At 41.9% G+C, this 288,358-nt stretch overlaps 1 protein-coding gene across 1 annotated transcript; it reads left to right on the top strand.

The window, feature by feature from the left end:
• Window positions 1-46,824: 46,824 nt before the first annotated feature.
• On the top strand, window positions 46,825-233,527 carry LOC124775448 (Down syndrome cell adhesion molecule-like protein Dscam2). Its single transcript, XM_047250281.1, has 6 exons — window positions 46,825-46,899; window positions 47,194-47,392; window positions 128,109-128,270; window positions 189,118-189,253; window positions 222,793-222,924; window positions 233,203-233,527. The coding sequence occupies exons 1-6, from the start codon at window positions 46,825-46,827 to the stop codon at window positions 233,525-233,527; spliced, it is 1,029 nt and encodes a 342-aa protein (XP_047106237.1).
• Window positions 233,528-288,358: the final 54,831 nt, after the last annotated feature.

Genomic DNA, 288,358 nt, shown 5'->3' with positions numbered 1-288,358 from the left:
TGACTCAAAGGCAATGATTTACTTTCACATCACCGCGATTTATGATATCCACTGGACATTGCAAATCGCGGCACATAGCTATTAATAGGCTGCATGATCACCATGAATGGCAACGCATGCTCTGCAACGTGCACCCGTGCAGGTGACAGGATTGATAAGGAGTTTTTGTGACAGGGCTTTCCATTCCTTCACTTGCGCGGCTGATAACTACTGGGCGGTCGTTGGCGCATAAGAACGTGCTGCAATACGTCGTCCTGATGCTTCCCAATCATACTTGGTGGGATTTACATCTGTGGAACGGCCAGGCCAGTTCATTCACCGAGTATCTTCTTGTTGCAGGAGCTCCTTCACCTGCGTAGTTCGATAAGGTCGCGCACTCTTAGCCATAAAAACAAAGTCAGATCCCAAAGAACCCCTTAAAAGACGGACATGGGGCATGAGTACAGTGTCTCAGCAACAATGACCTGTGAGTATACAGTGTTCAAAGGGATTTGGAGGTCAGTACGGTCATGCATCATGATGCCTCACGTTACCATAATACTTGGGTCACCATAACGATGATGGTTGACAATACTCCTGGGTGAGTTACGTGTTCCCAGCTCTCGCCAAATGAGGGTAGGTCTAGACCTGTCGAACACGTTCGTTCTGTTGGATCCAGAAACGCTTGTTCTGTACGGGTTAGTGCCATTTTCTTTGCTGGGTGCATTTGCTGAAATGATTGTAGGGCACTAAGGGGATCAGAGCATATGAGACGTTTCATGTCATCTAGTACCTCACCCATCACATACAGCTCCTCCACTAAATTCAATGCACTGATTGAGAAAGAGAATACTCAACACATGGGCGGGGATAGCGACTGAAACGCCAAGGGAGACACTTTGCTTGGGACCATCAGCATACGTTCTTGCAAAACCGTGATGGCTATCTAAAATGTTATAAATCAAGAACAAACGTCATCCGAGAGTGCATTCGTTCTTAAAACTAGGCAATTCCCAACTAATTTTAGATCTCTTAAACACTAATGTGGAATTTCGCTTCATTCTCAAACAACAACTTAACCGATTACTAAAGATAACAGAAGTATTCAGCACTGATATAAATATGGCTTTTGGAACAGACAAATGTAAGAAAAATAGCATAGTCAAGGGAAAACATACTAAACAAGAAGATTACATATTGGATAACCACAGCGACTGCATAGAAGCGATGGAAAAAACAAATGCCTGTAAGTATCTAGGATACAGACAAAAAATAGGAATAGATAATACATATATTAAAGAAGAACTAAAAGAAAAATATAGACAAAGACTAAAAAAAATACTGAAAACAGAATTGACAGCAAGAAACAAGACAAAAGCTATAAATACTTATGCTAGACCAATATTGACCTACTCATTTGGAGTAGTGAAATGGAGTAACACAGAACCATTATAACAGATAAAACAACACTGCTTAACAAACCTGACATCATGCTCACCTATAAAAAGAAGAAATTAACACAACTAATCGAAATATCCGTACCCAATACAACAAATACACAGAAGACAACAGGATAAAAAATTGAAAAATACATCCAACTGGCTGAGGAAGTCAAGGACATGTGGTATCAGGATAAAGTTGACATTATACCAATTATACTATCAACTACAGGAGTCGTCGCACACAATATCCACCAGCACATTAACGCAATGCAGCTACACCCCAACGTATATATACAACTACAGAAATCTGTAATTATTGATACATGTTCAATTACCCGAAAGTTCCAAAATGCAATGTAACATATACTGTACAGTTAACAGGAAGTCACGCTTGATCAAGGTCCGTGTCACTTTCCAGTTTTAACCAGACATAACGTCTGAGAAAGGAAAGAAATAATAATAATAATAATAATAATAATAATAACTGGCACTAATAACAGCAACAAAAATGATAATAACTATAGTAGCAAAATGCACTTGGTATGGTATAGATTAGCTTAGCACATTTGAAACCTGTTTTTATCATTATCAGAAGCGGAATCGATAAAGGAAGAGGATAAAACTGAAGTGAGAATGACAGTGGCTGTTCAGAAAGAATAGAATATAAATAGAGACCTCTACCAACAAGGGGCAGGGACAAGTTCTTGGAGAGGGACTCTAGAATGATCTGCATAGAACGTAGGACAGATGGCTATTGTGATAAAAGGTGGACCATCAGCCATCTTTTGAAATTTGAAAGGAATTTAATTTTGAGTCGTTTTGCTAAAAACACAAAATTACAATTCCCCAGTTACGGCCAAGATTTTTGTGTGGTTTCTCTTAGCTTTCAGGCTCTTTCGGAACTGGAAATCCCCGCCGAAATATTCCCAATTATTATCAATTATTATTCCCCCCCCCCCCCGCTTCCCCAAAACTCCTGGTATACTGACTGAAAAGAACTGCAGCGCTTTCAATGGGATGAATCTCAGTGCAAGCTTACAGAGACTAGAGCTTGTACGGAGGCATATAGGCTATCTTTTTTCCGTCGTGCTCTTTGTGAATGGAACAGAAATGGAAATGACTACCAGTGATACAGAATACCCTGCGCCACGCACCATACGGTGGCTTGCGGAGTATTTATGTAGATGTAGGTGCAGATGGAGATTCTGTACCTTTGAAAATAAAATGTACAAAAAAATTCATTCCCCCATCAGTGTCATAGCTGCACTACGTAATGCGAGCAACTCTTTACTTTGCTCTGTATAACAGGCATAACCTTCACCCTAAGGTTTGGCAGTTTTCTTAGTTAAGTTGCAGTCGATCTATAAAGTCCAGCGTAAGAGGGTACATGGACTATATTTTATATGCCTGAATTTAGTTGTTCTCGTTGGACAAAAGGAGCGCACTTATACAATCAATAATTCGAAAAACATCAAAGAGATCATTCTGTCTAAAGACGTAGGACATGGTGGCCACAAAGCTAAGAATGAATTTGAGAAAGTGTGTTGAGAGAAAAAATAATTTATTCACAGAGCAAATAACATATCTAAAGAAAAAAATCAATTACATAGTACTGTTATTTTGTGAGAGAAAATTAGTTATTACTGCCGATAAAGAAAGTTAGACAGTTTTGGCTCAACTCGCTCTATAATAACCCCGCACTACTCTTGGCCCAATATTGCACATCCTGGTCATTTCACCTCAATCTCATTGATGGTATTCTTTTCCAGAAACCAGCAGATCTTTCCTTTTGATTCAGTTCAAATGCTTCGCATCACAGATCCTATCTGTTTTGCAACCACTAGAGATGGTCGTAAATTTCCTATTGTTGTTTCAAGGTAAAAAGGGATATCTTCTCGTTGTCAGTAGCAAGTAGACATTCATTCAAAACTCTCCTCCCAATATATTCCTTGGAACCAATAGACGGTTACAACAGTTGTGTCCTTCATTGCTTGTTTTGCTCTCTCTCTCTCTCTCTCTCTCTCTCTCTCTCTCTCTCTCTCTCTCTTTCTCTCTTTCCCCATATCTCACGAATCCCAATACTCAATGCTTCCCATGTGCTTAATGTGATTATCACCGTTGAATGGAAAAATAAATTCTTTTTATTATTCAATAATAATTATTATTTATTGTTATGAGGTGATTATCATCTCATCTTCATTAATAATTATTAACATATATACGATTCACTGTTTATTATAGTTACATTCAATATTTGTTCATATAAGTGACCAAAATGTTTTAGTTCAATGCTGGTATACTGGACTCAGCGGTGGGCATATTGGCTGCTGGTTGTCCATTGCGACAGCCTAGACGCCATTTCACAAAACTTGTTGTTACTTGGTGACTGCCTCAGATGATGCATTGGGCGACACTGCCTTGCAGCACAATCGTGTTAGAAAAACCCAAATTGTTATGTAAATTTCTAATACCATACAAAATTTTTCGAGACAGTGCAATATCCAATCTCATTGAAACTAATATCTGTAATTGGGGAAGGGGGTACTTCGAGTGTCACCTTTATGCTAGTGTCGTACTACTGCAGCGCTGTACAGATTCACAAATTTGAATGGCCATTATGCCTGCACTGGACATAATGCTCACCCTTCCCCTTCTCATTAACGAATGCTCTTTCTGAAAGAACTTTCCGCCATTGGACAGTAAATTATGATTAACTCATTTCACAGAATCATGACTACGGCTTTGTAGCCATCCTAAAGTGCAAACTGAGCTGAAAATAAAGCGTACATATCATTTGAGGAACAAAATCGCATTTCTCATTTGAGTACATTACTTAAATGTCAGAAAACTTCCGATCTGCTTAATGACAGGTCATCGTCGAAAAAACACATATGTGGTCTTATAAACCAATCGTGGTATTATGGCACTGAGGACTATGGGACTTAACTTCTGAGGTCATCAGTCACCTAGAACTTAAAACTACTTAAACCTAACCAACCTAAGGACATCACACACATCCATGCCCGAGGCAGGATTCGAACCTGCGACCGTAGCGGTCACGCGGTTCCAGACTGTAGCGCCTAGAACCGCTCGGCCACACCGGCCGACATGGTATTATGGTATACGAATATATATTAAAGATACGTTATATGACTGACATTGTGTACAGGGAATAATAAACATTAACAACTTGTACGTCGTATTTGACAGTCAATACACTGCTGTGTCGTGTCTTCATCATGTCCATGGATCAACTGACGTCAGCATTCTTCAGAACAAACCGACCGAGGTGACGCAGTAGTTAGGGCAATGGACTCGCATTCGAGAGGACGAGGGTTCAAATCCTCGTCCGGCCATCCAGATTTTTCCGTAATTTCCCTAAATCGCTCCAGGAAAATTCCGGGATGGTTCCTTTTAAAGTGCACGGTGGATTTACATCACCATCCCTGACACAATGCGAACCTATGCTCCGTTTCTAATAACCTCGATGTCGACGGGACATTATTAAACCCAATGTTCCTTCTTTCCTTGCATCCTTCGTCAAACCAACGACAGCGATCGTCAAAAATTGGCACCACTGGGGCGAGACACCTGACCTTTGGCTTTTCAAAGGCATTACCAGGAAAGGTAAACTGAATTATTTATTTTCTCAAATGCTTTAAATATAATGCATGCTTATTATAGCCTCTTACAGAGATACAGTGCAATAGTCCGTTCTCACATTGTAAATATAACCGTTTTTAGATGCACAGTAAAACATGATTATTTTTGGTATAATGTTTTGCTGTATTTCCAAAGTTGGTTATATTTACACTTCGAAAACAGAGTATTGAATTTTAAGAGGCTGTTATGAGTATGTATTATGTGTTAAGTACTCTTCCAAGTAAATAATCTATGTTTTGACAAATACGTCAGTTGACGTATGAGGACGTGATGAATACAGGCCACAACAATTTTTTGGCTGTCAAATATGCTATACAGTTTGTTTAAAGTTTATTTCGATGTGTCACCAATATTAAGTCTTTGATATTTACTCATATCCTGTAATATGACAACTGGTTTATAAGAACAGCTACATGTTATTTCGGCAATGGTATGTCATTTAAGCAGGACGGATATTTTGTGACATGTAGGTAACGTACTCCAATGTGTAACGACTTTTTGTTCCTCGTTATATGCCCTGCACTGTATGAACTGTACGCTTTACTAATTTTCGGTACAAATTGCGCCTGATAATGGCTGCAAAGCCAAATTCATGATACTGTGACATATATGAATAATAGCTTACAGTGAAACGATGGATATTTCAGAAAGCTCTAGACGACTTAAATTAAACACTCTTTCGCTAATCTTAGGGCATTATTTTTTGTCTAGGACACAGTGTCTCAGAATTAAAATAAAAATACACTTCTGGAAATGGAAAAAAGAACACATTGACACCGGTGTGTCAGACCCACCATACTTGCTCCGGACACTGCGAGAGGGCTGTACAAGCAATGATCACACGCACGGCACAGCGGACACACCAGGAACCGCGGTGTTGGCCGTCGAATGGCGCTAGCTGCGCAGCATTTGTGCACCGCCGCCGTCAGTGTCAGCCAGTTTGCCGTGGCATACGGAGCTCCATCGCAGTCTTTAACACTGGTAGCATGCCGCGACAGCGTGGACGTGAACCGTATGTGCAGTTGACGGACTTTGAGGGAGGGCGTATAGTGGGCGTGCGGGAGGCCGGGTGGACGTACCGCCGAATTGCTCAACACGTGGGGCGTGAGGTCTCCACAGTACATCGATGTTGTCGCCAGTGGTCGGCGGAAGGTGCACGTACCCGTCGACCTGGGACCGGACCGCAGCGACGCACGGATGCACGCCAAGACCGTAGGATCCTACGCAGTGCCGTAGGGGACCGCACCGCCACTTCCCAGCAAATTAGGGACACTGTTGCTCCTGGGGTATCGGCGAGGACCATTCGCAACCGTCTCCATGAAGCTGGGCTACGGTCCCGCACACCGTTAGGCCGTCTTCCGCTCACGCCCCAACATCGTGCAGCCCGCCTCCAGTGGTGTCGCGACAGGCGTGAGTGGAGGGACGAATGGAGACGTGTCGTCTTCAACGATGAGAGTCGCTTCTGCCTTGGTGCCAATGATGGTCGTATGCGTGTTTGGCGCCGTGCAGGTGAGCGCCACAATCAGGACTGCTTACGACCGAGGCACACAGGGCCAACACCCGGCATCACGGTGTGGGGAGCGATCTCCTACACTGGCCGTACACCACTGGTGATCGTCGAGGGGACACTGAATAGTGCACGGTACATCCAAACCGTCATCGAAACCATCGTTCTACCATTCCTAGACCGGCAAGGGAACTTGCTGTTCCAACAGGACAATGCACGTCCGCATGTATCCCGTGCCACCCAACGTGCTCTAGAAGGTGTAAGTCAACTACCCTGGCCAGCAAGATCTCCGGATCTGTCCCCCATTGAGCATGTGTGGGACTGGGTGAAGCGTCGTCTCACGCGGTCTGCACGTCCAGCACGAACGCTGGTCCAACTGAGGCGCCAGGTGGAAATGGCATGGCAAGCCGTTCCACAGGACTACATCCAGCATCTCTACGATCGTCTCCATGGGAGAATAGCAGCCTGCATTGCTGCGAAAGGTGGATATACACTGTACTAGTGCCGACATTGTGCATGCTCTGTTGCCTGTGTCTATGTGCCTGTGGTTCTGTCAGTGTGATCATGTGATGTATCTGACCCCAGGAATGTGTCAATAAAGTTTCCCCTTCCTGGGACAATGAATTCACGGTGTTCTTATTTCAATTTCCAGGAGTGTATTTCCCTACTTCCAATTGTGAGCTACGTGTTCGGGATGTTTCCCTTTGTTATAGGGCCAATGAAAAAACTGCAAACTTCTTCCCAAATATTACCAATTGGGGTATCGTCTGACACATAACCAGTTCACCTGGTATTCTGCTAGAAACGGTCTGGCTCTACACAGATACAGTCCGCAATAACTTGAAAATGAAATGAAAAACTGCGTTTCAAGAATGAGCGTCGCCGACATACAGGGCGCTAGGGTTATGAGTGCAAATATTGTGATCGTTGGTACCTTAATATATAGCCACTTCAGTGTGTTACTTGTTTTCTCTCTGCTCCTAATATTGTCCCCGCAAGCATGTCACGTAATTTACTACTTCATGTTTTCGGCGTGGTCGCTACTGCTGCTCTAAGGGGACTGCGCCTGTCAGTACAGACTATACATTTTGCGTCCATGCGTCCAGACTCCTACACCTGACATGCTACCCAGGGGAAGATAAGCGTTAATGGTTTGCTCTTGCCACACATACTTTATAGTACTAACCAACATAAAACATGCTGCTCCTAATAGTTGCAATTATTAATCTGAAAATTAAGTAAATACTGCTGTTATGTTGTTCAGTGCAAGAAAATACGTGGGTGGTAAGAAAAGTTCTCGGGATCGCCACGAGAGGTCAGCGCTAGCGCAACGAGTTGTTCACGTGATATTCATTGGACTGTTGCCTGTAAACACGTGCCACGTCAGTGCCCTGGGAAGAGAACTGTGGCGGCGACGTGGCTCTGTTTTTGTCCCCGCCTAGTGATTTGCGAAGATGGAAAAAATCGAGATTCGAGTAGTGATTAAGTACCTCATAAAGAAAGGTATGAAAGCAAAGGACATTCAAGCCGATTCCCAGAATACACTGGGGGATCGTGCTTCTTCGTATTTAACTGTTGCCAAGTGGACAAATGAATTTAAATGTGGTTGGGAGAGCTTAGATGACGATCCGCGCACTGGTCGGCCAAGATGTGTCACTACTCCAGAAATCTTTGCAAAAGTGCAGAAAATGGTGATGGAGGATCGCCGATTGAAAGTGCGTGAAACTTCTCACGCCTGCAAGATGTCATCTGAAAGGGTACATCACATTTTAACTGAAGAATTAGAAATGAAAAAATTACCTGCAAGATGGGTGCCGTGACTCTTGACGCTGGATCAGAAATGCATGAGAATGGACATATGGGAACAGTGTTCGGCCCGTTTTAGGAGAAACGAACAAGATTTTTTCTACCAATTTGTGACCACAGGTGAAACTTGGGTGCACAACTATACCCCAGAGACAAGACAACAGTCGAAGCAATGGAAACATGCAGATCGTCCGCAAGCAAAGAAAGCAAAGACAATTCCTTTGGCGGGATAGATATTGGCATCAGTGTTCTGGGATGCGAAGGGGATTCTGTTTGTAGATTATCTCCCCACTGGGCAAACAATTACTGGAGAATACTATGTTAACATTCTGGACAAATTGCAACATACGATACGCGAAAAAAGGCCAGGTTTAGTAAGAAAGAAGTAATCTTCCATCAAGACAATGCGCGCCAGCTCACATGTGCCGCATCCATGGAAAAATTACACGAACTAACAAATGAATTGTTGCCACACCCGCCTTATTCACTTGATATGGCACCGTCAGACTGCCATCTCTCCCCTAAACTGGAAATTTTTATTGGTGGACGATGATTCACTTCAAACGAAGAATTGACAGCCGGAGTTGACAACTATTTTGCATGCCTGGAGGAAACTGATTTTCGAGATGGGATCAAGGCAATGGAACGTCGTTGGACCAACTGCGTTAACCTAAAGGGAGGCTACATTGAAAAATAAAAAATAGTTTTTCATTGATTTTTAGTAATTTTTTTCTATTCCGTTCTGAGAACTTTTCAGACCACCCTCGTATTTGCATTTGTATCCCTAATACACTGTAAGTACAATGCACAAGTGGAGCGAGTCGTCGACTCTACTCTGTTAACTCTAAAATAAGTTCACTTTCTCATGCACTAGCGGTTCGAGTTTCAGCCGGCACAACGTGCTGCTGCTTGTTTCAGGAGGCGACGAGCTGCAGGGCCCGGTGTTCCTCCAGGAGCCGCCGCCGCGGGCGGACTTCTCCAACTCCACGGGCATCGCCCTGCACTGCTCCGCCCACGGCGACCCGCCGCCGGTGAGTGCCGCCGCCGTAGGCCCACGGCGCCGCCTCGCCGCCAACTTTGCCGTGACGCAGCACCCCCTCGCTTCTACCTCCCTCCTCCCAAACTTACCTCCCCTCATTCCCGTCAGTGCTGTAGCTCGTCGTACGAAATTTATACTAGCTCACGTTCGATATCTGTCTGGCCTGTAAACGTTAGTCTCGACCCTGTGAATACGTTAGCGTCAGGTCATTCGAGTAACAAAAAGAGGGTCGCCACATTACGTGCATGTGGAGGAATTACGATGGGAGTCCCTCAGAGCTCTATTATTGGATCACTGCATTTCTAGTTTTATGTTAGAGATCTATCATTTTGTTCGAATTAGGAGGTACACTACTGGCCACTAAAATTGCTACACCACTAAGATGACATGCTACAGACGCGAAAATTACCCGACAGGAAAAAGATGCTGTGATATGCAAATGATTAGCTTTTCAGAGCATTCACTCAAGGTTGGCACCGGTGGCGACACCTACAACGTGCTGACATGAGGAAAGATTCCAACCGATTTATCATACACAAACAGCAGCTGACCGGCGTTTCCTGGTGAAACGTTGTTGTGATGCCTCGTGTAAGGAGGATAATTACGTACCATCACGTTTCCGACTTTGATAAAGGTCGGATTGTAGCCTATTGCGATTGCGGTTTATCGTATCGCGACATTGCTGCTCGCGTTGGTCGACATCCAATGACTTTTAGCACATTATGGAATCGGTGGGTTCAGGAGGGTAATACGGGACGCCGTGCTGGATCCCAACGGCCTAGCATTCGAGATGACAGTCACCTTATCCGCATGGCTGTAACGGGTCGTGCAGCCACGTCTCGATCCCTGAGTCAACAGATCGGGACGTTTGCAAGACAACAACCATCTGCACGAACAGTTAGACGACGTTCGCAGCAGCATGGACTATCATCTCGGAGACCATGGCTGCGGCTACCCTTGACGCTGCATCACAGACAGGAGCGCCTGCGATGGTGTACTCAACGACGAACCTGGGTGCACGAATGGCAAAACGTGATTTTTTCGGATGAATCCAGGTTCTGTTTACAACATCATGATGGTCGCATCCGTGTTTGGCGACATCGCGGTGAACGCACATTGGAAGCGTGTATTCGTCATCGCCATACTGGCGTATCACCCAGCGTGATGGTATCTGGTGCCATTGGTTACACGTCTCGGTCACCTCTTGTTCGCATTGACGGCACTTTGCACATTGGACGTTACATTTCATTTTACGACCCGTGGCTTTACCCTTCATTCGATCCCTGCGAAACCCTAAATTTCAGCAGGATAATGCACGACCGCATGTTGCAGGTCTTGTACGGGCCTTTCTGGATACAGAAAATGTTCGACTGCTGCCCTGGCCAGCACATTCTCCAGATATATCACCAATTGCAAACGTCTGGTCAATGGTGGCCAAGCAACTGGCTCGTCAGAATACGCCAGTCACTACTCTTGATGAACTATGGCATCGTGTTGAAGCTGCTTGGGCAGCTGTACCTGTACACGCCATCCAAGCTCTGTTTGACTCAATGCCCAGGGGTATCAAGGCCGTAATTACGGCCAGAGGTAGTTGCTTTGGGTAATGATTTCTCAGGATCTATGCACCCAAATTGCGTGAAAATGTAATCACATGTCAGTTCCAGTATAATATATTTGTCCAATGAATACCCGTTTATCATCTGCATTTCTCCTTGGTGTAGCAATTTTAATGGCCAGTAGTGTAGTTTAATTCTACTTGCAGATGACACAAGCATTGTTGTGAAGTAGTGCGAATAGTCATCAACAAGGGATACAGTAACTGATGTTTTCCTTGAAAGATTTCATGCACACATGAACTAACTTCAAACTTTGAAACAACACAGCTCATCCAGTTTTGTACTGTCAAAAATGTTTCAGCTCGAACTGCATCAAAGCATGCCCCAGCGCTTCCCTGCTTTGTATCAGCCCTCGTGAGCAATACTTAGAAATTTCTGTGTGCATAAGCAGTCATACTTGGTAAGAGGTCTAACACGCGATAAGTAGATTCTTTAACTGACGACTGCCCATTTCTGCAAGATAACCTTACTAAATACCGCCACTGCGGTGTCACTATACACGCCACCATGAGTAATTTTGGCATTATTCTCGTTTATATCCGTTTTATATGTTTAAGTATAAAGAGTGCTCTATCAAAAAATGAAATCTGTGAGCATAAAAATTACTTGCTGCACGTTGTTAATATCCATCGGTCTTAACTAATACTGTTTTAAAATGTGAATAAATGAACAGCACTAAGAGCAAATATCTGCCCTTCTTCACCGGAACGTAGCAACAATCCAGCGATGTTGCCTGCCACGTACTAACCTAGTACACTGTTACACACAGGGTAGAAAATTTAATATAATTTGCTGGAAGAAAGTCAAAAAAGTAAATGTAGTAGTTCTGCTTAAGCATTTAAGTTCAGACAGTTTTGCCACAGCTACTAGCTGTCGCGATATAGAAGTCAGTACGTTAACATTTCTTGCACATTTTCGTTCACTGATATCTTAAGGGATAATGCTGTAGGTAACTCGTCACTTTGGAAAAAAGTATTCAGAGTAGAAAGCAATGAGAATTTTGTGTGTACTTCACGTACATTTGCATCTTCTAGGCATCTCTTTATGCCGTTGGGAATATTAACCACAGCCTGAAAGTAACTAGAAGGAAACATGATCTACATTATCCTTTAACGAATCCAACTTTGACAAAAAAAGTGAAATATGCAGCAAGAAAATTTTTTGGCAATCTACCCACTCAAGTGAAATGTCTCACAGACAAGAGAAGTGTTTTGAAATGTAGACTGAAGATGTTCTTCTTAACAGCTACTTCTACACCACAGAGGAATTCTTAAATAGAAATAATTAGTTGTTTGTTACAGTAAAAAGCTGTAAGTGGTCGCTATTTAGCCACATAAACATTTTTTTAAATTTTTTAGATATACTGGATGATTCAGCTAGCCATACTGCTGCCGGTTTTTCCAACCTGCAATGCCAGAGCCGGCCCTCCTAAATCACGAGCGAGATTTTGATATTCTCTCACTTGCTATGCGTGAACTATTAGTCCTACAGAAAAAAATAAACAGGACTTTTATGGTAGGAAATTTAATGTAGTTCAAAAAATGGTTCAAATGGCTCTGAGCACTATGGGACTAAACTTCTGAGGCCATCAGTCCCCTAGAACTTAGAAATACTTAAACCTGACTAAACTAAGGACACCACACACATCCATGCCCGAGGCAGGATTCGAACCTGCGACCTTAGCGGTCGCGTGTTTCCAGACAGAAGCGCCTAGAACCGCTCGGCCACACCGGCCGGCTTAATGTAGTTAAATTTTGTACCAGGATACGTTTGGACTTGAGGCCTTAGTTTTCGATTTATTCTAGAAAACGTACAAAAGTGACCTTCAAACGAACCCCAACTGCCAGACTGAGCCTCAGCCGGTGAGGATTTCTATTATGTTGTCATGGCGTCTTCAGTGTCTGGCCATACTACGCCACAAGCTATGTCGAGCACTAATCTGTAAAACTGGCGTTTGTTAAAATTTTACCTAACAGCTTTGTGTATTTGGACAGCTTAAAATAAACAATTACTTCGTTGTATTCGGCAAGCCCTCTGACTACGAAACCATGTACTTGTGTGGGTTAAATTTGGATCGAATTTTGAATGTAATTAGCGTAACGTTTACAAAAGTATTTTTATTTCATTACCTTCAAGGGCACGTTTACATTAATAACGTTAACGAAATACTCGACTGTGGTAATGGCGTGACAGCCAATCAGTGGAGACCAAAAGAATTGGAAAATCGGGAATAGTTCGTGTAGTCGGAAATTTTTATACAGTACTGGGAAGGAGTGCCACGAACAACATATTAGAAATTCTGACTGTGCGTTTGCGGGACACTTTTGTTCGTTTTTCTTGAGTAACTCGAAAACTGTGGTCTTGAGCGAAAACGTATTCTACCTTAAAGTTCCGCTTACTTTTACTGTAGCACTAGTAGTTTGTACGTAACGAACGAGAGACTGTGAAAATCTCGCCCTTCGTTAAAGAAGACCACCAAAATCATAGAGGGTTGCATAAAACGACAGTCGTAGGGGCTGAATCTCCTGTACGTCGATGGGTATACATATTGACACGTCCTAAATGAATGTTTATCGTGAAAATGGCTGGCTCTGAGCACTATGGGACTTAACAGCTGTGGTCATCAGTCCCCTAGAACCTAGAACTACTTAAACCTAACTAACCTAAGAACATCACACACATCCATGCCCGAGGCAGGATTCGAACCTGCGACCGTAGCAGTCGCACAGTTCCGGACTGCGCGCCTAGAACCGCGAGACTCGTGGAAATATTCTATGCAACAAGTAAATAAGTAACTTAATTATTGATTTCTACAGTTAACAATCCTTACCTTTTATAATAATTGTCCTATATTTACCCGTCATGCAGTTATGACACGAAAGTATACCTCAAACCAGGCCTGCTTTGGAAGACGAGCGCTCACGCTCCCCGCCGCCTGAGTAGTGAGCGCTCGCGGTAAAATGTGGCTGTCAGACTTCATTTTGTAGCGCAGGGGAAGCGCAAACTGTACTTTGTCTTGGGAGGAATGACGCTGTGTCATGTTTGCCGTAGTTTTAAACGCAGTGTATATACCGGGTGGTTGAAGTTAGAGTGCAGCTACTGACACACATTCAGTGTGGAGTTGTAGCTATCGTATGGCAGCAAAATTTGGTAGATATTCAAATAGTTTAATACAGAACCGATTAACGCTGGAAAAATATTAGTTCCTAATTTGACCACCAGGTGCAAATGTGGCGCTGTGAATGCAGGTAAGACACATAGAAATGTATCCATTTGTAATATATTACAAACGGGACTTCGGCAGAGAAGATTAAACAAGGGAGAGAAGCATAAAGTTAATTTTATTATTAACCATCACTTACGCTATTTGTTCAGTATGACCATAGGAGAAAAAAAAACTTCGTTTAGATATTCACAGAACCAAAAGTCACCGGGATTCAGATCGGATGATCTTGCAGGCCTTGCACCAAGAAAAACTCTCTATATAATAGATGGAAAACTGCAATAAGCAGATCATTCACTGGGCAAGCGACATGAGGTGTTGTTCCATCTCCCATGAAAAGAACGCTTTCAACACAATTGCATTCGTCAAATGCCGGAATCACATGCTGTACAAGGAGGTGTTGTTAGCATGCATACGTAAAGGTACACCGGAGAGGCCCTCTGGATGTACTCTCATCGACGAGAAACGGCCCGAAAATAAAGGTGCTTGTTAATCCACACCGCGGCCATATACAGCTAGTGCAATGGCTCTTCGTCCAAAACACACGGTTTAGCAGTATCCCAAATTGTGATAGGGTGCCAGAAACACAATAACTGTGCACAAATTAGACCGAAATTTTTATGATTATCTTAATGGTTATTGAGTGTTGTTATTGTAATTCACAATGCCTCTGAGATGTTGTTGCTCTCCACAGAAAGTTTTTTGTACAGTCTGCACTATATAATCACCGGTAATAATTATGATCCCAAGCAATACTGTTTCACTGACGCTTTAGGGCATATGACAGCCACCCACACCAGCTCCTGTGCTCGGCTTCCCACACCAGTATCGTCACCATCTCACCTACTCAACTTCCACGATACTAAAATCCCTGACTCGAGGGGTTACGATACGATCGCAACAATATGGTATTCCTTAATATAATGTACTTCCCTTCCTAACGCCAACTGCTGTAATTTATTTATTACAACATTTCAACTTATGTTAGGAGATATATTGCAACGAACAATATTATTATTATATGCACAACAAATGAGGATAAGAATCATCATCTAAAAACGAACTGCTTAGTTTGTGATGAAAATCAACTGAACACTTTTTAAAAGAATGAGAAAATCCTTTAGTCTTCCCGGTGCGGCGTCAACGATTAGTAGTGTGGAAAGACGAGTCAGTATAAGACAAACGCAGCGCCATTAGTCTGACTGTGAGCTGGCCTCTCTTCCACCACTTAAGTAGTTCTTTCCTTCTTTATCGCGGCAGCCGTAGGTAGATCTTGTCCTAGACTATACCGTTGCTGTGACTGACAATTCGTCATGTCCCTCGGGTAGTGCTAGAGCTCGTGCAGTATCACGAGAATTGTCCGTCCCATGGTCAACAGTACGGATAGTTTTGCGGTCTCTTTTACTCTGGTACGCGCACAAGATCTAGGCTGTGTAGCAACTGAAACTTCATTGAGCTGTGCGGTTCGCACCACTTAAATGCAAACTACACGTCAGGCTGGTTCTATGTTTCTCTCTGGCGGACAAGATCTAGGCTGTGTAGCAACTGAAACTTCATTGAGCTGTGCGGTTCGCACCACTTAAATGCAAACTACACGCGAGGCTGGTTCTATGTTTCTCTCTGGTATCCTATGTCCTGGGAAACAAGCATGTGAGAGACCACTTGAGCTTTGTATTTTTTACTATTCCCTGCCAGTTGCGACCGACCCGTTCCTGTTATTATGCTTTTGGTGAGCAATCTTAGACTCTGTTTTACGTCGTGGACTTTTGGCGAATTGTAGAGGAGCTACTTTCTGAATATACCTGCAGGGATTTCCATACAGACTGATTTTTGTGGTTTACTTGTGTCGCAAAGGCAGCTACCCAAACAATTGCAGCACCTGTTCGATCTCGCGACAAATATGATACTGTTGATGCAAGATTCAGCATGTGTCCTTTTGTCTAGTAGGCACTACGGGGTTCACTATGGTCCCTGATAACTTGTTGCGTGTGTCATGCATCGACGCGTGTAAGGCGCGTATGACGTCCTGTGGTATAGCCATCCATGCTCCATTCACCTGGTTCCAAGATACATCTGTGGTGGTTGGCACTGTGTCACAGCGATGCACCCGTCGTTTCACCATATACCACACATTTTCGACTGGCGGCAGGTGATCTGGCGGGCCATGACAAAAGGCTGACATCCAATGACACCAAGAGCGCAAGTGTTCGTGCAGCGACATGTGGTCGTGCATTGTCTTTCTAAAAGATGGCATCTAGGGTGTAGTGCAGAAAGGACATGGCTACAGGTCGCAGGATGTCATTCACGTAGATCACACTGGTCACAGTGCCCTGGATACACACCATAAGGCCCTGAGTTGGTGGTGCATGTCTTCTGCGAATCCAGTAACTGCGATGCCGCTCCACCTGTCTGCGGCGAACCAAAATGCGGCCATCATTCCCAAACTAATAGAACCTCGATTCATCCGATAACAACATCTGATGCCATTCCTGTCCCCAGCGACATCGTTTCACACACCATTGCTCTGTAGCAAGTTTCTTTACACACGCCAAAGGCAGGCGGAGAAGTGGACGACGCGGCATGTAATCCACGCCCTAATAAACGACGACGGCTGTCACCTCTGATAGTGTAACACCTGTTACACTGTTCCGTCAGAGCTGAGGAGGATACAGATCTGCCCTGCAATTCCTTTCGGATGAGATGTCGGGCTTCTCGAGGGGTGGTCTGGGTGATTCGACCTTACCCATGTCGTCGTGGTGTTCTACAACCTCCCGTGAACTATTTTGTAAACACTCGCTCCACTGCCGAAGCACTTCGTCCCACAGGAGCTGTAATTTCCCGGATGGGTACGTTACATTCTCCTATGCCAACAACTCATGGGCCTTCAAACTCACTAATTGGAGGGTATGGTTCGCGAATACGCCTGCGAGACATGCTGAACGTCTTTTCAAGTCACACTGATCAGGCAGGCGCGCACATGGAGAGGCTTACACCTCGGCGGAGATGAAGTTCTAACGCTACTGGGGCGCTTCACCTTCAGACTTGGAGGTTTGTGGAGGAATCTTCATGGAGGGCTGATGTTTCATGACGATGGGCTTACTTTTTCTTATTTTTTGTTTCTTTAATATATATGGATGAAAGAATAGTCAGTGGGATAGTAGAAGAAGCAGGAAAACGAGCGGCCCGATTGGCTGGCGGGCGTACTATTTAGTAATGACAGATGAAAGGATAGTATAAGGGACAGTGAGAGAGTGAGGAAAACGAACGGCCCATTGACTAGCCGGTAGGTTAACGGTAAATGACGGAATAAAGGGAAGGAGGAGGGACAGTAAGAGATAAATGAAAGCGAACGGTCATTGTCCTGGCCTCATCTTCGTGGCGGCGTCGTTGACGGCGGTGGCAGACGGTCATGAGGAGGTGAAGTGGGAGCGGCGAAAGAGAAAGAAGTCAGAGAGTGACAGACGGAGAAGTGAAAACGGGAAAGGCTTATGGTGATTAGGCCGACGGTGGGGGTGCTGTGAGGGGCGGTGGGTGTGCTGTGAAGGGCGGTATGGGGGGATGGATCGCATGACGTGGCGATGGAATGAGGCAATGATATGAAAAAATGAAGTGACATGAGGGTGAGTCTAGCGGGTCACACTGATCCATTACTCTTCGGTTCATAGCGACAACGAGAGCCGCAGGCACATTTTACCGGTAGGTGGTGTTGCGCCGCGATATCGATGTTGACCTTGAACCCACCGGGCGACGTGATTCAAATACTAATCTTCTCTGCAGAAGATACTAAAATACATGTCCTATGAATATGAACGTCCAATTTTTAGTTGTTCAAGGTGTTCTGTTTTTTCTGAACATGAATGTAGTCAATATGTGGGTGTAAGTAGTGGATTTTTACACTCATACTACAATCCAGTTTCTTCAAGTATGGCTATAAAGTCTTACGCAATGGAGACGTTGAATAAAAATTTGTCGATTCACGTGCTTCGTCAAATCCGGATAAAATCTGAAGCTTTCAATGACTGCCTCAATCAATGTCTTCAGGAGCTGACTTTCAAGAAAGTGAGATCAGCCCCTGATGACGATGATCGAGGCAGTCGTCGAAAGCTTAGTGTTGTATACGTGTTCGACACGGAAAGTTAACAGAACTTTTTATCCAACTTTTTGAATATTTCAAACATGGTTTCCACAGTGGTCTTGTAATTTTGATGTTTCTTATGTCCTAACAGATCTCCAATATTCTCTCAAATTCTTGTTCCTTAATTTATTTACTCGAGGACCACCAAAAATACCAGGTTACAGGTTTTTTAGGTGATGAAGGGGAATGTTGTAAAAGGTATTTAAAGTAGCTTCATATTGTGGAAGAGTCTTTGCAAAAATCTTAGTCAACCCGAGTTTGACATGTAGAGTTGTAAGCAATACTATTTTGCGGTTCACACAAAATGTTCCTAGTCGCAGGCACAAAAGTGTCCGATTTGGCCACGCTTTTATAGTCGAATGCTTTAGCTTTGCTCGGTTACACCACTGACATAAAAAAGTAGGGAATTTACGTGTACCCAGCTTGTTGTACTGATAAAATCCCTATAACTACAAGTAAAACTATAGGTGACAGAAGAAAAATTATAATCGTTTTCAAATCAGCCTAAAGAACTAGTCAAGTTCACATATCTATTACCATTTATTGTGAATATATATATATATATATATATATATATATATATATATATATATATATATATATATATATATATATCAATGAATAGTTAAATTGTGTTTTATTGTAACAATGACAACACGTAAGTTTACGTGTGTTCGTAACCCACTGAACTTCACTCATTTACTAACGTCACATTAGACAACTTACTCATTTCATCGGAGCAGACGGTCTTAACTTGTTCCAGACTATAGTCTGGAAGGTAAGCGTTTCAGTACTGTCTTTCTACTGTTTATAGTTTTAACATCTACAAAATACACATCAGATCGTCTCGATGTGTTCTTATAACTGTCTTTCAGTCTCCAAAATATTCTACATCTATATTGACATTTTGCTAAATGTGTGGACAAGAATGCTTTTTATTTATTGGGAGAGACTACAACATGAATGCTTGTCAATTCAGATTTTACAGCATTTTTGTTACTCGCTGTCTCCAGTTAAATAAGCTCGATTATTCCTCTCAAACGTCATATTGTTCATTCTATGTCTTCTTCAGCGTCATCTTGATGCAATTAGTGTCCTCTTTTTTGAAAATCCTATATTTATCCTCTTCATTACTCCCATTAGGTGCATGACTATTACTTGTTAAGTTTCAGGAATAAAGGCAAGGGAAACCTTGAAAATGTCTTATCAAAAGTGCCTGCTCTTCTTCCGCACATCTCTGATCCATAAGCTGTATCCCCCCCCCCCCCCCCCCCCCGGGAACCATGGACCTTGCCGTTGGTGGGGAGGCTTGCGTGCCTCAGCGATACAGATAGCCGTACCGTAGGTGCAACCACAACGGAGGGGTATCTGCTGAGAGGCCAGACAAACGTGTGGTTCCTGAAGAGGGGCAGCAGCCTTTTCAGTACTTGCAAGGGCAACAGTCTGGATGATTGACTGATCTGGCCTTGTAACAATAACCAAAACGGCCTTGCTGTGCTGGTACTGCGAACGGCTGAAAGCAAGGGGAAACTACAGCCGTAATTTTTCCCGAGGGCATACAGCTTTACTGTATGATTACATGATGATGGCGTCCTCTTGGGTAAAATATTCCGGAGGTAAAATAGTCCCCCATTCGGATCTCCGGGCGGGGAGTACTCAAGAGGATGTCGTTATCAGGAGAAACAAAACTGGCGTTCTACGGATCGGAGCGTGGAATGTCAGATCCCTTAATCGGGCAGGTAGGTTAGAAAATTTAAAAAGGGAAATGGATAGGTTGAAGTTAGATATAGTGGGAATTAGTGAAGTTCGGTGGCAGGAGGAACAAGACTTCTGGCCAGGTGACTACAGGGTTATAAACACAAAATCAAATAGGGGTAATGCAGGAGTAGGTTTAATAATGAATAGGAAAATAGGAATGCGGGTAAGCTACTACAAACAGCATTGTGAACGCATTATTGTGGCCAAGATAGATACGAAGTCCACGCCTACTACAGTAGTACAAGTTTATATGCAAACTAGCTCTGCAGATGACGAAGAAACTGAAGAAATGTATGATGAAATAAAAGAAATTATTCAGATTGTGAAGGGAGACGAAAATTTAATAGTCATGAGTGACTGGAATTCGAGTGTAGGAAAAGGAAGAGAAGGAAACATAGTAGGTGAATATGGATTGGGGGACAGAAATGAAAGAGGAAGCCGCCTGGTCGAATTTTGCACAGACCACAAAATAATCATAACTAACACTTGGTTTAAGAATCATGAAAGAAGGTTGTATACATGGAAGAACCCTGGAGATACTAAAAGGCATCAGATAGATTATGTAATGGTAAGACAGAGATTTAGGAACCAGGTTTTAAATTGTAAGACATTTCCAGTGGCAGATGTGGACTCTAACCACAATCTATTGGTTATGACCTCTAGATTAAAACTGAAGAAACTGCAAAAAGGTGGAAATTTAAGGAGATGGGACCTGCATAAACTAAAAGAACCAGAGGTGGTACAGAGATTCAGGGAGAGCATAAGGGAGCAATTGACAGGAATGGGGGAAATAAATACAGTAGAAGAAGAATGGGTAGCTTTGAGGGATGAAGTAGTGAAGGCAGCAGAGGATCAAGTAGGTAAAAAGACGAGGGCTAGTAGAAATCCTTGGGTAACAGAAGAAATATTGAATTTAATTGATGAAAGGAGAAAATATAAAAAAATGCAGTAAGTGAAACAGGCAAAAAGGAATACAAACGTCTCAAAAATGAGATCGACAGGAAGTGCAAAATGGCTAAGCAGGGATGGCTAGGGGACAAATGTAAGGATGTAGAGGCCTATCTCACTAGGGGTAAGATAGATACCGCCTACAGGAAAATTAAAGAGACCTTTGGAGATAAGAGAACGACTTGTATGAATATCAAGAGCTCAGATGGAAACCCAGTTCTAAGCAAAGAAGGGAAAGCAGAGAGGTGGAAGGAGTATATACAGGGTCTATACAAGGGCGATGTACTTGAGGACAATATTATGGAAATGGAAGAGGATGTAGATGAAGATGAAATGGGAGATATGATACTGCGTGAAGAGTTTGACAGAGCACTGAAAGACCTGAGTCGAAACAAGGCCCCCGGAGTAGACAATACTCCATTGGAACTACTGACGGCCGTGGGAGAGCCAGTCCTGACAAAACTCTACCATCTGGTGAGCAAGATGTATTAAACAGGCGAAATACCCTCAGACTTCAAGAAGAATATAATAATTCCAATCCCAAAGAAAGCAGGTGTTGACAGATGTGAAAATTACCGAACTATCAGCTTAATAAGTCACAGCTGCAAAATACTAACACGAATTCTTTACAGACGAATGGAAAAACTAGTAGAAGCCAACCTCGGGGAAGATCAGTTTGGATTCCGTAGAAACACTGGAACACGTGAGGCAATACTGACCTTACGACTTATCTTAGAAGAAAGATTAAGGAAAGGCAAACCTACGTTTCTAGCATTTGTAGACTTAGAGAAAGCTTTTGACAATGTTGACTGGAATACTCTCTTTCAAATTCTAAAGGTGGCAGGGGTAAAATTTACAATTTGTACAGAAACCAGATGGCAGTTATAAGAGTCGAGGGACATGAAAGGGAAGCAGTGGTTGGGAAGGGAGTAAGACAGGGTTGTAGCCTCTCCCCGATGTTGTTCAATCTGTATATTGAGCAAGCAGTAAAGGAAACAAAAGAAAAAGTCGGAGTAGGTATTAAAATCCATGGAGAAGAAATAAAAACTTTGAGGTTTGCCGATGACATTGTAATTCTGTCAGAGACAGCAAAGGACTTGGAAGAGCAGTTGAATGGAATGGACAGTGTCTTGAAAGGAGGATATAAGATAAACATCAACAAAAGCAAAACAAGGATAATGGAATGTAGTCTAATTAAGTCGGGTGATGCTGAGGGAATGAGGCACTTAAAGTAGTAAAGGTGTTTTGCTATTTAGGGAGCAAAATAACTGATGATGGTCGAAGTAGAGAGGATATAAAATGTAGGCTGGCAATGGCAAGGAAAGCGTTTCTGAAGAAGATAAATTTGTTAACATCCAGTTTTGATTTAAGTGTCAGGAAGTCATTTCTGAAAGTGTTCGTATGGAGTGTAGCCATGTATGGAAGTGAAACATGGACGATAAATAGTTTGGACAAGAAGAGAATAGAAGCTTTCGAAATGTGGTGCTACAGAAGAATGCTGAAGATTAGATGGGTAGATCACATAACTAATGAGGAAGTATTGAATAGGATTGGGGAGGAGAGAAGTTTGTGGCACAACTTGACCAGAAGAAGGGATCGGTTGGTAGGACATGTCCTGAGGCATCAAGGGATCACCAATTTAGTACTGGAGGGCAGCGTGGAAGGTAAAACTCGTAGAGGGAGACCAAGAGATGAACACACTAAGCAGATTCAGAAGGATGTGGGTTGCAGTAGGTACTGGGAGATGAAAAGGCTTGCACAGGATAGAGTTGCATGGAGGGCTGCATCAAACCAGTCTCAGGACTGAAGACCACAACAACAACAACATAAGCTGTACAAAAATATTGTGACTCAGTGAAACACGTATATTGACAGATTGTAACCTCCCCCTCACTTATCGACCTTAATGACTGTGAAAAATTAAACCGCGTGTACCTAACGGAAATTTGGGAAAAGCAATCGTCACCGAAGTTAATTTGTCGGTAAAGAGGGAGGAAAGGGTTACATCTAAATGAAAGGAAAAATACAAATGAAATTGGTGGAAACTAATTTTGAAAAGGGGTAAAGTTAATAAAAAAAGTAAATGTGCGGTCGTTACGTTAACAATTAACTGGCGTTAATTAGATATTTGAGATTTGGGGAAAATTACGGTCGCCAGTACCATGGACAACTGCTACAATAACTGAAAATGAAAGATTAATGTACATTATTTAGCACTAAAAGCGTGGCAACTCAAGGTTGACACGTGTTGTGTGAAAACTGAATGTTTGTCAGAAGTAATAAATTTCACTACACTCTGACTTAATTTAGCAGAAGAATAATAAAACTGGAAAATTGAAAGTTAATTTAGTGACTGAAATTAATAGTGAGCTTTGTTTCTGAAGCACAACGAAATTGAGTAAAATGAGGTTAGTCTTGGGCTACCTCAACAATCATTTCAAAAGCTACCAGAATCTACGCTATTTAGAAATAAGAGATTTAACTTTGAACCTGAATTAAATGATTCTGAACAATTAACAATAGTAAAATTCAGTACGTACCAAGCTGAGCTGCAGTCACAGGTAAACTAAAATATGGTAACAAAACTCACACTCTTAATTTGTGCTAGTGTAATCTAAATATTGTAGCCAGCTATGAATACTTTAACTGAACTTTGAAATTAAAGTAGTGAAATGGAATGATATTACTTTAACGCTGGCGTTTGAATTTCAACGACACTCGGGTTCATTCCGGAAAAGGAAGGGACCCTGCTTGGTAATGCAATTGGGACAATGAGCAACAAAGGTTCATGCTAAGTTGCTGTAATTTTGTGAGGGAAGCAAATGGGACAATTTGGAAAAGCTGAGGTCTGCCATACAGTTCTAAAACTTTACGTGCTTCCAGTCTTCCTTGCTGGTTGATTGAAGGTTTGAAGTCGTCGTTCGAGGAGGTGGCGACGGTCCCTCATTGTCAGCAGTCACTGTTGCAGAAGCTGGATGTTGGCGCGCCTTCTTCTCGACATGTCACCAGGCGAAACGGGCTCTTGATGTGCGAGCTAATGCTTCCCGTCCGCGACACCGTGTCAGGAACTATCAGAGCAAGTCGAGCGCAATTACATGCTGCCAAACCCCGAAAGCCCGGCAACTCGCGGGAGCGTCACACAACACACCTGCTCCACTGCCCTACTCCCTCTGCCCGCGCTCCATGCAGCAGAGTTAACACTACCAAAGATCCTAAACACTTTGGTTCTCCACACGACCTATCGATGTAATAGTTCGATAGCATAGTTTTCCCTAGGCTAGACCCAGTGTAAAATATTAATAATATTTACAAAACAAACCAATTATACATCGACATAAATGCATAATTATATAAATACAAATAGTAAAACAATTACAGTATATAAAGACACAGAAATGTCATATCTTCAGGTAACAAAATAAGGAAAAAAATTATAGTACAATAGATGGAAATAGGGGGATATGCATTTCCAGCGTTACAAGGTCGTTAAGATTGCGGCAGGGATGATGTTTGGCGTCAGGCTGTTTTCTTACATTGTGCATTTATGGGCCGGTCGGTGTGGCCGTGCGGTTCTAGGCACTTCAGTTTGGAACCGCGTGACCGCTACGGTCGCAGGTTCGAATCCTGCCTCGGGCATGGATGTGTGTGATGTTGTTAGGTTAGTTAGGTTTAAGTAGTTCTAAGTTCTAGGGGACTGATGACCACAGATGTTAAGTCCCATAGTGTTCAGAGCCATTTGAACCATTTTGCATTTATGGCAGCCGCATTTGATTTAAATACTGATGATGTGTACTGGCTGCCGTATCTAAACGTCAGTCGCGACAACATTCATTTCTTCCCTTGTCTACAGCATGCATTACGTTCGCCTTTTTTATATTTAAAGATTCACATGAGAACTAATCATGTCACATTTTCTCACTATTTATTCACTTTTCTCCTTTTCATCGAAAACGGAGCAATTGTTATCAAATAGTCGGTTGCATTTGGTTTCTAGTGTTAGTATGGTCACCTTGCTCCACCAGTCCCGAAGTTTCTTTCATTTCGTTATTATCATTTATTCAGCAGTGAATTTAGTATTAATAGTGTAATTCCGATCTTCTCTGTAGCTGGTTATTCGTACGATACAAAACATTACCTGTGGATAGACGAAGTTTCACAACTCGTACGTCGAGGATAACTGGAACTCAGGGCTGTCCTCGTGAACAGGCTATATGCATTACATGAAAAACACAGTTCATCTACATAAAGCATCCAGATACAAGTAGAACAGAAAGCGTAGATATTCGTTATGCCTCAACATCCCAAGACTACTTAGCTTTCAGCTACGCTTGTGACCGAGGCTTGGTGCAGCCTCATGCAGGTAATTGTGTAGGCTCTGACGGAGGTAAATGAAAACTGTGTTACTAAAGTTGTACCATACCTTAAATCTTAACCGCGAAGTAAATTTTAATGCGATCGCCTTGGATTATGCAGCGCTTGACCCACAAAGTATTCTCAACTGAGCATATCTACACTCCTGGAAATTGAAATAAGAACACCCTGAATTCATTGTCCCAGGAAGGGGAAACTTTATTGACACATTCCTGGGGTCAGATACATCACATGATCACACTGACAGAACCACAGGCACATAGACACAGGCAACAGAGCATGCACAATGTCGGCACTAGTACAGTGTATATCCACCTTTCGCAACAATGCAGGCTGCTATTCTCCCATGGAGACGATCGTAGAGATGCTGGATGTAGTCCTGTGGAACGGCTTGCCATGCCATTTCCACCTGGCGCCTCAGTTGGACCAGCGTTCGTGCTGGACGTGAAGACCGCGTGAGACGACGCTTCATCCAGTCCCAAACATGCTCAATGGGGGACAGATCCGGAGATCTTGCTGGCCAGGGTAGTTGACTTACACCTTCTAGAGCACGTTGGGTGGCACGGGATACATGCGGACGTGCATTGTCCTGTTGGAACAGCAAGAGCCCTTGCCGGTCTAGGAATGGTAGAACGATGGGTTCGATGACGGTTTGGATGTACCGTGCACTATTCAGTGTCCCCTCGACGATCACCAGTGGTGTACGGCCAGTGTAGGAGATCGCTCCCCACACCATGATGCCGGGTGTTGGCCCTGTGTGCCTCGGCCGTATGCAGTCCTGATTGTGGCGCTCACCTGCACGGCGCCAAACACGCATACGACCATCATTGGCACCAAGGCAGAAGCGACTCTCATCGCTGAAGACGACACGTCTCCATTCGTCCCTCCATTCACGCCTGTCGCGACACCACTGGAGGCTGGCTGCACGATGTTGGGGCGTGAGCGGAAGACGGCCTAACGGTGTGCGGGACCGTAGCCCAGCTTCATGGAGACGGTTGCGAATGGTCCTCGCCGATACCCCAGGAGCAACAGTGTCCCTAATTTGCTGGGAAGTGGCGGTGCGGTCCCCTACGGCACTGCGTAGGATCCTACGGTCTTGGCGTGCATCCGTGCGTCGGTGCGGTCCGGTCCCAGGTCGACGGGCACGTGCACCTTCCGCCGACCACTGGCGACAACATCGATGTACTGTGGAGACCTCACGCCCCACGTGTTGAGCAATTCGGCGGTACGTCCACCCGGCCTCCCGCATGCCCACTATACGCCCTCGCTCAAAGTCCGTCAACTGCACATACGGTTCACGTCCACGCTGTCGCGGCATGCTACCAGTGTTAAAGACTGCGATGGAGCTCCGTATACCACGGCAAACTGGCTGACACTGACGGCGGCGGTGCACAAATGCTGCGCAGCTAGCGCCATTCGACGGCCAACACCGCGGTTCCTGGTGTGTCCGCTGTGCCGTGCGTGTGATCATTGCTTGCACAGCCCACTCGCAGTGTCCGGAGCAAGTATGGTGGGTCTGACACACCGGTGTCAATGTGTTCTTTTTTCCATTTCCAGGAGTGTATTATAATCGTGTCGCCGCAGAACTCTACGCGTAGTTTCATTTGGAATGCTCCTAGAATCAATACCACTAACAAAGCAAAGTTGTAACAGTTGTCGCTATTGCTGATGCGCTATCGGAGAAGCGGTGTGAGAGAGACAACAACAACGGCGCAATAGTTACAGAGCAGAACACCAGCCGTCACTGTGAGTGGATTGTGTTTGGAGCACCTGCCGAAGATCCACTGCTTGTCCGAAATACTGACCAGGAATAGCAAGGGAAACCATGTTTGGAGCGGACAAGACGACAATATCTCAATTAACTAGACCACCTTACGACGGCGTGTCGAAGGCAGAAATGTCGTGTCATTTCGGCACTCATATTCTGCAAGATATCATAGAATCAGTTCCGTAACACCTACGTCAGAGAAGCCAGCAATACCAAAGCTGACAATAAAATACGACCTCTACCAGTGCCATCACCTTGCAAACGGCAAATCACCTGCTTATGCCAACGACAAAATATTTTCTTCCCCTCTTCCTTGTGTGGAAAATTATTTTCCCTCCAAGAAGTTAACACTACAAACAAAATACGTATGCAGTTGGGAACTCGATTAAGATAAATGGAACTTAATTATACGCCGACTGCTTCTCAAGCAATAATGCGATATGAAGTTTCTCTGTCATGTGAAGTTTTAGTTGTACATCTTATTCCTCTAAAGATGATATCTGCGTTCAGCTTTTACTGATAGTTGTGTTAACGTACATATAAGGCAGCCATCACTTTTCTTTCATTAAATTTGCCATTCATGTCTCTTCATCCTGAAATTATCTTCCGATAACCGTTATTTCTTAATAACGTTTTGCCACAGTACCCTAACAATAGAAGCCTGAACTTAGAAAGCGCCGGCACGGATTCCGATGCCGTGATCAACGTGTACCACAATGGCACAGCAGAGAGGAAGTGACTTTAAAGTTTTAATGGTGCGATACTGCAGTCGCCAGCCGTTGTGCTCGCGCAAAAGTTGGCGACCACATTAAAAGTTTCTACATCGTTCCAAGATTCTTTACAGGGCCAGTGGTTACAAATTAGAAGTACCAGTAGGGTAGTGTGTAAAATTTATTAGTCTCCTACATATAAAGTATAAAAACACATTCGCAATCATAGTAATAAACCATAGATGAACCACGAAATGAGATTACTTTTGCACCTTCAAAGGCTTACACCTACACCGAAAGAGACTGTGTGGCACTTACTGTCCACAAACTCAATTCTAAGCTGCACAAGGCCATTTTTCATCTTTACCAGTGATTTATACTAAGATAAATAACAATACCCCCCCCCCCCCCCCCCCATGAACCATGGACCTTGCCGTTGGTGGGGAGGCTTGCGTGCCTCAGCGATTCAGATGGCCGTACCGTAGGTGCAACCACAACGGAGGGGTATCTATTGAGAGGCCAGACAAACATATGGTTCCTGAAGAGGGGCAGCAGCCTTTTCAGTAGTTGGAGGGGCAACAGTCTGGATGATTGACTGATCTGGCCTTGTAATATTAACCAAAACGGCCTTGCTCTGCTGGTACTGCGAACGGCTGAAAGCAAGGGGAAACTACAGCCGTAATTTTTCCCGAGGGCATGCAGCTTTACTGTATGATTAAATGATGATGGCGTCCTCTTGGGTAAAATATTCCGGGGGTAAAATAGTCCCCCATTCGGATCTCCGAGCGGGGACTACTCAAGAGGACGTCGTTATCAGGAGAAACAAAACTGGCATTCTACGGATCGGAGCGTGGAATGTCAGATCCCTTAATCGGGCAGGTAGGTTAGAAAATTTAAAATGGGAAATGGATAGGTTGAAGTTAGATATAGTGGGAATTAGTGAAGTTCGGTGGCAGGAGGAACAAGACATTTGGTCAGGTGATTACAGGGTTATAAATACAAAATGAAATAGGGGTAATGCAGGAGTAGGTTTAATAATGAATAAAAAAATAGGAGTGCGGGTTAGCTACTACAAACAGCATAGTGAACGCATTATTGTGGCCAAGATAGACACAAAGCCCATGCCTACTACAGTAGTACAAGTTTATATGCCAACTAGTTCTGCAGATGATGAAGAAATTGATGAAATGTATGACGAGATAAAAGAAATTATTCAGGTAGTGAAGGGAGACGAAAATTTAATAGTCATGGGTGACTGGAATTCGTCAGTAGGAAAAGGGAGAGAAGGAAACATAGTAGGTGAATATGGATTGGGGGACAGAAATGAAAGAGGAAGCCGCCTGGTCGAATTTTGCACAGAGCACAACATAATCATAACTAACACTTGGTTTAAGAATCATGAAAGAAGGTTGTATACATGGAAGAACCCTGGAGATACTAAAAGGCATCAGATAGATTATATAATGGTAAGACAGAGATTTAGGAACCAGGTTTTAAATTGTAAGACATTTCCAGGGGCAGATGTGGACTCTAACCACAATCTATTGGTTATGACCTCTAGATTAAAACTGAAGAAACTGCAAAAAGGTGGAAATTTAAGGAGATGGGACCTGGATAAACTAAAAGAATCAGAGGTGGTACAGAGATTCAGGGAGAGCATAAGGGAGCAATTGACAGGAATGGGGGAAATAAATACAGTAGAAGAAGAATGGGTAGCTTTGAGGGATGAAGTAGCGAAGGCAGCAGAGGATCAAGTAGGTAAAAAGACGAGGGCTAGTAGAAATCCTTGGGTAACAGAAGAAATATTGAATTTAATTGATGAAAGGAGAAAATATAAAAATGCAGTAAATGAAGCAGGCAAAAAGGAATACAAACGTCTCAAAAATGAGATCGACAGGAAGTGCCAAATGGCTAAGCAGGGATGGCTAGAGGACAAACGTAAGGATGTAGGGGCTTGTCTCACTAGGGGTAAGATGGATACTGCCTACAGGAAAATTAAAGAGACTTTTGGAGAGAAGAGAACCACTTGTATGAATATCAAGAGCTCAGATGGCAACCCACTTCTAAGCAAAGAAGGGAAGGCAGAAAGGTGGAAGGAGTATATAGAGGGTTTATACAAGGGCGATGTACTTGAGGACAGTATTATGGAAATGGAAGAGGATGGAGTAGACAACATTCCATTGGAACTACTGACGGCCTTGGGAGAGCCAGTCATGACAAAACTCTACCATCTGGTGAGCAAGATGTATGAGACAGGCGAAATACCCTCAGACTTCAAAAAGAATATAATAATTCCAATCCCAAAGAAAGCAGGTGTTGACAGATGTGAAAATTACCGAACTATCAATTTAATAAGTCACAGCTGTAAAAGACTAACGCGAATTCTTTACAGACGAATGGAAAAACTGGTAGAAGCGGACCTCGGGGAAGATCAGTTTGGATTCCGTAGAAATGTGGGAACACGTGAGGCAATACTAACCTTACGACTTATCTTAGAAGAAAGATTAAGAAAAGGCAACCCTACGTTTCTAGCATTTGTAGACTTAGAGAAAGCTTTTGACAACGTTAACTGGAATACTCTCTTACAAATTCTAAAGGTGGCAGGGGTAAAATACAGGGAGCGAAAGGCTATTTACAATTTGTACAGAAACCAGATGGCAGTTATAAGAGTCGAGGGGCATGAAAGGGAAGCAGTGATTGGGAAAGGAGTGAGACAGGGTTGTAAGCCTCTCCCCGATGTTATTCAATCTGTATATTGAGCAAGCAGTAAAGGAAACAAAAGAAAAATTCGGAGTAGGTATTAAAATTCATGGAGAAGAAGTAAAAACTTTGAGGTTCGCCGATGACATTGTAATTCTGTCAGAGACAGCAAAGGACTTGGAAGAGCATTTGAACGGAATGGACAGTGTCTTGAAAGGAGGATATAAGATGAACATCAACAAAAGCAAAACGAGGATAATGGAATGTAGTGAAATTAAATCGGGTGATGCTGAGGGAATTAGATTAGGAAATGAGACACTTAAAGTAGTAAAGGAGTTTTGCTATTTAGGGAGTAAAATAACTGATGATGGTCGAAGTAGAGAGGATGTAAAATGTAGACTGGCAATGGCAAGGAAATCGTTTCTGAAGAAGAGAAATTTGTTAACATCGAGTATAGATTTAAGTGTCAGCAAGTCGTTTCTGAAAGTATTTGTATGGAGTGTAGCCATGTATGGAAGTGAAACATGGACGATAACCAGTTTGGACAAGGAGAGAATAGAAGCTTTCGAAATGTGGTGCTACAGAAGAATGTTGAAGATAAGGTGGGTAGATCACGTAACTAATGAGGAGGTATTGAATAGGATTGGGGAGAAGAGAAGTTTGTGGCAGAACTTGACTGGAAGAAGGGATCGGTTGGTAGGACATGTTTTGAGGCATCAAGGGATCACAAATTTAGCATTGGAGGGCAGCGTGGAGGGTAAAAATCGTAGAGGGAGACCAAGAGATCAATACACTAAGCAGATACAGAAGGATGTAGGTTGCAGTAGGTACTGGGAGATGAAGAAGCTTGCACAGGATAGAGTAGCATGGAGAGCTGCATCAAACCAGTCTCAGGACTGAAGACACACCACCAACAACAACAAGAAACAATAAATAAAATAGAGTTCAAAATCCTCTTTAAATGACAGTTAATAAGGCAACAAAATGGAAATTACATATTTCAGATTTTCTCAAATATCTGTTCACCACCATCGACAAAAGTCTAAAATGTTTGCTAAATATTAATTATATCACACAGCTTTATATTCTTCATCAGTTAAGGATGGAAGTGTTAATTTCTCTAAAGCGTGAAATATATATTGTTTCACATTCTCTTAAGTCGCATAAAAACTGCTTAGAAAGCTAGTCTATCAAACATCATCATCTCTCTGTACTTACAACCTCACAAAGTTTCTTTTTCTTTCGCTTTTGTCCCATATCAACAAGGGTTCGACGTGTTTCTTTTCCGATTTGGCATTGCTAATTTAAGATGTTGACGGATGCAGTTCTTGTCGTCACCCCATTACCCCCTGGGAGGGAATGTGTACCCTGTCTGTCTGCATTTACTGTTATCTATGTGAATGTGTATTGCGAATCTTGTAAGTGAGGCGCAAATTGGATACTATACTGGTATTCACGTGAGAAACCGCCTAAAAACCATATCCCAGCTGGTCGTCACACCGGACTTCATTGCTAATCCGCCGGGAGGATTGGACAGGGAGACCCGGCGCGCCTACATGGCACCCGAATATGGAGTCCTAACAGTCGCAGCTATCCTGGCGGGTATTTACAAGCTCATAAAGTTTGCCGTCACTGAATAAATTACAAAACTACATTTATCTTACAAGGGAGGTTCCTCATCAACGCTCAGATCCGCATGAAAATAGGGTTAGAATATTAATCACTCATCCTCTTTAACAACAGCATACCATAGATTATGACATGCTTCTAAAGTCCTTTCGAACATTTCCACGTAAAAGAATTGTACAACTACTAAATAACACGCTGTCCAACAGGAAATTCGAGGTTCGCCTAAGCGGCCCAGTCAGAAGATACACAATTTAAATGACGGACTGCCACAAATTTGCCGAGTTACCAAAAACGAAAGCAAGAACATTTATCTATGCTGATGACACAGTCATTCTGACACAGTCTAATGATTTTACAACTTTATAAATGACTGCATGAGTTTTTTAATGTATGGCGACTCAAAGCAAATGTCAACAAAATTGAACTTTCCACTTTCCATCTCAATAACGGGCATGCTATCAAACGCAAATTACATCCAGAAATCAGTTGCTCTCACATAATCCATTCCCAAAATATCTTTATGTGGCCCTGGATCGCTGCATAACATACAGGAGACACATAACTGAAACAGCCTCAAAAATGAGAACCAGAAACCACATATTACTCAACCCTCGGGAAAAAGTTGGGGAGCTAAGGCGTCCGTTCTGAGAACAACTGCCCTCTCACTTGTGTATTTTGTTGGTGAATATTACTGTTCAGGGTGGCTGAATAGTGCTCACAGAGGCATGGTTGATAAACAGCTGAATGTGACGATGAGAAGTAAATCTGGCTCAATAAAATCTACACCCACAGAATGGCTACCTGTTTTGTATAATATCGAACCACCGAAGATACGTCGTCAAGTTGCGCTGAAAATGAAACGGAAGAAATGTTCCATAAATCCCGAGATGCAACTGCTCCAGTACTATGATGTCACTGAAAGGCAGCGACATGTCTAGAATACGCTCTTGGAGACTTGGCTAAAGGGCACACTTCTGAAATATTCAAACCAGAAACAGCATGGTGGGATGACTGGTTCGCAGTCATTCCTGCCCCTGAAGGTCACATTGACGATCCTACACTAGACCCTCCTAGAGTTCACCTGGCTAGGAGGTTGTGGACCACCATCAATCCCATACGCACCAAGCACTGAAGATTCCAGGGCTTGAAGCGCAAGAGGGGAATCACTGAAACTACCAAGTGTGAATACGGACACCAGCGACAAATAATGCACCACATAGTCACAGAATGATCTCTACGGAAATATGCTGAATCTATGTCCACCGTACATCTCAGAGGATGCAGTCTCCTGGATGGACCCACCCGTAACCAACTATTTGCAAATTTTTGAAGAACTTCCGATCTATTACAATCGTGAACTTAGAATATCAATTCTGTTTATAAATGTTACCTTTGTTTATTTTGTGTGTAATTCAGCAAAGTGTTTTTTAACTTATACTATTCACATGGATGATATTGCCTTATCGACCTAAACTATGATTTCTCTAGTCAACAATGAGTGTAATTTACTATCTGTACTTTATCTATATTGTATTACTGTTAGCACCACTACTTTTCAGTCTAATTAAAGTATTCTTGATGCCGTACGGAATAATAATAATATTAATAATCCCATAAAAGGTGTATCAGACAGTCGTTTGCGAGACAGTGTCGTATCACGACAAGCATTTGAATAATCAGCTATTCTACTTCTAACAGAGGTACTTAGGTAATGAGAAGAAAGAAAATATCAATATATTAGGGCCAAGGACTCACATAATTCAATGACGTGACGTTGACATATTTTCCTCTACTTAAAATAATTGAAGTATCTGAATGACAAATGATCGTTGATTTTGGAAGACTACAACTTGAAAAAGCATAAGCAAACATGCAAGATTGTCATTTCAAGATCAGACTTCGCTGTGTGCTAGGGTATGTCCGGAAGAGATGGACCACTGGGTGAGACGGAGCAGTGGCGTATTTCAGAAAAGCACTGCTAGTGAGCTGCTCCCGCTGCTTGTGAGAGAACTCTTTCGTGAACCAACTTGGAGCAACAGTGTTGTCGCTATTTTCATATTAGCTCTGGAGAAAAAGTTTGATTGTGTGGTTACGTAATTTTAATTTTAAGGGTTAGTTTGCAATATATCATGCAGTTATTTTACTGCGAGTTTAACAAACGTGTGGGCATGAAACTGACATAAAATGGCCGCCGAGTTCGCTACCTGTAGCAAGAAATCAGTAGTTGGTATTGGTATCAGTTAAAAGCCATTTTACGTCGAGAAAACCAGATAAAAAAGTATTGATTCTACTTGATAGCTATACGTCTCACAAGCTGCTGGAAAACATTATCGTTATCAGAGGAACAAGAGGGATTATTTTAATGAGTCTAACTCCATATACGTCTCATTCATCGCAGCCCCTGGACCGCTTATTTTTCAAGTAACTGGAAAACTATTTTTACATCGCCTACAGCACTTTCATGGTAAATAATCCAACCAGGAAAATTAAGCGTTTAGAAATCTGCCCAGCACAGCGCGGTTTGAGCTGAATGTAACACACAGGACAACCCACCAACGCAAAACTCATCAAAAGACGTGGTCAATCTAAGTGAATTAAAAGATCAGAGCTAACTGCCCAACTCAAATTTCTTTACTGGCACTGCTTCGGACTCCACTCCTACTAAAATTCAGTGCTTTTCTGAAATACGCCACTGCTCCGTCTCACCCAGTGGTCCATCTCTTCTGGACATACCCTAGCACATAGCGAAGTCTGATCTTGAAATGACAATCTTGCAAGTTGACTTATGCTTTTTCATCTTGTAGTCTTACAAAATCAACGATCCTTTGTCGTTCGGATACCGCAATTATTTTAAGTAGAGGAAAATGTGTCAACGTCACGTCATTGAATTATGTGAGTCCTTGGCCCTAATATATTGATATTTTCTTTCTTCGCATTACCAAAGTACCTCTGTTAGAAGTAGAATAGCTTATTATTCAAATGTCTGTCGTGATACGACACAGTCTTGCAAACGACTGTCTGATACACCTTTTATGGGATTATTAATATTATTATTATTTCGTACGGCATCAAGAATACTTTAATTATGCTGAACAGTAGTGGTGTTAATAGTAAAATAATATACATAAAGTACAGATAGATTAAATTGCATTCGGAAGAGACTACATCTAAGCCAACGCTTACAAAACATTTGAACAAAACCAAAAATTAAAAAATCGATGTTCAATAGACCTTTAAAATAAGCTGATAAAATTGCTTTGGGCTAAAATACTTAATAGTATATTTCTGTACTCATTACCACATATTTTAAATAAAAATACACCTATGGGTAAGACAGACCCCTCGCACAATTTCGTTTTATCATATCGCTTGCATTTTAGTGGCAGTGCCTCAGTAATATATTGTACTTAAATTCAAGTGACACTAAACGAACATGCTCCCAGACGTCAAAAAAAATTTAAGAAACACAAATTTTATGGTAAAGAAAATAAAGTGGTCCAACTACCCCGAAATTACTCTACACAATCAACTTTCTGCACCGACGTAGAAACCTATGCTACATTATACTTGACAAAAGATAGGTAATGACAGTTACATACCAGTATAATAGTTTGAAAATGTAATTAGTGTGGCGCTTGATATTGCATTGCATGAAAGCAGATGTGATGCTGAATGTGAAAAAATTGCTCTATCCAGTTCTGCCTATTGTTCTGCTCCACTTTACTTTGACCACTTCACTGTTATAGTGCCCCTTCAATTTGAAAACAGAATGACTGTGCAACATTATCAGCTCGGTAGAAAATGTTTGATGCTCAGATGGACTAATTATTTTAAGCAGAGGGAAATATAGCAATCAGTCACGACATTGAAATATGTATTTTTGGTCCTATTATATCGATATTCCTTTTCATCGAGTTACCAAAGTTCCTCTGTTATAGTCCGATTCACGCACGATGGCGGTTCATGCAGGTCGAGGCACAGACGGGGGATTGCATTGTTGACGATTCTAAGCGCATTTGCGGTACGCGCATGCGTGTGTTTTCCACTTGAAGGAAGCGTATTTCCCGCAAATTATGTCTCTCGCTTGCTTATGCAGAATTTATCACTTACCCCTACAATCAGCGATGACAATTCGCTACAAATGGAACCTAAATTCATTAAACATCTCGCTACGATCAGGATTAATGCTCACATTGGCTATGGCATTCACAGCAGAATGCTCAAAACACTAGTGAACGCTCATTATCTCTCGGAGAATACGTAACGTAGGTTCACAGAACAAGTCTGAACTCGACCGCCATCGTTTGTGACTCTAACTATAGTTAATGAATAGCTGATCGTTCGAGTCTCTCTCGTGGTAAGACACGCAGCTTAACATGCAAACAGCTTATACTACCGCTTATGGGATGAGCGTGTTATATTCTGAACATATTTTCGTGCGGTTCTGATCGTTCGAAGTCACACACTTCCCTTGTCAGCAAAGATAATATAGCAACGCAATTATTTTAAGATATCCAATATATATGATGGGCCCAAAAGAAAAGAATAAATACAGTCTTAGGTAAAGAAATTTTAGTAACAGTATTATAAATACAGTTCATTACAGTAAACAACTTCCACTGACATTGATACACCGATCCCAGAGGGTAGAGAGCGAGATGACGTCTTCAGCGTAGAAACCTGTGGATTGTTGACAGATTTTATTTTGCACAAAATCCAGCACTTGGTTGTCACAGATGAATCTCTGACATCATAGACTGGTTTAAGGGGCCGGAGAGCCGCGAGTCCCATGGGGAGGCACCGGAGCTGTATGGAGGATGTTCCAGGACGAAGGAGTTCGAGGGTCTTCCTGTCCACCTTCGCCTAGCGAAGCACTAACCCCGTCCGAGGGCTTGCCACTGCGCTTCTTCTTGATAGCCTGTTAGAGACTCAACACTGCAATACTGCTCACCGTTAATTGTTCCACTTCGTGGTACCTAGCTGATGACAAGAGGTCCTTATCCGTCGAAAAAGAAACATAGCATCAATTTTCTGGCTGTATGGCCACAGCTGGCTTTCTTTGGTCAAAGGGAGCTGGGATGCTTCAACACCACTTTTCGCAGCACGCCACAATTTCACGTGGAACACCTTGAGTACGAGGCCGCAAGTGCAATCATTAAAAGGCTCATTTGAAAGTGTTGTGTCGACATTTATGGTAGGAGAAATATTTGCTGCCTATGAGGGCGACAGAAAACGAGTGTCCAGGACGTGCAGAGATCAACCTTCTATGGGATTTATGTATTCCACTTCACAAAATGTGCGTCATCCTCATTCAACAAATCTTCGAAACAAACTGTTAACTTGCACCATGAACACCGAATGACAAATTGGGCACTAAAATGTTCAGAAAGGTTCGCACCATCAAGATCGAAGGCGAACTCCTTGCAGTTACAAACCGTGCAGGACGTTCAGCTGGATTTCCACTCTTAAGGAATGAATATATTATCATAATGGTGTAACGGGGTGATGACAGCAGATGGAATATGATGGCATGCAAGCGAATGCGATATAGTCTTTCGTGGAGCTTATCTGAACTGGCTATCCTTTTAGGCGTTGCATCTCAACAGCTGTGTCAGGAAAACACCCATACTCGCCGTCTTTTGATTCTGTGGAAGATGCTTGGGTACCCATCGTGCACAAACTTTGCCATAACGAAGCTTCTCGTAGATTATATGATGCACAGTTCCTTTGCTTACCGACAATTCAGTAGCATTCTTATGTGCTATATTCCGGCGATTCGTCCATATGAATTCCTCCACAGACAAAATCGTGACAACCAGGGGTGAGGCATGTCCTTGGTGTTTACACGTCCCGCTTTATACCGCTCACACCACCGGAATAAGGTGCAGCTTGCGATACACTGTTCTCCATACACCTCTTCAACCTGCGATAAATTTGTGAAGAATGCTCCCATTCTGCACAAAGAAATTGAATATCCACTCTTTGTGCTGACGGGGAGGAATCCACTGCAGAAGAAGCTCCCCTTAAATGAAGAGATTGATGCAAAGCCGTTAATTCCACTTGTGCAACTGAAAATCTCATCACGCCATCTCTCGGTACCCTATCTTTTATCAATTAAGTAATTACAGTTTGTGTATTGTACGGTATCTGAGTAGTTCAGTGCAAATGATCTTCAGACATTCATGCACGACTGAAGGAACAGACACTGATAACGATCCACGGCTGTATTAAATACATGAGATGTATTCGCAAATTGCGAATAGGATTAAAAACGTGTGTGAATTTCTCAGGGGCCAAACTGCTGAGTCATCGGTCCCTAGACTTACACACTACTTTAAACTAACTTATGCTAAGAACAACTCCGGCGGGAGGGAGTGTGCGATCCGTGACATGGCGTCTGAAACCATGCGGCCACTCCCCGCGGCTGAATAATATTACACATCAGCTGTACCATTTACTAGAAACACATACAATTTTGTCCCGAAACAGCACTCTAATTCGGATTTCTTGCTTATCGCGAGCGGTCTCCTTAACAAAAGCGGCTGTCCGAGGACGTCTCCAGGACCTACCAAAGCTTTCACTTGTTTCACATGTCCTAGTGTCTGGTCTCATACTGCTCACTCATTATATCCTTCCCGCTCAGGGAGAGACATGCATGCATGTGTGAAGGACATTGCATCGATCTGCCACATACGCTATTAAACGCACACGAGTACATTGCAATACACGTACTCCGTATTTCATGTCAAAGCAAACTTCATGTATTTTACCATGTATGAACTGAGAGGTCTAAACAATGACTGAAAAATAATAAAAACAAATTACAATCACGTCGATTGAAAAAGTAATTTTAACTCCATTCAAGCGTTTCGCGGCCGACGATACTATACTCGTATTTTCCTTTTCGCCAATATAAAAAATGGGATGAAATTCGTTAACCATAGCAGTGAAAAATCAGGTGTAAGAACAGCAGTGTAAAAGGGCGTCGAGTTCCCTTAGAAACAGTTGCAAAAAACATTAGCCAACTGACCACGTAACGCATTGCTCCACTTGTAACCACGTATCCAAACCAATGAATGAGCAATAAATTAAAACAAAACTCAGAACGTAAGACAACATATAGCCATGACGTCTGACAACAGTGTATCACGTTCAAAGAAGTTTGTTTTCGAATATAAGAATAAACTGTTGTTGCTTAACATGGAAAAATCTCTACTTTCATATCTAGTTATTCATGCTCACCTAGAATTAAATAAATCACGGCAGTAAATGAGATAAATCCATTTCTTTTGGGTCATCAGTCTTATGACTAGGCTGATCTCTCCAGATCAGTTGCTCTCCTGCACCAACCTCTTCATCTCAGAGTAGCAAGTGTATCCTCAACTATTTGTTGGATGTATTCCAAACTCTGTCTTCCCCTACACTTTTTACCTTCTACAGTTTCGTATAGTGCCATGGAAGCTATTCCCTGATGTCTCAACACATGTCCTATGATCATGTCTCTTCTTCTTCCCAGTGTTTTCCACATATTTCTTTCCTTGTTGATTCTCCATAAAACCCCTCCATTACTTCACACAATTTTCAACATCCATCCATAGCGCCACACTTTAGACACTTCAACCCTCTTTTTTTTCGGTTTAGTCACAGTCCATAATTCAGTACCAAACAATGCTGTATTCCAAACGTATATTCTCAGAAATTTCATCCTCAGATTAAGGCCACAGATGGTACTAGTAGATTTGTACTTGCGAGGAATGCCATCTATGCTAGTACTAGTCTACCTTTTATGTTTCCTTGCTTCGCAGGTCATGTGTTCAAAATGGTTCAAATGGCTCTGAGCACTATGGGACTTAACATCTATGGTCATCACTCCCCTAGAACTTAGAACTACTTAAACCTAACTAACCTAAGGCCATCACACAACACCCAGTCATCACAAGGCAGAGAAAATCCCTGACCCCGCCGGGAATCGAACCCGGGAACCCGGCCGCGGGAAGCGAGAACGCTACCGCACGACCGCGAGCTGCGGACGCAGGTCATGTGTTATTTTGCTTCTAAGGTAATAGAATTCCATAACTTCATCTACATTATGATCTTAAGTTTTCGCTGTTGTCGTTTCTGTTACATCTCATTACCTTGTCATTTTAAGGTTTACTCTCAATGTAAATCCTGTACTTGGCAGATTGTTCATTTCATCCACTATATCCTGTAATCCTTCCTCTCTTTGATTGAGCATATCAATATCATCGGCGAATCTTATCATTTATATTCTTACACCATGAATTTTGATCTCGCTTGTGAACCATTCACCTGTTTCCATCATTGCTTCTTCAGTTTTACAGGTGTACATTAGGAGAGAGTATCCCTGCCTTAGAAACGTTTTAATCGGAGCACTTCATTCTTACTATTCCTTATTTGTTCTGAAACATATTGTGTATTAACTGTTTATCCCTATAGTTTACCTACTTTTGTTAGAATTTCGAAGTTCTTGCACCATTTTACATTGTCGAACGTTTTTTCTAGCTAGACGAATCCCATGAACTTGTCTTGATTTTTCTTGTCTTGCTTCCACTATCGAGTGAAACGTCAGAAACACCTCTTGGTGCTTTTAATTTCTTTAAGTATAAACTGATAGTAAACTAACACGTCCTTAATTTTCTTTTCCATTATTATGTATTTTATTCTCGTCATCAGCGTGAATACATAACCTACTAAGCTAATTCCTCTACAGTTTTTGCATTTATTTGTCCTTGATATCTTCGGGATTTTGGGTATGACAGTTTTCCGGAAGTCTGATGGTCTGTCAACTTTCTCATACTTTCTACACAACTTGAATAGTCGATTATCTGCCATTGCTCCAAATGGTTACAGAAATTTCTAAGGAATGTTTTCTATGCCTCCTGCATTATTTGACTGCTAATCTTACAAGTTTCAGTCAAACTCTGTAATACTAGATACCCTACGTCTTTCAAACCGACAGCCACTTCTTTATGACGCTAGCCAGCAGTTAATCCATTTCGTAGAGGCCTTCAGTCCATCTATTTGCTCTCTCCTCCTCATTTAACAGGGGAATGCCTCATACACTCTACATGTCAATGACCTGTTTTTAATTTCAGTGAGGGGTGTTTTAACTTTTCTACATGCTGTTTCAATCCTCCTTATGAGCATTTTTTTTTTTCGATTTATTCACATTTCTTCCGAAGACATTTCGCCTTACCTTCTCACCACTTCCTAAGTAATATATTGCTGTATTCCTGCATGGCCCTTAACATTTTTTGTACTGTCTTGGTTTGTCTACCTGTAACCCAAGGTTTCTTTACGAATACCTTCTTTGTCTGTCCATCTTCTGTTATTGCGGCTTTTGGAGAGGTCCACTCTTCTTCTATTGAACTGCCTAGTGCATTACTCAGTATGGCATTGTCTCCGGCCTCAGAGAGCTTGGAATGCGTATAACCACCACTCTCCACATCAGTATCCTATTTCTTTGCTTGTTTATTCTTCCAGTTGATTCTCCCTCTGTGATCCGAGTCTTACCTGCTCCTGCTGTTACCAGCTGATGTTTACTGAAAACCTCCACTAGTCTTTCTCTTCTCTTAATCCCACTATCGAGCCCATGTCCTCCCATAAGTCTCGAATTCCCACCCTGCGTTACAGTCTCCTCTGCAGTTCTCTACCTAGATTTTCTAGCTTCCCTACCACATTCAGACCAAATATTTCCTGCTGTGACTCATAGAACCATGGTTGATTATTCGATCTTTTTCTCATCGTCACCGCTTGCTTGGCTAGCTTCCCTCGGAGATCCGAATGGGGGCTAGTCCGAAACCTTCTGCCAGACGAGAGACCATAATGACACATTTCCAGTTAGAGGCCCTATCTCAAGTCGATACACGTTGTGCATGTCTTTAATGGAATCCATGGCCTTCTTAAAACATAGTGCTGTTGATCATTGCTGATTCTCCCGCCTTTTAGTGGCAGTTTTGTACCTCAAGGGCAAGGAGATCCCCCGAAACTCTGTTCGATCCTCCGCCCTTCTTCGACAAGATCGTTGGCAGAATTAGGGTGACTCATTACGCCAGAACTGCTGACGCTGCTGATATTTTTTTTATTGTAAGTCGTTGTTGGGACTGAAATTGAAACCGAGGACGCTTTTGATTATTAGTCAAAGACGCTATCCCTAGTTTACAGTGACAAGTCTCGAAAGTTATTGCAATAACACAAAATTAAAGGAAAAGTGCACAAGAAAATCATAATACACCTGGGTTCCAATATCTCACTAAAATGATTCAGAATCAAAGTTAAAGCCCACTGTGATGGAATTTATTAGCCGTTCAACCTTTTGCAAGCAGATCTTCGGTTTTCAGAAAATCATTGGTTTATTTTAGTGACCTTTCATGTTTTATAAAACGTGGATGCTGGAAATAAGACTCTTTTAATTTTCTTCCAAGCACTTCCATTCGCTTGCATTGATTCCTTTTCAGCCCACAGGAATTGTTACTAATAAAGCACATATATTTTTTGAGTAATATATCCATTTTCTTGCCCTTGTGAAACGATGAAAGCGCCTAACTAAAAACTGAAGAAATGTAATATGCTTTAATGTGCACTGGAGTCACAAGCGCCGCTGGATACTTCCAAATATCATGTTGAACATCCTTTGGGGTGGCGTAGTACAGCTCGACGTGGTCTGGACTCAACAAGTCGTTGCAAGTCCTCTGCAGAAACATTGAGGCATGCTGCCATTACAGCCGACCTTACTTACGAAAGTGTTGTCGGTGCAAGATTTTGTGCACCAATTGATCTCTCAATTACGTCCCATAAATGTTCTATGGGATTTATGTACGACGATCTGGGAGGTCAAATAATTCTTGTAAGGTCATCCGAAGACCAGTATCAGTTGCAAAGCGATTTAGAAAAGATTGCTGTATGGTGTGGCAGGTGGCGGTTGACGCTAAATAACGAAAAGTGTGAGGTGATCCACAGGAGTTCCAAAAGAAATCCGTTGGAATTCGATTATTCGATAAATAGTACAATTCTCAAGGCTGTCAATTCAACTAAGTAAATGGGTGTTAAATTTACGAACAACTTCAGTTGGAAAGACCACATAGATAGTATTGTGGGGAAGGCGAGCCAAAGGTTGCGTTTCATTGGCAGGACACTTATAAGATGCAACAAGTCCACCAAAGAGACAGCTTACACTACACTCGTTCGTCCTCTGTTAGAGTATTACTGCGCGATGTGGGATCCTTACCAGGTGGTATTGACGGAGGGCATCGAAAGGTTGCAAAAAAGGGCACCTCATTTTGTATTATCACGTAATAGGGGAGAGAGTGTGGCAGATATGATACGCAAGTTGGGATGGAAGTCATTAAAGCAAAGACGTTTTTCGTCGCGGCGAGATTTATTTACGAAATTTCAGTCAACAACTTTCTCTTCCGAATGTGGAAATATTTTGTTGAGCCCAACCTACATAGGTAGGAATGATCATCAAAATAAAATAAGAGAAATCAGAGCTCTAATAGAAAGGTTTAGGTGTTCGTTTTTCCCGCACGCTGGGAATGGTAGAGAGATAGTATGATTGTGGTTCGATGAACCCTCTACCAGGCACTTAAATGTGAATTGCGGAGTAATCATGTAGATGTAGATGTAGATGTAGATGTAGATGAACTGTCCAGCATGTTCGTGAAGCCAATCTTGCCCCAATTGTGGCCCGGTGACATGGCGCATTCATCCCATGAGCGGCCGCAAATAATTTCCAAATACGCTAACATATCCATTTCTAGTCAATTATCGGTTCAGTTAGACCACAGGACCCGGTCCCTTCCATGCAAACATAGCCCGCACCATTATGGAGCTACCACCATCTTGCACAGTGCCTTGTTGACAATTTTGGTCCATAACTTTGTGGGGTCTGCCCCATACTCGAGCCCTGCCACCAGGTCTTGCCAACTTAAATCGGGAAATAACTGTCCAGGCCACGTTTTCCCAGTCTAGAGGGTCCAACCGATATGGTCACGACCCCTGGAGAGACGCTGCAGGTAAAGTAGTGCTTTTAGCAAAAGCATTTGCGTCGGTCACCTGCTGCCATAGCCCATTAACGCCACATTACAGGGCACTGTCGTATCGGATACTTTCGTCGTGTGTCCCACATTGATTTCTGCTGTTGTGTCATGCAGTTTAGCTTCTCTGTTACCACTGACAACTAGGCAAGCGTCTCTGTTCTCGGTCTTTAACTGAAGGGCTTAGGCCGCGGAGTTTTCCGCGGTGAGAAATAATGCTTAAAATTGGTATTCTCAACACACTCTTGTCACTGTTGATCTCTTAATACTGAATTCCCTAACAATTTCCGAAATGGAATGTCCCTAGCGTTTAGCTCCAACTATCATTCCACGTTCGTAGTCTGGTAAATCCTTTCGTGCGGCTGTAATCACGTCGGAAACGTTTTCACATGCTTCATCTAAGTACAAATGACGGCTCCGCCAATGCACTGGTCTTTTATATGTTTTGTAAGTGGTAATACCGCCATCTACATACGAGCATATCGCTTTCCCATGATCTTCCACCTCAACGTAAATTCCCTGAGGTGAATGATGGACAAATACTTTTAAATCAAACGAAAATGAATACATATGAAGGAAATTGGAAATATTCCAGACCCATAAAAGTTTAACGCCTGAACACCCTTGCAGAATGGATAGTAATCATAGTCCATAATAAATTGAATGTTTTGATAATATCCATTATTTTTCAAGAAAATACAACAGCTATGTTAGGATAAGTTGCTGTATCATTCATTGAAGAGCTACATATTCGTAAAAGGTCATACAGCTTAGAAAATTTCCAGCAATAAAGACGAATTTTCACGTAGTGAACATTTCAGTTTCTTTCAGCGAGCTAATGGCTAAAGTATTCACTTTGTCATTGACGCATAGTTTATGCTCACGCAGCCGGTCACAATTGTTTCCTTATTACAGTGACAATTCTACAGTTTTGTTCCTTTATGTAAAAATAAACTGAAAGAATGACTAAAAAAACTACATTTTATTTCTTGCAGTACATAAGAAACTAAGTATTCACAAAACACTTTCATAAGAATTAGATTCAAATATTCTGACGATGTGGATGAAATTTTATGTGACTGCTCTCCATTTTTAAACCGCTGGAAAGATAAATATAGTGACAGACGTAATGTTAACTATCGTAGAGAAACTCAATAACATCAGACTGATTGTATTGGGTAATAGGAATATGATCGTGGATGGGCTCTGTAGTTGTTACGAACCTTGGTATTCTTCAGAGAGGATGGCATTATCCACTGTCTTTCTGTATGTCCCTGGCCTTCAACATCGTAAAATAGTAATCTTTCTGTACAGGAAATACACAAATATTTGTGTATTTCAAGTGATACGTGAAGAACTGTGGCGCAGAAAACTGTCCAGTGATGGTGAACTCTTACCGTCACTGGACAGTTTTCTGCGCCACAGTCCCTCACGTATTACTTGAAATGCAGCCTGCAAGAGTTCACCTGCAGGTCATAATTTGAAGTTGAGTTGTACTTTTAACTTCCGCAACATCACGAAATGAGGAAATAGAAATGTCTAAAATACCGCTTCTGGAAAAAAACTATTGAAGATTTTTGTTTCCAGCAGACATGGACGTATTTTGCAACTGCTGTAGGTATATTTCAGCTACATTACTGAAAATGTGTGTTTTGTACGTTTAAGCTAAAAGCCATTAGTGGTGAATATTTTTTAACATGCCGCTCCTTGCCACTCTACTAACTTTCGAAAAAAAATCGAATTAACTTCATTTGATGACATACATTTGGGACTCCTAATCTTTTACACCCGTCCAGTTGTCCTGTTTACATGTTCTGAATTTCTCTTCCGCGAAATGTCATGTGTTTTGTCTTTTGCTGGCCTATGCGACAGGATAATCACTATGTTCAACTGACTTTTGTCCGCACCCGGTAGCTGAGTGGTCAGTGCGACTGAGTGTCAATCCCGGGTTCGATTCCCGGCTGGGCCGGAGATTTTTTCCGCTCGGAGATTGGGTGTTGTGTTGTCCTAATCATCATCCTTTCATCCCCATCGAAGCGCAAGTCACCGAAGTGGCGTCAAATTGAAAGACTTCCACCTGGCGAACGGTCTACCCGATGGGAGGCCCTAGTCACACCACATTTACATTTTACCAGACTTTTGCGTTCGTTCCATAATGCCAAATTTTGAGCGTGTGCTTGGAATTGGTAGTTTGCATCTCCATCTGCAGATGAACTGTTCACGTCACTATAGTCCGAGAGAAACTCACGGACACTTACGTGAGGATTGCTTCGGGATATGTTACAGAAGGATGTAGACTGGTCAGTGTGAGCGTTTTCTATCTGATGAAACTGTGTAGGTATTGGTTATGAGGGTGGTTCTGATGAGGCTCGTGAGGACCTGACCGCTGTGTTTGATTGCGGCCCCACGTGAAGGTAGTGCAGTAGCAGCTGGTTCAGACGTAGCTGTGGCTTTTACTGACGGTTCTAGTGACGATGGTGACGGAGGCGAAACAGCTGACAAACGATAGCTGCAAAGGAAATGCTGGTAAATCTGATGGTTGTGGAAATGTACAGTGGAGCCACACAGATAATGGGGTCGATTAAAAAAGCGGGAGGGAAAGATGGAGGCAGTAGGAGGTGAAGCAATATGTAGATGTGGGAGTAGAAAAATGGGAAAACAGCCGATGAATCCTCTGAATTGTGAAAGCTTCCATAAATAATGGCTTCCATTCATAAAGACGGGTGGGAGGGGGTTGGATGTGGAGGTGGTACGGGGGTGTGTAACACCAGATCAGAGGCCGATAGCACACCCCCACAGGTTTCGTGGTCATTTTGAACTGCTGACACCCCGCCTTGTTGCAGACGATCTCGTGGCTGCTGCCGGACGGGCAGCGCGCTCGCGACGTGTCGGGGCTGCGGCAGGCGCTGGCCAACGGGACGCTGCTGCTGGCGCCGTTCGCCGCCGAGGACTACCGGCCGGACGTGCACGGGGCCGCCTACCGCTGCCTCGCCTCCAGCTCCCTCGGCGCCATCCTCAGCCGCCGCGTACAGGTCCGGGCAGGTGCGTAGCGTGACTCTCTGCTGGCCGCCATTTGCTACCTACGTCCTCTATAGACAATTTCTTGGTGCGCGTCAACATGATCTAATTGTACAATACGTTACTCCCACCTGCAAAAGAGCACGCTGGTCCCTTTGGAGCTCTGTATGTGTTGAGAACTAGTGTGAGGGGATTATATTTAAATAAATTATAGCATTTGTGGAAAATATTTTATATACATACTTACTGTTGTGTTGGCTGAAGAGCCAACACCGTGTTACTAGAGGACGCCGAAATGTACGCGTTTTAGCACACGCAGGCTGGCGTGAGGAGGGAAGGACTATACTGACGTGAGGTCTGAAACATGACAAGGAGTGAGAATTCAGAAAACGGACGTAGTTAGTTTGATACTTAACTTTAATGATGAACGTCGCTCTTGACGGTACATGATTCACAATATTGTCTGTTCAGAATTATAGTAACTGAATATGGCGCCTTGCTAGGTCGTTGCAAATGACGTAGCTGAAGGCTATGCTAAACTGTCCTCTCTGCAAATGAGAGCGTATGTAGGCAGTGAACCATCGCTAGCAAAGTCGGCTGTACAACTGGGGCGAGTGCTAGCGAGTCTCTCTAGACTTGACCTGCGGTGTGGCGGCGCTCGGTCTGCAATCACTGATAGTGGCGACACGCGGATCCGACGATTTAAAGGCTACCACCTAGCAAGTGTGATGTCTGGCGGTGACACCACGCTTACATACACAAATACATACATACTGTAGATACATACATACTTATGCAGGGTGAACATTAATAAAACTGACGACCTACAGCGACGAATTTCTGACTGTAAATGCAGGAAAAAAGGTGCCATGAACATGTTTTCGGAAATGGACAGTGTGCATGCATGGGCAACAAATCATCCCGGAATACAGTACAGAGCTGCATCGCATCAATGTCACAGCAGGTGTTGAAAGTCGTCTCGGTAGAATAGCAGGTCATAGGGATAATAGCGGTTGTCATTCAGGATACGCATAATCGCACTTTGGCTTCCATCATGCTGTTAGGCCACTTGCCTGGTGCTTGTACTATGGTTCGCCTCAATATCCAATAGAACTCGGTCCTCCAAATCTGGTGTACGCATTGACTTCCACCTCCCTGCATGTTCGTCTGTCTGAAAGGACCCATGATCGCACAAGCGCCCAAAAAGGGCTTAACATGTCGTGTGATGTGGTTGATCCTGGGAGGGTACTTGTTTTGGTACCGACCGTTTCTACCTGCTTCACCATACACAGACACCGTCTCGGCTTGTTACCGACATGAATACCGGACCATTCTGCTGCTTATAGTAAGCTGCGTCTATCATACAGCCTACAACAGTCAAGGAACACAAGCCACGTGACCAGAGGAACTGTCATTCGTCTGCGCCGTCTACGATGGCAATGACGCATTTCCAGACACTTTCACAGTACCTTTCTTCCCCCATTTCTAGTCAGGAATCCGTCCCCGCAGTCTGTCGGTTTCATTAAATTTCACCCTTTACACGTTTACATTAACACGTTTACGTTTACATATATAGATATACACACACAGATCCACAACCCGTGTAACGCGTCTCTGCCCCCTTCAGACAGGATTTTTTTTCCGACCACAATTCTGAAGTTATGTTTCGTACCTACGTGTGTTACGGCACTGCTCTTAGCGCGTTGAACAGTCCGCAGCAAAACTTTAACAAATCGAGCAATTTCACAGACCTTATAGCCATGGGCACGGCCAAACACGATTTTCTCTTTTTGTCACTCTCTCATGTACTTACCTTTGTCCTATCTTCATACAATACCCACTTGCAACATAAGTGTCTCACTGATAGCTACTGCCTTATGCTCACGTAGAGACAGTGTGCGATCGATTGAGCAAGTGAATCGATCGCTGTACCATCTGTAACGGTTTAATGATTCATTTGTTCGTGCACTCAAAGAAACTAATTTTTTGTCCAGTGAGTTTACACATATATACATAAATGCACATATAAATGCACTCATACATTCATACATAAATACATACGTACATATGTGTGGTAGATGATCAGTCCTTGTATTGGGATATAATAACCATTATGTACGAAAAACACAATAGTTGCTAAGGTGCACAGATTAATTTACTTAGCTAATCGGTTTTAGGCTTACAGGACTATCATCAGACCTTAACCATCGTCGCCAAAGAAGTAACAATGTCTGTAAACATCAATGGAAAAGATGACACTCGTCTAGACTGAGGCACGAACTAACAAAAAGGTAAATAAATATACAGGGAGCACAGCAGGAAAACCGTTGACACTAAATTCGAAAACAATGCCGATATGACAATTTAAATTAACAAACCTATTTAAAAAAATTAGTTCTTGACAAGAGTACCAAAGAACGGCTTTAAAAGTTACTACAATGGAAAGTATGCGAGCTAACATCCCATAGATATTCGGCCTCACATGCGGTTCCCCTCCATCGTAAGGTCCTGGCTCAAACTCGTCTAGGAGTTGAACCACACGTGTCGCATTACACGCCCTAAATTAGACACTGGTGACCCTTTGGTTAAATTGTCTGGCTGAGGGCAAGTTTGCAAAATACGAAGTTAATATAAAATATAATAACAGTAATAATAATATCGGGAACTAAATTAAAGACCCATAAATGATGTAGGCCACACAGTTGCGTTTTGGTTAGAATAATGTTTATTCAGAAAGCAAACTAATAGCGGAAGTGGTCGCATTTAGACATACTGTTACACTCGAGCGCATATCCATTTGACACAGTTCGATCATTCACAATATCATCGTAAAATACAAGTTATCTACGCAAAAGGTTAGAGTTCACACCAGGCGCGAGGCTGCTCACCGCTCAGAGATTAAGTCCCGCGATACCATACAACGCGAAATTTTCTAAATCGTTTCACTTCCATGGTTGCCTGAAGATCGACTGTCCGCTCTCGCGCCTCAATCCGAACTGTACCCTTTGGTGCCTCCGGCTGAACTGTCCGCTTTCGCGTCTGCACCAGCACTGTCCCTCTGCCTCTGACTCTTTCGGCCATATATTTAAATGAGAGCGCAATGCTCGTTAACTAACAAGTTACACATGAACATAGCAAAAGACAGAACTGACAACTGTAAAAATAGAATACATTAAGTACATGGGCAATAACTGCATAGAGGAATAGAAGAATAGGAAGCATCACAGTGTGGGAAGCACCTGGAAGACAGTGAGGATTAAGTTTAGAGGAAGTGGGGAAGTACTGAAATGTGATTAGTCATTTAATATTAAATCAGAATTACAAGCGAGTACTTGAAAATGTCAGTGATTTCGTGAGTCCCATATGCTTTCAGGTTCTTCCTAAACATCCAATTAAGTGATTGAAACGTGAAATTAAAAGTGTAAGTAATGCTTGCAATTACATATTTTCTGCTTTTGAAGCAAAGCTGTTAACTAACATGAGTTTGTAGATTGTACAGGCTTCCAAAACTGCACCAGCAAGATGTACGTATTTGTCCAGCTGTATCATGATTCATTGTTTCATCTGAAAAGCTAGCTAGTATACTGGGAAATTTAATTACAAGTAAGACAAAATTCAAATCACAACATGGTATTTCAGACTCTGTGGGCCTTGCAAATGAGGTAAAGGAACTATCTCACTCAATGCTAAATTAGTATCTGTTGATGTCTACAATCTGTTTTCCAGCATACCAGTAGGGGAATATGTTGATAATCTGACAGAGTGGTGTACAGATATAATGTCAATCCTCTGGAATTGAATGACTTGAGACGGGTCGCTCAGACGTGCTTACTATCTACTGAATATGCCCGATTGTTCGTTATACCTGTACCTCAGATAGAACAGCCACCAACATCTTCACTGTAACGGCGACTAAATTTCGGGTTTTCAAGATAATTAATGTTAACTGTTTGCTCACTCGATCATCCTTCATTTGTCGCTGCTTTCTCGAAGACAAGATAGTTCACAACGTCCCTGGATGTTAGTTATTATTTACTAATACACACGTAATTATGGAAATCACGTTAGTTTTTTTTATTAACAACATTCAATAATAATTAAATAATCATGAATGATTGCGTTTTGTATAAAGGGTTTTAAGGAAGGTTGATCCTACAATTACTATCAGCATTTACGGCAACTAAAATTCTGTGATTTTTATAGTGTGTCACTCAAAGATATTGTAGCAAGGAATATAGTTCATTACTACACTTCGTACGCTTTTATGTTCACAAAGCTAAATGTCAAGTTCTGTTGTTATATTCAATTTAACGTCCTCCGTATAATCCGCAGATGCTATTATCAGTTATTCGGCCTGTAACAGAATTTAATACTGAGCGCTTCTTTTTCACGCGCAGAGTTCCTCAGATGTTCTTAGTCCGTGACCTTACGGCAAAAGTCTGTACCGTAAAAATCAACTACAGTCAAATTTCTTGCAGTTTAACAAAAGCGCCCTGATCCCTTCCGTAGCATATCACACGGAAATGCCCGCTACATCGCACGCCGCAGCTACGTAGACTTATTCTGAGCGCAGAAAACAATACAAGAGAGATAACAATACCCGCGCATGTTTTATACAGTATAATTTAGAAACAAAAGTAGGTACTTTGCTGCGGGCGTTATTCTGATGAGATATTAAATATTGATACTTTTAATTAAAACTTTTTCAATCCTATTAATTATTACCGATAATATCGATCACCTCTCCCCTATATGAAAATAAGCCTGATAATATTGTTCTTAATTAAAATAGCGGTTGTAAGTCCCAACGTATAAACTTTGTATCTACTGCTAACAGCTCGATGGCTTAGCTATGAAGTCCCCTATTAGTCCACTTTTGGTTGAAATTGTCATCGAAAATTTTGAACAACATTTTTTGAATAGACAACTTTTGGGTGCAAATCCATATATTTTATAAAAATAGAGTTAGTGTGAGTGTGTGTATGTGTGTGTGTGTGTGTGTGTGTGTGTGTGTATGTGTGTGTATTTGCCTACGTTCCACATGTCTTCATAAACCACCTCACCGATTTTATCCAGACTTGGTAGACATGTATATCCTGTCAGGCAAGTATCACTCTGGAAACAAGAGCCCCCCACCTATCAAAGGGCTGGGGTGGGGATGTAACGGAAGTGTAGCCTGCGATGGGTGAATTCCCAGACTTTATTCGTTCAGTATTTGAGAATTACAGCGATAAGAGTGATAAGAGCTATAAGAGTGATCTGAATAATTACCTAGGTATCTCTTTGCTACCAACGACGTACAAGATCTTTTCCAGACTGTTGTTAAACAGAGCTGAATCAGTCTTAGATCAACAACTGGGCGAATATCAAGCTGGTTTCAGGACATCAAGATCCTGTGCAGAGCAGATCCATAACCTGAAATCTGTAATATCATACTCCAAATCAAGATCAAAAACGTTCGTTGTGACCTTTGTCGACTTTCAAAAAGCGTATGACTCAATTGATCGAGAAACAATAAAGAACACCCTTGCCGAATTTGGTCTCGATAGGAAAAAAATCAGTCTGATAAGCGCCACTTTAAATAACACAGTGTCAAAGGTCAAGTTCAGAGGCGAACTATCAGAACCATTTGAAATCTACACAGAGGTGAGACATGGTGACCTGCTCTCTCCATTGCTTTTCAACTGTGTCCTGGAAAAGAAAGTTAGAGAGTGGGAAATAACCGTACCGCCAGGTTACGGGATTCAAATTGGACATAAAAGAAATAGCCTCAGTGGAAAGTGTTTGGCTTTTGCTGATGATCTGGCACTCATTGCAAATAATACTGACAAAGCTAAGGTTCAAATGTCCAGCCTACAATCAATTGCTGCTAAGACTGGCCTAAAAATAGCATTTAACAAAACTGAATTCATCACAAACATCGAACACGCCCCTCCTCATATTGACATACAACAAGAGAAATAAAGCAGTCGAAGGAATTTAAATATCTTGGAGAAATAACTACACCTGACGGTTCAGAAAACGCAGCTGTAGGAAGAAGGTGTTCTAACCTAGAAGGTGCTTCTCATCTGTGCAAAAGCCTGTCTTTAAACCTAAAACTTTGTCATTATAACACTGTAATTAGACCGTCAGCTTTGTATGCATCAGAATGTTTAAACATTACGAAGAGAATACCACTACGAAAACTTGAAATAAAAGACCGGAAAATTTAAGAAAAATCCTTGGCCCTATCAAAGAAAACGGCTAATTCCGCCGAATACACAACTGTGAATCATACGAACATACAGAAGACATTGTTATCAGCATGAGGAAGCAGAGAATGATGTTTTTTGGTCATCTGGAAAGAATGAACCCGCAAAGACTTACTCATCCCATACATTCATCAATTTCAAAAACAAAATCATATTCAAAATGGGCAAGCCAAGTTAAAAAGGATTTACGGGAAGCTGAAATTTCATTTGATGACATTCAGGATCGAGAAGTTTTCAGAGGAAAAGTCAAAATTACTAAAAACCTTATTTCGCTTACTACGCCAGTTCCACGTCCTGCCTGCAAATGGTCAAAACAGAAAAAAGAAGTACAGTCAGCCAAAATGAGAATCTACTCGCAAAAGAGGAAAACACAATCAGGGAAGAGATAAAAATCTTCGTGGTCCATAGCAGGCCGAAACGATAGAAAAACAAAAAAACAAAAATCCGAATGACAGCATTTACCGACTTGCAACGAACTCTACACATAGTTTCAAACCTTCGCGAAATTATTTTTCGCTGATAACCCCTACAAAATGAAGAGAAGAAAAATGTTTATCGCTTACTGCTTTTCCGCTGTTCATGCAGTAAAAGCACAGCATGAGGAATGTCGTTAAAATTTATTATTTCGTCGCCACTAATTCCATTCACAACACATTTTGCAGACATTATCCACATATGCCACTGAATGTAGCTACTGTATGGGATACAAGATTTAGGAGATATGACGTCATAAACATTAAGCACAAGACCATACGCTATATGCTACTGGCGAGGAGGTACAGCTGTAAATAAATACCTGGACAAAGCCGGGTTTCTCCAATAGTATTAAATATGGTTCAGATACGTAGATGATGTACTATGTGGACAGGCGCTACAAGACAACACATTTTTTTCATAACTTAAACAATCAACATAAAAATATTCGGTTTGCAGCGCAGATTGTCAACAAATCCATAATTTCTTAGATCTAACCATTGACAACAGTCTAACCATTGACAACAGTCCACGAACACATTGTTTCAAAATATATTGAAAAACTGCAACTACAGACGCTGAAACACCTTCATGCTTACAACTCTAGTAACATTGTACAGTAAACACTGAAGTGTTCTCAACACCAGCACGGACGGGCCTGCTCCACGACAGGGATTCCTACTACAGCCAAAGAATGTAGACCTGATGATGATTTCTGTTGTAGATCGAAACCGGTCATCAGCAAACTTAGAAGTAACTACTTAAAAGCTACCACGACTGTGTTTACTAAGTAATCATAACACTATTACGTCGCTTTTTCCTAGAACTATGTTTCAAAAAATTTTAAGGGCAGTTTTCATCTCAGTGGTGCACTGTCTCATGTTTACTCGTATATCTGCTTCCAAGGAAGATTTAAAAGCAAAGTCAAACATAATAAAAGTCAACCAGTGGCTACAGTCATATCCTGGTTGACCACTTGTTACATAGGAAATAAATATAGAAGATTGTAACCCTCCTCTATACTCCCTACTCTGCTGCTTCCTCTGTCTGCAGCAAGTGGTGTACGATCCCTTAGCTAGGTCAGATACCACAGAGTGCAGCAAAAACACTGAAATCCTACAACTAATGGAGGAACAGCACGGCACAGTGCATTTCCAACAGCAAAGATAAGACCCGTTTACTAGCCAAAAGCTGGGTACACAAAATTACTTGTCCTGATTGTAGTTAGTTCTATATTTGGCAGTGAGGCATAAATAGCAGCTAAGTGGGCTGAGCGCGACCGCTGCTTGAGGCTACAGAATTAAGACTGCATATTTGCTGTGCTTGTACTGAGTGAGGGCTGCAGTTACCAAGTACAGTCCCATGTCACCCACTAAGTAGGCAAGTGATAAAAACTCCACTTGTTGGACGCCCTGGAAATCCATCAACTTCTGGCCCACAGTCATTTAATATTGAAACGAAACGCAGCTCACTGCTTATCTTCTGAACTTCACTTAATCCTGACAGTCTTCCGAATGCTTCCCACACTGTCTGCTCCTTTCTATTCTTCCATTTATCTGACTATATTCACTTTATTGTGACTGCCTATATATTTAATATATTTGGTTGTTACAACTGCCAGTTCTACTTTTTACTCTGTTTACGTATCACTTTCCATATGCAATACCTCTTCATGTCATTCTCTAGTACGCTTGTCAAGCTCTGTTTCTTCTTTTTAGGACTGTTATTTAAATTGTTACATAGATATTGGTTTTCGAGTTCAGTGTCAATATTTTCTCCTAGTTTGCTCCCTGTATATTTATTTACTGATCACATTTTTAACTTTTTAACTGCATTACCACTGCACAGACAAAGATGGCATTTACCATTTGTTCGTGTCTCAGCCTAGACGAGTATCTCTTTCACTTTTGTTTACAAACGTCGTAACGTCTTCGGAAACGACAGTCAGTTAAAGTGTGAATACCCTTGTAAGCTGAAAATCGGTTCAGTGAATAAAATAGTCCTCCAGAACATACGCAATACTGTGTTTTTCATGTCTAATTATGTTGCCCCACCAAGAAGCAAGGAAAGAATCTGTTAACATAACAGTCGTCATTTTAAACGGTTGCTAATGTAGTGACAAAGCCGCGAACTGTCTTTTATACTTTCGAAATTGTATACCAGCTCTCCAATCGATCCTGGTGAAGTCCATTTGTACTCTACAGCAGACTCAAGCGACGAGTTTTCGGTTAAATGGGAAGTGGCGCAGACTCGTGAATCGAGTCACCAAATCACGGAGCCGCCGAGTTCGGAGATGACGTAAATAGGACGCGCTGGCGAGTTTAAAGCGGGTTGAAGTTCATTTACGTTCTCTACTCCCTCTACTGTTGACATAAGTCATGACAGTGAACTGGCGCGTGGGTCTCAGTCGGTTGTATGAAATCGGAGGAATAAAGAGGGCTAGAAGTGGAGATGTCTTAGAATTATGAATAAAGAGATATCGTATTCTGACGTGTCCATTAGCACACTATGAATAAAGTTGCCCATATGTTGGGTGTGTCTTCGCGGACTGTCCAACTAACGTGACTACAACGACTGATGTATCACACATACCCATTAAATACAAGGTAAGAATTATGCACATAAAATATGCTAACCTACATGGGCCTGAGACGTTTGTTGGTCACAGAAACTGGACAGTATCGGGAGGCGTCCGAGTCGCTGGTTTGACTCGTTGCAGATGATACAAGGCATCGATTACACCCACGGACCATAGAGGCGTCCAATCTGCAGTGTGTGGAAAGCGGGACAGAGGTAGTTACTTCTCTGATCTTATGGAGTTACTTTTCGTAGCGTGACTTGGGCCCTCACATTCAGATTATCGTGAACATGAACCGGGATGCTTATTTCAACACTCTTCATTAGCATCTTCGTGAAGAGTATGTTGTCGTTACTCCTGTCCTACAAAATCACCTTGACTGCGTTCCCAGATCTGCAGACATTAGCTCATAGTCCGGCGAATAATCTGTGATCCTGTTGCACCTCAATTGGTCAGCTACAACACCCAGCATTAGACCCACAGGAAATGTCTGGGACTCTACACAACAATGGGTGCAATGTAGCAACAACCTCACAATTCAGTAAGTGGCTTCATTTTGCAATGGTATGCTTGACCAAATTTTTGTACTGTCTTCTTCGACGAACTGAGGCCATTATGAAGACTAGAGCCTGTGTTATACCTGTGGTGACTCCTGGAGTGAGTACTTTTTTGTCCGATGTGGTTAATACTGCTGCATTCTTAGACGACCATCTCCATTTGAAAGGACATTTTGTATTGAGACGAGACCACTGATATCCGCTGTTGACAATATACAGTCACTTATAGACCATTAATGCAGGGCATTCCATTTGGAAGCTGAAGCTGCCTGTCTACTTTTGAAAACATATTACTCACAAAGGAAGGTCCAAATTATGCCCTGAACTGAAATGCACTCTCTTGTATCAAGTTAAGGCCCATGAATATGACGATCACAACAATATAAATTTTCTAGACCTGAAAATTGGGAAAGAAAAATAACCACATACTTTCAACATTTTCAGAAAATGTATAACTAGAGGTACAACAACTCTGCCACAAGGGAGAATATTTTCGATCTGGAATTAACAGAACACACCAATATCCTTAAGATAGTTTGGTCAGAAATTATTACACTTAAAACAATATCACATAACAATCGATATAATTCTACAGTTGTGGATCAAATCATTTTCAAAATAAACAAACTGAATATAACTATAACGAAAAAAACGAAGTTAAACTGAAACGAATACGGTAACGTTGCAGGTATCATTAGAACACTAAACATCATCTTTATTAACAGAATTACCTAACTTAGATCACGTAAATTATTTCACCTTTATATATTATAACTATGAAAAGTAACAGTTGGCATCGCTGAAACTGTGGTCCACTGGCATTGAAGCAGGCGTAATATGAGACAAGCCTAATGTAGACGCTCTTGCCACCTAGCGGTTGCAATGATCCAATCTGGTTCTAAAAACGGGTGAGCTACGAATCACCACAACGTGTTGCCTCCTTGTGCTGGAAATGGCGAACAACCTAAGTTACACATTTACTAAACTGTACAAGAAGTAACTGAATATAATATGTTCTGTTTACCTTATTAAAAAGCTTGTAGTGTTAAAACGACTGTCAAATTATGTATTGTGTATTATAAACGGTCAAGGATTTAGAAATAAGAAACTGTTAATGGAATTCCCATACAATCTGGGCGGCGGTATTCTGCCCTTTCTAAGAAGGTGTAGCTCTCGAACAAAGATAGTCTAAGAAGTGTAAGCACAATGCATGTGTATGGTGTTTGTGTGGTGAAAATCGAGCACTTGTAAAATTATCCTCAGGTGACTCCTAAATGATTTTATAAAAAGTTTTTGTACAAACAGTTTAGCTAAACTGTGTCTTACGGAACAAGAACATTGCTCTGATTTATTGTGAAGTAAACAGCCAGTTGTATTGTGGATCTTGGGGATGTGGAAGTTGCAACATGTAACAGTCTTATTTTGTCTGCGCTATAAAGTATGGAAGTAGGAAAGCCATATTATCAAAACATCTAAAAGCTATGGCATAGTTAGAACTGCAAGTTGAATAGTAATACACAGGTTATTTATAAAGCAAATGCCTGTCTCGTACGTTTGTTATGTATTTCAAAATCAACACCCCTATAGTTACAATGTTTTAAACCAAATATTTTTATAATATTAACGTTAAATATTTTACGACTACAGTAGGTAAGTATCTTCAATGATTATCATTTTACTAATTAAAAGTGCATTATTTTAATTTTGATGAAAAGTGCTGCGCTATTTAAAGTAATTACATATGAGTGAATATAGGCATATTAATATTAGGTGTTCCTATGAATTTAAATACTCCAAGTTGAACTAACATACTGTATGATCGTTACCTCAAAGGCAGTTAACATTCAAATATTAGGTTCCCTCTATGATCATTCGCTGTTACCATCTGTTTACTATCATTTAAACAAATTCATGTGGTAGACTGCAAACTCTAACAGACAAAAGAGAATGATCAGCCATCATATAGATGAGCGTTTACTGCTCCTATAATTTTTGAGTCTCATTGCCATGCACAGTTAAAAAAGCAATTATTACATTCTAATTAGGACAAAATAAATTGAACTGAACAGGGCATCGCACGTGGCGACCGCTTTCAAGACCGTTTCACACATAAAATCGCGACTGAAGAACCTATGGAAGGGCCTTGCAAAAAACTGTCCAATTTTGCAGGTAAAATTAAAAACAGTTTTCAAGATGGCTGACAAAGGGGCTAATGTAGTGGACCAAAGATTGTTTGCTGACATACACAGGACGGACGCAGTTGGCGAGAATACAAACATTAGTAATGTAGAAGAAAGTGCATTTGGGGGTAAGGATACAAGTCAGGAGACACTGAAGCAGGAAGTGCCTGACTTTGACCAAGGAAGTTTGGAAGAGACAATTTTATACCTGTATGTGACTGTAAAGCACGAAATGATAAATTTAGGTCAAACAGGGTGGGAAAGTACAGTTAGGTATCCAATATTTGATGTATCCAGGTGGTGAACGTATATTACTGTGGTTAAGCCAGTCTTCACAGGCAATGAGAACAGAATCAGTATCTAAAAGAAAGGAGTTAGAAGAAAAATTTAGTAAGTCCATACAGTCAATAAAAACAGAAATAAGTCAGTCAATGCTGACATTAAGTCTGAGAAAAAAGAATTAAAAGAATCACTAACTAAATCGTTACACAAAACGTTAGATGAAAGGATAGGGCTAGCATATAAAGACCTTCGGGAATCACTGAAGAAAGAAATGAATATGGAGTCAATGGGTGAAATAATAATTAAAGAAAGTGTAGAAGCAGGAATAAAACCAGGGCTGAAAATTGTTAATGAAAAAGTAGATGTGTTTGAAGAGAGATTAGATGAAGTAGAACCTACTGACAGACATTGAAGCTAGGATTCAGGAATTTGGGGTGGCAGTACATGGACAATTAAAGGAAACTGTAACAATAATTAATGCAGATGTCACTAATACAAATAAAGCGTTAGTGGAACAGGTATATCAACAAATTTCAGATATTAAGGTGCCAGAGGTAGTAAACTTGAGGATGGTTACTATCTTATTGCTGAAAGTGTGGAAGGTTTAGAAAGCTTAAAGAGGTTAACCACCATTTTTACACCTCATTCAGGTGGGGCTTCAACTAGAAAAATGTGACTGATAAGAAAAAAAACCACTCTGTAACTTATCAAAGCATGCGGGAAATTAATACCTACGGAATTACCTGAGAAATATAGAGTGCTATGTAAAATCGCCAAGTGGGTCTTAGGCTTCCATTCAGTCCAATGTTGACCAGTCCGGTGTGGCAGACAGCAGAAAGTTTTACATTTCATGTTCAAGAAATCGCTCACATAGGAGAATCGTACAAACACAACATCATTTGACCATGGGACAGATTCCCATATGGACGATATAGTAACAAGTATCTCTGGCGTAGAGAAAAAACTGAAAGATTTGAAAACAAATAAATCACAGGTCCAGATAGAATCCCAGTTCAGTTTTATAAACAGTACTCTATGGCATTGGCCCCTTACCTAGCTTGCATTTATCGTGAAAATATCACACAATACAATGTCCCAAGCGATTGGAAAAAAGCGCAGGTGACTCCAGTATATAACAAGGGTAAAAGAATCCCACAAAATTATAGGCCAATATCCCTAACTGTTGTTTGCTGCAGAATCCTTGAAATATTCTGAGTTCGAATGTAATAGACTTTCTTTCGACTGAGAAGCTTATATCCAAAAACTAGCATGGATTTAGAAAGCATCGCTCGTGCGAAATTAACCTTCCCCTTTCCTCACATGCAAAAGGCAGATTCCATATCTCTAGATTTGTGGAAAGCATTTGACGCAGTGTCCCATTTGCTGTTAACAAAGGTATGAGCACGTGGAATAAGGTCACAGATATGGTAATGGCTTGAAGACTTCTAAAGTAGTAGAACCCAGATTGTTGCACTCAGTGGCAGATGTTCATGTGAGACAATAGTATCTTCAGGAGGCTCCAGGGAAGTGTGTTCAAAATGGTCAAATATGTGTGAAATGTTATGGGACTTAACTGCTAAGGTCATCAGTCCATAAGCTTACACAGTACTTAACCTAAATTATCCTAAGGACAAACACACACACACCCATGCCCGAGGGAGGACTCTAACCTCCGCCGGGACCAGCCGCAAAGTCCATGACTGCAGCACCTTAGACCGTTCGGCTAATCCCGCACGGCTCCAGGGAAGTGTGACAGGCTTGTTGCTGTTCTGCATGTACATAAATGATTTGGCGGACACCGTGGAAGCAATCTGTGGCTGTTTGCTCATGATGTTGTGGTATATGGTAAGGTGTCGAAGTTGAGAGACCGTAGGAAGATTTCTGGTTGGCGTGATAACACTGAACAACAAATTTGAAGTGAAAGTGTGTAAATTGCATGATTTTGAGTTAGTTATGTTTATTTCAGTGTAAAATGATACAAAATCATTATCTTCATAAATATTTATCTCTGGTTTTTTTAAAAAGTAATCTACGTTTTGTATAAATAACTCACTAAATAAATATGCATTCGTGTTCCAAGATTCACCATGACAAATATGAAGTGAATAATTACTTGAATTATGTTATGTTATACACTAATAAATTTCAGTGTCATTCTGGAAGTAAAAAAGTAAAATATTAAGAAAAAATGAAGATAATATTACATCAATGAAAATACTTTGTAAGTCTATGTTGTACCAGAATTATGTGAAGCACAAAAGAAAATATATAACTTAACTGGCCACAAATGTCTATAAAGGATTACAAATGTTAAATGTCCGTACGTACAGTGTAGACAATAACATATTTTGTTCAGAGATAAATTCAAAAGACAGTCGTTTACGCTTGGCTTGACGTTTATATACAAACTCGGGAACAGTCCAGCAGTAATCTGCTAAAATACTAGGGCTCCACCTTCCAGCACATCTCTGCTCAAATGTGGCAATATCTTGATGAAATCGCTCCCCATGTTCATCATTTACTGCACCACAATCTTTGGTGAAGAAGTCAAGATGACTATGTAAGAAATGCATTTTCAATGACATGTTGCAACCAAGTCTTTCATAATATGACAGCATGTTATCTACAATCTCCTTGTAATTTATTCTTCGTTTGTTCCTTAAGAACTGTAAAGAGACTGTCTTAAAACATTCCCATGCATGCTTCTGATCACCTTGTATGATTCCATAAAAAGTGTGGTCTTCAAAAAGCTCTCCAATCTGTGGTCCTACAAAGATGCATTCCTTTACTTTCGCATCACTGAAGTAAGGGAATCTTTGCCTTAAGTATTTAAACGCATCACCGTCTTTGTTCATTCCCTTAACAAAGTTTTTCATGAGACCCAGCGTGATGTGCAAGGGCGGGAGCAGAATCTTTTAGGGCCTACTAGAGATTCACTCTTAATTTCCTTTATACTTGGTTGAAGAGGATGTCTGGTGGGCCATTCATATTTACTGTAATGAGATGCACGAGCTCGGCTATCCCATTCATGAGAAAGCAGCAATATTTAGTACACCCTGACTACATACCTAATAGCAGTGCAACCACTTTCAAGTCACCACAAATTTGCCATTGAGAGTCATTTACTTGATAGCTGCTTGTAAAATTTTCATGTTTTGGTACGACTCTTTCATATGCACACTATGCCCAACTGGAATAGAAGGAAGCTCAGTACCAATATGTGAAAGCACTGCTTTTAAGTTCAACTTTGACGAATCAATAAAGAGTCTCGGGATGTAAATAATTCTGAGAGCCTTCATTAGACCATTTATGTCCACACACGCCAGAAGACTATCTTGCACGTTTAAAAAATGGAGTGAATTGTTGCTTTCTTCTGCGGTAGAGTGAAACATTTACATTGCTTTCCAGAAAATTGCGCTGCAACAATCTTGATACTAAAATCTCAGCCTTAGCTTTAGAGAGCTCCAAGGCTCTAATGAGATCACTTAACTCATTTTGAGACAATATTTGGGTATCATCAGTTGATGATATATTTGGCAGAAGCTCTGGATCTCGTAATGTACATGTTTCAGGATCCCCACCAGAAGTAGTGACGTACTCTGTCGGTGGTTCAGGTAATGGCAGTCCTTCCCCATGCAGAAGTGGACGTACGGCAGATGCAATGTTAGGATAGATCACTGTCTGCTTCTTCTTCTTAGATTTCCCTTCTTGATAGGAGGAACCATACAGAAGTAGCAGTCGCTGACATGGTTAGTTGGCTCATGCCAGATCATGGTCACTGCAGAGGGCACTGAACGTCCTTTCCCATGCATCCAATTTCTGAGGTTGCTGGCACAAGTGTTGCAGGTCACATGTGGAGCCCAGGGTTTATCCTGATTACCTATTTTGCAACCAAAATAGTAACCGTAAGCTTTTTTAATCAACGGAGTTATTTGCTGTTTTTGTGAAGCAAATGTCACTTCTCCATACACATAGCAAAATGTACCAGCACTGTTAACAGAAACTCGTGGCATTTTTCTTCGCTTCAGTAGCAGTCAACTTGAACAACTGGCAGTTAACCTGGAAAATGTGCAAAAATTATTACTTGCATTAACAAAGTCACTGAAGTTGAAGAAGAGGGAGACCAAAACATAACTAAAATTAGTATCAAAATGATTATATCCAAAATATTGCTCACAAGTAAGACCAGGGACAGTAATATAAACCACTGTTACCATACTTGATTTGAAACAAAACATAAAAATCCTTATATAACTATCTCACCGTAACAAAACAGTGTAAAATGAAAACTAGAGCTAACTTTGAATCGTCTTTGTGATTTCGCGATCAGCACATTAGAAATGATAGAAATTGACTATGTTCATTCGATTTACATTTTCATTGTTGCACAGTGTAACTGGGAGCTAGCTCTAAATGCGGATGAATGTAATTTGCTGCTTGACACAATTAACAGTTAAAGCTTTCACACAAAAACGAGACAGCCATTTATTACACGTTTTTGTCTACCTTGGTAATAAAATTTGAAACTGTTTACGCAAGTTAGAAAAATTGAAGTGGAACAGGTAAAAAAAAGTAAAACAAAAATATAAATAAAAAAATAAAAAACGTGGTTTTTGTGCACGTAAACTCTGAATAAAGCTAGACTTTTGTAAACGAATCTTCAGTTCTGTCGTAAGCATACATTCACTACTAGTTTCAGTCAGTAACCAACATCAGGCTTAGCTGGCACAAACGGCGAGAACGTTACATAATTTGAAGAAAAGTAATTTGCTCTTTTAAGCTCTCCACAGCACATAAAAAATTTATCACAGGAATAACTGTGTACTATAATTTTTGTCAAGAAGCAAGTCCACAGTACGGATATGGACTTGCTTCTTGAAAATTACACGTGTACACAGTTATTTTTGTGAGAATTTTTTTTTACATGCTATGGTGGGCTTAAAAGGGCAAATTAATTTTGTTCAAATTATGGTAAAACTCTCCTGTCCTTTATGTCAGCCAAGCTTGAGAACGGTCGTTGACCGAAACTAGTAGCGAATTGTACAAATAAATGACGACTGGAGGTTTCATCATGAATTTTAACAACTAATTAATTTGGGCAGTTTGCTTGTGCGTCAGGTTTGGTTCGTCGTTTAAACTGTAATGTCGCTACACTATGGCTAATGCCTGAATGGCTGTACAAATGGCCAAGAACTTTTTACTCCATGTTCCTATCTCAAATGGCCACCGAGCACCAAGACCCACCCAGACAGAAATTTTGGCGGCGGCCTATTCACACAAATTCGTTACAACGTTTACACACATACACATACACAAACACACACACACACACACACACACACACACACACACACATACACACACACACACACTCATACAGAAAGAAAGGTTAGGAACAGAATGTTGCTCTGCTATTGGTATTCACCTCAAAAAGTACTTAAACGAGGGCCTAACCAGATTTGAAATGATGAACCCAGTGAAAGTGATGTTCTGACAAGCCCACGTCGTGGAAATGCTACTCACACGTTGCTGTAATGGAGTCAATGGAGACGGACCCAGAATCACTGCAAAACTGACTTTTTAACAACGAGACGCTGGCGATTTTGTAGCTTCGCCATTGAAATTTTTTCATAGAGATGGTCTCCCATCACCTGGCTAAAGATACAATCTGAAGCTGGGGTGAGCTGACATAACCACCCCTTGCCCCAGCATGTCACACAGTTGGCAAGGCGTGGCCACATGGCGCGGAAAGCAGCGATCGTCCAATGTATGGTATACTCTTGTCAAACTGTCGGGAACCCCGGTATCCCTCCTCCTTACAGACAAAATACTCGCCTTTTTACTGCACCAAAACTTTCGAAGAAGCTTTCGTGTCCTTATTTGAAACATTGCTGTCAATTTAAATAAATATCCCACGGAAGCCGCACTTTACGGTGAGACGTCAATCTGTTCATAGACATACTTGTTACAATAGCGGCACATGTTTCAGCCACGCAAAGCGATTTGTAAATAGAGCACACAACCCCGAATTTCAAAGATTGACACTTATTTCGAAACCAAGAGTAACTACTAATCGGATTCAGAATAAATGTATGAACAATGTGAGTGAACTACGTCCATTCTGCTACATAATGTATTTAATCGATATCACTGACTGCGAGAACTAATTACTATTTCATTATCAATGCGATTACTCGTGTTGGACGAAAACTAAGTTAGGTCACCATTTACAAATCATTTTCTGATTTATAGCTCCGTTCATTCTCTCAAGTATGTAACTGGTATAACATATATTTCGAAATGTGTTTTATTTTCCCTTACCAAACATGTTTATTTCAGAAGTTTCCCTTACCTTGTATTGCTTTTGATAGAGGTCACCTTCGTGCTGTTCCAAGTTATCCAAATATGGCGTAATCACGACTTTTATCAAGTTTACTCTAAATTTATTTATGCTCGTTCTGGTGTGGAAGTCATATAAACAGATTTTGCTATAAAGACCAATTATCTAGCGCAGTTAGGGGATTATTTCGCCGCGGGCGTAAATATTTCGGTACTAATGACACGGGACTTCTGGAACCTTAGGGCGTTACAGTACACTTAGCCACTTGGTGATACTATCTAAACAATGATACACAGTAATGACCAAATAGATTACACTCTTACAAAAATTCTATTGCCTGTTAACAAGAGTTATATCATCTTTGGTCCCGGCGGAGGTTCGAGTCCTCCCTCGGGCATGGGTGTGTGTGTTTGTCCTTAGGATAATTTTGGTTAAGTAGTGTGCAAGCTTAAGGACTGATGACCTTAGCAGTTAAGTCCCATAATATTTCACACACATTTGAACATATCATCTTTCCCTTAATCGTTTGCCTTACAAATTGTATGCAACCATTTCAATCAATACTATAAATTCCGCTATCAGCTGCTGACGTAAATCTTTTAATCTTGTTTTTTAGTCTTCCGAGCACATCCAATATTTAGTTTTGGTATGACAGTACATCTCATCGAATATCCCACAGTAAAGGACAGCCCCTGCAGAGGACGTAGGGTACAGGTTCGAGTGTCATTGTGTATGTGTTTGTATGTGTATCAATTCACATACTAGAAATATGATTTTATTAAAGTCATAATTTTATCACAGTCAGTATTATACATGTAATTAAAGATTTTTCTTGTGTTTCCTACAGAAGATATCCAACACTTCCTCAGCGTTCATCGTTGATGCAATATCTTGGTGCGTATGCATCAGTGAAGTCCATTTAAACTATCTTCTTGTCTTTCAGTTGCGAAGATTTCTCCAGACTGCGTAAGTAGACGCAGATCTCTTTGCCTTGTTGGCTACTAACGGAAATGTGAACAACAATTGACACAAGACTAATATTTGGCAACACCGTTGCTGTTTTATAAGGAGACTTTCACATATTTTCGTCTATACGTCGCCAAATTTGTAGTTCTTCCTTCACAACTGCAAAGTAAGGGGTATCTCATATTTATGTTTCAGTAGTTTGCAAGACATGCGCTATACTTTTGTTACTGTCCGATTCTTTGCAGCTGAGGGAGTCTTAATGACATTTCATTTAGTAAATGATCGAGAAAAGGTATGAACCCTGAATGATGATAATACTCTTCCAACTACGGTGTCTGAAAATTGGGTCTGTTGGACTGTTCCAAGCACAGCTGTACACTGCTATGTAAACAATTCCATCACAAAGCATTTCCGAAAGTTCTCCATTATTTAGTGTTTATTTATTTATATATTCAAGTACCTTTTACCTGCGGCTTAGTTCCCTTATCAGTACTCGTTGTTATGATGAATAACTATCGTAGAAGCACAGTTCGTGATGCGCGCGGTCCCGTTCGCTGCATCATCGCACGAACGTCCTGTTTGACCACAAGAACTTTACGATTCGCTAGTGCCGCCAGAAGCGGAAAAAATCGGCACTACTTCAAAGATATTCATTTGTCTCCAAGCGCTGGCAATGTCAAGCCGCCCCTAAACGCGAAGTATTCCGAAAGGCTTGTATCCACCATTCATTAACTTTTGTAAGTACTTGCTGAGGTGCTTACGTTAAAACAAAAACTTATTCAAGATTACTTTAAGTAGCCGAGGCAAGTTATTTCAGAAAGTAGATGCAACTACTTGTTACAGAAGTGCAGTTATATTAAACACCAGAGCATTCGCTGCTGTTGTTGCATTGCTATTAATGAATAAAAATCGTGACAGAACACCAAAATGAAAAAGTAGGAAAACATGTTAGGGGAGTACATATTGATGTTACTGAGTAACAATGTTCACTTAACTAAAATTAGAGGGCTTCACTTACAGTACATTAACAACTTTGAAGATGCTTTACACAATCTTCGAACATCTCTCGCCTATTGTATAGTCAAATATCCAATAACAAGAAACAAAAATGTGGGGCACTATCTCAGCGTGAGACTGCCTTTTAATTACTCTCCCATTTTAGGAAGCAATATTTACTACTTATACAAAACATGTGGAAAACCAATCCTAAGCAAAGAAGGGAAAGCAGAAAAGTAGAAGGAGTATATTAAGGGTCTGTACTTGAAGACAATATTATGGAAATGGAAGAGGATGTAGATGAAGATGAAATGGGAGATACGATACTGCGTGAAGAGTTTGACAGAGCACTGAAAGACCTAAGTCGAAACAAGGCCCCGGGAGTAGACAACATTCCATTAGAACTACTGATAGCCTTGGCAAAGCCAGCACGGGCAAAACTCTATCATCTGGTGAGCAAGATGTATGAGACAGGCGAAATACCCTCAGACTTCAAGAAGAATATAATAATTCCAATCTCAAAGAAAGCAGGTGTTGACAGATGTGAAAATTACCGAACTATCAGTTTAATAAGTCACGGGTGCAAAATACTAACGCGAATTCTTTACAGACGAATGGAAAAACTGGTAGAAGCCGACCTCGGGGAACATCAGTTTGGATTCCGTAGAAACGTTGGAACACGCGAGGCAATACTGACGCTACGACTTAGAAGACAGATTATGGAAACGCAAACCTACGTTTCTACCATTTGTAGGCCTAGAGAAAGCTTTTAACAATGTTGACTGGAATACTCTCTTTCAAAATCTGAACGTGGCAGGGGTAAAACACAGGGAGCGAAAGGCTATTTACAATTTGTACAAAAACTAGATCACAGTTATAAGAGTCGAGGGGCATGAAAGGAAACCTGTGTTTGGGATGGGAGTGAGACAGGGTTGTAGCCTATACCCGATGCTATTCATTCTGTATATTGATCAAGCAGTAATGGAAACAAAAGAAAAATTAGAAGTAGGAATTAAAATTCGTGGAGAAGAAATAAAAACTTTGAGGTTCGCCGATGTCATTGTAATTCTGTCAGAGACAGCAAAGGATCTGGATGAGCAGTTGAACGGAATGGACGGTGTCTTGAAAGGAGGATACAAGATGAACACCAACAAAAGCAAAACGAGGACAATGGAATGTAGGCGAATTAAGTCGGGTGATGCTGAGGGAATTAGATTAGGAAGTGAGAAAGTAGTAAATGAGCTTTGCTATTTGGGAAGCAAAATAAGTGATGATGGTCTAAGTAGAGAGGATATAAAATGTGGATTGGCAATGGCAAGGAAATCGTTTCTGAAAAAGAGAAATTTATTAACATGAAGTACAGATTTAAGTGTCAGGAAGCCGTTTCTGAAAGTATTTTTATGGAGTGTAGCCATGTATGGAAGTGAAACGTGAACGATGAATAGTTTAGACAAGAAGAGAATAGAAGCTTTCGAAAAGTGGTGCTACAGATGAATGCTGAACATTAGACGGGTAGATCACACGACTAATGAGGAGGTATTGAATAGAATTGGGGAGAAGAGGAGTTTGTGGCACAACTTGACTAGAAGAAGGGAGCGATTGGTAGAACATGTTATGAGGCATCAAGGGATCAGCAATTTAGTATTGGTAGGCAGCGTGGAGGGTAAAAATCGTAGAGGGAAACTAAGAGATGAATACACATAGCAGACTGAGAAGGATGTAGGCTGCAGTAGGTACTGGGAGATGAAGAAGCTCGCACAGGGTAGAGTAGCATGGAGAGCTGCATCAAACCACTCCCTGGACTGAAGACCACAACAAGAACACCAAAAATGTAATGTATTTCTGTTTACGGTAGCATCAAAAAGTATTAAAATTTGAAGACGTCTGTGCTGCAATTCTGCTTTCAGTTCTGGTGAAACGAATTAATTGATAAGCTCATTTGTTTAGCACCGTATGTCTTTGTGTCATTTCTCCTTTTTGACGTTGATATTTCCGCACCCGCAACGAACTTCTGTAAGTTTGAGAAAACTTCCACGAAATGACAAATGCTGCAAGTACTTGCAGCAAGATCCAAGAAACTGTATCAAATTTTCACCCTGCAGCGGAATGTGCGCTGTTTTCAAACTTCCCGACAATTTAAAACTGTGTGCCGGCCCGGGACTCGAACCTTGGAACTCAGTCTGGCGCGCAGTTTTAACTTGTCAGGAAGCTTCACGCAAGGTACTATTTCCACTAACTTGTGAATTTCTTGAAGTCGACGAAACTAGCTGACGTCGATGGGAGGCGGGAGTTGCAGATGTGGTAGATCCGAATATTCCAAACAATTGTGTGAGTGTATGGATAAAGCGTCATACCATAGCACGAAGCTCGACAGTATGCCTAATAAATATGATTCCAGGATTGGTAATTTAGAGTGGTTACGACACAGGCAAATAAACTGCAAGTCTCATTGAGGAAGGCTGAACATTTATCTCAACTGAAAGAAAGCAAACCAGCAGTGAAAGTGTACGTAGCGAATAAAATTTGTGAGAGAAGGGGCCACAAAGTAGTCCCTTTACGCCCTACAACAGCACTCTAAATCCGACAGAACTGGCGTGGGACAAAAGAAAACAAAATCTCGTGGGTAACTATGTCGCTGGTGACATGTCAAAGAAAAGATGGCAGAATCATGTTAATGCTGGTTTCCTTTCAGTTACTGCATAGGACTGGCAAGCTTACTGCAGGAAAGTACAGCAGCTGGAGGAAGAGTATTGAACACGAGATGCGATAACGGAAATAGCCACCGGTGAAGTTGTCATCAGTGCCACGCCCTCAAGCGATGACGATGATGTTCTTGAATCAAACACAAATGACAGAGATCTTTAGTGATCGCCATTTCGACATTTCTTTCAGACACAGTTAATTATGCTTTGTAAACACTACCGCTGCACTGTGTATGCCGCGTGCAAATAGATTCTAAAACTCAGTTTTTTACTTTTGATTCAGAGTCGTAACTTGTACATTCATCTACTTTCATTTTTCATTACTTTCGATTAAAAAATAATGCGTAAGTTGTAGGTAAAGCTCTCAAGCACGAATGTGTCAACAAATTAGGTGATTTCCGATCCGACCGAAGTGTCACTGAAGCCGGCAATACATATGCGAGTGCGGCCTCCGATTTCGTGTTCAGCACAAAACGGAGGTAGACCGGAGCCAGCACTACTGCATGCAGCCAACGCTGCCTTCCCCTGACCGCACGTTTCCCCTCAGCAGCCTTAACGCTGTGGCACGAGCGTTCCCGACAGCCACCGCGCCAATCGTCAACTTCCGTGGACAAACAGTAGGTTTTACATGTTTAACGTCTGCCTATGTCCACGGCATCGCAGCTGCAACACAAATGAATCGATTTCAATGAAGGTCTTTTTATGTATTCGAAGGCAACTTTAATCAGTCATCGCGACATATGTTTGATGAAACTTTGTTCGGCAATTTAAAGGCAACCAGCTATGAAAAATAGTTCGTTATGTGATACATAATTTGATGTCATACTAAAACATAGATATCAAAAATATCCACAAAAATGTCCATGAGAACATAATGTGTTTATCTTTTATAGTTTAATCACAACCACCATATTTGTCCTTCTGATTCACTGCGCCAGGCGCAATCAAGAGACAAAAATAATTCTGGGTAACCCGTAAAAGATTCGCATATGCTTTCCTCCAGTTTCGTGTAGATCTTTTTGAGATTTACAGTTTAATACTTTCCGATTTGATATAGCTCTTGTCGCCTGCTTAACGTATTGCAAAAGAATGCATAGCCAACTAACTTTAGCTGCCATGATTCACTATTGCGAATTATCACCTGTAACTGCTGATTTAACTTGTTTGATTAGCCTTTCTTAATACTCAGGCTTCAAGTTATCTGCATTCAGAAATTCATCAAATTCGAGTCGGTGGTTCAGCCATGAAAAGCTGACAGATTTACATTCACATTTATAGTGTTAGTACCTAATGAACTAGTCATTGTGCTTTTCAACGAGACGTGAAATGCTACATGATGACTGAAATACGCTGGTTCTTGATAATAACGCCGAACAAGACACAAGGTACTATTTGCTAACAAGAGAACTTGGGTGAAATGTCAAGGCATAAAGAAGAACGAAGGTACAGGTACTGGCTGTAAGAAGCCTGATGATGATTGGAAATCGAAAGATGTAACTTCAGGTAAATCTGCTGGCAGTACTATTTCGTACTAACTTGGAAAAGAATCCAGAATTTTCAGAAAATACCTGAATGTGTGAGCCCGAGCGCAGACCTAAAAATTTACAAATTTGCCACAAAGTAAAAGGTTTAACTTTACGTGCTCACATTAGCTCAATTATCTGCTTCCCAATCATGAAACGATGAATTACGTCAGGCTTTCTGTCTTTCTTAAACTTTCAGTTCCTTCCCCCCTCCCCCAACCCCCCTCTCCCAAACCCGAATCCGGCCTTGCCAGTAAGGTACATGGTTTTTATATTTGAAGAAATTTTGTCAAAATCGTAATAAACGAGGGAACACTACAGCAACATTCAGGATGAAAGGTGAAAAGCCAAAATGGTGTGATGAACTAGGCGCCCAACCAGCATCCCTGTTGTCACAGTAAGTACAGAATTGTAATCTAAAGGTATGTGGCGACTACAACATTTATTGCACTGAGTCATATACAAGGAGACCTTTCCATTATTTTTTCAACAGGCTTCTTACTTCTTGTCAGCCTGTCGCTTCTTCTAGTCATTATTTTCACTCCCCTCTCCGATTCTGCACAGAATGTCGTTATCTCTTATCCGTCTACTTACTTTACAGCATCTTTCTGTACACTAAATCTTAAATGCCCCGATTCAGTTTGTATCTGGTTTCTCCGTGGTTTATGAGTGGCTACCACTCAATTATGTGCCCCAGGGAAATACTTACAGAAATTTTTTGGTCAAATTAAGGCCTATATTTGATACTGGTTCACTACCCTTAGCGAAAAATGCTCTCTTTGCTTGTGCTAGTCTGCTTCAATAGGTCCTCCTTGCTTCGTTGGTCATGCGTCTTTTCACTCCATTTCGTCTACATCGTGGTTCTCAATTTTGTCACAAATTCTGCCCACTAATCTGAACATTCATCTCGTTGCACTTCTCCCCACCTGATATTAAAAATTCCGAAAGGATTATCATTTATACCTTCTGCCTAGTTTTTTCGCAATTTATTGAATGCTCTGTAAAACTATGTATTCCAAATTGATTTGCACTTATTCTTATATCTAGTCAGTGGATAACTTCTCCCATTCGTAGAGGCTGTCAATGTACTCTCTCCATCCCTCCTCTGCGTTTAATAGTGGAATTCTTTCTATACTCTAAGTATTGCACCGAAAGTTTAATTTTCTGTATACTGAATTTGATCTTCCGACGATCATTGCCTTTTCGATTTCTTCACATTTATCCTACACTTTCAATATCATTCATAAGCAACTTATATTGGTCTCCTTTATTTTCCTAAGCTTTTGTATTTCCTCCTTTGGATGATAAGTCTAAGCATTTCTTTTATAACGCAAGGTGCCTTCGCAGCAAGTATTAGTAAAAACACTGGTGTAAATTACGTATCAACTTTAGAGTTCATTCTCGCACTACTGTATGAAAGCTACACTGCAAGGCTTCATTGTGTACAGTCCCATAGGCCTAGAGCACCGAGAAACACAGTATTACATATCGAAGTCAATTCGGCACTGCAACTGCAATAAATGAAAATATTGTAATTCAAATTGATAGGAGGGTACGTAACTGCAGCTGTATTATAATACATCATTCATTGTTCATTTTACTGCTAATAGGAAGTTACGACTTAGTTTTACATTAGTAAAAAGTTAGTAATTCTAAACTTTCAGTGCTGCTAAATCCTGGAATTTCATCTTTCTGTCAGTACAGAACATAAAATCCATGTATAAGTTAGCGGCAACAACAATTTCCGTCGGAGACGCAATTTTAATCCATTCCAATCTCTGCAAAAATCAGTGTCATCATTTTGGTACCAGTTGTAATCTTGGCTCGCCTTACGTTATTAGTTACGTTTCTTTCTTGTATTAGGCAAATAACATGCCATTTTTTATTTTCACTTTGACTTTTTGGCGTCAAAATGCTGCTGTTATTTTATTTCTAAAAGGCAGGTTCCTTCTGCAGAAAATGTTCTTCTGGATAAGAGCACGAACAATTCCCCTTTTTAATGCCAGCTATAACGAGCGACATAATATTTCTTAATTTAAAGAGCGGAACAAGAAGATTTCACGTGTAATAAAACAGGTTTAATGACCAAGCACTGCCGGCCGTCTCTAATCTGAAGTTTGTACAAAGAAAAAGTAATTGCAAGCGGGTATATTGTTTTACATGCAAATGAAATTCGAACAAATATATTTTCTCCGCGGACTGCCTTTAGCAAATTAAACTCCTTTGTTTCAAAGCGATATTTTTAGTTTAAATCATGTCGTTGAACAAAGAATGCTTCGTAAAAAGATTTGCCGCACTGATACTTTTTCTCATGTACTAAGAGGACATGATCATACCCTCTTTGACAATGGTGCTCATACACCACTGCACCTATCATGTACGGATCAACAATGTTCTCTTTAGGGAACACTTACCCGTCTTTTTAATTATGTTGCAATGAACTTTTTCATTTTTTACGTGTACTTTGCATTCACATACGTCACCTGCAATGACTAGCGAAAAGAGATGGAATCGCTTTTAGAGTACCGAAGGACATCCTTTTGCTGTTACCAGTCCACTTGATTCATGAATTTGACGTATGACTATAGAATCTCCAGTGTTGCATCCTTTCCTAACTTGCTTTGATTTCTCTCATGCTGCAGCTACTATTTAAAATTTTATGCTTCTATTTTAGCAATTTTGTACCATACTTTGGCTTTTTTCCCTTTACTGTTACTTTATTCTGCGATGCGGGTGCGGGCTGGTAGCAGCAGTGTAGCCGCTCTTCAGCCTGCAGTTTGTTAATATTAGAATGGCATTAAAAATATTGAAATATGGTAATAATTATGATGATATTAAAAACGAGCTGATTCCATGGGTATCGTACGGTGAGCTGCTCGGAGGTGACAGGTTGCTGAAAATGATACTGTTGGTTCTTACTTGATGACCAGTTCCAGGTAATAGGTATTTCTGAAGTGATCATGGATAGTATACGGAGCTGACAGTGGAACTGTAGATCTGCAGAAGAGGTCATTAGGTGTTGTTTGAAAAGGTTGTGATGATGTAAGGGATCTGGGGATGCCGTGAGGTTGGTTGTGCTGTACAAGGTTGAATGGGAAAGTATTAGACGATGCCGTCAGTCGGGAAAATAGGAAGTGACAGTTTATTTGTGAGTATGTGGCAGTGGCACTTATATGGAACATTGAATGGGCACCCAGGATGACTTAATGGAAGAATCTTGGATGATCAACTGGGTGGATATTTGGAAGGACAGACGTAATGAAGCTGATGCTATCTTTATCGATGGGAGCAAAATGTAGGGAATTGTGCGAGTGCAGTGATTTGTCGATATGGCTGATTCGGATGGTCAATTCAGGTTTGATTGGACGGGGTTAACTTTACATTTATAAGAAGAAATGGGATGGGATTGACTGTAGGGGTGATGACTGAAGGTTGGGGTAGTGTTGGTACAGCACTGGGATATGAATGAGGGTTTTAGCAACTAGGAGGTAAACGGTCTTCGTAAATGTGGCATGTTTGTCAACGGTAGGCTTGGGTTTGGGATGAGGAAGGGTCTATTTAGTGTTTTCGGTTATATATGTAGGCTCCATTCTCAATGATGTATTGTAGTTGGATCTTCAGGAAAGATGCAGATGAGGAATGTTGGTGAATTGTGAGAGACAGCTCCTGGTCGACTTCACCCACTGTGATCTTTGGATCAATCCCCTTGTTACACAAGCGAGAGCCGGCGGGCAACGGAGGAACATGTGAACCGAAAGTTATGGTAAGAACTCCATGCAGTAGGTGGCAGTGGAAACCCGGATTAGAGGATGACATGGAATCTTCGTGCGTTATCAGTCGTGTTACATCGAGATTTGTGAGGTAGCTTTTTATTTCGAGGGTTAGGGTTTTAGAATCTAGAAATTTAACGATAGGATCAAGGAAGGCGTTGAAGGTGATGTTTCGGATGGGGTCGAATTCATAGTTTTGGTTGGGTGGGGATTCTGTGTTGGGTTTTGGGTGGTAGTCTTCTTTCATGTTTTTTTTTTTTTTTTTTTTTTTTTGTTGAACAACTGTCTCACTATACTGGGATTATATCCATTGTTCTGAGCGATGTTTTCGAGGACTTTTAATTCGTTCTGTAAGTTGACTGGCGAAAGCGGAATGGAAAGGGCTCGATGGATACTCGAGTGAAAGAAGGCCATTTTATGGGCCTGAGGATGGGTGGAATCAGCTGGGATGATGATGTCGGAATAGGTTGCTTTCCGGAAAATTTTGAAATCTATTTTGTTGCCAATAATGGATAGAGTCAGATCGAGATAGTCTAAGGTCCTATCAGCTGTCTGATTTTCTTGCGTGAAACTGATTTTTTCATGGAGGTTATTGAAAGTGGTAAATAACAGTTCTAGCTCTTCATGGGAACCTTCAAACACAAACAGCAAGTCATCTACATATCTCGCATAGAGTATTACATTATTTGCCAAATCTGGATAATTCCGGAAAAACATCTGCTCCATTGAGTTTATAAAAATATCTGACATGATATCAGCTAACGGGCTGCCCATAGCTAGACCACAGGGTTGCGAATATATTTTATTATTGAAAGAGAAGTAATTGTACTTGAGGGTGGTGCGCAACAGAACCATTAGTTCATCGATCTCAAGGGCAGATAAATTTTTATGGTATCGCAAATTGGTTTCTATAACGCCCATCGTCTGCTCAGCAGGTACATTAGCATATAAATCTTTAATATCAAATGATACGAGTTTTGTGATGTCAGAACAGGCTAAAGTTTTAAGATTGTTGGCCACGTATACCGAATTTTTGATGGAAAAGTTTTTTTTCAAACACAAAATTCTCTTTCAATTTACGGTGTAGGAACCTAGCTAGCTTGTGGTATGCACTTTTGGTACTGTCAAACTAGCTAGGTTCCTTGGCTTTGTAATTTTTTCTCAGGTAAATTGTTTAATGTTGCCATACCAATAGATAGGTTTGTCCATTTGTAGGACGGCTTTCAGTCACATCTTGTTTATGTGTATATTTGCTCTAAATAATTTTGAGACAGTTTGTCTCTCGCGCCTGCGCCTGCGCTTGCGCTCGCGCATGCGCTTGGCCGCGGCCGAGGCTCGCCGCGAACCTTCTCGCGACGCCTAGTTTTCCGCGCCGCTCACATGTGGTACTTATTTCTGGCAGGCGAAGCTCTGTCTACGTTCGCCTTAATGGTTTTAATCTTGACAGACATAATCTTATGATTATGCGTCTTTATTGTTTTAATTTTTAATCTGTGACATGGCCAGTGTTTGGCTCTCAAAATAATTTAATTTTTTGTAAGTATCACGATTTCTTTATTATTCAATCATTAGACTGATGATGCATTTCAGTGAGTAATATATGTCCGTATGTGGTTTAATTCATAGGTTCTGAAGAAGATTCCATTACTGGAATCGAAACCTAGGTAAACGAGTAAAAATTACCTTGCAACTGAAGGCTGAAGAAATTGTTTATGTTCTATACATATACGGTTGCTGACGTGCTGCATGATGTTAAAGATTCGTAAACGTGAAACTGTATACAATAAGGGCAAAGTTGCGGGAAACAACTAATCCGTCCAATTACAGAGGCCTTCTAACGATGACATCAATATTGAAATTGTCTCACGTAGATTATGTTGTCTCTTTCCGAAAAGGATCGGTCGTTCTATATTTATGGTGACAAAGCGTTTTGAAATACTTCTAAGCAGCCTGAGACTTGACGATGCGACTACCAGAGACGAAAGAAAGCTGTAATTTCAAACATTTTTGAGAAATTCATTTTCAATTCTCAGCAATTATACTGCGTAAAAAGCAACGTTACAGTGGATGAAATATTAGTACCACTCAGGGGAAAATGTCCTTTCCGCGTTTATATGCCTAGCAAACCAGCCAAATACGGCATAAATACTGTGTGCCTGGCAGACTGTGGAAGCGCTTACCTCTTCTATGATAATATATATTCCGAGAAAGATAGTGATGGATGTGGCCTGAGAAAATAAACCAACTCAGACTGTTTTACGTCTGTGTAAACCAATAGAAGGAAGTAACAGAAACATTACCGCTGACAACTGGTTGACATTTATAGAACTCTTCTGTGAGCTGAGCAAGAGAGGACTAGCATATGTAGGAACGGTCAGAAGGAACATACGCGAAAATCTCCAAGAGTTTTTGGCTGATAAAAGTAGGCCAGTTGGGTCAGCTTTATACGGATTCTCTGACAATACAACACTGGTTTCATTTGCTCCTAAGAGAAACAAGGCAGTAATTTTTGTGTCTTCAATGCGTCATTCCATTGAAAATGAGACCACAAAAAATAAGCCAGAAATTGTTTGTTACTACAATGCAACGAAATCAGGAGTAGATTTGCTCGACATGAAATGTGCCAATTATTCGTCAAACAGACGTACAAGACGCTGACCAATGGCAGTCTTTTACACATTTCTAAACGTCAGTTGCGTGAACAGTTTTGTACTGTATTTGTGCTACAGAGGAAACCCCATGCTAACGCGTCTCAAATTCACCAAAAATCTGGCCATGGAGCTGATACAGCCACATCTAAGAAGACGCCTGGAAATTTGTCTATAAATATCAAGGAAATGATCCTCAAAGTTCTGGGAGACACTCAGCAATCAACTGAAGGCATACTAAGTGATAGAACGGACAAAACGAAGACATGTATGAAGTGCCTTGAGTCCAAGAAGAGGAAAAGGGTGTATGAGTGCATCAAATGTGGTCACCCAGATTTCCTGGAATGCAGCAGAAAGATGTATGTATAATGTGCAAAAGAGATGTGATTTAATATGTCAGTTCAGTTGATTATTATCTTTTTTTATATTTTCTGCAATATTTTATTTATATTTAGGAATATATTGTCTGGTATAACAGTGGTGAAAATCGTCTGAAATCTGACACTGAATAACTGCACGTACTTGTGATATTTCGTGTTTGTTTTATATATTTTAAAAAACAAAGTGTTTATGTGGGCAGAAAAGTATTAAATTTACTTATAACATGAATTAACTATTTACTTGATTTCTGTTATCTTATGTGGAGCTCTGTGATATAAAATATTAGATGGTCTGAGAGACCGCATGTTTCTAGTCATACACATTTCAGAGATGTGTCGGGTTAAGGGTTAAAACGTCGTTGATCTCTAGATAAGCGGATCTGGGTCTCCTGCTTTCTTCGAACATCCCATATTGAACAGTGAAAGTCTTCCACAATACTCAATAAAATCTTTTTTTCTCTTTTTCTTTGGGGCACTGGAACCAAATGAGACTGACGAAATTTTCTTTTCCATTTAGTGTCTTACCATCAGTCCGTCATGTTAACTGTGTATCGGTTGCAACTCTCTGGGAGACAGGTATCATCTTGGCAACTTTGACAGCTATCAGTGTGCCATGACCCCTCGCGCGTAATTCTAATACAGCCAAATCACTTTGAGATATAACAAGGGAAATTCCCCATCGTATCCCCCTCAGATATAGTCGAAAGATGTCCCACTGGAGGATCCGTCATAAACTGAACAAACGTCAAGCATGATACCAGGAAGGTGTACTGAACTGTGAAAAAAGAGTCAAAATCGAAATAGTGAACGGTTCAAGCTCAAGCCGAGCAACATCGAGGGAATTCGAACAGCCACGGCGTGGTGGTTATGTGGTCACGGTATTGGACTGCGAAGGGGAGCTCTCGTGCCCCATATATATATTTTTAGCAACAGCGAGGTGGAAGGAAGAGACCTTCAGACGTTTGTTCTACATAACTACTACATGTTATGATTCTTGCGTACCGTTTTGGAAGTTTTGATTCTTAAATTCTATTGTTGTAACATAGTTCACACCCATTTACGAGTATTAGTTATTTTCAGCTCTGTGAGAGGTATATGCTACATCTCGCCTGCTCTCATTATTCATCACATTTACTTGCAACGGTAGTATATTCTTACCATACTACTCATATTCTACAACCAGCACGTATTATGACTACAGAAGGAAAACAGACACGTCAATGAGCGGACAGTGAGTTCATAAGATTTTTGAAAAAAAAAGGGCCATGAGGATGATTTGAACACGGATCTCCCGCACTGCCGTCCAACTCCGCCACCACACAACCAGGACTCCGTGATTCTTGCAGTTCGCTCGATATCGCACATGTTGAGCTTGGACCGTTCACTGTTTCTGTTTTGCCTTTTTCATAATACAGTACACCTTCTTCTTGTTTTCATGCTTGCTGTGTGTTCAGTTTTAGACGGGCTGTTACCACTAAATCTGTGAGGAGTGCGATGGAGGGTTTGCCTTGTAAGAGTAAACACTCCAAAGATATGGAATAGGCATTAATTTTTTTCTATTTAAGTTTTAGGTTGGAGTTTCTCCTTAAGGATGGTAACTGCACACTACCTTCGAGGTCTTCGTGACGATATCTTCCAACTATATAACGTAAGATCGTGATCTCCTGTCCTACCCCGGAACAGAGGGTATTCGACTGTTACTCTGACCTGCACGTTCTCCAAATATGTCACTGACTGAAAACATATGGTCTTGGGTTCTCGAGAGGTAGACACGCAACTTATCGCCAGCCCGTACAACCGACGAACTCTGGTATAGCGGGGAACCAGCGTTGATAGACGTACTCGTATATGTCATTAAAGCTAAGTTCGATTCGATGCTTAGTCGGGTCAGAGCAGTTGTTGCTGCCAGAGGTGTCAGGTCAGTTGGTTAATTTTCGCACCCTTTGTACTCACAAATCATCTATAATATCAACCCACTATGCTGTAAAAGTGATTAGTTTCGTAGTTTGTACATGGTGTGTGGGGACTGAGATCTGCGTGGTTGGTTGTGGCAAAAGCTAAATGAAATATTATTGTTTACTGAGCGGTGTAGTCAGCTACGTTATGTTGTATGAATTTAGTATTAACCTGCAGAAATTAAGTGACTGAAATTTTATCAAAGCATCCACGTGGGTCTCATTCAAAAGCAAGTAAGAAAGTAGGCCACGTTATAACAGTCCACATCCGACAGTACATTGCTGCTCCTCAGTTTACGTACTGGTGTCTGTTAGATGTAGATCATCGTCAATGAAACCATTGCTTCCTTCAGCACATTTAAAATAAATCACTGAAATCTTCAGCAACAAACTTAAGACATTTGCCCTATGACGATTCGCTCTCTAGTAACGCTTAGGATGGCACGTAGGAAGCTCATGTGAAAAAATTGGGGGAAACTACTTGGTGAGACAAGTCGTAAAATTTTACAATTTTTATTTACATGGAAACTGGCATTAACAAGCGAAAAGAAATACATCCTAACGTTAACGGTTGCTAGTGCCTGATTTACTCATGAAATAACGTTTACCTAAAATCACAGGAGATGCCCAAAAGGCCTAGTTTGTCTAATCACACACGAAATTCAAGGAAGGGAAAGGATGTATTAGCACACTTGTAACTGGATTCACACAGAAAAGAGAAAAGACTGAAAAAAATTAGACCACATCCGTAACACGGTGTCGTCTAAGAAATACGTACCAACTGACCACGTTCTCATTAAATAAAACAAGCACTAATAAGGTATGTAGTAAGCGATCCGAAAACATTCACATTCAAAAAGAAAGAAGGAGCTCCCGTGGTTGAGTATTTTAACAAAGGTATAAAGCACGTGAATTATCATAAACGCTTGAAATTTGAGTAAGTACCAAACACAAAATTGAGAGAAAAGCAGTAGTACTGATGAAATAGTGAATAGGAAAAGTTGAGGACTCGACCTGTTCGTAGCAACACGTGGTGCACACAAACACAGCTTGTTTTAGAAACACAGAACATTACAGAGTAATTTCAGATGGAAAAGGAGATTAAACACAGATTAATCAACGTAACGAAAGATTACCATTGGAAACAGAAGAAGATTGAGCTGAAGGCTCGTTTAACGAAACACCAAACACGTGGGACCAGTCGGACAAAGCTCACCGATAGAATATACAAAGAAAACTCGAATAAATATGTAACTAACGTACGACAAGAAAAAGAATTACAGGCACAGGAAGACACAGTTGCACGAAAACACAATTACACGGGTACTATTACACACGTATTCACACTAGAAAAGGGACTGTTCTAACAAACAATGCACTCGAGTTAGGTCACACTTCCACATCACTTCGACACTAAGTGCCTGATTAAATTAATGAATTATGAAAATGTTACCATTCCGTATTCTAAATAAATCATGGAACATAATTCAGAAGGCACGGCTACAAAACAAAATGACGAAATGCTTCAGTTGTGCTGAATACTCACACAGCCTCATTACGATTCTAAGTGACGAACCTCACGCTTAAACGACGACGTTCACTCACCAAATACCAGCAGCAGAGTGCCTACGCACATTCTCTGACCAACGAACCACCCACGTAAACATAAGTGACAAAACTGACCCCTTCCACGACCAACCTAAATACTGCCCAAGGACTCACGCACAGGGCACAAACCTCCTTGCTTCGGGACGCTACTCAATGCTGTTATGCTGTCACCACAGCAGACGGCAAACGTTACGGTACTGACCACGTTGCAAACAAAAGCAGACACACACATTCACTCACTCTTTCGTGCAAGTTTGAAGGCAAAGGAAAAAACATACGAATATAAGATACAAGCAACATGGAGGTGTAGATTACATGGGAAACAATGGATAACAGTCATACTTAAACATTTTTTAAACTGATGCAGAACACATGTTGTTTATATCATAACGTTAAACATGACTGAAATAATATATTCCACCGCTCAGTCTCCTCCAAGTTTAAGTTAAGAACCGCACCGAAAATCATAAGTGTCAAAATGAGAGGGAGTAACAAGAAAACCACGCAAAATATCGTGAAACTTTTCTTGTAGAGTCTACAGAAAAAGTAAAATTCCGTTGTCATCTTTCCTGGTGTGAAAATTTTAATGGCTAGCAATGTAATTATAGCAGAAAGATGCTAATTAATTGCACCTGGGTATTCGTTCCACTCCATCGTTGGCTGACTGATACAGCAACCGGTTTTCATGGTTATACGTATTAAAAATAAAACAGCCACAGTTGTAAAGTTATTTCTATCTAAAAATAACGTGTTTCACCGTGGTTAAGCATCATCAGCTTATCTAAAAAGAAAAAAAGGAGTTAATTAGACAACTACCCGATAAAAATTATAAGGCATTGTTTGCAGCTGCGCCAAAAAATTTAATTAAAACGACAACAACACTCGCGTAAAACCGTCAAATGAAGTTCATTGCGCCGGCAACCAAAGATCTACGTCATCCACATACACATGAAACCGCCTGGATGGAACTCGGGTCGTCAGAATAACTAAAAGGAACTATGGGAACCTAGACAGATAATTTCACAGATCAACCCTTAGCCAGAATGGTAACGAGATCTGACAAACTAATAAAACAAACAAACAAACAAATAATTACAAATACCTTTTAACTGTCATAGCATCAAGCAGAGCACAGCGTAGAGCCAGGCATACATGCTGGCCTGGATGACAAACAGCTGAGCGGTCTAACTGGCAGTGGCACTAGAATTACTAAACGGCGGATGGTCGCATGTAGCCGCGCTAACACAACGAAAGCACAGTATATGGCGGTAGTAAATGAAGTTATGGAGAGGGTTAATATGGTACTGATTAACCTGTACTTAATAAACTCAAAAAGAAAAATAAACTCTGCTCGAACAGGCCATGAAGGCCCAACGGTATCGACCGGCCGCCGTGTTATCCTCAGCCCACAGGTGTCACTGGATGCAGATATAGAGGGGCATGTGGTCAGCACACCGCTCTCCCGGTCGTATGTCAGTGTACGAGACCGAGTACTTAACAAGAAAGAATAAATTAGATTAAAATTAAAGTTAAAATGTAATAGAAATTAAAATTATTGGACAAGTAATACGGGCCATTCCAGTCACATGCAATACAGTTATGTTTACTGTACATGCTACGTGGAGAATAACAATATTAAAAGTTAGCCAGCAAGTACTACATGGCTGAAGTATAGAAAAGCAGCGTCCATGAACAATTAAATAGATAAACCGACCCGTAAAATTGCAATAAAACTTTTAAAAATGTTAAAAACGATAAAGAAGAAAACAATTACATGACAGTGTGAGATTCAGAATCGTATGGTACTGCACTATTAAATGCACGCTCAAAACCCACACACTTATTCTAAATGTTCACGCAGGGCAATAAAATCCTAAACTTTTAAGTGCCTACGTGGTGGTCATGGGATTAAAACACATTATCCACCACACAAAAAGACGAAAAATAAAAGGTCCAGAACCAATTATACTCACTGAATCGGTATTAGAAAGCGAGAATACAAAGATAAAACAAATCATTGGAATAACAGTGCTAAGTCAATGGACGTATCTTTAAATCATAAAATGTCTGATTCCTGCTAATCAACTTATTATTAAGAACAGTACCACTATGTTCACAAGAGTGTATAGCAATTTCTATCTCCTCTAATACGTTTAGCCTTTTTCCTCCTTTTTGGTATAAAAGAGCTCTTTTTCAAATAAATAAACTGATTACATGCCAGAGAGCACGAATCGACCATTGATCTCCAAGGTAGCCCCCTACATTGTCCTTACTATTTTACTTGCATTCCAAAATGTATGGAAAAATATTCCAGTGTTCACACGTTTTTGTAACATAGTATAATTATGTCCGAATGCACAAGCTGATTAGTTGGTAATTGTCACCTTCCCTTATAATAGTCTCATCTTCTCATAAAATGTGAATCCATGAAAGCACGAATGACAATTATAATTTAATACCCATTCTACATGTGAGTCACTGAAGATGTACCACTAATTAACACGAAAATCAGGTTCACCATCCACATACATCTACATCTATTCTCTGGAAGGTAATTCATCTATCACGGTTATTTCCCCACTTTCCTATTCCAGTAACGAATGCTGTGAGGTAAAAGCTATGTAATGATACTCTTCGATGTGATCTTGAATTTCTCTAATTGTACTTTTATGACCTTTTCGCAACATGTATACTGGAGGATGTCTCTTCTAAGGACTTACATTCTTGAGGTTTCAAATGTAAACCATATTGTGATGCGCCTCTCTTGCAGAGTCTGCTAGTAGAATTGGATAAGCATCTCAGTAACACGTCGGTGTTTACAAAACAAACGTGCTGCTCTTCTTTCGACATTCTTCAGCCCCACTGTTAATCACGCGCGGTACAGGTTCCTGCTTACAGAGCAATACTCAAGTACCTCTCGAGCGAGACATGTGAAGGGTACACCTGGTGAGGATTCTTTCGACGGTTCACAGTATAGAATCTGCCTTTCCTACGGTTGCAATTCTCACAATCAATGCTCTGAATGAATTCAGGCTTGGAGGATGTGTGTAAGATTTTACCAACAGTAAGTGAACAAATTTAGATTCATGCAGGACGTTAGTGGAATTTGATGGAATGGAAGGGAAAGTCACCGTGAAATGGCAATGCGTTCATGCAAGACGGAACAGCAACAAAGCGTCCAGCTCAATATTGAATGGAGAAAATGGCGTTATGAGATACCTTTTTCACCCTGCTCACAAATGAAAGTCTTCGAAATGTGTCATTCATAATTTTCAAAACATTTACAGATGAATGCAGTTGATTTGATAAAAACATCTAAGCCTCCCAAAGATGATCGTGTAAATTCGAAACTAGTCAGGTTTTTTTTCAATAAACTAAACCAAAACTACAGTGTGATTGCTTGTTGCTGTATATTATCAACGTAAGCCACTATTCTCCCAGAAAATGTCATCATTTCATAAAGCAGCAAAAATATATACATTATTTGGAGAAGAATACGTAACACCTTTTCAGATCATCGATTGCATTTTCCTACTCAGTATCATATAACACGCAAAAATGTATTTGTCTCCTTATTGGCACTGTTAAAAACGTTTTTTAAATGACAATTGTTTCGTCTGTTTTGTTATTTATATACAGGGAGGGCTTTTCATTGTCCAGGAATTTGGAAACCCAACTCTATTTTTTGTTGTCACACACGTGGCATTATTTTCTGGGCGGTCATTCATAGCAAAAATGTCTGGCTTCATACAACCTTCGAAAACTCAAAAATATTTTTCTGTTTGATACTTCTCCAGAATCTGGCGTACAGATGAACGTGAATACCATCAAACATGCTCCTTCGAACTGTCACCGCTATATCTCTCGTCAGTATCAACAGACAACCTAGAGTGAAGCGAAGGATCCGTCACAGACATTTACAACAACTAGCCAGACATGCCATATTCAAAGAAATTTCGAAACCATTTCGTTATTATCCTCCGTTTTTTAAACGGAAATGAGGTAAATACAGTTAATTAACTCTTTTAGTAGTTATCCACTTACTAAATTTTTGTTTATACAACTCAACAACAAAGTCAAAATTTTTTCGGCTCTTAAAAAACCAACGTTCACTCCTATAGACGTCCGTAAGCACAAAAAAAGTACACTCGCCAAATAAAAAGGTTTTAATTTTTGCAGAGACCTGGTTATTATTATTATTTGTACAGCTTAAGTGGTCATTTTACAATCTTATTTAACGACTTCATATATACGTGTTTAAATCTGTATAAAAATACATAATACAAACAACTAAACACACAAAAATTTCATAACTGCATATCTAGATCTCTTAACCAGTCCACATATCTTGCTAACAACAAACGCATTTCACTGACCCCAACAGGAAATTTTCACAATAAACACTGTACTAATCAGGTGCTGTGTGGCTTGCACAGCAACCCCTCCTCCCCCGCCCAGTAGCACATCTGGACATCCTTCACCCCCTTTCATACAACTAGCTACCACGTCTTCCATACACTGTACGGAATCGATTCATAGTTCTACCTAGTTTCCTGGGAAGACCAAATGTATTCACACGTTTAGTAGAATCAGGAATAGGCCAAAATTCGCTAGAGGAAACTTATTTCCCTTCCTGACACACAGAGGCGTATCTTGCGTTGGCCAGGATGGTTTTTTTGGATACCTGCTGGCAGGTATACTCTGTAGCTAGGTTTACAGAAATGCGTTCTGACGAGTCAGTGGAGACCTGGCAGTGAACAAAAGCGTTGGGCGAAGTGTCAGTCATTGCACCAAGGTCGCGCAAACCTGTTCAATCTCCCGCGTGGCGGCCGGTCACACACAGCTGTTACTCCTGCAATGTTGGAACGTGCTAACAGTCTCATTCGAGGTTACCGACGGATCACAATGAAACACCTCGCCTCTCAACTAGACGTTGCTGTTGCTAGTGGTGACACATCAACTGTGTTGTCAGAAAAAAAAATGTGTTGCATTACTTACTGAAAGTCCCTCGTACATAAACACAGGTAGCCATAGAGATGGTGTTGGTTTAATAGTGTCACTAATTATTATTATTGTTTGATTTTGTCTAACATAAACTTTGCGCGCATGTTCACTGTATTTCCGTAGTGGACCACAGAACTTTGCCGTAGAGTAAACCAGTGCCAGTGCAGCAGTATGAAGAGTATATGCGTTTACATACCGTCCTGACGCAGCTAGTTTTCTCATAACATCAATTCCGTTATTCACGTTTTTACAATATCTTGTAAATTGTTCTTAAAAATAACCAGCTGTTGCCGCGTACACCTGGCAGGAGGAAGAAAGAACTGGGAGGCATATGTCGTCGACGGCGAAGTGACTACAACCCGGCCACAAGTTGAGATAGGGAATGGATGGGGAAAGAAATCGGCAGTGTCATTACAAAAATTATAGAAACACCCTGGTATTTTCTTTAACCAATTTGGGGAAACGTGGAATACATGAATATGGACAGCAAGACGGAGATTTTTACCACCGACCTACACATGCGCGTCCAGTGCCTTAGCTTTACGCCAGAGGTTAGCACACCTAATAGAGCACAACAGACTGTCAAGATAAAAGATACCTTCTCAAAATGCGGGTCAAACTGACTGCTGCCTTCCAAAGTTCTCTATATTAGTTCTGTTAGAAGCGATCACTTAGCGCTGTGTGAAGACTCACTTATGTAACTGTCGATGGAGGAAATGATGGAGGTGCTGTCTCTTGAAAATTGGATTCAGCGACATCTTGGCAAAAGGGTGACAAGGAGACCAGCTGGTCCATATAGACTGATGTTGCTTGCAGAAATTGAAAGTTTCTGCATGATATTACATAATTTGTGTGTGTGTGTGTGTGTGTGTGTGTGTGTGTGTGTGTGTGTGTGTGTGTGTTACGGAGGGAGGGAGAGAGAGAGAGAGAGAGAGAGAGAGAGAGAGAGAAAATCAAGTGAAAAAACAAATTCATAGTACTAAACGTCAAACGGTTCGCAGGAGGCATGTTGCCCGCAGCATTACTTTCGTCTTGGTTACATTGTATCTTTGACCAGAGAGCTCGTACGATACTCTCTTTGGAATACGGGCAGTTGTGGGAATGGACAGAAAACATCTTTAAAAGTGAACTGAACGACGTGAAATAATAACTTACGATACATCTTTACTTCCTTGCACATACTTTTGAACAAAATTCTTCACAAAGCATCAGTATACACCGATGTAAACGATATTCGTGATCTTTTTTCTCATTGTATTTAACTAATACAAAAACGTTAATTGATTTAGTTACCCTCGGCCTACATACAATTGTCCGTGAGTGAAAGTGGAATTTGGTAAATACAATCCTGTTCTTTGAAGCGTTTGTCCTTGCGACTTGTTTGTAGCGATCGCAAATGCAATTTCAACAGGCAGCTGTCTTCTCGTCAACTGAAAAGGCATGCTTGGGTCACATGATAAATTTACCCATGGTATTACAACAGTTTTCCCTGTGTCAGTTAACTAATCATTAATTGTAAACAGAGGACCATTGCAAATAATGACAGTATCCGGAACAACTGAAGTCATTGTGATGAGCATAGTTGTCGACAAAGAAAAATATGTTTGTCGTTCCGGAAAGCATGGTCCCTTAGAAAAGTCCGTTTGTGCCACAGGTAGAGATAATGGACTACCGCAGTGCTCACGGCTATTGTCTATGACGAAGTTGGACACAAGTTATCGAATTAATAAGTGCTTTAAAACAAACTAAATAGTATTTTTGACAAGGTAATATGAAAAGGAAGTATCTTATTCGAGATTGATAAGTTAGCTTCATAAAATATAGGTATGAGGCTTTTGCCTATGATAGTTAAAAGTCACTTTTAAGTTAAAATTTTCCACAAATAGTAAGTTTTAGCGCAAAATTTGTATTAATGTTAGAATCCGGTTAAAACATCTTTCCAATGATACCTCATTTATCCCTGTACGATTAGTTTGTGTTGAGAAGAGCGATGTTGACTTGAGATATAATACGGGGTTGTTCGGAAAGTAAGGAACGATTGGTCGTGAAATTGAAACCACAGTGAAAATCAAAACTGTTTTCTTTACACACTTAGCCACACCTTCCAGGTACTTCTCTACATAGTCATCGCTCCGACTTAAGACAATTGTCGGAGCGTTATGTCAAATTTCCAACACCATCGTAATAGAAGGCAGCCGTCTGTACTTTCCGATAATTGTCTACGCTGGTCTATAGCGCGTAGCCTGCGCCCACGTGTTGTCTTCGTATACAGCGATTCATGTGAACAAGGATGATACTCAAGACGAGCCAATTAGGGCTGTGCTGTGGGGGATCGAATACTTCCCATCGAAAAAGCTGCAGGAGCGTCTTCACTGCCCCTGCAGAGTGCGGCTGAGAATTTCCATGAAGAAGTAAGTGCGTGGCAGTTGTGTTAGGTGGGCTGCATTCGTTAAGGCGAAGCCTCTCAGCGGACCCTCCTACTTGGCGGGAGGCACTGTTGTCCTAGGCACCTTTACTCGCTCACTGTGCGCTCACAACTGAAAAGAGCGTCTTGATGCAATCGACGGCCATGCTAGAGACAGTGCCCAAAACGTCTGTGAAAAGCCTTGTAGGATTTTCACAGTGGTTTCCATTTCGCGACCGATCGTTCCTCACTTTCCAAATAATACTGGTATGTATGATTTTTTCAGCAGGTTAACAGTTTGTCGTAATAAGTCCCCGTTTTGTTCGTTTACTCTATTACTGTATAATCTCCCAACGTTAGAAATCTATTGAAAAGAAAATTTATAACTTTACTTTTGATGATGATGATGACTTTATAAATGAAGATGTAATGTGAGGGTGGTCAGTAATATCATGAAAACTGCCGTACACCTCAGAAAACATGAAAATTTGTGAGACTTTCAAAGCTGTGCTACCTACTCTCATAGGTAGTGAAAAGTAATACCTGATATTTTTAGCGATATAGTGAAAAAATATAATGCCCCAAGAATAAGTTTACAACGCTGTATGAATCGAAAAACATCCCTGAAATAATCAAATAGCACACGCTTTCATAAATCCGAGATAACTGAAAGAGAAGAAAAGGTCTGCATATTTTAAAGTAGTATGTTGGTACACAAATGAATAGTTTAGTAAAAGCAACAGAACGTCTGTAAGCATTCCGCTTACGCATCCAGCTGTGCAATGGGGCAGGCTCCCCCTCTGTTTGCGTTTAAACTCAGTATGCAACAAACAGTTAACTAGCTAAGAGATGATTGAATATAGGATTAAATTCCTATCGGACGAATTACAGTAACAGTCAGTGGCACAGTGCTACTACACGTTTCATATCAGCGTCCAGTGGTGCAGGATGGTAGGCAGTGTTATTCAATTCCTGAAAAGTACCTAGCGTGTAGACATATTGTAGCGTTTGTAATAATAATTACCTCTTTCTTTAGCTGAACCCTGAATCATCAAAGTAATTGAGCAGAGCGTCCCTGTGTTTCACAGTAAGACAAGATGGCATCTCAGCAGCGTGACACATTGAACTAATGTTTGTACGCAGGAGAATGCGACTATATTTCTGGTTAAACAAGTACGCAGTGCTTCGTTTCAGGGACTAATATATTTAAGTCCAAGTGCACTTGGTAGAATTTACACTCTCTTACTGGTAATCTAACACACAATTCTCGTTAAAAAATCAAGACAATTCTGTTGTACACTTAGTCAAAACCAACAGTACAAAAGTAACCTTACTTCGTTGAACAGTTAACACAGGAGAATTTGAGGTGGCACGGAATCAAATGAAGTTATAAATAATGCACAACCAGCCTCAAAGTAATTATAAGTTTGCAACCTCTTCGGACCTATTCCACTGCGCGTAAGCACGCCACCGAATACTAGCGTGGGAGCAATGCTGGTTAGCGACCTCAGATAACTTCACACGAGAAGAGTATTTCAGCACTGAATATAAATTGGGTTGATTTTACCAGACATCTTGTGGGGAGTAAATGCTGTTTAACAACATTTTTCTCCATCAAACAAAGGTAAGTTCACCAGAAAACCATCTGACCCCGAACATGCTGTCCAGCCAGTCTCGATATCACTTCAAAGTATTGTCCTGCAGTGGTATGACTGACTGCCTTTTGAGCAAGGAACCCATTTGGCTCGTAGACCGACAACGAACGCTATTCGTCAAAGCCAACCCACTCACCAAAGGCCTAATACTGATGCAGTGACTTAGAAAAGAGTTTGCGAAAATGTCTTCATCAGTATCTCTTGGAATTGTTTATTGCATAATCTTAAAGACAATAATAAAATAAAAATTAAGAGACACGAGAAGTTAAAATATATAGTGAGGACATAAAGAAACCGATAAGCAGCCACCTTTCAACATAAACTTCCACAAAAGATGCTAAAGGTACGTCCAGTTCCTTTATTTTTCGCGGGTTGTAGGTAACCTATTGCAAAGCGTGTATAATCAGTTATGACTGGGAGCATAAAAACACAGAACTTTTTAGACAATTGCTGTAGAAGGAAAACTAAAATACAGACAATGAAACGAAAGGGCCCACAGACAAGGTTCCAGAAAAATTAATTAGTTTGATGGAGGATCAGAAAATATCGCCGCTAATTAATTATCGAATTTGTTCTTTTGCTTTGAGCGCTGTTCACTGCACTTCAGTGCTTGTGCGAATGTGCAGAGTTTCGGTTTATTCAAACTTTTTTCAGCTTCTGTGGTAAGCTGCCGAACCTCTTCGGGCATCTAATTTATCTCTCTTTACCAAAAGACGCTAGTCATGAAATTTAATATTGTAATTTGAATCTAATTATTTATCAGTTCCATACAAATTTATTTCAAAGTTTTTAAGCTTACTAACTAAAATACTGGCAAAAAATGCATTACAAAGAGCGACGCTCATCTCTGCTAATATTTCGCTGTTATTTACACCATATCTTTTTCACTCATCATCCTCTACTCCAAGGAGTGGAGAGGGCTGTTTGAGATCCGATCCAATCAAAATCGCTATACTTTTTAGCCAAATGTTTCCATCAGGATGGGAGTGGGATAGTGGGAATCCCAGTCGGGAATATTTGGGAGCAGACTTTCAGTTCCGACTTTCGCCTGATAAGTGAGGGGAACTTCCGAAAACCTCGTTCGGAAACTGGATTGAAACTGTCTTAATTTATTTCTTTGACGTTGTTATCGATGGTTCCCGGAATAAATTTAAATTTAGTGTGTGTGTGGGAGGGGGGGGGGGGGCACTTTCATTAAAGCTGTTTGCGTCTACGTCCACATTTTTATGTACACTTCACAAAGCACTTCGTGACTGTTAATGGAGGAGGATTTTGGTAGCAGCACAGTCTGCATCCGTTCCAGCTCTATTTGTGAATGGAGCACGGGAAGTCTTCCTCATGTTTATATTGTGAGATGTAAATGGGAAGAAATAGAAAATCGTCTGATACTTTTTGGATAGTACGAGTAGTTGTGAATTCCTCGCAGCCATTAAGTCAACCTGTGATGAAATGTGCCGTTCTTGTTTTGATCTTGTCTCATCTTACATGATATGATTCCCATAGTGACGAGGAATAGACAGAACCAAGGATGCTTAAGCTACTTTTTCTTTATGCGATGAACTGCACCTTCTTAGTACTCTTCCAATGAATCTCAACCCTATACACGCATGCCTATAATTGGTCATACGCGGTCATTTCACATTAGACAGCTGCAGATAGGCACTCTTAGATATTTTTTGGCTGGTAATGTTTCTATTGAATTATCGTTAGTACTGTAAACGAACAGTAATGGATCTTTGCACCAATAAGTAATAAGTCGCACTTATTTATGTAATGCATCGATGCTAGTCCCAGTTCCAAGCTGTAGATCCGCCGTAGGACTTTTCACATTTCGATACAGTCTTGTGGTGCTGGGATTACCGTACATACAGTAGCGTTATCGCTACGTTAGCACATAAACGGGTCTCACGGCACAGGCGAATTCTTTTGATCGGAGGTTGAACGTTTCTGAATAATGAGTGTTAATAGAAGTAATGATATCTGCAATTTGTTCAGTAGATTTCAGAAGAAGCCAAAACTGAAATAGCACGTCGGAAGTGAGATGAAAGCTTTGAAACTAACGCTTGATACCCCGTAAAAACTTAATAGTATTAGAATCAGTATTGCACACACACGATTTTCTGAAGAAACCGTCAATCGACGTTAGAAATTCTCCATGTCATTGCATCTGATTTAAGATGTCTTTAGTCTTCCTGCCAGGCTGGTTGATCAAATTCTACAGTTAATTGACAGTGCCTTCCACATGAGACATCGTATTTGTCCAGTTCGCTACACGTATAAGCACGGCGAGCGGTTTAAGAAGACGGGTGATCTACTGCGATGCGCAGAAGACGCGGATACTTCGAGTATCGTCTGTTTCGGCCTTGCTTTGTTAGACCGTAGCAACATCATTTTCAGAAAGGTAATGGCTCCCATTCGGAGTATCCGATTTTCTACTACCTCTTTAACCATCTGAGAAAATATCGTGGGACTTCTCTCATAGAACTGGCACATTACCTTACATTCAAATCAGTCGCAACACGCAACAGAGGGCAAGTACATACTCCTGTAGTGCACCTACATTCTTATTAGTACTCTATATTTTTATATCTTGTCTTTCCTCAGAGTTTAAAGGTAGTTGTTTAAGTATATCAGAAGTTCGTAATATTTGTGACATGGCAAACGAAAAACCAAGATTGAAATATTTGACGGTGAGATGAATCAAAATGCAATAGATGTTAACAATGGATCTACATTAAAAATTTGCGACTTGGTAATCAATGCTATGAATATAGGCGTGACTATCTGTCTGGAATAAGCATCAGTGTAAAGAATATAACAAGATTCCCACTAACACTACTTCATTTTTAGTGTTACGAATCTTAATCGGAAAAAACTAACCTTTATCTGATCAGTGTTGTCTGTCTGTCTATCTGCCTGTCTGTCTGTTCGAATATTAATAACTTTTTTCTCAGAAACGGTAAACGTATCAAGTAGAAATTTGTGTCACGTGTTAAGATGTATAGTTACTTGGCGTAAAAACTTCAAGCTTCTAAGTCCAACGATACGGCAATTTATTTTATTGATACTCGCAAACTCAGCGTCAAAACATGTAAGGTACTTCCCGCTGACCTACAATGGTAAAATTTGGAGAGCAGCAATTTTTCACAATACAAGTAGAGGGAAAAACCCGAAAATTGTTAATTTATAATTATACCGCACTAAAAGTACGGTTTGACATTTCTTATCCGTCTTTCTGCCCGTCTGTTAAGATCCCTTTCTGTCTCTCAGGAATTACAATAGTAAATGCGAAATTACACAAAACATTTAAACTTAAAAGTTAAAACATTCTCGAAAATCTTTGAATTCCCGGGACTGATATTTTGCCAGTATCTGTGTCGATAACATGAATAGCGCGTCGTGGTACTCGATTGTCGGGATGGATGAACTATCTATACACTGAACGTAATTAAGTTTATATGGATGGACTCGTCATAGCATGAGACCTACTCGAAGTTATGTTTTTTATATATTTATAACATATTTTGTTGATTATTTCGGCAACTTTTATCTCAAAGTATGGGAAAGCCGCAGCCTTCACAACATTTTTTAGTCATGAAGATTTTGTCGTATGATACCGTTATAATTGTCAGTTTCATGATGGAGTATGCTTAAATTAATTAGGGCCATAGATACCCATCTCTCAGTGACAGCATAATACGTCATCGTTAAGTGATCAGTCCTGTTACTTAGTGCGTGCTGATGCATTTGATCGGAGGACGCTTGCCATTAATATCATGCAAAGGCAAACCCGCCAGGCGAAGCCGCCTCACCCGTGGGCTGGGTAACCTGTGCTGTGTCCACAAGTGGTGCCACTCCCGCCACGTAATACAGCATAGTGGTTCCCGCAAACACAGTCCGTATCACAGATCACCCAGTTATCATCACACGTACGATATTTCGCGTGGAGTAGACGTAGCACCACTGGTTCTGAGAGCGAATGCAACCACGTGTTAAACTTCGAATAAGAGTCAGCATCAATGGAAGCCGAAGACTCCCTCATTAGGCTAACGGCCTTGAAGGGGCAAGAGGAGCAGACAAGGCTTTCAGATCAACCTCTTGCCTCTGTGATGGGAAACTGCCTCAACAAGACTCAGCAATGTTCAACGACACGAGTGTGCAGAAGGCAATGCAAAACACTGCACTAAATAGACAGAAGTGTATCCACACGGCATGTGGCCTGTAATTAAAAAAGTGTCATGATAATCTATACATTGGCAAAATATCCCAGATTACTTCCCCTCCCCCCCCCCCACACACACACACACATACACAGACACAATCTCCATAGGTAGAGGATCACCAAGATGGAGGTAACCATAGGAAAAAGGCTCAATACCGACGAAAGGGTACTATTCCACGATTGACAGCGTGTGATCTCAAAATTTGAATTCATAGGTAAGCTATAAAATCTAAAAAGGGAACTGCAAAGTCTAGGAGAGTGAAGTGAAATGGTAAGGATATCTGGTGAGACGAATAAACAGCAGCAATTATAACGGGAGTAGGATTGGTTGTGAATAGCAAGGTAGGACAGAGAGTTACCGCGAACAGTTCAGTGATAGTTGTTCTCAACAGATTCAACGGCAAACCAACGCCAACATGTCGACGTCATACGCTGAAGATAAGATAGAGAAAGTGTATGAAGACAATGAACCGGTAAATCGGTAGGTAAAAGATGATAATCTACTAATCATGGGCGATTGGAACTCGGTAGTAGGGAAAAGGATAGAAGAAATAGTTATGGAAGTTTATGTGCTCGATAGTAGGAAAAAGATACGAGAAAAACTAAATTCTTGCAATAAATTTCAGCTAGTGATAGCGAATACGCTTTTCAGAAATGAGGAGAGGCCGAGCTATACTTGAAAAAGGCCGGTAGACACAGAAATTTTCCACTGAAAGACGTTATGGTAAGACAGAGATTCCTAAATCAGATGTTTTGTACGGCGTACCCAGGAATAGATAGAATCACAGACCACAATTTAATTCTAATGGAGAGTAGACTGTAGTTTAAGAGACTCGTCCGGAAAAATCAAAGTGCAAAGAAGTGGAGTACTGAAATACTAAGCAATGATGAGATACGATTGAACTTCTCCGATTTTATAGATATTGCGTTAAGAAATCCCACAGAAATCATTTCAACTGAAGGGGAATGGACATTCAAAAAAGATCGGTCACAGAAGTTGGACCGACAAACATAATTACAAGGAACCCATCGGTAACAGAAGAAACACTGCAGTTGATCGGTGACATAAGTGAAGAAAAACGTTTCCTGAAATTATGATGTACATAAATACGGGGTGATCAAAAAGTCTCTACGCAGTGCGTGTGATTGTTAGCCGCGCATACCGTATGCCGCAGTGAATATACCGAAATGAAACTCACTGCAGTAACGTTGTGAGTTTATTGTTTCGTTGAAAAATATTGGACCAACAATCCGACGTCTAGAAATTGCAATCAAAACTCCTAGTTCCACAGAAGGAAGTGGTTCCTCATGAATACACAGTGGATTTGCAGTTCTCCACATACGAGAATTTTGCGAGTTCATGTACCTGTATAAATGAAACCACACCTCATCAGTGAAAAACGTTTCATTAAGAATATTCCTTCCATTTTGTTGAACAAAATTTTTGAGCCATTGACAATAATGCAGTTTCTTGCCATGATCAGTATTTTTCAGTTCTTGCACGACCATCACTTCGTATGGGAAAAGTTCTAATTTTTTCCTTACAGCTGTGTGGGCCGTTCCGACGCTAACATCGATTTCCTGTGCGAGTTTTCTTACTGACTTGTTCGAACTCATGGACATTCTATCGGAAATAAAGAGTAATTTATCCTCAGACAAAACGCTAGGACGACCACTTCTTGGTGCATCTGTCACTGAACCCGTGTTTCGAAATTTGTTAATCAAACCTCACACAGTATCGCGATGTGGGAGTTCTGACTCTGGGAAAATTGAATTAAACATTTGACGAACTGAAACTGTATATTTACCGCCAGCTTTGCAAATTTGTTCGGCTAAAAACAACGTTCTTCAATGGTTGGCATTTTAACAATGACGAAAACGAAACAAAGAAACTAAACTTAAGCGTTCACGTCAACACGTAACGACATACACCAACGATGCTACTGACGCTGGCTGAGATAAACGAAGCAGTGGAATAGAATGAAATTTTCACTCTACAGCGGAGTGTGTACTGATATGAAACTTCGTGGCAGATTAAAACTGTGTGCCGGACCGAGACTCGAACTCGGGACCTTTGCCTTTCGCGGGTAAGTGCTCTACCAACTGAGCTACCAAAGCACGACTCACGAGACGTCCTCACAGCTTTACTTCTGCCAGTACCTCGTCTCCTAACCTTCCAAACTTTAAAGAAGCTCTCCTGCGAACCTTGCAGAACTAGCACTCCTGAAAGAAAGGATATTGCGGAGATATGTCTTAGCCACAGCCTGGGGGATGTTTGTAGAATGAAATTTTCACTCTGGGGGCGGAGTGTGCGCTGATATGAAACTTCCTGGCATACTCCGCTGTAGAGTGAAATTTTCATTCTAGAAACATCCCCCAGGCTGTGGCTAAGCCAAGTCTCCGCAATATCCTTTCTTTCAGGAGTGCTGGTTCTGCAAGGTTCGCAGGAGAGCTTCTGTAAAGTTTGGAAGGTTAGGAGACGAGGTACTGGTAGAAGTAAAGCTGTGAGGACCGGTCGTGAGTCGTGCTTTGGTAGCTCAGTTGGTAGAGCACTTGCCCGCGAAAGGCAAAGGTCCCGAGTCTCGGTCCGGCACACAGTTTTAATCCGCCAGGAAGTTTCATATCGAAGCAGTGGAATGTTGGGAGAGTCCACTTGAAGGGAATTAACCCAGGCAGGCGAACAATCATACGGCACTGCAGAGAGACTTTTTGAACACCCAGGAATTAAGGAAACAGGAACTGCAGGGAAACCAAGACGAAGTGGCTGTGGGGAAATTGGAAAACAAACGGTCGTCGGGAGGACCGATTCAGCATATATCAAAGTTACATAAAGCCTTCGGTGAAATTAACAGCTTATGCTTCAACATTAAGAGTGCAGAAGGAGTTCCGCTGTACGGCGCAGAGCACAGAGCAGGTTGGTGGAAAGATTACACTGAAGGCCTCTACGAGCGGGAGGACTTGTCTGATGGCGTCATTGAGGGAGAATTGAGTGTCAGTACGAAAGACGTAGTGTGGTCAGTATTAGAGATAAGCAAAGCTTTCCAATTTTGGTCAAATAAGACACAATGGATTAATAACATTTCTTCGTGATTTCTGAAATGATTGAGGTAAGTAGCAACAAAATGAATATTAAGTTTTGGAATCCGTGACACTGAAAACACATTCTCAGACTTTCATCCACACAATGCTGAAGGTAGCAAGGGAGAGAGCGATCTCACAATGATCTTAACGCCTCACGCGTCCTAGTTGCCGATGAGAATAATATACAGAAGAAAGGAAAGAAAACTGAGGATCAGTTAGATGACGATCAGTGCAGCTTGGCACCAAATAGGCAATTGCGATTGATAATGGAAAAATACAAATGAAAAAAAAAAAAAACAAGAAGCCTTCGTAGGATTTGTCGGTCCGGGAAAAAAACGTTCTATAGTGCAAAATGGTGCAAGATGTTCGAAATTCTCAAGAAGGTAAGTGTAAATTACAAGTGTACAAAACAATATGTATAAGAACCAGGAAGGAACCATAACAAACGAAATTCCAAACACGAAGTCACGGTATTAAGAAGGGTGTGTTAAAGGGTTGCAATCTCTCTGCTGTACTGTGCAATTTGTACGTCGAAGAAGCCATGACGAAAATAAAAGAGATGTTCAGATGTGAGATTAAAATGCAGGGTCTAAAATAATGATGATTAAATTCGCTATCGACATTGTTATCTTCAGCCCAAGAGAAAACGAATTAAAGGAAGTGTTGAATGGAAAGCCCAATCTAATGAGTACACTATATGGATTGACAAGAAACTGAAGAAAGAAAGACGGAAGTAACGAGGAGCACCACAAATGGGATTAGCGATAAACTTAACATCAAAACTGGGGACCACGAAGCAGATGAAGTTAAGGAGTTCTGCTACTTTGGAAGGACACTGACACAAAAAGCAAATTATCACAGCCAAAAAGGGCATTCGTGGCAAACATCGGCATTTAATCCGAGGAAGAAATTTCTCAGAATGTACGTTTTGAGCGTAACATTGTATGTATGGTTTACGTTTTGAGCGTAACATTGTATGGTTGTCAATCATAGTCTGTGGAAAAACTGGAAAAGAAGAGAAAATCAAATAGATCTGAGCACTATCGGACTTAACATCTGAGGTCATCAGTCCCCTAGAACTTAGAACTACTTAAACCTAAGGACATCACACACATCCATGCCCGAGGCAAGATTCTAACCTGCGACCGTGTCAGTAGCGCAGTCCCGGACTGAAGCGCCTAGAACAGCTCGGCCACCACGGCTGGTCACTGTGCGCGTCTTTCGCCGCATTCGTACGGAATTCTGTAAACACCTGCCTTGCGCAACTCTAAGTCGTCTTTAATAGATTTCAAAGCGCCGAGATTTTAGAAGGAGGACGATAAACTTTTCTCAGTATTCTGCTTATTTTTGCTGAAATATTCTCAATATATATGGTAAGTGAGCAGTCGTTTTGAAGGCCTCATACACTTATTTGTCCTGTTATTTGTACGTCTGTAGCGCTCTCTGTACTTGCTGGGACGAATGTCCATTGCTCAGGAACACATTTTGTAGGCGGTCCAATTCCGTTTCCTGATGATCGACACCCGAGATGGTATGAGCTCGGTGGATTAAGTTCTTCAGAACTCCCAACGTTTGTGCTGGATGGTAGAAACTAGCAGATACAGTATTTTGGCGGTACGTTGATTACACTTTTATGGTTTTGCCTCATGGTTTGCTCGGTCTCCGACAGTTCCTTCAACATCTGAACCTCGTACATGAAAACATAAAATTTACTATGGACAGGAGAAAGATGGTTGCTTGCCGTTTTCAGTCGTCTTGGTGCGACGTAAGAGCGATGGCACACTTGGTCAATCGTTATTTCGAAAGCCAACTCATACAGACCTGTATCTGCAAGCATCTAGTTGCCACCACCCGGCACAAACGATGGGCGTTCGAAAGACCTTAACTCAGTGACTTCATACTATCGCGAATGCAGACAACCTGCAAACGGAACTGGACCACCTTCAAACTGTTTTCCAGAACAATGTATATTCGTCCCCGCAAGTAAAGAGAGTGCGACAGACGTACAAACGGTAAGAGAAACAACAGGATGAGACCTTCAAAACGACCGCTTGTTTACCATATATTGAGAATGTTTCAGAGGAAATAGGCAGACTATTAAGAACAGTTTTTCGTCCTCCTTCTCAAATCTCGGAGCTATTGAGATTTCTTAAACATGGCTTACAGTTGCGCAAGGCAGGTGTTTATTTCATTCCTTGCGGATGCAGCAAGTGTTACGTAGGGCAAAGATGTGCACATTGCAGGAACGCACCGTAGAATTTCAGTGACATACGCGCCTCCTCCATGCCAATAAGTCCGCTATTGCCGAATACTGTATTTAAACTGGTCATTCGATGAAATACAACACAACGAAAACTGTGGCCCATACGCCAAATTTTTTGAGCTCTATCATCAATGAATCAGTGGAAATACGACTCAGTCCCTTATTAATCGAGACGGCAGTTTCCAGTTAAATTGTGCGTGGAATACCGTTTTAGAAAAACTTCGTGCACTGCGTAGCCGGCGTCGATTACCATACGAAGACAGTCGATGTGATAGCGATGAAGCTATCTTTCATGACGGAGGGTGCGCGGCGTAGCACATAGGCCTGCATGCGCAACGCCAACTGGGCACACGACGCGTGTGTCGGCAGAGTCTTCAGTACGTGAACTCAGTGCCTTTCCTGTCAGAATCACCTGAAGATGGCCAGAAGAGACTGCGCCAGAATATAGTGGTAACAAGTTGCAGACACCCGGCAGCTCTCCCGAAACTGTATGGAACAACATTGAATTGTCTTGATGGTACTCTTCCATGAGTAGCTCGATCCCTATCTGGCTCACGTGAATAACAGCAGACTACGACATTCCAGTGGAGACTCAACAGCAGCTGGTTTTAAGATATCCGCGGCCATTTAACATGCGCGCTGTAATTTTCAGATATCATAGCGCATTCGACAGATTATCATGCGCGTCTGGTCAAACACGATCACGTCAGTTGAGAGTCTACTTTAAAATAACAGACCTGTAACAGTAAGAAACTAAACAGCGCCTTACAAAAGTTTAGGTGCGTTGTCTGGGTGTAACACATACTGCCTGACAAGAAACTTCAAGCACCCAGTAGGGGAGGAGGAAACAAAATGAAACTTAAAGGAGCGAGAGAGTATGTAAAGTTGTTTAAGTGATTACAAAAACGGGTCGCATGTGCAAAAATTTTGGCGGTATGAGCCGACTTGTCAGTACGACTTTACATCCCCTCCGGCAGGATTCATACATTGATTCGGTTCGAAAGGGTGTCGTAAAGACTTCGTATTCTCTCCTGAGGTAAGCTGGTGCACAACTGTTACAACTGGAAAGTCGTGTTCTGGATACTGACTCGAGACGGAGACGATACTGAGCTGGTCCCACACATCTGGCTGGCCATAGGTGTACCTCAAAATCACGTAGACTGTTCATAGAGAAACATGTCATGTGTGGACGAGCATAGTCCTGTTAAAAAATGCAACCATGATACTGACACGTGAGAGGTAACACATCAGGGCGCAGGATGTACGTGACGTACCGTTTCGCCGTCTGAGTTATCACAATGAAATGAAGCAGTACGAAATGGCGCCCCATGCCACGGTGCAAGAGTAACACCACTGTGACCTTTCGAAACTCAGTGAAATGCTGACGCCGCTGATTCAGACGGCTGCGCGGCATGTCCAAGACACTCACAGTGATCACGCAATATGTGATTTTTTTTCTTTAATGTATTTCAATTCCCCATCGGGGCGGGCAGACAGCAGCGCAACATCTGATTGTTCACGCTCCCTATATACCCTGCTAGACCTGGTGATAACACCGAACATGAACAACATGACCGTTCTCAATGTAACTGAGAACTGCAGGTCTAATAATTTACATACCCACTAATAACGTGTGCGTGTACGAAGATAGTGACATCTTACAATGTCTTCTGGGTGCTATAGCCTTTTTTGTCGTGAAAAGTAATTCGTATTGTTAATTTTATTTATTTTTATCAGTACACACGATATTATATTACTGAAAAGTTATAATTAAAACATTTACATTTTTACAAGATTTTTTTTGTCTGTCGTAAATGAAGCAACATCACAAGTTTAATATTTAAACATCAAAATAATTTGTAAGAAGCCATTGGAGACCATTGAATTATTACAGCGCACGACTTAAAAGACCACCACGAGCAGATCCTTTATGTGAATGTACCTCATATCGCCTCCGTGTATGTGTCTGAGTTCATAAGGGACGTCGTAGTTTGAGAGCTATGAACAAGAAGCAACAGAACTGAATGAAATGTACGTAATTCATACTCCCATCAGACATACTATGGTATCACTTTGATCCTTCGTCTGTAGTTCACGAACACAGCAATATTCGGCCTGCATCGCTGATTGCCCATCCAAGCATCGATGTGAACACAGAGCTGATACAAGATTTAGACTCTAAATCAAAGGTCAGATTCAGGGAATGTCGGCAGCCCCAGGGATGGTAGAGTGGTGAGATTCAGTTATGCATTTTGATTAGCCCGTTGTGTTTCCAATTTTCTCGCGGATAGCGAATTTAAATCCTAACTGATGGCAAACTTGGCTTTTCGAACGCAGCTTGGCTCAAACTCCAACAAACACTCATGAAGACGTGGAGAGTCTGAACAGATGCGTCAAGTTTAACGTACTTGAATGTTACACAAGGTGCGTCTAGAACTTTCCATGAATACATCGATATCAAACAAGCCACCTGAAAAGGGTGTCCGGACTCATATGGACGGAGACTCATGTCGAGATTCGCGATGAACTGAATGCACTAAGCTGTCGCAGATATTTCTGCTGCCGTCCATCAAATGTAATGACCCTCAGGACTGGGATCATGGTGTAGTTAGCAAATTCATAACTACAGTCAAAATCAATGAAATTGTGTACGGCATATGCCTCTGATCGTTGGGGTAGTGAAGAACAGTGTTAACGTCGTCATTCACAAAGGCTGAAATACGTGAAAGGTCTATTCTCGGTTTATCCCTTACAAACTGACTGGTAATTAGAAGGCACTGCTTAAGATTTCATTGACGCTTCTTCTGTAGAACAATCTCTCCGGAAAACTATCCCACAGGGGATGAGGGATGGTGCTACTAGCCTGATATTCTGTGTTATCGACACTCAAGAAACTGGTATCTACCGGTTTTCAACGTAGTGAAATGATTCCCCGTCGAAATTCCGGCATTAAAACAAACTATGCCACTTACTAAGATAACATTGGCTTAGGAAACATCGCTGTAACCCGACTTCATTAAATATTGATTACTTTACGACAGTGGTAGTACCATTTTAAGTCATATCTACGTACTAATGTAAGTACATCGGACAAAAAATTAGTCAACCTCAGTAGACACCACGCTACGGAAGTGTAGTTCTTCAACTCCCCTCAGTAATAGACACTTCGGAGAGGAGGTGACACCATGATTTTCTCCAGGTCAGCTATATCCAGCTATGAGGTAGCGGCCTAATCGGTCACACTTTCCCATTCAGTTCCACACTCATATAAAACTCACTCGAGTTTATGAGGTTAAGTTTTGTTTTCGATCAGTATGTGAGTGGCCACAAGGTTCAGGTGTAATGTTTCTTCAACAGTTTCACAAGCTGCGACTTAGTCGCGAATATAAACAGTGATCCATGTACTGCAAATATTTTTTATTCCAGTCTTTGATCACAAGTCTTTCAACGATGACCGGTTTCAGTCAGCAATGACCATCATCAGATCTACAATATAAAAAAATATACAACTAGTGGGCAATGTATCTTTCAAAACAATATAGAATTTCCTATCACGATATACTCTGATACAGACTGGGAAAGTACAGGTAAAATAAAGTAAAACATACCTGTTCTACACCATGTCCTAATGTGATAAATCCGTAATGGTATCGTCAAAATATAGAAATATACTCCGCAAAGAATTGTCATGTAGAACTAAAACATGGTGTAAAATAGGCCACATTCTCCACACGGTCATTTTGCAACTGGCGTTACTGTTCAAAACATACTGAAGTGTAGTAACTACCAGAAATATGTTTGTCCACATGCTTCACAGATGTCGCTACTGTGGGCTTAGATGCATTCTTCATTTACGTAAGAACCATAATACGATAAAAATACAGTAGGTAAAATACATAGCGGACTTACAAATTTTGATAATTACTATAGAAACCAATTGTCATAAAATAAAAGACTAATACAGTAACGTATAAAAGAAATAGGTTTTGAAACTTATTTCGTGAATTTACGCTCAAAATTTAAATATACGTAATACACTGTCTATAGCAACCTATAAATTACCTATGAAAGATAAAATGTCTATATGATAAAATAACTGTATGGAACAAAAGTCTGGTCGTGAATAGATAGGATATAATCAGTTATAGTATTAGAGAAATAATATAGTCTGGCATTACAATACATGAATAGATAGGACGTAACTGATTATATCCTATCTATTCATGGATTGTATGGCCAGACTATACAATCTTATTTATTGACTTCTAATATGTTGTATAAACCTTTTCGGCGGGATACGTATCACGATGTACGAAAAGCTCTCTGGCGGTTAAGTTCTCATGATCGCCACGCGCCTACGTAACATCCTAGCGGCCGAGCCAAACGAAAGGCGCTGATCATTGATCTGTCTTTTGTTCCATACAGTTATTTTACCATATAGACATTTTATCTTCCAGGTAATTTATAGGTTGCTATAGGCAGTGTAATACGGATATTTAAATTTGGAGCGTAAATTCACGAATAAGTTTTAAAACCTATTATCTTCATACATAGTTGTATACGTTACCGTATTAGTCTTTTATTTTATGACAATTGGTTTCTATAGTAATTATCAAAATCTGTAAGTCTGCTATGTATTTTACCAACTGTATTTTTACCGTATTATGGTTCTTACGTAAATGAAGAATGCATCTAAGCTCACAGTAGCGACATCTATGAAGCATGTGGGCAACCATATTTCTGGTAGCAACTGCACTTCAGTATGTTTTGAACAGTAACGCCAGTTGCAAAATGACCGTGTGGAGAATGTGGCCTATTTTAGACCATGTTTTAGTTCTATATGACAATGCTTTGCGGAGTATATTTCTGTGTTTTGACGATGCCATTACGGCTTTATCACATTCAGACATGGTGTAGAACAGGTTGTTGTTGTTGTGGTCTTCAGTCCTGAGACTGGTTTGATGCACCTCTCCATGCTACTCTATCCTGTGCAAGCTTCTTCATCTCCCAGTAACTACTGCAACCTACATCCTTCTGAATCTGCTTAGTGTATTCATCTCTTGGTCTCCCTCTACGATTTTTACCCTCCACGCTGCCCTCCAATACTAAATTTGTGATCCCTTGATGCCTCAGAATATGTCCTACTGACCGATCCCTTCTTCTAGTCAAGTTTTGCCACAAATTTCTCTTCTCCCCCAATCCTATTCAATACCTCCTCATTAGTTATGTGATCTACCCATCTAATCGTCAGCATTCTTCTGTAGCACCACATTTCAAAAGCTTCTATTCTCTTCTTGTCCAAACTATTTATCGTCCATGTTTCACTTCCATACATGTCTACACTCCATACAAATACTTTCATAAAAGACTTCCTGACACTTAAATCTATACTCGATGTTAACAAATTTCTCTTCTTCAGAAACGCTTTCCTTGCCATTGCCAGTCTACATTTTATATCCTCTCCACTTCGACCATCATCAGTTATTTTGCTCCCCAAATAGCAAAACTCCTTTACTACTTTGTCTCATTTCCTAATCTAATTCCCTCAGCATCACCCGACTTAATTCGGCTACATTCCATTATCCTCGTCTTGCTTTTGTTGATGTTCATCTTATATCCTCCTTTCAAGACACTATCCATTCCGTTCAACTGCTCTTCCAAGTCCTTTGCTGTCCCTGACAGAATTACAATGTCATCGGCAAACCTCAAAGTTTTTATTTCTTCTCCATTCATTTTAATACCTACTCCGAATTTTTCTTTTGTTTCCTTCGCTGCTTGCTCAATATACAAATTGAATAACATCGGGGAGAGGCTACAAACCTGTCTCACTCCTTCCCAACCACTGCTTCCCTTTCGTGTCCCTCGACACTTATAACTGCCATCTGGTTTCTGTACAAATTGTAAATAGCCTTTCGCTCCCTGTATTTTACCCCTGCCACCTTTAGAATTTGAAAGAGAGTATTCCAGTCAACATTGTCAGAAGCTTTCTCTAAGTCTACAAATGCTATAAACGTAGGTTTTGCCTTTCCTTAATCTAGCTTCTAAGATAAGTCGTAGGGTCAGTATTGCCTCACGTGTAGCAATATTTCTACGGAATCCAAACTGATCTTCCCCGAGGTCTGCTTCTACTAGTTTTTCCATTCGTCTGTAAAGAATTCGTGTTAGTATTTTGCAGCCGTGACTTATTAAACTGATAGTTCGGTAATTTTCACATTTTTCAACACCTGCTTTCTTTGGGATTGGAATTATTATATTCTTCTTGAAGTCTGAGGATATTTCGCCTGTCTCATATATCTTGCTCACCAGATGGTAGAGTTTTGTCAGGACTGGCTCTCCCAAGGCTGTCAGTAGTTCTAATGGAATGTTGTCTACACCCGGGGCCTTGTTTCGATTCAGGTCTTTCAGTGCTCTGTCAAACTCTTCACGCAGTATCATATCTCCCATTTCATCTTCATCTACATCCTCTTCCATTTCCATAATATTGTATTCCATAATATTGTATAGACCCTTTATGTATGTTTTACTTTATTTTACCTGTACTTTCCCAGTCTGTATCAGAGTATATCGTGATAGGAAATCCTATATTGTTTTGAAAGATATATTGCTCACTAGTTGTATCTATTTTTATATTGTAGATCTGAAGATGGTCATCGTCGAAGGATTTAATACTGTGATCGAAGATTGGAACAAAAGACATTTCATCTTCAATAATTTCTTTTAATAACTTCATTTTGCAATTGAGACTCCAACTGTGCAAATGATACTCAGGGATAGCTTTCTTGGCAGCATTTCAGTTCCCTGGGCTCTATTACGCGAGAGGAATTGGAAACTGAGTCTATGAACGGTTGGGTGACGCCATGTTCCTTGGAAACGTGCGGTCGAATTCAGATGCTGTGTGAGCGGCCGCTGCGGGCCTTGCAGGCAGCAGGGTTTATCTGTTTGTGCTTAGCCGCACCTGCTGTTTAGCCCTTCTCTCAGATGGAAGAGCGGGCCGTACTGAGGGGTGGATTTCGGGCATTAACCTTAGCTTCAGCTGCTGTAGCAGGACGATTAAGCGCTGGTTAATACTGTTTTTGAGTCTGGGTAATGACGGAAAAATGCAAGTGGCAGCGTTTTCAGGCTCCGATAGAATCTTTTCCGGACTCGGGCGATCAGATAAACAGCACACAACAAGATGCTTCATGTTTGCCTCAGTTCTTGCGGAAGGGAAAGCTTGACAACGGCTTTTCGCTGGAGGCGTGGCTTTTGTTTGGCGCTTCCCTCTTCGACATGCGGGTGGGAGCTTATTTATAGCAAATTATTTTAATTGGATATTGGATCTCACAAGGGCCTAGCGATTGGTCGAAGGACAAGCGAGGAGGCATTACACCAGACTAGGTGGAGAGTAGCAGTTTTTGACGGGAGAGGCTATTCTGTCAGTAGTCTTGGTAGAGGTCGGACTGAAAGTGATCGAATCACTGTGGCACCTGATGTGGAGAATTCCACTGGCGGACCGTAACAGACTGCGGACGCAGGAAATTCGCTTCCGCTACCGGCGCGCGAGGCGGAGGGAAGAGTTGCTGCCGCCCCCGACGCCAGCTGCCGTAATCTGCGAGTCAGCCACGGTAAAAAGCTGCGCATTGGAACGGATAATGTATTTCTTCTCAGATAACCTTGAGTACCGTTAAATTATGGAGTAACGTTAAATTGTGGAACCGAGGCGATGATAATCTTCTTCCGTCCCTTTCTTACTCTGGCAGAACTGCGCGGTCACTCATTTAATGAAACTGACTTTCGAGATCGTGTGCCGAGATGTTCTAAGCCACTAAATTATTTTATTTATTTCTTTAATTCAGCCCCGGCTATTCCTCTACTTGTCACGAATCAACGTCCACTTTCAACAGTTTCTTTCCTCTTTTAAGTTTGTGTTTTTTATTGCGTTACACCTTTGATATTGTTTCATCATTCAAACGCATGCTATGCTTGTGGCGTCCCTATAATTTTTGTACCACTTAATAGAATAAAAGGTAATAAATAAATGATAGAAGTGCGTCTACCTAGTTTGTTGAGTTCCCTCACCCCCATAGGACACGCCAGCACGCGTCCTCATGTCCTATACTGTTTAGGGTCCTGTGCCTTGTGAGTGGCAAAGTGTAATCCATGATCGTTCGTTCTGGACTTCAGTTAAATTCAGTTGCGCAGATTTCCCTTAAGGACAGAATTTAGGGCTGGTAATAAATCGAAAATTCACGGAACTTTAGACGATTTGGCACTAAAGTCAGAAAAAATAGCGTCAGTCACGTTCTGTGGCCATATTTAGCGCTCAGCTACCCAAATTCCTTGTTATAAGATATTGATCCATTTGTAGCAAAAGTGTGGACATCTTTTACAACTATCGCCACTCGTTGATTATTAGACTTAGCGAACAAGGCACCCTAGCGGTCGTAAAACCAGGAACGTGTGCTTGTAACCCTGCGAATGCAGCTGTCGTCATCCTGTAACGCAGTACTGTTCACAATAGTACTCATCATCAGGATATAGAAGAAGGGCACAACTTGGTTTCTCATCATGATAATACGAATTGGCTCCACATTACCAGAGGACAAACGTCCACAGAACGTCACAGAACCACTTCCGGCCTGAAGCACACTCTCTACACGTTAAGGGTTAAATACCTTACTCAGCACTTGCCGCCCATCATATGAAAGAAGTGCATATTCGCGCTTCGTTTGCCCACACCACAGGCCTTCAGTAAGAGACTGCCCAATTTCTGTGCCTTTTGGTCTATACAATATGTGAAAGTTTACGTACCGCTCTCACCAATGGCATTTTGCGAGTTATTCGACTCCACATTTTCACTGAATGCGATTTAGAACCCATTGTTCTATCGTAAAGTGGATGAGGTGGATCTCCGTTCACTGACAATAGCAATTCTTTTCGGATTTAAAACTGTCTTGAGTCGCTGCAAGTAGAGTTATCAAATCATCCAATTTATTCGGATACCACACGGTTTTAACGCTTTATTTTAACCCCTGGTAGCAAATTTACGAAACAGTAAAAACAATGTGATTTTTTGACTTACATATCATAAACCTATAGTCATGTATATACTCAAAATAATCCAGAAAAACAGTATGTCACAAAATTGAATTCCATTTGACGGTGACAATTCCGATGTCAGTTTAGGCGGACTAGAACGAACTGGTTGCAACAATGTGTTCAGTAAGCTTAAGAAAGAATTGGGGAGGGGTGGGGGGAGGGCAGTGGGCGGCAACATTTCAGGAAGTGGTTGATCCTACCATATTAGATATAACGGTGGTACAATTGCTTCGGACGTTCTAAAGATAGATGTAGAAGTTTCTGTCTAGAAATTATTGTCTCATTTTTCCTTTTATACAGTGAGAGCACAACACACGGTTGAATTTTGTAATTATGCAGAAACTGAAAAATAATAAGACAGTACTTTCTAATAGTAGGACAAAATGATTATCACTTACACCTACAACTGAAAGAATTTTGCAACTGTACAAGACTCTTAAATCTTACTTCATGCTTGAACGTAATCTCCTCTTTACAATTAAGCTTTTCCCAGAAAATCCTACGGCATAAATTGACGTATGGTTTCTTCGTAGTGTCTCCAGGTATCTGCACAAAGAAATATTGCGCACTGAATGTGAAAAAGCCTGTAGTGAAAATGTATTCTATCCACTGTGTCAAGTCTGCAAGACATGTATGATAATAACTTTGTTCCTATAAAAGTATAAGATGCCACCTCTAAATGTGACAATGATGAGTTTGCTAAAGTGTTCAGAGTAAACATGAATGCTTTTTATTCTGTTTGTAGTGAATACATTACCAAGTGAATGATGCAGTACATTGAATTAACTGTCTTCAATTTACTCTTAGCAAGTACCTTCATTGGCGAAGTTTGGAAAATTATGTAGCCTATATGAGAACTATAAATATTCTTGTAGATGACAGTGGATTGTTTGATGAAGTAAATCGTCGAAGGATGTTTCTAAATGAACATTTCAGTTCGGATATCGACACAACAGTTTGAGGGAATACTGTGTTTGATTGATGGTGTGATATCATTAATGATCGTCACGAAGACTATGATTATTATTATAATTATTCAGAACTTTTGGAAATTTTTTGTATTTCCTGTGTAAAAGAAATTTACTTCCTATACAAAGTGTGAAGAATTTCCGGAATGAGATTACCACTCTGCAGCGGAGTGTGCGCTGATATGAAACTTCCTGGCAGATTAAAACCGCGTGCCGGTCCGAGAGTCAAACTCGGGACCTTTGTCTTTCGCGGGCAAGTGCTCTACCATCTGAGCCACCCAAGCACTACTCACACCCCCTCCTCACAGCTTTACTTCTGCCAGTACCTCGTCTCCTACTTTCCAAACTTTACAGAAGCTCTCCTGCGAACCTCCGCAATATCCTTTCTCTCAGGAGTGCTAGTTCTGCAAGTTTCGCAAGAGAGCTTCTGTAAAGTTTGGAAGGTAGGAGACGAGGTACTGGCAGAAGTAAAGCTGTGAGGAGGTGGTGTGTGTCATGCTTGGGTAGCCCAGATGGTAGAGCACTTGCCCGCGAAAGGCAAAGGTCCCGAGTTCAAGTTTCGGTCCGGCACATTTTTAATCTTGTGAAGAATTTCTTGATCACCAGTCATAAAGATCTCACTTGTACTCAAGACTATGATAACATCAAAACCAAGAAAGAGTTACTTAAGAAGGTTCGAGCAAGCGAAGAAATATGGTTTTGTAAAAAAGGTAACATATTGTGGTCCACGTAAATATAGTTTGTAATACCTCCTGTTGTTTCATCTGGAAATATGAGAACCTTATCTGTAGGTAAGGACTTTTTAACAGCCAATCTTCTTATGGTGTGCTACACCATTACTTGTTATACACTAATAAAACGCCCGTGGATTGGCCGCGGGGTTTGAGGCGTCATGTCACGGACTGCGCGACCCCTCCCACCGGAGGTTCGAGTCCTCCAACGGGCATGGACGTATTTGTTGTTCTTAGCATAAGTTACATTAAGTAGTGTGTAAGTATAGGGACCTGTGATCTTAGCAGTTTAGTCCCTTAGGAAATCACCCATTACTGAACTAATGAAACGGGGAACTTTATTCGTGGTTTGTTCAGGGGTTCGTTCAACAACGATAGCTCCTTCCTACGATTCTGTTACGTCTCCACTCCTACCCGTCTTACTGGGCTGATTCCATACAACCGACTGCCACATACACAATGTAACACAACGCCAATGGTCGACGTAAATTTAAATAGCGTAAATGACAGGGTAACGAAATCGTGACATAATCATGTTACATTACACTGAATGTATTTGTGTGTATTGCTTGCCAGTGATTAATTCCACGTGAGAGATTCTGAGACAAAAGAATAAATTACATTTACTGTGCAACTCAAAAGCAATAAAACTGCGCTATATACTCATACTGTACCTTTAATCAAACATGCAAAGTCCAGTATTCAAACATTGAACAAATATCATTTTTTGATATTAGATGTAATTGCCCGAAGTATATAGTACTAGTGTCGTTGAAAAATAAGTACACAAATACACAAAAATGCTCTCAGTTACACGAAATATGCCTATGCGTCCAACCCCTGCACTCGCGTAATATTGTAAAAAAAAAGAAAAAAAAACTCCCACACATGTACACCAATTGTCAAGTTGTAATACCATGTGGGCTGCAGTTCCGGCCAATCACAACAAGGTACACTTACGATAGTTCAACCTCCAGTTATGTTAGGCAGAATATTTTCTATACTGGATAACAGGATGAGAATCGTCGACCTACAATTAGTATAAATAGCTGCATAAGCGAATGATGGCCTAAAATCGTTATTTTACACTGAATAAACTTAAGCATGTTATTTAACTGCGATTAATCAATCACGTAGGATTCCATGCCAAAAGAATAAAATCACATTTACTGTCCAGCTGCGGATCTCAGTAAATCATAATAGTGCACATTTGTGATATGTTCATGTGCACACCACATACTCTAATGGCCATTAAAATTGCTACACCAAGAAGAAATGCAGATGAGAAACGGGTATTCATTGGACAAATATATTATACTAGAACTGATATGTGATTACATTTCCACATAATTAGGGTGCAAGATCCTGAGAAATCAGTACCCAGAACAACCGCCTCTGGCCGTAATAACGACCATGATACGCCTGGGCATTGAGTCAAACAGAGCTTGGATGGCGTGGACAGGTACAGCTGCCCATGCAGCTTCAACACGATACCACAGTTCATCAAGAGTAGTGACTGGCGTATTGTGACGAGCCAGTTGCTAGGCCACCATTGACCAGACGTTTTCAATTGGTAAGAGGTCTGGAGAAAGTGCTGGCCAGGCCAGTAGTCGAACATTTTCTGTATCCAGAAAGGCCCGTACAGGACCTGCAACATGCGGTCGTGCATCATCCTGCTGAAATGTAGGGTTTCGCAGGGATCGAATGAAGGGTAGAGCCACGGGTAGTAACACATCTGAAATGTAGCGCCCACTGTTCAAAGTGCCGTCAGTGCGAACAAGAGGTGGCCGAGACGTGTAACCAATGGCACCCCACACCATCACGCCGGGTGATACGCCAGTATGGCGATGACGAGTACACGCTTCCAATGTGCGTTCACCGCGATGTCGCCAAACAAGGATGCGACCGTCATGATTCTGTAAACAGAACCTGGATTCATCCGAATGACGTTTTGCCATTCGTGCACCCAAGTTCGTCGTTGAGTACACCATCGCAGGCGCTCCTGTCTGTGATGTACGTCAAGGGTAACCGCAGCCATGGCCTCCGAACTGATAGTCCATGCTGCTGCAAACATCGTCGAACTGTTCGTGCAGATGGTTGTTGTCTTGAAAACGTCCCCATCTGTTGACTCAGGGATCGAGACGTGGCCGCACGATCCGTTACAGCCATGCGGATAAGATGCCTGTCATCTCGACTGCTAGTGATAAGAGGCCGTTGGGATCCAGCACGGCGTTACATATTACCCTCCTGAACCCACCGATTCCATATTCTGCTAACAGTGATTCGATCTCGACCAACGTGATCAGCAATCTCGCGATACGATAAACCGCAATCGCGATAGGCTACGATCCGACCTTTATCAAAGTCGGAAACTTGATGGTACGCATTTCTCCTCCTTACAAGAGGCATTACAACAACGTTTCACCAGGCAACTGCCGTTTGTGTATGAGAAATCGGTTGGAAACTTTCCTCATGTCAGCACGTTGTAGGTGTCGCCACCGGTGCCAACCTTGTGTGAATGCTCTGAAAAGCTAATCATTTGCATATCACAGCATCTTTTTCCTGTCGGTTAAATTTCGCGTCTGTAGCACGTCATCTTCGTGGTGTAGCAATTTTAATGGCCAGTAGTGCAATAATGGTTTGCTAGTCTGCTCAGTTAAAAGAAATATGCATTTACTACGTGAGAAATCAGAACGTACGTAACAGGGTTAAAGCACTCAGCGAATGGTAGAATGTGTGTGAGTACTATTTTTCACTTAATCAGAGAACTTGAAGGGAATGATGCTGGTAGAGATTGCGCAGAATACCATGACCATTAGATGTTCAGTTGGCAAGGCACACATCAGGAGAGCGTTAGTGGTGGGGGTTAGAGGCAGCTGCTGTAGGAGAAATGTTGAGCACTGGAGGGGAAGTGTTCCTCTCAACTGAAGCCTAGTTTCACATTTTTTGAAAATATTAAGTGGACCCCATCCACACCCACACTTGCATGGGGACCATTCAAAAAGTTCTGTCACCTCTGTTTTGATTAGTATCTAAAAAGAATTCTGCTGAAAATGCAGCGATTTATTTTCGTTTAGCTTGTAATCATTTGTAACTTCCAGAGAAGTGTCATTCCTGGCGAATTTTGTGTAAAACCTACACATTTATCTTGTTTCCATGTTAAAATTTGGTTCTTTTGCCAAAACATGAGCGAAGTTTACACTGTGTCACGTCTCTAACATACTGTGCAGACGCATATGCGAGAGAATTCTGAAGTTGTGCTTTCTTAAGTTGATTAAATGAGGAACTGAGGACAAGTAAGGTCAGCAGCTTACTAAAACACAACATCCCCTGTACAAAATAAACATCTAATGTCTTCACGTATGTTGTTCCAAAATCCATAGCATTTTCCATTTCAGCAGCTATCAGTGGCCTTTAAAAATACATTCTTTCATCGAAAACGTCTGTAGTAAGTGGAATAAAAAGATAGGTAATTAGTTTTTGCATAATAACCATGTTGTAAAATACTTTCCTCTTAATGTGCTATCATTTGTCAAAATTTCATTTTGATATCTCAAACTATTTATGAAATATGAGGAATGTTGTGGATATTTCATTCTGGCTTTATCACTGGCGTGGCGCGATCGCAAATGAGTGTGCTACATCAGATCAATTTCTCGAGATTGGTCACAGATAGAGATCTCCACCCAAATCTAAGGAAAAATTCAGTATGTTAGCTAAATTTTTATGTTATAACATAGTGTGTATTTAGCGTCAAACACAAAACCGTAGTAACCCCTATTTTTCATTGTAAACTTTTTCGAATTTCGTGCAGTGGTTACTTCCATGTAACTGTCACAATAACATTGACCATTAAGGAAATGATGGGCACACCATCGTGAACTTGACATTTAGAGCTTTAAGCAATGCACAAAACTTTTTTTTATCGAATAGTTTCTATAAAATCGATTGAAAAAGTTTTTAGGATTTGCGCTTCGATTCTGTCATCGCCGACGGGCCTAAAGATTGCGAACATTGTCGGCCTCCCCTTCTGAACAAACAAATGAACTCGCCCAGCGCTCTGGACGAAAGTTGGTCGCTGCACATTGGCCACCTTACCCTGCACGGACTCTGCTGCTGTAGCGACAATGTAGTCAAATTACAATGTTATGAATGGGAAAAAATTATTTTAACATGAAAAGGGCACAACATTACTTTTCATTTAGATCATTAGCTTAGTTAGAAGTATTTTCAGAAATTGCTGCTTTCACTGCACCTCATCTCGTTGAAAGCTTCCGAGATAGAACCAAGACGATGAGCGCAATGCTGATATTTGGATATTCTGAGTTGAAAATAAAGTCTCCATATTCGTCATACATCTGCTTAAGGTAGTGACAGCTCTCCTGTACTGCCGTAGCTGTCATTGTGAGTTTGATGTACGCAGTAAGACGAACAGAAATGACGTTTTTATTCAGATACATTAATTGCACAGAAATCACGCGATTTATGATAGTTCCCTGCACATGAAAATGGGGGAACATGGTCGTAATAGGGTGTGTGATCACCGCGGACAACACTGCATGCTCTGTAAGGTGTTCCCATGCTGTACATGAGGTTGGTGAGGAGTCCTTAGTGTAGGGTGTTGCTTTCCACCACCAGCGAAGTTGGCAACTATGGGATCGTCGTTGTTCCTTGTGGCATGGTGCGATACGTCTCCGCAACGTATACCATCCGTGCTCGATGAGATTAAAGTAGGTGAAATTGACAGACCAGTCCATTCGCCGAATATTCTCTCGTTCCCAGAGTTGCTCCACCTAAGCTGTTCGACGGGCTCGAGCACTGCCATCCCTAAAAATGAAGTTGGAGCTGCATGCACCACTGAGAAGACGCAGATGTGGAAGGAGTACAAGTTAACGATCGGTGAATGTATCCTGTTCAAAGATTTGGAGGTCAGTACACCCATACAACGTTATAACGTTACGCCTCCCCACACAATAACAGGTGGACCACCAAAACGATTATCTTCGACAATGTTCCTGGAGACATTACGTGTTCCACTTTCCCCCCCCCCCTCTCCATAGGAGGGTAAGTGCAGAATCGTTATTCAGATTGAATCAGCTGTCATCCGAGACGAGCAGGTGATCCCACTCCTCGTTGGTAACGGTGACGTCGATGTGCGGCTGTGAAAGGAACAACACATGCTAGTCGTCGGGCAAAGAAACAGTCCGCTTGCAGTCGGCGTGCCTCTGTGGAGCTAGATATCGCGTGCCTTGAAGTTCTGTTCAGTGTAGTTGCAGTTGCATCAGCTGTTTGATGTGCGTCCCTTCTTGCCTGCTGCATAATGTAGCGGTCATCTGCTACTGTAGTTGATCCTGCTCGACCACCTCCTCTCCTTCGGGCAGCAGTATCGAGCGAGGTGGCGCAGTGGTTAGCACAATGGACTCGCTTTCGGGAGGATGACGGTTCAGATTTAGGTTTTCTGTCATTCCCCTAAATCGCTCCAGGCAACTGCAGGGATGGTTCCTTTCAAAGGGCACAGCCGTCTTCCTTCCTCACCCTGACGTCCGAGCTTGTGTTCCGTCTCTAAAGACCACGATGTCGACGGGTCCTTAAAAACAATCTTCCTTCTTCCTTCGGAGAGTAGTGCCTGCGGTTCACAACGCTCCCCTTGCACGTAATACATTGCTGTGCACAATACCAAACTACTGGGCTACACCCGTAATACTTCTTCCTCCTTCCAGTTTCCCGATTATTCTTTTCCGTGTGAAATCATTCAGTCTCCAAGCCATGGTGTAATGAGAAACACCACCACAGTGCGTCGCAACTGCTGGTTGATTGACTGACATATTCTGTCATTTCCCGTTGATCCAACTGCCTCGTGTTGCGGGACCTGCAACATTTGGCATTACAGTCATGCTCACCTCAAGCCGTGTGACGTCTTACTGTCTGTGAACGACTGGGAGACCTCTGGCAACGTGATGCCGCACTTTCATTCATTTCGACCAGGTGCTTGTTGTCAAGTGTTCGAAGGAAGCACTTGAAATACGAATTCACGGCGTCCACATACTGATGGCTCCAGTATTCCAATATCGATACATTTGAATGTTTATACATGAGGCGCATATGGGGCCTGAAGATGGCATTCTGAATTTCCAAAAGTGGTTGAGAAAATAAAATAATTTTGCAAATTGCACGGCTATTTCGCGATTTCGCTTGTTAAGTAGTAGTTAATATGTTCAAATGGCTCTGAGCACTATGCGACTTAACTTCTGAGGTCATCAGTCGCCTAGAACTTAGAACTACTTAAACCTAACTAACCTAATGACATCACACACATCCATGCCCGAGGCAGGATTCGAACCTGCGACCGTAGCGGTCGCTCGGTTCCAGACTGTAGCGCCTAGAACCGCACGACCACTCCGGCTGGCAGTTAATATGTTACGTTACTGTATGTACAATAGCGGAAATCAGTATGAGGGCATGGATATTTGAACAAAAATTAAAATTTTTGCTTGGTATAGTTATGCACAGCGAATACGCACTAGTACTAGTTCCAGTATACCGACAAGTGCATTCAAATAATATCACATGTGATGTCAGTAGTATGGTATATAACAAGACATCAGTGATTCAGTTGGTAGAGGGTGGAACTCGGTATGAGGGCGGTTTGCTCTGTATAGTTTTAGTGTGTGCGTACTGCGTTACTGCAGATACGAAACAAACAGCATGAGTGACAATGCGTGTTGTGTACGTGAACCACGACTGTGACAATGACACACGGAAAACGGTTATCATAAGACTGATGAGTAACAATTGGTGCATAACAAGGAAACAGGACTTACTACTCATCAAATCGCCAAGTAGTTCAAACCAGTCAAGTACAGGGACTGACAATTTTGTTACACTGGATGCACGATATAGGCAGAAAGGCAAATATGGGCAATGCAGAAAATTATTTGAGGCATAACAAGTGCCACAAACAGTTATTATTCTAAATCTGTTGCTGATTTACTGTCACCAGAATCTGCCAGACGTTTGCGACAAATTTTTTCACAGGTCAAATATCTTGCATTCAAGAAACTACTGCAGAAACTTGGTATAATACCTAAACATAAACAGGTTACATTGGTGTTTGCTGAAAAACATATGCCATGTGCTTCAGAATGGGCTAAATTGATCTTCAGTGATGAGAGGAAGTTTAATTCAGTTGGGACGGATGGATTTCAATATAATTGGCAAGATCTGAGAACAGGGCAGCAGGTAAGAATGAGTAGAAATTTTTGGGGGTGGAAGTGTTATGACTTGGGCACACTCCTGTGCTAATAGTAAATCATACAATGCTTCGATGATTACGAGAATGAACTGTAAAATGTACACTGAGATGCTGGAGGTAGAACTGATTAGAGTGTATGAGGATGTATTGGACGAAATTTTAATGTTTCAACAACATAATGCGAGCGTACATTTTCTACTGCAACCAAAAAGTGGATTGAAGATAAAGATATCGATTTCTCCTACAGCCAGAAAGTGGTTTCAAGATAAAGACATCGATGACTTTTTGCCCTGACCAGCATGTAGTCCAGATCTGAACCGCGTGGAAAACCTTTGGGGAACTTTTGCAAGGCGTGTTTATCGCAATAGAAGCCAATTTGAGGCCGTATGTGAGCTGAAAAACGTGATACGGGATGAGTGGGCGACAATTTCACTGCGAGAACGATCATACCCCAACAAAAGCAATGCCCAAGAAAATTTTTGAGGTAATCAGGAACAAGGGAAGTTGGATTCAGTTACTAACAATGTAATAACACAATAGGACAGTGAGTGCCTTATACAAATTTTGATCCAGAAAATGCAAACGCCTTATTTTGTTATTTGTATTATCTAGGAAACTATGTAATTCTGTCATAATTGTTTATATCTTGTATGTATCTACTACCTTCATAATAGATTCGACGCATATATGCCTCAGACATTGTACTATTACTTTGGGAAGAACGCTTCCTTTATATTAAATTCAACTACTAAAGCTCGTCCTATGCAGAGCAATGTACTTGCACTCCTTCCGGGATAGTAATAGTAACTTAATTACTATCCATCGCAAGTAATTCAAATTTCTGCAGGTGTACCAACGGATAAAGGTATCGGTGCAGGCATTTTTTCGCGTACGCGCAAGCGTCTAACCATCGGAACAGTGCTAGGCTATATAACACTAGCGAGTTAAACAAATGCCATGAGAAACTTATTACCGAAATTTAGAATATACAAGGAACAGAATGGACGGCTTGGAAGGGGGCGGGGTTGGGGGGAGTGAGGGAAGAGCGGAACACTTCGCAGCGTTCGTGTGTGTGGCCCCCCGGCCAGGCGGCTTCCGTGTAGCAGCCTCGTACCACCAGGGTCGGCCCTCATCTCGCCGCGAATTGCCTTCGTAGCGGCCGGTCCTGACTTACCGCCCGAATATTCCCACTTGTTGGCTCCCGTGTGGCGCAGCTCCACGTTCCAGCAATCATTAGCATACAAATAGCAACGCCCTCTCCGGGGAACTTTAAATATGGCGTTTCACAACTTGCGCGCTTTTCTACGACTCTCGCCCGGTGCTCGCGAGGCGCGGAAACGTTGGATATCGCAGTGTTTCGCAATCTCACTTGCCACGCAACACCAATTTACAGATCTCTCACACCTGCGGTATCAGAAAACTGCTTAAGGCAGAGTACTTTTTTCTGTATTAAAATTCCCCGCTACCAACTTGCGAGAGGGCAATGAAGGAATATGTTACTGCTACCCACATACGTACTCTGTAAGGACGTTGACGGTAAAGTTAAATAAAATTCGGGCTCATTCACATGTGTAAAGATAGCCATTATTCCCAGGCACAATTTGAGTGTGAAACTGTATGGAAAGGTGGATGACGGGGATATTACACAGCAATGCTGTGTATGCAGATTAGCTGTTGGAATCGGCAAATCCTTAAATATTACAAAAATTTATGTCTGTACGTTCCGCATCTCCTAAACCACTAGAACAATTTCAACAAAAGCTGGTACACATATCACTGTCTGGAAATCATCACAGTGGGGGAAGATCAACTTGGCTGGGCGTGGGGGTGGTGAAAAACCAGTGTAGCCTGCAACATGCGAATACCCATACTTTATTTATCCGGTATTTGAGAATGAGAGCACTTAATAACTTCCAACAAAATTAACACACAATTTCAAATGAGTATGAAATTCTTTTCTCACTGACAACTCCCCACAAAAGATGAAAAAAAAATTTTTATCGCTTACTACATTTACGCTGTTCGTGTAGTAAAACTACCGCATGAAGATGACGTACTAATTTATTACTTATTTACTACTAATTGTATTTACGGCACATTTTGCAGACTGTATTCACATACAGGGATGAGTGCAAAAGCAAAATTAAATTTCTGCGCGATACGTAGTTGCCAATGTCCCAAAATCTGTGAGACGACTGGACGCATAGTTTATTTGAGAATTTTTAACACGAGTTAGAGTGCTGAATGACCTTCCTGGTTAACCTACAGCCTCTGCAAGAGTGTAAAAGACGCAAGTGGTAACTACACTTCGAAATAAGCTTGAAATACAAGTTCGTGCATTTCATTCGAGAGGTCTAATGGTTCCTAAGTAATGTATTCGAAGTCTGAAGAATGATTGTTTTCATATATTTAATTTTTTATTCTAAATCTGTTGTGACAACATTATGGTATTCATCGACAAATAAGTCGCATGCCAGTAACCTGATTGTCAGTCAGCTTTTAGTATTTCCATAAAAAACTAAATGTTCCATCCAAAATCTTCACTGTCAATAATGACACACCGTATAATAGGTCCAACAGGGGTTAATTTTTTAATCGTTTCACATAGCAGATAAATACCACTTTCTCAGGTATCTTCCGGTAAATCTGTCTACCATCTGCCTTCCCAATGGCCAGATTCCTATAATTAGTTCACCTTGAAGAGGACAGGACAGATACTCCTACATAACTGGCGGTGCTGACTAACTCCAGTAACAGGTTCAAGATCACATACTGAATGACGCTGGGGCGAGCGCAGTTGGAGTGATACGGGACCCCTGATATGTCTGACATGTAACGCGTACGTAAGCGCCCTGTCTGATCACCTGCATCCATTCACGTCCTTCTCAGTTTAAACGCTTCCGCTAGCCACCAAATTCCACAGACATGAACATTATTGAGCATGCCTTGCACCGTGCTGTTCGGAAGATATCTCCACCCCATCGTACTCTTAGGGATTTATGGACATCCCCGCAGGTTTCATGGTATCAGTTCCCTTCAGCACTACTTCAGACATTAGTCGAGTCCATGCCACCCCCTGTTGCGGCACTTTTGCGTGCTCGCGGGGGCCCTAAACGATATTAGGGAGGTGTACCAGTTTCTTTGGCTGTTCAGTGTAAATGCAAAGCAATGATATTTCACAATATGCATTACTTCCACGACTGTTCACAGGCTCTATAATACATAATAACACTGCCTCAAACATGCATCCGAAAATAGTGCTGCACGATGATATACGCGTGTATACTGCAGCACACTCTGGTTCAATCTATTGCGCCACGAGAAACTGTAGTTCGCTCTAACTGCGCCGGCAATATGCTGTGCAACATATAGTACGATGGTATAAATTGCATTCGTGAACATATGCTTGATTTTTAGTAGAAAATTATATTTATTCGTTATTTCACCTTAATTAGTATTTTTGTATATCTCCAATGTTCCCTGAATTGTGTTATGATTAAATAGTGTCAGACCTTCTTTAAAATAGCAATAAAACTGGATTACTGTATTAGGAGATGGGGGTCCAGTCCCACATCCTGCCATGGGCTCAGTTCTGGCTTACAGTGGCCCTGTTGCCATTCTCACACGCTGTGCCAACCAATCGCGTCTCACCATACGCACACGCTGATAACTGATTCACTGCTGTTGGCCCGTGCGCCAACCTGCAGCATGCCTCCACAACACAGAGGATTCCCACAACTTGTCTTTTCAGACTACGGTTCATAAATTCATATGGCACAATCCTAACCAGGGTGAAAGCATATACACTATGCTATTTAAAATTTCTTAAATATATTTATTAAACATTCTGCTAATAATAAATTCAATCCGAAAATCAGTAAGGAAATAGCTAAAATAATTACACAGTATTGGTAACGTTTCACACAGTATTACGTTAACAAAAAGATACCTGTCAAATATCTAGTAACTGCGTCCACTGGATATGTGTAGTCGTGTTACCTCAGAACCACTAACAAGAACTGCAGTAGCTAATCATAATAGCTCTGAAGACAGGCCGTTTGCATCGTACCCGTAAAAGAAGAAGTGGCTAAAAGTTGCCATGCTCAAATGTCTGTAGAGTACCCGCCTGCGAAACAACCGAACGAATAGCAAAATTAGTACGAGTAAACTCCTAACCAATAGGACTGATGAAAATATGAGTATTTTTCTATGGAGTGAATCAAGTCATAATCCAGCTTTGTAGCAGACAAAGACGGAAATATTGTTGATGTCATACAAAACGTGTATCCTGGCCGATTTTCGGAATGTCAAGATCCAACCCTCCTACCATCGAAATTGTGTATTCTAATCGATTCCCTCCTTTTTCCTTTGAGCTCATGTGAAAGCGTCATATCAAAGCCTTAACTATGAAATGTAACCCGTGTGTTGAATTGCTAACTCTGTTCAAGAAATCGAATCCATGAGAGCATCTCCCAGCGTAAGTGTAATACAGTAATGAGGGAGATGGAGAACTCGTTGAACTATAGATGTAGTCATACTATCGTTGTTGAAAGCTGTGGATGTTACATTAGATACATTTTGCACAATTAACTTACAGATATACAGAAGGGTATTGGTCTATGTCTGTGTGTGTGTATTCCAGCATAGCACTAGAACTCCTAGAGCTACGTCAAACAGCATTGGTACTGTCTATATGTAACGTATTAACTAAAAATAGTGTTATATATGTGAGAATTTAAGGCAAGCATAACTATAGGAATCTTGGTCCATTGAAAAAGAAACTTGGTAAACCTGTGAGTTACTATGTGGAAACGAGACTGAGGGAATAAAACAGGTATAGGCATTAATGTAGGTGGAAAAGGACGACCTTAAATTTCAAGGAAAAACGGACGGAAATTAGCGTTTAATCCATTTCAGTAGGGCGATCCCTCGATTATATTGAAGTCGAATTGAAGCTTCTACGAACCTGTGAAAAGTTTGGAAACCAGCAGTAGTCTGTAGAAACCCGTAGAATATCGTGAGTAAAATTCCGATTTGTATATGTTCGGAAAAAAAGGAAAAACAAATAACTGGAAAATACTGGTTAATCAGATAGTTTTAACAAGCATCTTTAACTATTTTGAAATTTCCTAACGGACTAGAACTGCGTCCGGAGCCCGAACTAGAAACGCTCTTAACAATTAAGCTATTCGGGCACCACAGACTGCTCCCCCCCTCCCCGCGCTTTTCACATCAGTTCACCATTTCCACTACTTCTCGTCAAACACTGCCCAAAGTTCAGAGTTACTCTCCTGCATATCTTACTGGACTGGCACTCCACTACCGATCGAGAGATGTATAATCATTGTTCAACAACACATTCCAAACTGTAACGTTTATTTTGAAGTAGAACTATTAATCTTTTGCTCAGAAAATGTTGGATAATATTGCTATGAATATGTTTCAAAATTTCTCAGAAGACTGTTAGTAGCCTTGATGCAAGAATATATCGACAAAGTTGCTACTGCAAACGTATGTCTGTTCCATGTAAGAGTTATGTTTATAAACTTCAGCCAATAATAAAAAAGAATCTCATACTTCTATCATTTAACTAAACATTTTTTTCTGTTATGGGATCTTTTCTGTAAAATGTCAATATGTAAGCATAAAAGGATGTATTTAATAATCAGCAAATTGACTATTTTCACTTATGTACCATATATGCTGGAAGGTGTGACTCACTGGCACGAACTTGCAGCACCTTTCCACTTTCAGTATCAACAGACTGACGGGATTTGCTCGTCGCAGCACGGGCCTTGCAACTTTTAAACATCTTTAAAATACCCTTCCCAATAACACTCCAGGAGCTACAGAATTATATTTGGACGACCATCCGTCGAGTAATAACTGCAGCAGACAAGTCTGCAAATAAAAATTATTACTTAATTAAGAGGTAGTCGCTGTCTCCTTCCATACACACACTGAATATGGAGAAACTCGACCACGTCAGATAATATTTGATCGCATTTGATCCTTTTTGCAGCTGATGTCATGTATAGGAGGCTATAGCACACAGATATGTGTGCATTATATCAAAAATAAACTTGACATGGGCCACAAAACGATTGGTTTTTATCGCCCATGTGTTTCAGTTAACTAAGGTACTGAGACCAAACGGTCCTTCACCCCTACATCGAAACAGTAAAGATATGTCCTGACTTCTATACACTCGTGTCTCCTAAAATGTCCTTGCTGTCGTGCGCCCACATTAAGATTTCATCTCCATCAGTTTCCCATGTTGTAGAGTTTGCTTCTGCAGCTAAAGATTCAACACTTCTCCTTCTTCTTTTGCCTTTGCTCTCCATCTACTCAAGGTCGGGATGGTGATGAACTGGTCTGGCATGATTAATTTAAGAAGTGGCCGTATGCCTTCCCTGTCGTCACCCCGTTACCCCCTGATAGAGAACATGTCTACCCCAACTGCCTCCATGTGAAATTGTGCCAACGTTTTCTAAATTTTGTTAATCGTTTAACTTAGGCGGGACGTGGCTACCAGACCGATATTTACCTGATGGGATGTGGTAAACTGCCTAAAGGCTATATATAGGCTTGTCAGCCAACCGGACCCCGTCGTTAATCCACCGAGCGCACTTCCCTGAATCCCGGCAGAGGCACGGCAACTTGCACTGCCATCCGGGCGGATCGCTAAGAATTCAACACCACCAGATTGAGAAACAAATTAAGTCTGGCATACGGTGCGACGAAATTTTGCCCCAATATCTTAAATATGCAGTAATTCCATAACTAGAATTTCTAGTGGATTACAGTTCGATATTTTGACAGGGGAATCATTAATATTTCCAGGGAAGTGTGAATTCACTAGAAAAAGTGGGTGAATATCAGCTAGTTGTCTAACTGTGGGTGTCGTTCGTTATTTGCGTGGGTTCAAGACCTTCTTTAAATTTTTTGAACCAAAAAAAAGAGTGCTGAGTATTAGGCGTTGGACTTTGTGTACAATGGTATGGTGTTCGATCCCTAGTCGATGTAGGGACGTTTATGTTACAAAAACGGGACAGTTAAGTCGGTATGGGCATTTCCCGCCAAGGGCAACGTTAGGATTTCGAGATTCGAATATTTTAAAAAAATGCGATATGAAAACTGGGTAAGTATTTGACTGCACATCTGGAGATTCCAGGCTCCCTTACCGGCCCTTGCTTAAATTTTTCCGTCACTTGTTGCTTCTTCCAGCTATGGTAATGATGTGTTAACATAGAATTTCGGAGCTGAACTGTTGTGCGCAGTTCACGTTAAACTGTAGTTCCCTGTGTAATAGGCTAGGTAAGTCAGTTCATAGGCTAGAGTAAGAGCATTCCACCTCCAATAGGAAGGACCATGCCTAGCAATCACTTTTCAAGCCAGCCTGAAAATTGATGACATATTTACATTTTACCTTCATGAAAGTGACAAGTCGAAAACACAACCAACAAAACTGCTCGTTCAGTATGAGACTCTCGGATTAATCAGTGAACAGGAACATTTTTACATGTACTGGAATTAATTAATTACAAAACGTTTTTATTATGTACTTTAAATAGTTATTACATGATTCAACGTAACTCTGCCAAATTTACCAAACATTTCATTCACATTTATTGTTCTTAAATGCGTAATAATCCGGTTGCAAATAGCAATTTAGATATTATAACACTGATCAACAGCTAGCGGAAATTCACAAGTGGCCCATTCACAATCAAAGAAATAGTTGGATAACATACTGTAATAATCATTGAAACTAACCTTTTCGGCTTGTGAACTGACTACATGAACATTACGATACTAAATTCCGACCGGGGCTGACTGGCATACGTAACTTGGACCTCAATGATGGGCGACGCCTCCCAGAGGCTTTATGTGCAACGCCTGTTTAAAGACACGCGAAAGAACTCTTTTTTCAAAAAATGGTAAAATTCACAGTAATTTCATATTCAGTAATAAAATAAAAGATAGGAAAAGCAAAAATATAGTGAACACTTTAGGCAGAGACACCTCGTTGTTTAAATATTGTACGAATCTCCTTAAACTTATAAATAATGATTCTTTTTATGGGCTGAAAGTTTTGGCACGCACTTGAATGTACAAAAGGCTGCTATGAATTTTTGGAAAGTTAAAGTTTCTGATTAACATGTTTTACTACATAACATGTAATTTAAATGTGCGTTTTTTCGAATAAGAAAATTTAATGCTCCAAGACAATAACGCTGAAATTGTAGAAAGATTGCAATTTAAGAACTGAGCATTCAAGATATCGACAACTTTGAATAATGATAACTTTTGAATTTGAAAGTTTTCAGGATAGACAATATGTTGCTTATGCAGATGGTATCAGTCTTAAAACAAAGAATAATTATTATTGGGAATCTAATTTCGAGTTATGTATGGTTTTAGTGAATATATTATGTACAGAATATTTGTCTAAGTATAATGCTGTTACCCAAACAGTCAATGCTATTGTCCTCAGCAGACTGTAGATTACACACTGAATAATGGAGTTTTGAAAAATAAAGCGTTTATAAGACTTTAGAGATTTCATATGATTAAAGTACATGTTTTTCATGTGGAACATATACAGAATAAATAATTACTAAGTGGGGTTATAGCAAGTTGAACTACTCCACTTTTTTTCCATTTGAACCTGAAGTCGTACTGTCTTAACCATGTCAAAAATCTGAGTGTCACAGTGATTAAACGATTTGGTAAAGTACGCAGGATCCCGCACATACATCAGTGTCTATTTTTACGAATAGTACGTTGTTAGCTTGGTTGTTGTACATCAGTGTATATACTGGAGTGACTGCCTCAGTAACGGTGTCCGCTCATGATTGTGTGCCGGCAGTGGTGAAGCAGTTCTACGAGCTGCAGGTGTACGACGAGTTCGTGGTGCTGGGCAACACGGCGGTGCTGCGCTGCCACGTGCCGTCGTTCGTGCGTGACTACGTGGCCGTCACGTCGTGGGTGCGCGGCGCCAGGGAGCGCATCACCGCAGACGTCAGCACAGGTAGGCAGACCCGCGCTGCACCATCTGCTGCTGGGCCGCTTCACTTTCCCGTTGCGCTTCCTTCCCTGAGCTGCTGTCAGACGTTTAAACAAAATTATCGGAGCACGGTCACTGTCAAGTACAGCAGAGCATCGCTTATCCGAATACCGATCAGCCGAAACATCGAAACATGGGGTTAAGAACGCTATTCGCAGACTAATCTACAGTCCTAAAAATAAAAAAATAAAAAAAATAAAGAAAAGAAAAGAAAAGATGAGATGGTGGTTTTAATGCTCCACGTGTTCAACATAGTCTCTTCCCCGCTTGAGCGCAACTCACAAAACGTTCATACAACCTTGTAAAATCGCCAGAAATATCCTTATTTGGAAAGTTGTTCAACACGGGCGTCACATTGGCTTGAATATTAGTTATGTCGTCAAAGCGTTGATTCTTCGTCTGAGTTTCTGCGCTTTGTTGTTTTGTGGTACGTTCTTATTGATAACACCAAGTATCATCGGCTGTGATGATTGTCTCCAGAAAAGAACTGCGCACTTTTTTCACTGTCGTCAACCCACAACACGCGTCTTCACGTCGTTGTTTTTGTTTGGGAGTCAAGGTGTCCGGATGAAAGTTCGTACACACTTTCCTCTCTTTCGAAACACACAGAGAATTGTCTTGATCTTTTGACTGAGAGATGTAGTACCACTGCGATTTGTGACACGACAACGTTGACACATTACAAGCGTACATCCGCTTCTTAACACAGCAAGTTGACAACTGACGTCAAATGCAAGACTGTTACAGCAGTTAGTTCAAACTTCCACCGTAGTTACTGCGCTGTCATCGCGTATACGCCAGAAATAAAATCCGTCTCGCATCTTCTCGGACGAACTGTGTACAAGAACCAGAGAATCCATGGAGGGAGGCAAGCATTTTTTCAGAAGTGTATGATAGTCTACTTATCCCTGAAGTCAAAGAGAATCATTTTGGCTCTTGGTAAACCGTAAATGTTTTGTCATTGTTTTATAATGCTCCAAATCATAATCCAAACCTTTCACGTAAACGAGGAAGCTGAAAGATAAAAGAATTTTCTGAATCTCTTATTGTTATTTCAGTCCTCCAACCGGAGGACGAAGGTCATCGAAAGCTTCAAACGCTATTACAGAAAAGTATTGCTATCTATTTTATTAACTGGGGAAAATATTAATAAATAATTCAGAAACTATAAATTAACTTGAACTATAGTGTAAGCGTTGCAGCAGAACCTTGGGCTGCTGTCAAGGACACTACACTGGGAAAAACATGGAATAATCTTCTTCCTTCCGATGAGGAAGACAATTTCTAGGCGAAATGGCTGGGATGAGTAAAGAGTCTCCTGCATTTGAAGAATGCAATCGGGAAAGTAATAAAGACTGACCCAGATGTGATATTGACGACACTGGTTGTCCAGTACTGAAGGACGATGAAATAGTTTTCATTAACATCGACTACCAAGACCCTTGCTGCAGTGACCGTGATGAAAAAGGACGATTCAGTGAGGAATTTTCCACTGCCTTGAAATGTCTATGAGGTGTTTATAATAAAAAGATGAATGCCATGCAGACCCATTACAGTATATGAAACGCTTGTGAGATTTAGTGACAAAAAACGAGTCTCAACGAAAGTGAAAATGAAATTGAAACTTCTTTTCTTAAATTATAGGCCAGGCTTAACGGGCATTTAGAACTTCAGTTCTCTGTGCTACTAGTAAGACGTATGACTCAAAAATATACACTCCTGGAAATTGAAATAAGAACACCGTGAATTCATTGTCCCAGGAAGGGGAAACTTTATTGACACATTCCTGGGGTCAGATACATCACATGATCACACTGACAGAACCACAGGCACATAGACACAGGCAACAGAGCATGCACAATGTCGGCACTAGTACAGTGTATATCCAACTTTCGCAGCAATGCAGGCTGCTATTCTCCCATGGAGACGATCGTAGAGATGCTGGATGTAGTCCTGTGGAACGGCTTGCCATGCCATTTCCACCTGGCGCCTCAGTTGGACCAGCGTTCGTGCTGGACGTGCAGACCGCGTGAGACGACGCTTCATCCAGTCCCAAACATGCTCAATGGGGGACAGATCCGGAGATCTTGCTGGCCAGGGTAGTTGACTTACACCTTCTAGAGCACGTTGGGTGGCACGGGATACATGCGGACGTGCATTGTCCTGTTGGAACAGCAAGTTCCATTGCCGGTCTAGGAATGGTAGAACGATGGGTTCGATGACGGTTTGGATGTACCGTGCACTATTCAGTGTCCCCTCGACGATCACCAGTGGTGTACGGCCAGTGTAGGAGATCGCTCCCCACACCATGATGCCGGGTGTTGGCCCTGTGTGCCTCGGTCGTATGCAGTCCTGATTGTGGCGCTCACCTGCACGGCGCCAAACACGCATACGACCATCATTGGCACCAAGGCAGAAGCGACTCTCATCGCTGAAGACACGTCTCCATTCGTCCCTCCATTCACGCCTGTCGCGACACCACTGGAGGCGGGCTGCACGATGTTGGGGCGTGAGCGGAAGACGGCCTAACGGTGTGCGGGACCGTAGCCCAGCTTCATGGAGACGGTTGCGAATGGTCCTCGCCGATACCCCAGGAGCAACAGTGTCCCTAATTTGCTGGGAAGTGGCGGTGCGGTCCCCTACGGCACTGCGTAGGATCCTACGGTCTTGGCGTGCATCCGTGCGTCGCTGCGGTCCGGTCCCAGGTCGACGGGCACGTGCACCTTCCGCCGACCACTGGCGACAACATCGATGTACTGTGGAGACCTCACGCCACGCCCCACGTGTTGAGCAACTCGGTGGTACGTCCACCCGGCCTCCCGCATGCCCACTATACGCCCTCGCTCAAAGTCCGTCAACTGCACATACGGTTCACGTCCACGCTGTCGCGGCATGCTACCAGTGTTAAAGACTGCGATGGAGCTCCGTATGCCACGGCAAACTGGCTGACACTGACGGCGGCGGTGCACAAATGCTGCGCAGCTAGCGCCATTCGACGGCCAACACCGCGGTTCCTGGTGTGTCCGCTGTGCCGTGCGTGTGATCATTGCTTGTACAGCCCTCTCGCAGTGTCCGGAGCAAGTATGGTGGGTCTGACACACCGGTGTCAATGTGTTCTTTTTTCCATTTCCAGGAGTGTATAAACAGTGTTTCGTTTAATTCAGTGTTCCTTTGGTTCATATTTCTCTGAACACTGTTACAATTTTTTTGTAAATGATCGGTAATTAGAAAAACCAGCAACCGAACACCACCCGTCCCGCATTGTTTCGGACAATCGATTCTCTAAAGCGGGTGATTAAATTTAGACTGTTATGTTAGGCAGAATTACGTACAAAATAATTCCTGTCAAAGCGACAGTTTGTTAACACTCGACAGTAAAATTATCAGTGATGTCCATCGTTTTAAATAAATATTAAATATGGGAATCTCACCTTCAGGATCTTACGCATAAACTCAATATTGCTGTCTCCCTCCACACAATTTTCTCTACCGTCATTGAAACAGAACAGTAAGATTGTTTATTTTAGTTCTGTTATTTGCTACATTCTTATCTAATACAGAAGAGACACCTGTCGTTGCTCAGTAATCGTATAGCTCTAATACTGCGATTTCTGTAGAAGCTCATTCCTGTAATATTTATGGTTGACAGTCAATAAAATGAAACAGATACACACCTAAAATAACGCACTCTAAACATTTCAGTCTGGTGTACTCTTTTCAAAGCTTGTGGCTACTTCATTATATCTGATACTCCGCATCATAGTAAACACGAACAAGTGCCCCTCAATACGATAGCGAGTTATATTTAATTCCTGTAAAATTTATTTCTTAATATTTCTGTCCTTTAGCTTTAGCTGGAGTATGCTTTTCTTGTCTGAATGTCAGAGAGAAAAATTTTATACAGCTCTGTTCCCATTAGACAGTTTTCCGGTTTCTCTTACTCTACTCTGTGTAACATTGTTCTCAAGGTCTGTAAAAACTAAGAGGTTCTCATTCTTGTGCTGATCCCTTTCAATTTTTCATGTTACTAGATAGCCAAAGGAGCCTTGCATCTTACTAATAGTGCTTCGCTGCTAACCTCTTAGCTAATAGCTGTCTTCCGTTCAGTTCATACAGAGTGATATGGAAGTTCCCTACAGATCATGCCTCAATTCGGTGATAGTTTGTGATTTATATGACTGTCACTTAATTGGATATCATCCTGTGCAAGTTTGTCCCATGACGTCTTGAGTGGTGTTTACTAGATACCTCCGCTTTGTGACCAACCCTTTCTGAACACATGCGTACATCATTGATGACTTTAATTTTTCTATGCCTATTCTTCGACATTGAATTCTTATTTTGTACAATTTAATATGTCTTACAGCATATAGTATTATATCATCAGGGTTCATTTCCAAAAACAGAAGCGGTGTAAGCTTGTAGCTTCCAAATTCTCTACAAACAACTCCCTTTGTAGAAACAGTGCATTATTCGAAACTTCACAAAATATGGTACACTTGAGCAAAAAAGCTTGTCTGAGATACTGTGGAAGCACAAAATTATCAGAAAATAATAGTTAATTTCTGTATACATTCTGACAGATCTTCACAGTACAAGTTACGTCACAGTTCTCTCCAAAGGCTTTTCATCTCTGGAAATGGAGATACTCTGTAGAGGCACTAGTTTAAAATCTTCGAGAGAACAAAATTTCACTGGACCACATATATTTGTACCTGATAATGACGTAATGGCTGAAAATCGGTTTGTGAAATAAATAATAAATATTACAGAATATTATGCCAGTACTGTGTGTGTTTTCATTCACAGTATATAAAAAAACAGTCTCCCAAGAATCGACGGAACGGTCAATCGCTGTAACTGTTTGTTATCTTCGTTGAAAGAAAAACTGATTTTCTTACTGTCACATCTCGCCCATACTGCATGTGGTTCCCAACACGCTACAGTCTGTGAACTATGCTCGCCCTAAGCACTCCGTCTTCAGGCCACAAGTGGCCCATCGGGACTATCCGACCGCCGCGTCATGCTCAGCTGAGGATGAGGATAGGAGGGGCGTGTGGTCAGCACACGGTTCTCCCGGTCGTTGTGATGGTTTTCTGTGACCGGAGCCGCTACTGTTCGGTCGAGTAGCTCCTCAATTGGCACCAAGAGGCTGAGCGCACCCCGAAAAATGGCAACAGCGCATGGCGGCCCGAATGGCCACCCGCCCAAGTACCTGCCACGCCAGACAGCGTTTAACGTCGGTGATCTGGCGGGAACGGGTGTATCCACTGCGGCAAGGCCGTTGCTGCTTGCCCTAGGATCTCAGTAAATAATTGGTTTTTACAAGCATGCTAATAGAAGTGAGGGCGCCATAACAAAGGAAAGCAATACCACATAGAACTTTCTTTTTAATTTTACAAGATTTCCTTTTCTTTTTTATCATATTAGTGAGTTCCCGTTACTTAGAATTTTTTAAATTAGAATTTTATAATGATTCTATTAAATTTTAATGTATTCCGCGTGGTTCTCCTGAGAGACATTAGGTGTTTTTTCTCTTATTTTTCGGCAGATTTCGGGGATTTCGTTTTTCCAATGTGTAGCTGGAATCAGTTCAAAAAAGTATTACTAATCATCTCTTTCACGCGACGCCCAATGCCGACGGAAAGCGCCTGTTTACTTCCCGCCATTACGAAATAATGTTTAAAGTGGAATTTTACGTGCCCACTCGATAGAGCGGCCCCAAATTAGTCTCGAGCTATATTTCCTTTATCGATATCTGCTAAGGACAGTGAAATACAAGGAACAACCAGTACTCCAGCAGCGACTGAACAGCAGTATTGCATGGCAGTATCAGTCAGTGTGGGCCTGGTCGGTGCTAATTTGGAACCGCTCTATCGAATGGGCACATAAAATACCGCTTTAAAAAAAATTGAAAGGGAAACAAACCGACGCTTACCGTCGGTACTGAGCGTCTCCTGAAAGACGCGAAGATCAGTGTATTGTTTGGGCTAACTCTAGCTAAAAAAAAATGCAAAAACCAAATTGCAAACATCTGTCGAAGCAGCAGAGAAATGCACCTGACGTCTCTTAGTAGGGACACCCCGTATTTTGACCATCTCTGGCGACATGGTCGCGATTGTCCACAGAATTAAGTTTGTGAATGCAAGTAGTAAAAAACACTAATTTGACACATTCGACATCCCGCGGTTTTTAAAAGGGCGTATGCATTTAAGAAACAAAATTCAGTGGAAGGACTTCTAACAGACACCTGCTACTTAATATAGTAAAGTAAAAAATCAGAATTACACTATCGGAACCATATTTGTTTAAGCACCTCCTCACAGCGTAGAGGGACAGTATTCTGATTCAAGGACTGCATCTACATCTACAGTAATCTGCACTTCACATTTAACTTCTCGCAGAGGGTTTTTCGGACCACCTTCAGACTATGTCCCTGCCTTTCCAATCTCTAGAGGCGTGGGAATCTATCTGTACGAGCCCTGATTTCTCTCATTTAATTATGACGATCAGTTTTCCTTGTGTATGTGGGTGACAATAAAATAATTTCACTTTCAGAGGAGAAATTTGGTGACTCGCCGCAACAGAAAACACCTTTGTTTAGTGCTTGCCCTCCCACCTCGCTCATCATATCCTTGAAACTCTCTCACCTGCCTCGAGATAACAAAAAAACTAGCTGACCTTATTGGAACTTTTTCGATGTCCTACGTCAATCCTGTTTTGGTAAAGATCCCGTACAGCGTAGCAATACTCAAGCAGGGGACGAACAAGCGTAGTGTGGGTAGTCTTTTTAGTAGACCTGTAGCATCTTCTAAATGTTTTGCCAATAAAACTTAGTCGTTCATTTGCCTTCCCCAGTATTTTACATATGTAATCGTTCCAACTTCAGTTGTTCTTATTGTAATTCCTAGGTATTTAGTTGAACTGACCGCCTCAGCTCTATGTGGTTTATCGTGTAATCGAATTTAATAGATTTCTTTTTGTACTCATGTGGATGATCTCTCACTTTTTTATTGACATACTTTTCCACTTTTCGCGCCATTCAGGTTCTGTGTCTTAAGTCCTCTTGCAATTGGTTTTGATCTTCTTATGACTGTACTACACCGTAAATGACAGCATCATCTCCAACCAGTCTAAGAAAGCTGCTCAGATTATTTTCTAAATAATTTGTTGAGATCAGGAGCAGCAGTGTACCTATAATACTTCCTTGCGGAACTCCATATATCACTTCTATTTTACTCGGTGGTTTTCCGTAAATTACTGCGTACTGTGAAATTTCTGAGAAAAAAATCACGTATCCAAACGCACAACAAAAGCGATGTTCCATAGGCACTCAATCTGATTAGAACTCTCTTTTGAGGAAATCTCGAAATATGGAAGCACTATGAGATCCCCTGTTGGTAGCACTCATTACTTCGTACGCATAAAGAGCTAGCTGTGTTTGATAAGAACGATATTTTCTGTATCCGTGTTGGCTATTTGTCAATAATTTGTTTTTCTTCGAGATAGTTTTCGAACACAGTATACGTTCCAAAATCCTACAGCAAAAAACGTTATTAATACTGATCTGTAATTCGGTGAATTACTCCTATTTCCTCTTGTTTAGTGGTGTGGTCTGTGTAACTTTCCAGTATTTTGGTACACTTCTTTCGTTGAGCGAGCTGTTGTATATGATTGCTAAGTGTGGGGCTATTGTATCAGCATACTCTGAAACGAACCTCATTCGTATGCTATCCGGACCGGAAGTTTTTCTTTTGTTAAATACATCAACTTCCTCCGCTACACTGAAGATATATACTTCCAAAGTACTCTTGTTGGCAGTTGTTTTCTATTCGAATTCTGGAATATTTAGTTCGTCTTCCTTGTTGAAGGAATTTTTAAAAACTGTAACAACTCCGCTTTAGTGGCGCTGTCATCGGTAGATTTATCCAGTGATGTTGCGCATCTAAGCTTGACAGTTGGATCTTTCTGCTTAAGAATCAATATGCGGCCTTTGTATTGTATTATACCGTTCCATGATCAGCTAAATGGTGTCGACAGTGTTATGGGGACTTTTATGCCAGACACCAAAACCTTCACAACACGCACACTTTTCGAGTGGGAAATTTCTGCTATAGTTCGCACTTGGATGAAGACAAATTATAAACACATAGATGTATTTATCGTCGCTGTGGTAATATAACAGGCATGTTTATTGTTTAAAAATTTTCTAGATTATATATATATATATATATATATATATATATATATATATATATATATATATATATATATATACCGCACCATCAACTGCCAGAAATGAACTATAATTTTCACATTAAAGAAAGAAAACATGCACATAATAATAATGCTGTTGTACATAATCCTGTGACATGTCCGGTTAGTATTAATGACTGCTGTGCTTGTACAGTTTACAAGAAAGGACCGTCAAGGCAGAAACGCTGATCCTGCAGTAACGACAAACACGGAGTTCGCGGATTTCATTACGGCAGGTACGCCAGGAGCGTCAAGTTCACATTGTTCGATTAAGAGAGCAACGTGGCCTGAAAAGGAGGCCAAAGTAATTTCGATTGCCTGAGCAATCTGGATGAAAGGGAGTGCGTATTACGTGGATGCGTACTCAGCTAATCAGTCTTACAAAAGAGGGCCAGAGACCAGCTCTCTAGGTAGGTGAATTGAATCACGTTCCTTCCTCCTTTGCCGTAACTTTCGATATTAAAAATTAGTGACTAAGACGGACAAAGATAGTTGCTCGGGAAGAACTTCGTCTCTATATTGTGCGTCATTCAAAGGAAGAATTAATGTAGTCCTCTCGCTCTCATCTAATTTCTTTTATTGACTGTAATTCTTCCTGACAAAGATTAGATCCAGCACTTTTCTTTTCTCGCAGAGTAATAAAATTGCCCAATAGACTTCGAGAACGTCATCTATTCCTTAGATGTTCCTACATACTTTTCGTACCAAAGGTAAGGAAAAACGTAATGATCTAAAGAAAGACACATACCACCTCGTTATTTAATTTCATATTTGAAATTTGTGAAAAAGATTGTGTTAACAACGATAAATTAGCTAAGATTTTGATGTTAAAAGACATTGGTTTCCAGACGAGAAGATGAAAGTGAATTTTATACCTACGACCACTCGTATAATTTGGTAATAAGCTCTATAAAATATCCTAAACGCAGGAAACAAATTAAGAAGATGATAATATTTGCAGATAAATACATAATAATACTTTATATTTGAAACTAAAGTTAACATCTCTTAAGCTGACATCTCACGTTGTAATTCTGATGTTTCTAAATTTCCTTCTATATTTTTTCACAATGTGCGTCGTTTCAAAGTTCACTTGAATGACTTTCTGCTATTAGGAACTTGTAATCACCACTATTAACATAGAATTTAAGTTTATTTTCGCATTAAAATTCAATGTTTTCACGGTGATTCCCACTGGTTGCCACCGATTTTCAACTTCTTTGCAAGCTTCCCAAGGAGAATCTGGTGAAAGCACTAGGAGTAACGTTGTAATTACCATTTTTGTGTTTTATACAATATGGGACATACTGCTACCTGCAGTTTTGTTGACCTGACTTACTCAAGGTCAACATATTATTTAAGGTGCTCAAGAATTGTGGTCCGGACTGAGACACTGGTAACGCAATTATTACTTTATTCTAGATAAACTGTGGAGAGACATTTTTACGCTATTTCACATAGTCACTGCTTCAGTGAGTTTCAATGAAATTAACAAAAAAGAATTATTTTGTAAGATTAAGTTGGTCATTAGCGATGGACAGGAGCATTATTCTATGTCTAACATTCTATCATTTCCAATATGTTGTGACATCGAGATATTTATCTTCAGTTATCTCACAGTGCAAGATGATTATGAATCATTTTTAATTTCCGTGTAAAAATGCTACCTATGGCATTTTATGCTCAAACAGAAAGTTTTGTCTGCCATTGAGTTAAAATCAGAGGTTTCCATGACAGCAAAATGTCACGCTATAACTCTCGGCTGTGATACGAGTACGCCTACAGAGATGCAAGTTAGGTGTTTATACTTTTTCTCTTTTTCTGTGTTTTACACGTAGTATATTTATTAAATTTCGTGTGTGTTTCTCTGTTTAAGATAGTTAATGTCGCTTTTTTGTAAGTGTAACTTCATTCAGTTTTTAGCCCAAAACTTGCTCACTTTACAGCCAGCTACATAGGAGCTTCCACTGGTGATATAACAGGAATGTAGCAAGTCACATATCTAGGACGGTTTGCTTTAATAGTTCATTTCATCTTGCTAGGATGTATAGGCTGTGTGCATGCAGTGAGCGGACGCAGGATGAGCTCGCCGCAGTTCGCGAACAGCTGAACGTGCCGTTTGCTACGATTACTCACCTTCAGGCTGCTGTCGCGGTGTGCACGTGGCCAAGAATCTGGGGCGTCGCATGGGACACCTCAGGTGTCACTTGTTATTTCCACTGGGTCTGCTTCCGAGGCACCTCCTAGTAGTGCAGGCGAAGATGTGGATCCGCACCAGGGTGAGTGGCGGGTGGCAACGAGTTCGCATTACCCGAGTCGGAGGGCCAATGTGGAGGCTGGTCGCCTGGCATGGCCCATTGACCCTGCGAGTGGACAGCGGCCGTTCTTTCAGCAGGGTCCGAGCAGGCACACTGAAGGGGAGCTCCAATGTTAAAAGCGTTATAGAGCCCCTTAGGCAGATAGCGTTCAGGGCCGGGAAGGAAGCCTCCATGCAGTCGGTATATTTGCCGATGGGCCTCATCTGAGATGTGGAGCCGGCTTGACGGTGGCTATCGAGCGTGCTGGGCGCAGTCGTCTGCAAGTTGTGTCTCACGTCGGCACCAACGACGCCTGTCTTGTGGATTCTGAAGCGATCCTCAGTTCGTACAGGCTGCTGGCGGAGGTGGTGAAGACTGCTGGCCTCACGCTCTGGGTGCAAGCAGAGTCGCAATATGCAGCATCATTCTCAGAGCTGGTCGGGGATCTTTGGTTCGGAGCCGAGTGGAATGTCTCAACCAAAGGGGTCATTGACTCTGTGACAGTCTTGTTGCCAGCAAATTTCTAAATCTGCGATATCGTGTGGGGGTTTGCAGTATACAAAAGGGGATTAGTGCTTGAATATCCAGATCGTGAAATACTAGTTGGAGGCGACTTCTAACTGCCGAGTATAGACTGGAATGTCTTTGGATTCATTTCGAGGAGTACAGACAAACAATCATGTGACATACTTTTGAATACATTTTCTGAAAATTCTTGAGCAGCTAGCTAGGGAGCTAACACGAGATGGAAACATCTTAGCCCTTGTAGCTAAAAACTGGATGGACATTGTCAACATGACATAGATGAACTATTAAAGCAGACCGTCCTAGATATTCGACTTGCTACATACCTGTTGTTTTAATAAAGACATTCGCCGGATGCTGAGGAAGAAGAGGCTGTTGCACTCTAGGTTGAAAAGCGGACGCACAAATGACAACAAGGGAAGGTTAATAGAGACTAGTGCGTCTGTGTAAAGATCTATGTGTGCAGCATTCAACAACTACCACCGTGACACCCTATAAAAACATCTGGTAGGGAACCTGAGAAAGTTTGTGTCGTATGTGATATCGCTAAGTGAAGCTAAGGCTTCCAGTCAGTCTATTGTTGACCAGTGTGGTGTAGCAGTTGAAGACAGCAATACGGATGCCGAAGTTTTAAATTTCACGTTAAAGAAATCGTTCACACAGGAGAATCGTACAAACATACCATCATTTGACCATCGGACACACAGTAGTATATGGCATTGGCCACTTACGTAGCTCGCCTTTATCGTGAATCACTCAACACAAAGTCCCAAGTACGGGAAAAAAGCGCAGGTGACTCCAGTATGTAAGAAAGGTAAAACAACGGACACGCAAAATTGCAGACCAATACACTTAATTTCTGCTAGGTGCAGAATCCTTGAACATATTCTCAATTCGAATACATTAAACTTTCTTGAGACTAAGAAGCTTATGGCCATGAATCAGCATGGTTACAGAAAGCACCGTTCATGCGAAACTCAGCTTGCCCTTTTCTCCCATGATATGGATGAAGGGAAACAGGCAGATTCTTTATTTCTAGATTTCCAGAAATCATTTGACACGATGCCCCACTGCTGGCTGTTAACGAAGGTACAAGCATATGGAATAAGTTCACACATATGTGAGTGGCTCGGAGACTTCTTAAATAATACAGCTCAGTATGTTGTTCCCAACGGCGAGTGTTCATCAAGGTCAAGGGTATCTTCAGGGGTGCTCCAGGGAAGTGTGATAGGAGCGCTGTTGTTCTCTGTATACATAAATGATTTGGCGGACAGGGTGGGCAGCAATCTCCTGTTGTTTACTGATAATGCCGTGGTGTACGGTAAGGTGTCGAAGTAGATTGTCTGTAGGAAGATACAAGACGACTTAGACAAAATTTCGAATTGGTGTGATAAATGGCATTTAGCACCAGATATGGAAAAATGTAAGTTAATGTGGATGAGTAGGAAGAACAAACTGTTATGTTCGAATACAGTAGTGCTAGTGTCCTGCTTGAAACAGTCAAATCGTTTAAATATCTGGGCGTAACGTTACAAAGCGATATGAGTTGGAACAAGCATTTAAAAACTGTGGTAGGGAAGCCAATGGGCGACTTCGATTTACTGGGAGAATTTTAGGAAAGAGTGGTTCACCTGTAAAGGAGACAGCCTACAGGACACTAGTGCGACGTATTCTTGAGTGCTGCTCGGATGTTTGGGTACCAGGTCGGATTGAAGGAAGACATCGAAGCAATTTAGAGGCGGGCTGCTAGGTTTGTTACCGGTAGGTTCGAACAACGTATAAGTATTAAGGAGATTGTTCGAGAGTTCAAATGGGAATCCCTGGAGAGAAGGCCACATTCTTTTCGAGGAACACTGTTGACAAAATTTAAAGAACCAGAATTTGAAGCTAACTGCCGAACGATTCTACTGTTCTATTGCCGCCAAAATACATCGGGCTGAGGACGACGCAGGTAGGATACAAGAAATTATGGCTCGTACGCAGGCATACAGACAGTCGTTTTTCCTTCGCTCTATATGTGAGTGGAACAGGAAGGAATGACAAGTAGTTGTACAGGGTACCCTCCGCCACGCACCGTACCGTGTCTTGCGGAGTATATATGTAGATGTAGATGCCTTTATGATGGATATATCACATAATAGTTATGAATGAATATTTCGTTGTGCAGCAGAATGTATTTTCCTAAAAATCTTCTCGAAAATATATATGTACCAGCTCGTATTTTATGCTAAACCATTGACATTGGTGACAGTAATTATACCAAGTGATAAATCTAGGCATGCCTAACGCCTGGGCACATAGTTTGAGCCTGCAAGTAATACTTCTTATTTTCGGAACTCCACGGAGGCTCTTCTGTATTTCCGAGCTCTTCGTGATGTCACTGCCCACTTGTATTTGAATCTCATTTGGAAGAAAATGTCTGTCTGTCAGAAAGTTTCATAATAGGTACGTTGAATGCACTAGCAGTAGTGGTAGAGCTGCAGCTAGGCGCATACAGGGTGGTCCATTGATGGTGACCGGGCTAAATATCTCACGAAATAAGCATCAAACGAAAAAACTACAAAGAACGAAACTCGTCTAGCTTGAAGGGGGAAACCAGATGGCGCTATGATTGGCCTGCTACATGCATTTCTTTACGAATATGTAATAAAACATGGGGGTTCCTATTTAAAAAAACGTAGTTGATATCCATTTGACCTATGGCAATGCCATCTAGCGGGCCAACCATAGCGCCATCTGGTTTCCCCCTTCAAGCTAGACAAGTTTCGTTCTTTGTAGTTTTTTCGTTTGACGTTTATTTCGTGAGATATTTGGCCCGGTCACGATCAATGGACCACCCTGTATAGTACGCTGTTTAGCGGTAGGATTCTCGTGCTACCAGATCATGAACCGTATTATTCTCATTCAGAGAACATTGCTGCAGTGAACATATCAGGTCTGGTGCTGTTACGCAAGTGTTTCGTTAAGCTAGCACCAACGGCTCTGCCGGCAATATCCTTTCGAAACTTCTTTATTCATGTCAATAGCCACTTTGTGTTGAGGATAGCTCCCAGTGGACTTAAACCTCTACGTATAGCCGTGGGTGCAATGAACATCTGTAGATACTCGCCTGTGAAGAGAAAACCTAGTAAGAGATCAAATAATACACTATCTGTGATGGTCTTCCTGTTCATTAATTTCCAGATTATCATTGCATAGTAAAAGAGAAGTTGATTCCAAAACCAAATGCGTCTGAAATTGCAGTATCAAGGTAACTGATCGTATTTTTAAGTTTCTGTGTTTCACGCGTTCATTGGGTGTCTTTCACTTTGTACTGCTTTGAATTTATAATAGTTTGTACATGCAAATTAATACTATAGGATATTTTTAACGCTACAGATATAATTGTAACATTTTTAATACTTTTAGATGATAATAACTTCTCTGGCGTATTGTTTCAAATCACACGCTGACTTCAGTGACCGTAAGTATGAAAGAGCTGTATTATTTGCTAACGTTTGAAAAAGATTGATTGAACGACATAAAGTTGCTTCAGCAATTGCTACTAGGTCGACGACAAAGATAGGTGCACATCTTATATGAGTCCTGCAAAGTTTGTAGACAGACATGGCGAAATTGATTACGGTTAGAAATAACCTACATCTGAACGTACGTAATTGGAATTTATTTCGACGATTCGCAGATTTGAGGACTATCACACTACAGTTACTGAACGCAAACTTTTAGGTGTGCTTCGGGCCAAAGCTGCCGAGCAAAGCAAACACATAAAGCGCTTCTGCGCATGTGTACTCGCCGGAGAGAAAGAGATGCGCGATAAAACGCTAAGAAAGGCCTCAAATCCAGGATAATCGTCACCCCTGATGAAGACGTAAGCGGATTTCGGACGCTTTGCATAAGCGGATGAAAATACGAGACCGCGACTAAAAATAAAGTACGGGAAAGGGGCGCTCGTTATCACTGGCTCCACAACACAGCGGGCCGCTTGGAAGGTCCAGGAGACACGGACATAGACGCGGCCGCTGCATAGGAGCGATGAAGAGGCGAGATAGAGGGGCGGGCTGGCTGGCTGGCAGGGGGAGGTCGTTAAGGACAACATCCGTCTTGTTCGCGCGTGCTGGTGGCAGTATCGCCTCGCAGAAGGAGAAATTCCGCTCTCATAACAACTGTGCAACTTCTGAAAACGAAAACTCAGTGTCGCGAATTATTATACCTCTACTTTCTACATGATAAATCGAAATGAACTAATTTCTCCTTGAGAGATACTCTTTGAGTTTACGGCAAGAAAGGCAGAATGAATTGATTGTTGGTGTTAATAACGATCATCCTCCTTTACCTCCTCTGCATTACTGCTGATGACGTGACACTGAGCACATTTGTTCTGTGCATGCAGTACACGTGAGGCGCCTAGTTGTTTCCACTGCACTGTGTGGAATACGAAGGTTCTGTTACAGTCCACCAACCTTCTGTCTTCAAGTTGATGTCCCCAGCGCAGAAAACAGCACACAGGTCGTAGGTTCTGTATCTTGAGGCTGAAACTGACTTTTAGCGAGGATCTGTTCTGAAATAATGTATCACTTCTTTGGGATGCCACTCGCGTATTTTAATATAGCCACACGAGAAGACTACATGATATTAAGACAACACCTTCTGATACAGCAGAGTACATGACCAAACACAATGTTTACGAAAATTTATCTTTACATTATTTGTGGCACGTGTCTGCGCCTCATGACTACCGGAGTGAATCTTTTAATACTGAATACTGGTAAACACATCCTACTATAGACAACATGTCTGATCTTCTAGACTGCCTAATCCAGAGTGACGAACAGGAAATTAAATAAAAACTGGAAACATATCCTACGACAGACAACATGTCTGTTCTTCTCGACTGCCTAATCCAGAGTGACGAACATTCCGAAACACTTTGCGTACCATACCAGAAGAGGCGTGACCCGAACGCTTCCGAAGTGCTTCGTCTGCAATTTCGTCAGTCTTTTGTTTTTGATTTAAATTGTTTTTAATAATTCTAAAATGACTGATTGATAGTCAGCTGTTGAGAGATATTTATATTAAAAAGTGAAGACATTCCAATGAGTAGTTTAACTAATAATAATAACTATACTTTAACGTTTTGGCGCCCTTGCTCCGAACACAGCTGCCAATCACAGAGCAGTAGCACTATGCAGGCGTCCTTTCTCACGGGAATGGTATCGAATCTAACATCTGTCACAGGTACCTCACACCACATTTCGAAATCTATATACTTCTTGCATCTCCACTGCTCTGGGAACAGCTTCGTGGAGCCTAAAATGATGGCTGACTAAGCCAGAAATACTACAAGTTACAGCTATAGCCTGTAACCACCTGGTGTCGTAATTTTGAAATGAGAGTTAGTATGAAAGTCGTGTAATGAATACACACAAAAAAGGTTTGCATCGCCTCGGTTCTGAGAGTTCCGGAAACTGTGCAGAAAATTGGAATAGAGAGCAACATAAACATCATTTCTGCCCTTTTTATTGCTCATGGAAACCACACATTCTATGTTTTACCACGATACAGTGAGACCTTCGGAGGTGGTGATCCAGACTGCTGTGCACACCGGTACCACTAATACCCAGTAGCACGTCCTCTTGCATTGATGCATGCTGTATTCGTTGTGGCATATTACCCACAAGTTGGTCCAGATTGTCCGACTACTCAACGGCGATTCGGCGTAGATCCCTTGGAGTGGTTGGTGGGTCACATAGTTCATAAACAGCCCTTTTCAATCTATCCCAGGCATGTTGGATAGGGTTAATGTCTGAAGAACATGCTGGCCACTCTAGTCGAGCGATGTCGTATTCCTGAAGGGAGTCATTCACAAGATGTGCACGATGGGGACGCGAATTGTCGTCCATGGAGACGAATGCCTCGCCAATATGCTGCCGTTATGGTTGCACTATCGGTCAGAGGATGGCATTCACGTATCGTACAGTCGTTACGGCGGCTTCCACGATCTTCATCGGCGTACGTCGGTCCCACATATTGCCACGCCAAAACAGCAGGGGACCTCCACCTTGCTACACTCGCTGGACAGTGAGTCTGCGGCGTTCCGCCTGAGCGGGTGGCCTACAAATAGGTCTCCGACGATTGTCTGGTTGAAGGCATATTCGACACTCATCGGTGAAGAGACCGTGGTGCCAATGTTGAGCGGTCCATTCGGCATGTTGTTGGGTCCATTGTGGTGTCACCACCAGACACCACACTTGCTAGGTGGTAGCCTTTAAATCGGCCGCGGTCTGTTAGTATAAGTCGGACCCGCGTGTCGCCACTATCAGTGATTGCAGACCTGCACACGGCTGGTCTAATCTAGAGGCTCCCTAGCACTCGCCCCAGTTGTACAGCCGACTTTGCTGGCGATGGTTCGCTGTCTGCATGCGCTCTCATTTGCAGAGGCGACAGTTTGACATGGCCTTCAGCTGCGTCATTTGCTGCAACCTGGCAAGGCGCCATATTCTTCAACAATGTGTCCTGAATAGATGATATTGTGAGTCATGTACCGTCAAGAGTGACATTCATCATTGGTGGATTGAAGTTGAGTATCACACTAATTACGTCCGCTTTCTGAATTCTAATTCCTTGTCATGTTCCGGACCTGACGTCGGTGTGGTTCTTCCCTCCTCGCGCTGGCCTGCGTGAGCTGAAACGCTTGCATTTCAGCCTCCACTAGTAGCACGGTGTTGGCTCTTCTGCCAACATAACATCCATCTATACCGCGCTGCATGGTGTCGTGGTTTCAAAGATGGACCTCGTCATGGACGTCGGGAGTGAAATTGCGCATCATGCAGCCTATTGTGCACAGTTTGAGTCGTAACTTGACGTCCTGTGGCTACACGAAAAGCATTGTTCAACATGGTGTCGTTGCTGTCAGGGTTCCTCCAAGCCATAATTCGTAGCGGTCACCCACTGCCTGCAGTATTAGTCCTAGGGCGGCCTGAGCGAGGCATGTCATCGACAGTTCCTGTCTCTCGGACAGGTCCGAAATAACAGATACCATCTTCATATATAGTTAAGGCTCACCGACCATTTGACCGTCTTCTTCTGTGTGGATGCTCTAACAGTGCCCGAACAATTACAGGAATCGGCAGTAAAGCCGCGAGTAATGAGTATAATGGGCAGGCGCACTAGGAATATAGTGCAGGACAATAAGTTGCGAATGTGGGTTTCACGGAAGGCGTACCAGAGATAAGTCCCTGCAGTCGCACTATCCTCTGTGTCCTCGGTGGCTCAGATATATAGAGCGTCTGCCATGTATGCAGGAGCTCCTGGGGTCGAGTCTCGGTCGGGGTACACATTTTCAACTGTCCCCGTTGACTTATATCAATGCTTGTATGCAGCTGGGGGTATTCATTTCATTGTAATTTCATTCTAAAGAGCTGCATGATCACCGATAATATCTGTTCTTTCGGACATTAACACATTCTAGTAGCTCTATTGTTGAGCAGCGTCGTCGTGAAGATCGTTGCCTCCATCTAAATTCTCCACACAAAATTAAAATAATAATAACCTTCCAGAGTTGCAGGAGCTCGGATCCATGGTGTAGTAAATGAGAAAGTCGTATTATTTCAGAAGCTGGTTTCATTATTTAGCAGAATTTCACTAGAAATTACACAGCTCTTCGCTTGTACGTCTTCTCACCATGACATGAGAAAAACTAAAGGTAACTATTACTAAAACTAATAAACGAAGAGCGTAAATCTTCTTCTGTCCGCCAGTGTTAAATACTTTTCAAATTAATCTTTCGTATGAGAGTCGTGTAGTTATCTACACATTTATCAATAAGAAAAAATTATTAAGTTCAGTTATAAGCCTTTTGTGAAAATAACTTTCTTGTCTCTCGTCCATTTATTATGGCCTGATGCAAATAAAAAGGATACGTGAATACATATCGCTCCTGTTACAGACAAAAATATCGTTTATTTCATACTAACATTTACGGAACTGACTGCATCACTGGGCAGGTTGATAGTCAATCCACAAGATATACAGGAAATGTGATAATCTAAATTCAGCTGTAATGCTCAGTTACACTTAGCAGGAGAACAGGGCAGCTGCTAATGAACTGTAGCCGCTCTGACGAACTTGTGAAGAACTCAAGCCCAAGAACACCTACACCACGTGAGTTGCATGGTCTCCCTAAAATCAAGAAAGATGGTGTACCACTAAGAACAACAGTTAGTGCTATCGTGTCTCTGACACACTTGCTAGCAAAGTACTGGTAATTTCAAGTACCATATAAACTCATAAATGTTTGTGGACATCATAAAGCAGTTGAGAATAACCCCATTTGAAGTCATGGTCAACCTTAAAGTGGTCTTTTTTCATGAGGGATACAACTATTCATCTCTCGTGTCTCTATTTATTTTAAAACTATTTCGATGCAGCTTGACAACCACACGTTTTGTACGGTGAAAATTATTATGAAATGACTGATGGAACAGCCATGTGTTCACCACTGTCCACCAGTAGTCCATCTGAATCTTCAGATATATTGATGATAAATTTTTAATCTTTTCACATGCGTTGCAGCAATTCGTCAATGGTATCAAAGATATGCAGCCTAACGTAAGATTTACGGTGAAGGTGGGGCAGAATAGGCATTTGCCATTCTTAGATGTGTTGGCCGTAAGTCAAGCAGATGGACATCTCAGCCATTCTGTGTATATAAAATTGATGCATATGGACCAATATCTCAATGAGATTTCGTCATCCAGCTCATAAGCGAACTTTTCTGGACACGCTAATAAACACAGCTAGCGCTATTTCAGACAAATAACACTTCGGCTCTGAGATTAACCATCTGATGAAGGTTTTCAGAAGGAACGGTTATTCTGTCTGTGACATTAGGTCAAAGCTGTAGAAGAACCCAAGATGCGATGCTCTTCAACCACTCCAGGAAGACCAACATATAAAGTGTCTACCATTCTGTGTCACAAAAACTGAACAAGAAATATCCACGAAAATTAAAGATATGTAGCATGCTGTTAAATATATTCTCGGTCTGAGAGTACCAGGTATTCATAATATTACTGGAGAGAATGGCAGCAGTTACGTGAGACAGTCCGTGTGGACGGTTGCAGGTCACTGTTCTGAGCATAGCGCTACTTCAAAAACAAGAATTTAGAAAAATCCAAGTTGCTGAGCACAGCCCGTTAAATAAACACAAGAGTATGTCCGAACAAATCGAAATTCTTGCTCACACATCAAACTATTGGACTCTGCGGTTATGGAAGCATTTGAAATTTACGTGGTAACTTTAATAGACACTGACTATGCACTTATCAATGCACTGAAGTGGGCATTTTATAAAGAAAGAGCACTGAGGAAGACTTCTAATAGCTTACCGCCTGTTCTACGTGCCCGCTGGAAGAGACGCTAAACAGAAAGCGCAAACGTTTCCTTCCAGTGCAAAGACATTAAACCTGTTTTAATGGTGTGCTGGAGCATTTCTCAGATGTAATAGGAGAAATCAGAAATACGGCGCTATATTTGCTACTTAAAAGCACTAAAAATTCTGTTAATGCAGCAGTCCTCGTCACTTGCTTTGTTCGTGATTAATTTTGTGTGTTCGTTGCACTTACCCTTCACATACTACTGTAAGGGGTTTAGCTGGATGAAAAATAAACTCTGTGTTCCCGGGAAGGCATTGAGCTGTGTGCTATATGAGACTGAAAGCTGCGTCCTGCATTTTTTCCGTGAGATCACTCGGCGAATCTATGTGCAGTAATGTAGACTTATCTGCCATCGTATTCCATGCAGCTATTGATTAGCCATTACTAAAGATCCTTCAGTTAAGACAAAGATGTGTGGTTTTCGGCTTTCCCACCTAGTGATGGTCTAGAAGAATTCTCTATTGTTCAGCCAGGAGGCTACGTCTAAAGGATATGATATGTCGGCAAACTTTTTTGTTACTATCTTCAGTCACCATGACCGCCTCAAGAAAGCAAGACATCAGCTTGCCAAAATATCTAACTGTTTGGATTACGTCAACCAGCAAAGCACCCGAGAACATTTCAAAAGTAACCACACTTGACAGCAAATGCCATTTTTCCAATGGATATTACAGCGTTTTGTATCAGTGTTTGCGCGTTGTCTTTTTTTTCTTTTTAGGCCTTCTTTTTCCTGAAACCGCAGTTGCACACGTAATTATACAATAAATGTTATACAACTAATTACTTGGGACGTATATTTATGTGCTAATTAGAAATGTTATGAAACTGAAGTACATGTTTGTAATTCAAGTATACGCACTTCTAACTTTTATTATTTCATATTCTTGATGACAGATCAAAAACCGTTTGTACCAAAACCATATATAGAGTCCTGTAAACAGTATCATTTTCAAAATTACACTCCTGGAAATGGAAAAAAGAACACATTGACACCGGTGTGTCAGACCCACCATACTTGCTCCGGACACTGCGAGAGGGCTGTACAAGCAATGATCACACGCACGGCACAGCGGACACACCAGGAACCGCGGTGTTGGCCGTCGAATGGCGCTAGCTACGCAGCATTTGTGCACCGCCGCCGTCAGTGTCAGCCAGTTTGCCCTGGCATACGGAGCTCCATCGCAGTCTTTAACACTGGTAGCATGCCGCGACAGCGTGGACGTGAACCGCATGTGCAGTTGACGGACTTTGAGCGAGGGCGTATAGTGGGCATGCGGGAGGCCGGGTGGACGTACCGCCGAATTGCTCAACACGTGGGGCGTGAGGTCTCCACAGTACATCGATGTTGTCGCCAGTGGTCGGCGGAAGGTGCACGTGCCCGTCGACCTGGGACCGGACCGCAGCGACGCACGGATGCACGCCAAGACCGTAGGATCCTACGCAGTGCCGTAGGGGACCGTACCGCCACTTCCCAGCAAATTAGGGACACTGTTGCTCCTGGGGTATCGGCGAGGACCATTCGCAACCGTCTCCATGAAGCTGGGCTACGGTCCCGCACACCGTTAGGCCGTCTTCCGCTCACGCCCCAACATCGTGCAGCCCGCCTCCAGTGGTGTCGCGACAGGCGTGAATGGAGGGACGAATGGAGACGTGTCGTCTTCAGCGATGAGAGTCGCTTCTGCCTTGGTGCCAATGATGGTCGTATGCGTGTTTGGCGCCGTGCAGGTGAGCGCCACAATCAGGACAGCATACGACCGAGGCACACAGGGCCAACACCCGGCATCATGGTGTGGGGAGCGATCTCCTACACTGGCCGTACGCCACTGGTGATCGTCGAGGGGACACTGAATAGTGCACGGTACATCCAAACCGTCATCGAACCCATCGTTCTACCATTCCTAGACCGGCAAGGGAACTTGCTGTTCCAACAGGACAATGCACGTCCGCATGTATCCCGTGCCACCCAACGTGCTCTAGAAGGTGTAAGTCAACTACCCTGGCCAGCAAGATCTCCGGATCTGTCCCCCATTGAGCATGTTTGGGACTGGATGAAGCGTCGTCTCACGCGGTCTGCACGTCCAGCACGAACGCTGGTCCAACTGAGGCGCCAGGTGGAAATGGCATGGCAAGCCGTTCCACAGGACTACATCCAGCATCTCTACGATCGTCTCCATGGGAAAATAGCAGCCTGCATTGCTGCGAAAGGTGGATATACACTGTACTAGTGCCGACATTGTGCATGCTCTGTTGCCTGTGTCTATGTGCCTGTGGTTCTGTCAGTGTGATCATGTGATGTATCTGACCCCAGGAATGTGTCAATAAAGTTTCCCCTTCCTGGGACAATGAATTCACGGTGTTCTTATTTCAATTTCCAGGAGTGTAGATTTAAAAGAGTAAGTGTAGAAACGATCATACGCCAGGAGTCTTGCGACATTGTTAAGCTAGCTACAATGAACGGTTCAGTCAATGCATGATGGGAAAATACTGGAAAAGGGAGGAGAAAAGAAGAAAAATCTAATGTACTTTGTCATTATTAGGCTTAGGAATCACATTCCGAACAGGGAGACGCATTAAGTTTTAGTTATGAAGAAGATTCGTTGTTTACTAATGATGAATATCAGAATATTTCGCAGAATTAACAAAACGAAAGATGTGTACGTTAAAGTGATGCAAAGACAGCTGAATAAATATATTTTTCGTTGTTCTAGTCATTAAAATCACTAATCAACGACAGAAAAAGTAGGTACTGAAACTACGCACTGAGCAAACATAAACATAGATCAGGTAATGAGGACAACAGTTCAGTTATGAAAGAACAATAGTCAGAAAAAAGGGAAGACAAAATGATGTGTACAGTGATAACTGATGAGAGATGGAGTCTCCTAAAAGCATTGAATGTAGAAAGAAGCGAACAGCACATGTCGCTCGCAAATAAAATGAACTAGAAGCTGAGAGAAGTCGAATAGCTAAGTGATGAGAGAATAAAAATAAGAACGAAAAACGTTTGAAGGAAATGCTATGGCAAGCAGAGCAATGACTTGCAATGGTCTGTCAAAGTAACTGTTACAAAACCATTATCAAGCAAAGGAAAATGTAGGTGCAAGTAGGAAGAACACATGAACACAAGGCTATGGTTCATAGATTTGAGATATGACAACTGTAGCTGACACCGCAATCTTTAATTTTTAAATTTTTGACATCCGCCTTCTTTAATTTTTCAAATTTGCTGCCAGCACCATCATTAACTTTTAAGTGTTCTATCAACCATCATCTTTATTTTCTAAATTTCTCATCCTGCAACATCTTTATCTTTTAAATTTCTCGACATCCATCATCCTGCTGACGTCATGCACTCAGGGTCGTTAATGATGACACACATGTACATGCTAAGGTCATTGATGACACCATGAATCGGAAGTCAATGACCAGACGTGATGTCAGCAGGATTCAAGATCGGTCAAAGTATCCAGGATGCCTATTGCTATACTACTTACTGTATCTGAAATTAAAAGTATGGAATATAAGTTACCGTCTCTTGTCAGCAAGTGCACCAAGAGAGAACCGTTCATACTTATTTTTCTTACCAATAAACAAAGGAATATGTTATGAAATACAAGACTCGCTGGACAATAAGTCTAACTCAGTCAGTTTATTTAATAACTGACATATCAGCTATTTACGCTTACGATCCACAGTTTGTTCAGTATTTTCATTTAAATTAATTTCTACATTCTCTAATCATTTTCCGGTCATCATGAAGGTTGTGCATATGGGAACTAAGAATTAATCACAATATTTATACTTGAAAGCCGTCTAAAATTATGCATAATTTCTGTCCAGCATACATTCCTATTTGGGAGCAATCGAATTAATATTCCGTTTTCGGTTGGGAGCCGATAGCGAGGTTTCCATTTTTCGAAAAACGTAACTACTCAGAAAGAAGATTTGATCTACGGTTAGCACTGGTGACAATATGGAATAAACCCATGATTACATAATGGCATTTGTGAGCGTAGAGGAATCTTTGGATAGAGAGCAAAACACATTTTGCATTTCGCGAACAGTAACCTCTAATGTAGAGACATACGGGTAAAGTACAATACCTTCACTAATAATGTAAGTGTAAAAAACGTTAAATTAAAAACGACGGTTACCTATTGAAAAGGGTTTAAGGACGGGATGTAGCTGATCAGATATGCCGTTTATCTTGTATCCTGAAGAGGTAGTAAAGGGGTTGGAAGTCTATAAAGACAGAGTGCCATTAGGAATAATAATGTTCAGGTTAGCGAAGTGTCCTTCCCCCGTCTTGGACAGATGTGTAACGATCAAAAGAAATAAAAAGTCTGCTTCGAACAGGACTCAGACTGAGGATAACCCCGCGTTTGTCCGCTACGTGGCTGAAAGTTGGAAAACTGTTTGGTGGCTCTAACCACAGTAGCAAATGACGTGTATGCAGTCTTCACTCCAGGACAGGTCGAAGTAAGGCTCGTCTGAAAATATTGCAGTTTGATACGCAGCTTGACAGTGACAGTGTTTTCGTGCTGATTGCTGACTGACGTGTTTGTGGTTTCTGAACAGTGGAAGCTGTAGTTACGTCATTAATCTGACGAGAAGTAACACTTGCAAACAGCGTTGAACTGTCGACTAAGATGGATCCATATCTCTTGAATGCTCCATCGTCATGACAAGAGTGTGGTTTCTGTGTTTTTGTCTGACATATGCTACGAAGGTCACTGCCGCGAACCACGTGGACAACAGGATCGATGCGCAGTCTACAGCCGAAGACGCAGTGGAGAGCGAACATCACTACTGCAGGTAACAGGAACTCAAACTGAAATCTATGAATCCAGAATTTTGCTACACAGCAACAAAGACATCATCATCAACAACAACAACAACAACAAAACACACACACAAAATTCAGAGTCACAAATGAAAATCCAAGTGTAGAAAAAGCGAGGTAACAGTTCCATTTGGATATCACCATAACAGAGACTTCAACCCCGCTCAGCCAACAGGCGAAGTTCCTGTTTCCTGTAGCAGACTAACGGCCATCCCCACGTGACGTATTGGCCGCAACCTCTGGATTCGAAAGCGAAATTATCTCCCGCACAGATTCAACCTTTTCTGCTCCCTGAGTATCTCGATGCATCCATATTATTACAAATTGAAGATGCCAGCTTTTTTTTTTTTATTATGGACAGTAAGGACTACTGTCATACTGTTTACACAATTGTATTAGTTGTGTGCCCACAGTCTAGTAGAATTTGTTTAATAATTTCATATTCGCCGCTGACTGCAAATTTATTACGATATCCACGACTAAAATCTGGACCTTATGTCATTTATAAGTGCTTACAGCTACAATGAATATATACATCGAGGTTATACGTACGGCTGACTTACAAACATACATGTTTAATAGTACAACCATGAAAAAGTCTAAGTTAAAATAAACTAAAATTACTCACATGCAGCAAACACAGCACCATTAATTTGCGTCTCGTGCCAGCCTGTCTCTTTTACTCCTTATCGTTATTTCAGTTCACCACAGAGGGGGCCGGGCGGGCAGCAGGTAAAAAACGCACTTCAGTTGAAGGTAACACACCTTTAAATTATGTTTTAAAATAAGTGAATAAAGATGCCAATAAATGACATTCTTGAAAACAGTTTGGTGGACAAAGTTTAAGATTTTTACGTAAAACCAAACGACTATAAATGTTTGCTTGAAAATCTCACTGATGGTTGATGATTTTTAAATCTTTACTGGCGATTTTACGTTGCACGACATCATCATTCACATTATCAAGAGTGACTATATTGTCACACGATATCATCATTCACATTGTCATGAGTGACTATATTGTCACTCATGATAATGTGAATGATGATATCGTGAAACGGTGATGCTGGTGACACATGACAATGAGAACGGTCGTGACAGAGATCGCATGATGACTATGGGGACGCGTGCATATGCAGGCAGTAACTACTAAAGGCGGGGGAAGGGAGGAAGAAAAATGGAATAAAGGTGTGAGGTGGGGCGTTATGACTAGGGCTGGAAAGGAGGGATGAATTTTATCATTGTGAAGTGGAAGATGGTTGAAATACTGGTGGGAGAGAATGAACAAGACACGTAGAAACGTGAAAGGTGGGATATGGATGCAGGGGTGTAGCATGGTACCAGGACTGGTTGTTAATCAGTGAGACATCTACGTCTACAGCTACACAGATACTCTGCAAGACACTGTGCGGTACGTGGTGGAGGGTACCCTGCGTCACAACTGGTCATTTCCTTTCCTGTTCCACTCGCAAACAGAGCGCGGGAAAACGACTGTCATATGCCTCAGTATAGCCCTAAAATCTCGTATCTTATATTCGTGGTCTTTACGCGCAATTTATGTTAGCAGCAGTAGGATCATCGACACTGAGCTTCAAATGGCGGTTCTCTAAATTTTCTCAGCAGTGTTCCTCGAAAAGAACGTCGCCTTCCCTCACGGGGATTTCTATTTGAGTTTCCGAGGCATCTCAATAACGTTTACTTGTTGTTCGAACCCACCGGTAACAAATCTAGCAACCTGCCTCCGATGTCCTCATTCAATCGTACGTGTTACGGATCCCAGATACTCGAGTAGTATTCAAGAACAGGTCCCACCAGCATCCTATATGCGGTATCCTTTACAGATGAAACACACATTCCTGAAATTCTCCCAATAAACCGAAGTCGACCATTCACTTTCCCTACCACAGTCTTCCTCCCCCCGTGAACCATGGATCTTGCGCGTTGGTGGGGAGGCTTGCGTGCCTCAGCGATACAGATAGCCGTACCGTAGGTGCAACCACAACGGAAGGGTATCTGTTGAGAGGCCAGACAAACTCGTGGCTCCAGAAGAGGGGCAGCAGCCTTTTCAGTAGTTGCAGGGGCAACAGTCTGGATGATTGACTGATCTGGCCTTGTAACACTAACCAAAACGGCCTTGCTGTTGTGGTACTGCGAACGGCTAAAAGCAATGGGAAACTACAGCCGTAATTTTTCCCGAGGGCATGCAGCTTTACTGTATGGTTAAATGATGATGGCGTCCTCTTGGGTAAAATATTCCGGAGGTAAAATAGTCCCCCATTCGGATCTCTGGACGGGGACTACTAAAGAGGACGCCGTTATAAGGAGAAAGAAAACTGGCATTCTACGGATCGGAGCGTGGAATGTCAGATCCCTTAACCGGGCAGGTTGGTTAGAAAATTTAAAAAGGGAAATGGATAGGTTAAAGTTGGATATAGTGGGAATTAGTGAAGTTCGGTGGCAGGAGGAACAAGACTTTTGGTCGGGCGAATACAGGGTTATGAATACAAAATCAAATAGGGGTAATGCAGGAGTAGGTTTAATAATGAATAAAAAAAAATAGGAGTGCGGGTAAGCTACTACAAACAGCATAGTGAACGCATTATTCTGGACAAGATAGACACGAAGCCCACGCCTACTACAGTAGTACAAGTTTATATACCAACTAGCTCTGCAGATGATGAAGAAATTGAAGATATGTATGATGAAATCAAAGAAATTATTCAGATAGGGAAGGGAGACGAAAATTTAATAGTAATGGGGGACTGGAATTCTGTAGTAGGAAAAGGGAGAGAAAGAAACGTAGTAGGTGAATATGGATTGGGGCTAAGAAATGAAAGAGGAAGCCGCCCGGTAGAATTTTGCACAGAGCACAACTGAATCAAAGCTAACACTTGGTTCAAGAATCATAAAAGAAGGCTGTATACATGGAAGAAGCCTGGATATACTGACAGGTTTAAGATAGATTATATAATGGTAAGACAGGGATTTAGGAACCAGGTTTTAAATTGTAAGACATTTCCAGGGGCAGATGTGGACGCTGACCACAATCTATTGGTTATGAACAGTAGACAAAAACTGAAGAAACTGCAAAAACGTGGGAATTTAAGGAGATGGGACCTGGATAAACTGACTAAACCAGAGGTTGTACAGAGTTTCAGGGAGAGCATTAGGGAACAATTAACAGGAATGGGGGAAAGAAATACAGTAGAAAAAGAATGGGTAGTTTTGAGCGATGAAGTAGTGAAGGCAGCAGAGGATCAAGTAGGTAAAAAGACGAGGGCTAGTAGAACTCCTTAGGTAACAGAAGAAATATTGAATTTAATTGATGAAAGGAGAAAATATAAAAATTCAGTAAATGAAGCAGGCAAAAAGGAATACAAACGTCTTAAGAATGAGATCGTTAGGAAGTGCAAAATGGCTAAGCAGGGATGGCTGGAGGACAAATGTAAGGATGTAGAGGTAAGATAGACGCTGCCTACAGGAAAATTAAAGAGGCCTTTGGAGAAAAGACAACCACTTTTATGAATATCAAGAGCTCAGATGGAAACCCAGTTCTAAGCAAAGAGGGGAAAGGAGAAAGGTGGAAGGAGTATATAGAGGGTCTATACAAGGGCGATGTACTTGAAGACAATATTATGGAAATGAAAGAGGATATAGATGAAAGTGAAATGGGAGATATGATACTGCGTGAAGAGTTTGACAGAGCACTGAAAGACCTGGGTTGAAAAAAGGCCCCGGGAGTAGGCAACATTCCATTACAACTACTGACAGCCTTGGGAGAGCCAGTCCTGACAAAACTCTACCATCTGCTGAGCAAGATGTATGAGACAGGCGAAATACCCTCAGACTTCAAGAAGAATATATTAATTCCAATCCCAAAGAAAGCAGGTGTTGAAAAATGTGAAAATTACCGAACTATCAGGTTTAATAAGTCACGGCTGCAAAATACTAATGCCAGTTCTTTACAGACGAATGGAAAAACTGGTAGAGGCCGATCTCGGGGAAGATCAGTTTGGATTCCGTAGAAATAATGGAACACGTGAGGCAATACTGACACTACGACTTATCTTAGAAGCTAGATTCAGGAAAGGCAAACCTACGTTTCTAGCATTTGTAGACTTAGAGAAAGCTTTTGACAATGTTGATTGGAATACTCTCTTTCAAATTCTGAAGGTGGCAGGGGTAAAATACAGGGAGCGAAAGGCTATTTACAATTTGTACAGAAACCAGATGGCAGTTATAAGAGTCGAGGGGCATGAAAGGGAAGCAGTGGTTGGCAAGGGAGTGAGACAGGGTTGTAGCCTCTCCCCGATGTTATTCAATCTGTATATTGAGCAAACAGTGAAGGAAACAAAAGAAAAATTTGGAGTAGGTATTAAAATCCATGGAGAAGAAATAAAAATTTTGAGATTTGCCGATGACATTGTCATTCTGTCAGAGACAGCAAAGGACTTGGAAGAGCAGTTGAACGGAATGGATAGTGTCATGAAAGGAGGATATAAGATGAACATCAACAAAATCAAAACGAGGATAATTAAATATAGTCGAATTAAATCGGGTGATGCTGAGGGAATTAGATTAGGAAATGAGACACTTAAAGAAGTAAAGGAGTTTTGCTATTTGGGGAGCAAAATAACTGATGATGTTCGAAGTAGAGAGGATATAAAATGTAGACTGGCAATGGCAAGGAAAGCGTTTCTGAAGAAGAGAAATTTGTTAACATCGAGTATAGATTTAAGAGTCAGGAAGTCTTTTCTGAAAGTATTTGTATGGAGTGTAGACATGTATGGAAGTGAAACATGGACGATAAATAGTTTGGACAAGAAGAGAATAGAAGCTTTCGAAATGTGGTGCTACAGAAGAATGCTGAAGATTAGATGGGTAGATCACATAACTAATGAGGAGGTATTGAATAGAATTGGGGAGAAGAGGAGTTTGCGGCATAACTTGACTAGAAGAAGGGATCGGTTGATAGGACATGTTCTGTGGCATCAAGGGATCACCAGTTTGGTATTGGAGGGCAGCGTGGAGGGTAAAAATTGTAGCGGGAGACCAAGTTACGTATACACTAAGCAGATTCAGAAGGATGTAGGTTACAGTAGATACTGGGAGATGAAGAAGTTTTCACAGGATACAGTAGCATGGAGAGCTGCATCAAACCAGTCTCAGGACTTAAGACCACAACAACAACAGCACCACAGTCTTCAAATGCTCATTCAAACTCATATCGCTTTGCAGTGTTACGACCAAGTGTTGAAACGACGTGACAGTGTCAGGCAGTACACAATTAATGCTGTATCCGAACATTACAGGTTTGTTTTTCCTACTAATCCGCATTAACTTACATTTTCCCATACTTAGAGCTCGGTGCCAGTCATCACACAAGTTAGAAACTTTGTCTAAGTCATCTTGTATTCTCCTCGAGTCACTCAATTTCGACACGTTACCGTATACCAAGGCATCATCAGCAAACAGCCACAGATTGCTGCCCACCCCGTAAGCCAAATCATTTATATATATAGAGAACAACAGCCGTCCTATCACACTTCCCGGGGCACACCTGACGATACTCTTGTCTTTGATGAACGCTCGCCGTCGAGGGCTCTATTACTTAAGAAATCTTCGAACCACTCACACATATCTGCACACTTATCCCATACGCTCGTACCGTCGTTAACAGCCTGCAGTCGGGCACCGTGTTAAATGCTTTTCGGAAATCTAGAAATATGTAATCTGCCTGTTGCCCTTCAGCCATAGTTCGTAGTATATCATTTGAGAAAAGGGCAAGCCGAGCTTCGCACAAGCGATGCTCTCTAAAACCATGCTGATTCGTGGACAAAAACTTCTCAGCCTCAAGAAAATTCATTACATTCGAATTGAGAATATGTTCAAGGATTCTATAGGAAACCGAAACTAGGGATATTGGTCTGCAATTTTGCGGGTCCATTCTTTTACTCTTCTTACACGCGACAGTCACCTGCGCTTTCTTCCAGTCTCTTGGGACTTCGTGGTGGGCAAGAGATTCGCAATAAACGCAATCTAGGTAAGGGGCCAGTGCCGTAGAGTACTCTTTGTAAATCGAATTGAGATTCCATGCCTACCTGGTGGCTTATTTGCTTCTAAATCGTTCAGTTGTTTGTCTACGCCAAGGATGTTTATTACTATGTTGTCCATACGGGAGTGTGACCGATGGTCAAATAATGGTACGTCTGTACGATTCTGCGGCGTGAACGATTTCTTGAACGCGAAATTTAAAATTTTGCTTCCGTTTTGCTCTCTTCAACTGCTACACCAAACTGGTCAACAAGGGACGGGATGAAAGCCCTAAATCCGCTTAGCGATTTTACATAGAAACAGAATTTACTCAGGTTCTCTGCCAGATGTTTTGCTACTGTATGACGGTGGTTGTTATTTTATTCTTTGCTCATAGATCGTTTCACGGGCGCACAAGTCTCTACTAACGTCTGCTTGTCATCATTTGTGCGTTCTCTTTTGAATGGAGAGCGCAACTGACTCTGCCTTCTCAGCATCTTCCGAAATTCATTTTAAACCATGGTAGGTCTTTTCCATCCTTTATCCACTTACTAGGCAGCTACTAGACCACGATTTACAATCCGCTTGAACTTTGCCCATAGTCCCTTTACGTCAGTTCACTTTCTAAGTGAGAGACTGAAAACTGCTTATCTTCTCTATCTGGCAGAAAAACTCTCCTAGCCTTCTGGACTGATTTATTAACTTCCGTAAACATAGTTTCTATACTGACATTGTCGATAAGATCCGGCCTATTTGTAGCTACATGGTCTAAGATACTTCCACTGCGTGTGGGCTGCCGAGCTAGCTGTTCAAAACAGTTTTCAGAAAACGTGTTTAATAGTTTCTCGCACGACTGTATATCTGTACCCACTGCAATGAATCCATAGGCATCCGAGTCTAGGTAGGTTAAAGTCACCTCCAACTAGTATTGCATGAGCTAGAAAGTTACGTGTTATTGACAGTAGACTTTCTTTGAATGATTCTAGAACTGTCACGGCGGAATCGTGTTGGCGGTACAAAGATCCAACAACAATTACCTTGTTTTCATCTAATGTTATACACGACCAGATTACCTTACTCTCGCACTCCATTTCGACCTCAAAAGCCACAATATTTCTGTCAACTGCAATGAATAGTCCTCCTCCTAAGGCCTCTAATACTTCTTACTGAGACTTGGTTTGGTGATTATGGTATTGGATCCGAAGGTGCTCTAGGAAGAGAAGAATATGTGTGAAGTGGAGAATTCAATATAGGGCATGTGTTAGAAAAGCTGAGCGGATGCGAAAGGCCAGGTGATATATTTCCAGGATTTCAAGGGACCTGTAGAGTTTAGGAGGGGTGGCAGTGTTGGCATTTGTGATGGTGGGATGTATGAGAGATTTATAGATGAGGTCAATAGAAGGATGTAGACCACAGATGCAGCCTGTTACTAGTTTTAGTCGGCTTCGGGATTTGTGTTAGATAGTAAGGAGGCGTGCATTCCACATTAGGTTTTTTTCGTGGGTTAGTCCTAAATACTCTACTGTCTTCGGTAGAAGGATGGGTTGGTTGTAGATGTGCAGATGGCAATCTACACTATCGGAACGCCTAGTGGAGCGAACAAACAAGGTGGTTTGGCTCTTCTGTTGATTTACTTGAAGTTTCCATGTATTACACCACTCGACCAGGAGGTTCAAGTGGCAGTTGAAGGAGGCATCGAGGACGTGATGGAAGTGGTGAGTGGCTAGCCAGAAGGTGCAGCATGTTGCTGAATGTCTGTGGGGTGCTTTAGTTTAGGAATGTCTGCAGTGTACAGGATATAAAGGAGGGGGGGGGGGGGGGGAGGGTCTGTGGAACTGGTACGCCTTGTGCACCTTTTCGTAATTGATGATTTTATTAATTGAGAACAACGCAAGTTTGTTACGTCTGCTGTCTAGCTGAGGCTGTACCAATACTTGATAAATGAATACTATAAACTGGGACTGCTTCATTTATTTTGAGTTTACCAGCCTTTTGCTGCTTCCTTGGCAGGATCTGATGTCTGTGTGTACTATTTGGATGCGTGTGTAAGAGATTTTCAAATGTATCCGGGTATAACAGAGTAGTGTCCATCCACTAAATTCCCTGTTTTTGAGCTCCATTGATGTCCAGTGACAGAGCTTGCTGGGGAAGGCTGCTTTGTGTTCGTTAGGATGTTGTTAGGCACGAAGGGATGTGCACCTCCATGCCCTCTGGTAATTAATAATGTTATCTCTAATTACGTTCGTTTTGAATGCAAGTGTTTTCGGGTGTTACAAGGGTTCGTGGATGGGCTTTGTCCTTTGGCAGTATCCGTCCACGGTGGGCTGATCATGTTAGCTGACTGCTAAGTCAGTCTTTTATATCTTCCTACGTTTGTTTAATACGAAGGCGTCTTGAAAAGTAATGTCTCCGAATTTTTATGTGTAAACTCTTTAAATTTTTTCAGTGAAACTAGCTTCATTAACATTCTACATCCTTACACTTCATGTCTACATATGTACAGGCCTCTACCGCTAGGGGGCCTCGAACTGTAGCGTTTAACATGGCGATGTGTAATGTAAGAACTCTTCCACACACTGAACACCCTCTCCTTCAGCACGACAATGGCAGGCTACACACGAGCGCTGAGACATCTAAAACAATCTGACGCCTTGGGTTCACTGCCATCGGTCATCCTCCACACAGTCCCGGTTTTGCCCCGTCATATTTTTGCCTGATTTCAAAACTTAAAGAATACCTTGGAGGAGCACACTTTGACAAAGACGAAGTAGTACAAGCAGAAGTGAGTTTGTACCTCCGTCCGCAAAGTCAAACATTCTGCAGTGACGGTATTAACATATTAGCCTCTCGTTGAAAGAAATGTGTTCGTCGCCAAGTTGATCATGTTCAGAAATGAATATTTGCATAAGAAGAATGAAGATACAGAATGTTACTACCGTTTGTTTTACGTAAAAAGCTTTAAGAGTTTTCACATTAAAAAATCGGAGACATTACTTTTCAACACGCTCTCGTACCTCTGGTTTTGTGGAGAGTCAATCTGGCGTGCACTCAATGTGAACGAACTTTTCAGTGTAACGGACCTTTTGCGTCATGAATGATGATTCCACGTGCTTTTTCCTTTTATCATTCAGCCATGGCCCATTATATTCTTCTTTCATTCCAGGCTGTACATTCAATAGTTTGAACTTGTCCTTCATGTAGCAATGACTAACACCCAATGTGTGTTGAAGGATTAGAGACCTCTTCTATTAGCGAGAGCTCAATACACTAATGAACTCCTACACTCATGATAATTTTCTGTAACCGATTTTGTTGGAATTTATGCGTTTTATCTTGAAAGGAGGATATAAGATGAACATCAACAAAAGCAAAACGAGGATAATGGAATGTAGTCAAATTAAATCGGGTGATGCTGAGGGGATTAGATTAGGAAATGAGACACTTAAAGTAGTAAAGGAGTTTTGCTATTTAGGGAGTAAAATAACTGATGATGGTCGAAGTAGAGAGGATATAAAATGTAGACTGGCAATGGCAAGGAAATCGTTTCTGAAGAAGAGAAATTTGTTAACATCGAGTATAGATTTAAGTGTCAGGAAGTCGTTTCTGAAAGTATTTGTATGGAGTGTAGCCATGTATGGAAGTGAAACATGGACGATAACCAGTTTGGACAAGAAGAGAATAGAAGCTTTCGAAATGTGGTGCTACAGAAGAATGCTGAAGATAAGGTGGGTAGATCACGTAACTAATGAGGAGGTATTGAATAGGATTGGGGAGAAGTCTGTGGCACAACTTGACTAGAAGAAGGGATCGGTTGGTAGGACATGTTTTGAGGCATCAAGGGATCACAAATTTAGCATTGGAGGGCAGCGTGGAGGGTAAAAATCGTAGAGGGAGACCAAGAGATCAATACACTAATCAGATTCAGAAGGATGTAGGTTGCAGTAGGTACTGGGAGATGAAGAAGCTTGCACAGGATAGAGTAGCATGGAGAGCTGCATCAAACCAGTCTCAGGACTGAAGACCACAACAACAACAACATCTACGCAAGCTGGTTCTGTTTTCTCTTATATATCCGTAGGTTCCCTTTCTAATCGTGTGGTACTAATTATTCTGACTGTAATGATTCCCTGCATACGTGATATCTTTTCCAGGATCAGATTTTATCGGAATAATTCAGTTTTAATGGGAGTACCGAACATATATTTTCTCTGCACTTTGTGTGATAATCCTTTGGGGCAATCCGTGTAATTCTGGTTCCTTATTACTTCCAAAGCATCATACACCACGTCCCACCAAAAGATGATTCTTGCTGATCAACCTAGTTCATTATACAAATAATTTCCTTTGTTTGAAGGACAGTAGTGAACTACCATTTGATCGTAATTTAATGTTTGTTTCCGCCGCAGAAGTTGTACTACTATGTGTTAAATGTCAGTTTTATCAGTCGTTATCTGTAGTTTATTCGCCCTCTTTCCATTCTTCACACCTTTTATTATGTATTAAATAATTACGAGAAGGTTTCGTTGAGAAGGAGGAGTTTAGTTTCGTGTTGTCGAAGGATATGGATAAGAAGGTTTTTATTGGAACGAACGGATATTTTGGCACAGGGTGTAGTATGTCTACAGGGAGGTATCTGAAGATAGGTTTAAACGGGTATTCCGAGGCGATCAAAAGTTAAATGGGCCTGACTTTGCGAATAGGTTACGTATCTATTGAGGCGGAACACGGCGAGGGTTATTTGCTGTAGGATGTGAGGTTCTTTCAAAAAGGCGCATGTTTGGCAGGACTAATATTACGAAATAGGTGTTATCTTCCATGGTGGGTGGAGGATAGAGGGAGTTGTCTGAATGGAGTGGTCCATCAGCAGTGTGTATGGGGACAGTGAGACCAAGTTTCTGTGGAGGAGGTATGAATTTTGAGTTGTGGAGGTATGTAGAGTGAGACTGCTCTCAGGTGTTGCAAATACATGGAGATTTTAGTTTCGGGCATTTTTGTAAACGCGCTGTTGCTTCCAGTGAAGAAAAGTGGGATTCTTACAATTGATGGGCAGGTGGTCATTACAATGGAGACTTCGCGGCAGCGATGTGCTTGTGTAGTTGTTCGAGATGATTATACAGGATGCTTCCTGCAGTAAATCAAGGCCCTATTTTCTTATAAGTTCGTCTACGCTGTCACATGGCTCTGAGAATGCTGCTACTAAGAATTTATGTCGATTACTGCTATGAATGCGTAATGATTTCAGCGCATTGATTCCTGGTTGCGAGGTCAGTTCACTTTCAATTTCATCGTCTGTATACTCTTAGTCAACCTTTTTGACTATTGATGGGGACGTTGGGGGTGTTGATGTTTCGGGAGAGGGTTGTTATGGTTACTTTTCCTCCAATAGAGGATATAATTTGGCTTAAGAACGAATCGAATTGTCGGTCATTGATTTAAACAGTGATCGAGTCTCTTCCGGACATGGGTAGCTGTATTTGCATTGTTGTTTAACATTGCTGAATGTGACTGAGAAGTGTCTTTGAGTCTAGCAGGACCGCTGAGAGGCGAGACTAGGTCCGGGGCAAGGTGTGTGATGGGGCTCAGTCTCCAAATATAGCAACACAAATTTATTGCTATTTTAAAGCAGGGTTGACTTGATTTAAACTTAATGCAATTCGGAGAATATTGGGGATAGACGCCGCGCGGGGTAGCCGCGCGGACTAGAGCGTCCTGTCGCGGTTCGCGCGGCTCCTCCCGTCGGGAGTTCGAGTCCTCCTTCGGATAAAAAATAAATGGCTCTGAGCACTATGGGACTTAACTTCTGAGGTCATCAGTCCCCCTAGAACTTAAAACTACTTAAACCTAACTAATCTAAGGACATCACACACATCTATGCCCGAGGCAGGATTCGAACCTGCGATCGTAGTGGTCGCGCGGTTCCAGACTGTAGCGCCTAGAACCGCTCGGCCACCCCGGCCGGCTCCTCCTTCGGGCATGGGTATGTGTGTGTTGTCCTTAGCGTAAGTTAGATTAAGTAGTGTGTAAGCCTAGGGACCGATGACATCAGCAGTTTGGTCCCATAACATCTTACCACAAATTTCCAAATTGGGATACACAAAAAGTGATCTTCGGGATAAAATACAGAATAAATATAATTTTTTACTGAACACTAAGCGTATCATCAGAAATGTAATCCATCCGTGCCCGACAGTGCACGGTATCAGTATGAACCCAAAAAACACGCACAAAAATTCCGTTTTTCAGGGGATAATATCTCGGATTCTATTGATTACAGAGATAAGGAATCAACTGTTCTGGATAGCCCTCAGCCTACCTACCATTTGTATATCCATCGGGAGAATTAGCGTACTGTAACTGTCCTACAGTAAAGGATGAACATGTAAACATTACACACTTTCTCTAGCCCAGGCAGACTTAGCAAATCTCATGGCTCTTTGGTATTGGTGTGGTCTAGGGTGGACCTCAGGTTACTCACAGAATCATCGTTTATTAACGGGTGATTGCAGAGAAAACCCCGAAAAACCCGATTTTTGGGTGCCCAAAGTACCAGTTCTTGAGATGGTCACTTCTATAATTTTTGTTCATGGCAGATCGTCGCAAATTTTGCCGTATGTTTTGAAAATGATATTCTCGGGAAGTTTGGAAACGTTTTTAGATATCATTATCCGTTACCAAGATCCAGAGGATCAAATTGTTATATTTATCCAGTAAAATATGCACGTAATACCCGGTCTGAGATGTAAATGTAGTTTTAACAAGCGTTGCGGACACATGTCTAAGTTCATCGCATGGATTCTGAGGTCACCAAACTATATTTTTTGTCAGAACTTTTCACAAATAAAACCTTATGACGCAGAGCCTCAGTATAATGGGCACTTTATGCCGATACAAATACGCCAGAAGTAGTATTGCAGTAAGAAAAAAATGAGCTAAAAAGGGTCTAAACATTCCTAAAGAGAACTCAAAATGACTTTCAGAAATTATGTAAAACTGGTGGAAGACTGCAAATTCAGTAAAATATTTATTATCACTTTTTCACTCGTTTATGATACAAATAATAAACCAGGCGATTTTCATTAACTGCGTTATAAGAACATAGTACTGAGAAAAACGAGCAGCAAACGATTTACTATCAACCTTATATTATGCGCTCTTATTTGTTGCTCATAATATGTGTCAACATATATAGTGGGTGCTCAAAAAATGTCAAATACTTTGAGAGGTGGTAGTACTCATCGAAACAAGAAAAATAAGTGCAGTAAACATGGGTCTGGAAATGCATACTTTCTGAGATATGTCCAGTAATCATGGATCCTGAAATGCAAACCTTCTGCGATAAATACGTATTTGCAGGAGGTGTTCAACGTGGCGTCCATTCATGACAATGCACCCCTCTGCCCTCCGGCGTAAGGAATGATGCAACCTTTCAAGTGCACCTGATTCTTGTTCTACCTGCTGGCACGCACTGAAGTCGCGACCCTGTAATGTCCACACACCTTTGATTGACGTGGCGCAGACCAATTTCTTCAAGTGCCCCATAATCAAAAGTCTAGGCGATTGAGGTCTGGCGAACGAGCAGGCCAAGGAGTGGGGCCTCCCGTCTAAGCCAGCGGTCCTGAAATGTCTGCGTCAGATGTTCGCATATATTGTAACGAGAGCGTTCTGGTGCGCCATCATGCATGAACCACATTTGTATTCGTTGTTGCAATGGCACATTGTCCAGCAAGTTTATGAAAAAGTCCAGAAAATGTGCCAAAGTTAACCTCTGTGGTTGCGCGTATGATCCTATTAATCTATCGCCAAGTACTGATTGAGACTCGATGTTGATGCCTTCTTTCCTGAAATTCATACCATCTCTCGTGAGCCCTGCCTCATCGGTAAATAAATTCTTGGATGCAAACAGTGGATCTGCTTCATACAACAGCCACTGACAGAACCGCCGTCTGCAATGATGATCCTGTATGGTCCCAGGGGTTCCTTCCATCGAACGTAGCACACACTCCTCCATGTAGCCTTAGGGACTGAACCCGCTGTAGATGATATGTTTACAGCAATTGTTCATGAAGTACTCCCCCCCACCTCCAGTAAGAGACTGAGACATGCCTTCTGCTGCTGCGAAACGTGGCAAACTGGTCCCGGGGGTTCCTTCTACCGACTGTAGCACACACCACACACTCCTCCATGTTGGGCGTGCGGACTGTGCGGGGCCTACCACTCCAGTCTTCCCACGTTCAAGGGTGCCTGTGTCCCTCAGACGCTAAAAATGTCTGCCTAACAGCTTATCAGAGGGCACTCTGCGCTGTGGATATTTTTCAGCCTCGAGGGCAAGGACTCACAGGCTACGTCCGTTTGCTAAATCCTAGCTGAATATCATATCCGCCATTTCACTTGTAAAGTAGTAGGATTCCGTTGCTAACAGGTAGTGGAAGAGAGAAAATGTAAATTTGCTACATCATTTGTACGTACAAATAGCGGAATAACAGTAAACACATATGTGCATCTCCGTTTGGAAGAACGTGAAACACCATGATACGTACCCAGCGTTGGCAGTACTGTACAATAAGGCACACAAACACGACGAAAACTAACGTAGCCTACAACACGACTCTAATCACACAACTGGCTACAGACCACCTATTGGTAGGTAGAGTTCTATGAGCAAGACGTCATAATACCCTTCTGACACACTTGATGGAGCGTCGTGCAACGAATGTGCTAATATCCTTAACCAAGCGCCTCGCAGCATTTCCTGTAAACATGTGTTTATCTCGGAAAGTATGCGTTTCCTGTCTTATTTTTTCTTGTTTCGAAAAGTACTACCACTTCTCAAAGTATTCAATACATTTTTGAACACTCTGTAAATGTGTCGAAGTACATAAATAAACTGTCATAACTTTATTGACCCGTAGAAATCGTTTCATATAAGCTGTTTACGCTGCTTTAGCAGGGAAAATATGTAAGCAACGGAAAAATGCTCCTGCTGCAATACAAAAGGGAGAATATATTCCCCTTGAATAGAATCTGTCAGATAATTGGGGAACCGGCTGTCTCAATCCTCATTCCACCTTTCTCACCAAAAATTTCGGCATGCGAACGTATTCGCGTTTTTTTTGTGCCGAAAGAGGATAGCAGAGAGACAGTGACGGTGGAAGAGAGAGAAGAGTGTGCGAGTGGGAGAGAAAGAGAGTGGAGATAGTGATGGTTGTGCAGAGAGAAAGTGTCAGTGAAAGAGAAAGAGAGACGTATGAAGACAGTAGCAGTGGCAGCCAAAGAGAGCGGAGACATTGATGGTCAGTGAGAGACAGTGGCAGCAAAAGATAAAAAGAGATGCATGGAGGTAGGAGGAATGGGGGGAAAAGAGAGAGGAGCTTTGAGGCCCTGGACCCTCCCAGACGAGCAAACTTTAACATATAGGTATAGGGGAGGGTGCCTTTTGGACTGAACCCCCCCCCCCCCCAAAAAAAATCAGAATTTTCCTGCTGTCAAGGTATAATGAAGATAGTGGCTCTGGTAAATAAAAATTAAAAGATGCAAACTAAGTAAGAGAGGAAACAATCGCAGAGGCAAGGCAGAAAACTGATATGACTTACAAACTTCAGATGCTACTAAATGCTACTCAGTAAGGAATTACTGTAATATGTCTGTAGACTCCAGTTAATATTATTTTTGAAATTGATTTAAATTACTTTCACTTGATTTAAAACAAAAGGCTAAGTTTTATACTGAAATGTGTATATTGAGGTTCCGTACCCATTCATTCCATGGCATGCCCGCATATTTCAGCAGATAGACATCAGCACATTCAAGTATAAACAGCCACCAGTCATGCCAACGGGGAGTATATTATAATCTACTTACCTATAACACTGTCAGTGACGCTTTCTGAACGTTTCGTTCAGGAAATGTTCGAATCATAGCATCGAAGTCTAGCTGCCTTGCCAGGTTATATCCATTTTCCAAGCTTCACAAATCTGTGACATACTGTTGATGCATACTGTTGATGCATAGTTGATCTGAGACAACTTTTAACACGAGCCAGAATGCTGAAAGACTTTACTGCGTCAGCTACAGTCACTGGAGTGACGGGGGTGACTGTAAAGGACGCACCCGCATACACATACATTCGGAAACAAGCTTAAAATTTTAAGCTCGTGCATCTTATTCAAGATTTCTAAGGGTTCAAAAGTAATCTATTTAGAGGGTGAAGAACGAGTTGTTTTCAAATCTTTAATTTTTTTCTTCTAAATCTCTTGTGACATCGTAATGGTATTCAACGATAAATAACTTGCGTGCCTCAGTGACCTCATCGTCAGTTATATTCAAATAGTTTGATAAACCAAAAATATTCCATCTAAAATCTTCATTGTTTTTGAATAGGTTTTCAAGTTAGACACTAGATTATCAATAATGTCATAAATTATATTTATCTTCAATAAATATTCTGAATTCTCATCTCTCACTTCATTCCTGGCTTTAGTACCAAATGATTTCCTCTGCTCAGTGCGCATCTCCGCGAAATTCAGGATCGATATTAATTGCATTGGCAACAACTTTATATCAGGGAGAATGGCCTCCCAACTTTCGCGGAGAAATTTTGTCATTTAATAAACTCTTGAGAACTCTTACCTCAATACCAATGACAGTCTTCCGAGTTAATAGTATCCTTCTGTAGTCAACTGCTGGTGACAACTTTAGCTGAATTAATGCCATGATCAAACACTTCAGTGACGTCACACAGTCCAAAACTACTCGTAACACAGCTCATGTTTCAGTGTAAAAATTTAACTTACTGAGAGTTGCAGCAGCAATGACAATTTTATCCAAGTGAGCTGCAATTGGTACTGCAGCATCAGCCCGAGCACCCCAACTGGTATCAGACATGGATTATAAAGAAATTCTAACACTGTTTCAGAACAGATGGACTGCTAATAATCACTCTGTAAAAAAGTTACATCACTCCGAAAAACGTATCTGCTTCATGACACCTCTCGGCTGCCTACTCTACAACACGTTATAACCAGCACTCAGAGAAAACATTACAAGAGCATTTCAATGAAAAAATGTGCCTGAGCTCTTTGATAAGAGCGCCTAATATTACTTCGGTTATGATAAACTTGTCCATGGCACTCACTAATTCGAACTGACTGCTTCACAAATGTTGATGGAATTAAATGTGCAATAGTAACTCCCGTTTTCTGATTACAATCCATGAGTTCCAAAAACCATTCATTTAATTCATATTTATCAATTTCCTTCTTGAAGTAAACATAACGCGGGTGAAAGTTGTTCGTTCAGTGTGATTTGAGTCAGGACTTGCACCAACAATAATCTAATAATACTTCTCATTTTCTCTCTGCTCCAAGATGGTACCACTGACACTATGGCCGCAGCAAGAAATAAATTTATTCTGAGTATCACTTGAATGTTAATACACTTGTAAACGTTTTCCAGAACTTGTCGATCTCAGACCTTGCTAATGAATATTGCTAGAACTAGATCATAGTGAGTCAAGAGCTCTAGTATTCCTTCCAAAGAGATTTTCGTTATTTCAGTTGAAAATTTTCTGAGCAGAGTATCAGAAGGCCAAGCCTCTTTGATCAAGAAATAGTGTCACATCAAGCCACATGAGGGTACCAACGTAAGTTGACTATTCTGTGGGCGAACAAAAGAAGAAGATTACCCGTGCCACTTTTCTTTCGAGCATCAGTATGGCCAATGAAAATGTTTCATTTCATTTCGTTTCATCAGTTTCACGATTCTTCCAGGAGAATTACACTGAAGAGCCAAAGAAACTGGAACATATGCTTAATACCGTGTAGGGCCCCCGCGAGCAACACGGCGTGGTATGGACTCGAGTAATATCTGAAGTAGCAAATCCGTAAGAGTACGAGGGGGTAGAGATTTCTTCCGAACAGCACTTTCTAAGGCATCCCAGATATGTTCAATAATGTTCATGTCGGTGTAGTTTGGTGGCCAGTGGAAATGTTTAAACTCAGAAGAGTGTTCCTGGAGCCACTCTGTAGCAATCCTAGACGTGTGAGATGTCGCATTGTCCTGCTGGAATTGCAGAAATCCGTCGGAATGCACAGTGGACATGAATGGATGCCGGTGATCAGACAGGATGCTTACGTGTGTCACTTGTCAGAGTCGTATTTAGACGCATCAGGGGTCCCATATCACTCCAACTGCCCCCACCATTACAGAGCCTCCAATGACTTGAACGGTCACCGCTGACATACAAGATCAATGGATGTCTCCATCCTGTATACGCCCATCCGCTCGACATACTTTGAAACGAGACTCGTCCGACTAGGCAACATGTTTCCAGTCATCAATGTCGGTGCTGACGGCCCCAGGTGAGACGTAAAGCTTTGTGCTGTGCAGTCATCAAGGGTACACGAGTGGGCCTTCGGGTCCTGAAATCCATATCGATGATGTTTCGTTGAGTGGTTCGCACTTTGACACTTGTTGATGGCACAGCACTGAAATCTGCTGAAATTTGCGGAAGTGTTGCGCTTCTGTCACGTTGAACGGTTCTCTTCAGTCGTCGTTGGACCCCTTCTTGCAGGATCATTCTCCGGCCGCAGCGATATCGGAGATTTGCAGTCTTACCGGATTTCTGATATCCACGATGTAGTCGTGAAATGGTCGTACGGGAAAATACCCACTTCATCGCTACTTCGGAGATGATGTGTCCCATCGTTCATGCGTCGACTACAACACCATTTCAAATTCACTTAAATCTTGATTACCTGCGATAGTAGCAGCAGTAAGCGATCTAACAACTGCCCCAGGCACTTGTTGTCTTATATAGGCGTTACTGTCCGAAGTGCCGTTTTCTGCCTGTTTATTTATCTCTGTATTTCAATACGAATGCCTACGACAGTTTCTCGGCGCTTCAGTGTGTATACAAATAGAAATGTATTATGTTGTGTTTACTCTTGAATGCAAAATATCTTGTATGTACTCGTTTTTCGTGTAAAATCACCATATGATGAAAATCTGAAGTGCGTTATCTCTGAATATTACTGGCAGTCTTACCAAATTACAAAGACGTTTCGCAGCTGTTTCGGTGTGCATTTGTTGGGAGATGTTTTGATAGGATTTCCAAGACTATTTAAAGAAAGGGTCACCCACTTACAGACTGGCAAAACACCTTGCCATCCTCCTTGCACCGCATGTGGGTCGTTGTGTGCATCACATCAAGAACACCAGCGACTTTATCAACAGAATTAAACAACTGCGTCTCAGTCAAGGAGAATTAATGGTTAGTTTTGATGTGGTCTCCCTGTTTACACGTGTTTCGGTCAAGGACTGTATAGATCTCCTCTCCCCGTTATTTGGTAGCACAATCCTGGGACTGTGTAAGCACACGTTGACATCGTATTTCCTACATGGCGGCCAGTATATCGACCAGTTGTGCGGCGTGGCTATGGGAAGCCCATTAGCTCCATCCATAGCCAACCTTTTTACGGAAAAATTTGGACACGGCTCCAGCTAAGCAAAGTTGCTATTATCGTCACGTCGATGACACTTTTATCATCTGGCCCCACGGTCATGAAAAACTGGGAGAATTCTTAGAACACTTGAACAGCATTCACGGCCACATCAAGTTTACGATGGAAGTCGAGGCATATGGTGCATTGCCCTTCCTTGACGTCATCGTTCGACAGAAAACCAATGGGCACTTCAGGCACAGTGTCTACAGGAAACCGACACACACAGATCGGTATCTGCACGCTCTCAGCCACCACCATGCGGCACAAAAACGTGGCGTTCTGAATACCCTCGTGCATCGTGCTAAAGTCGTCTCAGACGCTGAAAATCTGCCACTACAACTGTGCCACCTCCGAAAAGTCTTCTGGGAAAACGCGTACAGCCACGGACAGGTATCACAGGCTATAGCTGGTGTGACAGGCAAGAAACACACCAACAGAGAAGAGAACACCACCGAAGAAGAAAGCAAGAAACTTTTGTTTTGCCTTTCTGCGGTACAGTGTCGGGAGAGATTAGCCGGCTCCTGAAGAGATACAGCATTTCATCCGTGTTCAGGGCCCCAGCAAAATTTCGACAGCCCGTGAGGCCTGTGAAGGGCGATCTAGGGCTCAGAACGCCTGGAGTGTGCAAGGTACCATGTCAGTGTGGCTGTTACGACGTCGGCCAAACAGCACGCACTGTGGAGCAACGCCGGACGGAACACGAGAGGTGCCTACACCTACGCTATCCAGAAAAGTAAGCCGTAGCAGAACACGCCTTAGAAAATGGATACCGAGTTCTATTCGACGAAACATCTGTCGTTATGAAGACGAAGGGATTTTTGGATAGCATCATAAAAGAAGCTATTGAAATAAAAACCTCTGAAAACACCGTCAACAATGACAGCGGTTTGCAGCTCAGCACAGCCTGGTACCCGGCCATCACGAGGTTAAAACGGGCGCGACGGACGCGGGATGAAAACATTACCATATATGGCGAGGAAGAGAGCTTTAGTGACATCACAGCCAGCAGTGCGGCTGTATAACGACGCGGCCACGGCGACACGGCAGTCAGTCTTACCACCTGACAATGACTGAGGAGAGCTCGGTCGAAAGTTCTTGGGAGTTTAACCACCTGACGCTGCTGGAAACCCGAGAAAATTTTATTAATTCATATCGCCGCGAATCCATGCATTCAGAACTTTATGCAGTTGGCCTGTGTGACTCATAAAACTGAAGTGGAATGGAAGAGTTGTTTGGCTATGCTGGTGCTGGAGGAATGTTCTTTTATTTATAAAACGATATAACAAATTTTATAATACGATATAAAATTATTTTAGAATAGCAAGTTGATTTTTGTCAACTTAGCACCCCTGGTGATCCGAACCCTTGGGGGACTTGGGCTCCCCATTAGCCTTGGACCCTGGGGATTTTGCTCCCTCCCCCCTCCCTCTCTCGACGGATCGGGAGTTTAAAAATTTGCTCTCACATCTGCTGAACCAGAAATTGAGCTTTGTGGTTCTGGAATGATTGTCACCTGCATGTCGTCAATGTTTCACACGACGCTCAGTTGTACTTGGTCTATTATTGGTTTTCGTGAAACGTTTAGGTCGAAATTGAAACGGAGGTTTTGGAATAACTAGTGATAAGCAATGTTTACCGGCGTGTACCCTTGTAAGCCTAACTGGGAGTAAGGAATGTTTACCAAGAGGTACCGATGTAAACCTCATAACTGCGTTGCAGCAGTTTCTGGTGATCGTCCGACTGTTGCTGTTGTTAGCAGTGCTGTCGCCGATGACCTAGCAAGCTACGATGGTAATGGTGCTGCGATTCCTAATGGTGACGACTCTGTTTATATTAAAATCGTTAGTACCGATCATAGTACTGCTAAGTTGTACGAAGTAGTTTATCGTTGTCCTTGTCGTGTGATTGAGTGCTATGACTCTCTACAACACGAAGAAGTTGGATGCGCTACTAATTATATCTACTTTATTGCCCCGTACAGTAAGTGTCAGCGTCGAGCGCTTCATGCTGCTGACAATAACTATTATGTTGAATGCGATGTTCCACGAAAATTAAGGATATATATGAACTTCAACTTTAGCGATTATCCAAGTACGACAATGTGTACTTAATGTCAAAAGAATTCATTGATATGAATGCATCATATTAATTTATGGAACTGTAGAAAGGAGTCCGTATGTGGACAGAATTCTCATTGAAATCAGACTAAAGGTATTAGGAACCTGTGGTACTATTCTCGAGAGTAGTATGTGTTCATGTTTTCAATATGTAATCGATATTACATCACATACATATGCTTGTAATGAAATGGAAAGTATCGACGATTAGTTGGATGACAGATATGACCTGCAATCGCTTACCCGTTTAATAACATCTACTTCTAACTTTCATTTAATTGCATCTCGGCTTTGACAGTTGTTATCCACTACTCGACAAATTGTGTACAGGCTGCATACATATTCCTTGCCATCTTACAAGAGACTGAAAAATGCTTGTGTCCGGTTCACGGTCGGATACAACTGGTTTTTACATTACCTTTTTCAGATCCGAGAGAACGTGACCTGAAAAGCCAAGTAAAATATTTGCAGAGCATTTATAGATGTATTACCAGAGCACTCTCGTGGATATCGAAGGGGTGTGTTCGCGTAGACTGTCAGCAGATCTGCTCGGCGCGGGGATGAGCAGCAGCAAAGCCCTTCCACCAAGGCAGGGAGAGGATGTCTATGACTGTGTACATGAACTAGTCGAGGACAGCAGCTGTTTGCGCACGTCGCAAATACTGCAACAGGTGGACGGTGCGCCACACACCATCAGTTCGGCTCAGCGAGCTGTAGGTACAAGTCTCCAAGTCTTATCAATGGTTGTGAAGTTGATAGCTCACAGCGCAGCAGATCAGGCAGGTAGCAGTTTCTGAGGCGGAGGTCATCTTGACGAGCGTTAGCAGCACGTCAGTGGCTCGGCCTGGTAGCTGGTACACTTCAGCGTAATTCCTGGGAGGGCTCGGAAGTCTGAGTATTTATTACGGCTTGGCCGAGGCAATGACGATACGCCTGACCAGCGATGACCGAATGTGATCTACTTTCCCGAGCTCTTCAGCAATCTTCACCATCCCTCGATTTCGCAAGAACGGCTTTTAGGGCTTCAGCTTGTTCCCAGGCTGATAGGTGTCCTTATGAAAAATTAACTCTTTCTCCCTCAATCAAGCTACGCTGTTAGAATGACGTTAGGTCTTGTCGTCATACATTCCGTAAGGCACCGCACGGTGCGTGGTCGAGGATACACTGCACTACTACTAATCATTGCCTTTCCTGTTCCACTCGCTAACAGAACGAGGGAAAAACATATGCCTTCTTATAAGACTTAATTTATTGTTCTTGTCTTCGTGATTCTCACGCCAAATGTATAATGGTAGCAGTAGAATCATTCTGCTGTCAGGTTCAAATGCCATTTCTCTAAAGTGTCCCTCGAAAAGAACATCGCCTTCTCTCCGGTGATTCTAATTTGAGTTCCCAAAGCGTCTAAATAATAATCGCATGTTGTTCGAACCTACCAGCAACAAATCTAACAGCCCGCCTCTGAATTACTTCACTGCCTTTAATCCGATCTGCTATGAATTCAAAAAATTCCAGCTGTATTCAAGAATAGGTCTCACCAGCATGCTATTTGCGGTCTCCTTTGCAAATGGCTCTGAGCGCTATGGGAGGTAACATCTGAGGTCATCAGTCCCCTAGAACTCAGAACTACTTAAACCTAACCAACCTAAGGACAGCACACACATCCATGACAGAGGCAGGATACGAACCCGCGACTGTAGTGGTCGCGCGGTTCCAGACTGAAGTGCCTAGAACCGCTCGGACACACCGGCCAGCGGTCTCCTTTACAGATGAACCACATTTCCCCACAATTCTCCCAAAAACCCGAAGTTCCTTCGGGACCAAACTGTTGAGGTCATCGGTCACTAGGTTTACACACTACTTAATCTTACTTAAACTAACTTACGCCAAGGGCAACACCCACATCCATGCCCGATGGAGGACTCAAACCTCCGAGGAGGGGGACCATTCGTTCCATTCCACATCACTTTCCAACGTTATGGCCAGATATTTAAACGACGTGACTCTGTCCAAGCAGGACACTACTAATGCTGCATTAGAACGTTACGGCTTTGTCTTTCCCACTCAGCTACATTAACTTACCTTTTCCCGTGTTTAGAGCTAGCTGCTGTTCGTCACACCAACTAGAAATCTTCTCGAACAGCTACGCAACGGCGACACCTTCCCGTACACAACAACAACATCAGAAAAACAACCACAGATTTCTGCCCAACCTGTCCGCCAAACCATTCATGTATGCAGAAAATAATAATAGTCCTCTCACAGTTCCCTGGAGCATTACTGTCTGTGACGAGGACAACGTACTGTATACTATTACTGACGAAGTCTGTGAGCCTCTCACATAACTGGGAACCTATTTCATATGCTCGTGCCTTCTTTAACAGTCTGCAATGGTGCACGGTTTCAAATGCATTTCGGAAATACAGAAGTATGGAATCTGCCTCTTGTCCTTCATTCATGGTTCGCAGGCTTTCATGTGAGAAAAGGGCAAGCTGAATTCCGCACATGCGATGCTTTCTAAAATCATGCTTCTCAGTCTCAATAAAATTTATTATATTCGAACTGAGAATATGTTCAAGGATACTGCAGCAGTCCTAAGTTAGGGATATTGGTCTAATTTTGCGGATCCGTTCTTCTACCCTTCTTATATGCAAGAGTCACCCATGCTTTTTTCCAGTCGCTTGGAACTTCGCGGTGGACGAGAGAACAGCGATAAATGCAAGCTGAGTAAGGGACCAGTGCCGTAGAGTACTCTGCGTAAAAACGAATTGGAAAACGGGAGCCGGCCGGTGTGGCCGTGCGGTTAAAGGCGCTTCAGTCTGGAACCGCGTGACCGCTACGGTCGCAGGTTCGAATCCTGCTTCGGGCATGGATGTGTGTGATGTCTTTGGGTTAGTTAGATTTAAGTAGTTCCAAGTTATAGGGGACCGATGACCACAGAAGTTAAGTCCCATAGTGCTCAGAGCCATTTGAACCATTTTTTTGGAAAACGGGATTCCATCCGGACCTGGTAACTTATTTGTTATGAGTTCTCTCAGTTTTTTCTCTACGCCAGGTCTGCCTATTACTAAGCCGTCCATATGGGAGTCTGAGTAATGATCAAACGAAATGTTTGAACCATTCTCCAACGTGAACTATTTCTTAAACGCGGAATTTAAAACTTGGCTTCTCTTTCGCTACTGCCACAACAGAATTGTCAACGAGTGACGTAGGACCAGAATTTTCTCGGGTTCTCGGCCAAATTGTTTGCTAAGATACGCTGGTGGTAGTTGTATGTTCCGCGCTTAGATCTTTTTGCTAACATTTACTTACCTCTGCCTGTAATTTGCGCGTTCTCTTTTGAAGTGTGCAAACAGTCTTTGCTTCCTGAGGATTTTCCGAATTTCGTTGTCAAACCGCGGTGGATCTTTCCCGTCCTTGATTCACTTACTAGGCAGATTCTTCTGGACAGCACGATTTACAACCCATTTAAACTTTGCCGATAGTTCCTCCACATCCATCAGACTGGAACTTAATGATTTCAGTTCATTGTCTAAGTGAGATCCTAAAAACTGCTTATCTCCTCTTCGTAGCACAAACTTTCTCCTGGCGTTCTTGACTGATATATTAAATTTAGTAACCAGAGTCGCTGTGATATCACGATCACTAATGTTCTAAATTTACTCCGTCGGTAAGGTCAGCCCAGTTTGTAGCTACAAGGTCTAAAATATTTCCGCTGCATGTGAGCTGTCGAACCATTTGCTCAAGACAGTTTTCGGAAAACGTGTTCAACAGCAATTAGCAAGACTGTCTGCCTCTACCCCCTGCAATGAATACATTCACGTCGCAGTCTATACTCGGTAGGTTAAAGTCTTTAGTATTGCATGATCTGGGGATTTACGCACTGCTGACAGCAGACTTTCTTTGAAGGGCTCTAAAACTGTCACAATGTGAATGGGTTACCAGTAAAAACACCTAACAATTAACTCGATTTCACCCAGACCGGTTATACCAGATAACTTTGCTGTTACTCAATTTCGACATCAATAGAGACAACGTTTCTTCCGGATTTGCTCTGTTTTTCGCAATGCTAGCTTTCTGTTTGTCGTTCCCATTGTGACCCGTGGCTTTGGCTTGGCTTGCTCGGTGCTGTCTGGCGAGGACTTTGAGAAAATTTTACATTTTCTCCTAACACGTTCCTGCTGTGCATCCTTCCTCTCTTCTTTGAAAAATCGCCCAGGTATTTTCCTAGTTTTACTCTGAAACTATCTTACGGTATGTGCATAGATAATTACACACGCACTACTTGTGTCACTTAAACGTTTGAAAAGTTCAGAAAACTTTTCGCAGTGTCCTTAATCCTGTATTGTCTCTGTTGAGTCCTATTCTCTAATACAGGTTTACAATCGTACTTTACATTACACACTTTTATTCCTTATAACTACTATTTAGCTGCTCGACAGGTATTTGTGGGATTGGGAATTCAGGTGGATGATTGGTTTGACGCTTCGAGCAAAAACAGACTGGACATGTTAGTAGAACCATGGCAGCACTGGTTGTGAACGTGCTTATAGCCATGACGCTGTGCCGTTGTTTGTCTCTATAGTTCTGAACATGCTGGAACATTTGTTCTGCCGAAATTCTTCATTATTGTGACGCTGTCAGCACATTTACTGAGTGCAGTGGGTTGGGGTTTAAGGTTTTGTTGAGGAATGTTAGGTTTTGGGCAGGTAACACTTCCAACGGGTTTTCTGGTCAGTAGAATGTAGTTTGTGAGAAATGGACCGTGGTCGTACCGTCATAGTAGCTGGAAGACGAAACTGTACTTCCGCTGTGTCACAGGTTGTACCAATTATTAATACACCACTGTTTCGCAGTTCTGCTTTGGTCATGCCTATGGGTTTTTCCAATATGCTCTCCCTCTCTAGAAATGTGGTTGTGGGGCCAGCACTACCCTCTAACATTTTTGTACTTTGTTTTCCTTAATAACAACTGTACATCGTATGCCTATACGTTAATCTGTATTGCTCCGGCTGGACAAATTGTGATGCTTTCTGTTATATAGTCTTGTAATTCAGCTAATGAGATGATGACGTAAGCTTTCCTTTGTTCTTAGATTAATAACACTTCTTGCGTTTGTATTTGGATCCACTTGTTTACTATTCCCCATGTTATCGGTTAGGGGTGAATGGTAAAACACAGGTGTCGTGCGTTCGTGCCCACAATCGGAAACTGAATGGACACATACTGTTTTGCTCTAACAAACCTCGTCGTCGGAGCTGAATCGCTGGGAGACTCTGGAAAATAACTCAAACGTGCAATTCAGAACCGGAGAGGAGGAATGTTGAGCAAGGGCGTACACATTCTCCATGACAACGCTCGCCCACATATCGCTCGGCAAACCATTGCTATCCTGCAACAGTTTCAATGGAACATAATCACCCACCCACCATATTGTCCTGACTTGGCGCCTAGTGACTATCACCTGTTCCCTAGGTTAAAAGAACATTTGGCCACAAAGCAATTCAGCTCCGACGACGAGGTGAAAGAAGAGGTTCATAACTTTTTGAACAGCATGGCGGCGAGCTGATATGACATGGGCATACAAAAACTACCACAGCATCTACGAAAATGCATCGACATAAATGGTGATTATGTATAAAAATAGCTAAATGTTCAAGCTGTAAACTGATGTAAACCATTGTAGAAATAAACAGGTCTATGTACTTATAAAGAAATAGGAGACCTTACTTTTGATGGTCCTGAGACATCCAGCCCTATCATTTCAAATGGTTTGCTCGCTTCTGGCAATCTTTGCCATAGAACTTTTCAGTGGCTATAATCAGCTCTTTGTCCAACAGTTATATAATTTTTTACGTAACCTTGCACATCACGTTTCCTAGTTTTCCTCCAATATATTTCAGCAGTTTTGCGCAAAAGCTATACTATTTTTATATGATCTTGCACATCACGTTTCCCAGTCTTCCTACAGTATATTCCAGCAACTCTCCTATCGATAGTTCTCGACCTCTACGAGCTCCTAACATGCTGTCATGAGCCTCTCTCAAAAATTCGTCCCTGAATGCTGCTGGAAGTGCCACACATGTTCCACACTTTCTCGATCTGCAGGGTAAGACATCGTGCCTCACGAACTGTGGCTGTATTTTTAATGCCTGGCATTCCTTGTCACTCTCTTGTGCTTCCTGCCATTCAGACAAACTTCTAGCTTTTGCTCGCGACACTGAAATGTTTCTGCTCAGTGTCTTCACATTTGTATGCTTCTTTTCTGATTTATAAACTCCTTCATAATGAAATTAAAATTGTTTGAGTGCTCATCTCATTAATCTACTAGAAGGATCCTTTAATCCTAATAATCATTTTAGCGATGTGTGGTTTTTCATTACATTGAATTTTTTGTCATACACATAACAGTGAAAGTATGTACTTCAATAAATCGCTGCTGGTATTTCCTTTTCTGTCTTAGAATAATTTCGTTTTGCCTTGCCCAATTGTCTAGACCCACAAGACACAGGATTTTCTTTACCATCTAAATTTTCACAAAAAATGCATCTCAGTGCACTAATACCAGTATCACAAGAAACGATGAATTCTTTTTCGAAATTATTAGTACTGGATCTGATGTCAGTATTTTTTCAACGTCTCAAATGCTGTTTGTCAATTTGCTGTCCTCTCGAATTTTACACCTTTTCACCAAAACTGGTTCAATGGCTCAGTAATTTTTCAAATTTTTGCTGAATATCCTATAATTATTTCATAGACCTAGGAATGACTAAAGTTGTTTGGTTGTTTACAGTGTTGTGAAGTCGTGGACTTCCGAAATTAATTGGGCACCAGTTTTCACACCTCTGCACTAATTACAGAGCAAAGACATTTGACTTTTGTTTGTGCAAAGGCATTTATTCGTGCTAAATGGCAGATTCGCTGTGTATAGTTAGCTAAATACTTATTCGAAACACTTGTTTAGTTCTTCCATATCTCTGAAAGAACAATAACTTCATCCAAGCAGGTTTCAATTAGTGAAATACACCTTTCAAAAGTCACTGAAATGTAGACAGTGTACTTTTCAGTCCAGATGGCTTTGTGCAATACTGGTAATGAGTCGATTGTGTCATGATGGCTCAAATGGCTCTAAGTACTATGGGACTTAACATCTGAGGTCATATGTCCCCTAGACTTAGAACTACTTAAACCTAAATAACCTAAGGACGTCACACACATCCATGCCTGCGGCAAGATTCGAATCTGCGACCGTAGCAGCAGCGTGGTTCCGGACTGAAGTGCCTAGAACCACTCGGCCACATGTCATGATGGCAATTTTCAGCTGCCTTCTGGAACTATTTCTAATAGATGATACCTGCTTATTAGATCTATAGTTGGAAAGTATCTGTGATGACTCAGATTTATCAGTATCTCGTTAATATATGGGATATGATATACATCAGTGAGGCTTTTGTGATTCAAGTACCTGTAATCGCAGCAGCACCTGATCTTTTTAGATCTTTTTGGTATCATCCGTTGATATCTTCGGGACAATGACGGTATTTGCCCTCGATGGATTATCAATATGTTCTATTATTCCTCCTGGTAGTTGCTAATCAATAAATTCTTCTGTCACTAGCTGTAGATGCTTGGGTACACAGTATGTCTTCCTGTTAGCTATTGGTATATGTTGTCGAATAACAAGCGAGGCTTGTAAAGGGCCATTTGTGTTAATCTAATCTAAAAGACGAAGTAAGAAAGCTTCCATCGCTCATTCGCCACTTCCCCGCAAAAAAAAAATTAAAAAAAAAATAAAAATAAAAATAAAAAATAAAAAAAATTGTTCAAATGGCTCTGAGCGCTATGGGACTTAACATCTGAGGTCATCAGTCCCCTAGACTTAGAACTACTTAAACCTAACTAACCTAAGGACATCACACACATCCATGCCCGAGGCAGGATTCGAACCTGCGACCGTAGCAGTCTCGCGGTTCCAGACTGAAGCGCCTAGAACCGCACAGCCACCGCGGCCGGCACTTCCCTGCAATTGACTCACTTTTCTTATGTAATGCAGATGCACTAACGGTTTGCCTGTGGGTCAGGTAGTGCGAGAACATCTAAACTAGTAATAACCAAGTCCTTAAGCAGATGACTTCGTTCATGCCAACAAGAACCATAAACTCCCTGTTTACATTATTCATGTGCGCCACACTTCTTGCACAAAACAATGCATTATTTATAACTCTGTGCTACTTTTAGTAGTTCTATCTCTCACTCCACTTCCTGTGGTATATCGGTATCTAGACGAATTAAAGCTTTGTCGTACCTGGTGATATGTTATCGTGGGAACCGATCTTTAGCGTACGTGTTCACAGGTCAGTTGCCAACAGCTTCAGGATTGGTGCAACTTGTGACATTGTCTTGCTCGCCGTTGTTGTTGCACGTGCAAACAAAGTTCAATTGTATACCGTGAAAGATCTACATTGGCATAATCTTTATGAAGAAAGTCTAGTCCGAGAATCTCAGAATAATCTTCACCAACATTTGGCAACATTTGCATGTATTCTCGAAAACTCTTAGCTCCAGTGCTTCAGTTGAGCAATGTTGTCCCTACTGACTTCATATCATTGTCACCTACTCCACGTAATCTGCATCATACAGACCTAAGTCTCTACATACCTAAAAGAGGTCGAGACTAAACACCTTCACGTGTGCACCTGTGTTTACAAAAATACTTACGTTCCTTGCTCTGTACTATGCCTCATATGCATGCCACTGCAAACCTATGTGTAGCATTTCGGCCTACTGTGAATGCCTTCGGGTGGGTGATGAATTCCCACTTGTGCTTAACGTACACTTTTTCTGATGGTGTTTAGCTTGTTTCTTATCCTGCATTGTTGCGTCTTACACCATACTCGACTGCACTCATAATAGTATGATTGGCAAGATTGCTTCTATGGATGCCTCTTGCGTCCACACCTATAGCACTTTACTTCAGAGAGGAAGACCTGAAGAGAATTACGCCCTTTTGTAGCAGTACCGATTTGTTCCAGCAGCGAGGCGATTCTAACAACTTCGGCCACGTCAGATGGCTTCTCCATTCTGACTCTCTGTGACATGTAGGCGGAAATTCTCCTTAAAAAAAAAAAAGAAACATCGAGAGCCCTATTTTCAACTTCACGTAAGAAAACTGCATCATCTCCTGCCCTTTGTGTCAGCTTGTAGGCTTGTGCATTAATCTTCTGGATAGTATCGATAAAAGATTCCACCGACTCGTTAGGCTTCTGCATTGAATTGCTCAGTTTCTTTCTAATAAATCTCTCCAGTTTTATTACTGGTAACAATGGAGCATCAGGCAGCCCCTAGGACGTAACTGTCTTGATAGTATCTCACATTAGGTATGTTTTATATTCGCCCACTAACCGCAAGTTAACCACAAACAAACATGTTTTATTCGTCCAACTGCACACTTTGGTGGCAGCTAAAACACCTCTAACAAACGCAGTTACAACCTCCATTGTTTTTCCGGAAAAATTTGTTATTAAATTTGTTGCTGACGTATCGTCAGGAGGGGGGAAGGTGCACATAACGTGATCTTAGCGTCTTACGACTGTAACTGCAACAGCTGTACCGCAGCTTATAAGGTTCGAACTCGCTAAAGCACGTTTTCATTTTCCTGTTCAAACGTTTTCGCTAGCTCTGTTTAAGTAGTGCCGGTTTCACCGATGTTGCATAGCACCTTTGCACCATTTTGCGGATTCTATTAACCGCCGTTACAAAAGAAAGATATGGGACAACTACACTTACATTACACAAAACAATACAATGAAATAATTCCAATGCCAGATCATAACCCAATCTTTCTACAAATGACACATATAGTTGATACTGACGTAGTACATGGTAACTCATGGCCTGATACATTACCAGATTTGGAGCTCACTGGCAATGAATACATTTCCACGATTTTTTTTTTCTAAACAATGACAATGCTGCAGGTTGCAACAGTCTAAAAATCGACACTCTGAGAGTGGAATTAACGTCCCTACGATTTTACATGATTACAAACAATAACACTTTCAGAAAGTTAAAAAAAAAATAACTTACCGCACTGAATTGCGTCAGGATGGAGGTCCAGACAGTAATGGCAATGATGTTGCAGACGAGGCTGTGATGTGGCGGCGGCAACCGACATAAATGCTTCTGATGCAGATATGTAGGGGCATGGGTTGAGACGACTACTATTGCTGGGATGACGGAGGGAGGAATGCGGTGGAGCCGGCCCATAGACGCCCTAGACGCTAATGGTATAACATTAGCGAAACAAGAATTTCTTATGTTAAAGTTTACAATCGGCTATTCTCTATGGAGGCTCCCAGGCCAGCATCAGTGCAGAACACGGCTTTGCTACGTGCTGTCTCACCAACCTTTGGAGGACGCTCCCCCTTCAGCGTCCTCTCACGTAAACATAGCGCCGGGAGCGCTGCAGGGGTCTCGCTGACGTCAGGAGTATCCAGTACAGCAGGCGCTGCTGTCCAGACAGCCACTGCGTATTGCGGGAGAAGTCCCGTAGGAGTAGAAATGGTATGCTCTGGTAATCTCTCAGCAGTATAGCCCATTCACCAAAGAAGGGTAGGGATGTCAGTGCCTGCTTGCAGGTACTAGCAGCGGTTAGCGCACCTTCCAATTACTGCAATAAGTGGACGGTGCACCAGTCACCATCAGTTCGGCTCAGCAAGTCAGAGGTAGAAGTCTCCAAGTCTTCTGGTCAGCGGTTGCGAGGTCGGCAGCTCACAGCGACCGAGGAAAGCAGACCAGACAGGAAGCAGTTTCAGAGGCGGAAGTCATCTTGGCGAACGCTAGCACCAGCAGCACCACACCATATGGTTCAGCCTTGTAGCTGGTGTACTGAAACGTAATTCAGAATGAGATTTTCACTCTGCAGCGGAGTCTGCGCTGATATGAAACTTCCTGGCAGATTAAAACTCTGTGCGGGACCGAGACTCGAACTTCGGACCTTTGCCTTTCGCGGGCAAGTGCTCTACCATCTGAGCTACCCAAGCACGAGTCACACCCCGTCCTCACAGCTTCACTTCCGCCAGTACCTCATCTCCTACCTTCCAAACTTTACAGAAGATCTCCTGCAAACCTTGCAGAACTAGCACTCCTGAAAGAAAGGATATTGCGGAGACATGGCTTAGCAAGAAACCACCATTTGAGATTTCAATATTGTCAAGTGGAAGCACATTACAGGGCAGGGTATAGGTCTGTTGTGTTTTCTGATGAAAGATGGTTCTGCCTCTTTGCCAGATATAACCCTATGTTGGTTAGGAGGAGGCAAGCTGAGGGCCTGCAACAAACCCGTCTGCGAGGTAGACACACTGGACCTACACCTCGAGTTATAGTGTGGGTTGCGATTTCTTATGATGGCAGAAGCACTCTCATGGTTGTCCCACGCACCATGACTGCAAATTTGTACGTCAATCTGATAATTCGACCTGTTGTGCTGCCATTATGAGCAGCATTCCAGGAGTTGTTTTCCAACTGAATAATACTCGTCCACATACCGCTGTTGTAACCCAACATGCTCTACAGAATGCCGACATGTTGGCTTGGCCTGCTCGACCGTCAGATCTGTTTCTAATCAAGCACATACGGGACATCATCGGACGACAACTCCAGCGCCATCCACTAACATCATTAAGCGTCCCTGTAGTGGCCGAGCAAGTGCCACATGCATGGAATCCATCTCATAAACTGATATCCGGCACCTGTATAACACAATGCGTGCACGATTGCATGCTTGCATTCAGCATTTTACCAGTTACACCGGTTGTTAATGTACCAGCATTTCATATTTGCAATGGCTTATCTGACACTTACATTAACCTGTGATCTTGAAATGTTAATCAGTTAAATATGCTACCTAGACAAACGTATTCCTAAACTTTCGTTACTCTATATTAATAATTTTTTTGTTTTCCATTTTTTCCGTCAGTAAACACTTCTGATGCGTAGACTCATGTCTGTGAATTGCATAAACCATATCCCGTAAGTGATCATATTTTACCTAGTTGTGTATCTTATTTCCTGAGGCGGACATTGGGAATCAGCGCACCATTCACAAAAACGAGCACAGAAACCCGTCTAAAAACCATACTCAAGCTGGGCATTGCACCGATCGTCAATCCACCGTGCAAATTCGGTCATCTTCGTGTCTTGCAAGCTAGGGTGCTGCGCATTGCGCTTTGCAAGAAGATGTCGTTAGAATTCCCTCACTTTGAATGGGCTATTCACACTGGCAATCACTTTCACATGTACACTTTGCTTGGCGGCTTTCCACTTGCTGTAACATTGATATTTTCGTTCAGACAAGAAAAGGAACTTCCAGGACTCTGTGGATATTATTTCGTTGCAATCATAATACAATACTGGCCATTAAAATTCCTACACCAAGAAGAAATGCAGATGATAAACGGGTATTCATTGGACAAACATATTATACTAGAACTGACATGTGATTACATTTTCAAGTAATTTGGGTGCATAGATCCTGAGAAATCAGTACCCAGAACTACCATCTCTGGCCGTAATAACGGCCTTGATACGCCTGGGCATTGAGTGAAACAGAGCTTGGATGGCGTGTATAGGTACAGCTGCCCATGCAGCTTCAACACGATACCACAGTTCATCAAGAGTAGTGTCTGGCGTTTTGTGACGAGCCAGTTGCTCGGCCATCATTGACCAGACGTTTTCAATTGGTGAGATACCTGGAGAATGTGCTGGATAGGGGAGCAGTCGAACATTTTGTATATCCAAAAAGGCCCGTACAGGACTTGAAACATGCGGTCGTGCATTATCCTGCTGAAATGTGAGATTCCGCAAGGATCGAATGAGACGTGTAACCAATGGCACACCATACCATCACGCCAGGCGATAGGCCAGTGTGGCGATGACGAATACACGCTTCCAATGTGCGTTCACCGCGATGTCGCCAAACACGGATGCGACGACCATGATGCTATAAACAGAACCTGGATTCATCCGAAAAAATGTTTTGCCATTCGTGCACCCAAGTTCGTCGTTGAGTACACCATCGCAGGCTCTCCTGTCTGTGATGCAGCGTCAGGGGTAACAGCAGCCATGGCCTCCATGCTGATACTCCATGCTGCTGCAAACGTCGTCGAACTGTTCGTGCAGATGGTTGTTGCCTTGCAAACGTCCCCATCTGTTGACTCAGGGATCGTGACGTGGCTGCACGATCCGTTACAGCCGTGCGGATAAAATGCCAGTCATCTCGACTGCTAGTGATACGAGGCCGTTGGGATCCAGCACGGCGTTCCGTATTACCGTCCTGAACCCACCGATTCAATATTCGCGACCAACGCGAGCAGCAATGTCGCGATACGATAAACCGCAATCGCGATAGGCTACAATCCGACCTTTATCAAAGTCGGAAACGTGATGGTACGCATTTATCCTCCTTACACGTGGCATCACAACAACGTATCACAGGCAACGCCGGTCAACTACTGTTTATGTATGAGAAAATTTCCTGATGTCAGTACGTTGTAGGTGTCGCCACCGGCGCCAACCTTGTGTGAATGCTCTGAAAAGCTACTCATTTGCATATCACAGCATCTTCTTCCTGTCGGTTAAATTTCGCGTCTGTTGCATTTTTAATGGCCAGTAGTGTAATTTACTGCTTGCTACAGTGTTCCACATTTAAAGAAATTAGATTCATAAGGACTATTTCTATCACGAATATTGTCCACCAATAATCATACTGTGGATCGTCTGACTGTACGGAGTGCTGTGCCTCTGGTTGCAGGCGGTCGGTACTCGGTGTTCGCCTCTGGAGAGCTGCACATCCGACACGTAACGCACGCGGACGGCGCGCTCGCCTACCGCTGCGAGGCCAGGCACAGGCTCACCGGGGAGACGCGGCTCAGCACCGTCTCCGGCAGGTGAGTATGTCGTCACTGGCCTAAAAAGAAGGTCACTCCTACTCCGACATAAGAGCAGTAATCGGACAACAGGCAGGGCTCTGACAGTAACGTCCCCTTGCAAAAGACGGATCAGTATCACCATGCACTCATTACATCAGGTAATGTGCAAGAGTTCTAATGCAATACAAGAAACTATAACACGGTCTACAGAGGGTGCTTATAAAGTTATAACATCGAAAAAATAATGTTACTTAATGAATCCTTTCTTTGTTTGCACTGCTCCACGGCACCTTAACTCGCCGCAAGAGGGGCCAAAAACAAATGGGCAAGCCCGTCTCCACTTCGTCAGCAGGCTGCTCTATTTTGGTTTGGTTCTTCTAGTGGCGCGCTATAGTCCCTATCAGTTAGAAAAGAGGCCCAGTTTTAAGTCGTTCTGCACGTCCCCCTCCATTAATCGCTGGCAGCCAATAAGATTCATTCTCTTCCCGCGCGGCAAGACGCGAGTTAGTGCCACATGACGAAAATGTCTTTCCTGCAGGCTGCACTGTAGCCAGACTTCATTACTATTCAGTTTTATGTAAATACCGACAGAATTACTCGTTCAACTGTCGATGTTATTTATTTTTATCAAGTGGTTTCCGGGTCGTGCCCACACAACCATCTCAACAGTGGAATGCCGTTTTATATGGTACGAACGCAGGGACAGCACAACACCCAGTCCACAGCAGAGAAATCTCCAGCCCAGCCAGGAATCAAGCCTGGGTCGCTTTAGTTAGCAATCCGCTACGCTAACCGAGCGGCTACCACCCCGTACTCGAAGTTATTTTCAAGTAGCTGTACAGCTATCAATACATATCTGTTAAAGTTTTACTGTGATTTCCAAATATGTATGACAAGGGTGACAAGAAACGTGAAGTACTTCACCAACAGGGGTGTGAGAATTTTTTACCGCATTTATAACTTTTTAAAACGATAATCTCAAAGTGGGACACCTATTGTTGACATTCTGAAGATACAAGAACAGACAGCATTTGGTGTCGGCAAGAGGAAGGTACAGCGAATTATAAACGAAGAGTCTGAGTGGTAGAAACACCAGGAAAAGTTGGTTTTGTGTCGCCTGAAAAGCGCCAAAGCAGAGAACCAATTTCAACTAAACTTGGTACACATATCACTTACACTCTGGAAAAAAAAGCGCTATGGTGGTAAGAATCACCTGCAACGAACTTTACACTTAATTTCAAACTTTTACGAAACTTTTACTCGCTGACGACCCAGACAAAATCTTGAAAGAAGAAAGGTTTATCGCTTGTTGCATTTTCGCTGTTCATACAGTAAAATTGCCGCATTGCGTCCTAATTTATTACTTCTTTCCTATTATTTGTATTCCCGACACATTTTGCAGACAGTATTACAGTATATCACTGAATGTACCTAGAAAATTATATCTCCTGAGATATGACGTGAAAAACTGTCGCATCATGCGTTAGGTTTAAATTTATTGCTGCTTCGCTACTAAATCTAATCGAAACGTTTTTCGCATACAGTATCAACTTTTTCCGTTGAATTATATCATTGTACGACAAGTAGTTCAGGAGATATGACATCATAAACATTTAACTGAGTGGAAACTATACTGCAGAATTCGGTGGAGATACAGGTGAAATATGTGTTCAAATACGTGTGACTCACATTTGATAAATGTGAAATATATGTGACACGTGCGTATGTGGACAACGCAGTGGCAAAAAAAAAGAAAAGTCCTCGTAAACCCTTGGATCGGTTTCAGCCGAACTTGGTATACGTATTACTTATTGTCTGGAAAGAAATACTGTGGGGATAAGAATCAGCAGCCTCCTATTGAGGTGTGGGTGATTACGTGGAGATAGAAGGGAAGAGGAAGAGAAGGACAAAGAGATAGCGGAGAGAGAAGGTGGACTAATACAAATGGAATAAATACAGACCACGGCAACGCCGGGTACTGAGATAGTTTACATAATAAAACACTCGTGATGTTCGTTTCCTGTTTATCCCTTTAATAAATTCTGGAGATTCCATGTGCACTCTTTATCAGCTGCTTTGTAGACAGGTGAGACATTGCTTTAAATTTCCCATGAATAGTGAATTAAAAATTATTTCTGAAGCGACTGCTTCACCCTGTTACATTAGATGACTACCAGGGCTACAACCATTGAGAACAATTTTTTCATAAACATTTTCTTGAAGCCACTTCTTAAAGTTTGTATTTTCGTTTGAAAATCCTAAACATAAATGACGCAAAATTCTAAAATATTGCATCCACTAACCTATAAAATATGCTTCGAACTTCTACTATGTAAGCCAGTAAGCCTATCAATATTCTGGTGCGCTGCTAAGAGTTATTATGTGCAGTTCATAAAAGGACGCTGTGGCAGGCTTAGAACCCTATGAACGTAAATTTCCAAACACAACAGCGGCTTTCAGGTCTGTCAGTCGCAGAATACGGTACGTGTAAAAAAAAAAATACACTAAAGCAAATATGCCACGCCGGCCGAAGTGGCCGTGCGGTTAAAGGCGCTGCAGTCTGGAACCGCAAGACTGCTACGGTCGCAGGTTCGAATCCTGCCTCGGGCATGGATGTTTGTGATGTCCTTAGGTTAGTTAGGTTAGTTAGGTTTAACTAGTTCTAAGTTCTAGGGGACTAATAACCTCAGAAGTTGAGTTCCATAGTGCTCAGAGCCATTTGAACCATTTGAACCAAATATGCCACGATTCGCGCTGGGCTGGCGAGAGCTTATCTGACCTAGAGTTCGCTGCCTAACAAATACTTCAGTCTTACCTTACGAGCACGATGTCACGAATATTCAAAACTACGCAATAAAAAAAACAGATAAACATTTAATTTCCTGTTTCGCGCAGTGAGAGAGGATGATTTCAGTTCGGTAAATGGCAAGCACGTAGGTATGAATTCACAGCTATCTTTTTTGTGAGTTACTGACGCCTCCCACATAATAGCTAGTTGTCACGAATATGACCCTGAGAACACGCAAAAAACGGAACTAAACTCAGCTAAAAACAGATCGCACACATTTCATATCGGTGCCAAATATCACAGCTGGTGAGGCCGCGCAAGGTAGCGCTGCTACATTCCACGGTCCTCGCAATCTTCTTTACACCGTTTTCATACACATCCGTCTTGCGTCTTTAAATTTGATGCAAAATTTCGCTTACAAAATGTATAAGAGATCACATTTGTTGTCTAAATTCAAGGCTACAAAAGAAAGAGGAGTTCCTCTGGCAACCACCTTCAGTCTTACATTGAGGCCATATTGCAAGCAACGAAGTATTCTCGAATTTCACACACGAAAATACTCAGAATAATAAACCGTTTTGTTTTGCGTTTGTGAACTTAATCAGCGTACAGTAGTTGCAAATGTAATATAAACAAGCCAGTGTTTGAAGTTAAATGCATTCTAATCTTATTGGACGACTAATGTACACTCTCAAACATGGCAAATTTGATGAATTAATATTGTTACTGTTGGCCTGTTTCTTATATTTTAATCTGGACATAAGGAATCGGACTTCGTTGTACTGTATATTGTCAGGGATGTACATCGTAAATAGCTACATAAAAGGGATATATGTATGATTTCGAAAAGAAATGAACCTTAAAACTACGTATTATTTTCAAGGTTGAATGCAACAATAAACACGGAAGTCGTATTTGACTAAATTCGCACAATTATTTATTAAATTAAGACACAAGAGCATACCTATATTAACTACCGTCTGCCTTCTAGCAAGTCCAAGCAAGACAAGCCTAAGTGCAAAATTTATAGATGATAATACTTCAGTTTGTCAGCTAAAGGCGCAAGAAAGAAGATGTAAGCAACGATATTAAAGTTCCCGCACTCGACTCTCGGGAATTAGCAGAGTTATAAATTCTTATGGTGCAAAATAAACCTAAACTAAAACTAAACTCCGTCCGAACAGGCCTTGGAAGGTCGAACGGTACTGACGGACCTCCGTGTCATCCTCAGCCCACAGGCGTCTCTGGAGGCGGATATGGAGGGGTTTGTGGTCAACAAATCGCTCTCCAAGCCGTAATTGAACAAAATACTATAGAATATTTTCGGGATACTACACGCCGACCGAGACATCTGCAAACAGAGATTAACCACTCACCATTATTTGACTAGTAGCAGGTAGTAATTCGTGATACAAACCAGGTTTTTCACCGTGTAACTCTCATGTAGGCAAATTTGTACATACAAATTTCACGGCACTTAAAATTTTATTCACACCGTTTTCATTCACATCTCTCTTGGCAAATTTATGTATGTGAACATACCATGTACGGCAGCGAAAAAAACTTGTTCTGTGAGTGACGTATTTTCCAAAATTAAGGCAAAATCAAATGTGACTAAAAAGTCACGTTTACTGTCGATTACAGCTTCACATGGTATGTCACATGAAAAGTAACTTCTCTCCTTTATTTTTCCCTTGACGTTAGTCTTTTGGCTGGTTTGATGTGGCGAGCCACGAATTCCTCTCTTACGCCAACCTCTTCAACTCCCACTTTCTCCCTAAGCCTTCAGTTATTTTTTGGATGTATCCCAATCTGTGTGCCCATTTCTAGTTTTTGCCTTCTACAGCTCCATCTGGTAGGTTTACCATGGTAGTTACTCCCTGATGTCTTAACACGCCCTGTGATCCTGTCCCCTCTGCATATCGGCGTTTTCCGTATTTTCTTTCTTCTCCGATTCTGCGGAGAACCTCTTCGTCCTTTATCTTCTCCGTCCACTTAATTTTCAACATCCTTCTATAACACCTTATCTCATGCGCCTCGAATCTCTTCATTTCCCGTTTTTCCATTGTGCAGCTACCACACAATGCTGTCAGATTCCTTCTCACCCCTCCCCCCCCTCTCCCTACCGCAGTGTAACACGACCTTATCGAAAAAACTTCCAGTGCTGAACGGGGAGGGTTTGAGAGCTTCGATGACGTCGGGAGCTGTGACGGCGGTGACGTAAATACCGGTATGATCATCCGATCATTCGGGCCGGACAGGCCTCCACACCGGAAACAGAAATTTTGTCCCACGTCATAGGCCAGGGAGGACTATCAAGGTGTACTGAAACCGATTTCCCTAAGGAAATAACCCCGGAAAAACATCTTGCTGACCCAGAAGCGCCGGCCGCGGTGGTCTCGCGGTTAAGGCGCTCAGTCCGGAACCGCGCGACTGCTACGGTCGCAGGTTCGAATCCTGCCTCGGGCATGGATATGTGTGATGTCCTTAGGTTAGTTAGGTTTACGTAGTTCTAAGTTCTAGGGGACTGATGACCACAGATGTTAAGTCCCATAGTGCTCAGAGTCATTTTTTTTTACCCAGAAGCAGTAAAGTGGTAGGCCCACTACTGCGCCATCCTCTGCGCAGCGCTCGAATGGCGGCGAGCGGAAAATTAATATTACTGGTGAACTTTAAACTAGCCTCAGAAACGGAACGATTAAAATGGTAACAATAACCTCAATCTTAAAGGACGAACGACTTAGTTTACTAGAGCATGCAAACGTAGGAACCTGAAATGTACGTCCCCTTCCCTATAAAGAATGTGAATAAGAAAGAGAAGAAAGCTAAACTGGATTTACAACGTACTTTAAATTTTCAGAAACGTAAAATTGGGCACTTCACAGAACGCAGAAATATGATTACCATATCTGTGAGTCACAATTGGATCCAGTCAACTCATAGAGACACCTGTGCGTAACAATTTGTGGAGACGCGAAATGTAATGATCACACAGGCTGAAGCGTAAATAAGAAAGGCAGGTTCAAATGGTTCAAATGGCCCTGAGCACTATGGGACTCAACTGCTGAGGTCATTAGTCCCCTAGAACTTAGAACTAGTTAAACCTAACTAACCTAAGGACATCACAAACATCCATGCCCAAGGCAGGATTCGAACCTGCGACCGTAGCGGTCTTGCGGTTCCAGACTGCAGCGCCTTTAACCGCACGGCCACTTCGGCCGGCAAGAAAGGCAGCTAACCGGTCCACTGGTAGGATACTACGTAAATTCACTTACCCTACAGATAAGACTACTTACAGTACACTTGTGTGATCCATCCTAGAATACTGCTCGAGTGTTTGAAACACATATCAAATAGCATAGAGGTATTGAAGATATACAATGAAGGGCAGCTCGAATAGTCACAAATAAGTTTGAAGGTTAACAACAAACACAGACTATTTCAGACATGGTTATTATGTTAAAAATCTGTTTCGTTCTAGATGAACATCTCCAAGTGACCGGCAGTCCAACGCGACAAACGGTGGGCCAAAAGCCACCAAAACATACATATAACCCTGCAAATAAAACATGGTATGTAAGTCACTCCAAAAATTCACTAACAACCTTCGTTGCTAAGTGGCAGAAATGTGCCGGTGCCATGACGTATAAATATCTGATCGCCATACATTAAGAGTGAGTAATGAAAGAGTATTGAAAAGGGTTGGTGAGAGAAGATGTCTGCTGAAGGTTGTAAGAGAAAGGAAAAAGAATTGGTTCGGACATTCATTGAGAAGGGAGCGCTTGCTAGCAGATGTTTTGGAATGATTGGTTAGTGGGAGAAGACTTAGAGGAAGAAGATGATAAACGACATAAAGGGAAGAGGAAATTATGCAGTCCTGAAGGGGTTGACAGAAGACCAGACAGCCTGGAGAACTACCATGTGAAAACCTGCCTTTTGGTAGAACACTGATGATGATGATGATACATTAATCCAAAACGCCATTCCGGAACACGATGATCATATTTAAACACTTCGCTGACCACCTGGCGCAAATACAGCTATTAGTAAATGCAGGTAATATAACAACACCGCTGCGCTATACTGTTGATATCGAAAGACACGCTATTCGCATTGTAAGAATTACCGCACTAAGTAAACACAACAGGTTCCTCAGAACAAAATACCTTTAGGCTTTCGTTCTCATACCAATCAAAACAATGAATAATTTATTTAAAAAATGCTAAATAAAAGTATATCATGAAATTTTATTGCTGCAGCAGGCGAGCAGAACAGTTGCACTTCTGTAAGGGATGTCGAACTAAACAGCAGAAAGGATGGAAGTTAAAATTCAGCAGAATGTTCTCAGAAAAACACTGTACGCATCATAAAGAAATTCTTTGGAAAAATTCAATCCAAAAGTTGGCTTGTAAACTATAACATGGAAATACGGGGTTAGTATATTTTACCATGCAAATAAACTCTAATTTACCTTCCTTAATGGCAAACACTTCGGTATAGAATCAAAACTTGTCTGAAACTAGTTGCACTCCATTTCATTCGTGTTTAAATCAATACCAGATTCATTTAGTAATCTCGAAAGTATCATGGAGATGCTCGGCCAACTCCAGTGGCAGACGCTGCAAGAGAGGCGTTCTGCGTCACGGTGTGATGTACTGTTAAAGCTCCGAAAGCGTGCGTTCCTAGAAGAGTCAACCAGTATATTTCTTTCTTCTACGTATATTTCGCGACAATAACGTCACGAAAAGAGCGTAAAGATAAAACTGTAGACATTCAAGCTCACAAGGAGACTTGCGAGCAACCTTTCTTCCAAAGAATCATTCGCAACTGGAACAGGTAATAAAAATGCAAAAGGGAAATTTTTTAACTAAATGAACAAAGAGGGTTAATTTTTCAAAAGTATGAAGACACACGAGACCGATGTGACTAATTATTCTGTATATTAGGTTACAATGGAAACCTCTAACATCTTCGGAGTTATCAAGAGATCAAACGAAAGTGCACTTGAACGGGTTCTTTTTAATAAGTTTTGAGAAAATTTGTGGTTGTTGGGTAACGAATAGAATCGAAATACGTTAATCTAATGAGAAATACATATTTATTGTATTATTGTAAATTGTACGGCATTTCCAGAGGGATATGTGGACTGACCACAATCTATTGCTTATGAAATGTAGAAAACTGAAGAAACTGCAAAAAGGGGGGAATTTAAGGATATGGGACATGGATATATTAAAAGAACCAGAGGCTGTAGAGAGTTTCACAGAGAGCATTGCGGAACAAATGACAAGAACGAGGGAAAGAAATACGGTAGAAAAAGAATGGGAAGCTTTGAGAGATGAAATAGAGAAGGCTGCAGAGGATCAAGTCGGTAAAAAGATGAGGGCTAGTAGAAATCCTTAGGCAACAGAAGAATTATTGAATTTAATTAATGAAAGAAGATAATATATAACTGGAGTAAATGAGAAATTCAAAAAGGAATACTAACTTCTCAAAAATAAGATCTACAGGAAGTGCAAAATGGCTAAGCGGGGATGGCTAGAGGTCAAATGTAAGGATGTAGAGGCGTATATCACTAGGGGTAAGATAGATAGTTCCTACAGGAAAATTAAAGAGACCTTTGGGAAAAAGAGCACCACTTGTATTAATATCAAGAGCGCAGATGGAAAACCAATTCCAAGAAAAGAAGGGAAAGACAAAAATGGAAGGAGTATATAGAGGGTCTATACAAAGACGATGTACTTGAGGGCAATGGTATGGAAATGAAAATGGAAAAGGACGCAGATGAAGATGAAATGGGAGATATGATACTGCGTGAAGAATTTGACAGAGCACTGAAAGATCTAAGTAGAAACAAGGCCCTAGGAGTAGACAACATTCCATTAGAACTACTGACAGACTTGGGAGAGCCAGGCCTGACAAAGCTCTACCATCTGGTGAGCAAGATGTATGAAACAGGTGAAATACCCTCAGACTTCAAGAAGAATATAATAATTCCAATCCCAAAGAAAGCAGGTGTTGACGGGTGAGATAATTAGTGTACTATTAGTTTAATAAGTCACGGCTGCAAAATACGAACATGAATTTTTTACAGACGATGGGAAAACTGGTAGAAACCGACCTCAGGGAACATCAGTTTGGATTCCGTAGAAACGTTGGAACACGAGATGCAATACCGACCCTACGACTTATCTTAGAAGACAGATTAAGGAAAGGCAAACCTAGTGCCAGCTTTTCTCTATGTTGACTGGAATACTCTCTTTCAAATTCTGAAGGTGGCAGGGGTAAAATACAGAGATCTAAAGGCTATTTACAATTTGTACAGAAACCAGATGGCAATTATAAAAGTCGAGGGGCATGAAAGAGAAGTAATGGTTGAGAAGGGAGTGAAACAGGATTGTAGCCTCTCCCCAATGTTTCTGGATTCGTTTATGAAGCAAGCACTAAAGGAAACAAAAGAAAAATTTGGATTAGAAATTAAAATTCATGGAGAAAAAATAAAAACATAGAGGTTTAGGAGATGACATTGTAGTTCAGCAGTTGAACGGAATGGAAGTGTCTTGAAAGGAGGATATAAGATGAACAACAACAACATCAAAATGAGGATAATGGAATGTAGTCGAATTAAATCGGGGTGATACTGAGGGAATTAGATTAGGAAATGACACACTTAAAGCAGTAGACGAGTTTTGCTTTCTGGGGAGCAAAATAACTGATGATTATCGCAGTAGAGAGGATATAAAATGTAGACTGGCTTTGGCAAGGAAAGCGTTTCTGAAGAATAGAAATTTGTTAACGTAGAGTATAGATTTAAGCGTCAGGAAGTCTTTTCTGAAAGTGTTTGTATGGAGTGTAGCCATGTACGGAAGTGAAACACGGACGATAAATAGTTTAGACAAAAAGAGAATAGAAGCTTTTGAAATGTGGTGCTGCAGGAAAATGGTGAAGATTTGATGGGTAGACCATGTAACTAATGGGGAGGTACAAAACAGAAATGGAGAGAAGAGGAATTTGTGGCACAACTTGACTAGAAGAAGGGATCGTTTAGTAGGACATGTTCTGAGGCATCAAGGGATCACCAATTCAGTATTGGACGGCAGCATGGAGCGTAAAAATCGTAGAGGGATAACAAGAGATGAATACACTAAGTATATTCAGAAGGATGTAGGTTGCAGTAGGTACTGGGAGATGAAGAAGCCTTGCCGCGTGGAGTGGCCGCGCGGTCTAGGCGCCATGTCAGGGAGTGCGCGGCTCCTGCCGCCGGAGGTTCTAGTCCTCCATCGGGCAAGGGCGTGGGTGTTGTTCTTAGCATAAGTTAGTTTAAGTAGTGTGTAAGTCTAGGGACCGATGACCTCAGCAGTTTGGTCCCTCAGAAATCACACACATTTCACTTTTTTTTTTTTTTTAAGAAGCTTGCACAGGATAGGGCAGCATGGAGAGCTGCATCCAACCAGTCTCTGGACTGAAGATCACAACAACAACATATTTATATTATGACTAAATTTTCAACTAGATTGCAACAATCAAACCAAAAAAGATAACTATAAAATAACGGGGATTAGGTGGCTTCACATGGACTAATTTAGCAAACGTTTTAGCAAGTAATTAAAATGCTTAAATATTGTGACCAAGTTCGATATAAAGAGTTCCCAGAAAAAAGGTGTAAATTAGTCTATGAAAACATCGCATCAGATGAAGGGACAGTTTAACATTTATCGGATAATGTGTCCAATAAAAGCTACCGTGTAACTGAAATGACACTCGAGGAGAACAACTATTGAGGCAGTTATCAGACTATAAAAACAACATTACCGAAAATTTTAGATGTCACAGTGAGATAGAGATGAAGAGATAGGCTCTAAATGATTACAGTCGGCAGTCGGAAGGATAATGGCTTAAAAATAAAATATGCAATAGAGAAGTGTAATTTCTCATGTAGCCACTGTTGTAGAACATCAAAACAAATATATATGATGATGCTATTTATTCATTCGGACATGTCCGAAAGAACAGATACCATTATCATACTGTTAACGCTAACTGGCCATTGACCTTCTTCTTCAGTGCTGGATGCACACGCATTGCCCGAACTATTACGGGACTCCTTAAGATTGTCTGCCTCGAGTAATGAGTGTAATGGGCTGGGGCACTCCGAATGTAGTATGTGGACATTAAGTTGGGAATGTGGGTCTCACGGGGGGCTGCACGCCCTGCAGTCGCACTGTCCTCTGTGCCCTCGGTGGCTCAGATGGATTGAGCGTCTGCCATATAAGCAGGAGATCCCGGGCTCAAGTCCCGGTCAGTACGTACATTTTCAAGTGTCCGCGTTGATGCATATCAACGCCTGTCGACAGCTTAAGGTCTTGATTTAATAACAATTTGAAAACAAATAGGTGAAAGCAATAGAGCAAATGTTTCTAACTTTTAAGTAACGCAAGTAAAAATTATGTATGATCACTATTCTACAAGGAAAATAGTGTCTCCTATAACGTCTTATTAGGCCTACTGAAAGATACGAGCAGATGAATATTTATGTAGAAAAATAGAAATGGCTATAGAGTGCATTTGGTAAACTGAGGGCTGTATATGAATGGAAATTCCCAGCGGCACTGAAACAGTAGGTTTATAGTATTTATGCCACTCATGGCAAATTATGCCCGTACGACACAAGTGAAAAATCTGAAAGTTGGCAATGGAAATACACTCCTGGAAATGGAAAAAAGAACACATTGACACCGGTGTGTCAGACCCACCATACTTGCTCCGGACACTGCGAGAGGGCTGTACAAGCAATGATCACACGCACGGCACAGCGGACACACCAGGAACCGCGGTGTTGGCCGTCGAATGGCGCTAGCTGCGCAGCATTTGTGCACCGCCGCCGTCAGTGTCAGCCAGTTTGCCGTGGCATACGGAGCTCCATCGCTGTCTTTAACACTGGTAGCATGCCGCGACAGCGTGGACGTGAACCGTATGTGCAGTTGACGGACTTTGAGCGAGGGCGTATAGTGGGCATGCGGGAGGCCGGGTGGACGTACCGCTGAATTGCTCAACTCGTGGGACGTGAGGTCTCCACAGTACATCGATGTTGTCGCCAGTGGTCGGCGGAAGGTGCACGTGCCCGTCGACATGGGACCGGACCGCAGCGACGCACGGATGCACGCCAAGACCGTAGGATCCTACGCAGTGCCGTAGGGGACCGCACCGCCACTTCCCAGCAAATTAGGGACACTGTTGCTCCTGGAGTATCGGCGAGGACCATTCGCAACCGTCTCCATGAAGCTGGGCTACGGTCCCGCACACTGTTAGGCCGTCTTCCGCTCACGCCCCAACATCGTGCAGCCCGCCTCCAGTGGTGTCGCGACAGGCGTGAATGGAGGGACGAATGGAGACGTGTCGTCTTCAGCGATGAGAGTCGCTTCTGCCTTGGTGCCAATGATGGTCGTATGCGTGTTTGGCGCCGTGCAGGTGAGCGCCACAATCAGGACTGCATACGACCGAGGCACACAGGGCCAACACCCGGCATCATGGTGTGGGGAGCGATCTCCTACACTGGCCGTACACCACTGGTGATCGTCGAGGGGGCACTGAATAGTGCACGGTACATCCAAACCGTCATCGAACCCATCGTTCTACCATTCCTAGACCGGCAAGGGAACTTGCTGTTCCAACAGGACAATGCACGTCCGCATGTATCCCGTGCCACCCAACGTGCTCTAGAAGGTGTAAGTCAACTACCCTGGCCAGCAAGATCTCCGGATCTGTCCCCCATTGAGCATGTTTGGGACTGGATGAAGCGTCGTCTCACGCGGTCTGCACGTCCAGCACGTACGCTGGTCCAACTGAGGCGCCAGGTGGAAATGGCATGGCAAGCCGTTCCACAGGACTACATCCAGCATCTCTACGATCGTCTCCATGGGAGAATAGCAGCCTGCATTGCTGCGAAAGTTGGATATACACTGTACTAGTGCCGACATTGTGCATGCTCTGTTGCCTGTGTCTATGTGCCTGTGGTTCTGTCAGTGTGATCATGTGATGTATCTGACCCCCTTCCTGGGACAATGAATTCACGGTGTTCTTATTTCAATTTCCAGGAGTGTACGTGTTTCGACAATAACGGGATAATAAAGGAACTTGGAGACTATGCAGAAGTTTATGTTGATAACGGTGATGAAGATCAGAAAATATTACGTTGTGCCTATCAGCATGGATGTCAGAATATGCTATATCCCCATCGTCCATTGTATGTTCTTTATGATGGGATGTTTCAGTTGTATATGGAATCAAAGTAATGGCGTATGCAATAGTCGTTCGAGAACTGTGTTTATTGTGAAAGGTTCATTTATTGTAAACATCCCAATTTCTCGTCGAGGCTTAAAAATACCAATTGTAGTCCTTTTCACTTTCTTTCCAATCTGAAGCGGTTTGCACCAACAGTAGTTAGCTTTGGGTAAAAGAAACATAACGAATACTAGCTCACCAGCTTCCCGCTAAACAATACAGTTCAAAATGAGACTGACAACTAAACCAGTTATCTCACCTATAATACTGATGTCTACAATTGTTCTCAGCTAATTATTGACACAATACATTCATAAATATAACTGAAATAAGAATGACGCTAAAACATCGAGGATTTGCAGTTATCACATTGTTGCTATATACCAAATTCACAGTTGCACTACACAGGCTGTAGTTGGGAAGAAGGCACATTGTGGATAGGAATAAAATTTTCCTTCGTGTTCCATTTATGGATGGCCGGCGAGAATAAAATTTTTTGGCACCTTTCATTATAAACTGTAATCTCTCTGAGCTTACCATCGTCGTCTGTAGGTGAAACGCATGCTGTAACTGTAACAGAATATAGGGATTCGGAATTTCCTAAGACTCTTCGCGATTCAAAGTTTCTTTTATCTAGCGTCTTAAACTTGAGTTCATTAAAATTTCATTGACACACTGCTGCTCTGAAAACTGACCCGTGCTGAATCTAACTTGTTTGATAAAACAAGCTAATAATACTCAACAGTTGGTGAAGTGAGAAGATTTTGAGCAAATTCTTTTGTTTTTGGATACTTCAGAGAATTTCCAGACTGACCTGCCTTCCTCACTATTACATTTATGTCGTATATCCACTTCAAATCACCCTGGAGAGATATTTTTGATACTTGAGGGCTCTGCAGTTCTGTGACTGGTCGACTAAAGCATAGTCAAACGGTTAACAGCATTTACACCGTACAACACTGTATCGTAATAGAACAACACGTTTCAACAAGCAAATCAATGAAACATCTTGAAAGTTTGTAAACTGTAACCCATTAACGTCAGCTTTTACCGATTGAACCATCAGGGTAAGCCTGACTGTACTGCTCAAAGATTCAATCTGCCGGCAATTCGCGCATACTTTTTCGCCCCATTCAGAGCCTCTCCTGTGCACTTTGTGAACTGCATCGAGTAGGTTGGTAGATGGTGGTGGTTGTTTCAGGGAAGGAGACCAGACAGCGAGGTCATCGGTCTCATCGGATTAGGGAAGGACGGCGAAGGAAGTCGGCCGTACCCTTTGAAAGGAACCATCCCGGAATTTGCCTGGAGCGATTTAGGGAAATCACGGAAAACCTAAATCAGGATGGCCGGACGCGGGATTGAACCGTCGTCCTCCCGAATGCGAGTCCAGTGTCAAACCACTGCGCCACCTCGCTCTGTAGGTTGGTAGATATTTAGCAGATGGAAAGGTGCTAAAAGGTACAGCACGCAGTAGGGACAGGATTTTCCGCTGTTTTCCAAGTATCCAGGCAGAGAAGAATTATTACATTAAATATCGTTCTGTCTATTACTTCATTAAATGGAGAGAACGGCAAAATAACTCTTCGGCGTGACAGTCACGAATTATCCATTGAACACCCCACAATTACTCCGACTACGAATGCACAGTTATAACACCACTGCATAATATATTGTCATTAAAAAATAAAATCGTAATAAAAGTGGTCGTTGCTACACGAAGCATACGTTTATATAATAAACAACAAATAAACCTCGAATTTCAATTCCTTTTAAACAAGCTCTCTTTTTAATTACATCTCGATAAAGAGTACATACCAATCTGAAGCTCTGTGCTCATGTTGTTTTCACATTCCATTCGTGGCCGAGGACTTTTGGAAAATACCATCTGCACCATAGCACTGTAAAAAAGAAACGAAGTATGACAGATTCAGTAAATTAAATACGTTTTGAAAACTCAGTCATTAACAGCCAGGGGGCAGAGTTAAAATATATACGTTCCGTTTAACTCATAGGATACAATGATGTACTCGTCATCGTCCAGTGTCATTCGTATACGTATTTATCACCTTTTTTGCAACATCTTCCATACGTAGCAGGTTAAACTTCTTTAGCGGTTGATCAACACTTTGTCTGGTGACTCTTGCACGTGTACACGGAATATTTGTAGTGTTAAACATTTGAAACAGAATTCCGGTTTGAAGCAGACGTAAATATATTTCGTTCTTTCCATTTTATTTTGCATAGTGCACACAATGTCTACGACGAAATTTTACTAGGACGTCGAAAATTTGGTCGCATCATAAGGAAATGCATTTACTTAAAGATTTTGCACAGCATGTTAAAAACAGCCTAATGGAAATGAAAGTATAGCACAACTCTTCCATAACGTACTCATTCCAGTTCCAATTCTCTGTGGTGAATAGCGTACAAATTTAAACGACATGAATTAAATCTGAAAATGAGAGGGTATTTCTTGATGTAATAGCTCTGTTCCAAGTGTCCATCTGCAAAGGTCGTAATGGTAATCTTAAACTAATTTTAATTAATAGTTATAGAACCAAAAGACTTTCCTCTACTAATTTACTTCTGAAAACGCTTCGAAGCCTCTTAGAGAGGTATACCGCCAGTAAGGACGTTTATTTTTTGTCTCTTGTGATAAATGTTGACTTGACAGATTACGCTAGTGGGGAATTTCTTTAATTACCTGGATCCAGTGAACTAAGGTAAATTTGAAAGAGATATTCCTATTCTTCACTAGCGGCGTATGGTTATCGAAAGTAGAATTCACACAACCTAAAAAGACTTCAGATACGTTGTTTGCTTATATAAACAGTGGTACACGCCCACATCCACGTCCTCAACAGCTGATGGCAGGTGTTGACAAATACTGTTGGAAGAAAAAAGAAAATTTTCTAGGACATAAAGGATTTCCATATAAATTTTAAAATATTGTTTGGTTTCCATGGAAACACTAAGAGTAATTATAATTCTTTGTAGATATCTGTCAGGTAACATACTAATGATCATCTTAAGGTACGTGTTGTAGGAGGATTCCACTTATAAATTTCGTGTCACTAAGAAATTTTTGCTTGCTATATCCAATTAACGTTAACTGGAATACTCTCTTTCAAATTCTGAAGGTGGCAGGGGTAAAATACAGGGAGCGAAAGGCTATTTACAATTTGTACAGAAACCAGATGGCAGTTATAAGAGTCGAGGGGCATGAAAGGGAAGCAGTGGTTGGGAAAGGAGTGAGACAGGGTTGTAGCCTCTCCCCGATGTTATTCAATCTGTATATTGAGCAAGCAGTAAAGGAAACAAAAGAAAAATTCGGAGTAGGTATTAAAATCCATGGACAAGAAATAAAAACTTTGAGGTTCGCCGATGACATTGTAATTCTGTCAGAGACAGCAAAGGACTTGGAAGAGCAGTTGAACGGAATGGACAGTGTCTTGAAAGGAGCATATAAGATGAACATCAACAAAAGCAAAACGAGGATAATGGAATGTAGTCATATTAAATCGGGTGATGCTGAGGGGATTAGATTAGGAAATGAGACACTTAAAATAGTAAAGGAGTTTTGCTATTTAGGGAGTAAAATAACTGATGATGGTCAAAGTAGAGAGGATATAAAATGTAGACTGGCAATGGCAAGGAAATCGTTTCTGAAGAAGAGAAATTTGTTAACATCGAGTATAGATTTAAGTGTCAGGAAGTCGTTTATGAAAGTATTTGTATGGAGTGTAGCCAAGTATGGAAGTGAAACATGGACGATAACCAGTTTGGACAAGAAGAGAATAGAAGCTTTCGAAATGTGGTGCTACAGAAGAATGCTGAAGATAAGGTGGGTAGATCACGTAAGTAATGAGGAGGTATTGAATAGGATTGGGGAGAAGAGAAGTTTGTGGCACAACTTGGCTAGAACAAGGGATCGGTTGGTAGGACATGTTTTGAGGCATCAAGGGATCACAAATTTAGCATTGGAGGGCAGTGTGGAGGGTAAAAATCGTAGAGGGAGACCAAGAGATCAATACACTAAGCAGATTCAGAAGGATGTAGGTTGCAGTAGGTACTGGGAGATGAAGAAGCTTGCACAGGATAGAGTAGCATGGAGAGCTGCATCAAACCAGTCTCAGGACTGAAGACCACAACAACAACAACAACAACAACATATCCAATTATAGCTATAATAACGATTATTGTCAGCTGGTAGCGGATCACTACCTACCGTCAATGATGTTTGTTAATACAGTCACCTGTAAGATCAGGATTATAAATAGGTATGGTGTCAGAGACCACTGCTTAGAAGATATGTCGCTGGGATGGTGGTCAACCAGCAAAACACTTTAAGGCCGTTTCTCTTACTACGTGAAAATCTACATGTATAATCTGAGGCTTATTTCCTTACAGAGCTTGTTAAAGAGTACCTCAGATGCCACCATAATTAATACTGTCAGGCAGTGTGCGGGGAAAATGATCGTTAATACCAGACGTGATGGAATTTCTCTCTTTTCGCCGCCATAGCTGCTTGGCGAGATATATGTGGATGTACGATGACTGACACTTCTTGGCTCCCATTATCTGATAATTTTCGCAATAAACCTCCCCGTACCCACTGGAGATTAGAGTTGTACTGGGTGGTTGTAATTAAAGTGCAGCTACTCACTGAGGTCCAGTGCGGACTGCATAATCGTATGACAGAGAAATTTGGTAGATATGCTAATGCGTTAATGCGTAATTGATTTACGCTGGAAAAAATTAGTTCCAGTTTTGGTCACCAGGTATAAATCTGGCACTGTACACCGTTTGTTTGACGGTAAGATGTCCACTCTGTCATTTGACGAGCAATAATCCGATTGAACAGTATGGCTACATAGAAGAGAGACCGTGCGCAGTTTGTGGTAATTTTTATTTGAATGGCAGCAGTTACAGTGCTGCACTGAGAGAGTTTGACCGGTTGAAAGACCTGAGGAGAGGCCCAGCATCATTAAATGATTTCAAGATGATAATAATGAAATTTAAAAACGCTGGTGAGCTTGGTGTGGCACCTGGAAGAGGAAGGCGTCTTCCTGTGGCAGCTGTTGAAGAGGTTGCTGTTGCCGCAACTGACCATGCAGCATATGTCCCAGGTAGGGCTAGTGCTCGTGCAGTTTCACGAGAATTGTCCACCTCATGATAAACAGTAGAGAAAGTTTGCGATCTACATTACTCTGGTCCCGGTACAAGATCCAGATGGTGTAGCAACTGAAACCTCATGATCCGCATTAACATTCTGACTTTGCTCTTCGGTTTCTAGCATGGATCGATGTTGATCCACGCAATATTCTATTGAGTTAGGAGGCACACTTTAGACTACATTTTCTTGTGGGTGGCCGAAGACAACATTGTAGGCACACCGCCGCTCAGAATAGACACGGAAAGGTCTCAGGGATTGGCATAAAGAGCATCAATGGAAGCACTCAAATCCCTGGGGCATTGATTCCCATACATATTGCGGTCGAAAACGACAGTTCCCAGTCCGACGAACAACACGAAGATTTTCTTGATAACCTTTGATACTGCTGCTAAGACGTATCAACACTTCTCTAGGACACTGTGGGGGTGCATCCCTATTGAAAGTGATCGCACCCCTTGGGTGAGCAGCGCGACTGCAATTTTTGCTCTCGTATACAGGTTGGAGCCACTAGGGACCAACGAAATTTGAAAGTGATCCTAAGCAGTGAAGGGTTTTCCGCCATCCTGTCGCGTAATAACGTGGGAGTGCAACATTCACATCTGCGTGGATAAAGCGGCAAAGTGTCCGTCTAAGAGCCCCAGTTCGGCATCGTCCTCGATGCCACCCATGCACCTTTGCTGAATACGTTACAAATGTGCGCGTCAGAAATTTCGACACCATTTCAGCCTGATGGCTCTCCAGCACCTGAGGCTCGGGCAACCCATTCGACCCCACTCGGTTTGGTCTAGCGGCTGAATGTAGGAAAACCCAACCCGAGAGTTGTCGAACGGGCTGCCTGACTCTCAGGCGGTAGTGCAGCCGCCAGATGATTTTGTGCCGAAATTACTGAAGGTACATTCGTACTTCGCACAACAAAAGCGCGGGTGCGTTGCCGAACGGGAGGTTCTTAGAGCGGCCACCGAGCCCCCGCAGGGTAACAGTAAATAAGAGGGTTGTAGACACGAATGCATGGGAATGGGAGGCAATTAAGGGGTACTAAAAAAGTAATCCCTTAATTCTGCGAATCCTGCCTCGGGCATGGATTGTGTGATGACCTTAGGTTAGTTAGGTTTAAGTAGTTCTAAGTTCTAGGGGACTGATGACCTCATAAGTTGAGTCCCATAGTGCTCAGAGCCATTTGAACCTTAATTCTGTTGTGCAGTGTTACTTTTTGTCCTCAGTCATTGTGTTAAGGGGGGTAGGAAGTCAAACGGGCCGACATGGAGCAGAAGAGGCACCACAAGACATTTTAATTTCCACTGTCTATACTTTTAAAAGTAAATTCATAAAACTTTGTCAGCATGACCACGAAGGATTCAGGATTCACACTCGTAGCAGCGGAAGTTCAAAAACATAAAAAATAAGTTTTTTTACATGTGAAATTTCATCATTTTTTTCACTTATTTTTGGCTGCATTTGTTGCTATAGGTACACTTTTCTTCATAAGTAAGAGAGACTGTTCGATGAATTTTGCACAGCATACAAGCCATACTTACAGGTGTCTGAAACTCTAGAATCTATTTAATTTATGAAAAAATGAATGAGCTGTTACGTTTTAAACTTTATGTTTAGAAAAAAAATCAAATTTTGTAGTTAATTATCTCAATTTTTACCACAGTTTTTAATAGATTTGGAAAATTCTAGAGTTTCATACACCTGTAAGTACGGTTTGTATGCTGTGCAAAATTCATCAAAGAATCTCTCTTACTTGTGAAGAAAAATGTACCTATAGCTACAAATGCAGCCAATAGTAAGCGAAAAAAATTATGAAATTTCACATGTAAAAAAAATTATTTTGTTATGTTTTTGAACTTCCACTGCTATGAGTGTGAATCCCGAATCCTTCCTGGTCATGCTGACAAAGTTTTATGAATTTATTTGTAAAAATATAGACAGTAGAAAATAAAATGCCCTGTGATGCCTCTCCTGCTCCAAGTCGGACCGTTTGACGTCCTACCCCCCTTAAGTTCATCGTAATCTAAATTCTGCTACTTCTCATTCCGTTTGTCTTTCTTTCATTTCTTCATAATCCGTCACTGCAGTGTTCATTCCGTTCAAGACGTCCTGTAATCATTTATCGCCTTCAGTGATACCTAGTGATACGCACCGTGGAAAATATGACGACTTACATTGTTGTTCCTCGTCGAGAGCACGTCGATATTCTACCCGGAAACGCGACCGGCCCATCTGATAACTTACTTTCGCCTGGAGGATAATTCAGAGAAAAAAAAAGAGAGTAGATGGCAGACGTGGCTCGTGATCAACTCTCCTTCATTTTCTCCGGTTCAGTCGCGCACGACGCGAAAGAAGACCAGAAGCGGTTAGCCAACGGTGTGTAACGTAAGTGGGGGATTTGTGATTCGCCTGCCGGGATGTAACGAGCGCGGCCGCTTCCCGCGGCTGAGTCAGCGGCCGCTGGCTGCCGGCGTTCGCTCGCTCTGCATGCGGACCACGCGCTGCTGGCGAGGCCGGAAATCCGCGTGGCGCGCTGTCGTGAACACGTTCTGGCCCTGCAGACTGCAGACTGCAGCCGCGGCGCCACCGCTTTCTGCTTCCGCTGCCGCTGCCGCTGCCGCTGCCGCTACAGCCCCTACGTTTGCGATGACCGCGCCAGATATTAGTATGCTGCAGAAGCGCTGTGCCACAGTCCCCCTTCTGTCACCGATCGACGCAATATTGACTTGCGGGTTATGGCGTTCTAGCTGCGCTTGTTCTCTCTCGTTTCGAGCCGGTATCACGTACAGGTTGTTTTAGTAGGAAGCCGACAAATTTTAGAAGCTGAATACGTGAGCCGTTCTGAAGATTAAATGCCACATAAACGTCTACACTACTAAGTTACTGTCCCGCAACACGCAACTCAGTTCCACTTACAGGTTTCCTAACGCTTTCCAGGAGGGGCGAAATTTTGTTTTCAGTACTTCTTGCAATCATTGACCGAATTTAAAAGTTCAGAATGCTGGTTCAAAATGGCTCTGAGCACTATGCGACTTAACTTCTGAGGTCATCAGTCGCCTAGAAGTTAGAACTAATTAAACCTAACTAACCTAAGGATATTACACACATCCATCCGGTCGCTCGGTTGCAGACTGCAGTGCCTAGAACCGCACGGCCACTCCGGCAGAATGCTGGCATAATCTCTTAACTAAGAGGTATAATCTTACGTTGAAGCTGTTACGCAGTAAGATAATTATTGCAATTAGAAACTGTGTCTTTGTCTTCAGGACAAGTAAATGGCAGCCCGTAAATTCCCGGACTTTATTCACCCAGCATTTAGCGACTTCCAATGGATTTTACACATAATTTCAAACGTTTACGAAACTTTTTGGCGCTAATACCCCCGGCAGGATAGATAAAGGAAAAAAGTTCATCGCTTACTACGTTTTCGCTATTTATGCAGTAAATTTTCAGCATCAGACAAGACGTTTGAATTTATTATTTCTTTACTAGGTAGTAAACACAGTTTCAATACTTCTCCACATGTACCGATAAATGTACCTACAAAATTATATCACTGTGAGTTACATGATTCGGGTCACGTTATAGACATTTAGATACGTGAAAAACAACTCCTGATTAAAATGGAACGCAAATTGTCTGGGCTATATTCAGAATAAATGCACTTAGCGACTTCCAACAAACTTGATGCCTAATTTCAGACATTTCCTAAACTTTTTGTAGCTTACATGCTTAAAGTCAATTATTTAACACATTAACTCGTTTGTAAAGTAATCAGACGCTTGAAGCTGTTTTATGCATCAGCATTTGATTCTTTGCTGGTATAATGTATTTGTTAAAGCAGTAAAAGCAATAACTACTTACGTCTTAACTATAACTTTATATGGGTACCTAAATCTTATTCTGGATTCTTCCGTTACTTCATGGCAGAACAACACCATGGTTAGAGGATTAATAACAAGTATTCTCTCGTGATGGCTGGGTGTTGTGTGCTGTCCTTAGGTTAGTTAGGTTTAAGTAGTTCTAAGTTCTAGGGGACTGATGACCATAGATGTTAAGTCCCATAGTGCTCAGAGCCATTTGAATTTTTTTGAACAAGTATTCTGTTGTTCTTCTGATTTCTGTTGATTTCAAACCAGGTTTATGATTATTGGTCCATCTTCAGGAAACTTCTTGAAAATGGCCCAGTAAGCTGAAAACAAAAATCAGTGGAACGAAATCAACCTGTTATTCCATTTTTAAAAAAGATATCTGTGATGTACATCTACTAATGGAAATACAAGGGCGTGCTGAACATTAATGCCTCCAAATTTCTAATGTATGAACTCATAAGACGTTTTAAGTAAAACAGATGTTACTAACGTTCTACATCTTCATTTTTCATGCCTACTTATTTATTTCTCAATATAGTCACACTGGCGACGAACGCATTTCTCCCAACTAGAGACAAGCTCGTTGATACCGTCACTGCCGAATGTTTGACTTTGTTGACGGAGCCGCAACATGACCTCTCCTTACACCGTTTTACCTCTTTCAAAGATGGAGGTGTTCTTTATGAAAATCGGATTGGGCCAAATCGAGACGTGTGGAGGATGATTGATGAGAGTGAAGCCAGAGCGTCGGTTTGTTGCAGACGTCGCAGCGCTTGCTTGTGCTCTGTAATTGTCAGGCTGAAGGAGAGCGTGCTCCATATGTGGACGAACTCTTCGTATTCGAAACTAGGTTACAGAACGCTGCTTCTCAAAAAAATTGTTCAAATGGTTCTAAGCACTATGGGACTTAAGATCCGAGGTCATCAGTCCCCTAGATCTTAGAACTACTTAAATCTAACTAACATAAGGACATCACACACATCCATGCCCGAGGCAGGATTCGAATCTCCGACCGTAGCAGCAGGCTCCAAACTGAAGCGCCTAGAACCGCTCGAGCTGTTTCTCACGCAACGACATAGTTACATTACACATCGCCATGTTACACGCTAAAATTCGGAGACATGTTGCGGCAGAGGGCTGAAATATGTAGTCATGAAGAATAAATATGTAGAATATTTCCAGAATGGATTCGAGTCTTGATCTGACACACAGTTTTACACTGCCAGTAGAATGTTAACAACGTTTGCTTTACGTAAAAACTTTCAACGGTTTTCGCATAAAAACTTCGGAGGCATTACTTTTCAGCACTCTATCGTAGTTCATATAAGAATTTCTGAGGCATTACTTTTCACGAGTTCCTCGTAGTTTAGGAGACATGACATCGTAAACACCGAGCCGCGAGAAAAACTAGCTTTTGTTTAAAACGGAGCGCAAATTAGCCAGACTATGCTCTGTCAGTGTGTCACATGAGGATACTTACCGGCTTTGAACAAACGTTAAACCGAGCGCGGTGGCGCAGTGGTTAGCACACACGACTCGCATTCTGGAGGACGACGGTTCAATCCCGCGCTCGGCCATCTTGACTTAGATTTTCCGAGATTGTCCTAAATCGCTCCAGGCAAATGCCGGGATGGTTCCTTTGAAAGGGCACGGACAACTGCCTTCCAGAGACCAATGACCTCGCTCCCCCAAACAACCACCCCCGTCCTCCTCAGGGCAACAAGAAACAACAACAACAACAAACGTTAAGCGCAAACTCAGACCGTTCCTAAATATTTTGTCACCTACACTTAAATGTCAAATATTTAACACATTAACTCGTTTTTAAATTAATCAGAAGTTCGCTTTGTACGTGGGATTTCGGTTCTTTGAAGAATGCTGTATGCTGTATTGGGTAATGCAGTAGCAGCAACAACTACTCATAACTGAACTACGACTTTATATGGGCAGCTATAATGTTTACCGACGATATTGCGTCCATTGGAAATATATAGGGTTACATACAACTATCTCTTGGCTTTCAAAAGATGCCTACGCAGAAACTGTACGACATACAGAAATATGAGATACACTCCTGGAAATTGAAATAAGAACACCGTGAATTCATTGTCCCAGGAAGGGGAAACTTTATTGACACATTCCTGGGGTCAGATACATCACATGATCACACTGACAGAACCACAGGACATAGACACAGGCAACAGAGCATGCACAATGTCGGTACTAGTACAGTGTATATCCACCTTTCGCAGCAATGCAGGCTGCTATTCTCCCATGGAAACGATCGTAGAGATGCTGGATGTAGTCCTGTGGAACGGCTTGCCATGCCATTTCCACCTGGCGCCTCAGTTGGACCAGCGTTCGTGCTGGACGTTCAGACCACGTGAGACGACGCTTCATCCAGTCCCAAACATGCTCAATGGGGGACAGATCCGGAGATCTTGCTGGCCAGGGTAGTTGACTTACACCTTCTAGAGCACGTTGGGTGGCACGGGATACATGCGGACGTGCATTGTCCTGTTGGAACAACAAGTTCCCTTGCCGGTCTAGGAACGGTAGAACGATGGGTTCGATGACGGTTTGGATGTACCGTGCACTATTCAGTGTCCCCTCGACGATCACCAGTGGTGAACGGCCAGTGTAGGAGATCGCTCCCCACACCATGATGCCGGGTGTTGGCCCTGTGTGCCTCGATCGTATGCAGTCCTGATTGTGGCGCTCACCTGCACGGCGCCAAACACGCATACGACCATCATTGGCACCAAGGCAGAAGCGACTCTCATCGCTGAAGACGACACGTCTCCATTCGTCCCTCCATTCACGCCTGTCGCGACACCACTGGAGGCGGGCTGCACGATGTTGGGGCGTGAGCGGAAGACGGCCTAACGGTGTGCGGGACCGTAGCCCAGCTTCATGGAGACGGTTGCGAATGGTCCTCGCCGATACCCCAGGAGCAACAGTGTCCCTAATTTGCTGGGAAGTGGCGGTGCGGTCCCCTACGGCACTGCGTAGGATCCTACGGTCTTGGCGTGCATCCGTGCGTCGCTGCGGTCCGGTCCCAGGTCGACGGGCACGTGCACCTTCCGCCGACCACTGGCGACAACATCGATGTACTGTGGAGACCTCACGCCCCACGTGTTGAGCAATTCGGCGGTACGTCCACCCGGCCTCCCGCATGCCCACTATACGCCCTCGCTCAAAGTCCGTCAACTGCACATACGGTTCACGTCCACGCTGTCGCGGCATGCTACCAGTGTTAAAGACTGCGATGGAGCTCCGTATGCCACGGCAAACTGGCTGACACTGACGGCGGCGGTGCACAAATGCTGCGCAGCTAGCGCCATTCGACGGCCAACACCGCGGTTCCTGGTGTGTCCGCTGTGCCGTGCGTGTGATCATTGCTTGTACAGCCCTCTCGCAGTGTCCGGAGCAAGTATGGTGGGTCTGACACACCGGTGTCAATGTGTTCTTTTTTCCATTTCCAGGAGTGTATATCAGTGGATAGAGCATCTCTGCAAGCTTCAATACGTAACACACCCCGTGGCCTAATCGCAGAGAACACCACCAGAGGGCAGGTGTGTCAGAACATGAAGAAAAATCATCCGCTCCGTATTGTCGCACGGAGTTACTTCACTCCTACAGACAGGAAATTCGGCGGATAGATTTACAAAGCGGTCTGCGATCGCTTCCCTTCCGAGCCGCCGGCCGTGGTGGTCTCGCGGTTCTAGACGCTCAGTCCGGTGCCGCGTGACTGCTACGGTCGCAGGTTCGAATTCTGCCTCGGGCATGGGTGTATGTGGTGTCCTTAGGTTAGTTAGGTTTAAGTAGTTTGAGTTCTAGGGAACTGATGACCACAGATGTTAAGTCCCATAGTGCTCAGAGCCATTTGAACCATTTTTGAACCTTCCGAGCCACAGTGGTTTGCGAGCAGTTATTGACACTTGCCCTATCGCAAAATGTGCCCATACTGTGCACCTGTAATGTGAATTAAAAGCTTGGAGATATGTCTGTTTTCCGTATCTCTTGTAGTTTTCACGCATTCGTCTTCTGAAGCCGCACAGGCACTTATGAATAACTCTGAGTAGCTGATTACACTCATAGGTGCGATGCAATAAGAACCATTACGCCCTTTAGCTATTAGGGACTACCTTCACTATAGATATTCAGATAGCATCAAGGAATCCTACTGTGTGATATATACAAAGAAGTACTGATTTCTAATATTGTTGCCAGCCAGTTCAATAGGTCTCGTTGCTCTCATAAAGTAAATATCTGATTTTCAATTAATGTACGCTGTGTTAACCACAACGAATACTAACAAAAGCAGAAGGCTAAAATAAATGCTCGCCAGTACTGGAATCCCTTGAGAGTTTCACAAGTAATTTTGAAGAGAATATTGTAGTGGTGTTTTGCGCTGCATCCTTTTAACAGAGAAAACCCAATCAGCTTAGCTGCCATGGCGTGTTGCGTTGTCGCTGCAAGAATGACATGTGGTGCCTAAGAAATCCCTGACTGGAGCAGAGTTTTAGCTCATCAGGCAATCGGAAAAATGAGTAAAAAAGCTCAAGTACCAATCCACTAAAGCCCCTTAAATCATTCCCACTCCGTGAAACTTCAAGTTTATGTACCAGAAACTGGTGAGCCTGTAGCTTGTGTTTTCCACGCTGTCAGCTCTATCTGGTCGTACGTTTCTCACTGAAACACGATGCACAGCTCAACACACTTCCGATTACAAATAAAAAATACTCATTCTCAATTAAAACAGTTAATTTGCGCTTTAGATGATTTCTCACAAATCATTTAATTTAATGTCATCATGATACCTCAAGCATGGCCAGACAGGCGATTTCCTTCCAAATCCTTGGTCAATTCTAACATCTACTCCGTTTCTAAATAGGTCGACGGGAATTTAAAAACAACACTCTATGACAATGGGGATTTAAAAATTGTCCTTTCTCCTTTTCTCATTTGTTCCTCTTCTAATGATTTCGAACTGTTCCTCCATCTCACACTGACATTCCAGTTGTTTACTTCCAGTCCATAGCCAATCGGAAAAGAGTGAAATCAATTTAGAATAGACTGAATTGAGAAGCACGTAAGGCACTTATCAACAATGGTGTTTATTTTGCGTATCAGATTAGAAATTAAGAAAGTGGAAGAAATGTTTCAAAAAAGGAGTAATGGCGTACTAGTAATAGGTTTTCTAGTGAAAAGTGAGACAGAACGGAATTATGATGGCGAGAGTACTTAGCATTACGTTTGCGCTAAACACAAAACAAAGACGAAACTGATAAACGGTAGTATAATATAAGGTGCGATCAAAAAGTTTCAGTTTGATGGCGTTGCTGAAGCGTACATGCAACCCAGCGCGACTCCGACGCGGGTATGTAAGCACCGACACTTAGGCAAGGCGTTAGTGTGGCATTCGAATTGAAACTGTTTGATCGCCCCTTATAGATAACTACGATTACTAAATCTTAGAATTTTCACGGTGAAATATATACATGGAACAATTCTGTCTAGGTGCAACGTAACTCAAACTGACTGAACGAAGAGAGACGTATGACCACAGATGAAGAAAGTTACTTCAACGAAATAACTTTCTGTATGTAAAAAAGTTCTGATTACTACGAATGCAGCATAGTAGCATATATCTGTACTATCACGCGCCGAAAACACTGTTTCGATAGCTTAAACCATTCATGAAATATTTCTGATTTCCACGTTTCACAGGGAACCAATTATACAGATTTACAGTGCAAGAACCGGTAGAAATATGGACCGGAGAAGGATTAGATTAGAAGCGGGTTTCACCACAGCGCCGTTTGTAGCCGGAGTCGGAATCGGGCAGCTGCAAACTGGGGTGGAAACAAGTAAACTCTCGTCAATACATTTCCTGAAAACCTCACACAACTAATAGATTTTTATCTAGAAATAAACATTACTGGAAGCACTCGTTGGAGAAATAATACTGAGGGGTAGAAGATTGTGTAGAATTAGGACCAATACGTGTATAATATTGTGTATTCAAGAATAGGAAGTGACTGGTTACATAATCTTGGTACAGCTAAGGCACAGTTGATGAAGATATTTGGTTAGATGGAAACAGAGAGCTCGGTTTTCACTTTGATGCTTTTTAATAGTAGTAAATCGTACTGCGTCAGTGGTGTTTACTCAGTAAGTGTAATGCAAAGACAGCAATCCTACCCATCAACCGTCGGGACGCGCACCTATGCGATCGCAAGAAGCCACTAACAATGGAAGACACCCCAGAGAATAAACAATCAATCGACATCACGGCACATTCCAGATCAGTTCTTAATGTCTTTGTCACTCGAGAACTTAATACAGGGTTATCACTTTTATTTCGAGCCCCAAACACTAATGCAAATTTAGTCCTGATTAAAAATTCAGAGAAAAATATATAGGATCCTGACATCCGAGGAACAGTATTCTAGAATCTGAATTTAGATGCGACCCTTTTCAGAGGATTTATTTATTTCTTCAAGTTGGTGTAAACCGTCAAATTCAGAAAAAATTCAAATGGCTCTTTATCTTCATTAAGGAGGATGTTAGTGACCTCCTACGTTATGGATATCAAATTGCGCACGATACAGATTACAGTGATTTCAAGGGAAGCTGTGGATGGTAGTATAATTTCAGACAGAACAATATTGAAAGATGTGAGATAATGAAATTTCAAACAAAGCATTAAACTGACGATGCGCAGTAAGGTATATGTTTTCAGCTCCGAACAAATCGGGATTTGAACAAGGAATGCATATGAAAAGAGCCTAGGATATTAGAGGTACCAAGAGAGTATTATCAAGATCAACTTACATCAGTGCCTTAAAGTGTTCGCATACAATTATGTCGACTGGTCATATGGAAGGTAAACTGATGCGAAAGTCCTTTTTATTGGGCTGAGAGAAGGTGGAGGCGCTCTGCCCCCTGCGATTCTTTCTCATTTGCGTGATCTTTTAAGGGCAGTAGGGAATATTTATGTCTCAGCAAGCAAGAGTAAGAAAATGGGCGTAAGAGAACTACAACTTTGCTATGAGCACTGGGTTTGGCCAACAGCTGGTCAACCTAACTTGCTTTTACTTGATTCCTGGTCTGTGTATAAAATTCGTAGTTGCTTCGAGCAAATTATCCCTCCTGGAAAGTGTGTGACATTGCAATCCACTGCACCTGGAACCAATGGGCAAATTCAGCACCTGGATGTTATTTTTTTCCGTGCCTATAAAACATATTATCGCACTGCCCGCAGCTATGCCTTAAGTATAGCCAGTTTTACGACAAGCTTCACAACATCCTGTTTCGCATTCGGTTGCATAACTTCACATTCGATCAGTTCTCATCATCCCGTTACACCAATGTGATTCTATATGCGTTATTTAAGAATGGATACCTAAGTTAACGTCCTGCACAGTTTGTAACTCCCGAGGAGTTCGTCGTCGATCTTGATGGTGCGAACCTTTGTGATCACTGTGGCGCGCTATTTTTCATTCGATGTTGCTGGTGAAATTAATGTTTCGTTGTGGAAATGTTTTGAATGTCGATGATCTCCATTTTGTGAAGTGTAATATATACATCTTATAGAATACTATTTCTGCACCTCCAGGGCACAAATTTTCTCTCTTCCTCCCGATGCTCATGGTGAGTCATTAGCAGCTAATATTTTGCCTGTCGTAATTATTAACACAACACTTTCAAATGAGCGTTTCTAAAGATTGAACTTGCGACCTCGCACTCAAGGGCTCCCTTGTAAGCCCAGCAGGCAATCCTTCGACACTCCCAGCAATTCGTACTAGCGACAGCCCTATCTCTTGAAGTTGGAAACTCACCGGATTGCGAGCGTTCCAAAGTCGTAAAACCTCAGACTGCAACCGCCCACGCCACAGTTTTCCATCTTCCCTTCGGACCAACTGTAGCAGCAAGACGGCTAAGAAGCGAGCGCGGTGTTTTCTTTGCGTTTGCAGGCTTGATTCATGTTATTGCTTGCCTGTTTACTACCTTAAGCAGAAGATAATGTCACTCCGGTAAAAATGTCGCCGTTTTCAATTGGCACGAACAACTACATAACGCTGTTGCCATTAGAGACATCCTCCCTCCATGTTATAAGCAATCATCACAACCACTGCCCCTCCTTGTCCGTTTCTCATGTCCATTGCTGTCTCTTGGATTCAACTCTTTCTGGCACGTTAGGGTCCTCATATGAATTCAGCTCTCTCGAGCACATTAATAATCCAGGTGTCATTTAAGTTCTTTTGGTAATCACACGCAGTAAGTAACGCAGAACTGACCACTAGATGCCATGAGAGACGAATCTACCGGTACTGGAGGAGGTGGGGAGTACTGTGTTGTCAGGATGGGATGAATGGTTCAAATGGCTCTGAGTACTATGTGACTTAACAACTGAGGCCATCAGAGCCTCAGAACTTAGAACCACTTAAACCTAACCAACCTAAGGACATCACACACATCCATGCCCGAGGCAGGATTCGAACCTGCGACCATAGCGGTCGCGCGGTTCCAGACTGTAGCGCCTAGAACCGCTCGGCCACTCCGGCCGGCCAGGATGAGATGATTCAGTGACTTTGAACGTGGACCAGTCATTAGAAAATACCTGAGCAGTACAATCATCAGTGACATTTCAACTCTTCTAAAGCTTCTCAAGTGAACTGTTGGTGATGTGACTGTGAGGTGGAAACGTGAAGGAAGAAACACAGTTACAGCAATGATCAGGTAGACCTCGTGCTGGTGGACAAGGATAGTCGAGCACTGCGGAGGGCGGTTAAGAAAAATCGCATGAAATCAGCGAAAAGCATCACTTGTGACTTCCAAAGTGCTACCAGCACGCAGATAGCACAATGACTGTGCTTAGGGAGAACAGCTCCTTTTGAGCCACACGTTTCTGTGTCAGTGTAAAGTGAAGGTTAAGGTGATTTAAAGAGCGCCGCTGCTCGACATTGGATGACTAGAAACGAGTAATCTGGAGTTATGAGTCAAGTTATATCCTGTGGCGATCCGGTGGAAGAGTTTGGTCTAGCGGATGTCTGGAGGGCGTAGCCTTGCCATCATGAGTAGTGCCAATAGTGAAGAACAAAGAAATGGTATTACGGAGTCGATGTGTTTCCTATGGTTAGTGTGTGGTTCTGAGCTTAACAGAACGCTGAATGGGAAAGGATATGAACACATTTACGACCTGACGTTCTGCGCAAAATAGGGGTGCATTTCGGAGACGATGACTGTTTATATCGACATGGCACTACACCTCTCGTACAGCAGCATCTGTGAGCCAATGGATTGTTGATAGTGACATTCTTGAAATGGAGTTGGTTGGGCAAGTCCCGATCGGAGCCCAGTGCAACACCTCTGGCATGATTTAGAACTTCGACTTATTTCCGGACCGCAGCGTCCAACAACACTATCTACTCGGGTTTTTGCTCGAGGAATAATTGACTATTATTCCTCCATAGTATTCAGACACAACACTGAAAGTATCCTGAGTGGAATTTATGTGGCCTTAAAGGCAAAATGTTGATTAACAAGTGTCTCATACTTTTGATCAAATAGCGTAAGTGATTCATGCATTCATCGATAGTTATCTCTCAACGTAAGTGGCTTTAACCCTTCAGTGAAGACTGCTCTCGAATTTGTGTTTATGAGTTCTAGTAGCATATATTCCCTGTTGTTAGGTAATCTGTTTTATTAGCATCCAGTACACTTTCTTCAGTCTGCTGGCATACTCTGTAAGTAGTAACGACGTTGATTGTCTTTCGCGTTCGAGAAAAGACCTCAATCAAAATTGAAGGCCTTGCAAACTTCCGTCCCAAGAAGCAGAGCCAGGTGCACAAACGATTGAAAATCCAGTGGCGACCATTTTACAACCTGCTACCCGGAGTTAAGGACACAGGACTGGGAAAGGTGGTAACAGGCTTTTCTTCTGTTTACACGTTTTTCGGTAATGACACGGACACAGTATTACGAGGGACGTTCAAAAAGTAATGCAACGCTTTTTTTCTGAAAACAGGTTGGTTTTATTCAGGATTACAATACATCGTATTATTCCCCTGTCTTTTGGCTACAAAATTCTGTTTTTCAACATATCTCCGTTCAATGCGATAGACTCACGCCGCCCTAGTGTGGGGGCCTGTACGCTCGCACACAGCACTCTGGTGGTCCACGTCAGAGCCAGCGTCTTGCTGCATCAGTAAGTTCCTCACCATCCACGTTCTGCTTCCCGAAGAGTACATCCTCTATAGTGACAAAGAGATGGAAGTTCTTTATGGTCTAAGAACCTTCAACATCTCAGCGCGTCAGCAATCTTTGGTTAATATATTAAAAAAACTAAAAGCTCGCCTCGATTGCGAAAAAAGCATCTAGTGTTAAGTGTTAACCTAGGCTTCGGCGTAGGTAACTACACCTTCTTCAGAACAATAAAACCCACAAGTGCCTAAAAAGACCTTCGTCAATGATTAAAAGAACAGCATAGCTACACATTTATAAACGAAAAAGAAAAGGAAAACACAAACAGTACATACGTACACAGTCAAAACCACTACTTAACACTAAGTGCTTTTTTCGCAATCGAGGCGGGTTTTTAGTTTTTCTTCTGCTAGGCGGCCAGGAACCCAGCGGACACACACGTTTGAGTTCCCCTAATGGCGGACTAGTGTTTCACCACTACCAACAGAGACGTCCACTTGAGCAGCGAGGTGTTTGACTCCGAACCGTCGATCACCTCGAATGAGAGTGTCCACACGTTCTAACATTGCAGGAGCCACAGATGTGTGCCGCCGGATGGCACGCGGGAGATCGAACAGATCTGTGCGACCTTGTTGCGATTACGACAGACGATTCGCTCAACGACTCACCGTGCTTATGTTCATTACCAGGTCTCCGTAGAAATTCTGCAAACTTATATTAATAGCTGCGATGATCTGATTTTCAGCTAAAAGAAATTCAATGACGGCGTTTGGAACGCAACTCCATTACAGACGCCATTTTGAAGGCTACCTCTAGCGCCGCTACCTATCAAAACTTCATAAAACTATACGGTCTGCATTTTGTCAATCGAAATTGGCCAACAAAGAAATATGTTGCATTAATTACTGAAGGACCTTCGTATAATCCGTAGTGCCTGCAGTAAAAGGCAGACTGAAACGTGATACACGGAAGTAGGGCCTACAGTTAGTGGCGCGCGGTTACAGGCGCCTTGCACGGATTGGGCGGCCCTCCCGCCGGAGCTTCGAGTCCTCCCTCGGGTATGGATGTGTGTGTCGTTCTTAGCATAAGGTAGTTTAAGTAGTAAGTCTAGGGACCGATGATCACAGCAGTTTGGTCCCTTAGAAATTCACCCACATTTGAACATTTGCTACAGTTAGTGTACCACGGCGTGGTGCGGACGCTGTACCCTTGGGATGGTGGCCCCCTGTTGCAGACTGCTGGTGACGGAGCCGCAGAGCTCGGTGCCGCCGCGGGTGACGGACTCGCGCAGCCACGTGTCGGTGCGACGCAGGCAGCCGGCGGAGCTGCCGTGCGCTGCCCAGGGCTTCCCGCTGCCGAACTACACGTGAGTACCGCGCCGCCTGCCGCCAAGGCCACCTGTAGAAACAGTAAACCAACTGAAGCAACAATTCTAGTTCATATCTAGCATTTCGAAACATACAAGTACTGTTAGATTCTCTTGAAAAATAAGAAAAGAATTAAGCATTACAGAGAAAATTTACGCAACCAACAGAAGAGATATCATAACATTTGTTCCTCATATTTAGCATTCCGGAGTAAATATTAATATATGGAGCGGCATGAATTCCATGGGTGTATGAATGTAGTCCAGTCCATCTACATCGACCTCTACAGTCTGCATATTACTGCAAAGTGATGCTGACAGGGGGGAGCTTTTATGGACGAATATATTACGGTGTCCTGTCGCTTCATGCACGGGACGACCTTTACTAGACTGATTGATTATATAAGGCTTCTTGTCATTTATCCTGCCCTTGAAAAGTGGCTTTTCACTCCGTAATACCTTATATCATCTTGTTTTTTTCTTGCAGCAGACGATGCTCGCTGGTCTACTACACATATTCACACATCTTTGTCACCCCTTTGCCTGTTGAGAGCGACTGTCACAGTGTGTGTGAACTGATGTTTCTGGAAACCTCATAGATACTCGAAGTTTGGCAAACACTAGTGGGACGAGACGTCACGTGATTCCGTCTGCGAAGCACAGAGCATTGAATGCAGCAGCGCATTTGCATCATATCCTGGTGAAATTCTTGAAGGTGGGACGCAGCGAGTGGCCAAAACACATTATACAGTATGCTTGCAGGTGGGGATATTCAGCCGCCAAATAATTGTTAGAATTCGTAGTGAACCTTTCAGCTGTCCTAGTAGCAAAGTGAATTGTGCAATATAGACGGCCGCTGATAGGTCCGCCATGAATTTTAACACATTATACAGGATGGGGAAAATAAAAGTGGCCTGGAAAACAGAGCTTCAGGATACCAAGAAACACAGCCGAGGAAAGGAAATATAGTACAACCTGACTACAGGAGATGTTGAAAGTGACCACCATTGATCTCTTGGCACTTTTGGGCATTGGTCAGCAAGTTTCTGAAGGCGGATAGATGACTGACCGCTGGAACTGCTGCAGTTCGTGAAGACTATGAAGGTTGTTGAGATTTGCCTTCTACCTCAGGGCTCCCCACATAAAGTAATCGCACACTGACAGATCAGGTGACCCGGGTGGCCGTCTAGGGCCCCGACCAGACTCCAGGTCCAGGTCGAGGCGTCGGGTTGATTTGGTATGACTCTGAAGCATTGTCTGGTGAGCTGCTGCCACATTTTTGGTGCGAGGGCGCATTTCGGAACGTTTTTTGACTTGTTCAAAACAGAACCTGCTGACACCATTTTCGGACTAATCGTTGCATGACGCTCTCTGCTGGCACTTTGAACCCCTACACTTCTCAGCAAGTAACTGACCACACCGTTTCCACGACTTTGTTGTCGCGTTTCGTCCCCTTTGCACTGCTCCACTCACACTGGCACAGCCCGCACTACGCTCTGGACTGGTGCGGATTATGTGGCTGGGGTATACGTGGAGAGCGCGTCTCAGGGTGTAATTATATGCATACATTCACATCCAGCCATACCCATTCGTCTGGGCCACTTTTGTTTGCCCCATCCTGTACTCACAGGTATGCCTATGGGAAACCTGCATATTGTTAGGTCAAACGCCGTGATTTTGGATATGAAACTGGACGATCCATAGTAAGTTCATTTGAGCATGAATTGGTTTACTTTAGTTTTTCCCGAAATCACGCCGATTCCTGCCATGGTGGTACTTTTTCTGTTCGTTCAGCCTTCCAGTATGAGTGTCTATGAGGTTTGCTTACTCCGATAATTAACTCAGTAATTTTCTCCATTGTAGAAGGTTTTTTAACAGTATTCAGGAATCAGTTGCTTGAGCTCATGTGGTCCTCCACTTGATCTGAATACTGAGCACCAAATGTCAGTAATGTTGAGTTTCTGAAACTTTTTTAATTCCTGAACGACAAAATAAATCGGATAACGGAAGACATTAAAACTTTATTATTGCTATCTTAGGCAACCTTCATCTATCGATTTTTACCAGAACTTCGTCTAATATCAGATCACTTTATAAGACCATTTACATCTCTAACAGAATTCAAAGAAAAGGACAAATAAACAGGAGTAAACAATTTTCACCTGGCGATTCTGCACGGATCTTAAGGAAAACATTAATAACATAAAAGTAGGAAACATTCATTCTCTACATAGCTACAAGAACATTCACAGATATGCTGCAGAAAAGAAACTTCTGGAAACATCCAGTCGGGTATATTTGGTAAGTGCCTGTCAGTTCACATTATCCAACATTTCTGTGATGCTCTCTAGCCACTCAGAAGGTCCTGTGAATATGTATTTGAGTATTAACCCTAAAGTGTTTCATAAGCAGTTCCTTTTGTAGACAAATAACATTTTGGAAAGTTTGGGAAGTTCATTTCTCATGCAATAGAATGTGGATGACGCCAACTATTGTATGTGTAATCGAGAGCTACTACCTGTTGATGTTTCCAGAGTTCTAAATAATCACGCTTGTTGCATTGAGTAGTGGTAGAGAAACTTTGGTATAAGCTGATATTTAATCATGATCTGATTGGCCGTTACTGTAGTTTTTATTGGATAACAATCTCTCACACATAGACAAGTCACTGGCAATAAACTGAGATTGCCACCTGAACATATATTAACATATAACATGAATAGCAACTTTGCTGCTGCGAGAGTTCATGAATATAATTTTCCTATTCACCCTCGTACCCAGTCAGGAAATTTAGCGAGTCGTAGTGTTTCAAGTCCCCTGAAATCTCGACTAAGCGATTTCTGGCCTCTGTAGCTCGATTCACCAGGCAATTATCGACCCATAACTATTGTGACTCTAAACTTTAACCAACACACTGTGGACGAGGTTCCAAGTACGTTCAGATAATAATACTGGGTGGTCCATTGATCGTGACCGGGCCAAATATCTCACGAAATAAGCGTCAAACGAAAAAACTACAAAGAACGAAACTTGTCTAGATTGAAGGGGGAAACCAGATGGCGCAATGGTTGGCCCGCTAGATGGCGCTGCCAAAGGTCAAACGGATATCAACTACGATTTTTTAAATAGGAACCCCGAATTTTATTACATATTCGTGCAGTACTTAAAGAAATACGAATGTTTAGTTGGACCACTTCTTTGCTTTGTGATAGATGGCGCTGTAATAGTCACAAACATATGGGTCACAATTTTAGACGAACAGTTGGTAACAGGTAGTTTTTTTTTTTTTAATTAAATTACAGAACGTAGATACCGTTGAAGATTTTATTTCGGTTGTTCCATTGTGATACATGTACCTTTGTGAACTTATCATTTCTGAGAACGCATGCTGTTACAGCGTGATTACCTGTTAATACCACATTAGTACAATAAATGCTCAAAATGATGTCCGTCAACCTCAATGCATTTGGAAATACGTGTAACAACATTCCTCTCAACAGCGAGTAGTTAGCCTTCCTTAATGTTCGCACAAGCATTGACAATGCGCTGACGCTTGATCTCAGGCGTTGTCGGTGGATTACTATGGCAAATATCCTTCAACTTTCCCCACAGAAAGAAATCCGGGGACGTCAGATACCGTGAACGTGCGGGCCATGGTATGGTGCTTCGACGACCAATCCACCTGTCATGAAATATGGTGTTCAATACCGCTTCAACCGCAAGCGAGCTATGTGCCGGACATCCATCATGTTGCAAGGACAATGCCATTCTGTCATGCAGTGAAACATCTTGTAGTAACATCGGTAGAGCATTACGTAGGAAATCAGCATACATTTCACCATTTATATTGGCAACGATAAGATAGGGGCTAATTATCCTTCCTCCCATAATGCCACACTATACATTAATCCGCAAAGGTCACTGATGTTCCACTGGTCGCAGCCATCGTGGATTTTCCGTTGCCCAATATGCATATTATGCCGGTTTACGTTAGCGCTGTTGGTGAATGACGCTTCGTCGCTAAATAGAACGTGTGTAAAAAATCTGTCATCGTCCCTTTATTTCTCTTGTGCCCAGTGGCAGAACTGTACACGACGTTCAAAGTCGTCTCCATGCAATTCCTGGTGCATAGAAATATGGTACGGGAGCAATCGATGTTGATGTAGCATTCTCAACACTGACGTTTTTGAGATTCCAGATTCTCGCGCAATTTTCTGCTACTGATGTGCGGATTAGCCGCGACAGCAGCTAAAACACCTACTTGGGCATCATCATTTGTTGTAGGTCGTGGATTAGGTTTCCTTACATAACGTAACTATCCGCCGAATGGTCCGGACACTTGGATGATGTCGTCCAGGGTACCGAGCAGCATACATAGCGCACGCCCGTTGGGCATTTTGATCACAACAGCCATACATCGACACGATATCGACCTTTCCCGCAGATGGTAAACGGTCCATTTTAACACGGGTAATGTATAACGAAGCAAATACCGTCTGCACTGGCGATATGTTACGTGATACCACATACATATACGTTTGTGACTATTACAGCGCCATCTATCACAAAGCGAAAAAAGTGGCCCAACTAAAACATTCATATCTCTTTACGTACTACACGAATATGTAATAAAAATTGGGGTTCCTATTTTAAAAAACGCAGTTGATATCCGTTTGACCTATGGCAGCGCCATCTAGCGGGCCAATCAAAGCCCCATCTGGTTTCCCCCTTCAAGCTAGACGAGTTTCATTCTTTGTAGTTTCTTCTTTTGACGCTTATTTCGTGAGATATTTGGCCCGGTCACTATCAATGGATCACCCTGTATATGCATTCCAGTTGAAGCAATTGTCATCAATAATCAGTGTGCTAATTAAGAGTAAGTGAATCAATCAAGATCGTTCCACATACATAGCTTAGTTTCGCAAGTACCACATCTTAGGACACACATTCAGTGTGACAAATTACAACTCGTCTGGTACTATAAACGTAGACACACAAACTGAAGACCTTCCCAGTTCTGTAAAGACCATTAGTAAGGTCAAGCCTACAGCATGAGTAACAAATGTGTTGCAGTGTCAGTACGTGTCACCGCCCCTATTAGGGTTTGAAATCGAGATCTCTAAATGTTCATCTCAGACTGTGTTTAGAAATTATTGAACTTGACCAACCGTATTCTGAAATAAATCTTCGTAGCATTTGGCTGATCGCTTGTGCCCACAACGGAATTTCGATACCTTTCACTCAATATATTTACTTTTAAACGTGTCATCAATTGACACAAACACTTGCTGGTACTGACTGCGCGTTTGAGGACCACATGATCTGCAAATATTATATTCTCTTTTTTCGAAGGATCGCTTTCTATCGATAAAGTTTTTCAGATGCCATATACCAATTTACACGCCACGTCATCAATAGATATTGTGGCCTGCTTCACGTCATGGTACCTTTACATTTTCTTCTACTACTTAAACCAAAAAAGGGATGTTCAGAAGCGTTTAACTGGAATATTTAACAAAATAGAAGTGTGTCTTAAGAAAACATAATAGGAATATTAATAAAGACAATTAGTACTGCCGGCAGGACTCTCATATTGTTCGGTTGTGATGTTGCTATGTGCAAGAAATGTCATTTCTGCATTCTCGTAAAAAGCAGTAGTGCTATCCGGAGAGTATTTTCTCTTCGTGTATGGAATAGCAGCCCTCTTCACATAATGATAAATGGAAAATAATGTTCATGGCAAAGATAAAGTATCCTACATTAATGATAATCTTCTGCGGCCAGTCATAGCGTTTAAATAACTACGGTTAATACTGAGAAGTGATGGAAATTGAGACGAACAATTAAAATCAGTTGTAGGGAAAGCTAGTGGAAGATGGATTTAGTTGAAGGATCCTGGAAATACGCATAGCATATCTAAAGAAAACCATATATATAACATTAGTCACAACAACTTTAGATTATTGCTCCAGCGTTTAGAGTTCTCACCACTGACGAGATCGGACTGATTCGGATACGTTACCAGGATAGTGACAAATCATCACGTGAAACTGCGATGGATACACTCTGGTAACTTAAATGAGAATATTTGGAGGAAAGGTAACATCAGTCTAGAGAAAACCGGTCACTACTCACATCAAAGAAAATTTTGCATCACCTCGATTCCGAGAGTTCCAGAACCTGTACATAAAACTGGAATAGAGATCAACATAAACATAATTTCCGCTCTTTTTATTGCTCATAAAAACCACACATTGCATGTTGTACCACCATACGGCGAGACCTTCAGAGGTGGTGGTCCAGATTTCTGTACACACCGGTACACCGGTATCTTTAACACCCAGTATCACATCCTCTTACGTTGATGCATGTCTGTATTCGTCATGGCATGCTATCCACTAGTTCAGCAAGGCACTGTTGGACCAGATTGTCCCATTCCTCAACGGCGATTCGGCGTGGATCCCTTAGAGTGGTTGGTGGATCACAGCTTCCATAAACAGTTCTTTTCAATCCATCCCAGGTATGTTCGATAGTATTCAGGTCTGGAGAACATGATGGCCACTCTAGTCGAGCGATGTCTTTATTCTGAAGGAAGTCATTCACAAGATGCGCACGATGGGGGCGCAAATGGTCGCCCATGAAGACGAATGCCCCGCCAATATGCTGCCGATATGGTGGCACTATCGGTCGGAGGCTGGCATTCACGTATCGTACGTATCGTGCAGCCGTTACGGAGCCTTCCATGACCACTACATAATGCCACCCCAAGACATCAGGGAATCTCCCCCTTGTTGCACTCGCTGGACAGTGTGTCTAAGTCGTTCAGCGTGACCGGCTTGCCTCCAAACACGTCTCCGACGATTGTCTGGTTGAAGGCATATGCGACCCAAGAGAACCTGATGCTAATCCTGAGCGGTCCATTCGGCATGTTGTTGGGCCCATCTGCACCGCGCTGCATGGTGTCGTGGTTGCAAAGATGGACCTCACCATGGATGTAGGGATTGAAGTTGCGCATCATGCAGCCTACTACTCACAGTTTGAGTCGCAACATGACGTCCTGTGGCTGCACGAAAAGCATTATTCAATATGGTGGCGTTGCTATCAGAGTTCCTCCTAGGCATAACCCATAGGTAGCGGTCATCCACTGCAGTAGTAACCCTTGGGTGGCCTGAGCAAGGCATGTCATCGACAGTTCCTGTCTCACTGTATCTCCTCCGTATCCGAACAACCTCGCTTTGGTTCATTCCGAGACGCCTGGACACTTCCCTTGTTGAGAGCCCTTCCTGGCACAAAGTAACAATGCGGACACGATCTAACAGCGGTACTGATCGTCTAGGCATGGCTGAACTACAGGCAAAACGAGCCGTGTACCTCCTTCCTGGTGGAATGACTGTAACTGATCGGCTGTCGGGCCCCCTCTGTCTAATGGGCGCTGCTCATGCAAGGTTGTTAACATCTATGGGTGGGTTTAGTGACACCTCCGAACAGTCAAAGGGATTCTGTCTGTGATACAATATTCAAGGTCAACGTCTATCTTCAGGAGTTCTGGGAACCAGTTTTGGGAACCGGGGTGATGCAATTTTTTTTATTTATTTATTTATTTTTTTTTATGTGTGTATAATATCTGCAACCTTCCTTCGCCGCACCACTACGAGGGAGCGAGTGGCGGGCCATCCCCGCAGCCATGTTTTAGCCCAAGGAAAGATCCTCGGTACTCACATGACAGGAGGCTGAGTGGACCTGCGGCCATCCTGAAGGGACTGGAACGACGAAAAATCTGCGCCCCCATCCGGTATTGAAACCTGGGCCTCAGTGGCCAGACACTTCACTGCTCGCTAGAGCATCACAGATACCCCCTATCTCTTTCAACCAATATTTGGTTTACCATTCGTATCTGTCAGAACATATCATCTAGACATTAACAAACTATTAGAATATCGAGTTGCAAGAATGTTACTAGGGTGGTATATTAAGTTCCTCTGCGATGAATTCACTGCAGATATGGCCTACTCAGACCAATTTTTGTCCATAAACGTAAATGTATCCAAGACAAAGAAAATGCACTATGAAGGAATTAGCTGAATGAAATGGAAACCAGTAGATGTGATGCACATGTACAGACAAACAAATTATAAATATTTCAGAAAAATTGGATGATTTATTCAAGAGAAAGACCTTCACAAGTTGAGAGAGTCAATAATGTTTTAGTCCACTTCCGGCCCTTATGCGAGCACTTATTCGCCTTGGCGTTGAATGATAGAGTTGCTGGATGTCCGCGTGAGGTACATCGTGTCAACTTCTGTGCAATTGACACTTTAGGAGGTCAAAATCCCTGGCTGGTTGGAGTGCACTGACCATAATGCTCCAAACGTCCTCAATTGAGGAGAGATCCGGCGACATTGCTAGCAAAGCTGGGGTTTGGCAAGCACGAAGACAAGCAGTAGAAACTCGCCTTGTGTGGAGGGGCATTATCTTGCTGAAGAGTAATCCTGGGCTGGCTTGTCGTTATGGGTATCAAAACGACGCGAAGAATAATTTAGACTTATCGCTGTGCTGTAAGGGTGCCGCGGGTAACAATCAAAGAGGTCCTTCCATAAGAAGAAATAGAGCTGCAGACCATCACTCGTGGCTGTTGGGAAGTATGGCAGGCAACAGTCAGGATGGTGTCATACAGTCGTCTGGGGCGTCCCCAGACATGTCTTTGGCCTGAAATTGCATTGACTGGAGTAAAACTGTCTTCAGTGATGAGTACCGCATCGAAATGAGCCCCGATGACCAGCGAAGAGCCGGCCGCGGTGGTCTAGCGGTTCTAGGCGCGCAGTCCGGAACCGCGCGACTGCTACGGTCGCAGGTTCGAATCCTGCCTCGGGCATGGATGTGTGTGATGTTCTTGGGTTAGTTAGGTTTAGGTAGTTCTAAGTTCTAGGGGACTGATTACCTCAGATGTTAAGTCCCATAGTGCTCAGAGCCATTTGAACCATTTGAATAACTGCATGCATAAGGACCAAAGGTAGACAAATGATCAGCTGACTTGCTCAATTTATGAAGCTCTTTCTCTTAAATAAACCGTTCAGTTTTTCTGAAATTGGAATCAATTTTTTGTCTGTATATGTACATCACATCTATTGATTTCCATATCTTTTGATAATTCATTCCTGGTGCGTCGTTTTTCTCTCTAAACGATCACGCTGTCACATGTCTCTTTACTGTTCTGCAGCTTAAACCACTACACGCAAGTGATTTTTAAAAATAACGAGAAGCCTAAATGTGCATGGCCGGTTGGGGATTTTAAGACCGATCAACCTAAATTCGAATGCTGTGTACTAACCATGGACACCCACAGTGCCTCAGAGCACTGAGGAAAGAAATATTTGGACAAGCCATCTTATTGCCTTCAAAAGTTAATGAATCTTAGATCATACTTCACTGTGAATGCCCATGCCCATCACATTATTGTGCCGACTGTTGTTAGTCGAGCTGCGGTCATGTGTCAAATGGTTTTATCTTCTGACTTCAGTTTTATATATCTGATGGAACAGAATGAGCATGAGAGCAAATGTTTTTTTAATTTTTATTTCTACGACAATGATTTTATATTAGCTGGTCTGCCTCATGTATCGTTTTATTCAAATGATTTATACATGTTAAGCTATATTCAGATCCGATGATGGCACCTTTAATGTGTTGAAACCGGTCATCTAGTAAACTGTGTGTAAGAGATCTTGGCTGTTGAATTATTTCTATTTAATTATGGATATACGGTTTTTAACGCCACTTGAGTTCAAGTACCAGATCATGTTGTAGTTCATGCGGTTACTCGGCATTCTGTGGTTTGTCATCTCTACTGACTTAAAAGTTTTATTCAATGGACAGTTGTACCGGATACAACCACATATCGATCATTAGGTATCTTAAAGGGCGGAGTTCTGTTGTTTTTATTTCGGTAAGCCTCGAAATTTCTAGCTAATATTGGTAAAATGAAGCCGTATATGAGGATAAGTGCGTGGAGAGACTACAACGCTACGAATTATCAACAAATTTCGTAACCTTATAAGCAGGTCGTTCCTTTGGTAAAACCTCTTTAAACTTGGAGCGAGTAACTTGTGATCGAAGGAAACTTTGCCGCGACTTAATTAAACGAATTCTGCGCAAGGCGCTCCACTCCGCTGTAGTCTCTTGTCTCCCCGCTAACGTTAGCAGTGTAATTTGTACACGAGTGGGGGCTCTCGGTCGATTAGAGGTAAAATGTGGCAGTAACTACGCAATCGGTTCTGGCAGGAATAAAGCGGGCGCCGCCGTTAGGGCTGTTTCGCAGAGGACGGCATCGAATGCTCCGGCAGCAATTATCTGGGGAAATACGAGGCCAGCCGGGGTAGGCAGCCGCGCCGAGCACTGTACAGCGGGCGGCCGCGCGGCGTTCGTTAGGGGCTCCACCGCCGCGGGCAGCACAGGCACTGGCGGCGAGGCGAGCGCCGGCCGAGGGTCTAAAGCCGGCGCCGGCCGTGGCCAGGGCCGACCTGTGCTTCCGGCGCTGTGCAGCTTGCCAAATAACGACGGCAATCCCACGCCAGCCGCCTACCTGCCAGCTGTTTATTCCGGCTGAAGTATCGGCGCGTAATGAGGGCCGACTGCGAGGCACCGGCAGCGGCGTGTAATAGCCCGAAAGGCGCTCGCTCGCTCTTCCAGTCGACTTCGCCGGCGTTGTTAATGGCTGTAGGCTCTCCTTTTCCTTCGTTAACAAAACGGAGAGAGAAACCACTGTTTGGTCATTTTCTGAAAATTTTGTCACACCTCACTAGGCATTACATTTTTACAAGCTGCTACCCAAAATTTCAGACAATATCCCCGTAAAATTCAGAAAATTTGCCTTAATTTCTACCGTCAGCTTGCAACCGCCCCTATACCTTATTTAAAGCCTAGCCGAGTTCCCAGTGTTGCAGGGTAGGTATTAATCCCAATCTTCTATTAGGTTATCTCCTTCTCCCACCTCTCTGCCCACCTCCTCCTCGCCCTCTCTACCACCTCTTCTTCTTTCCTTTCTTCCTCTATCTCCCCCTCTCTCCTCTTTCTGTCTACCTATTTCATTTCTCTGTCTACTCCTCTTCTCCTCTATCTCCGTATCCTCCTCAACCCTTTCTGCCCATTTCCCCCTCCCTCTCTCTCTCTCTGTCCATGCCTCCCTTCCCCTCTTTGTCTGTAGAGATTCCCTTTTTTCTACACGTTATCATCCCATCCGAATAGGAGATTGCTGGTTCTTGAATCTCTTCTATGGACTCAGTATATCTATTCAACTTCAGTTTCATTTTCAGGAACAGAAAGAAATCGCAAGAAGCTATATCAGGCGAGCAGGGCCTGAGAGACGGCGGCCATACATTTTTTGTCAGGAATTTTTTTTACAATAATCGAGATGTATCCAGATGCATTGTCGCGATGCAGCAACCAGTCTTTATTTTCCCATCTAGCAGTATATTTGCATCTGGCGTGTTCCCTCAGTGTCCTCGAGACATCGCAGTGGAGCTATCCCGTGACCGCCTGACAGTAAGGAAGAAATACTCTATGGACAAAATACAGATTGGTAGTTATTAGCCTAGACAGGAAATTTGTACCAACTCGAAATGTTGTTTGCGTTTCAGTTCACACCTGAACCCGATGATATTATTATGCATTCTTCAAAGAACGAGGACCGTACTCAGCTGCAATTCGTCTCATACTCATCAGCTAGAATGTGTTGACATGTCCCGTATGTAATTCCAAGTGGATCGTCATAGTTGTCTGCTAGATGAACTTGCGGATCATTTCAGATACGTTCGTGATCGTATCCGGGGTTGTGCATAGAGACGGTCGGTCCAAGTGGCTGTCATCCTACACAAACTCCTGATCACCTAGAAATCTTTTAAACCACTCAAACGATCTCGCTTGCCTCCAAGCTTGTTCACCAAAAGACTTCCTTAGAATGTGCATGGTTTCAGCTGCAGTTTTGCGGAGCTTGAAACAAAACTATGATTCGCATACCATTTTTTTCTTAAAGTCAGTCGTTCCCAAATCATAGACACAGTACAACACGATGTAAAGAAATCAGCAGCAACTTTCACACTGATGCCACGTGGCAGTTGAAATACACAACTACAGCTGCCTAACTGCGGGCGTTTGTACCGCCGATGGCGCAATATTCAAACTCTCGTAAATTTTCGTAGCTTCTGCTACGAGTCGTAGAAACTGACAGAGAAAATCCGTTTGGCTTGAGAGTAGAAATACCGATCCTGCGACTTATCTCAAAAATGGTTCAGATGGCTCTGAGCGCTATGACGCTTAACTTCTGAGGACATCAGTCCCCTAGAACTTACAACTACTTAAACCTAACTAACCTAAGGACATCACACAAATCCATCCCGACGGCAGGATTCAAACCTGCGACCGTAGCGGTCGCGCGGTCCCAGACTGTAGTGCCTAGAACCTCTCAGCCACTCCAGCCGGCGACTTACCTCAGAAGATATTTGGTGAAAACACAAATTCACAGTTACTACATTTGTAGATTTGCAATAAGCTTCTGATAATGATGACTGGAATACACTTTAAATGCTCCTTTCGTTCACTCTCGGAGCTTCTGTGACGATACATCAACCCCCAGTCGCAACAGATCTCAGTGTCCACACTCGCTCTGAAATGTGCAGCGCGCGAGACAGATCACCTGACTAATGCTTGGCAGACTGTCTCGGAAGCGTTTATTGGTGAACAGTTATAACTATACATTTTTCCACTTGTAAAAACAATCTAAATAATTATCTCAAGGCTTACTTTAACTCGCGAGACAGGGCTAAACTTCTCACAACTTAGTAATTAAAATTCTGTAGATAACTACCTATTCTTATAAAGACTTCGAAATTCGGCCACTGAAGTGGAAAAAGCACGCCGCTAACAGTTCATCAACCGCCTCTAGCTGCTCAGATTAAAAAGGGTGTAAGACTGAGTGGTTTGAGACGACTTAAAACTTGCCCCAGATCAACAATTACTCAGTCGAGACTTACTCGCCTACTCCTCCCCCAGTTTTACCAAGACAGGGCTCGAAAAATAATGTTATGGATATCATGAAAGAATTTGTTTGCCAAGCTGTCGAAAGGAAAACTACATATGGAAAATGTACGTAAAATTTTTAATCTAAATAAAAGCAATAAACGCCTTCTTTTTCAAACAAATTATGTTTTTCTTTTTTCATTATGATATGGTACACAGTAACAAAATATTTTTGTCTGACCGATTGATAATGTAGTCTACAGTAACTTTTAACTCCTTTTCGTAAATGGCCTCGAAACAAAGTAGGACCAATATCTTCCCAAATAAATGTCTTTTTAAAAGTTGAAGCAACGAAATTGCTTTCATATAAAATTGGGTCCATATTAGTATTAATGAATTGTTTCTCTCTGTAGAACAACATAGCGCTCATTACGTAAAACATCTTACCACGCTATCGGTATTCATGTATTCTTAACGGTTTTGCTGAGAGACGAAATTAGTGAATGGGTTTGATTGCATACCTCCCCCCGCCTCCCTGTAGAGAAATAATTGGTACGCCATGATATTTATACGAAAGGGGGCTGAAACATAATATCAGAAATGTTGACACCCGTATAAGCCATGGTCACTTCTGTCCCAGAATGATCCTAAAGAAAACCGTTCAAAAGTTATGACGATTTTATTTCATTTAGTTCAGAAATTTTCACCCTGTAGAAAGGGCTGCGCGACTCTTGGTTGCGGATATTAGCACAGTCGTTGCAATGGCGCTCTGTCAAATGTGTCAGCAGCGTATTACGCTCTCTTACTCACGCTACTCTACCTACAACTAGATGGTCTGCAGTCAGTGGTGTAGTTCGAGTCGTGTTCTGGGCTATGTTAGTTTTCGTTGCATTTGTGTGTCTTAATATACTGTACTGTCACCTGGATACGTATCATGGTGTTTTAACTTCTTCCAAGGTTTACAGCACTGTTTGTACTTACAAATAGTATAGTACAAGTAATGGAAACCTACTACTTGACAAGTGAAATGGTGGATATGATATTCCGCTATGGTTTAGCGAATGGACGTAGCCTGCAAGCCAATGCCCTCTATGCTGAAACGTATCCAAAACGCAGAGTGCCCTTTGATAAGCTGTTCGGCAAACTTTTCCAGCGTTTGAGGGACAGAGGTACCCTTGAACGTGGAAAGATTGACAGTGGAAGGCCCGTTCGTTCAGTGAAAGAAACCTCTGGGACCAGTGTGCGACGATTAGCAAAAACACAAGGCGTGCCTCACGCTCTTATCTGGGGCATGTTCCATGTACAGTTCCTGTACCCATATCATCTACAGCGCGTTCAGGCCCTAAGGCTATAGCACCATGATGGCAGACGGCGGTTCTGTCAATGGCTATTTCAGAAGTGTGTCGCATATCCAGTGTTCGCATCTAACATTTTATTTGTCGATCAGGCACGGTTTACAGGAGATGGTGTTGTGACTTTCCATAACCAGCATGTATGGGCATCAACGCCGATTCTCAGTCAATGTATGGGCAGGCGCACTTGGCGATGGATTAATAGAGCCATACGTGCTACCACAAGTGTTAACTGGGGCGTATTATCTGGACTTTCTCATTAATGTATTGCCTATCCTCTTGGATGCTGTGCCATTGCAGCAACGAATGCAAGTGTGGTTCATGCCTGATGGCGCACCAGCACACTTTGACGCAGTCATTTCAGGACCGCCGGAGTAGGTGGGAGGGGGGCTGCCCCCGCATTGTCATGAACAGATGCCATGCCTAACACTCCCTGCAAAGACGTGTTTATCGCAGAAAGTATGTTACTCTGGACCCATGTTTATTCGACTTCTCTCAGAAAGTATGCATTTCTGGAACCATGTTTGTTGGACTTTCATTGCTTGTTTTGATGAGCACTATCACCTCCCAAAGTATTCGACACTTGTCGACGTGACCACTCTCTTCTGCAACTGTTGTTGACGGCGAGTAAGTGACGTGCGTTATTTTGTCTCACTACTTTTCCTGAAATTTGGTGCTATTAATCAGTTAGACTGCTTTATATGTTCGAGAATCGTATATCCAGCGCCTAGTGTCATTTTGAGTGTCTGTAATGTGGCACTGCACTTAAAACGGAAAACTGTCGAACAATGCGAAGTTTCGGAGGCGTGGATGTGTGTGATGTCCTTAGTTTAGTTAGGTTTTGGTAGTTCGATGTCTAGGGGACTGATGACCTCAGATGTTAAGTCCCATAATACTTAGAGCCATTTGAACTATTTGAACGGTACGTCGAGGTCTTGGAATATTATTTCATCCCCGTTATCCAAAGTGACCCTGATTTCGACCAGATGTGGTTCATACAAGACGGAGCTCGATCCCAAGCAGGAAAGTGGTGTCGTGGAGGAGCACTTTTAAGATCCCGATCTGGCTCTGGCTACCCAAAGGCACTGGCGTGGCATGCCTCGATTGGCCGCCATATTCTTCAGATTCAAACACATGCGACTCCTTTTTGTGGGGCTGTATTAAAGACACATGTACAACAATAACCCCAAAATGATTGCTGAACAACGATGTTCCGACATTTCAGCGCATCATGCAGAATTTCGCTATTCTTCTGGGCCACTTCATCGCCAATTATGGCAGGCATATCGAACATATCATGATCTAGATCCGAATATCTGTGGCAGGTTGCATAAAGTGTGTGTAAGCAGTTCTTTATAACTGATATACTTTTTTTACGTAGTTCAATGACTGTCACTCTGTGTAAACACGTGTATATCTCTGAAAGTATGAATTTCCGGACCCATGTTTATTGGACTTACTTTTCTTGTTTCGATAAGCGCTACCAGCTCTCAAAGTATTCGACACACTTTTTCAAAACACTAAAGCACCAAAGAAACTGGTATAGACATGCGTATAGGCAGAAAACGGCGCTGTGCTCGGCAACTTCTATATAAGAGAACAAGTGTCTGGCGCAGTTGTTTGGTCGGTTACTGCTGCTACAATGGCAGATTATCAAGATTTAAGTGAGTCTGAACGTGGTGTTACAGTCGGCTCACGAGCGATGGGACACAGTACCTCCAAGGTCGCGGTGAGTTGGGTATTTTCCGGTAAGACCGTACCACGAGCGTACCTTGAAATCAGGAACCGGTAAAACCTCAAATATCCGACATCGCTGCGACCGGAAAACGATCCTGCAAGAACTGGACCAACGTCCACTGAAGGGAATAGTGCAACGTAACAGAAGTGCAACCCTTCTGCAAATTGTTGTACATATCAAAGCTGGGCCATCAACAATTGTCAGCGTGCGAAGCACTTAACGAAACATCATCGATATGGGCTTTCGGAGCCGAAGGAGGAATCGTGTACCCCTGATGACTGCACGACCCAAAGCTTTACGCCTCACTTGGGCCCATCAACATAGACATTGGACAGTTGATGACTGGAAACACGTTGCCAGATCGGACGAGTCTCGTTTCAAATTGTATAGAGGAGTCTCGTTACAAATCGTATCGAGTGGATGGACGTGAATCCATAGACCCTGCAAGTCAGCAGGGGACTGTTCAAGCTTGGAGGCTCTGTAATGGTGTTGGATGGGTGCAGTTGGAGGGATATGGGACCCCTGATACATCTAAATACGACTCTAACAGGTGTCACGTAAGTAAGCATCCTGTCTGACCACCTGCATCCATTCATGTCCATTATGCATTCCGACGGACTTGGGCACTTCCAGCAGGACAATGTGATACCCCACACGTCTAGATGTGCTACAGAGTGCCTCCAGGAACACACTTCTGAGATTAAACACTTCCGCTGGCCACCAAACTCCCCAGACATGAACGTTACTGAGCATAACACGGACGCCTTCTAATGTGCTGAGAGATCTCCACCCCCCTCGTACTCTTACGGATTTATGGACAGCCCTGCAGGATTCATGGTGTCAGTTCCCTCCAAAATTACTTCAGACATTAGTAGAGTGCATGCCGTGCCGTGTTAAGCACTTCTGCGTGCTCGCGTGGGACCCACACGATATTAGACGGGTGCACCAGTTTCTTTGCCTCTTGGTGATCGTTGTGTGTGTGTGTGTGTGTGTGTGCGTGTGTGTGTTTGTGTGGAGGGTGCTATCATTCCTCTTTGCAAATGGTTCTCTGCATGGAGTAGGGCAGTTTACCTGGTGCGATAAGGTTAATGTTTCACTCTGGTGCTATGACAAATATGCTTCTGCAACATGAACTATACTGGGCATGATTATAATTGTCTTATAGCTAGCTACCTTCTCCCACTACCGTTGTAGCGTTGAGAATTGTTTTAAAGATGATAAATGAAAACCTTGTGGAGTATGGAGAAAGTGTAATACTTTCTTTTACACTGAAATTTCCGTGCTTTTACTTATGCTTGTCTTATTGCGTTTCTTACTGCTAGCTAAATGAAATGTTCGTAAGTTCATGCTTAGTTTCTGACTCCCATAACTTACAAGCATTTGTAATCATTCTTATAACCCTAAAGCCAATTAACAGTCCATAACCACAAGCGCAACGGAATCTCTCTTCGCTCCTATCCCACACTCTTTTACTCATGTAGTGACAAACTTAGCGTATACGCTGAAAGAAATAACATTTATGTACCTGTTGTGTGCAGGGTAAGTATAAGTAGCTCCAATCTCTCTTCGCTCCTATCCCACACTCTTTTACTCATGTAGTGACAAACTTAGCGTATACGCTGAAAGAAATAACATTTATGTACCTGTTGTGTGCAGGGTAAGTATAAGTAGCTCCATCTATTACAAAAAGGCGAAATCGCCTCGTTATCTGCACGGCCATTACGGTGGATTGCTAAGGGATGGGGCCCGTGTTCGATTCTCTGCTGGCGCGGAGGTTTTTTCCACTCGAGGACTGCGTGTTGTGTTGTCCTTCCTTTCGTATGGTCATAAATGACATCCGTCTATTGAGAGAGCTCTATGGGAATGTCCCGAAAGCCAATAAACAGATAAAGAAGGTGAAATCGCGACCATAAGAAAGATAGTCTGGGGATTAAGGAAGATTATATCAGATCAGTACCCACAGTTTAAAATAAATCTACACTCATGCTCATAAATTAAGGATAATTGCAGAATGTGGTGCCACACAACGTGGCACTACGCAAAACTGGCGCTAATAGCATAGGCACATAGGGAACACACACGACACAGATCTGTAAGACCACGGTATTGGTGATAAGTTGAGAAAACTGCCCCAAAACACATGTGCTACAAAACGCTACTGTTTCCTGCGCATGTACCCCAACATCTATATGGGATATGATCACCATGCACACGTACGCAGGCTGCACAATGAGTTGACATACTCCGGGTCAGGTGGTCGAGCAGCTGCTGGGATATAAACTCCCATTCTTGCACCATTGCCTGTCAGAGCTCCTGAAGTGTCGTAGGGGTTTGAAGACGTTCTACGATACGTCGACCGAGAGCAACCCAGACGCGCTCGATGGGGTTTACGTCTGGAGAACAGGCAGGCCACTCCATTCGCCTGATATCTTCTGTTTCAAGGAACTCCTCCACCATGGCAGCTCCGTGGGACCGTGCGTTATCATCCATCAGGAGAAAGGTGGGATCCACTGCACCGCTGAAAGGGTGGACACACTGGTGCAAAATGACATCCCGATACATCCGACCTGTCACAGTTCCTCTGTCAAAGACATGCAGGTGTGTACGTGCACCAATCATAATCCCACCCCACACCATCAAACCACGACCTCCATACAGGTCCCTTTCAAGGACATTAAGGGGTTGGTATCTGGTTCCTGGTTCATGCCAGATGAAAACCCGGCGAGAATCACTGTTCAGACTATTCCTGGACTCGTCTGTGAACATAATCTGGGACCACTGTTCCATTGACCATGTACTGTGTTCTTGACACCTGGCCTTTCGGGCTCTCCTGTGACTAGGGGAAAGTGGAATGCACCTTGCAGGTCTCCGGTGAATAAACCATGTCTGTTCAGTCGTCTGTAGACTGGGTGTCTGGAGACAACTGTTCCAGTGGCTGCGGTAAGGTCCCGAGCAAGACTACCTGCAGTAATACTCCGTAGCCGTCTGGGGGAACTGACGGTGAGATATCGGTCTTCTTGTGGTGTTGTACACTGTGGACGTTCCGTACAGCAGCGCCTGGACACGTTTCATGTCTATTGGAATCGTTGCCATAATCTTGAGATCACAGTTTGTGGCACACGGAGGGCCCGTGTTATGACCTGCTGAGTTTGCCAACCTCCAGTCGTCCTAGTATTCTACCCCTCATAAAGCCATCAATATGTGTTCTTTGAGCCATTTTCAACACACAGTTACCATTAGCACGTCTGGAAACATCTGCACACTTCCTCGCTGCACCGTACTCTGACATGAACCAACTCACCTCTGCGTGTGTGGACTGCTGCGAGCACCACCGTGCGACGACCGTAGGTCAAATGCGCCGCATGGTCATACCTCGAGGTGATTTAAGCCCGCAAACCGCCCACCAGAGCGTTGTTTCACCATGTATCAGCATGATCCTTAATTTATGAGCATAAGTGTATATTGAGTAGAACATGAACGCAGCGGGTGTTCCAATAACAATATAAGCGAACACATGACCTAAGTCCAAAGGTACATAATGCTTGGCCGAGAGTTACCAGAAATGCAAACCTCACAACCTCTTACAAATATATGAATTATTAAAAGGCAGTGAAAAACTCATCGAGAATGGGTACAAGAAAATTTAAAGAACGAATACTGAAAGCAAGATCGTTCATGTATGCCACAACACGTATCGAAACACCAACTGCAGGCTGTTGTGGTCTTCAGTCGGAAGACTGGTTTGATGCAGCTCTCCATGCTATTCTATCTTGTGCAATCTTCTTCATCTCCAAGTAACTACTGCAACCTACATCCTTCTGAATCTGCTTAGTGTATTCATCTCTTGGTCGTCCTCTACAATTATTACCCTCCACGCTGCCCTCCAGTACTAAATGGGCGATCCCTAGATATGGAAATTCATAACACCATATTCTAGGGACATGCTCTACCAACCGATCACTTCTTCTAGTCAAGTTGTATCACAAATTTCTCTTCTCCCCGACTCTACTCAGTACCTCCTCATCAGTTACGTGATCTATCCATCTAATTTTCAGCATTATTTTGTAGCACGACGTTTCTAAACCTTCTATTCTCTTCTTGTCTAAACTATTTATCGTTCATGTTTCATTTCCATATATGGCTATGCTCCAAACACATACTTTCAGAACAGACTTCCTGACACTTAAATCTATACTCGATGTTAACAAATTTCTCTTCTTCAGAAACGCTTTCCTTGTCATAGCCAGTCTATATTTTATATCCTCTGTACTTGGACCATCATCAGTTATTTTGTTCCCCAAATAGCAAAACTCATCTACCACTTTAAGTGTCTCATTTCCTAATCTAATTCCCTCAGCATCATCTGATTTTATTCGATTACATTCCATTACATTCGTTTTGCTTTTGTTGATGTTCATCTTATCTCTTGCAGGCTAAGAGCCACGAAAACCAAATACTCTAAACATTAACGAATGACACAGGTAATAGGAATGATCAAAAGCCTTACTCTTTAACATTAACGAATGACACAGGTAATAGGAATGATCAAAAGCCTTTCGCGAAAAATGTAAGAGAATGAAGAAGGATTCCTTACCCACAGCTTCTAGCGCAGCTCATTAGAAGAAGGTCTACGGTGTCTCGCCGTCGCTAGAAAAGTGAGTGCCTATTCACACAAAAGCTATACCTGTATCTTGAGGCAGCCGGAAATCATCGCTACAGTCTCTACTGTGACGGTAGGTCACATAAATGGACATTTTGAGAAAGGGAAAAGAAGTTTTTGTTATGAGACGTGTGAACCATAAATTATCCAAACACAGTTTTTTGTGTGGCATTTCGGGGGAAACAGATTTCTATGTATATTTTTATCCAGTTTGTGAGTGTAAATTCATGCAAACATGGTTAAGACATGGAAACAAAAACGGGAGAAAGAGTTCCATTAAAGCATTGTCTCTGATCTTCATGACCTGTGTTACACAGAGATTATACAAAAAACTGTGTTTTGTTAATTACATCGATATTTGTGTTTTGACTTCTTTACCCTTTCTCCAAATTTCCATTTATGTTGACGTAACGTCACACTGCTAACCTAACAGAAACACACTCTCCTAGCACCCAAAGAGTGTCCTGCTTCATGAATATTGATGCTGACAAACCATCTTTACTCCAGCAAGTATTTAGTTCGCCTAGGCTGACTAATTTCAAGCAGCGTGAATAATGTTTTTTTGCTTTACGTACAGACAACGCAGCAGACATTAGCAGTTGCACTCATAATGCATGAAATAGTTAAGGAAAGAATAAAATTAAGTTTCAGCGACCTATCTATTGCTAACTAGTTATAGACGGACCGTTTGCTCAAATCGGATAAGGATGAAGACAGGAAATTGACTGCGGTCATTTCAAAGGAACCATTTCACTTATAGCTACAATGATTCGGCCATAGCACGGTGGAAACCAATTTTGGAACGGGGATTTGAATCCCACTCCAACCGATTGCGTCTACAGCTGTGAGAACTTTCCACTGTGCAGTAGATTACATTCGCCATAGAGGATACTTGAGAAGTATTTACGCCACACCACCGGCTCTCAGGCGCACGTGCCCCCTTTTCGCTCTCCCACGATCGGCGGTAACGAGCAGCAGCCCCCGCGCGTTAAAGCAGCCGCCAACCTCGTCACCAGCAGGTGGCGGCAGAATGGGTTTGCCGCGCCTGGCGTCGCGACAAGACGGCCTTCCGCTGCTCACAAAAGCGCCGGGGCCGCCATATTCTTGACCCGCTCCAAGAGTTTGTCGCGCGCCCTTGTCGGACAGGGCTGGGCCCGGCTGCGCACCGTGACGTTTCTCGGCTCTTTGACGTCGTCGTAGACGCGCCGCTTTATCGCAGCGTGTGACTGGGGCGTTCACCCCATCTGCTTACCACGTACCTAAACAGAATATTCCGCTTCTACTCGATCGGGAGATGAAGGCACTCCACAGTCGCCATTACGTAAAATTACTCTTTCAGTCACCAGCTAGACTACCGTGCAAACATGAATAAAAAATGGAAGACGCAACGTAAATGGCACAGTATTCCCACCCCTCCTCACCCAAATCGAACACCTCCGCCTCTCCCATACTATCCGCGAACTACATTCCTAAAACTGCGTTGTCTCCGCTCTGATTACTCAGGCTAGTATGCTTCCACGCCTTCACAAACAATTCACTTCTTCCCTACACTTCTACACACTTTCCAATATCCCTCCCAGGCAATGAGATCCGCCCCGAGATTTATCCCTCCTTCCAACTTTAACTCTTCCTCACCTATCCTACTCCACATCAAGGCTCCTATCTCCTCTTCCCTCCCCATCCATTTCCTCTTGTAATCAGTACTCTTATAAGCACTATTCTACCCATACACCACAGTACTCCTCAACCTGGTTTTCCCACTGTGTCTCCCAATATCCACCTCACCTCAACTGCTACCTGTTGTTGTTGTTGTGGTCTTCAGTCCTGCGACTGGTTTGATGCACCTCTCCATGCTAATCTATCCTGTGTGAGCTTCTTCATCTCCCAGTACCTACTGCAACATACATCCTTCTGAATCTGCTTAGTGTATTCATCTCTTGGTCTCCCTCTACGATTTTTACCCTCCACGCTGCCCTCCAATACTAAATTTGTGATCCCTTGATGCCTCAGAATATGTCCTACTAACCGATACCTTCTTCTAGTCAAGTTGCGCCACAAACTTCTCTTCTCCCCAATTCTATTCAATACCACCTCATTAGTTATGTGATCTACCCATCTAATCTTCAGCATTCTTCTGTAGCACCACATTTCGAAAGCTTCTATTCTCTTCTTCTCCAAACTATTTATCGTCCATGTTTCACTTCCATACATGGCTACAATCCATACAAATTGCCGGCCGCGGTGGTCTCGCGGTTAAGGCGCTCAGTCCGGAACCGCGCGACTGCTACCGTCGCAGGTTCGAATCCTGCCTCGGGCATGGATGTGTGTGATGTCCTTAGGTTAGTTAGGTTTAAGTAGTTCTAAGTTCTAGGGGACTGATGACCACAGACGTTAAGTCCCATAGTGCTCAGAGCCATTTGAACCAGCCATCCATACAAATACTTTCAAAAACGACTTCCTGACACTTAAATCTATACTCGATGTTAACAAATTTCTCTTCTTCAGAAACGCTTTCCTTGCCATAGCCAGTCTACATTTTATATCTTCTCTACTTCGACCATCATCAGTTATTTTGCTCCCCAAATAGCAAAACTCCTTTACTACTAATCTAATTCCCTCATCATCACCCGATTTAATTCGGCTACATTCCATTATCCTCGTTTTGCTTTTGTTAATGTTCATCTTATATCCCCCTTTCAAGACAGTGTCCATTCCGCTCAACTGCTCTTCCAAGTTCTTTGCTGTCTCTGACAGAATTGCAATGTCATCGGCGAACCTCAAAGTTTTTATTTCTTCTCCATGGATTTTAATACCTACTCCGAATTTTTCTTTTGTTTCCTTCACTGCTTGCTCAATACACAGATTGAATAACATCGGGGAGATGCTACAACTCTGTCTCACTCCCTTCCCAACCATTGCTTCCCTTTCATGTCCCTCGACTCTTATAACTGCCATCTGGTTTCTGTACAAATTGTAAATAGCCTTTCGCTCCCTGTATTTTACCCCTGCCACCTTTAGAATTTGAAAGAGAGTATTCCAGTCAACATTGTCAAAAGCTTTCTCTAAGTCTACAAATGCTAGAGACGTAGGTTTTCCTTTCCTTAATCTAGCTTCTAAATTAAGTCGTAGGGTCAGTATTGCCGCACGTGTTCCAATATTTTTACGGAATCCAAACTGATCTTCCCCGAGGTCAGCTTCTACTAGTTTTTCCATTCGTCTGTAAAGAATTCGCGTTAGTATTTTGCAGACGTGACTTATTAAACTGACAGTTCGGTCATTTTCACATCTGTCAACACCTGCTTTCTTTGGGATTGGAATTAATATATTCTTCTTGAAGTCTGAGGGTATTTCGCCTGTCTCATACATCTTGCTCACCAGATGGTAGAGCTTTGTCAGGACTGGCTCTCCCAAGGCTGTCAGTAGTTGTAATGGAATGTTGTCTACTCCCGGGGCCTTGTTTCCACTCAGGTCTTTCAGTGCTCTGTCAAACTCTTCACGCAGTATCATATCTCCCATTTCATCTTCACCTACATTCTCTTCCATTTCCATAATATTGTCGTCAAGTACATCGCCCTTGTATAGACCCTCTAAATACTCCTTCCACCTTCTGCTTTCCCTTCTTTGCTTGGAAATGGGATTCCATCTGAGCTCTTGATATTCATACAGTCGGCTCTCTTTTCTCCAAAAGTCTCTTTAATTTTCCTGTAGGCAGTCTCTATCTTACCCCTAGTGAGATAAGCCTCTACATCCATACATTTGTCCTCTAGCCATCCCTGCTTAGCCATTTTACACTTCCTGTCGATCTCATTTTTGAGACGTTTGTATTTCTTTTTGCCTACTTCATTGGCTCCATTTTTATACTTTCTCCTTTCATCAATTAAACTCAATATTTCTTCTGTTACCTAAGGATTTCTACTAGCCCTACTTGATCCTCTGCTGCCTTCTCTACTTCATCCCTCAAAGCTACCCATTCTTCTTCTACTGTATTTCTTTCCCCCATTCCTGTCAATTGTTCCCTTATGCTCTCCCTGAAACTCTGTACAACCTCTGGTTTAGTCAGTTTATCCAGGTCCCATCTCCTTAAATTCCCACCTTTTTGCAGTTTCTCCAGTTTTAATCTACAGTTCATAACCAATATATTGCGGTCATAGTCCACGTCTGCCCCTGGAAATGTCTTACAATTTAAAACCTGGTTCCTAAATCTCTGTCTTACCAATATATACTCTATCTGAAACCTGTCAGTATCTCCAGGCTTCTTCCATGTATACAACCTTATTTTATAAACCAAGCGTTAGCTATTATTAAGTTATTCTCTGTGAAAAAATTCTACCAGGCGGCTTCCTCTTTCATTTCTTACCCCCAATCCATATTCACCTACTACGTTTCCTTCTCTTCCTTTTCCTATCATCGAATTCCAGTCACCCATGACTATTAAATTTTCGTCTCCCTTCACTATCTGAATAATTTCTTTTATTTCATCATACATTTCTTCAATTTCTTCGTCATCTGAAGAGCTTGTTGGCATTTAAACTTGTACTACTGTAGTGGGCGTGGGCTTCGTGTCTATCTTGGTCACAATAATGCGTTCACTATGCTGTTTGTAGTAGCTTACCCGCACTCCTATTTTTTTATTCATTATTATACCTACTCCTGCATTACCCCTATTTGATTTTGTATTTATAATAACCCTGTATTCACCTGACCAGAAGTCTTGTTCCTCCTGCCACCGAACTTCGCTAATTCCCACTGTATATAACTTTAACCTATCCGTTTCCCTTTTTAAATTTTCTAACCTACCTGCCCGATTAAGGGATCTGACATTCTACGCTCCGATCCGTAGAACGCCAGTTTTCTTTCTCCTGATAACGACATCCTCTTGAGTAGTCCCCGCCCGCAGATCCGATTGGGGGACTATTTTACCTCTGGAATATTTTATCCAAGAGGATGCCACCATCATTTAACCATACAGTAAAGCTGCATGCCCTCGGGAAAAGTTACGGCTGTAGTTTCCCCTTGCTTTCAGACGTTCGGAGTACCAGTACAGCAAGGCCATTTTGGTTAATGTTACAAGGCCAGATCAGTCAATCATCCAGACTGTTGCCCCTGCAACTACTGAAAAAGGCTGCTGCCCTTCTTCAGGATCCACACGTTTGTTTGGTCTCTTAACAGATAACCCCCCATTGTGGTTGCACCTACGGTACGGCTATCTGTATCGCTGAGGCACGCAAGCCTCCCCACCAACGGCTACCAATCATCTCCTTAGTTTTACTACCTAATAGACCTCTACCTTTTTACTCACTTCCCTCGAGCCTATGGAGCACATTCTCTCCTCCCACAGTACCTCTCACCCAGAGCACGGCCTTCAGATTTTAAGTGAAAGTCCAATGCTTCGGTGTTTTTTAAGGATTTCACCACTTTGCGTTGTGTTTTAAAATATATATTTTTTCATTTTCTGGCAGCTATCAGTCTTTGGTTTTTAATTTAAAATACAAAAAAGAGCCCTAATGTTTGTTTGTCATTCTCACTGTATACTTTTTAATTCACCTGGCCGAAGAACGAAATATTGTACCGCTGACAACCAATATGAGCGAGGGGCATGAAATAAGAGTAGAGAGGAGTACGAGGGTAGCCTGAAAAGTTCCCGGCCTCATCATGAAGACAGCAGCACGTGTCAACAAACGTTGAGGAATTTGCTTGGGTATGAATAATAAGACATTGACCAGAATTTCAGCGATTTTGGACGCAGAGTTGTTGTTTGACAGCCGTTTTAGTGAATCGATGCCAGAGTTTTTGTGAAAAATGGACAGAATCGAGTACCGAGACGTCAGGAGATTTTTGTTTTCGAAAGCCAATATGCCTACGAAAATTAACACGATTTGGACGCTGTGTACGGGGACTCTGAATCATCATTTGCTAACGTGAAGCTTTGAGCATTTGAGTTTAAATGTGACCATACCAGCATTGGTGACGATGAACTCCGGGATGGCCAAAAACTGCAACCACTGACGATATCATTGCTCCAGTTCACCAAAGGTGCTAGAGGAAAGGGAAAAGCTATTATAGGATCATACCACGCGACATTACTTGACAAGCTGAAAGCGGAAATTGAGAAAAAACGGCCACTTTTGTAGAAGAAAGGAAGTGCGCCGTCTCACACCTCAGCGGTTGTCATGGCGAAAATCCACGAATTGCGGTTTCAGCTATTTGACCACCGTTCTTACTCACCAGATCCAGCCTCAAGCGACTTTATTTTGTTCCCTCAGCTAAAAGTTGAGCTTTCGTCGAATAAAAAAAAATTTCCATGAAAGGACACTTATTTGCATTGATTAAAGAGATGGGATCATCGCCGGCAGAAGTACATGGACTTGCACGGAGATTATGCTGAAAAATAAAAATGAATTTGATTACAAAAGACTTATTTCTTCATTTGGTCAGAATCTTTTCCTATTACCACAGAAGCACCTAATGAAACTATCCAATACTCTACTCTCTTCAAAATTACTTTTGTAACTGATACTTCGGTAAGCACATGTTGACATGGAGCAAAGTTGCCACATCTTGCACAGGACACACGTGTATTCATATGTTTCGTTCAAACTCGCAAACTATGCAATTATGTACAAAGACGCAACTGGCATCAGTGTGTTCTAGAGGTCTTGTCCTAACTTTTCGTTTGAGTCTCAAATTTTGGGATGTTTACAGTACGTTTTCAAAAATGCATATCCAGTAGACGTTAGCGATTTTTCGACAGGCGAGGAACTTTCTTATTCTTGAAGTTAGTTGCAAATATTATATAAACTGAATCTTGAGAAGAAACTTTGTGTTCATCTGCTACAAACCGAAACTCTGTCGGAATTTCTAACACAATATGCTTTTAGTTGAATATGACACGTTACGCTGCGCTTTCATTACGAGAAACAGATCGCTTCTGCTTTGAGTTAACTTACTTTTCGGCCAAATATCCCTACTATCCGTCTCAGTTCCCATTTACCGAATGGAGGGAAGTCGTGCGTCCGCCACCTGCCTGTAAACTGTGCACATCTTGATGTGTGTCTGGTCGTATTTTAACTGTTTGCGCATCGTATTTTCTAAGGCTTAACGTGAGGAACCGCCTAAAGAGCACACTCCCGTAGGCCAGCGCACCACCCACTGTCGATTATTCACCTCGCTTAATCTCTCCGGACCTGGCTCCTCTCCCTGTCTCACAGGCTAGTGCGCTGCTCGTTCCTCTGTACGAGCAGGCCAGAAGATGCTCCCTAGTTTACAATTACCCTTTCACTATACTTTCTGATCACCAAAGCAGCTGTGTCTGTCTCTCTGTCAACAGCTTACCTCCAGATAAAGATCCTTAGTGAGAACCCAGATTGTCCATAACTGCATATAAAGATGTGCGACTGCCCTGAAAGAGACTCGCTTCTCTAAGCGTGATAATTTGCTGACTGTCGGATGCTCTTTTCTGCGATGTAACTACAGATAAAACTACGTTCACCATCATCAACAAATGAATCTCTATTTCTCAATACAGCGTTTAGCCCAAGTTCCAACTTCAATGATTCGTTCTCCAATATTTGCTTTCAAATCTTCACAACCGTGTTTTTTTTTATTTTTTATTTTTTTTTTTCACTCAGATCTGCAGTAGTTCTTCCTCTCTCCTTCTTAATGAAGATTCGTGGACCTCCACTACTTTTTTTTGTTCTCCAAGTAGACACGAAAACGTAAAGCACTTTTCTCAACAGGTCTTATACGAGGGGAGTGAAGCCGTTCATTATTCCCTTGACAAAAAGAATGACTCCTAGCGTTTCTACTCATAGCATCTGATGAACTTAATTTTGACGTTGTTCAGTATCAGGCAACAAACAACAGTAAAAACAAAAGTAATAGCCACTGTGAGGTCAATAAGTTACTTTTGGTATTCTATAAGAGTGATGTGAGTTCCTTGTTTATTCCATGAGTCGTACTTCACACTGGATTTTTTTTGCCCGACAGAAGTTATGTTACGCCACAGAGACATTACTGTTGTTGCCTGCGTGTATCACTCGGGAGTACTGAGCGAGGGAGTCTAGTGATGGTCACGCTGCTGGACGGTCTGGGAAAACTAGCAGGACACAGCGATACAAACGCAGAGAATTTTGATTTTTGGAAATATGGTTCTGTAAAGATTGATTTTAGCAGTGTGAAGATTGTTGTCACTGCATTCCTTGCTCGCGCATAGTTTATGATGACTTTGCGAAAGGCAATTTCTCAGTGTGATTTTTCTTTATTGATTCAGGTCGATTAGTTTGATGGTCGAGGCAAGATTAAGCAAACGTTTCTGCCCATATGTCTGAAACACAGAGCTATAAATTCACCACCCGTTTATCATTTAATTAACGAGTACGCGTCAGAGTTAACTTTTTAAATATATTGTAGGAGTAAATTTCTTAAAGATCATTAGGCCAATAATAGATAAAAGTCAGTTTCATAATTAAGTCTGTTTTATATCATTCAGTAAGTTGAGCTTCTTTCGCCATCCTCTTACTGAAGTTTTGTTTTGTAATCCTGTGTCAGTACACTACACTTAGAGAACCGCAGTTACTTAAAGCTTAACCTACGTTTAGCTAAGTACAACTGTTTTTTCTTGCTTTGTACTTGAGCAAGGTTCTCTTTATATGGTTTGCTGCTGCCCTGCAATTTAATATTCGTCACTTCCTAGCAGTGCCGAGTTTCTGTTGTCACAAGGTAACATCACTGTTAGGACACAGTAAGATTATTTACAGACAAGCATTGCATTTCAAAACTATCCTCAGGGCCACATCAGTTAAATTTTGATTCAGATTCATTTCTTTGTCTAACATACTCTTGCAGTCCAGTGTTACACGTCCTCTCTAATATCATTTAACGTTCGAAATTTTACTTGGTTAATTTCGGTACGTAGATATGCAGAGCATTTTAACAGAAGTATTCTGAGCGTTTGTTCCTTCAAAGTTCAGTTTCTAATTTTATGACGAATTTTTACACTGTTAGTTCTGTGTGTTAGTGTTGCAAGACATGTACTGTGACGTCACGTATTGTAGCACAGTACACTGCACTGCACAACACAGATTTTCGCAATATAGTGTTTTTACCATACAGTTTTAAGTTTTCCAATTATTTTTAGCAAATGTTAACTGGAATGCAGTTACATAATTTCTGATTAATTTGGCGACTCCTGAATTATCGTGAGCCGGTAAAATGTTGTTGTGGTGAGGGTGAAGGACTGACAGCCTCGGATGGCTTCCTGAGCCTCGACCCACTACTTCCTACGTACCTAACGTAGTTAATTAGGACATGTTTTTCTAAAACAGATGTGAAGATGGTCGTTGGAGACGAAACCGGTAGTCTGATGACAAAAAATTTGTGACCACAGACGGGAAGTAAAGGAAATTTAGAGTATAGATATGTTGGTTGTTGTCTATAGATTTCTTTATTTCTGGTGTCTAATTTCGTCTCCGCAGCTCTCTGTCTCCAGTAAGTCATTTCCATAGGTAGCAACCGATTTTTTCCTCTCTCTTACTTATTTCCCAAATTTCTGACTCGCATGTACCCACGCTTTCTACTATCGTTTTGTACACATTTTTCTCTTTATTTGCGATCTTTCTATTCCTCAGGATTGTGTCTAACTGACGAATAACTCGTTTCCTTTATCTTCTAAAAAGTACACTTATTTTCTGCCTGATGACTGCTGTTTTCTTATCTAAATATTTCTGGTTGGGGGAACGTCACCAACCTTGAGATTTGTTAAAAAACACAAACTTAAATGACTATTACATTTTGATCCTATATTTACAACATTGCAGAACTAGGTAATTTCTACTTATTGACAACTGAAACACTGTATTACATATCATTCACATAGTAACAAAACTAATCAGTCTTACACAGCACTAGTGACCCGCCACGGCTTCGTGCGCGTAGCACTACTCCTAATACGTTCTGATATACGCAAACCTTCCTCGTGAATCGGACTGTCTATATGTGAAAACAACAACAACAACACAACTTCCTGAGATTAGCCTTCACATACGTACAGAAAAACTAAGCGGGGACTTTAAATTGTATTAGGTTCGCGTATAAGTTCGTAGCGTTTTCCTTTTGCATGTTGGTATTTCGGTTGCTATGGGTTTATTTATCTATTGCCATTTTTTACTTTCAGTTCACTCTTCCTATTTGAGTTTACATATTGTCATTTTGAGATAGTGAGTGGAGCTGTGGATGCTACAGGACACAGTGGCAACTGGAGAAATCGGAACATTTCTGACATATTCTTCTGTTTTAAATAGAGGGGTGACAAAGCCATAAACATCTGCGCCGTGTATGGGGATAATGCCGTCGGACAGAGCACCATAAGAAAACGGTTTTCTCGTTTTAAGGATGATAGTTTTGATATTAGTGACTCTCCACGCTCAGTAAGACCTTCGAGGTTTGGTGAAGGTCGTTCAAACTCGTTAATCCACACTGATCCACATCATTGTGCTCAGAAACTGGCAAATGTGATGAACTGTGGCCATTCCACAGTCGTGCACCATTTACACGCAGTGGAGAAGGTTCAAAAGTCCGGTGTATGGGTATCACATGCTCTAAGGCAAAATCACTAAAATCAGCGGGTGGCCATATATGCATCTATGGTTTGGTCATTGTCAATTGGCTCTTTAAAATCACCGATCACTCCTATCCTGTATCGTTACTGATGACGAGAAATTGTGTCTTTATGTTAACAAAACGGCAACGCCCCCTACAAACACCGGCGCAAAACCACAGAAGGTGACTTTACATATCTGGCGGAACAGCGACTTTGTGGTGTAGTACGAAGTGCCTCTCCGACCAGTAATCATCAGTGCTGACATCTGTTGTCAAAAAATTAGCTGTCTTGCAGATGCAGTCCAAGATCAGTGACAATGAAGACTGCATGAAGTGTTGCTACTCCACGATAACGCCCGCCCACATTCTGCAAAACTGACTAAAAGCACCACACAGGAGTTGGGGTTGAAAGTCATTCCGCACCCACCTTATTCACCCATCTTGCGCCCTCAGATTTCCACCTTCCCCGCTCTCTATCGAACAAGCTTCAAGGAACTTACTTTTCGGATGAAAATACGCTACGAACATAGCTCGACGAGTCCTTCGCCTCAGAACCACGTGATTTCTATTGTCGGGAAACGAAAAGTTACTCCAGCATTGGCAGACTGTTGTAAATAGAGAAGAAGAATTTATTATTGGTGACTGAAGTCGCTTTAGTGTGTATCTGTTGTATTATTGGAGTTACGGAAAAAAGCTGCGAACTTATGCACCAACCCAGCGTCTTATTAGCCGCCGCGCAGTTGCGGTGGCCTATCAGTAGTTTTGTTATAATGAGCCTCACTAAAAGCGTCCGACATTCTATATGTGAAGGCACAAGCGCTCTCCGTTTGTCGCACAGCATTTAAATGACGCCGTCGTCTTCCGGCGTGATATGCAGCCTCTAAGCTGTGACAGGGTGTTCTGATGTCTCCCAGCTTTTAAGGCTGCATGACGTTCTGAATCTAAATTCCGGCGGACCTGAGATTGCTCCGAGGCTTGTTGGATTTGGGTAACTTTCGCAGTTCAAGCTCTCACATAACTATGCTCTAAATCAGCCTCACATTGGCGCGGGATATCGTAAAATAAATTATATATATATATATATATATATATATATATATATATATATATATATATATTGTATTTCTTAAGGCAGTTAAGTTTTAAATCCAGTCCTCGGGCTTACCGTCGAATTTTTATTATTGTACCTTCACAATATTTCCATGTAAAAAATGTCAGTCTTCGCCAGGTGGCGTAGCAATACTTTTTTAAAAAAATTCAGAAGCCGCAAGCACCTGTAAACAGTGGCTTCCCACATTAACGTAATAATCTGTAAACACACAGAGTCGTCAACATCTGCGCAAGCGTCGTCTGCATCCCACTTTCCTATAGCATATTTAAAAACACTGATAATACTCAAAGATGATATACGATTTTCTAAAGTAGCCTTTGTTCCCTCTAGATGTTCAAGCTATCTCCGTGGCAAATTTCACCGAAATCGGTTGAGTGGTTTAGTCGTGAAAACATAAGATAGAATTACTTTTGTATTTAATAATATCAGCATGGAATTACAGATTAAACACATTGAGGATTGTGCATTGTATTCATCGCTTAATCGCTGTTAATCGTATGTAGAATGTATCAACCAATAAAAGCCTTTTCACAACTATGATAAAGTTCAAAATTCAAACGGTAAATAGCTTTTTCAAACGGTAAATCTGTTCCCTATTTAAAGTAGTAGTCTTCAAATCAATAAATATCTGGAACTACACATTTTCTACAGTAGCTTATGTTCTTCCTCAGGGTTCAAGCATCTCCACACCAAATTTCATCAAAAGCGGTTCAGCGGTTTAGTCGTTAAAACACAAAAGGCAGAGCTACTTGGCATTTACAATATTAGTATTCCTACTATCATATACTAAATTCAAGGTTGTAAGCTATAGCTTTATGTTGAAATTTTAAAGATATTTGATTGGTGTAAAATGCATGTAGTGGTGCTGAGTGGTAACGGATTTGAAAATTGTTTATACAGAAAACATTCTACAGCATCAAATGTAAGACATCACCGAAGATTTCTTAGATTGACAAAAATATTTTGTTAAAGGGAGAGAGTTAAAGACCTTTAAAATGTGTCCTCTCTTTTTTCCCTTTAAGCCATCGTAAAAGGAGTTTCGATATACAAGTTTGACAGAGATTACGTCAGGACGTTGCACTGACATCCTAATATGGATCCTTTTATGGCACTCTTACAAGCTGAGGTACATCAGCAAACGTCAGGGCAAGACGGCACGACTCAGTAACTTCGATCTGCCGTTACATATCTACGTCTTTATAACTTCAAAAGAAAATAATTATAGAACCAAAATTCTCTTCAGTTCCCAGTAATTTTCTTAATTTATTGCACGACGGGTTTCAAAACATGAAGCTTCGTCTTCAAGTGTCATAACTGACTGTGTCAGCCGCCATACATTTGTTTTCTCGTAATTATTCTCGTGGGTTCCTCAACTGCGGATCTTCAATTGATCAAATATTTTGTAGCTCAAAGGAAACAGATAATGTTAGAATTTAAGTCGACATCACAGATATAAGGGACGGGGTACTGACTCAGATGGACAATTCTTGAGAAAAATATACCACGGCCTACAAGAAGGAACCATCCTCGCATTCGCGTCAAGTAATTTAGGTTCCCGGATGCAGATTTAAAGCTCCGTCATCCAGAACGAGTCCATTACTCTTTACATCGTCTCTTGGGCACCTTGCCGCACTAGGATCCATGCGGAAGTGACTGTCACAGATAAAGTCTTGCACAAAGCTTGCGGATTGTTTCCCGGTTGAATTTTTCAGCCTATAGCAAGGCGTTCACCATCATTAAACTTCCTGACAAATTACAGATCGAGATAACAGTCCATATCTACAGCGCTCATCTCTCTTACCAGCTAAGCCACCCAGGAACGTGACATGGTTTGTCTTAAAACTTCAGTCTGAAATTTATAGTATTCCAACCGTACAACGGCCGTGGTTGTATGTAATGAAGCAACATAGTAAGAAGCGCTTCTGAACTTCTGTATGCACACATTCTGGATCTTTCTAGAGGACTGCTGAAGAATATGCATAAAAATTAAAGCCATTACTCAGTATATCCCACCTCTCTGACCCGGTTCGAGCGACATTCACGCGTGTGTGAGTGTTAGAGCAACATGGATGAGTACACGTTTTCAGAATACACCGTCTTGATCTTTCAGTGGTGAAGCTCACAGTAATGGAAGCTGCTCGTCGCCTTTATTAAGATTGTCCTCCACAACGTCCAACTGTATCACAAGCCCTTTTCGTCATAATTACGCAGCGACTTCGGGAAACGGTACCTTCAGTCAGCAGGCGCGGCTGTGGTGCTCGGAGGAGACGCGGCACATCCGAAATGGCAGAGGCGATACTTCACCACGTTGAAGCGCGCCTGTCAACGAGTACACGAGCTATTTCTTTGGCTATTTATGAGTGACAGATAAAAATAGTGATGTACTGGCTCACTCACGCCTAATCAGTTATTTTTAAAATTAGTCATGTTACCAGTATGTTTTCAAATGGGTGTAGCAGGGAAACGGCACGTTTCCAGATGACGGTTGAATTCAAAATGTTTTCTACTAACACCTAGAAGTTCGTAACAGGAATATCCGAACACCCTGTATAGTCATTCCATGTTCCATAGAGTAGTCGATAAGGACGAAATAATCACAAGTTTGGAACCAGGAGCATTGGGCTGTCATGTTAATGATTGCTACTGGCCAGCTGTGTACTGGAAAGTTCCTACTCTTACCAATTATTATGGATAGAACGAAGGAGATAGACGACATTCACCGTGAGGGCACATACTAATCGAAACAAATATCACAGGTATCACCGTATTGTAACGTCTCCCTTCAGAGTACTACTAACGAGCAACTGCTTGGTATCAGTGCAAGATACCTAAGATACAATCAGTTGTAATAATGATCAATGGCAGCCATATTCTCTCAAAATGATGGATACTCTGTCCGCCACTTCTGTTCGAAGTGCGTATCATTACGTAATTGGTATATGATGAACACTTTCAAGGAGGCGTAAGAGGAATCTCTCTTTAATATACACGCCTCAGTCATTTCTTTGCTTTTACGTTAATCGTAAAAGTGCTACGAAGAGAAATTGCTTCTGATACTTTCCGCACCCTCCGGCATTTTGATGGCACTCGTGCTCCAATTAAAGAAACAACGTTTACTTATGAGTTCCTGTTCGAGCACAGAATTTCATCCTGTCCCCTTTCCTTTTAACCTGGCATCTCCGCATCACTTTTCAGGTGTCCTTTCCGTTCCCTGTTGGCAGAACTGCATTCAGCCCTCGTCTGCTTGGCTGTCCCCAATCATTTTACTAATATGTGTTTGTTAACGCAGTTGTTATCTTCTTGTATTAATTAATTTTTGTGAAATGTGGCTCAGGAACAACGAATTATATCTGTTTCAGGAATGGATGTCGTCTATATGCTCTGAATTGATTTCTGATTTTTCTGAAAGGATCTTCAGGAGTGTATTTGGTTGAGGTTTTTAGAAAATTAATCTAATGTATTTGTAATGTCTTAACAACACGTCGGCTGTTAGCTTTGGATGAACACAGAATGTGCCCTTGCGAGTTCTCTAAATCGCATACACAAGTAATTAACGACATGGTCTGAAGCGACTTCATACTATTCTCTCATCAATCTTCTGCACGGTTTGTAATAGTTCAGCATTATCGTTCTTCTCCAAAGACCGTAACCATAGAATAATCCTAGGAAATCTTGTGGATGTCAAAGAGATTTTGATTTTAATATGTGTACCTAGTATTATATGTTAGATTACTTAAGTCAGTATCTTTGTTGTCACTTGCATGGTATTCAGTTTCGTCTTTTTAGGCGAACTCGCTTCATTTTGATCTTCTAAATCGGAACCATTACGTTTCTGTAGCCACCCTAAATATTTCCGTGTCATCCTTAGTTTTATATCTACTTCGTCGGATTAGTAAAAACGATAGATACAGTTTTTCCTTCATTGACTTTTTATAAAAGGAAATCATTGTACAATTGAAACTGAAATAGTGCAAGTGAAATTTTTATAGGTCAGATTATGTACTTTGATTTGCATAAAGGTTTTAGTGAAAATTCTTTCAATGTGCGCTGGATGCGTAGCTTTAAAATAAATTCTGCAAGACGAAGTATCACTCATGTAGTACGAGACCTCGTTATTTGACACTTTTTAGTGTCACAATAACGAGGTCTCGTACTACATTTTATTTCTTGATTTGAAAATTCATTATTCGACTGTGGTGGTTATCCGGTGCACACATTAAATTCTATGCTCTACTTGTAATTTTCCCTCGTCATCTACACGGAATATAACATTTAAATGACAATATGTACAAAGGGCATTGCATAAAACAAGTTTACGAAGCTGACTGTAATGCCGTGAAAAACAGATATGGGATTGGTTCAGTGGCATCTGTTTTGTTGTTTATATTGGAAATTGTGATCACATGTAGTAATTTAGGTATTGTATCAATCTGAGTCCACTGAATTAGATCAATTTCTTTCAGTGATCAGATTTTTATAGTGATCATATGTCCGAAAGGGCAGTGTGGTGCAGTTAAAATTTGATACAAATTCTGAATTCCTCGTAAGTAATTTAAAATTGGTATTACGTACATATTTCATTACAACATTATCGTATAAACATGCTTACCATTCTAGACGTCGACAATCATTGGATGACCACCAAAGTCAAAGTCTTTCGTACATACAGAAACTCTCTCTCCTACAAATGTTCATTTTTCACAGTGCTAAATAAGCCTTTCGACAGCACTCGCTGCCACTACTGTCAAGCTTGTTGTTTGACCGTTAACAGTTGTTCCCCGGGGCGCCGATTCATTGTTAAGTATTGGTACACTGTTTCTATTTTCATTGTAGCCAGCTGAACTCATATTGAATAAGCTCCGAGAATAAAGAAGTAAAACGAAAAAATATTTAGCTGCATTTGTTTTCAAATCTCTGTACACGAAAATTTTAGCAAACGCAGTTCAGTCTACTAACTATACATCAGGTCCACGATGAAATAAGTCTCTTGGGTGAATTTAACGGAAGTGAATGTACTTGGTTTATGCATCCTTCGTCATCGTTACTGTTGCAAGATTCAGCATCTCTGACCTGACTGATTATTTGCCACCGACCTCTGGTCGTCTCCCTCCATTCTCCCCTATGGTTTCATTTTGTTATATCCTGTATATTCCTTCACTTGAATATTTATTACCAGTTGCTTATAAGACATCAACTTTTTTCCTCCTTCATAGTTCGAAATACAGCTCTTCGTGTCTAATACGCATTTCAGTTGTGTGAGTACAGCATGATAGTTATGAAACAATGTACAGTATGGTTAATGATCTCGCGTCACACTCCGATTCTCCTCTTTTATTTTTGAGTTTGTGCATTTTGCAGAAACATCCCATGCACATTTAGTACTTAATTCCATTAATTATTCCGAAATGCAAGTTACATGTTAATTTGTGTTACTGGGTACTACTCCTTCACAGTAACAGCTATTGAAATAAGCAGATGCTACGTAAGAGAAACCTACAGAAAGCGTCTAATCCAAAACGGCTAAACATGTTTTTGCGTAAATTAAAAGAAATTTTTCTTGTGTTTAGGTCGTTATTGTTCCCTACGTTTTGACAGATTAATCGTGTTCTCAAGCTATCATTTTTTTTATTTTGGCAAAAAAATTTATTGTTATTCAGTTTTTTCTTTACTTAAGTGCGTAACACCCCTTGAACGGCGGGAAGACATCGTTTGACCTGTAATGAGATGGACATTAAAAATCGATAAGATTAACGTTAGATCGCTGTATTTTCCATTCATCCACTCGGAAATGTGACCTATTTCCGAAGTTTCTAACCTTTCTTCATTTATTTCATTCGTTTGGTTCAAAACAAAGAAGTTAAACTTTGAACATTGGTATTTTTTACTGTACTGAGCCTTAAGGTCTGCGGTGTCAGCAGCCGACATGATATCAGTGCTTCGAAGGTTCGTAACACATATGGGACAATTTTCCGGAAGACAGACGGCCACGGCCCGACCGTCAAAGAACGCGACACCACCGTCGCTAGAGGGCGCAGGCCGCATAGACTTATTCTCTTCCGCGAGACAAGTATCGAAAATAGGCCTGGTTATATCCTAGCGCTGAATGGTATTTACGGTAGCGCTTGGACCAGACCAGGTGAGTTCATTCTGAGTTTCCTGAGCAAGGTGCAAATTCCGCAAGGATTCCATCAATCAGAATTCTCAATCGACAGCCACCTTCATGACGTTGCCGTCTTTCCCAACTAAGATCGCGACCGCGAGAGCTGCCCGCCGTAGACTTATTGTTCGTTAGCTCCTTGCCAAAATTTACAATCGTGGCAAACTTTTGGACCAGCAAATTTGTGCCTGTTTAACTTGCCCTATTGGTCTTTGTTGATTTATTTGTACCTCAACTCTGAGTGTCCTGCGGGAATTTGATGTATATAACGTGTGTGTTTAATGAAGTTAGACCCAATGAGAATCTAAGAAGGCTTCAGCCGCCAGAAGTATTAATGTCATATTCAAGAAGTGACTTATTTTATGTTTAGTTTCAATCCACGTTACAGAAGACGTGCTGTAGTCTTTGATAAACTTGTTCAATCGTTCAGTTTGCGGGCATACAACTTCTCGTACAGGCAGCTTTTCTGTATTTCTCTCTGACGTCGTTGGTCTTGTTTCCTTGGCTCCTAAGTTTGACACTTCTTTCGCTTTTTTGATTTGTCCGGTCCTACAACTGCCTCTTCGTTCGACTAGCTTTCTTCTTCCTGTGTCGCTCTTTGCTGTTTCTCGTTAGTGAGTTCATTCACCACCTGGAAAATGAACGCCTTCACTTCAGATTATTTTTGGTTATTTGATTCTAGAAGATGCACGCATCTATTTCTGTCATGATTGGCATACTGTAATTTATATAATATTATATCGACCATCTCTTGCAAGCAATCTTAGTTGAATATTTACGAATTTTTTGATCTACAACATCAAGATCAAACCCTGTTGCTATATAAAATGTAACAGTTTCGGATATCTTCTTTCCTTATTCGCTCACTTCCACTTCAAGATGTAGACATTCCTGTTCTTCCTCCCTTGGTCCACTGTCAGGGTGACCTTTGGCTCATCAGTCTTCTTCAAGATGATGGTGGAATATACATCAGAATTGTTCTTCCCCGAGCAGTTGGAGAGTTTTCGGTGAATTTAGTTCTTTTTCCAAATAACGACCTTTTCTACTGTAGCACTTTCTTGGCAAGCTGAAGGTATGGGAACGAGTCATCTGTTACGTTACTTCCTCGATTCAGAAACATCTCCACGATGCAAGGAAGGACATAGTCTTCGAATGGTTGGTTATCTGGTTGGAGTTTTTCCTTGCCAATGTACGAGAAGACATTACAAATACACTTAGATAGACTTGGGAACCTTGTACCTTTTTTGGAATTAACTGCTCGTCAACTATAAGATTTTCACGAAGGCAGCAACAGTAGACGCATTTTTGCGCGAACTTGTTCCATAAGTAGCAGGCACTATTTCTAATTGTCATTTTTTTTCTTTTTGAGTCATTTGTCTTCTGTAGCACTTACAAACTACGTGCTGAATTATTTTCTGGATGAATTCTCATCTCTGTTTTCCACTACAGTTTTTACCCTCTAAGCTCCCTCTATTACCATGGAAGTTATTCCCTCATGTATTAACAGATGTCCTATCAGCCTGTCCTTTTCTTGTCAGTGTGTTTTCTATGTATTCCTTCCCTCACAGATTCTGTGGACAACCTCCTTATTCCTTATCTTATAAGTCCACCTACCTTTCAACATTCTTCTATAGCTCCAGAACTCAAATGCTTCGTTTCTCTTCCGTTCCGATTTCCCACAGCCCATGTTTCACAACCATACAATGCTCAGCGCCAAACATACATTCTCAGAAATTCCTCCCTCACATAAAGGCCTATGTTTGACACTAGCAAATTTCTTTTGGCGAGGAATGCCCTCTTTCGCCAGTGCTGCTCTGTTTTTTATGCCCTACTTGCTCCGTCCGTCATCGGATATTCCTTAACTTCATGTACCTCGTGATCACCACTTCTGGTGCCAAGTTTCTTGCTGTTCTCATTTCTGCTCAATACTTTCGTCTTTCTTCGATTTACTCTCTACTCTTATCCTGTCCTCATTAAGGTGTTCATTCCATCCAACAGATCCTGTAATACTTCGTCACTTTCACTGAGGACAGTAATGTCATCAGCGAATCGTATCGCTGATATCCTTTCGCATTGAATTTTAATCCCAGTCTTGAACCTTTCTTTTATTTCCCTCATGTTTTCTTCAATGTAAAGATTAAACAGTAGGGGTGAAAGGCTACATCCCTGTCTTAGACGCTTTTTAATCAGAGCACTTCGGTCTTGATCTTCCACTCCTGTTGTTACCCCTCTACCCATTTATATATTGAACGAGTATAGTACCCGCTTTTCACTATAGCTTACACCAATTTTTCTCAGTACTTCGAACATTTTGCATCATTTTATGTTGTCGAACGCTTCTTCCAAGTAGCCAGATCATATGAACGGGTCTTGATTTTTCTTCAGCCTTGCTTCCATTATCAGCCGCAAAGTCAGAACTGCCTATCTCGTCACTTTACCTTTCCTAAGGCCCAATCGTCGTTATCTAAAGGATTTTCAGTTTTCTTTTGCACGCTTCTGTATATTATTCTCGTCGGCAACTTGGATGTATGAGCTGTTAAGATTATTGTGCGATAATTCTCGCACTTGTCGGTTCCGGAATTGTGTGTATGACGGTTTTTCGAAAGTCTGATGGTATATCGTCAGTCTCATACATTCAACACACCAACGTGAATAGTCGTTTGGTTGTCATTTCCCTCAATGATTTTAAAAATTCCGACAGAATGCTATGCAGCCCTTCTGCGTTATTTGATCTTAAGTCTTCCGAAGCTCTTTTAAATTCTTATTCTAGTATTGGATCCCCTATCTCTTCCCTATCGCCCACTGATTGTTCTTCTTTCACGTTATGACAAATCCTCCTCTTCACAGAGGTCTTCAAGGTACTCTTTCCCTCCATCCGCTGTCTCTTCTATATTTAATAACAAAATTCTCATTACAGTCTTAATGTCACCAGTCTGCTTTTAATTTCACTTAAGCTAGTTTTCATTTTTCTATAAGGTGAGTCAGTCCTTGCGAAAATCATTTCGTTTTCGATTTCTTCACATTTTGCATGCAGCCATTTCACCATAGCTTCCCCGCATTTCTTGTTTATTTCATTCTTGGGTTGTATTTCTGTATTCCTGAATTTCCTAGACCGTACTTGTACTTCGTTCTTTCGTCTGTCAGTTGAAGTCTTTCTTGTGTTACCCGTGGTTTCTTTGCAGTTCCTTTCTTTGTACCTATTTTTTTCTTTCCAACTTCTTTGATTGCCGTTTTTAGAAATGTCCATTCCTCTTCAACTGAACTGCATAGTGAGTTTACACTATCGCAGTATCTATAGCCTCAGAGAACATTAATTGTTATTCTTCATTCCTTGGTGCTTCCGTATCCCACTTCTTTGCGCACTGACTCTTCCTGACTAATCTCTTGCACTTTAGCCTACTCTTCAACATTACTTAATTGTGATATGGGTCTATATCTGCACCTGGGTACGTCTTATAACCCAATATCTGATTTCGTAATGTCTCCCTGAGCATGATGTAATCTAAATGAAACCTTCCCGTTTCTCCCTACCTTTTCCAAGTATACCTCCTGCAATAAATACAGATGCAATAGAGTAAAATATTGGCACTTCCATGGCTGTTACAAAAGGGGTATGGAAGCCAGGAATCGCATTGTCGGTCACAACACCATTACATCACATGCAATAACGCTCCCATCAATATCCACATAGCGGGCCTGTCCAATCAATATCCACGTAGCAGGCCGGTCCAGCGCCCAACATCTCAATAACATCGACGCAGCAGAAAGATAGGCTATTGTGACATCGGAAGGCTGGGTACTAGACTTCTGACCTACAAACTTGGTTTGGTGTATGATGTTGGAAGCAGTGCTTTAAAAAAACAAGTAGACGCCGAACTGAAAATAGTCACTACAAGACCTAGATCTCTACTAACAGCAGGCCTGCTGCTGTTTCTAAGTCCCACACTGTGGGCTTATGCCATCTACCGGCCCACACTAGCCGAAGCCATTCTACCCTGGGGTCAACGTTTCGAGTCCAGGATAGTGCAACAGCTACACTACTTGAGCTGGTTGGGCATACAGATGCTGTATACGACCACGACAGTAGCAGACTCCATGCCTACTGATTCGTCCCTCCCTGAACTGCAGGGTACTCGTGAAGTCCAAGGCACCATACGTGCAGGTGCTGCTGTGGACTTCACGTGTCAACGTCGCAGCGTGTCCATTGATTTGAAGCTATTGCCCGCCGTTGACAGCGCACGTTCATGCCAGAGAGGGGTGACGGCGGGGGTAGGGGGCCACCGAGGAATGTCGCTACAAGAGTTGTAGTTGTTTGCCAATAAAATGTATTGCATAGGTACACCATACATATATAATATACGCGCCTGACGGCGGACCGATCTTTCGATGTAAACATAACATTTTCTTCATTTGTGTGGCCATATTCTCCGTACTTCTTTTACAATTCCTGATGATATTTCCATTCCTTCTTAACAACTACGTCTCGTTCTGTTGAGGCAAATTGTAAATGTCTTTAATTACAGACCACTGATGAGTGGTCTGTAACTGACGATATTTACAATTTGAAATGCTTTTAAGATCGGAAAACAGTTCGTTAATTATATGTTGGTCTTCGCTTACGGTGATTTCTGCTTGGTTTCCCGCCTACGTCTGGAAATACTATCTGCTAGAACATCTTTGGTGTCTTTCTTCATTAGACACTAATACTTGTTGTCCAATTTTTCGTTCTCTGCAGAAGTACGCATTTCTTACGTTTCCCATAGCACACTTTTTCGACCACCACTGTTCGCTGTTTATTTTTATACTTCTGAGTGTGTATTACGTTTAGCAGTGTTGCCAACATAACATTGCCACTAGTTTGTTTTTTAGTGAACTATATGTGTGTTATTCTATTTAATTATGTTTCAATTTTGTTGATGTATATTTACGTACTGTGTAAGAGTAATAGAAAAATAGTGATGGAGCGTTCTTCTTTTTTTAAGTGCAAGAAGTGAAATGAAATTGGGAGGGGGGGGGGGGAGGACCAGAGATAGGAGGGACGAGATTCTTTTCTTTTTCAGACCGCTGTGGAAAAAATTTGATGGGGAGTATTCTGCTGGCGGTAGCACCGGTCTTCATCTTCAGTTGTCTTTGATGTAAAATCACCGTCTGAAGGTGATAAACGATTTTTGATTCAATGTATTTCTCCAGAATGCGAAATATCTCTTTCCTACTAATACCAAGACGACGCAACATTACTTGAATACGTCTGTTACGGGAGAGAAACTCACTGATGAGATGAGTAACTAGAGCAACACAACAACGGCTGAGAAATTATGTTACGATTTTTGCGAGGAAACTTTCTTACAGTCTGTATATCACCATTCGAGGTAGCGAGAACTGAACAAACCAAAATTCAGTGCAAATACATTTGTAATTATGAGAACACCAATATTCTGAAAAGGAGTTATGCCAGCTGTCAGCTTACCTCTCATGCAGCGCTAGGTATATTCCATGAAATTTATATAAAATGTAAAAATGCAGGAAAATTCAGTACGCTGTTTCCAGAAGTAGAACAATTAAGGGAAAGGCAAGAAGTTTGGTGGAAAGATGTTGAAAGCTTCTTTCGTTATTGCAGAAATGGAAGTTGTCTTTTGATTACCTTCGCTGTTCTAGTGTTAGTAGTTCTCTGTCGTGTTTCTGGTTCTAGAAGAGCTGTCCTATTGGTGTACTTCATCTCGACTTCATCTTCTGTTTTACCATTTGCCTTCGGTAATTCCTATCTACTTAAGTATCCATATTACCTCTCATTTTTCATCCAGTTTGTCCTGGTGTCTTAATACGAGGGTAATCCCAAAAGTAAGGTCTCCTATTTTTTTTATAAGTACAGATCGCTGTTTGTGTGGCAGTTGGTCACACTGTTATGAAGAGTGCTTCATCCGCTGTGTGTAAACATGTGCAGGCCGCACTGAGGCGCTCAGTCTTGGCTTGGCAGCCGTTGAGAATGGAGCTCCCATTGGATGTTACCGCCAAGTGCGAATTTCGTGCAGTTATTCGGTTTTTGAACGCAAAGGGCACTGCTCCCATTGAAATCCATCGCCAATTGACAGAAGTGTATGGTGAGTTGTACATGGATGTCAAAAATGTTCGTAAGTGGTGTAGAGAGTTTGCAGCTGGTCGGACCGAAATTCACGACGAACAAAGGAACAGGAGCCCGTCAATTTGTGAGGAGACAGTGTTGAAAGTTGAGCAAAGCATACGTGAAGATCGGCGGATCACCTTGAATGATCTCTGCGCGTTGGTTCCTGAGTTTTCCCGAAGCACCTCGCACAGAATTTTAACGGAAACATTGAGCTACTGGAAGGTGGAAGGTGTGCGCAAGATGGGTGCCACGCATGCTGACTGAGGACCACATGCGGCAACGATTTGATGCTTCCCGCACATTTCTTCACCGCCTTGCAGTCGAACAGGACAACTTTCTGGAGTCAATTGTCCCGGGTGACGATACCTGGGCATACCACTTTACACGTGCCACAGGCGCGGAAATTCAAACAAACGCAGTCTGCCGGTAAAGTCATGACAAACGTTTTTTGGGATCGGAAAGGGGTATTGTTGGTCGACGTTGTGCCCACTGGGACCGCAATTAACACTGACAGGTTCTGTGAGACTCTGAAAAAACTCAAACGTGCAATTCAGAACCGGAGAAGAGGAATGTTGAGCAAGGGCATACACATTCTCCATGGCAACGCTCGCCCACACATCGGTCAGCAAACAGTTGCTATCCTGCAACAGTTTCAGTGGAACATAATCACCCACCCACCCTATAGACCTGACTTGGCGTCCAGTGACTATCACTTGTTACCTAAGTTAAAAGAACATTTAGCCGCAAAGCGATTCAACTCCGACGACGAGGTGAAAGACGAGGTTCATAACTTTCTGAACAGCATGGCTGCGAGTTGGTATGTGAAATACCCCCGATTAAATTCCTTTATTGGTTTTTGTGTAATTTATCGTAGCCGCCAAACAGTTAATTATTATGATTATGTGACCGTGTGCTTAATGGATGAAGGCTATCGGTTTTCCTGCTGTGGTTTCGGGGGTCTTTCAACCGAGTGCGGCTGCTCTGAGACTGAATAGTGGAATCATTGAAAATTTGTCTATTATTAAGGACCACAAAGGTTGCGATGTACAAACTGCATATTTTCTACTAAGACACAAATTCTGAGGCAGTTGCTACCTTCGCCTTACACATCTAATTACGGTTATGTCTCTTATTGGTTGCTCATTTTAGGTATTTCGTCACACACAATGATGATGGTTAACATCCACAACAATCCTCACTGCAATCCATGGTTGTTGCTGACCGACGCGGTTGCCGCGAAACACGCAATTCGGCACTTGTCACTTTCTGTTTCATATCAATTACGAATCGGTATTAGTGAGGGTCAACCCCACGACGATCAGGGGGGCGTGCTCACTCATCACACTCCGGTAAATTGTACCGTTTACAAGTCACTCGACCAATTCTTGCCCGTCTCTCCCGCACTACTTCTCACTCGACACTCTGCAGCACTACTCCGCACTCGACACTCGTCTCACTGCCTCCTGCAGCGCTTGACAATCGACTCCTGTCTACTATCGACCTGGGCGTCGGATACTAGCATCTACACTCCTGGAAATTGAAATAAGAACACCGTGAATTCATTGTCCCAGGAAGGGGAAACTTAATTGACCCATTCCTGGGGTCAGATACATCACATGATCACACTGACAGAACCACAGGCACATAGACACAGGCAACAGAGCATGCACAATGTCGGCACTAGTACAGTGTATATCCACCTTTCGCAGCAATGCAGGCTGCTATTCTCCCATGGAGACGATCGTAGAGATGCTGGATGTAGTCCTGTGGAACGGCTTGCCATGCCATTTCCACCTGGCGCCTCAGTTGGACCAGCGTTCGTGCTGGACGTGCAGACCGCGTGAGACGACGCTTCATCCAGTCCCAAACATGCTCAATGGGGGACAGATCCGGAGATCTTGCTGGCCAGGGTAGTTGACTTACACCTTCTAGAGCACGTTGGGTGGCACGGGATACATGCGGACGTGCATTGTCCTGTTGGAACAGCAAGTTCCCTTGCCGGTCTAGGAATGGTAGAACGATGGGTTCGATGACGGTTTGGATGTACCGTGCACTATTCAGTGCCCCCTCGACGATCACCAGTGGTGTACGGCCAGTGTAGGAGATCGCTCCCCACACCATGATGCCGGGTGTTGGCCCTGTGTGCCTCGGTCGTATGCAGTCCGATTGTGGCGCTCACCTGCACGGCGCCAAACACGCATACGACCATCATTGGTACCAAGGCAGAAGCGACTCTCATCGCTGAAGACGACACGTCTCCATTCGTCCCTCCATTCACGCCTGTCGCGACACCACTGGAGGCGGGCTGCACGATGTTGGGGCGTGAGCGGAAGACGGCCTAACGGTGTGCAGGACCGTAGCCCAGCTTCATGGAGACGGTTGCGAATGGTCCTCGCCGATACCCCAGGAGCAACAGTGTCCCAAATTTGCTGGGAAGTGGCGGTGCGGTCCCCTAAGGCACTGCGTAGGATCCTACGGTCTTGGCGTGCATCCGTGCGTCGCTGCGGTCCGGTCCCAGGTCGACGGGCACGTGCACCTTCCGCCGACCACTGGCGACAACATCGATGTACTGTGGAGACCTCACGCCCCACGTGTTGAGCAATTCAGCGGTACGTCCACCCGGCCTCCCGCATGCCCACTATACGCCCTCGCTCAAAGTCCGTCAACTGCACATACGGTTCACGTCCACGCTGTCGCGGCATGCTACCAGTGTTAAAGACTGCGATGGAGCTCCGTATGCCACGGCAAACTGGCTGACACTGACGGCGGCGGTGCACAAATGCTGTGCAGCTAGCGCCATTCGACGGCCAAAACCGCGGTTCCTGGTGTGTCCGCTGTGCCGTGCGTGTGATCATTGCTTGTACAGCCCTCTCGCAGTGTCCGGAGCAAGTATGGTGGGTCTGACACACCGGTGTCAATGTGTTCTTTTTTCCATTTCCAGGAGTGTATGTTCGTGGGATCACGGATCCCTTACATCCCCGCCCTAAAAACCTTCTTTGTAGCCACAGGCGAAAAAGAACAATAGGAAAAAATTATAACATAGTTTATAAATGAAAATGAGGAACATAAATTCTGGTTCAAATACTGAAAAATTGCATCGTATCACAAATAATACCCTACTGAGTCCGGTAGCAAACTGCTCCTACAGAAACATAATACACCATCAATCTATCTTAATTAACATAGCATGGTAAATATTTTTTATAAAACTTTGTCTTACATTCATTTACCAAAAATCTTCACCTTCAAAGGTTTGTATGAGCCATTAACTAGATATTTGTTATAACTTGCTACAGAAAAGACAAAAAAACAAATAAGTTGAATGCCAGCTACCCCTTTGGTAATGGTAATGGTAATGGTTCATGCCAACCTCTAACTTATAACTCACTTGGTCAACACACATTAAAGTTAAGGAAGAAATTCACAACTTATTCATTTGAGTCCTTAACACAAGAAAAATTGAATATCAAAACAAAATATAGCATTTACACCTTGACTTATGCAATTATTTTACAATCTCTCATACCTCTACAGATTCAATAATATTAAATGCTCCACTGTGGCACTAAATATGTCTTACATAACTATTTGCATCGCTATAACTAATGTGGTCACCCAATGAAAAATTTTTAATTGCTGATCCTTTCATTTTGCCAAACATTTATACTGCCATATGTGAATTGTTATCACTAATGCTCAGATGAGAGGTACAATATTTCCTGTTATATTGACATTAATTCAAATCCGCTATATAGATATTTGTTATTCATTACACAGTGCCAAAATTCTGCTTCTAAAGCTTGGACTAAGTATAACCATAATTGACTGATAGCTAATTGGATACATGAATTACTAATTATTCATTAGTTACACTTTCTGTTTTATCAGCATACTTTAGATCAACATGTATACCTACAAACAACTTGAAAACAGATGTTGCTCATGTGCTAGATGACATACTTCAATACTTCAAACATATCACACTCAATAAACTTCATTACACATAACTCCCTCAATTTAACAGCAACTTCAACTGCAAATATATGTATATCTATCTTCAACCTACACCAATCCTCCATATACTTCAATGCTTCAAACATCTCATACTCAATACACTTCATTACACATAACTCCCTCACCTTAACAGCAACTTCAACTGCAAATAAATATATATCTTCAACCTACATCAATCCTCCATATTCGCTGCAATAACTACATAAAAATACTACTCCAGACTCCTTGGCCTCTCTGTACATACTATTTCACATCATTTATTCGAACAACTATCTCCTCATGTATTTGTTTCTTTATACGCCATCCTAATTACAAGCTGATACATTACTCCAATTTTCTTACAACAGTTTGATCTTTTCGTGCCCCACAAAACAACTCTATAGGATTACACAAACTCTTGGCTGACCAATTCGCTTCACATCACATTTTATCAGCATTGGCTTTCTGATCTGGTTCTCATTTCATTACGTCTGGCACTATTAATTTTGTAGTGTACTGACACTAAACTGATTTTAAACTTATTGATTCTCTGACATCCTACACTCTCCATCAACAGTAACTACTACCAATTTACTACATGGTTCCTGACTGAATTACTTGGATGACCACTACCTATCCTAATTACTACACTAACTTCTTAACCTAAGGATAGAGAAAGATGGTAGAGGAGTGAAACTTGAAATAAGAAATAAAGTCTCACCAGCTGGGAGTGTACCAGTCGCCACTTGGTGTACCAGCAAAAGAGTTGCTGGCTCCCTACACCTAACTTTCTTCAATTTGTACCTCATGATCCCTTTGTATATCTTCTCCCCTCTCATAATTCCTGTCATTATCATCTCTCCTATGATTGTGGTAAAACTGTCGGCCATTGCCACGGTTGCTATATCCATTACCCCCACCTCTACCTCTGTAATTCAGTGGGCCATTAAACTGACTTTGGCGGTAATTATTTCCACCTTGGTTCTGATCATGTATCTGATTGTTTTCCTGTGCACGAATAGTTTCTAATTGCTCCAATACTTCCATTAAAGTATCTTTATCTTTAATCAGGCTTCCAGATAAGTTTTCTTGCTTCCTACGACTTAACCTCCTTTTAACTGCTGATATCATTGTCGTCATTCAGTGGCTGCTCCAATGTTTCATTCAACTCCCATAGATGCTCAGCAAATTCTGTCAAGGTATCTCTCCAGGTATTAAGGGACTTGCGATGCAGTAAATCTTCAAGTGTTGCACATTGGTGATTTTTGGACCAGTATTTCTTTAAAAACTCTTCCTCAAATTGACTGTAGCTGGTAACTTCTTCTTTCTTCCTAACTCCCCAGGTGAAAGCTTCACCTTCCATTCTGTCTATTGCGAACTGAATTTTATCTGCATCTCGTAAGTGTGCTGGGAAAACTCGTCGTAACCACTTAGTAAATATCATTGGATGCAATGCCCCTTTGGGTTTATATTTTTGCCCCATGTGGGCCTGGGTATACCTATTATCAGCATTTACTAGTGTAACGAAGATTGCCTCCCCTACTGTTAAGGTGGCACTATTTATCTTCCTATCAATCTCTTCAGTTTTAGTTTCTAGCTGTTGGACTCCCTCCTGTAGCTGTTTGATCTCATTTGTGACTATATGTTCCACAGCCTCCACCAATTTCACTTGCCTGTTTCCCAATTTACCAATATTAACATTGCACTGCTGTTGTATTTGTACCACGTCTTGAATCTGTTGGTTCTGGTGTGCTTCCATTTCCTGCATTCTCCTTTCCAATTCAGTTTTGACATCCTTCACGTCTCCCTCAGCTTTTCCGATTATCTCTACTCTCATATCGTTAATCTCTTTTCGGAGTCGATCTACCTTCACCCAAAGCTTGTGATCTCTCTCCTGAAGAGTTATTCTCATCTGTTCCTGGAATTCCTGCAGTCCTTTCCTTAAGCTTTCTTGGTTTTCTTGGAACATCTCTGCTATACTTTTCTTGATTTCTTTGTTTTCTTTCTTGATTTCGTCATTTACTTTGGACATATCTTCTATACGCTTGTTGATTTCTTCATTTCCTTTCTTGATCTCATCATTTCCTTTGGACATCCCTTCTATTTGCTCGTTGATTTCTTGGAGCATCTCTCCCATATGCTTGTTGATTCCTTGGAGCACCTTAAGTATTACTGACTGCAATTCTCCATCCTCAAGACTCAGTTCCTTTCTAATTGGTTTTACCGGTGTCTCAGGGTAGCCGGTTGAATGACCCAATAGGCTGTCCATTGACATTCCACTACTACCAATTCCTGACTCATCCTTGTCTTCCTGCCCTATCTCCATTTTTCTAATTACCTCCTCCACAAACTTTTCATTCAATTCAGGATCCATTCTCAACTATTCACTATGCACAGACAAGAAAAGAAAATAAAAATAAAATTAAAATAACCTCCTAGTAACCCAAACACTTATCAATTAGCTAATAACGAAATAATCCTTCACTCTATCAGGTTATCCCAGACTGGCAAAATAGACCTCTCCATTGAACACCATAAATTACAGAAACCTACCCAGATCAAACATCAATGACTGCATTTATACACAAAATCTCAAAGTAACATAAACACAATTTAAAAGACCTATAAATATGTAGTTTACAATAAATAATGCAAATGAGACACTATTCTGTGCTGTACAGCATGAAAACAAGCGCATATTAGCATACCATGCTTCAGAGCAAATTCGCAACAAAATGTTAAAATATATTGTTTTTACTTTTTCTGCAATTGACAAATTTAATTTGAAGTTCCTTCCGCGCTCTGAAGATAGTACAATATGGTTTACTATCGCGCCAGCAAATCGTCCTCACTCACCCCTCGACGCTCGTCGAAGTCGCGATGTTTTGACGTTTGAAGTCGCGCTGCTAGTCGTGTTGGCGTTGGCTCCTCCGGCGCGGCAGCAGTCAGGCGAAGCGTCGTTGTAGCTGGTGAGGTGCCGTGTGCACTGTTTACATCCGCGGCGAATCGCGCTGACGCAGTCTCGTAGTTCCGTGGTTGGCGACGGGATGGAGCTGCTGTCGCGTATTTCGTTGATCGGCGGGTAGGTGGCGCAGACGTCGTATACTTCGAGGGTTCGCCACTAGATGTCGAATTCCGCGTCGTCGTTGTTTCTTCTTCAACCACTTGGCTCCGCTGTAGTCACCCATCAGTGTGGTACATCTCTGCTATCTAAAACCTTGCTGTCGCGGCGTGTGGAACTTCTTCACTGCTTTAGACTCTTTGGCTAGCCGCTTACAGTCTGGGTGACGTCATCCAACAATTACGCCAGTCAACACTCGCAAATGCGGTAACAGTTTATGGGTCCACATCAAATTGAGTTATTTACACTGTTCAAAAGATAATTTCGGATACAAAGTCACTTGAAAACATGCTCCTGATAGTTTCGTAACGGAATCTTGGCTGGTTCACTCGCGATTATGCACAAACACGCCTTTTCTTAGAATATGAATTTTACAGCAATTCACGCAGGTTCTCGTGTCCGTACCTCAATATATTGCTTATTAACACTGCTTTTGTCACTTTAACTCATAAAAACAAATTGTTTACTGTTTCTGAGTCACTTTTGCGCTGTATTGTCTATATAATGTGCTTCGTTCCTGCGATTTCTAATTTCACCATAAATCCGTTACTTTACAATGTTTCTAGTTGAAACACTCTGATTTTAATCATGTTAACGACAATACCGGATTGCTCTTGCACTAAAATTGTCCACTTAAGCCAAAAATGGTGCTTAATAAATCATTGTTCGGATCCGAAGAATGCAACTGTCCTTTTCATGGGAGCCAAGATGAAACACCTCCGATTAAATTCCTTTATTGGTTTTTGTGTAATTGTCCGCAGCTCGTGGTCGTGCAGCAGCGTTCTCACTTCCCGCACCCGGGTTCGATTCCGGGGGGTCAGGGATTTTCTCCGCCTCGTGATGACTGGGTGTTGTTTGATGTCCTTAGGTTAGTTAGGTTTAGGCAGTTCTAAGTTCTAGGGGACTGATGACCATAGCTGTTAAGTCCCATAGTGCTCAGAGCCATTTTTGTGTAATTTATCGTAGCCGCCAAACAGTTAATTATTATGATTATATGACCGTGTTCTTAATAGATGAAGGCTATCGGTTTTCCTGCTGTGGTTTCAGGGGTATTTCAACCGAGTGCGGCTGTTCTGAGACTGAATAGTGGAATGATTGAATGTTTGTCTATTATTAAGGACCACAAAGGTTGCGATGTACAAACTGTATATTTTCTACTAACACACAAATTCTGAGGCAGTTGCTACCTTTGCCGGCCGAAGTGGCCGTGCGGTTAAAGGCGCTGCAGTCTGGAACCGCAAGACCGCTACGGTCGCAGGTTCGAATCCTGCCTCCCGCATGGATGTTTGTGATGTCCTTAGGTTTAACTAGTTCTAAGTTCTAGGGGACTAATGACCTCAGAAGTTGAGTCCCATAGTGCTCAGAGCCATTTTTTTTGCTACCTTCGCCTTACACATCTAATTACGGTTATATCTCTTATTGGTTGCTGATTTTAGGTATTTCGTCACACGCAATGATGATGGTTAACATCCACAACAATCCTCACTGCAATCCATGGGTCCGCCACTCATGGTCGTGCGGTAGCGTTCTCGCTTCCCGCGTCCGCGTTCCCAGGTTCGATTCCCGGCGGGGTCAGGGATTTTCTCTGCCTCGTGATGACTGGGTGTTGCGTGATGTCCTTAGGTTAGTTGGGTTTAAGTAGTTCTAGGGGACTGGTGACCATAGATTTTAAGTCCCATAGTGCTCAGAGCCACTTTTTGCAATCCATGGTTGTTGCTGGCCGACGCGGTTGACGCGAAACACGAAATTCGACACTTGTCACTTTCTGTTTCATATCACTCGCGAATCGGTATTAGTGAGGGTCAACCCCACGACGATCAGGGGGGCGTGCTCACTCATCACACTCCGGTGAATTTTACCGTTTACAAGTCACTCGACCAATTCTTGCCCGTCTCTCCCGCACTACTTCTCACTCGACACTCTGCAGCACTACTCCGCACTCGACACTCGTCTCACTGCCTCCTGCAGCGCTTGACAATCGACTCCTGTCTACTATCGACCTGGGCGTCAGATACTGGCATCTATGTTCGTGGGATCACGGATTCCTTACATATGACATGGGCATACAGAAACTGCAGCAGCGTCTACAAAAATGTATCGACATGTGGGGCGGCGGATGTATAAGTTTGTAATAATAGTAATTTACTGTATAAATGATTGCATGTTGAATCATTCCCAGCCGATGCACCATATGTGGGGCGGCGGATGTTTAAGTTTGTAATAATAGTAAATCTATTGCTGGATAAACGCTTGCGTGTTGAATCAGTTTCTAGCTTTTAGAATGTTGTTATTGCTGTCTTTTGCCGTTCTCAACACTGGCTCTCTATTTACTCCGTGACCCCCAGAAAGTGATTTAATAAAACTTGGAGCCAGTAAATAGATATCCTAGTGCCCACTTTACCTGAGAATGTTCTTATAGCTGCAGCTTATAGCTCTGAGGAATTAGGAGATTGTCCGGGATTTCTAATCAAAAACGGTTTTCCAAAATAGTTGAGTATATTCTGAAATTCACTGATAAAAACCACAAGTATCCCTACAACCTAACTAACAGAACAGTTCAGAGTCTAATACGCTGATGCAACTATAAATGTCTGAATCAAATGTTAAAAAGAATGCTCGCCATAATTTGATGAAAATACTTCATCAAACGCCACGCTAAATATATGGTAGAATGTCTGTCCCGCGACGGCACGTGAAAATTACGACAATACGCAAACTGAAGCTAGATAATGAAAATCATTCCAGAATTAACACTTCACATGAAATGTTTTCATGGTTCCGCATATCTCTAGTAACTTAATACGGCACCCGAGGCTGTTTGTAGCAGATACACTGATGCGACGCGACTACCGACACAGATGGCGTGTCATTCAGCGTCTGGAGAGAACTGGGGCCTTGCTTCCTCGCGCAGTGTTCTTATATATAAAGCCGCGGTGCGGACGGCTGAGGGATCGCCTGATCAAATCCGCTCTCCCGACTAGCCGCTGGGCTAGTAACGCACCACTTCAAGTTACATAATAATTTATAGCTTCTTTGGCTGATGGCCGAAGAAGCTCTTAATTTAAACGTGCATTCAGCACGCAGGTAAGTATTGATAATAAAATTTTGACGTGGCTAAGTTAAATACTTTAGGCGAGAGAATTAATTTAATTGCCCTGCACGCACTAGATGAGCTCTGAACTGGCCCTGTTGAGATCCGCTATCGCTATAATTTTATAGGTATTAAAAAGAAACTTTACACATCTTCATAATCATAGCGGACCTCCAACCTATTTAAATCTAAACAACCTAGCCTTATTTACTAGCCTACTTAATCTATCTTGCTTCCTTCAGTTTTGAGACGAAAACCAGAAAATCATGAATTTCCACTAAAATCTTAATATGTGAAATCCAAAGTACTGTTTTTATTAAATCATTATGAAAGATGAATCTAAATATAAATTTTGAAGTCTCTAGCTCTGTTCTGTTGCGCCAATGATTTTTCCAGAAAAACGTCCAAATCTCGGAAATGGCTGAAGTTATCGAACTGATATTTAACACACATTAATTTAGTATTATTTCTGACATGCTAGAAAAGTTTTAGTTCATTCGCTTGATTTTTAAGGTATTGCGCAACATTTATGACGTCAGAGCTAGTTACAGCAGACTGGCTGGCACACAATGGAAACTGATGTGAATTTACTACAGCGTGAGTAGGCTGCTTCCCTACATCACCCTCTACTTAAATTTTTTGTTTATGAATGTTAATGAATGAAAAAAAATTTAATTACAAAAAGGGAAGCAAGAGTACAGTTTAACTCCCTATGAAAAATCAAATTGAAATATAAACCGTAGAAACATTAAAGAAAACTGATTACCTACATTAATTATTTAAATTGTAGGCATGTTCACTGCCTTTTAAACAATGTCATTACTCAAATTTTTAAGCAAAGTCAACGAAATATTTTGGCATACATATTGCCTTAGACAAACAAACACATACAAATTGAGAAATTATGAAAATCTTAACTACATTAAATACATTTTTACATACACAAATTCAAAGAAAATAACATGACACATAAACAGATGATTATCTCTTAGCAGTCTTTTCTAAACCTGAAAGAAAAGTTCACAAATAATTTTTACACACGTGGTTGTAGCCGCTTTGGCTGGCGTCCTACACTTCCATTCACAAGGGTAGAGGAGGGGAAGTTGCTATGGTGTGCGTCCTTCACGTTCTCTCTAAATTACATGGGGAAAGGGGAGGGGTCACTGTGAGTTGTGTCCAAGTCACTCCACGCTTTCATGCAGCTACCAGGCTGCCATTATCTGGTTTGTCCTGTAGAACAAACAAAAAGAGTGCCTCAGACTCTGTTCACTTAATATCTAAGGGTGGGTCACAATGAAATGGGGATATACACATTTTATCTTCCAATATTTTGCTGGAACAAAGTTAACAGAACCTTTCTCAATTTTACTCTTACGGTTACTTAACTGTCATAAAATCGGTAAACAAATGGCTCAAAACGCCGTTAGTCACTTACAAGAGAAAATTTTATGCTCAAGGCATATAATCATAAATCCTATTTAATCTGAATTTATTATTTCTGGGCCGGAACACTGAACCAATGCTCGGTACATTCCTGACAAATCTGCATCTTATTTTCTTAACTGACTCATCTTTGATTACTTTATTCTTAGAGATAGTATGAGTATGATTAGTGGTTGTTTTCTCAGCTTCCATGTACATGTGAGTAACTTTTGGTAATAGTACAGTTGTGAGTGTTCAAAACACACTAAGTTTAGTTGACTATTAAATCCACTTATTGGTCTTCTGCTTTTGTCAGTTCCACATCTGCAATTACGTACTTACTTACTTTGAAGTGTATTTATGCTGAGCTAAAATAGTGTTTCACGTCTGTCAGTATGTTATTTATTTATTTTGCTAGTGTATGTACTTATTTAACACTCACTCTATTAATATTTAAAGCATAGGATAGCACATTTATTTCATATTCATAGTGTATTGCAGCTGATTAGTTTGCTCACGTGGCAATCCATTTCCACTCGATCGGACGCTGAAACCTCAGGTAGTCTCTCTCAGACCTACCACTAAACTGCATCAAATAATTATGGACGAGCGTAATGCTAAATTCCTTAAACCTATAGGACACCATGAGCTGCTCTGTCTCATTTAACATAAGGGTACCTATGGTCGCATTCACGCCTCCAACTCATAACCTCAATACGTGTAGGTGTATCCTGTCACACACTACACTAAAATAATGGCCAACTCCAATCGTATAAATACTTCAGGGACGTGTCCTTCACGTCTCAACCACAAACACTGCCCAATTCCATTACACTGCTTTTCCTTGCTACACCAGGTGAGTTTAATCTTACAACTTATCTGCATATTTTTCCTAACACTAAGCAATCTCTTTTACTATTTCTTAGTTAGCTCTAATGCATACACTAGGTTTCACTACCACTTCAGATCCTGCTTGTACATGAATTCATATATCTTTTTAAATTACTGTTGGTGGACCATTTCCAATAAAACAACACTCTGTACTTATTATTTTCCCAGGGTACTATACATACTTGTTGCTCAAATACATTTTATATCTTAATTACGTCATACTTCTCTATTGTTTGTCACTATTAGGTTTGTCACATTAGGTATTTTCTTTTATCACTAATCGGTAGATAGAATGGTTACATAACTCATGGCTTGATAGCCATGACAGAAAATTTTCATGTCTGGAAAGAAGAGGTCGAAATTTTTGTGGACAGGAAAGAGGAAGAATGAGTGAGACCTGAAAGGGAAAGAAGATCTCACACAGCTGGGACTGCACAGCTGCCACACTGTGTAGAGGTTACAGTACAACCTCCTCCCTACAGCATTCATTGGTTTAATGCTGTACTGATAATCATACCGGAAAATTTTGTGTTGGAAAGTAGAGTTCGAAATTTTTGGGGATAGGAAAGATGAAGATTGAGTGAGACTTGAAATGGGAAAGAAGATCTCACACAGCTGGGACTGCACAGCTGCCACACTGTGTAGAGGTTACAGAATAACCTCCTCCCTACAGCATTCAGTGGCTACCTATGAATCTGCCAGGTCGATCTGAAAATACTTTATGATGCCTTTTTAGAACCTGTCTCAGTTCTTCCTTTTGATTGCCTGAAATCCTACCGATTTCCTGCAATTTAGCTTCTATTTTGTCCAAAATAATTGCTTCTTCTTCTTCTGTGTTTAGCTTACTTGTACTAAGATTAACACCATCGTTCCAATATCTCCTGTTTTTCAGAACTCGTATAGGCAGCTCCCAAGTTTCATCATCAGTTACTACATGTTTATCACTAAAAGGTACTATAATTACTCCGGTTATTGGCAAGACCATTTTTAACTGGCTTCTTTCAAAATCAACAACACTCTGATATTTCGACAAGAAATCTATGCCAATTAAAACCTCAATACTGAGATTGTTTACAATTAAACATGGATGATCAATTAAATTACCATTAATGTTAAAGGGCAGTAAAGCTTCTTGCTTTACCGTTTTTGACACCTTGCCAGTAGCACCAATTATTCTTAGTCCTGATACCCTCATTACCGTAAGCTTGTCTTTACCAGGTAATGCATCAAAGAAGGACTGAGATATTGCACTCACCTCACTTCCACTGTCTAAGAGACAACGTACATTGATACCCAACATATTCACTATTATTATAGGGTGGCTTATTCTAGGTTGTGCAGGTGGTTCCTCACATTCATCTAGTAGTTCCTTTTGGATTTGTCTCCAACTAAAGTGATCGACATCTGTCTTCATTACATTTAGGTCACAGTGTGTAGGGGTTTCCTGAATTACATTTTCAGCTGCCTTTTCCAGTCGGTCTATTAATTTTAAATCGAAACACCGCACGACTTCATTACATTTAGTTTGCTGAACATAACCCAAATTACTGTAGTCTGAGCGATTCTGCGCCTCCAGACCGGGCATAACACTAGTTACAGCTAAACCACTTTCACCATTATCGTCGGTTTCCTTCTCAAGTGACAACTGGTCACAGCTACTGGGTTCATCGACCCTCAACAGCCTACCCTCTACATTTTCACTTATCTCCTGTCCTAAATCTATTAGTACATTATCAACATCCTGCACAGGCACTTTAGATAAGAGCACATCATTCTCATCGTAAATATAAGCATGAATTTCTTCTGCTTTTTCACCTGACAATTCAGTATTTTGTAGCTCATCCCTACTGTTATACTGCTGCGCCTTCTCTTTCTCTTCCCACTTAGAAAGCGTCTCTAACACGGTATCTATCAAATACTGTGAGTGATCTAATATTTCTGTTGTATCCTTAGGTGCTACCGACTCTTCATCCACATGTTCAGTTTGAGTATTCTGATCTGTCTTACCAATTCCCTTAACTACTGGCTTAGGAAAAGTAACCGCCTGGTGAGCGCCAGTGTCCTCATAGACGGGAACTAGTTTTCCTGCCTCGGCCTACTGCTGTTTCCTTTATTTTCATTATAGTTAACTGGCATAGCATTGCTTTCCGTACTGTTGTTTACATGCATATTTCTGTTTGGAACAAAATTATTATCCCTTGGACGCCATTGTTGGTTCTGATAATTATTCCCCCAATTCCTACCTCTCTTAGGATGACGAACACCTACTGTTCTGATGTTTACATTGCCATTCTGCTCGTTCCTAAAATTACTATTATTATTGGTATTGGCATTTCTGTTATTACGTGCTTGCTCCTCATTGGCAGCAACACGTTCTACACGTTCCAAATACTCAATGAAACGATCCAGATTGTCTCTAGGGGCTGATATAATTCTAGTTTGCCAGTACCATGGCAGTTTAGCTTCCAGACCTAGTATAATCATTTCTGGTTTTAGCTTTTCCGCCAAATGTGACAAACGTGAAATCCATGACCTAGCAAACTCTTTAATAGATTCCTTGCCTGCATTGAAGCGTTTTTCACTCCAAAATTCTCTCAACACTTCATTTTGCTTATTGCTAGACCAATACTCATTAATGAAAGCTGTTTTAAACTCCGCTAATGTTTTACACTTTAACATAACATCAGCTGACCAACGCATGGCGTCACCTGCTAAATGGCTTCTAATAAATGAGATTTTCTCTCGCTCAGACCAAGTTGGTGGAATTACATCTTCAAAATCGTTCCAGAAATCTAGCGGGTGGATATTTTTATCTGGATCGAACCGCAAGAACTGCCGACACCCGATAAAAGCGGCGTTTGCAGCTACAACTTGTAGTATATTACCATTACCAGAAGTTACTGAAGCTACTTTACTCTCAATGTTAGCAATGTTAGTACTTATATTTTCTACTTTCATTTCAACATTATCTACTCTTTGCACAATATGAGTAGTGTCAGTTTTGATTGCTTCTACTTCTGCTTGACATATGTTTACTTTTATATTAACATCTTTAAATCTATCTGAGCACAGTTCAGATTCCGCCTCGATCTTTTCTGTTAACTTATGCTCCAGCTTCGCATCTTCCATTTGGAAGTCTTTGCGAACCTCAGCAACTTCGGATTTAACTGTTTTATACATTTCTGAAAACTGTTGAGCAACCTTTTTCTTAATATCGTCATGATTGCAGTCAATTTTACAATTCAAACTATCTAGATCCTCTTTCAACTTATTGCAACCAGCCTTGAAGGTATCGTCCATTACCTCCAATCGTTTATTAAAATTAGTTTGACTGGCCGCAATCCTGTTATTTACCTCAATTATATCCGATTTTAATTCAGCATTATTGGATTCTAATTTATTGTTCATTGCCTCAATTATATCAGATTTTAAATCAGCTGTCATTTTTGCATTACTGGCAGCTATTGCTTGTAATATAACATTTAAGTCAACAGCCCCAGCATCTTTGGGTTGCTCACTAGCTGGCTTTTTATCATACTCAGGTGACGAAAAACTAGCTCCAACACCAGAATCATCAAAACTAAATGAAACTTCTTATTGATTAGTCATATCTAACTTCTCCTTCTTAAACTCTACCATCTCTGATGACTGTTTCATTTTTAATTCATTAGAGAAACTATCATCCCATAAATTTACAATTTCTACTTTCCGCTTCACTACAGGGGTCTCTATTATTGAATCATTGCCCCTTCGCACACTACTGTCAGGAGACAATACTTCATTTTTCACTCTAACATTACTACTTTCATGTATATTTACACTTGAACCGTTGTCTGGATTTACAGTTCCTTCAACAGACATGGGTTCTGATATAAGTTTAACCTCAGTTTCTCAGTCTTTTAGTGCAGGTTAGTAAAATTTTTAACAGCTTTTCACTTAACTTAGTTCCTTCTGCACGACGTATGGCGTTGCCGGCGCGGCGTACCAGGATTTCTGATGCGACGTGGCACGTAGAACTGCAGACGGCTCTCCGATGGCTGTTGTGTGTTTGCGTGGCCCGCAATTGCAGGCTCTGCGCCGGCTGCTCCAGCGAACGACTGCGGTACGGCGAGACTGGCTTCTCGCGATGCCGGCAGCACCACTAGACTCAGTGCCAGCTCCGTCAATCCAGATGCGTTGTTAATCCAATTGCGTCGTCCATATGCACACGTAACACATTCACTGTTCTATACTCAGTTGCGTGTCGCATTTCACTCGCGAATCCGAATAGTTAAAAATCACTTTCACTTAGTTGTTTTCCCGGGCGATGCACCATATGTGGGGCGGCGGATGTATAAGTTTGTAATAATAGTAATTTACTGTATAAATGATTGCATGTTGAATCATTCCCGGCCGATGCACCATATGTGGGGCGGCGGATGTTTAAGTTTGTAATAATAGTAAATCTATTGCTGGATAAACGCTTGCGTGTTGAATCAGTTTCTAGCTTTTAGAATGTTGTTATTGCTGTCTTTTGCCGTTCTCAACACTGGCTCTCTATTTACTCCGTGACCCCCAGAAAGTGATTTAATAAAACTTGGAGCCAGTAAATAGATATCCTAGTGCCCACTTTACCTGAGAATGTTCTTATAGCTGCAGCTTATAGCTCTGAGGAATTAGGAGATTGTCCGGGATTTCTAATCAAAAACGGTTTTCCAAAATAGTTGAGTATATTCTGAAATTCACTGATAAAAACCACAAGTATCCCTACAACCTAACTAACAGAACAGTTCAGAGTCTAATACGCTGATGCAACTATAAATGTCCGAATCAAATGTTAAAAAGAATGCTCGCCATAATTTGATGAAAATACTTCATCAAACGCCACGCTAAATATATGGTAGAATGTCTGTCCCGCGACGGCACGTGAAAATTACGACAATACGCAAACTGAAGCTAGATAATGAAAATCATTCCAGAATTAACACTTCACATGAAATGTTTTCATGGTTCCGCATATCTCTAGTAACTTAATACGGCACCCGAGGCTGTTTGTAGCAGATACACTGATGCGACGCGACTACCGACACAGATGGCGTGTCATTCAGCGTCTGGAGAGAACTGGGGCCTTGCTTCCTCGCGCAGTGTTCTTATATATAAAGCCGCGGTGCGGACGGCTGAGGGATCGCCTGATCAAATCCGCTCTCCCGACTAGCCGCTGGGCTAGTAACGCACCACTTCAAGTTACATAATAATTTATAGCTTCTTTGGCTGATGGCCGAAGAAGCTCTTAATTTAAACGTGCATTCAGCACGCAGGTAAGTATTGATAATAAAATTTTGACGTGGCTAAGTTAAATACTTTAGGCGAGAGAATTAATTTAATTGCCCTGCACGCACTAGATGAGCTCTGAACTGGCCCTGTTGAGATCCGCTATCGCTATAATTTTATAGGTATTAAAAAGAAACTTTACACATCTTCATAATCATAGCGGACCTCCAACCTATTTAAATCTAAACAACCTAGCCTTATTTACTAGCCTACTTAATCTATCTTGCTTCCTTCAGTTTTGAGACGAAAACCAGAAAATCATGAATTTCCACTAAAATCTTAATATGTGAAATCCAAAGTACTGTTTTTATTAAATCATTATGAAAGATGAATCTAAATATAAATTTTGAAGTCTCTAGCTCTGTTCTGTTGCGCCAATGATTTTTCCAGAAAAACGTCCAAATCTCGGAAATGGCTGAAGTTATCGAACTGATATTTAACACACATTAATTTAGTATTATTTCTGACATGCTAGAAAAGTTTTAGTTCATTCGCTTGATTTTTAAGGTATTGCGCAACATTTATGACGTCAGAGCTAGTTACAGCAGACTGGCTGGCACACAATGGAAACTGATGTGAATTTACTACAGCGTGAGTAGGCTGCTTCCCTACAGACAGAAATGGTGATTATGTCGAAAAATAGCTAAATGTTCAAGCTGTAAAGTGATGTAAACCACTGTAGAAGTACATAGGTCTATGTACTTATAAAAAAATAGCAGACCCTACTTTTGGAATTACCATCGTAATAATTTTTTTAATTGATTTCTACAGTGTCTCTAGCCGTTTAATTATTTTTAATTGAAAAATGCGATCATTTATTGAAAGGATTGCACACAAAGGATAGAAAACCCATCTGTAAAGAAATATCAGATTTCAAATTAAATTAGTAACAATTCACATCCCCGTTTCACTATAGAATGTTAAGACGGGCTAGCAACGTACTGATACTGCCTTCCCTGACATCTGAACTAGCTATAGAAACGCAAGTATAGAAAATTTTCTGTGAAGTGATGCGAGTTTCAACAACGGCAGGCGCTGCAGCTGCGCTACAGGTTCAGCAACAAAAATATTGCAGCGAGTAATTTCGCAACGAACCGAACACCAGAAGAAACTAAAACTGCACGCAGCCGGTAATGGGCGAGCCTGCTGTTTCAGCGAGCGCACAGTGGCACAACCGGCAAATGTTTACTCTCGCCCAGTGCCTAGGACCGGGGCAGGGCTGGGTCCCGGCTGGTGCAAGCCGCGCCACCACCTGCTGTTTTCTTTGTTGCCTCTGAACTCGCGCTTTGTTCGCTGAACTCGGAGATCCTGGAAGACTGTTATTGTACCGTAAGTTATTGTTGAAACTGATTTAATGCTCCAGTCTCCCCGGTAGTTTTATAGATCAAACACAAGCAGCGTTGTTCCTGTAGCTGCCAGAGGAGCTTTTCCGCTATCTTCTGCCAGTTACTGGATTTATTCAGCGTATAACACAACACATGGTGTTGTTATGTAGATGTAAAACAATTGTGCTACTGAAAAATATAACCCACAGTTTGAGAATATATGGCACAATAGCTTTTGTTGCTGTTGTTGACTTCGGTCTGAATACTGACCTGATACAGCTCTCAAGTTAGTGTATGCTGTGCACGCTTCTTTTGCTCCGAATAACCTCCATCCATTTGATCCTGCAAACATTTTTTTAGGCGACAGTCTACAGCACGAATGTATTTTAAGAAATGCATGTTAAGTTTGTTGCACTGGGTTTTACGCATTTGTTCCGATCGGTCTCACTTCTCAACCACAATTCACGGACTATACCACACAGACAGAAATGAACAATTGATGTTACTAAGATGGATATTCACATCGTGCTACCTACTCTCTTACTGAAATATGGGGTGTAGGTGTTATAAATGTTAGAGCACAGAAGTAATTACAAAGTTGCTGCCATATTTGTGTGTGAATGTCTTTCATTATTCTAAAAACTTTGGAAAGCTTTTAGTGCTGGTGTTTTACCCAGGCGTTCAATGTTTGTCTGTCATGAACTGAATTACACTTCTTCTTTATATGTCACTTCATTTATCATGTAATAATCCTCCAGCATGTACTTGTATGCATTTTATGTAGTATGTTATTTTTTGTACTTTTTATTTCTCAACAATAATTTTATTCATGTGGCGTTGGAAGAATTCTTTGTTCATTAATTTTAGACACTGCATCATATACAAGAAAAACAATTTTGCTTTTATGCCAAACTAATGTACGTTGTTGTTATGTCTAAGTTCAATCTGTAATCTTCAAAATTTTACTTTATTTTATACACAATACAATGAAGTATTTCACGTCTATATGGGTAATTACTCAGCTTGTAGGTGCTTATATGAGTCTCAGGTTTCTAATGTTATTTTGACATCCTGGAGAACACATAGGTGAATATGTGATTATATTGTACTATAACAGGAAACGTTACATCATTCGTTGGATACTTTCATAATGATCGATTGTAAATCATGTTTTTCTTTTGGACTGTAATATCTCTGACGGATATATTCTTTGCTGTGGCACCGTATGTTTACTGTGGTTCAACAAGTCTCCCTGAAGCTGAGTCTCTGTATCTCAGTTGAATCAGTCAATATTTCACTGGAAACTGTTGATGTGTGCAATAATATGCTCTGCAGTATGGCACTCTTCTTTAGCATGATATACAGGGTGGTTCACTGATCGTGGCCGGGCCAAATGTCTCACGAAATAAACATCAAACGAAAAAACTACAAAGAACGAAACTCGTCTAGCTTGAAGGGGGAAACCAGATGGCGCTATGGTTGGCCCGCTAGATGGCGCTGCCATAGATCAAACGGATATCAGCTGCGTTTTTTAA

The sequence above is a fragment of the Schistocerca piceifrons genome, chromosome 2 (assembly GCF_021461385.2).
Source record: "Schistocerca piceifrons isolate TAMUIC-IGC-003096 chromosome 2, iqSchPice1.1, whole genome shotgun sequence".
Taxonomy (NCBI): Eukaryota; Metazoa; Arthropoda; class Insecta; order Orthoptera; family Acrididae; genus Schistocerca; species Schistocerca piceifrons.
This window is presented reverse-complemented; position numbering and strand designations above follow the sequence as displayed.

What these genes read in the sequence shown, in the direction of transcription:
- LOC124775448 (XM_047250281.1), top strand. Translation starts at nt 46,825, where the DNA reads ATGGTGACGGAGGCGAAACAGCTGACAAACGATAGCTGCAAAGGAAAT. An exon ending in CTCAGCACCGTCTCCGGCAG is followed by an intron (nt 189,254 to 222,792) that starts GTGAGTATGTCG and finishes CCCCTGTTGCAG; the next exon opens with ACTGCTGGTGACGGAGCCGC. An exon ending in TTCCCGCTGCCGAACTACAC is followed by an intron (nt 222,925 to 233,202) that starts GTGAGTACCGCG and finishes CGGTTCTGGCAG; the next exon opens with GAATAAAGCGGGCGCCGCCG.